Source organism: Schistocerca piceifrons, chromosome 9 (assembly GCF_021461385.2).
Source record: "Schistocerca piceifrons isolate TAMUIC-IGC-003096 chromosome 9, iqSchPice1.1, whole genome shotgun sequence".
Taxonomy (NCBI): Eukaryota; Metazoa; Arthropoda; class Insecta; order Orthoptera; family Acrididae; genus Schistocerca; species Schistocerca piceifrons.
In genome coordinates, this window is record NC_060146.1 from 156,837,019 (window position 1) to 157,125,358 (window position 288,340).

At 40.7% G+C, this 288,340-nt stretch overlaps 3 protein-coding genes and 2 non-coding genes across 8 annotated transcripts; 2 read left to right on the forward strand and 3 right to left on the reverse strand.

Moving 5' to 3' along the window:
- The first annotated feature begins 9,127 nt into the window (after window positions 1-9,127).
- On the forward strand, window positions 9,128-57,283 carry LOC124717208 (UDP-glucosyltransferase 2-like). Its single transcript, XM_047243988.1, has 5 exons — window positions 9,128-9,182; window positions 21,918-22,764; window positions 28,375-28,597; window positions 45,527-45,746; window positions 56,318-57,283. Exons 2-5 carry the CDS (start codon window positions 21,919-21,921, stop codon window positions 56,595-56,597), a joined length of 1,569 nt encoding a protein of 522 aa, XP_047099944.1. The 5' UTR covers window positions 9,128-9,182; window position 21,918; the 3' UTR covers window positions 56,598-57,283.
- Window positions 57,284-101,125: 43,842 nt separating this feature from the next.
- On the reverse strand, window positions 101,126-186,628 carry LOC124717109 (zinc finger protein 239-like). 4 transcript variants are annotated; one of them, XM_047243821.1, is made up of 8 exons: window positions 186,403-186,628; window positions 185,362-185,608; window positions 185,074-185,219; window positions 164,304-164,366; window positions 161,404-161,472; window positions 151,501-151,557; window positions 116,005-116,054; window positions 101,127-103,074 (listed from the first exon to the last, which is right to left on the reverse strand). In XM_047243821.1, the coding sequence occupies exons 1-8, from the start codon at window positions 186,583-186,585 to the stop codon at window positions 102,306-102,308; spliced, it is 1,584 nt and encodes a 527-aa protein (XP_047099777.1). In that variant the 5' UTR covers window positions 186,586-186,628; the 3' UTR covers window positions 101,127-102,305. The 4 variants fall into 4 exon arrangements, with proteins under 4 accessions (XP_047099778.1, XP_047099777.1, XP_047099779.1 ...); XM_047243824.1 differs by lacking the exon at window positions 101,127-103,074 and adding an exon at window positions 107,692-107,848; XM_047243822.1 differs by lacking the exon at window positions 164,304-164,366 and having other exon boundaries at window positions 101,126-103,074.
- A 1,409-nt stretch (window positions 186,629-188,037) lies between these two features.
- Window positions 188,038-188,112, forward strand: Trnas-cga. The gene has a single exon. It is a non-coding gene; the product is annotated as a tRNA-Ser (tRNA).
- A 20,918-nt stretch (window positions 188,113-209,030) lies between these two features.
- On the reverse strand, window positions 209,031-209,105 carry Trnas-cga. The gene has a single exon. It is a non-coding gene; the product is annotated as a tRNA-Ser (tRNA).
- Window positions 209,106-244,344: 35,239 nt separating this feature from the next.
- Window positions 244,345-248,131, reverse strand: LOC124716791 (zinc finger protein 271-like). Its single transcript, XM_047243340.1, has 2 exons — window positions 247,470-248,131; window positions 244,345-244,952 (listed from the first exon to the last, which is right to left on the reverse strand). The coding sequence occupies exons 1-2, from the start codon at window positions 248,129-248,131 to the stop codon at window positions 244,481-244,483; spliced, it is 1,134 nt and encodes a 377-aa protein (XP_047099296.1). The 3' UTR covers window positions 244,345-244,480.
- Between the last annotated feature and the right edge of the window lie 40,209 nt (window positions 248,132-288,340).

Here is a 288,340-nt window from a genome sequence, read left to right on the forward strand (position 1 = left end):
GTTAGGTCGGGTGGTAAGATCAGTAGCGTGTGTCTCGCGGCCTGCGATAGGTCGTGCAAGGGTAGGCTTTGTTAGTAGTGGGTATCATGCATGTCGATACCTTTGACGTTGTGCAGTGGTGTTGCTCGGCGGCTTCCGCTGGATACCGGTGTTGATCTATTGGTCAGCGTCAGCAACCTGTAATTGGTTCGTTTTGTGTCCGATAGGTCATATATCAGATGCACAGTGTAGGGCGATGTTGGAGATTTGTCTGTGCGTCAGTGGGCGAGCTCGTCGGTTTCCCTGCTGTAGCCCGTTGGTCGGCTTTAATAGCAGCTGGTATATCCAGTCAACGTTGCTGATATGCAGGGGCTTGCCGACGTTTGTCGCTTGTGGGTGTATGTTAGCTTGCCATAGGTGGTTATGCCCTAGCTAGTAGTGCCTTTGGCCGTTTATGCTTCCACCTACGGTTGTTCCCTGAATGAGAGGTTCCCTGAACGAGAGGTATCACGTCTTTAAATACCGGGTGGTTATAATTAAACTTCCCCGTTTAACACGTTCTAGGCGCCTCAGTCTGTACCGCGCGACCGCTACGGTCGCAGGCTCGACTCCCGCCTCGGGCATGGGTGTATGTGATGACCTTAGGTTAGGTTTAAGTAGTTCTAAGTTATAGGGGACTGATGACCTAAGATGTTAAGTCCCATAGTGCTCAGAGCCATTTGAACCATTTTTAACACGTTATAACACGGAAACTAATTACCTTGCGAGTACCAAACTTGGCAGCATTAATGTCCAGAGTATGGGGCATCTGATTACCATGTGAAAAAGCACCACCGTCCATTTCCAACTATGGCCACCAGGTGCCGGGATCAGTCATCTTGATTCATAGTCTCACAAACCTGACCAGTCACAGTACACTTGTTGATGTGCAACATGAGTCTGGACAAAAGGAGCAGGGCACTATTAGTGAGTATCTATTATCAATACAACAGTAATGCTGCAGCTGCACTGGAAATGGAAACGAGCGTTTGGCGTCATTGGCCGGGAGGCCCCCTTGCAGGGCAGGTCCGGCCGCCTTGGTGCAGGTCTTATTACATTCGACGCCACATTGGGCGACCTGCGCGCCGGATGAGGATGAAATGATGATGAAAACAACACAACACCCAGTCCCTGAACGAAGAAAATCTCCGATCCACCCGGGAATCGAACCCAGGCCCGTAGGACAACATTCCATCACGCTGACCACTCAGCTATCGGAGGTGCACTTCGGGAATATCACCGGCTGAAAGGATTATGGAAGGGTCCTCTTTCTCCACCTGCTGTGCGGAGCGTGATGAAGAAGTTCGAATCAACTGGAGAGCTGGGCGTCGCTCCGGGAAGAGAGGTGGTTTATGAAATCGCTGTTGCTATGGCAGACAACGCTGCGTGCAATTCCCAATCGTCAAGACAGTTGAATATCCCGTAGTCCACTGTATGGAAAGCGCTTCAAACCATTCTCAAATGGTATCCGTACAAGATCCATATCGCACAGCACCTTGCACTCCAGGACGCACAATGACGTGTTGACTTCTCCCTTCACTTTCTCGCAAGGATTGAAGTTGATGAGGGCTGGCGCTGGACCGTTCAATTGACAGACGAAGCTCATTTTTCTCTAGCGGTGAGGTGAAAACACAGAATTGCCGAGTATGGGGATCTTCATCTCCAGTCACTGTGCATGACGTACCTCTGTATGGTGAACGTGTCACCGTATGGTATGGCTTCACAGCTACGTTCATCATTGGCCCATTCTTTTTTGAACAGGTTGGCGCTCAAGGACCAAAGACGTGCAGTGTGACTGGCCAGCGTTACTGCGATATTCTTCGCCCGCATGTCATACCCGCCCTAGACGAGAGAGACGCATGGAAATCAACATTTTTCATGCAAGATGGGGCCCCACCGCACATCGCTCGTGAAGTTCACCTACTTCTCCGAAACGCATTTCGAAACGATCGAATAATCAGCCGATTGCCTCCAAATGCTTGGCCGGCACAATCACCTGATCTCACTCCTTGTGATTTCTGGTTGTGGAGCCACCTGAAGGACAGGGTTTAGCAGGGGAACATTCACTAATGCGCCGATCTGAAGCGCAGCGAATCAAGAGAGGTACCAAACATACCTATCGACATGCTTCGTTCTGCTGTGCAGAATGCAATCCTGCGCGTTCAGACTCTTCTGGACACTGATTGGCACCATATTGAGCCCGTTTTGTAGCAGTAATGGTAACGGTATGTAATGGCATGATGTGCCGTAGCAGCATATTGTTTCAATTGAATTGATTCTACATTATTTCTCTTCCCCATGCCCTTGACATTTATGCCACCATGTTTGGTATTCGTATGGTAAAAAGTTTCCGTGTTTTAAAGTGTTAAACAGAGAAAGTTTAATTATAACCACGAGATACATAGGTCAGAGAAAAAATGTTCGTGACTGAGAGTAGGAGATAAGTGGTGAGCACCCACTGTTGGGAGGTCCTTTAAATCGTAGGTGCTGATACCAGGGATAACGATCCGGTGACTGTAAGGAACGACTTTACTTGCTGAGGTGTAGATGGGAATTTCATGGAGCGGGCAGTGCCGAAGGAAAAGCTTCGAGAAATCTAAGAACGCGAAATGTGAAAAATAATAAATGTATTGTAATTGTTAATTATCAAGTTGATCTGTTATATACGTAACACACGCAGGCATTATACGAGTTGGCAGCTGTCCTCATTTATCATGTACTGAGTTCTAATTTTGAAGATAATAAGAAGGTGCATTATTTATGTGGTGTGAATGGGGGATGATGACGCCTTTGCTCCAGAAGAGTAAAGGAGTCATCATCCCTATGTTCAAAAAGTGCAGTCGATGGAAGTGTGGAAATTATAGCAGCATCACGCTGCTGTCACACACCCTGAAGCTGTTTGAAAAGATCATAGAAATGAGAATTAGAAAGATAGTAGCATCTTTGCTTGAGGAAGAACAATAGGGATTAAGGAAAGACCGAGGACTATGGATCTTATTTTTTGCAATAAGAAAACTGAGAGAAGAGCACTGGGAGTATGAAAGAAATCTTGTGATTTTATTTGTGCACATTGGAAAAGCATATGACAATGTCATCAGGAGAAAGAAAACTGGCGTTCTGCGAATCGGAGCGTGGAATGTCAGATCCCTTAATCGGGCAGGTAGGTTAGAAAACTTAAAAAGGGAAATGGATAGGTTAAAGTCAGATATAGTGGGAATTAGTGAAGTTCGGTGGCAGGAGGAACAAGACTTTTGGTCAGGTGAATACAGGGTTATAAATACAAAATCAAATAGGGGTAATGCAGGAGTAGGTTTAATAATGAATAAAAAAATAGGAGTGCGGTTGAGCTACTACAAACAGCATAGTGAACGCATTATTGTGAATACAGGGTTATAAATACAAAATCAAATAGGGGTAATGCAGGAGTAGGTTTAATAATGAATAAAAAAATAGGAGTGCGGTTGAGCTACTACAAACAGCATAGTGAACGCATTATTGTGGTCAAGATAGACACGAAGCCCACACCTACTACAATAGGACAAGTTTATATGACAACTAGCTCTGCAGATGATGAAGAAATTGATGAAATGTATGATGAGATAAAAGAAATTATTCAGGTAGTGAAGGGAGACGAAAATTTAATAGTCAAGGGTGACTGGAATTCGAGAGTAGGAAAAGAAAGAGAAGGAAACATAGTAGGGGAAAGAAATGAAAGAGGAAGCCGTCTGGTAGAATTTTGCAGAGAGCATAACTTAATCATAGCTAACACTTGGTTCAAGAATCATAAAAGAAGGTTGCACACATGAAAGAATCCTGGAAATACTAGAAGGTATCAGATAGATTATATAATGGTAAGACAAAGATTTAGGAACCAGGTATTAAATTGTAAGACATTTCCGGGGGCAGATGTGGACTCTGACCACAATCTATTGGTTATGACCTGTAGATTAAAACTGAAGAAATTGCAAAAAGGTGGGAATTTAAGGAGATGGGATCTGGACAAACTGATTAAACCAGAGGTTGTACAGAGTTTCAGGGAGAGCATAAGGGAACAATTGTCACAAATGGGGGAAAGAAATACAGTAGAAGAAGAATGGGTAGCTCTGAGGGATGAAGTAGTGAAGGCAGCAGAGGATCAAGTAGGTAAAAAGATGAGGGCTAGTAGATATCCTTGGGTAACAGAAGAAATATTGAACTTAATTGATGAAAGGAGAAAATATAAAAATGCAGTAAATGAAGCAGGCAAAAAGGAATACAAACGTCTCAAAAATGAGATCGACAGGAAGTGCAAAATGGCTAAGCAGCGATGGCTAGAGGACAAATGTAAGGATGTAGAGGCTTATCTCACTAGGGGTAAGATAGATACTGCCTATAGGAAAATTAAAGAGACCTTTGGAGAAAAGAGAATCACTTGTATGAATATAAAGAGCTCAGACGGAAACCTAGTTCTAAGCAAAGAAGGGAAAGCAGAAAGGTGGAAGGAGTATATAGAGGGTCTATACAAGGGCGACGTACTTGAGGACAACATTCTGGAAATGGAAGAGAATGTAGATGAAATGGGAGATATGATACTGCGTGAAGAGTTTGACAGAGCACTGAAAGACCTGAGTCGAAACAAGGCCCTGGGAGTAGACAACATTCTATTAGAACTACTGACGGCCTTGGGAGAGCCAGTCCTGACAAAACTCTACCATCTGGTGAGCAAGATGTTTGAGACAGGCGAAATACCCTCAGACTTCTAGAAGAATGTAATAATTCCAATCCCAAAGAAAGTAGGTGTTGACAGATGTGAAAATGACCGAACAATCAGTTTAATAAGCCACAGCTGCAAAATACTAACGCGAATTCTTTACAGACGAATGGAAAAACTAGTAGAAGCCAACCTTGGATTCCGTGGAAATATTGGAACACGTGAGGCAATACTGACCTTACGACTTATCTTAGAAGAAAGATTAAGGAAAGGCAAACCTACGTTTGCAGCATTTGTAGACTTAGAGAAAGCTTTTGACAATGTTGACTGGAATACTCTCTTTCGAATTCTAAAGGTGGCAGGGGTAAAATAAAGGGAGCGAAAGGCTATTTACAATTTGTACAGAAACCAGATGACAGTTATAAGAGTCGAGGGGCATGAAAGGGAAGCAGTGGTTGGGAAAGGAGTGAGACAGGGTTGTAGCCTCTCCCCGATGTTATTCAATCTGCATATTGAGCAAGCAGTAAAGGAAACAAAAGAAAAATTCGGAGTAGGTATTAAAATCCATGGAGAAGAAATAAAAACTTTGAGGTTCGCCGATGACATTGTAATTCTGTCAGAGACAGCAAAGGACTTGGAAGAGCAGTTGAATGGAATGGACAGTGTCTTGAAAGGAGGACACAAGATGAACATCAACAAAAGCAAAACGAGGATAATGGAATGTAGTCGAATTAAGTCGGGTGATGCTGAGGGAATTAGATTAAGAAATGAGACACTTAAAGTGGTTAAGGGGTTTTGCCATTTGGGGAGCAAAATAACTGATGATGGTCGTAGTAGATAGGATATAAAATGTAGACTGGCAATGGCAAGAAAAGCGTTTGTGAAGAAGAGAAATTTGTTAACATCGAGTATAGATTTAAGTGTCAGGAAGTCGTTTCTGAAAGTATTTGTGTGGAGTGTAGCCATGTATGGAAGTGAAACATGGACGATAAATAGTTTGGACAAGAAGAGAATAGAAGCTTTCGAAATGTGGTGCTACAGAAGAATGCTGAAGATTAGATGGGTAGATCTCATAACTAATGAGGAGGTACTGAATAGAATTGGGGAGAAGGGAAGTTTGTGGCACAACTTGACAAGAAGAAGGGACCGGTTTGTAGGACATGTTCCGAGGCATCAAGGGATCACAAATTTAGCATTGGAGGGCAGCGTGGAGGGTTAAAATCATAGAGGGAGACCAAGAGATGAATACACTAAGCAGATTCGGAAGGACGTAGGTTGCAGTAAGTACTGGGAAATGAAGAAGCTTGCGCAGGATAGAGTAGCATGGAGAGCTGCATCAAACCAGTCTCAGGACAGAAGACCACAACAACAACAACAACATGACAATGTTCCTCAAAACAAGATATGGGAATGTTAGGAAGGCCTAAAGGTACCTAATTGATAATGTGAAGATGCTGTACCAAAAGTGTTACAGCTGTGTCCACATAGGTAGACGACGATCAGAATTGTTGAAACAAAGAGTGGTGTCCAATAAGAAAGTGCCCTATCGCCACTATTTGTAATAGTAATGGACAAGGTCATACAATCTGTCAATAAAATAGACAGTGAACCAAATGCCCTGGTTTCTGCTGAGGATTTGATAGTATGGCGAGGAACAGAAGCTGAAGCACAGAAGAAACTTAATGATTGGAACAACACATTCAAAAATTTCGGACTAAAACTAAGTAAAACAGAGGCAGCAGAAATAACCATCAACAGGCAAGGAACAACTTCAAATATATTTCTAGAAGGAGTCAAAGTAGAATCTGTTTCACATTTCGAGTACCTAGGAAGCATTATCTCGAAAGACAACACCAGAATACAAAAAGCATACAGTTTTTTCAGTCAAATCAGAAATCTTCTCTGGGATGATAAAATGCCACGAAAAGCAAAAGCGACCATGTACCACACCTATTTCGTAACAATCATAACATATGGTGTAGAAACATGTACCCTACTAAACAAAGACCTCAGCAGAATTCAGGAAACAGAAGCGAAATTCAACAGAACCATGAACCAAACAACTGGAAAGGACGAAATCAGGAATAAGGTGAACAGAAAAGTAGCTGGCATTGAGGCTCCTGTTCATAAAGAAACCCACGCATAAGAGGTATGAGCACATAATGAGAATGAATGGCCAAAGACCTGCCAAATGGTATTTCAACCTGAACTTCGTAGGAAGGAGACGACGAGGAAGACCAAGAAAACGCTGGATAGAGACTGTAAGATTAGATGTGGAAGAGAAAAGACACAAATGGGAAGCTGTCCTGGAACAGAAGATATATAAAGAGGATGGGGAAGGAAGCCGGCCGTGCCCTTTCAAAAGAACCATCCTAGCAGTAGCCTGAAGCGATTTAGGGAAATCACGGAAAACCTAAATCAGGATGGCCGTAGTCCTCCCGAATGCGAGTCCAGTGTGCTAACCACTGCGCCACCTCAGTCCTAAGAGGGAGACAATGGGTATATATATAGGGTGCACATTTTCGGCCGATTTGATACGTCCTTCTCAGATCATTCTAAATAAATCGGAGTTCTTCCCCAATTTTAATTTTTCTCGATTTCAGCGCCATCTCTCAATGATTTAAAAAAAATTTTCACACAAAACTCGATTACTTTTTTATGGAGAGTCCGAAACTGCAATAAAAAATGGGGGTTTCCATTGAAGATTTACAAGCTGCCCCCCACCCTACCCAAGGGGGCGGGGGCTGGGGGTCATGTGTAGTATCATTTGATGTCCCCCTTTGAGCTTACGTACTTGTCTTACCCAATGTATAGTTTTCCAGGTAATCTCACCTGAAACTTCAGATGGACCACCCTGTATATATATGGATTAGTATTTTGTGGTGTAAGAGAGATAAAGAGTGTATACGTACCCTTTTGTGTGCGATTTGTAAGTGTGCATGTGCGCGCGCGCGCGCGCGCGCGCGCGCGCGCGCGTGTGTGTGTGTGTGTGTGTGTGTGTGTGTGTGTGTGTGTGTGTGTGTGTGTGTGTGTGTGATCTACATGTTTTGTGGAGGGATTCATGGACAAGTAGTCGAAAGGTTGTTGGTAGTGTTATTACTAATATTACTCTTTGTTGGAGTGCTACTCTATTACATTATCTATTACCGTAAGCAATGAGTTGATTGTCATATGTACTTGATCATTCAACAGTTTTTTTTCCCCCCTGCTTCGGTTTTCTGTACGTCGTAGTTTCCTAGCAGAGTTAGGAGGTGGTTTTTGTTGTCGATTCTAATTATTTTCATGTCTTTTTCTCTAGAGGTTGGTTTGTGGTTGTGTTCTGTCAGGCGTTCTGGAAATGCCGAGAGGTTTGTCCCATACTTCCAGCATGTGTGTATTCTTCGTATCTAACATCCAATGTTCTTCCTGTTTGTCCTACATACCTGTCATCACAAGTGTTGCTCTGTAATTGATATATGCCTGCTTTCTGGTATATGTCTGTGTCTATTGTTAGTTTTGGAATGTATTTTTGGACAGAACTGTTGTGTACGCTATGTTTATGTCCTGTCTTTTGAAAATGTTGATGATTTTATGTGTGAGTTTGTGTTTGTATGGCATTAGAAACCATCTTGTGTTTTCTCTTTAATTTTAATTAAATTTAATTAAATTTAGGTACATCGTAGGTAATTGGCCGGTCGTGGTGGCCGCGCGGTTCTAGGCACTTCAGTCCAGAACCACGCGGTTGCTACGGTCGCAGGTTCGAATCCTGCCTCGGGCATGGATGTCCTTAGGTTAGTTAGGTTTAAGTAGTTCTAAGTTTAGGGGACTGATGACCTCAGCTGTTAAGTCCCATAGTGCTTAGAGCCATTTGAACACATCGTAGGTAAATTTGAACATAGCTCGTCCGAGAGTGGAGCCTGAGCTTTCTGAAAATTTGGTGTTGCCTTTATGCAGCACAACCACCCACAATATTGCGCAACACTGTGTCAATCGGAAGCAAGCAAATAAAGTAGTTGAAAGGGAAGTTGTGAGCGCCATAGGAGCACTGAAAGACATGTAGGTAGTACGACCTATCCTAGTAAGGGTGTAGACCTACTCGCGATTTATCGATATCGTGCAAACAGGTCTCAGGAACCTAGTTTGCTTTCGTAACTTTGCGTAATAACGTGCGCAAGCGAGGAGTGAGAGATCCTGGTGGAACAGAGGCGCGATGCCAGGAGGCAGTGGCTTAGTGTTTCCACGGCGCTGCTTTCCGGCTTTTCGGTGTTGCTGGAGGGTAGGGCTCAGTGCGCGGGCGTCCGTTAAGCGTACGGGTCCGGACCGCATGGCGAGACATGCGCGCGTGTGACCTTGAAATAGTGTCAGCTCATCCTGTGCAAGGCCGCGCCGCGCGGATATATCAGCTGGGCGATCGCTGGGAGCCTCATTCCCACAGATACTGCAGAACCGATAGCACGTTACTCACCGACATCTACTGTGCCGGCGTCCGTAACAGGTTGGATTCACTCATATTGATATTCCGCTTTGTTGTTGTTGCAGTCTTCTACTTCTACATCTATGGTCTGCAAAGCACCGTAACGTGCATGTCAGAGGGTACATTCAACTGTAGCAGTTATTAGGTTTTCTTCCTGTCCCATTCATGTATGGAGGGCGGGAATAATGATAGCGTGGTGTCACCGCCAGACACCACACTTGCTAGGTGGTAGCCTTTAAATCGACCGCGGTCTGTTGGTATACGTCGGACCCGCGTGTCGCCACTATCAGTGATTGCAGACCGAGCGCCGCCACACGGCAGGTCTAATCTAGAGAGACTTCCTAGCACACGCCCGTTGTACAGCCGACTTTGCTAGCGATGGTTCACTGTCTACATATGCTCTCATTTGCCGAGACGACAGTTTAGCATAGCCTTCAGCTACGCCGGCCGAAGTGGCCGTGCGGTTAAAGGCGCTGCAGTCTGGAACCGCAAGACCGCTACGGTCGCAGGTTCGAATCCTGCCTCGGGCATGGATGTTTGTGATGTCCTTCAGTTAGTTAGGTTTAACTAGTTCTAAGTTCTAGGGGACTAATAACCTCAGAAGTTGAGTCCCATAGTGCTCAGAGCCATTTGAACCTTCAGCTACGTCATTTGCTACGACCTAGCAAGGCGCCATATTCAGTTACTATTCTGAATATATAATATTGTGAATTATGTACCGTCGAGAGCGACGTTCATCATTAATGGATTAAAGTTAAGTATGAAACTAATTACGTCCGCTTTCTGAATTCTCATTCCTTGTCATGTTCCAGACCTCACGTCAGTATAGTTCTTCCCTCCTCACGCCAGCCTGCGTGAGCTAAAACGCGTGCATTTCGGCCTCCTCTAGTAACACGATGTTGGCTCTTCTGCCAACACTACAGATGGTTTGCATGCCTCTGTGCTGCATGAGCGATGTGTAGGGGGTTGTAGTACGTCCCGAGAGTAATCATTTAAAGCCAATACTTGAAACTTAGGCCAGACTTTCTCAGGATGGTTTACATCTGTCTTCGAGGGTCTGCCAGTTCAGTTCCTTCATCTACATCTACGTGATTACTCTGCTGTTCACAATAAAGTGCCTGGCAGAGGGTTCAATGAACCACCTTGAAGCTGTCTCTCTACCGTTCCACTCTCGAACGGCACGCGGGGAAAAAGAGCACTTAAATTTTTCTGTGCGAGCCCTGATTTCTCTTGGTTTATCGTGATGATCATTTCTCCCTATGTAGGTGGGTGCCCACAGAATGTTTTCGCAATCGGAGGAGAAAACTGGTGATTGAAATTTCATGAGAAGATCCCGTCGCAGCGAAAAACGTCTTTGTTTTAATGATTGTCACTCCAATTCACTTATCACGTCTGTGACATTATCTCCCCTATTTCGCGATAATACAAAACGAACTGCCCTTCTTTGTACTTTTACGATGTCATCCGTCAGTCCAACCTGATGTGGATCCCACACTGCACAGCAATACTCCAGAATAGGGCGGACAAGCGTGGTGTATGCAGTCTCTTTAGTAGACCTGTTGCACCTTCTAAGTGTTCTGCCAATGAATCGCAGTCTTTGGTTTGCTCTACCCAGAATATTATCTATGTGATCGTTCCAGGTTCGAATCCTGCCTCGGGCATGGATGTGTGTGATGTCCTTAGGTTAGTTAGGTTTAAGTAAAAAATGGGTACTCAGAGTGGCAGATTCAACGTGTTCTCCGCCCAATCACTGCAGCACAACCTGTTGAGATGGATGAAGTCACGAGGGAGGAAGTAGGCACTGCATTTATTCCATACACAGGCGCACTCTCGGGGAAAATCGCCCGCATTCTGAAGAAACACCGGGTCGGAACTGTGTTTTGTCCTCCAAATAAAACTCGTGCACTGGTGGGGAGCGCCAAAGATGACCTCGGTTTGAGGAAGGCCGGCGTGTACCAGATTCCGTGTCAATGTGGCAAGTCGTATATTGGTCAGACGATGCGTACCATCGAGGATCGATACCGTGAACACAAGATGCACACTTGACGTATCCGAGCAAGTCGGCGGTCGCTGAACATTGTTTGTCGGAAAATCACGCCATGGAGTATGACCGCACGAGGATTCTGGTACAGACGTCGAGATACTGGGACAGCGTTGTTAGAGAGGCCATCGAAACTCGCACCAATGACGACCTCATAAACCGTGACTGTGGCTATAATCTTAGCAAGGCTTGGGAACCAGCGATTGAGTTAATCAAGAGTAAATCGAGCAAACGTATAGTTGTGACGACCACGGCGGAAAGAGCCATCACACCGACGTCATCTCAGACGCCGTCGCAATCTATTCCACCGCGCGACCGTGGCGCGGGGCGCGGACGGCGGAGGGAGCGCGCCGCGGGCGGAGGGTATTTAAATCGGCCGCCGTACCCAGTTCCCTCTGAGCAGCCATAGCGTACGGATCTCCGTGCCGGCGCGTTCATAGGAGCTCAGTCCGTCAGTTCACCTGATGATGGCGACATGTATGTTCGCCGAAATATTGTGCCCGTTGGACACTATAGACCGGCAGCACACCCGTGGATATTTTGATTAGGTTTAAGTAGTTCTAAGTTCTAGGGGACTGATGACCTCAGATGTTAAGTCCCATAGTGCTCAGAGCCATTTGAACCATTTTTTGATCGTTCCAATTCAGGTTATTTGTAATTGTAATCCCTAAGTATTTAGTTCAATTTACATCCTTCAGATTTGTGTGACTTGTCGCATAATCGAAATTTAGCTGATTTCTTTTAGTACTCATGTGAATAACTTCACTCTTTTCCTTATTCAGAGTCAATTGCCACTTTTCGCACCATACAGATATCTTATCTAAATCATTTTGCAAGTCGTTTTGATCATCTGATGATTTTACAAGACGGTAAATGACAGCATCATCTACAAACAAGCTAAGACGGTTACTCAAATTGTCTCCTATGTGGTTAATATAGATAAGGAACAATAGAGGGCCTATAACACTTCCTTGGGGAATGCCGGATATTACTACTGTTTTACTCGATGACTTTCCGTCTATTACTACGAACTGTGACCTTTCTGACAGGAAATCACGAATCCAGTCACACAACTTCAGTGTCTCTGTGACAGTTTCCCACGAATTAAACAAATCTGTGACCATTCGTGCTGCCCTTCTTTGTATACGTTCAATGTCTGCTGTTAATCCTATCTGGTACAGGTCCCACAAACTTAATTTGTGAGCAATCCCTTTTGTAGACTGATTGCACTTCGCCAGTATTCTACCAACAAACCTAACTTTACCACCTGCTTTACCCACGACTGTACCTATGTGACCATTCCATTTCATATCGCTTCAGAGTATTTGTACGAGTTGGCCGCTTCCAACAGTGTCTCATTGTCATTATAGTCATAGGAGACTACGTTTTCTCATTTTGTGAAGTGCAAAATTTTACATTTCTGAACATTTAAAGCAAATTTCCAATCTCTGCACCACGTTGAAATCTTATTAACATCTGACTGAATATTCAAGCAGCTTCTCTCAGACAATACTTCATTATAAACAACTGTATCATCTGCAAAAAGCGTGATTTCATTATTAATATTGTCTGCAAGGTCATTAATATACTACGTGAACAGCAAGGGTGCCAACACCCTTCCATGGGGCACACCCGAAATTACTTCTACATCTGACGGGTCTTCAGTCCAACCGTTGGTTTGAAACGGCTCTGTATCCAGTGCATGTTTCTTCATTTCTACACAGCTTCTGCAACTTACATCCGCATGAACCCGCTTACGGATCTCTGCATCCATTTCCTTTCATTGCCAAACTAACTATTCATTGGTGCCTAAGTACGCGTCGTATTACCGGTACCTACTTTACGTTGTTTTGTGCCACATATCCCTTTCTCATCAGCTGGATTCAGTACTTGAGCTAACCAACTACTTTTAGCATTCTTCCGTTACAACAGACTTCCAAAAGCTTTTATTTCCCTCTGGCCTATGCGGTTCATTGTACGCATTTCTCCTCCATACGAGGCAACACTTCACACACATATTTTCAAAAACACTTCCTAATATTTAAATTTATATCAGACTACGGACCCCCCTCCTCTCGGCTTCGCACGGATACCTCTAAATATCTACGATAGAATGATTTGTCTGGCGTTGCGGTAATTACATTATCATAATATTACCACGTGAACACGAAAACTGAACTACGGGCTTTTTAATATTAATTATACACGGAGACCAATGAAACTTATATAATTTGAAAGCCACTTTGACATAGATGTGCACAAGGAAAAAGTATGTACGTAGCCGCTAAGAGTGGTGAAGAAGCAGATCCTTTCACATTCATAATTCTGATAGCACCTTCCCTACCGCGCATTAAAGTCTCTAGTACGTGAACATCGAAAATTGAAGTGCTAGCAATTTCCACCCTGCGTACTGACCAGGTGCGACGGTAGGGATAACATATGAAGGTAAACAATGTTTCGTGAAAATGCATTCTACGGATTCTCATGTATAAATGTTACAGTTATTTCATTTGCAGTAACACAAGTTTACCGGGCATCTACAATGCCACAACTGCTACGTTGCTGAAGTTGTGAGCAGTGGAAAGCGAAACGTAGTAACCAAGCGGTCGGGGGAACAAACGTTGTTTATTATCGTTGTTTTCTCACTTCTGTCTCAGAGTAAATGGGGCTAACTTTGTATTCGTTAGTCGTTGTCACCAAAAACTTTGAAGTGTTCCTAATTTTCAATTTCTTCATTTTGATGGCTAGGACTTCCCTTATTATTCGGAGTATGTATTTGTTTTAAGTTATGCCTTGAAGAAGAACACTAACGGGTTGGGCTGAAAGACGAAGAGCTAGAGACATAATTTTTGCACAGGCACAATAATAGGAGTAACGTTCACATTGCTAATGATAATTCTGTTGTCGTTTTGAAGGATACATTTAAATGTGATTCTAAATAATTTTAACAGTTATAATTGCAGTTTCATGAATATACAGTGCATATTTCATAATGCAAATTATTTCAAATCAGAGACTACTGTACCGCAATACAACGGCATTCGCACTGTGTTGTCATAAAGGGAAAGTTAGTGTGCCGCTGTTAACACAAAATTTACTCTTCAACGCACTGTATCAAAGACTCACTTCAAATGATCGAACAATTAAAGCGAAATCAAATAATTGTTTCAAGAATACTCATAGTTACTATGCAGCATTTGTTATGGGTCAGTTCTCAGACTAAAATTTCAGCAACAGTTTTACGTGGAGATTATCACTTTAAGATACATGGCACTTTTTACCCCAGATTGGGTCCACTAACACAGTTGGTCGAAGTTCGACCACAAGCGATACTAGTACAGCTAAATCCCCGAACTCTGATTCTTTTAAGAATCGAACTGCCATGTATAAAACGCCTTCAAACGTGTGATTCCTTTACAAACTAGTCAATGTGTTAAAGCAGCAATATATCAATTCTTGTAAATGGCTATACTCCTTTATCCGTATTTAACATTTATTGATATTCATCATATAACCTTTCTTCAAGACACAATCTATTCTTTAAAAGCAAGGTCAGCGTTGGCCGTAATATTGATGTTTTATTGATAGCAGAATCGATTTTCGATCACATAGTGATCATCTTCAGTGCTGTACAAATTAAACTCAGACACTGGTATCAAGTTATCAATAACCAAAACTGAGTTTTCAGCTCAATAATGTGCATATCTGGAGAGTTTGGTGGCCAGCGGAAGTGTTTAAATTCAGAAGCGTGTTCCTGGAGCCATTCTGTAGCAATTCTGAACATGTGGAGTGTAGCATTGTTCTGCTGGAATTGCCGAAGTCCGCCGGAAGGCACAATGAACATGAATGGATGCAGGTGATCAGACAGGATGCTTACGTACGTGTCACATGTCAGAGTCGTATCTAGACGTAACAGGGGTCCCATACAACTCCAAGTAGACACGCCCCACACCATTACAGAGCCTCCACCAGCCTGAATAGTCCCCTATTGAAATGCAGGGTCCATGAACTCGTGAGGTTGTCTCCATACCCGTACACGTCCATCCGCTCGATACAATTGGAAACGAGACTCGTTCGACCAGGCAACATGTCTTCAGTCATCAACAGGCCATTGTCGGTGTTCACGGCCCCAGGCGAGACGTAAAGCTTTGTGTTGTGCAGTCATCGCGGGTACACGAGTGGGTCATCGGCTCCGAAAGCCCATTTCGATGATGTTTCGTCGAATAGTTTGCATGCTGACACTCGTTGATGGCCCAACATTTAAATCTGTAGCAATTTGTGGAAGGGTTGCACTTCTGTCATGTTGAACGATTCTCTCCAGTCGTTGATCCCGTCTTTGCAAGATCTTTTTCCGGCCGCAGCGAAGTCGGAGATCTGATGTTTTACCGGATTCCTGATATTCACGGTACACTCGTGAAACAGTCGTACGGGAAAATCCCCACTTCATCGCTATCTCGGAGATGCTGTATTCCATCGCTCGTGCGCCGACTATAGAACCACGTTCAAAATCACTTAAATCTTGATAACCTGCCATTGTAGCAGTAGTAACCAATCTAACAACTGCACCACTTGTTGTCTTATAGAGGCATTGCCGACCGCAGGACCTTATTCTGCCTCTTTACATATATCTGTATTCGAATACAAATGTCTATACCAGTTGCTTTGGCGCTTTAGTGTACGATTGCTGTACCTTTGCGAAGATACTGGCCGTAAGGAGTCATTGTGGTTATGTGGTTAACGTTCGCGCTTTGGGAAAGGAGTGTGGACGTGGCGAAGGTTTGTAATCGATATTTTTTTTCACCACTTGTCACATTATTAAATTTACATGACATTTGAGAGGTAATATAATAGAAAAAACCCTAATGAATATAATACGTTATTTGACTATTTACTATTTCTAATTAAATTTCGAGGACGAGGGCAAGCTAGGGAAGTCCAAGTCAAACGTCGATAAATAATGACGCCACTGACGTTATTCACAGTCAGTAATGTAGTAAATCACAGTGTGCCAGACCACAAGAGTAATGTACAGTTACTCGTCGAATGTGCTGTCGACATCACACATTGCAGGATGTTATTTTGTCATACAACATGGAAAACATATATTGAAACTTCATGCAAACAAACGTGGGTTTTTGCATTCTATTACCTCTCAAATGTCATATAAATTAAACAATATGACCAGTGATGAAAAGAAAATGAATAATTAAGTCTGGGTGGGAGTCGAACTGTCGCCTCACACACGTTCGTCTTACGAAGCTCGAAAGCTATGACTTTTTTTAAATCTCTTTTTGTTCGTTATTGTTCATTGAATTTGTTCGCGCCGAACGTCCGTTGACACTCATTAAAGTTCATTACTCAGTTTTTTTACTACACAGAGCAGCTAACCCTCTGGCCGAACTCGCTGAGCTACAGTGCCTGCCCCACTTGACAACCATGAATTCTAATGTGCCGCACTTAGTCACTGACACTTTAGCCACATAACTGACGCGTGAAACTTCTCTGGAGATTTTCTCTTAATTTCCAGAGTAGTGCACCCTACTGGTTGCATATTATGTTATTTTAATGGCCTACTAAAGGTGTACAAAGTTTGAAGTAAGCCTGTGATCCCAACGTCGTGTCCTCCCCTCGTTGTATTATTCGAAAGTTCTATGCTGTCTCACGTGTACTGTCCCCTACATTTCTCCTGAGTCCAAACTCATCAGCCCCGACGTCGCCTCCTACCTGTTTAGGCCAATCGTGTGTGTATTTGCCTTATTAAAACGTCCGCAGCTCGTGGTCTTCAGGTAGCGTTCTCGCTTCCCGAGCACGGGGTCCGGGGTTCGATTACCGGCGGGGAATCTTGCCTCGAGATGACTGGGTGTTATTGTGTCATGTTCATCATCATCATCATTCATCCCCACTACGGTCGGAGAAAGGCAATAGGAAACCACATCCACTAGGACCTTGCCAGTACGGCGGTGCGGGTCTCCTGCATCGTCCCCTACGCTCTTTTACGGAATATGGGGCTTCATCATCATCTTATTATAACACTGATTTTTCATGATATATGCCTTCCTCGAAATCAGACCGTTTCATGCAATTAAATTTCAACACTGCCTGGGAAACAGGAATAGAGAAAAGGTATACCAGGTCTTAGTCTCATCAGGTAAACTATTCAGTCGTGATATAAATTTCAAGCTGCAGCCTGTCAGTGACAGAGTTTATGCTCTATAATGAACATATAAAGCTAATTTCCCAGACACATAGACTGAACGTGGCTCTCACTTCTTGCGAAATCATCCTCGTACAAATGCACTTGTATTGAAATCACTTTACATTTTAGTGGAAACTCAATCTTTCACAGATCTGTATCATGTTTGCCATCAAGAGATGGCTGACTGCCCGGATCAATGTGTGACACTCATAGAACAGCTGGAAAGAATTCCGTCCTCACCACTTTAGCACACAGGAGCCACAGAGTTTTAATAGTCTGCAATACGTAATCAAAATTAAAACGTTTACGTTCATCTCCATTTTATCTCACTTAACTGATGCCTGTAGACTGTCTATTGCACATGACCAGGCATCCTTGCAGATTCTGCAAATAGTTCATTGGAATCTACATAGAACATAAGTTAAAAACAATAACAATAATAACAATACAAATAATTGCAATGTGGACATAGATATTACATTACTTTTACTCCTATTAATATAGTGGAATGTTTACAGTATTCCCTTCTAGTGCACTGACGATACAGTAGCAGAAAAGCACTGCGTCAAATACAAGGAATCAAGTCTGCCGAAGAAGTCAATATGGCATAGCAAGAAAGATAAACAATAGGGGAAATTTTGAGGAACGAAAAATAATAGCATAAAGTTAGAAGAACGAGAGGTAATAGGACAAACCCGAAAGAAACAGTGATTAGAAAAACTGGGGTAGTATTGGCGATGTGAGAGAAAGGACAGAGGTCAGGTAACTTGGATAAGCTGATAAAGAAGCTACGCTACTGATAACAGGAAATGCAGTTGTGAAACTTACATCTCTGATAAAATGAGAACATTTGGTTTCGTCTTCTGTGCACCGTGGTATTGGATCTGAAGCAGTTAGGCCGTTATATTGTGCTACACACGCAAGGCAGAAATAGAGAACGAGGTGCAAAATGATTTAGCGTCATGAATGGGCACATCAAATGTTGTTACAGAATGACGACAGTCATTTGATGTGCAAAGCGAAATGCTGCATTGGCAGACTGGTTGTACGGTATTGTCTTGCAATAATGCTTGCACGTACGTAACACAACCAGCTGTTGACTTTAATTTTTCTCGAAGCATTTCGACCCATTAGTGTTCATCCTCGGATTTCAAGACGTAGATGTTAACTCGGGTATTATAAGTATTAATTAGATCCTCATTAGTCTATTGAGATACAAGAGTCTTGACAAGATTATAACATCTCACTTTCCAAAAAGCTATATTTATTGCGACACTTAGCTGTTATAGTCTCGAAGATGTTCCAGGTAGCTTAATAATGGTTCAGCACTCATCTCTTAGGCGTACTTCATTGTGCTGTAGTAGCGTTATTTACAACTAATTAAGCGTGTCACAGAATTTAGTGGAAATTGAGGCAGAGAACAAAATTTAATTCTAACTACCTATCTCCAGTGATTGCGGCTCGCAGTTCATTTGCGGATACAGCCATGATGTTGATGTCTGCGAGTTCCGCAAGTTTTAATTGTTTTAAATAAAATTCTAATTGAAATTTCATTATTTAATCACAATCTGTTCATATTTTCTAGGAAACACACTTCACACTTCCTTTTTAACAAATAACACAGGACAAAAAGATGAAGACAAAAGACATACAGCTGTTGCGTCTCAAATTTGAGCAAGAAATGGCCTGCTACTTGTACGTATTAAAGCAACGGATCAACTGACTTACATCTGGCGCTCAGTCAACCATTATAAAACTCTGCTTTGGCGCGAGAACGATCGAAAAAATAACTTACTCAAATGTTGACAAATCATAAAACATATGCTAATCAAAAGTGCTTATGTATACTTTACAAATTTACAGTTTCAATGCAACGAAACAGTAACATTTATTACTCAATTTAACATTGTTTTGTTTCTGAAATTTCTAGAATATAAAACCTATGCATCTTTGTTTTCATTAATATTTTGAAGAACATTTCTTTAAATAAATTATTTCCAGTAAATTTACCAACGTTGTTCCAGTCAGCAAGATGAACAAAAAGTAATGCATAATAAATTAAAATATTTAATCTTTGAAATAAAACTTTGACTATAATTACGAATTTCTCAATTCATACTTGGAGGGAAGCATAAAAGAATAATTATTACTATTTCCACAAAAGCTATAATTCTTCCATGTTTGAATGTTTATTTGTTCCAAATGAGATAATAGCATGACGAACTTTGTTTGAGAAATCTTACGTTTAAGTATCGTGCAAGCTCGTAACAAATGACTATTCACATTAAGTGCTGACGGGAACAGATGTAATATATCTGTATTAGCCCAAATCGTCATTCAGCTGTAAACATGCACTGCAAACTACTAATCCCAAACTGTGATACTGATCTCATGCTATTGTTAATTTAGTCTGTCCCCTGCTGCGTTGCATGGTCGATATCATATCGCTCTCTACAAGAAATGGAAGTCTGTCCCCGGCCGCGTTGCATGGTCGATATCATATCGCTCTCTACAAGAAATGGAAAGAATAACACACGTACAGTACAAATATTACACATGCTGATGTGTTAGTCTGCAACATAATCTCGCCAGAAAGCATTTACACATCAGAACCTATCAGATAAGCTACATCTTAGCATTAGGAAATATGTATCATTTTCCCATTATCTACTTTCATTAGTAGAATCGTAATGAGGAAACCATTTAAAACACTTGATGAACGATGTAAAGTAGAAGAAACTGAAACTTTGTCAGAGACATTGTTGTGCTGTCAGAGACTCCAAAGACTTGGTGACAATAATCACAAATACAGACAACTCTTCAAACCTAATTGACAAGATATCAAAAAATTTAAAATACTCCATCGATTAACAGAAACTACGAAATCAATTTTTTGGGGTAATTACGGATGTACTGGTAACCGTCAGGTTAGCCGAGCGTGCTAATGCGCTGCTTCCTGGGCTCCGGTAGGCGCTCCGGCCCCGGATCGAATCCGTCCGCCGGATGAACGACGAGGGCCAGTGTGCCGGCCAGCCTGGATGTGGTTTTTAGGCGGTTTTCCACATCCCTCTAGGTGAATACCGGGCTGGTCCCCACGTCCCGCCTCAGTTACACGAGTCACAGACATTTGACACACATCCGCACTTTTCCATGATTTACACTAGATGCAGACAGATGGGGTACTCTGATCTGATTCCATCTCGGGGCGGGGGGGGTTGGGGGGGGTGGTACGGGGTGGTGGCGGCAGGAATGGCATCCGGACACCCCTTCACATTGACATGTCAAATCCGATTTAACCACGCCAACACCACACACAATGCGCGACAAAGGCGCAAGCGGTATTACGAAAAATATAAGACACTATAATATATTTTCTGAAATGAAGAAAAATTTTTGCAGTGTGGAAAAGAAACCGCACAACTATTTAGAAGTAGTTAATTACATATTTAGCACTAAAAATGTTCCCAAAACTACGAACGCAATTGATATCCTCATAAACATCTGTAAATATTATTTCTGGCCTTCGTTTTTCTATATTTCAGTTTCTGAAGCACTATTACATCTTTGTGACTGGTTCAAATACGTTGTAGAAATTGACGCACACAAGTGAACTGTGTAGATGATGTGTGCGTTTCTAGATAACGGGACACTCAAAATTTACATCTTCCACTGCAACTATGAAGCAAAATCACAATGAAGACCATAAGCTATTGCAAGTTAACACTAAACTTCATTATGTTTTTAGAACATTTTAGTAGCTTACACAAAGGAAGAGTAGCATTTAATACGTAAGATATAAAAATAAATGTCAACCCACCAGGGCAGCCGAGAGCGCTAACGCGCTGCTTCCTGGACTAGGGTAGGCTCGCCGACCCGAATCGCATCCGCCCGGTGGATTAACGACGACGGCCGGTGTGCCGGCCAGCCTGGATGTGGTTTTTAGGCGGTTTTCCACATTCTCGTAGTTGAATACCAGGCTGGTCCCCACGTCCTGCCTCCGTTACACGACTCACAGACATTTGAAACACATTCACGCTATTTCACAATTTACACTAGACGCAAACAGCTGGGGTACACTACTTCCATCTCGAATGGTATGGGGTGGTGGCAGTAAGGGCATCTGACCACCTCTTTAAATTAACCATGCCAATTCTGTACTTAACCCTGCCGACCCTGCACGCAATGTGGGATAAAGGCTGTAGCATAAGAAAGATACAAAAATAAATGTCGGTCAAAAATTAAACTGTGCACTCCATTCATGTCTCACCGCGGACACCTAGTCACACACAACTGATATCATCAAAGTGTATAGGCCTGAAGATGGAGTTGACGCAATGTCGAAACTAGTAGTCAATAAATATGAAGGAGGAGTTTCATTTTTAATAAAAATTATACCAGCTGATGTCCCACCATCATCCAATTTAAATAGGGATGTATGAAGGACCTCAGTGACAATAGCTCTACTCTCTACATGCATGTGCCGTTTGTTGATGACCCTAATGCAATCTCTTGATTTCAGGATGGAGAAGACCCACATCTCGGTAGCTGCACTGTTGCTGGTGTTGGTGTCACTCACGGAGCCCTGCGAGTCGGCTAAGATCCTGGGCCTGATGAGCACGGCGTCGCCCAGTCACTACCACTTCAACCGCGCCCTCATGCTCGAGCTGGCCCGCAGGGGCCACCAGGTGACCGTCTTCACCCCAGACGTGGAGAAGAGCCCGGTCCCCAACTACCGGCTCATCCTCTCCGAGAGGGGCTACGAGGGCCTGCGGGAGGGGGAGGAAGAGCAGTTCGAGGACCTGGCAGAACGCAGCCACTGGTACCTGGCCAAACAGCTGTTCGACTGGGGCGAGATGTGCTGCGACCACGCCATCAACTCCGAAGGCGGTCGCCGGCTGATGGAGCTCACCAAAAACGAAACCTTCGACTTGATCATCGCCGAAGTGATGATACAGGAGTGCCTCTTGGGATTCGTACACGAGTTCGGAAATCCCCCTCTCATCGGGATCATAGCCTACGGGAGCCCTCCGTGGGCCAACGAGCTGATGGGGAACTTCCACAACCCGGCCTATGTGAACACCTACACCTTGCAGCATACGGACCACATGACGTTCCTGCAGAGGGTCCACAACTTCGTGTTCGACACAGCTGTCGGCCTCTACCGCAAATACCACTACTTGCCAGTGCAGGACGAGATCGCTCGGAAGTTCTTTGGCGAGTCTGTGCCTCCGCCCAGTGAAATAGAGAAGAATTTTCAGTTTGTGATGGTGAATGCGCACTTCAGCTTCGACTACCCGAAGCCTCTGGTGCCGGCCATTATAGAGATTGGTGGATTGCAAGTGGAACCACCGAAGCCACTGCCTAAGGTAAAGATAAACCTAAGATATTTACTTAAATATTTCGAATGCGGCTGCGCTTCAGCAACGGCTAGAGATCAGTAAACGAATGAAAAGCAGCCCACCTGTTGCAATGTAAGTTGGTTTTATTCAAACTTTTGCCATGGTTTCGACGGATTTAATCCAGTCTTCTTCAGTCAACGTGTAGGCCGAAGACAATGCAACAGCAATAACTCGGAAACATACCGGGTGACAACTGTTGAACTGCATGAAATAAAACCTCATAACTTCTGAACGGTTTGCTTTAGGACGTTGAAACTGCATGGCTCATCGCGTGGCATTGGGAATTAGTATGCGCTGGGTGGTTTGGTTTAGCGACGAAGCCTATTTTCATTCGGATGGGTTCGTCAATAAGCAAAATCGTGAAGTTTTGAATAATACTTTGTGTTCCAGAATAAACATCTAATTCATAAAATCAGAGTTAGAGGATTCAGTGAAAGAAATTGGGAAACTAGAATTTTTTAGCCTGTTTGACATAAAATATCGAATGTCAGTGTATTCTACATCTACATGGATACTCTGCAAATAACACTTAAATGCTTGGCAGAGGGTTCATCGAACCACCTTCACAATCTCTGTTACGATGGGTTGTCTTGAGCTGACTGCAATCTGATTACAAAGAATTATTTACAAAGCATCTTCTGTGGTTATTGGTGTTTCTTTACATAATCTGCTCCTTCCCCTCTTGCTAGCAGTCGACAGGCTCCACTTCACATCTGCACTTGGCAGTTTTTGGCATTCCGCGTTATTTATTGTGCTGCATTATTTACGATTGATTTCTTAACTGTTTAGAAATTCTTCCAATCCATATGTGGCATACAGCAAACCAGTGCTTAACAGTACTGGTTAAAAACAGTCTTGGTTGCAATTTTAGTTTTTTATTTTTCAACGACGCGTTTCGCCTTATTTAGGCATCTTCAGGTTATCGTGTCCATCTAGAAAAAATAACCTGTAGATGCCTAAATAAGGCGAAACGCGTCGTTGAAAAATAAAAAAATAAAATTGCAACCAAGATAAACACTGTGGCAATGAAGAATAAAAAACAGTTAAGAACGTCCCTATATAAGTTACGTACAAATATTTTCGAATTCGGAGGGGCAAGCTGGTGACTGAAATTTCGTGAAAAAATTCAACCGCAACGGAAAACGCCACCACAAATCCTGTATCATCTCAGTGACAGTCTCTCCGCTATTTCGCGATAATACAAAACGTGCTGCTCTTTTTTGTACGTTCTCAATGTACTCCGTTAACCCTATCTGGTAAGGATTCCAGACTGCACAGCAGTACAGTACTCATGTATATATCTGCCACTATATTGCGATTCTGAGGTCGTGTGCGTCATTTCTCCGGTTCGGGGTTACTGTGACCATTGGCTATTATTACCCCAGGATTACAGATAGACAGTTTAATAAACATCGTTGGTGTAAGGACAGTACGGATCTAAGGTATACAAAAATTAACCATCGGGAAGTCTCATTTGTAATTGTTAATCTGTCTACAACTAAGAAAAATAAATGCCAGAAATGTATTGCTCAAATTGCAAGTTGTTGTAGTTCAGGCAGTGATTCAGGTACAACATATAATGCCGAATATCTCCGGAAACATGGAATGAAGTTTGTTTGGCCATAAGCGCCAGATATTGTCTCGACGAGTGAAGATCAGACAGTATTATTCTAACTGCATTGGATGTTCTGAAACGATGATTTAGGTCTGAGATGAAAGAAATTGAAGGTATTATGCTCGGCTAAATTTGGAGCTATGTGTGTGGTATTCCATCTTAGTATCTTTCATTGTATTTATATACCGTACTAGGCCTTCTCTTTTATGAGACTTAATAAAACGCTTAAGAAAAGTTTAGATCTAAGTATTTATTTCTGGGTGGTCAAAGTTTCGTTGCGTTCTTTTCAGTACAAATGGAGCGGTGGCTAACAGTAGTGGTGGAAGAGTAGGGCGGTCATTGTATCCCCAAATCCATGCTAATTTTGACCACATACATTTTTTTCCCCCTTTCCTCCTCCGAATTCTAGAAAATGTATTGTCCTAATTAGTACGTAATCCTTTTATTCAAGCCCCTATGTTCACTAACATAAATACCACAGAAGCTAAAAAAACTGACCGATTTTCACATTAAAATGTGATAATCATGACTAAGTATACCTGGTTTACGGTAATTTCTCAATTCGTCTGCCGTATTATTAACGAGCAAAGTGTATGAAGTCGCATAGCTAGCAAACCTTGTGGGTTTGGAACATTTCTTCTCAGTTCTTTCTCCGTGTAAAACTAATGTATCCCTCACGTAGTGTGTTTATAGGTGTAGTTGTAATAACACAAAAATACAAGTCATGAATCACATATATGCAAAAATTGGTTGAAACTGCTCAGTTCATCCCTGACTCGTGCTTCTAGGTCGCCACCCCAATTCCTATGGGAGGTTGGTGTGTCTTATCCAAATTATGCTTCTTTCCAGGCGCTTAAGTGATCAACGTACCAAGCAAGTTTTGCTGAAATCGATCCAATGGAAAATCGTAAGGCGAAGAAATGTAGTTACTGCTGTTGCAAACCCAATACCAAGAGACAAACACACTCCCGACTTGTGGCGGATTTTTCACATCATTTTCTCTCTCTTTGCCCTTTCCTCTGTTGCTAGTGGTAGAGGTGGTTAAAACATACACTATGTGATCAAAAGTATCCAGACACCCCCAAAAAATACGTTTTTCATATTAGGGGCATTGTGCTGCCACCTGCTGTCAGGTACTCCATATCAGCGACCTCAGTAGTCATTAGACATCGTCAGAGAGCAGAATGGGGCGCTCCGCGGAACTCACGTACTTCGAACGTGATAGGGCGATTGGGTGTCACTTCCACGCTCCTAAACATCCCTAGGTCCACTGTTTCCGATGTGATAGTGAAGTGGAAACGTGAAGGGACACTTACAGCACAAGAGCGTACAGGCAGACTACGTCTGTTGACTGACAGAGACCGCCGACAGCTGAAGAGGGTCGTAATGTGTAATGGCCAAATATCTATTCAGACCACCATACAGGAATTCGAAACTGCATTAGGATCCACTGAAAGTACTATGACAGTTAGGCGGGAGGTGAGAAAACTTGGATTTCATGGTCAAGCGGCTGCTCATAAGCCACACATGAGGCTGGTAAATGCCAAACGACGCCTCGCTTGGTGTAAGGAGCGATTGAACAGTGGAAAAACGTGTGGAGTGACGAATCACGGTAAACAATGTTGCGATGCGATGGCAGGGTGTGGGTACGGCGAGTTCCCGGTGAATGTCATCTGCTAGCGTGTGTAGTGCCAACAGTAAAATTCGGAGACGGTGGTGTTATGGTGTGTGGTCGTGTTTTTCATGGATGGGGCTTGCACCCCTTGTTGCTTTGCGTGGCACTATCATAGCACAGGTCTACATTGATGTTTTAAGCACCTTCTTGCTTCCCACTGTTGAAGAGCAATTCGGGGATGGCGATTGCATCTTTCAACACGGTCGAGCACCTGTTCATAACGCACAGCCTGTGGTGGAGTGGTTAAACGACAATAACGTCCCTGTAATGGACTGACCTGCACAGAGTTCTGACCTGAATTCTACAGAACACCTTTGGGATATATTGGAACGCCGACTTCGTGCCAGGCCTTACCGACCTACATCGATACCTCTCCTCAGTGCAGCACTCCGTGAAAAATAGGTTGCCGTTCCGCAAGGAAAACTTCAAGCACCTGATTGAACGTATGCCTGCGAGAGGGGAAGGTGTCAACAAGACTAAGAGTGAGCCAACACCTCATTGCGTTCCAGCATTACCGATGGAGGGTGCCACGAACTTGTAAGTCATTTTCAGCCAGGTGTCCTGATACTTTTGATTACATAGTGTAAGACTTCCAAGCGTGTCTAGCAAGAGTTCCAGCCTTCATTTGGCCATTCAGAATAAATTTGTTGTGGTTTCTGTAAATCGCTTACCGCTAACATTGGTATGACTCCTCTACAAAGGACATCGCCAAATTTTTTCCGCCCCCTGCCCTTCCCGTTCTTGTGCACCGTCAGCGACAATGTCGTCGTTGAAACGTTAAGCTCTGCCTTCATTCCATTTCTGTTTTTTTTTCAATTACGTTGCATTGCGGCGACTGAAGTGTTTACTCTTATTCATAACATTTATTTTGTCACATTATTAAGACGTCAAATTGTGGGCTGTCTGGGACTGTAACTTCTAGGTTACAGATGTATATTGTAATAATAGAATTCCGTCCCCAGTCACAATATATTTATTTTTTAAATATCGTCCAACGCGTTTCGGAGTTAGACCTCCATTTTCAAGGACCGTATAGGCGTAAAGGGCGTTACGCCCACTTCCGCTTTTCACCTAACAGTAACGGAACGACACAGTTGCCACATTTAACGAGAAAATTGTCTCAGGTGCGATTAATGAGAGAAGTGGGTGCGATTAATGAGAGAAGTGCTAAAGAAGTGACAGCACTTAAGTCTAGTAACAAATTACCTACATTTCGCTACTTCGTCTTTTGCTTTGGTAAAATACTTCCACATTTTGAACGAATTAGCATATTTGTGACATACTTCACCTATTGTCCAGTTCTGTCATAAAGTATTGAATTTCGTTTTATTTACGGTTACACAGCGTGACAAAACAAAATAAAAAATTAAAATATTACTTTGAGGAGCGACAATTAACTATTTTAGTTTTACATTATTACGTATTCAAAATGGTTCAAATGGCTCTGAGCACTATACGACTTAACTTCTTAGGTCATCAGTCGCCTAGAAATTAGAACTACTTAAACCTAACTAACCTAAGGACATCACACATATCCATGCCCGAGGCAGGATTCGAACCTGCCACCGTAGCGTCGCTCGGTTCCAGACTGCAGCGCCTAGAACCGCTAGGCCACTCCGGCCGGCTATTACGTATTCAACACGAGATTTGACATGCTTACTAACATACAGAGTGGCTCAAAATACTTGTTACAGTTTACTGGTTCTAGTGTCTGTAATTTATATTTGTTGATCTCGTGGGATAGTAATACTGTTCTAGTAATCCAAATAAATTACGCATACAAATGAAATGAAACCGCCTGGAAAGTGACTGTGGGAGAGGGGGAGAGAGAGGGTGGAAGGATGTAGAGAGAGAGAGAGAGAGAGACGGAGAGACGGAAACAGAATTAGAGAGAGAAAGGAAAGAGAGAAAGAGACCAAGGTAGCTGGAATGCTAGGTGGTCATCGAAGGCACGTATTATGTTACAATACTTAATTTCTCCTATTTCTCTACCATTTCTCTCATTAGTACCGAGTGACGATGTGTTCTCGTTCCTTCTAATAATTCTGCTTCTGAAAGATGGAAAAATGAAGGAGATGTAACTCCCATTGTGCCTGTACAGTTCTTGAAAATGAAGTTGTACGTCCGAAACGCTTTGGACAATAATCTGAAAATAAGAATACTGTGACTGAAGACCGAATTTAATCAATAACTTTATTTTGCCTGGTTCGTTAAGGTGGGTGCACATTTGGAGGAATCATTTGCTTAGCAGTGAAGGTAACCGAACGTCCTTGCGACTCTTTTGAAGGACATAAAGCAGTTCCTCGACGCGGCGACGGAAGGCGTCATCTACATGAACCTGGGCACCAACATCCGCAGCGACATGCTCAAGGACTACCAGCGGAGGGCCTTCCTCGAAGCGTTTGCAGAGCTGCCCTACAAGGTCCTCTGGAAGTTCGAGGCTGAAGATTTGCCGGGGAAGCCGGCAAACGTCAAAATCATGAAGTGGATTCCGCAAAACGATGTCCTGGGTAAGTTAACAATCTAAAATTTTGATTTTCTTCCTTGAGGAAGTAATGTCAATATACGAGGGTAAGCCACTTATTATCTGCAAAGTACACTACTGGCCATTAAAATTGCTACACCACGAAAATGACGTGCTACAGACGCGAAATTTAACCGACAGGAAGAAGATCCTGTGATATGCAAATGATTAGCTTTTCAGAGCATTCACACGAGGTTGGCGCTGGTGGCGACACCTACAACGTGCTGACATGAGGAAGGTTTCCAACCGACTTCTCATACACAAACAGCAGTTGACCGGCGTTGCCTGGTGAAACGTTGTTGTGATGCCTCGTGTAAGGAGGAGAAATGCGTACCACCACGTTTCCGACTTTGATAAAGATCGGATTGTAGCCTATCGCGATGGCGGTTTATCGTATCGCAACATTGCTGCTCGCGTTTGCCGAGATCCAATGACTGTTAGCAGAATATGGAATCGGCTGGATCCCAACGGCCTCGTATCACTAGCAGTCGAGATGACAGGCATCTTATCCGCATGGCTGTAACGGATCGTGCAGCCACGTCTCGATCCCTGAGTCAACAGATGGGGACGTTTGCAAGACAACAACCATCTGCACGAACAGTTCGACGACGTTTGCAGCAGCATGGACTATCAGCTCGGAGACCATGACTGCGGTTACCCTTGACGCTGCATCACAGACAGGAGCGCCTGTGATGGTGTACTCAACGACGAACCTGGGTGCACGAACGGCAAAACGTCATATTTTTGGATGAATCCAGGTTCTGTTTACAGCGTCATGATGGTCGCATCCGTGTTTGGCGACATCGTGGTGAACGCACATTGGAAGCGTGTATTCGTCATCACCATACTGGCGTATCACCCGACACGATGGTATGGGGTGCCATTGGTTACACGTCACGGTCATCTCTTGTTCGCATTGTCGGCACGTTGAACAGTGGACGTTACATTTCGGATGTGTTACGACCTGTGACTCTACCCATCATTCGATCCCTGCGAAACCCTACATTTCAGCAGGATAATGCACGACCGCACGTTGCAGGTCCTGTACGGGCCTTTCTGGATACAGAAAATGTTCGACTGCTGCCCTGGCCAACACATTCTCCTGGGACTATATGGAGGATGGTCCAGTACTTCAAATTTGAGTTTATGGAGCGTTTGAGCAGATCTCTTACCAATTGAAAACGACCGGTCAATGGTGGCTGAGCAACTGCCTCGTCACAATACGCCAGTTACTACTCTTAATGAACTGTGGTATCGTGTTGAAGCTGCATGGGCAGCTGTACCTGTACACGCCATCCAAGCTCTGTTTGACTCAATGCCCAGGCGTACCAAGGCCGTTATTACGGCCGGAGGTGGTTGTTCTGGGTACTGATTTCTCAAGATCTATGCAACTAAATTGCGTGAAAATATAATGACGTGTCAGTTCTAGTATAATATATTTCTCCAATGAATACCCGTTTATCATCTGCATTTCTTCTTGGTGTAGCAATTTTAATGGCCAGTATTGTAGTTATACAATTTTATTGTAATGAAATACGAAACTTACAAGAGCATCATTTTTCGACATAGTCTCCTTGCGTTTCGACGCACTTGGTCCATCGTTGTAAAAGCTTCCTGATGCCCTCATAAAGGATGTTTCTCGGTTGAGCTGTGAACCAGGAATGCACCGTTTCTTTCACTGCTTCGTCCTACACAAATCGAGGGCCCCTTAATGCCTGTTAGAGTGGACCAAACAAGTGATAGAAGAGGCAAGATTGGGACTACATGGAGGATGATCCAGTACTTCAAATTTGAGTTTCTGGAGCGTTTCAGCGGTGTGGGGAGCAGTATGCCGACGGGCATTGTCGTGCAACAACACAACGCCTTTTGACAGCAATCCTCGGCGTTTCCTTCGGATTGCAGGCCTTAGCCTGGCGGTAAGCATCTCACTGTATTGTACACTGTTTATTCTTGTGCACCTTTCCCCATAATGTTCCAGTACTGGACCTTGTGCGTCCCAAAAAACAGTAAGCATCAGTTTTCCTGCGGACGGTTGGGTTTTGAACTTTTTCTTGCACGGCGAATTTGGATTTTCCATTCCATACTCTGCCGTTTACTCTCCATCTCGTAATGATGGCTCCATGTTGGGACACCAGTAATGACCCTGTCTAAGAAGTTGTCCCCATCGTTACCATAGCGATCCAAATGGTTTTTGCTGATGTCCAAGGGCGACTGTTTATGCAACTGTTTGAGTTGTTTCGGAACTCATCTTGCACAAACTTTATGATACCCAAGTGTGTTATGTGTGATTTCATTGGCAGAACTATGACTAATTTGCAGACGATGTGCCACTTCGTCAACAGTTAATGGTCTGTCTAAAAGAATCGTTTCACGTGAACGCTCAATGGTTTCTTCATTTGTGGCAGCAAACGGTCGTCCGGCTCCTTCATCGTGTGTAACACTTGTGCGACCATTTGGGAATTTTTCAATCCGTTGGTAGACACTCCGTTGAGGCAAAACTCTATTCCCGTGCTGTACCGAAAGTTTTCGATGAAGTTCGGCCCCTCATACGCCTTCCGACCACAAAAAACGGATCACTGAACGTTGCTCTTCTTTGGTGCAAATAGACAGCGGAGCAGCCATGATTAACAGCACGGCAGCGATCACGAAACTAATCTAGCAGCTTGAAAATTGCAGAGATATAACAACATATAACAGCATGCGTCATCAACGTAAGACGATAGTACTACCAACATAAACAAAAATCTAACTAAATTGCGGATAATAATTGACTTACCATCGAATACCGCGAGTGCCTCTCCGAGGAGTCTTCACGTAGATTTTCTCTGTTGGTATTTGCAGATTTTTTTGTTGTAACGTGAAGACTGAGTCAGCACTAAAAGTGTACTAATCGAGCCAGCACTAAAAGTGTACTAATCAACACGTATTTCATGGGACCACCTGTGGAAATGTACACATGACAAAAGTCACGTAATATCTCCTAATACCGTGTCTGACCTCACTGTGCCCGGCGTACTGCATAGAAGTGGCATAGACTCAACAAGTAGTTGGAAGACTCCAGCAGAAATATTGAGCGATGCTGCCCCCAAAACCGTCCATTATTTTGGAAGTGTTGCCAGTGAAGGTTTTTGTGCGCGAACTGACCTCTACATCTACATCTACATTTATACTCCGCAAGCCACCCAACGGTGTGTGGCGGAGGGCACTTTACGTGCCACTGTCATTACCTCCCTTTCTTGTTCCAGTCGCGTATGGTTCGCGGGAAGAACGACTGTCTGAAAGCCTCTGTGCACGCACGAATCTCTCTAATTTTACATTCGTGATCTCCTCGGGAGGTATAAGTAGGGGGAAGCAATATATTCGATACCTCATCCAGAAACGCACCCTCTCGAAACCTGGCGAGCAAGCTACACCGCGATGCAGAGCGCCTCTTTTGCAGAGTCTGCCAGTTGAGTTTGCTAAATATCTCCGTAACGCTATCACGCTTACCAAATAACCCTGTGACGAAACGCGCCGCTCTTTTTTGGATCTTGTCTATCTCCTCTGTCAACCCGACCTGGTACGGATCCCATACTGATGAGCAATACTCAAGTATAGGTCGAATGAGCGTTTTGTAAGCCACCTCCTTTGTTGATGGACTACATTTTCTGAGGACTCTCCCAATGAATCTCAACCTGGCACCCGCCTTATCAACAATTAATTTTATATGATTATTCCACTTCAAATCGTTCCGTACGCATACTCCCAGATATTTTATGGAAGTAACTACTACCAGTATGAGATTTTCACTCTGCAGCGGAGTGTGCGCTGATATGAAACTTCCTGGCAGATTAAAACTGTGTGCCCGACCGAGACTCGAACTCGGGACCTTTGCCTTTCGCGGGCAAGTGCTCTACTATCAGAGCTACCGAAGCACGACTCACGCCCGGTCCTCACAGCTTTACTTCTGCCAGTATCTCGTCTTTTACCTTCCAAACTTTACAGAAGCTCTCCTGCGAACCTTGCAGAACTAGCACTCCTGAAAGAAAGGATACTGCGGGGACATGGCTTATCCACAGCCTGGGGGATGGTAGAGCACTTTCCCGCGAAAGGAAAAGGTCCCGAGTTCGAGTCTCGGTCGGGCACACAGTTTTAATCTGCCAGGAAGTTTCAACTACTACCAGTGCTTGTTCCGCTATCATATAATCATACAATAAAGGATCCTTCTTTCTATGTATTCGCAATAGATTACATTTGTCTGTGTTAAGGGTCAGTTGCCACTCCCTGCACCAAAAAATGCCTATCCGCTGCAGATCTTGTATTTCGCTGCAATTTTCTAATGCTGCAACTTCTCAGTATATCTACATCTAGATCTACATTTATACTCCGCAGGCCACCCAACGGTGTGTGGCGGAGGGCACTTTACGTGCCACTGTCATTACCTCCCTTTTCTGTTCCAGTCGCGTATGGTTCGCGGGAAGAACGACTGTCTGAAAGCCTTCGTGCGCGCTCGAATCTCTCTAATTTTACATTCGTGATCTCCTCGGGAGGTATAAGTAGGGGGAAGCAATATATTCGATACCTCATCCAGAAACGCACCCTCTCGATACCTGGCGAGCAAGCTACACCGCGATGCAGAGCGCCTCTTTTGCAGAGTCTGCCAGTTGAGTTTGCTAAACATCTCCGTAACGCTATCACGCTTACCAAATAACCCTGTGACGAAACGCGCCGCTCTTTTTTGGATCTTGTCTATCTCCTCTGTCAACCCGACCTGGTACGGATCCCACACTGATGAGCAATACTCGAGTATAGGTCGAATGAGCGTTTTGTAAGCCACCTCCTTTGTTGATGGACTACATTTTCTGAGGACTCTCCCAATGAATCTCAACCTGGCACCCGCCTTACCAACAATTAATTTTATATGATTATTCCACTTCAAATCGTTCCGTACGCATACTCCCAGATATTTTATGGAAGTAACTACTACCAGTATGAGATTTTCACTCTGCAGCGGGGTGTGCGCTGATATGAAACTTCCTGGCAGATTAAAACTCTGTGCCCGACCGAGACTCGAACTCGGGACCTTTGCCCATCGCGGGCAAGTGCTCTACTATCAGAGCTACCGAAGCACGACTCACGCCCGGTCCTCACAGCTTTACTTCTGCCAGTATCTCGTCTTTTACCTTCCAAACTTTACAGAAGCTCTCCTGCGAACCTTGCAGAACTAGCAATCCTGAAAGAAAGGATACTGCGGGGACATGGCTTATCCACAGCCTGGGGGATGGTAGAGCACTTTCCCCGAAAGGAAAAGGTCCCGAGTTCGAGTCTCGGTCGGGCACACAATTTTAATCTGTCAGGAAGTTTCAACTACTACCAGTGTTTGTTCCACTATCATATAATCATACAATAAAGGATCCTTCTTTCTATGTATTCGCAATACATTACATTTGTCTGTGTTAAGGGTCAGTTGCCACTCACTGCACCAAGTGCCTATCCGCTGCAGATCTTCCTGCATTTCGCTGCAATTTTCTAATGCTGAAACTTATCTGTGTACTACAGCATATCCTCTCGGATATGTCCCATAGACCGACTGGATGCATGCTGGGCGATCAGGACAACCATATCATAAGCTCGAATTGTTCAGAATGTTCTTCAAACCAGTCGTGAACATTTGTGGCCCGGAGACATAGCGCATTGTCATACGTAAACATTCCATCGTGGTTTGGGAATAGGAAGTGCAACAATGACTACAAATGGTCTCGAAGTAGCCGAACATAATCACTTCCAGTTCGACCAGAGGACCCAGTCCATTCCATGTAAACACAGCCCACACTATTATGGAGCCACCATAGCCTGACAGTTACTTGTTGATATCTTGGATCAATGGCTTCTCGGAGTGCGCAGCACATTCGAAACCTACCATGAGCTCTTAACAAGTAAAATCGGTATTCATTTGACCAGGCCATGGTTTTCCAGTCGTCTAGGGACAAACTGAAAAGTTGACAAGCCCAGGAGAGGCGCTGCAGGCAATTTCGTGCTGTTAGCGAAAGCACTTGTTTCAATCATCTGTTACCATAGCTCATTAACGGCACATTTCGCAGCGCTGTCCTAACGGCTACGTTTATCGTACGTCCCACGTTAATTGCTGCGGTTATTTCACGCAGCGTTGCTTGTCTATTAGCACTGACAACTTACGCAAATGCCACAATTCTCGGTCGTTTAGGGAAGGCCGTCGGCCACTGCGTTTTTCTTCGTGAGAGGTAATGCCTAAGATCAGCTATTCTCGTCACACTCTCGACGCTGTGGATCTCGGAATAATGATTTCCGTAACAGATTCCGAAATGGAATGTCCCATACTTCTAGGTCCCACCACCATTCCGCGTCCTGAGTCTGTTAATTCCCGTCGTACGGCCATAATCACGTCCGACACCTTTTTACACGAATCACCTGAGTACAAACGACAGCTCCACCAATGCACTGTCCTTTTATACGTTGTGTACACTCTACTACCGCCGTCTGTATATGCGCATGTCGCTGTTCCATGACTTTTTGCCTCCTCAGTGTATTGAATAGCTATGTTCCTGGTCTCAAGAAAAATGTGATTCTCTCGCTTTCATTGCCTTTATGGTCTTAGTTTCAATTAGATTAGATTATTTTTCATTCCAATTGATCCGCAGTGAGAAGGTCCCCCAGGATGTAGTACATGTCAGAAAAACAACAATACATGACAAATGGTTCAAATGGCTCTGAGCACTATGGGACTTAACATCTATGGTCATCGGTCCCCTAGAACTTAGAACTACTTAAACCTAACTAACCTAAGGACAGCACACAACACCCAGTCATCACGCGGCAGAGAAAATCCCTGACCCCGCCGGGAATCGAACCCCGGAGTACATGACAAATATTTACAACTCAAACAAATAGGCTAATGTACCATTCCACGGGTCCCAAGTGGCATGGTCGTCATTTTTTAATGAACGCTATATGAAGGAATCATTTTACAAATACTAATGCTCTGGATTTAAAATAAAAAAGTTTTTGTTTATTTACAAGGTAATAAACATGTAATACAACTACTAAATACTTATTTATAATGAAAACACTGAAATTGTGCAAAAGTTATATTGTACTTTATATATATATATATATATATATATATATATATATATATATATATAGGCTTCTCTTAAGCTGAATTTCATTGGTTGTTAAGCTTTTTATGGCTGCTGGCAAGTTATTGAAAATGTTTGTTCCTGAATAATCCACACCTTTTTGTACCAGACTAAGTGACTATAAATCCTTGTGAAGATTATTCTTATTTCTAGTATTGATTCCATGGATTGAGCTGTTGGTTTGAAAAAGTGATACATTTTTAATGACAAATTTCATTAAGGAATAAATATATTGGGAAGCAGTAGTTAGTATTCCTAGGTCCCTAAACAGGCTTCTGCAGGATGTTCTTGAGTTCACACCACATATAACTCTTACTTCACATTTTTGTGCCCGTAAAACTTTAGCTTGGCTCGATGAATGATGGGGAAATTCAGACATTCGCCTATCCGCAGTAGGGAGGGGGCAACACGTACATGTAATGATACTGCATGCAGACGGCTGACAATTGATGCCTCCCGTAGTAAGATCTCCTCTGCCAACTGCCGACAGTGTCTTCGGAGGGTGGCTGACCCGGCGGAGGTTCCATGGCACCATATTGCCCTTGAGGTGAGAAATCACTCCTAAAACCCACTGGATTTGGTCAACGGCACTAAGATGTAGAAACCAGCGACAAACCACTGCATTATTATGCCTTTTGGAGCAATCATGCAATCTTCTCCATTTGAGCATTGGTATTGAAGGTATACGAGTACAACGATGCTGTCACGCAAGAGAGTAGATCTACAACGTAGATCAGAAGGACTACTGTCCTCACTTAGTAGACCTTCATTAGTAAGAAGCAGCTTCTGAGGGGCGGGCACATGAGAATTAAAACTAGGGAAGTATTCATCAAAACATTTGTCTACAGTGCTGTGAAACGTTGGTCCTAATGAAATGCGATGTACAACACCTGGAAGCAATGGAAATACTGTGTGGGGAAGTATGTTGAAAATAAGCTGCAGAGAGAAAAAGTCGAACGAGTGGGACCTCAAGAAAGTGGATGAACCAGCTGAATTTATCACAGCCATCTGATATGACTACTGCCATGGTAAGGAGAAAAACAAAATTCATCCGCCACACGGTATGTCTCAACGAATTCACAACCGTACTGCAAGGGAAGGTTTTAGGGAAGAAGAAGAAGAGGAAGATCGCAGAAACATAATCTGGCTTCTGTGATGGATGGACTTAAATTGAAGTAGTACGCTGAACCGAAGTGTTCACAAAGGAGAGAAAAGTTAGGCTGCCGCTCAAAGGCCTAACGTTTAGAAGATTATGATGTTAGAATTCACTATAGGCACATATTTTGCCACGTTTACACACATTTCTTATTTTTCAGCCTTTGTTTAGGGGCATAAGCTGATTAAGTAGCGTGTCAAACGCTTCTGACAGCTAACGGGATATATCGCTTGCTTCCACCGCATTTGCTAACGAATTAAGTGTATTACCACTATACCTATCAACTAACTTAACGCCCACCGTTTCGCTCGAATAACTATATGGTCTACACAGATTTCTTCTACTTTTATTTAATTAAAGTTTTACATTATTCACATATTGCAATACGTTTAAATCTTCCACGCTAATTAAGGTCATAAGAGCATGATCTTTTCTGTATGTACTTCTGACCACAAAGCGATTCTGGTAGCTACTGTGCAAGGTTTTTGTTAATTATGCATTTTGCCTCCTTGTAGTGATATTTCCATAGACACTTACATCGCCTAACATGTATTTCTTTATATCTAACCGAGAAGTGAAACACCACTTTCGTAGATTTAGGTTTAAAAGCTTTTTAATACAACGAAATATTTTCTTAAAAATTTTCAACCACTGTTTCATTCCCTTAGGGGTTGAGTTTTCAAAAACAGTGAAACACGTATTTTTTAAATTTCTAACAGAGAAGCCAAATACAAAATTCATAGATTTAGCTTCTAAAATGCTTTCATAATCAAACAATTTCATAAAACTTTTCATCTCCTATTTCACTCCCTTAAGAGGTTGAATTCCCAAAATCATCGAACTATGCATTTTTTTATTTCCAACCGAGAAGTCAAACACCACTTTTCATAGATGTAGCTGTAAAATGCTTTAGTAGTTATTTAATAATGATTTATTTTCAAAAACCTGTCGCCCTCTATTTTACTCCCTTAGTTGTTGAATTTCAAAAAAATGCTGAAACATGTATAGTAGAGATTTCGAGACGCAGACAGCCACATTAAAAAGTCTGCCAATCACGTAAGCTTTCGACCAAAACGCCTTCCTCCGAATCACACACACACACAAACTTTGCAACTCACATTCATTTGACCGCAGTCTTGGCTGTGTGTGAGTGTGTGTGTGTGTGTGTGTGTGTGTGTGTGTGTGTGTGTGTGTGAGAGAGAGAGAGAGAGAGAGAGAGAGAGAGAGAGAGAGAGAGATGTCTGATTCGGAAGAAGGCCTTTTGGTCGAAATCTTACTTGTTTAGCAGTCTTTTATTGTGCCTATCTTCGAATCGACATCTCCGCTATATACTGAACAGCAATCGGCTCTTTTCACAATACTGTCAGTATTCCATCCTGGATTCTCCACTCTTTGAAAAGTGTATTTTTTTATTTATTACTGAGAAACCAATACTAATTTTCGTAGTTCTAGCTTCAAAATCACTTTAATTCCAACATGTTTTAAAAGGCCTTTCATCCCCTATTTCTTCCTCTTAGGAGTGGAATTTCGAACAATCGTTCCTAAACGATGCCTACAATACAAGATCCACTCTCTTAGTGGTTTGGACTCGACCGATGAATCAGTCTTTCCCTAATTTACTTACTTACATACTGAATTTCCAAAATGGTGAACCACATATTTTTTTCATTTCTAAATGAGAAGCCAAATAACAATTTTCATGCATAAAAAGTTCTCGGTTTACTTGCCGCGTCAAATTTGGATAAAATCCCAAGCTTTCGATGACTACCTCCGTCATCTTCGTCAGGGGTAAAACTGACTGTCGTGGACCGGTGAGGCTTCCGCTTTTATAAGCAGTGGACGGCTTCTCATTGGCTGGATGACGTCACGGTGAAACCGATGCGTACTGAGGTGGCGGCCTCTATATCCATAGATTTTGTTTGCGCGCTTTATCCAGCGTTGCTTGCAGCGCCATCCATCGCAACAGGCGGAGAACTGCGAGGAATGTAAGAAGTCTCCCTCTGTGCTCTTTCTATATCAATTGCGCGCTTCCATGCATTGCTGAGTGCATAACCGGAATCTCTGTTGAAATTATTTTCACAGAGTCTAATTTCAACTGCTTCCCTGATGACAGAGTCCCAATAGTTTGAAGCGTGAGCAAGTAGTCTTGTTTCATCGAATAAAATCTTATGTTTATTTAACAAACTGTGCTCAGCCACCGCTGATTTTTCTAGATACCTGTATTTCAGGTGACGCTGATGTTCCACACAGCGATCGGCAACAGTTCTTATAGACTGGCCCACATAACTTTTTCCACACTCGCAAGGAATGCTGTAAATTCCCGGCACTCTCAGGCCAAGACTATCTTTCACGGGTCGCAGCACTTCCCTAATCTTCCTGGGTGGCCGGAAGACTGGTCTGATTCCCTGCCGGCTCAGGACTCTGCCGATCTTGCTGGTCGTTGCACCGCAGAATGGTAGCCGCGCGATGTGTTGGTCCTCTTGATCTGTTCGAACAGCGTCCTTTCTTGGTTTCTTCGCCAGAGTAGATCTGATATCACGAACAGAATAACCATTTTTTATGAAAACCGTCGTCAGATGGTTAATCTCGGAGCCGAGATGATCCTTGTCCGAAATAGTCCTCGCTCTGTGTACCAAGGTGTTCAGCATAGCTCTCTTCTGAGCTGGGTGGTGAAAACTACGCGCGTTTAGATATAAATCTGTATGCGTCGGTTTTCTGTGCACAGAATGTCCGAGACGTCCATCTGATTTTCGCTCCACCAGTACATCTAAGAAGGGTAACTTTCCATCCTTCTCCACCTCCACTGTAAATCTTATGTTCTGATGTATACCATTCAAATGTTCAACAAAGCCGTCCACTGCTTATAAAAGCGGAAGCCTCACCGGTCCACGACAGTCAGTTTTACCCCTGACGAAGATGACGGAGGTAATCATCGAAAGCTTGGGATTTTATCCAAATTTGACGCGGCAAGTAAACCGAGAACTTTTTATGCAAGGACTCCGTCGCGAAAGACTTCGTAGTCATATTAGTTTCCTCTACGGAGAGGATGTAGCGCGCAGCGTTCGTCGGCTGGAGAAGCTGCGCTTGAAACAGTCACAGCTGCTGAGTAATCTGGCTTTTCTACAACGTTGTCGTGACAAGGAGGTTGTACCAAATTTCGCAGTTGTCAAACATCACATCCGAACTGCTGCAGTGAATAGAATTTTGCGAAAGACAAGTCATGCGATCGTCAGGGAGAGGATACATCATACGAGGTATGAACTTGATGCCAACGCTCGGTCTTTATATAGTTGCCATCTGTTTTTGTCTGCAGTTTTGTCACCGTGGGACTGGGAATGGGTAGACACGACCTTGGCTGCACATCAGCGAGCGAATTTAAGCAAGACTACAGCAAAACAGGCTGATAAATTTGTGCGCCTAAGCCGGGGAAAAGGAACTTCTGGGTCCAGCGACGCACATCGCACTGTTATCAACTTCTCCGACAAGGAAATTGACGACGCCACCATCTCGGTTCTCAGTAAGGGACTGAACTTTTCTCCAGCTCCACAAAAGCTACCAGTGGCCGAGATTATCAGTGGAGTAGAACAAGCGGTTCGGCACCTTCCCGAAGAGGCAGCAGATGAGGTAAGGCTTGCAACTAGTCGGATTTTAGCAACAGCCAAGCCTCCTAAGCCCAATGTGAGCAGAGTGGAGAAAGTGGCATTGAAATCGTTGGGGAAGGATGAAGAGTTAGTTGTACTACCAGCCGACAAAGGGAATGCCACAGTTATCCTCAATGCTACCGATTATCATAAGAAAGTGGCCATATTATTGGAAGATGCCACGTACCGTATTCTTAAACGGGATCCCACAGCAGCACTTAGTAGGAAGACAGGGGAGCTACTGAAGAACTCTGGCCTCCCAGAAGAACTAGTCAAGAATCTACGACCAAGAGCACCAAGGCCACCCAGGTTATATGGTCTACCCAAAGTCCATAAGGATGGGGTTCCGTTGAGACCTATTGTTAGTGCTATTGGGTCTCCTACATATCGGTTGGCAAAATACTTAACCAAATTATTAGCACCTATAGTCGGCCACTGTAGCCATCATATTACTAACTCAAAAATGTTTGTTGACATTATAAAGCAGATGAGGATAGGTCCGAATGACATCATGATCAGCCTAGATGTGGTCTCTTTGTTTACAAAGGTTCCAGTGGAAGATACGTTAAAAATGTTGGCTGCTCATTTCTCTCCTGAAATACTGAAGTTATTTCGACACACTTTGACGACCACCTATTTTTTGTATGGTGGAAAATATTATGAAATGATTGACGGAACAGCCATGGGTTCGCCACTGTCACCAGCCATAGCTAACTTCTTCATGGAGGATTTCGAAGAACGAGCGTTGAACAGTGCTCCCTTACGTCCATCCTGCTTCTTCAGGTATGTTGATGATACATTTTTAATCTGGCCACATGGCAATGAGGCACTGCAGCAGTTTGTTGAACATTTGAATGGTATACATCAGAACATAAGATTTACAGTGGAGGTGGAGAAGGATGGAAAGTTACCCTTCTTAGATGTACTGGTGGAGCGAAAATCAGATGGACGTCTCGGACATTCTGTGCACAGAAAACCGACGCATACAGATTTATATCTAAACGCGCGTAGTTTTCACCACCCAGCTCAGAAGAGAGCTATGCTGAACACCTTGGTACATAGAGCAAGGACTATTTCGGACAAGGATCATCTCGGCTCCGAGATTAACCATCTGACGACGGTATTCTTAAAAAATGGTTATTCTGTTCGTGATATCAGATCTACTCTGGCGAAGAAACCAAGAAAGGACGCTGTTCGAACAGATCAAGAGGACCAACACATCGCGCGGCTACCATTCTGCGGTGCAACGACCAGCAAGATCGGCAGAGTCCTGAGCCGGCAGGGAATCAGACCAGTCTTCCGGCCACCCAGGAAGATTAGGGAAGTGCTGCGACCCGTGAAAGATAGTCTTGGCCTGAGAGTGCCGGGAATTTACAGCATTCCTTGCGAGTGTGGAAAAAGTTATGTGGGCCAGTCTATAAGAACTGTTGCCGATCGCTGTGTGGAACATCAGCGTCACCTGAAATACAGGTATCTAGAAAAATCAGCGGTGGCTGAGCACAGTTTGTTAAATAAACATAAGATTTTATTCGATGAAACAAGACTACTTGCTCACGCTTCAAACTATTGGGACTCTGTCATCAGGGAAGCAGTTGAAATTAGACTCTGTGAAAATAATTTCAACAGAGATTCCGGTTATGCACTCAGCAATGCATGGAAGCGCGCAATTGATATAGAAAGAGCACAGAGGGAGACTTCTTACATTCCTCGCAGTTCTCCGCCTGTTGCGATGGATGGCGCTGCAAGCAACGCTGGATAAAGCGCGCAAACAAAATCTATGGATATAGAGGCCGCCACCTCAGTACGCATCGGTTTCACCGTGACGTCATCCAGCCAATGAGAAGCCGTCCACTGCTTATAAAAGCGGAAGCCTCACCGGTCCACGACAGTCAGTTTTACCCCTGACGAAGATGACGGAGGTAGTCATCGAAAGCTTGGGATTTTATCCAAATTTGACGCAAGTAAACCGAGAACTTTTTATGCAAGGACTCCGTCGCGAAAGACTTCGTAGTCAGCAATTTTCATAGTTGTATATTTAAAAATGCTTTAGTAGTCCTTTAATAATGATTTATTTACAATAACTCTAGCTTTAAAAATGCTTTCACAATGAAATATTTTCATAAAACATTTTACACCCTTAGCGGGTGAATATACAAAAACAGTAAAGCATGCATTTTTTCCAGAATGAGATTTTCACTCTGCAGTGGAGTGTGCGCTGATATGAAACTTGGCAGATTAAAACTGTGTGCTCGACCGAGACTCGAACTCGGGGCCTTTGCCTTTCGCGGGCAAGTGTCCTACCATCTGAGCTACCGAAGCACGAGTGTACGTTGATATGAAACTTCCTGGCAGATTAAAACTCCGCTGCAGAGTGAAAATCTCATTCTGGAAACATCCCCCAGGCTGTGGCTAAGCCATGTCTCCGCAATATCCTTTCTTTCAGGAGTGCTAGTTCTGCAAGGTTCGCAGGAGAGCTACTGTGAAGTTTGGAAGGTAGGAGACGAGGTACTGGCAGAAGTAAAGCTGTGAGTACCGGGCGTGAGTCGTGCTTCGGTAGCTCAGTTGGTAGAGCACTTGCCCGCGAAAGGCAAAGGTCCCGAGTGCGAGTCTCGGTCGGGCACACAGTTTTAATCTGCCAGGAAGTTTCATATATTTTTTGACTTCCAAATGAGAAGCCGAATGCTAATTTCACAGCTTTATCTTTAAAAATACTTTCACAATGAAATATGTTCATAAAATATTTCACCGCCTTAGAGGCTGAATTTGCGGAAACAGTGACACACTTTTTTTTTTTATTTCCAACGGAGAAACCAAATTCAAATTTTCATAGATTTAGGTTTAAAAACGCTTTCATGATGAAATATTTCGTAAAACATTGGTTGAATTTCCAAAAACACTGCAACATGTATTTTTTCCCTTCTAACTGAGAAGTCAGATTCCAATCTTCATAGATGTAGCTTTAAAGATACTTAAGTATTTCTTTAATAATTATTTACTTAAAAATAACTGTCACCCACTACTTTACCCCCATAAGGGCTAGATTTTCAAAAATGATGAAACACGCACCTCTTTATTTCGACTGAGAAACCAAATACCTATTTTCGTAGGTCTACCTTCAGATTAGCAAACTGCACTCGCATTTGGGAGGATGACGGTTCAATCCAGCGTCCGACCATCCTCGTTTAGGTTTCCGTGATTTCCCTAAATCACTTCAGGCAAATACCAGGATGGGTCGCTTGAAAGGGCACGGCTGACTTCCTTCCCTAATCCGATGAGACCGATGACCTCGCTGTTTGGTTTCCTCCCCCAAATCAACCCAACCCTTTACCTTCAGAATTACTTTAATAGTTACATACACTACTGGCCAATAAAATCGCTACACCAAGAAGAATTGCAGATGATAAACGGGTATTCATTGTACAAATATATTATACTAGAATTAACATATGATTACATTTTCACGCAATTTGGGTGCACAGATCCTGGGAAATCAGTACCCAGAACAACCACCTCCAGCCGTAATAACGGCCTTCATTCGGCTGGGCATTGAGTCAAACAGAGCTTGGATGGCGTGTACAGGTACAGCTGCCCATGCAGCTTCAACACGATACCACAGTTCATGAAGAGTAGTGACTGCCGTATTGTGAGGAGACATTTCCTCGCCCACCATTGACCAGACGTTTTAAATTGGGGAGAGATCTGGAGAATGTGCTGGCCAGGGTAGCAGTCGAACATTTTCTGCATCCAGAAAGGTCCGTACAGGACCTGCAACATGCGGTCGTGCATAATGCTGCTCAAATGTAGGGATTCGCAGTGATCGAATGAAGGGTAGAACCACGGGTCGTAACACATCCGAAATGTAACGTCCACTGTTCAAAGTGCCGTCAATGCGAACAAGAGGTGACCGAGACCTGTAACCAATGACACCCCATACCATCACGCCTGGTGATACGCCAGTATGGCGATAACGAATACTCGCTTCCAATGTGCATTCACCGCGCTGTCACCAAATACGGATGCGACCATCATGATGCTGTAAACGTAACCTGGATTCATCCGAAAAAATGACGTTTTGCCATTCGTGCACCTAGGTTAGTCGTGTCGTCGAACCGTTCGTGCAGATGGTTGTTGTCTTGCAAACGTCCCCACCTGTTGGCTCAGGGATCGAGACGTGGCTGCACGATCCGTTCTGCCTTGCGGATAAGATGCCTGTCATCTCGACTGCTAGTGATACGGGGCCGTTGGGATCCAACACGGCGTTCCGTATTACCCTCCTGAACCCACCGATTCCATATTCTGCTAACAGTCATTTAATCTCGACCAACGCGAGCAGCAACGTCGTGATACCCATAAACCGCAATTGCGATAGGCTACAATCCGACCTTTATCAAAATCGGAAACGTGATGGTACGCATTTCTCCTCGTTGCACGAGGCATCACAACAACGTTTCACCAGGCAACGCCCGTCAACTGCTGTTTGTGTATGAGAAATCGGATGGAAATTTTCCCCATTTCAGCACGTTGTAGGTGTCACCACCGGCGCCAACCTTGTGTGAATGTTCTGAAAAGCTAATCATTTGCATATCACAGGATCTTCTTCCTGTCGGTTAAATTTCGCGTCTGTAGCACGTCAGCTTCGTGGCGTAGCAATTTTAAAGGCCAGTAGTGTATTTTCAAAAAACCTTTCATTGCCTCTTTCGCCCGCTTAGGGATGGAATTTCCAAAACTCCCGTCTTAGACGACGCCTACAGTCTAAGATCGACACCACCTGCAAATTGCAAGTTTCTATCCTTGAAGGTTTGGGCTTGACGATGAGAGGAGTCATTGGGTGAGTCAGTCAGTCAGTCAGAACACAGCTTTTTATATGCAGTGATAACGTTCTCAATAAACAATCGTTTCGGTGAAGATGTTGTGTATAGAGCTACCTGGAGCCTGGTTAGCACGCCTCTGTCCACTGTCCGCAGCCCACCCCAACGTGAGGGTGTTCCTGGCGCACGGCGGCCTGCTGGGGACCTTCGAGACGCTGTACCACGGGGTGCCGGCAGTGGTGGTGCCGTACATGCTGGACCAGGCGCTCAACATGCACAAGCTGGCCGCCCACGGCGTCGCTGTGGAGCTGGACCCTCTGACCCTGACCAAGGAGAAGGTGTTGGACGCACTCAACAAGGTCCTCAAGGATCCCAGGTATGTCGAGACCATCTCTTCTACACAAAGCGTCCCAAGATTCTGCAGACGGTAGGCGATCCTACAGGGATTACTCCGAGAGCAGGTGATAATACAGGTTTTCGTGCTTTAATGGCTGTTGCCACTGAAGGTAAAATCTTCTGAATTGTTAGCTAACGTCATTTCCATCTCCAAACTTCTCCAACACTGGGCGTTTCGATCTGTCTACGGGGATTTGCTTCATGAACCTTCTTCAGAAATAGTATGGTATCACAGGCTGGCTGAATAAAACCTGGGGATATTATAAGAGACCAAAACAGAGGAGTTGATGCGTTCAGTATTGCAGAAGTTTGAAGAGACATATGACACCACCTAACAACTCAAGACTACATATCGAAGGAACAATACAGCCCAGACGACAAAGACCAAAAATGGTCATTAAGGAGAAATAAATCGTATAGTTGCAAATTTTGCACAGTGCTAGGAAGGAGTTTCGTGTACAACATAATAAAAATCCTGTCTGGTGAGGTGTGAGCGTTGGGGTGGGGGGAGTGTTAAAGGGTCACTTCATAAAGATATTCTTGAGTACCTTGAAAACCGCGGATTCTAGCAAAAATGTCTCCCAGCACTAAATTAAACTACATCAAATTTTCCTGCCAAAAAAAAAAGTCTTAATAATTTTTTTCTCTACGACTAATAGTTTTCACACTGCGTATTGTGCTGTCTGTATACAGTTAATGTTTATCTTCAAATGAAGTTCGTTAGGAAAAAATATTAAATGTGTGTACCACATCTACTTGTAGTAGAGTCATAATAATGGATAAATTGTGTTCCAGAGGTGTAACTGTGTGGAGGGGGTAGATATGTGGTGTAGAAGCACAAGGAAAGGTACGTCGCCAGATTGTGTTCGTACACCTATCTTCACTCAAGAACTCCAAAGGTCGAACAAGTGATTACCCACGCTTGTTCCTCACTGCGTCACAAGAAGCATCTACAGGGTGTTTCACAAAGTTATACGGACACTTCACAAGGCACCTGATGAACCACTAGTGCAGACATGCCTGCTGAGTGTTTGTTTTCCACAAGGTGCATAACGCTAGATGGAAAGTAGATATGATATACTAACAGCACTAACGCAAGTAATGCATATGTACAGAATTTACGTAATTTTATGCGTGTATTGTATGTTAACTGGGGGCCTAGCAAGGATGGGGAGGCTCAGTCCCCGACGCAGCCGCAGTGGTCCACAACTCCATGACGACTACCGCAGTCCACTTCTCCCCTCCGCCGCCCCTCACTGAACCACTCTTTGAGGGTTATTATGCAGTTCGGCCCCCGGTGGACCTCCCCAGGGAACGTCTTACACCAGACGAGTGTAACCCCTATGCTTGCGTGATAGAGTAATGGTTGTGGACGCGTACGTGGAGAACTTGTTTGCGCAGCAATCGCCGACATAGTGTAGCTGATGCGGAATGAGGGGAACCAGCCCGCATTCGCCGAGGCAGATGGAAAACCGCCTAAAAACCATCCACAGACTGGCAGGCTCACCGGACCTCGACCCAAGTCCGCCGGGCGGATTCGTGCCGGGGACCAGGCGCTCCTTCCCAACCTTCCCAATTCGGAAAGCCATGCGGTAGACCACACGGCTAACCGGGCGGGAATTCTATAGATACTATTCTACACTGTCAGAGGGGAAATTTACGCTTAGTCGTCCTGTATGGCAGCTGTAGTGTTCTGGAACAGATGACTTCCTCCACAAAGAACGCTGCTCGATTCTTAGTTTATAGACTGTATCCCTCACCGATTTTTGCCCAGTTCTCTTATTTGCTCTTTTGAAGTGGGTTTTTATGTAAAATACGTTCCCGTGTGTTGCATTTCTAAGTGTGATGTACCCCTCACACTGCTAAAATTATTCTAGATGAGATCTACGAGGGCTGTCCAGAAAGTAGTGCACCACATTTTTTTCTTCATCAATTTTTTATTGAACATAATGAGAATTACACACACGAAAGAATGGTGTTTTATCTACATACCCTATTTTTCCACGTAATCTCCATCCCGTTCTATGGCCTTCCTCCAGCGCGAAACAAGGGTGTGTCTGCCCTGTCGGTAGCAATTCCTTGTCCTGGTGTCGGAGCCAGTGCTTCACTGAATCACTTCGTCTTCAAAATATCTTCCACAAATGACATCCTTTAATAGCCCAGACTAGTGGAAGTCCTACGAGGCTTGGTGAGGTGTGTCAGGTGTGACAGTCGTGGACGGTCTCTCTGATCGCTGCAAATCGTGGAGCTCCGCTGAACCGCCTTCTGATGACCTCACCCTCCGTGCCCAGCGTCTAACTGTACTTCTGTCGATAGCAGATCCTCCACACACTTTGCACAAGCATTTGTAAATATTCCCCACAGTTTCTTTCTGTGCAGTGAAAAATTCAATGATGGTACGTTGCTTGTAACGCACATCACTTACACCATTTTGAAGATGCAGCTACGCTATCCGTCGGAAGTTCGGAAAATTGGCGTGCTCACTCAGGAGGCTTCGAATAATACATAAGTAAAGTTTCAAATTCGTAGCATTGTTTTCAGCCGAGAAAAAAAATACGGTGCAATACTTTATGGGCAATCCTCGTACATCGTCGGATACATGTTGACAGCACGCTGCACTCGGAAATCCGGCCGCAGTGGCCGAGCGGTTCTAGGCGCGAAGTCCGGAACCGCGCGACTGCTACGGTAGCGTGTTCGAATCCTGCCTCGGGCATGGATGTGTGTGATGTCCTTAGGTTAGTTAGGTTTAAGTAGTTCTAAGTCTAGGTGACTGATGACCTCAGATATTAAGTCCCACAGTGCTCAGAGCCATTTGAACCATTTTTGCACTCGGAAAAGGCTCTTCAGTGTGGTAGACACTTGACACAACCAGCTGTTGAGTTTTTTCACCCAACAGCTGATTTAACAACTGCTAACAAGTACCTACTTAACAAGCTGAATATAACTCCACTGTATAAACGTGAGCTCGGTGGAGTTATTTTGTCTATTCGCAAAAGAAAACTGGACAGTAAAGGTTTGGGAGGTGAGGTCTGTCTGTAAATTGAAAACCGAGCAGCACTGAAGGGGGAACTTGCCTTTCCCGGAAGAATCCTACAGCTGCCGCACAGGATGACAAAGAATCGATTTCCCCTCTAGCAGTGCAGAATAGCGTGCAGTGTGCAGAGATTTACATAGATTCTGTAGACATGCATTACTTGCGTTAGTGTTACTAGGAACACGTCCCTGCATTCCATGTAGTGTTAACACATTTTGTGCAAATTAACATTCGGACGGCATGTCTGCATATGCGCCGCCAGTGATCCATAAGGCACGTTTTGGAGGTCCATATAACTTTGTTAAACAACCTGAAGCTGCTTCTTGTGACCTAGTGAGGTAGATAGAGGGGGAATCACGTGCTCGACACTTAGTTTTCGGATCTGTGAAGGAGGATTCGTGAATGAACTCAGACGACACGCCATCCGTCCCGTGTCTGCGCCAGTGTCTGCACTCCACACTGTTACTCTCCCAGGACACAGTGTGTCTCTTAGTACGGTTCTACTGCACTTAGGTGTGGTACACTCATTTAATAATTGTTTTACATCCCACTTCATTCACAGGTAAACATTCATTTTATACCGTTAGAGCAGTATTTCTGTTCATCTGGCATTGTTTAGAGTATCCTACGAGTTCCACATCGCTGGCAACGTGTTATACACAATGCTGGTGACTACTTTGAAGGTCAGTAAAACTTTGAAACACGTATCTATTTTGTACGAGCTGCAAATAAATAGTTGCCACTATTAAAGTTCCAGCCCTCGTATATAAATGATCTAGTAGAAAGCGTCGGATACTCTTTAAGGCTATTCACAGATGATGCAGTTGTCTACAACAAAGTAGCAACGCCAGAAGATAGTCAGAATTTGCAGAACGACCTGCATAGAATTGATGATTGGTGCAGGCTCTGCCAGTTGACCCTGAATGTAGATAAGTGTACCATATTGCGCATACATAGGAAAAGAAATCCACTTCTGTACAGCTGCCCTATTGATGACGGGAGAATCTTAAGGAAATGTAATTCATCCACAAAATAAGTGGCTTATAAGGCGTTTGTTTGGCCGACTCTTCAGTATTGTTCATCCACTTGGGATCCCTATAAGGTAGGACTGATAGAGGAGATGGATAAAATCCAACGAAGAGCGGCGTGTTTCGTCACGGGATCGTTTAGCTGGCGAGAGAGCGTTACGGAGATGCTGAACAAACTCCACTGGCAGGCGTTACAAGAGAGGCGTTGTGCATCACGGAGAGATTTACTATTGAAATTTCGGGACAGCTGTTTTCAGAAGAAGTCGGACAACATATTGCTCCCCACCACATAACTCCCACGTATGACCACGAGGTGAAAATTCAAGAAATTAGAGCCATTACAGTAGCTTACCAACAATCACTCTTCTCACGCACTATTCGCGAATGCAACAGCATAAAAGTAGATATCTACATCTACATCATACTCTGCAAGTCACCTAATGGTGTGTGGTGGAGGGTACTTTCGGTGGAACTACAGGGTGGCGCACGAAATGTGTTACCATTTTGTTTTTGAATATAAACTTTATTGTCAATACAATCTGAAAGGAACATGTACTACAATGAACAGCCGTCCATGGACATTTGTTCTAACTCAGCACATGCTCAATATGCCCACCATTTCGTTTTCTAACTTCATTCAAACGAATATTGAAGTTAGTGATTACCCTATGGCACATGTCTTCCATAATTTGACTGTAAGCTTGAAGAATAAGTCTTCTGAGCTCCATTAAATCACGTGGACGTTTCGGGAAAATTTTTTCCTCTAGGTACCCCCAAAGAAAAAAGTCACATGGATTGAGGTCTGGACTACTGCGGGACCAATTTTGTCCGGCACTGAAGCGACCTGGAAACCTGAGTGAAATGATCCGCATGTTGAAATGATCGTGTAACAACACAGTGTTTGCAGTATGTGGCCATGCTCCATCTTGCATGAACCACTGCGTGTTGAAGGGCAAGGCAGTCGCAAGAAGCTGTGGAATTTAATGGAGCTCAGAAGACTTATTGTCCAAGCTTGCAGTGAAATTACGGAAGACATGTGCCGTAGGGTAATCACTAACTTCAGTGTTCGTTTGAAGGAAGTTAGGAAACGAAATGGTGGACATATTGAGCATGTGCTGAGTTAGAACAAATCTCCATGGACGGCTGTTCATTGTAGTACATGTTCCTTTCAGATTGTATTGACAATAAAGTTTATATTCAAAAACAAAATGGTAACACATTTCGTGCGCCACCCTGTAGTTGCACCGAAAGTACCCTCCACCACACACCATTAGGTGACTTGCAGACTATGATGTAGATGTAGATATCTACTTTTATGCTGTTATAAAGCCAAGTTACAATATTTCACATTGTTATATATTCTGGACAGTCTCATGTAATTTCCTCAGGAAACTATCGGTTATCTGAAGTATGCCGCCGACGGTCGAGACCAGTAAGTCATTGATGAAATTACACGTGACGCTGCAGGAAGTATACAACTTTAAAAAGCATTTCGACAATCACTGACGTTTCAATCACGATCGAAATGCTATTTTCAAAACCTGCATCCACGAAGTTAGTAGATTTAGTGACAACTTACGGCATTATTGAGTTGAATTCGTTGTCTGAATCGTTGGAATTACCAGAGACAGAATGCAGCAAGTGAAAGGCGATCTAAAACTTAACGGAAATCAGACTGTAGATAAAAAAAAAAAGTCGACAGACATTAAAGGGTAGCAGTATTTGAGAAGGAAGCAAGACAAGTTTGTAGCTTATGCCCCAGATTGTTCAGTCCGTACCTACTGGTGGTTTAGAAGGCGTTGTACGCTCAGGAGAATGGGCTCTCATTTAAGCACCTCACTTAAATGATCATTCGGCCGCCAGAACATCCATCTGACACAGACAATTATGTACAGCATGTCGCACCAAATCCTAAAACTTAACGTTTCTAAAATTGATATAAATTTTGTTTAAATTGGCTTGCTCACATTAGGTTTAAATACACTCCTGGAAATGGAAAAAAGAACACATTGACACCGGTGTGTCAGACCCACCATACTTGCTCCGGACACTGCGAGAGGGCTGTACAAGCAATGATCACACGCACGGCACAGCGGACACACCAGGAACCGCGGTGTTGGCCGTCGAATGGCGCTAGCTGCGCAGCATTTGTGCACCGCCGCCGTCAGTGTCAGCCAGTTTGCCGTGGCATACGGAGCTCCATCGCAGTCTTTAACACTGGTAGCATGCCGCGACAGCGTGGACGTGAACCGTATGTGCAGTTGACGGACTTTGAGCGAGGGCGTATAGTGGGCATGCGGGAGGCCGGGTGGACGTACCGCCGAATTGCTCAACACGTGGGGCGTGAGGTCTCCACAGTACGTCGATGTTGTCGCCAGTGGTCGGCGGAAGGTGCACGTGCCCGTCGACCTGGGACCGGACCGCAGCGACGCACGGATGCACGCCAAGACCGTAGGATCCTACGCAGTGCCGTAGGGGACCGCACCGCCACTTCCCAGCAAATTAGGGACACTGTTGCTCCTGGGGTATCGGCGAGGACCATTCGCAACCGTCTCCATGAAGCTGGGCTACGGTCCCGCACACCGTTAGGCCGTCTTCCGCTCACGCCCCAACATCGTGCAGCCTGCCTCCAGTGGTGTCGCGACAGGCGTGAATGGAGGGACGAATGGAGACGTGTCGTCTTCAGCGATGAGAGTCGCTTCTGCCTTGGTGCCAATGATGGTCGTATGCGTGTTTGGCGCCGTGCAGGTGAGCGCCACAATCAGGACTGCATACGACCGAGGCACACAGGGCCAACACCCGGCATCATGGTGTGGGGAGCGATCTCCTACACTGGCCGTACACCACTGGTGATCGTCGAGGGGACACTGAATAGTGCACGGTACATCCAAACCGTCATCGAACCCATCGTTCTACCATTCCTAGACCGGCAAGGGAACTTGCTGTTCCAACAGGACAATGCACGTCCGCATGTATCCCGTGCCACCCAACGTGCTCTAGAAGGTGTAAGTCAACTACCCTGGCCAGCAAGATCTCCGGATCTGTCCCCCATTGAGCATGTTTGGGACTGGATGAAGCGTCGTCTCACGCGGTCTGCACGTCCAGCACGAATGCTGGTCCCACCGAGGCGCCAGGTGGAAATGGCATGGCAAGCCGTTCCACAGGACTACATCCAGCATCTCTACGATCGTCTCCATGGGAGAATAGCAGCCTGCATTGCTGCGAAAGGTGGATATACACTGTACTAGTGCCGACATTGTGCATGCTCTGTTGCCTGTGTCTATGTGCCTGTGGTTCTGTCACTGTGATCATGTGATGTATCTGACCCCAGGAATGTGTCAATAAAGTTTCCCCTTCCTGGGACAATGAATTCACGGTGTTCTTATTTCAATTTCCAGGAGTGTAGATCTGCGACGTAATAAAAATGTCTTATTTTTTAAAAAATATAGCTCGTTGCCGTAACCGTCTGAAAATAATGAAATACTCTATATTCATAACTCCTAAAAAAACATTTCTTACGTTTTCTATCTACATAAATATTCCTTTTAATTACTATTTGTAAGTTAACAGAGTGTAGATCACGCAGTAAAGAAAACCAGGGATTAATTTGTAAACCAAATTAAAGTAATGAGGCAAAAAATAAAAAGTCAATGTTTGCTGACAGCATGGTAATTCTAACGGTGGTGGCGAAGGACTTGGAAGAACAATTGAAAGAAATGGTCAAAGTCCTGAGAAGAGGTTAAAAGATGAAATTCATAACAATAGAAACTGAGTGATTGAGGTATTTCAATTGAGTCATGTAACGGAAATATACCTGATAAGTTAAAAAATGGCTCTGAGCACTATGGGATTTAACATCTGAGGTCATCAGTCCCCTAGAACTTAGAACTACTTAAACCTAACTAACCTAAGGACATTACACACATCCATGCCCGAGGCAGGATTCGAACCTGCGACCGTAGCAGTCTCGCGGCTCCAGACTGAAGCGCCTACAACCGCACGGCCACCGCGGCTCGCACCTGATAATTAAATATACCCAAAAGTAATATGCTGAATAAAACCGTCACGGGGTAGTTCCAAATATCGTGTTGGACCCGGTGTAGTGCAGCAGATTGACGTGGCGTGGACTCAACAAGTCGCTGGAAGTCCCCTACAGCAATATTGAGGCTTGCTGCCTCTATAGCTGTACGTACCTGCAAAACCGTTGCCGGTGCAGGATTTAGTGTACGAACTGATCTCTCGATTATATCCATAAATGTTTGATGGTATTCATGGCGGACGACCTCGGTGGCCAAATCATTTATTCTACTTGTCCAGAATGTTCTTCAAAGCAATCATGAACAGTTGTGACCTGGTGGCAGGGCGCATTGCCATCCATAAAAATTCAATCGTTGTTTGGGAACATGAATCCCATTAAGTGCTGCAAATGATCTCCAGGTAGCCGAACATAATCATTTACAGTCAATGATCGGTTCGGTTGGATGAGAGAACCCAGTCCATTCCATGTAAACACAGCCCACACTATTATGGAGCCACCACCAGCTTGCACAGTGCCTTGTTGACAACTTGGATCCATGGCTTCGTGGGGTTGGCGCCACACTCTACCATCAGCTCTCACCAACTGAAATGGGTACTAATCTCACCAGGCCGCGGTTTTCCAGTCGTCTAGCGCCTAACCAACATGTTCACGAGCACAGTAGTGGCGCTGCAGGCGATGTCGTGCTGTTGGCGAACGCACTCGCGTCGGTCGTCTGCTGCCATAGTCCATTAACGCCATATTTCGCCGCACTGTCCTAACGCATACATTCGTCGTACGCCCTGCATTGAGTTCTGCGGTTATTTCACGGAGTGTTGCTTGTCTGTTTATCACTTACAAATGCACAAAAAGGCCATTGTTCTCGGTCGTTAAGTGAAGTCCGTCGGCCACTACGTTCTCTGTGGGAAGCAGTAATGCGTGAAAATTGGTACTCTCGGCACACTCTTGACACTGGATCTCACAATACTGAATTCCCCAAAGATTTTGAAAATGGGATGTCCCGTGTGTCCGACCACCATACCGCATTCAAAGTCTGTTAATTCCTGCCGTGGGGTCCATAATGACGTCGGAAACCATGTCACATGCATTACCTAAGTACTAATTCGCCAATTCATTGCCATTTTATAACCTATGTATGCAACTCTACCGTCATCAGCATGTGTGCAATATCGTTACCCCATAACTTTTGTCGGCTCAGAGTATATGCATGTAATTGGCAGTCGTCTTTGTCATATGCTAAGAAAACAGCATGTAAGATTGGCATTTGCATAATAATAGCCTGGCAAGAAATAAATAACAGTAACTCTACCTGAATTCGGTAGTTTATGTCAATATATATACCAGGGCGTTTATAAATGAATTTCGGGGTTTTAACGCTTTATATTATATTAAACTTACGGTTATAAATGATATGTCAAATGAAAGACCAACTCAAACAGTTTTACAACTTCGGGTGAACATGGAGGTCATGCAAAGCATGCCCTGTCATTGTGCCCCTTGCGGCCTATCCAGCGCTTGGGTACAGTGAAGTTCAACCTATCGCGTACTTCGCTATGCCAAACACAACTGTTTGAGCTGCTCTTTCATTTGACTTATCATTTATAACTGTAAGTATAAGGTTATAAATATTATAAAGCGTTAAAACCCCGATATTCATTTATAAAGTGTGTGTGGGTGTATTTGCAAGGTACAGAGCACGAGTTGCTCGAGATATACCGCCAGGTAATGAGGGACTTAGTAAATGAGACGCTTGTCCAACTAAACCATGTGATGCTGAGGAATTTTGATTAGGAAATCTCTTACTAAAAATAATAGACCAGTCGCGCTATTTTTGAAGCAAACTAACTAATAATGCCAGAAGTAAAGAGGACATACGAGTACAATGGAAACTGGATTTTCTGGAAAGGATGAATGCATCGAAGTCTAACACAGATGTCAATGATAGGAAGATTTTACTGAAGCTATTTGTCTGGAGAGAACCTTTAAATGGAAGCAATGTGTTGGTGATAATAGGAGCATAGAAGCTTTTGAAATATGCTGCTACAGTAAAAGCCCCTAGGTAGGTGGGTAGTTTAGCTAACTAATGAAGAGGTACTGAAACAAGCAAACTCAGGTACAACAAGTCTAGGATGAGGGCTGACTGATAGTGCACATTCTAAGGCATCAGTTAATAGAAAAATTGATAATGGGAGGAAGTGGGAGAAGGGGAAATTGTTGAGGTTCCAGAGAATGTAAATTACAGTAGTCATGCAAAGATGAAGAAACATACAAGATGGATGGCTGGTACCCATAGTCTGATGGACGATTTTAATCCATCAAGAAGTTTAAGCAGTTGTGTTATTTGAAAGCAGTGGTAATGATTCCACTGTTGTTCAGATGGACTAGTCCATTTTGAATAGCAAACTGTTACTTTTTTGGAAGATCACGTCTTAATGTCTTGTTTTTGTCTTCAGTTACAGGGAAAACATGAAGCGGCTGTCAGCCATCTATCGGGACAAGCCGCAGACGGCCCTGGAGACGGCCGTCTGGTGGACAGAGTACGCCCTGAGGCACCGGGGTGCGCCACACATGCGTTCCGCTTCCCTGGACCTCTACTGGTACCAGAGGTGGTTGCTGGACATCATCGCCTTCGTCCTCCTGGTCGCTGTCTCGGGCTGTGCTGCTGTCTACCTTCTAGTCAAGAAGCTCATCTCTTCACTCTGGCCCAACAGTGGGAAGGTCAAGACCCACTGACAGGGATACGGGCAAATAGGGCTCATCAAAACGTGTGGAGGATGCTGTATCTCTGTCTGTCTGTCTTGTAGTGAAGAAACTCATAACTTCACTCTGAGCCAACTGTAGAAACGTCAACACCAATCATGACATATGAGAAGCTCAAGACCAACTGATACACATGTGACCAGATGGGATTGTAATCAGTGTATGTGGTGGATGATATTGACAGTGCACAGTGCTCTCGAAGAGCAGCATCTTTAGACTGTGATCTCTCACATGGTTTACGTTTTCTAGTCAGTCTATTGCTTCTAGTAATTCCATGCAGATTAAAGAGCAAACTGTGAAAGACTATTAACCTGAGAATAAAGAACTGTAAAGTGTGTCGTGGTGGTTCCTAGACTGGGGAACCTTCCTTCCTGGAACACATGTAGGTATAGTAGTAGAAAAGTCGTTCCCTGGTTTGGAAGCACATTCTTCTTAGATTTCTGGTCCACAGTTCCAGGCTGGAGGATTATAAAGGAAACATACTGAGGACAGGGGAGCCATTGTATTTTAATTGAACATAAGTTTAGTTTCGACATATACGAGATCACAAGAATGAGTCCTCTGTTTCCTACCCATCGTTTGTTTTCCTGTTAGGTCAGGACGATTATTATCTTCTATCTAGACGTAAACAAGAATGTTCCTGTCATTTTTACTGTTAATAAATAAACGTCATATTGATGTAATTTTTTTCGAATTAATAAATGATTACTTTATAATTACTGTTGTTGATCACAAATATCATTATATAAACTCTATACCACTCCCACTTACCACGGCCTTAAAGCTTGTGTGCCTCAACGATATAGATTTATCCAGACGTCATACTAACTTATCGTTCCCAAAAGATAAGCTGCAACCTTATCAGTAGCAGCAGAGGCAACAGTTTGATTGATTGATGTGGCCTTCTAACATTAGCCGACATGGCCTAGCTAGTTTGGTACTACGAACAGCTGGAAGCAAGGGGAACTAAAGCCGCTATATTTCCTATAAACATCCAACTCTGCTGTATGGCTTAATAATGACGGCATCCTCTTGGGTAAGCTATTCCAAAGGCAAAATATTCCCCCATTCGGATCTCTGAGTGAAGACTCTTGCCGGCCGGGGTGGCCGAGCGGTTCTAGGCGCTACAGTCTGGAACCCCGCGACTGCTACAGTTGCAGGTTCGATCCTGACTCGGGCATGGATGTGTGTGATGTCCTTATGTTAGTTAGGATTAAGTAGTTCTAAGTTCTAGGGGACTGATGACCTCAGATGTTAAGTCCCATAGTGCTCAGAGCCATTTGAACCATTTTGAAGACTCTTCTGGAGGATCTAATAAATAAAAACAAATAAAACTGATGTTTGTGGGTGGGACCGTGTAATTTTACATCCCTTAATTGGATAGGTAAGCTATAGAATTTTGGAAGAGAAATGGATAAGTTATAGTGGGAATGTGGAAATTATGGTGTTAGGTGAACCTGGGATCAGCAACCGAAATACAAAATGGCGTAACGCAATATTATGTCAGTAGGATGTGACTCTTGAAGTTTTCCCGGCGTATCGAATATTCCACAAGATTTCGGGATTGCACCCGGATCTCGTCGACTTCTTTCCACCATATTTCGGCTGACAACCTTACAGCCATCTTCAGGCGAGTGTTTGACACTGGAGATTGCTATCTTTTTTTTTCCTTTATTCAATTTCAATTCCCCCCAAAGGGGACGGGCTGGCAGCAGCTTAGTATGCCGCTCTTCAGCCTACAGAATTTGCTTTAAAAAGATGAAGAGAATAAATAATAAAAACAGGCGATAAAATAGGAGACTTAAAGAGTAACATGGCGAAAAGAAATCGTGGAACTTAAAACAAAGAACAGAGGGATGATGACGCTAAGAAAATACATACAAAGCAGACAGGTAAAACAATAGACAGACAATTAAAAAAACACGGCGACAGTCTGGTTTCTGTTCGCAAAAGACATAAAATTCACACCCAGCGACAGTATGGTTTCTGTTCGCAACACAAGAAAGACGAACAACACTGAACAGTCACCGGAACACTGCACTAAAAAGTTGGCAACTGTGACATACCACAGCCGAGAGCAGGTGGGGGGAAACTGGACAGATGATGGGAAAATAAAAAATGAGGGGAGCCGGGAAAGGAGCTGATGGAGGATGAGGATCCATAAGAGGGGTGGGGGGCGCTGGGCAGACGCGACAGGGAGTGGGGTAGGCAGAGGAGGGGAATACAAAAGGACTCGGGGGGGGGGGGGGGGGAATAAGGGAGGTAGGGAGAGGTTTAGTGGGGAGAAAACGGGACGGAAGGGGGGAAGAGGGAGCCCAGGGAAAGGACAGAGGAAAGAAGGTGGAGTGAGGATCAGAGTTGATAGGAGGGATAAATGGAGGGAGAGAGGGCATCATCTGGGAGGGGGAGTTGATGGAAGCCACCTTGGGAAAGGAGATGTAGGGTGTAGAGATGGAGGGTAGGGGGGACACAACGGTGAAGATGTGGCAGGGGGCGGGGATGGGAGAGGAGTGGAGCAACCAGGGGGTGAGGGGCTTCAAGACGGCGGGAGGTGTAGAGAATGCAGATATGTTCGAGGAATAGGAGCAGATGGGGGAAAGGAATGAGATCATAGAGGATCCACGTGGGGGACTGGAGGCATATACGGAAGGCGAGGTGGAGTGCATGACGCTCAAGGATCTGGAGGAACTTATAGAATTTGGGGGGGGGGGGCAGATATCCAGGCAGGACTGGCATAACAGAGGATGGGACAGATTAAGGATTTGTAGGTGTGGAGGATGGTAGAGGGGTGCAACCCCCATGTCCGGCCAGAGAAGAGTTTGAGGAGTCGGAGGCGGTTGTGGGCTTTGGATTGGATGGAGCGGAGATGAGGGATCCAGGTGAGGTGACGGTCAATGGTGAGGCCAAGGTAGGTGAGGGTGGGGGTGAGGCGGACAGGACAGGCGCAGACAGTAAGGGAGAAATCCAGGAGCTGGAAGGAGCGAGTGGTACAACCTACGATGATTGCCTGGGTCTTGGAAGGGTTGAGTTCAGGAGCCACTGGTTACACCATGCAGCAAAAAGGTCAAGGTGATTCTGGAGAAGGCATTGAGACCGTTGGAGGGTAGGAGCGAGGGTGAGGAATGCGGTGTCATCAGCATATTGCAAGAGGTGTACTGGAGTGGGGGGTTGGGGCATATCTGCCGTGTACGGGAGGTAGAGGAGAGGGAAGAGGACAGAGCCCTGGGGCACACCTGCAGAGGGGTAGAAGGTGTGGGAATTGGCATTATGGATGGTAACATAGGAGGGGCGGTGGGAGAGGAAGGAGGCCACCAGACGGATGTAGTTGATAGGACGGGCATAGGTTTGGAGTTTAAACAGGAGACCGGGAGGAGATTGCTAGTGCATGTAGCTCTATTTATACGTAAAAGTGCCACAAGACGCGCATGCGCAAGTTACCGTTGCATGCGCGCCACCTGTCGATTCCAAGGCCCTCTACAATATTACTGCATCTATGGAGCGCAAGCGAATGCGTGGTACAAGTAAAACATGCACGCCCCCTGTTGGCAGACGTGTCCAAAACAATAAAATGCAAAATTTCAATATTAAAATTAAAATTACTTGTCGCTCGACATGTCAGAAGGCATAAAAAGTTTTCTTTTGGTTGATATTAAAGAAATCAACGGGTCCCAGGCCTTATTCAATTGAAAGCCGCCATCACGATTAATGAGATTTTTCGCCAAACGTATTTCCACGGATTCCTTGACAATTGAATCCCAAAAGGATCTCGATGGGGCCAATATTTTCGTGGCAGAATAATCCATGTTTTGTCCTGTGGAAATACAATGTTCGGCTATGGCCGACTTACTGGGCTGTAAAAGGCGAGTGTGGCGCTCATGTTCAACGCAGCGGTCGTGTACTTAATATCAACCAAAAGAAAACTTTTTATGCCTTCTGACATGTCGAGCGACAAGTAATTTTAATTTTAATACTGAATTTTATTGTTTTGGACACGTCTGCCAACAGGGAGCGTGCATGTTTTACTTGTACCACGCATTCGCTTGCGCTCCATAGATGCAGTAATATTGTAGAGGGCCTTGGAATCGACAGGTGGCGCGCATGCAACGGTAGCTTGCGCATGCGCGTCTTGCGGCACTTTTACGTATAAATACAGCGACATGCACTAGCAATCTCCCACCTGCTCATGGCTGTGGTATGTCAAATTTGCCAACTTTTTAGTGCAGTGTTCCAGTGACTGTTCAGTGTTGTTCGTCTTTCTCGTGTTGCGAACAGAAACCATACTGTCGCTGGGTGTGAATTTTATGTCTTTTGCGAACAGAAACCAGACTGTCGCCGTGTTTTTTTAATTGTCTGTCTATTGTTTTACCTGTCTGCTTTGTATGTATTTTCTTAGCGTCATCATCCCTCTGTTCTTTGTTTTAAGTTCCACGATTTCTTTTCGCCATGTTACTCTTTAAGTCTCCTATTTTATCGCCTGTTTTTATTATTTATTCTCTTCATCTTTTTAAAGCAAATTCTGTAGGCTGAAGAGCGGCATACTAAGCTGCTGCCAGCCCGCCCCCTTCGGGGGGAATTGAAATTCAATAAAGGAAAGAAAAAAAAGATAGCAATCTCCAGTGTCAAACACTCGCCTGAAGATGGCTGTAAGGTTGTCAGCAGAAATATCGTGGAAAGAAGTCGACGAGATCCGGGTGCAATCCCGAAATCTTGTGGAATACTATGTCAGTAGGATAATAAAGAGAGTTAAGGCACATTCCATCCTTATCACTGATAAGATAAGCGTGGTATCAGGTTACACATCCTGTGTCGAGCTACCCACTTGGCTGACTTATATTCAAAGCCTCTCCAACACTCTCTCCCCTGGGGAGCCACTGAGAATTGCTCAATAGCGCCACAAACCTAAGGCGATTGTGCAAGTTATAGACTCTGTCATGAAGTAACTCGATACCGTTCATGTGGTCCTATCCACAAACGTTATGCAAGTCGACTCAATACTGCTCATGTCATACAAAAATGGTGGGAAACCCCTCATTCTTACTGGACCTAGGAGAAACGAGCATCCGTTCTTCTCCACCGCCTCTCCATCTTCGTCTTTTATAACTGGGACACTCTGGAACTGGTGTAGGCTGTGTCTATTTGTTAATAACAAATCATGGTAAGTCATGTCAGTTGAGGTCTAGGGTGTCGCTGTTTGTAAACAACAACACAATATTTCATCATTAGAGGCTCCAGCAGAGGTCCTACCCATGCATATATGAAAATACTCTGTCTGCCTAAATTTTTCGTATTTTTGTATTTTTTCGTATTTCCACAATTTTATGGATTTCACCTAGTTATGTGAATTCCAGCCCACTGCTCTCGACGTCACGTCAGCATCTCATCACACCACATCATGACGTCACGTCGAGACATTGTGTTGCAGCATCGCATCACATCTCGTCATGCCACAGAGTCACGTTGCACCATGTTGACGTCATGATGATCTCAGCCAAGCACAATGCAGCATGGTCCCGATTTATGTATCACTGTTAAGCCATCACTACATTATTTTATGCACAACATCATAGCTAGTGTGTTAGAAATGCAGAAATAATGGCATCACATTGGTGATGTAAAATCAAATTCTGTAACCACAACCGGTTTCTAACCAAACATATGGTTCGTACAAGAAATACCACACTGCAATAGATAAACCATTGCCAAGCCACCACTACAGTACTACACTACGTGATGTCATAATAAGATCCTGATGCTACCAACCAAAAGTGCTGTATGTGTAGAACAGAACTACAAAACACGCCCCTAGAAAGCTGATCAGTATCTGAAACAACCACCATCAAAAACACGTTGCATGCAGGATAATCCACCAGTTGGATTCTTATCTGTAGGGTATAGCCACGAACACCACATTAGTCACATTAATAAAGGCCGAGGAGACATATAATCTTCTCTGGTCTGGTGGTTGACACAAAAGGCACAGATGCCATTTCAGTTCTGGCTGTGGGATCTCCAGTCTGCAGTAACAACAGCCATCAGATTCCAACACATCGGTGGAAATATCAATCACTGTTACACGTACACACCTAGACTATGGGGAACTCCCCCAGTATTTATATGATCAAGCGAGCCAAGAGAGATGCTGCAGGTATGGAAAACCTCAAGCAGCTGTGGCTGCCACCAAAGCCCTTAGCGTGAACGACAGAGCTCCATATGGCTGCCAATGCTAGTCAGACCGTCTTCTCACTTATGGTAGAGAAAACTGTGTTGCTTAAGCAATAGGTACACTATGTGATCAAAAGTATCAAGATACCCCCAAAACATATATTTTTCATATTAGGTGCATTGTTCTGCCACCTACTGATAGGTACTTCATATCAGTGACCTCATTAGTCATTAGACCAGAGAGCACAATGGGGCGCTCCGCGAACTCACGGACTTCGAACGTGGTCATTTGATTGGGTGTCACTTGTGTCATACGTCTGTCTGTACGCGAGATTTCCACACTCCGGAAACGTGAAGGGACACGTAAGGCACAAAAGCGTACAGGCCAACCTCGTCTGTTGAATGATAGAAACCGCCCACATTTGAAGATGGTCATACTGTGTAATAGGCAGACCTATCCAGACTATCACACAGGAATTCCAAACTGCATCAAGATCCTCTACAAGTACTATGACAGTTAGGCGGGAGGTGAGAAAACTTGGATTTCATGGTCGAGCGGCTGCTCATAAGCCACACATCACGCCAGTAAGTGCCAAAGGACGCCTCGCTTGGCGTAAGGGGCGTAAATATTGGACGATTGAACAGTGGAAAAACATTGTGTGGAGTGACTAATCACGGCACATAATGTGGCGATCCGATGGCAGGGTGTGGGTATGGCGAATGCCCGGTGATCGTCATCTGCCAGCGTGTGTAGTGCCAACAGTAAAATTCGGTGGCGGTGGTGTTATGGTGTGGTCGCGATTTTCATGGAGGGGGCTTGCACCCCTTGTTTTGCATGGCACTAATACAGCATTGGTGTTTTAAGCACCTTCTTGCTTCCCACTGTTAAAGAGCAATTCGGGGATGGCAATTGCATCTTTCAACACGATCGAGCACCTGTTCATAATGTATGGCCTGTGGCGGAGTGGTTACACGACAATAATATCCCTGTAAAGGACTGTCCTGCAACGAGTCCTGACCTGAATCCTATAGGACACCTCTGGAATGTTTTGGAAGGCCAACTTCGTGCCAGGCCTCACCGACCGACGTCCATACCTCTCCTCAGTGCAGCACTCTGTGAAGATTGGGCTGTCATTCCCCATGAAACCTTCCAACACCTGATTGAATATATGCCTGCGAGAGTGGAAGCTGTCATCAAGGCTAAGGGTGGGCCAACACCATATTGAATTCCAGCATTACCGATGGAGGGCGCCACGAACTTGTAAGTCATTTTCAACCAGGTGTGTGGATACTTTTGATCACATAGTGTATGTGTAATAATCTCCAAGATGGTAGCTGGCATTAAAGACAATGAACCATTCAGGGAGAAGGCATACCGAACGAGGCAAACCTGTCGCAGCTCACAGATAACTTCACCCTGACCAGAGGAAATCTTGTAGGAGCGTCTGCAGACAAAAATTCCTAACAGTTTAAGCGTCAAGCACTCCCCTCCCTTCCACCCCTTCTCTCTGGATGGGTTCAAAATGGTTCAAATGGCTCTGAGCACTATGGGACTTAACAGATGAGGTCATCAGTACCCTAGACTTAGAACTACTTTAACAAGATGCCCTCTTCCCAACCATAATGCATTTAAAACTAGCACTTATGTGTAGGCAATACCGTTTTCAGCCCGTCAGCTCTCTAGGTTGGAATGAAGGCATGTAAGTATTATTAAAATATCTAAACAAAATAAACCCAGCAATGTTATTAGTATATGCAACATTACAATAAGTCTCATATACCTTATTAACAATAGCAAAATCTGAGTATGTCCATCATTATTACTAGAATTTCGACTGACCCATACCATTCCAAAGAAGCACTACGCAGCATCTTAAAAAGTTATTGCTATAAAACCTATTTGTGCATTAATAATGCGGGACATCGCGTATCACACAAATCGGACTGAGCAGTTGTCGCAGTGCAGCAAAAATAAGCTGCTCGACATGCAAAGTCATAGACTGACAGAGATGACACTAACTATTTCGCTATACTACAAAATGTGATTTCAGAGAGCGGCAGAATTTACACTTTGTCGATAAGCACATTCTCTGTACACCAATTATTACAATTAACCTACCACCAGCGTGATTCAAATGTGACAACCCACCCACAATGACTGCTGGAAACACGGGCTGCAGGTACTCGATAACACTACAATCGCCAACATATTTATGACACGGTGATGTGTGTCCCTGACGACATTACCGAACCAAGGGCCGAGTGCCGACATCGACACTGTGAGCCCACAGCCAGCCCTGCAAATAATAAGTGATCAGCTCTCGGCTTTCCAAGACCTCTCTGGCTAGTTCCAAGGAAGAGCCATCTCACTGGTTCCAAGTAAGTGCAGGAAATGTGCTACGCAAAGTGAGAAATGAGTGAGAATCACTTATCTTTATGCCTTCTTAACGGTTAGAAACACGTAGGAACGCCTTCTCCTGATAACTGATACAACATCTTAATACAGTGGCAACGTAACCTTTAAAAGAAAGAGGGGCTAAAGAGAACCCTTGGACTGCCGGTATCAGAGGAAGCTGGTGCTTGATGATGTTGACAGTGTGTGTCGCCTGGAGAAGACCAGTGACAGCCAGGGTAACTGTACGAACAAAAAGTCTTCTAGTATTATTTTTATTACACGCCTGTGAGATGCTGGATTTACCCATAGAGTCTTATTAATAAAAATTTATAATTGTGTAGCGAAATAAAACCGCTACTTGTCTTGATACAATAATATCGTCAGGTGTAAAGTGTTGGACGTTTAGGTTTTACCACAAATCCGCCTCCCTTCTGGTTCAGATTTGACGTTAGAGCGCCAACAACGTCGCTTCTACGATGTAGTCATTGATGATGAAGCACAAATCCGCTAATATCAGTATCAAGTTCAGATCCTCATGCTGCCAGGAGGAGAAGCCTGTAAATGAGATATTACTAAATCTTTTAATCGTTTCCTTTTAAGGTGGTAAATGCGACATCTGGTTTGGAAAAAATGTCAGTAATACCTCCATGTGATATTTTTCTATGATACTACTCCGCTGAAAAATTTGTTTAGGGTTCACACGTTTAAGATAGGGTACACAGTAATTATATTGCACATCTATTAATAGTCTGGTAGGCGTCTCAGACAGACGAGCAAATCCCATAATATGGTTTTTTGTCTGCTGACCACATTTTGTAGCAGTGAATCTTTTGTTGCTACAATACAAATCTTACTAAGCAGAAGACTTTTGCCAAACAGCAGTAATCAAATGCTGGACTTGGTTCCAGTAGGTTCAATCAACTCTCTAGTAATACGTGAACTTAAATTGGATAATGCTCTTTTTGAAAAAAAAAATCACTGACATTCATCGCCAGCGTACATTTTGCGTAAGTTAAAAGAAATTAGGGATCAATAGACGTGTTCTTCTGTGGCCCCATTTTTGTGAATGAGACAAACTACCATACTGTGTGTGTGTGTCTGTGTGTCTTAAGAAGAGAGATGGCACAATATTCATTTTGAACCTCTTACAAGCGACCTAGAATTCAGACAAGCATTTAGAAAACAAGATGAATCTGTACCTAATATTTGTATACGAGTATAGCTACGCTTGTACATTTACATTTGGAATGCGGAACAATTGATAAATATCGAGAAATGTAGAAAATATCAAAAATTCTGTAAAATACCCGCAAACAATTCGGACACACAGGATATTTGTATTTTTATTTAGAGTGTAGTCGAAATGTGACATAAACACTAGATCAAAGTGTCTGGAAATATCTCTAGTATTCTCTTTCCTGTAAGTTACAAGGGTGAGTGCTCTACTATCTGCCTCGAGTCTGACGAGTATTATCAGTAGGAGTGTGTGATGATTGTAGAGGATCTCCTTTAGTTTATCTTAATTCCAAAATGCATGTTGAATTCATTCTTCTGGTAGTTTGTGGGGAGTGAAAGCATGGCGCATGAAGGTTCCACTCGACTCAGCCAGCCCTCAGCGAGCAAGGCGAGTGATCGGATGCGCCCACCGGGGGTGGAAGGGTGGGGGTAAATATGGGTTGCTGGAACCACTGTGAGCTGCTGGATGCAGCCGCTTTGACTGTGACGGAGGGCGGCGTGCGTCTTCGACAAGACTGACAACACTCAAGGAAGAAAGTGGTTGCATGCCGCGTTCAGTGAACTCGTCCAGGTCTCGCCATAAGGCGCCTCCACGAGCGTTTTTTGTCTCGTGCCAACTGACTGCCAGCGCCACAAGTGTAAACACTGAGATGTCAACTTTCAAATAACTTCCGGGAATTCAGCCATGTAACACTTTCAGCGACCGTCGATATTCCATAAACAAATTTGCGATAACAGGAGATAACGGGCTACCCATCGCAACGCATACGATGTGAAATGTGTTTTCCGACCTCCATCTAAAATTAGAGCACTTTTGAGTTCCGTTAAGGATGATCTTGGACTGAGTAAGGCGGGTGTATATCGTATTCCTTGTAGCTGCGGCACGGCATATATTGGTCAAACTATCAGGCCGTGGAGGACCGATGTACTGAGCATAAACGGCACACACGATCACAGCAGCCAAGTAGATCTGCTATTGCCGAACATTGCTTGGATACTGGTCACCCCATGTTATATAATAACACCGAGATATTGGCATGCACGTCCAGCTATTGGGACAGTGTCGTTAGGGAGGCAGTTGAGATTAAATTAGCGAGCAACCTCATTAACAGGGATGGAGGTTTCTGTTTAAACTCTGTTTGGAATCCGGCTTTCTCCCTTGTCAAAAAAGCAGAGGGACAGAGTCAATGCTAGCTCACCTGCTAGTTCATAGTCTCGCTATCGATAGCTCTGACTTTGGTCATCTTTGGTGGCACTAGTGTTCAGTGTGTGTGTTATCTTTCCTGCTTCAGTCCGAGGACCGAGGTTTTAAATTTGCATTTACACCGCCTATCCATTGCAGTTTGCCTTGAAAATGGCGGGATGTTCTCCCGCCGAAATATAGGCGGTCGCTGAAAGTGTTACCTGGCTGAATTCCCGGAAGTTATTTGAAAGTTGTATACACCAGGAGAAACTCAGGTCTCACTGAGATGTCAAGTCACAGAAAGTTTTGGTGTTACGCTATTTGATTGTGTGTAATCTATTGATAGGAAACGTAGGTCTCTTTCACATTACTGATACTGGTAGCCAACTTTCTGCGACCTCTGAAGGTGCAAACGCTCTGGTGTTTGCAGAACTATAACTGGTCCACCTTGAGTCTTCAAAAGACAAAAATACATAGCGCAGTTACAGGAAAAAGTAAAAGAAGTTAGGCAGGAGGTTTGGCTCGGGTTTCAGTGTTAAAGGACAAAACGAATGGAATATCTTGGCTGTGCCAAATTTAGCCATCCATTAATCATAGGTATGGACTTTCTAACAGCACACTGGGCAGCCGTGGATCTCAGATGGGGAGAATGTATGTTGCAAACATTGAGATGTGTGCACATAAAGTTTGCAGAATAAGTTCCACAGCATCAAATTCCTGTGCACTGTTTAAAGGTACGTTATATGACATGAGAGTTACAGGTGGAGTCACACGTTTAATATGAAAATAGGAAAGAACATCCGTTTGAATAGTTTAAGTTCCCATAGTTGAAATCAGGCAGAGGATATAAGAAAAGGTAACAGCAATACCAAATTCAGTTTGGCATGAGAAGGAAGACTTATTAGGGATTCCAGGTGAGTGTGCACAAATGTTCTCACCAAAGCATGGTGCTGTTAAATACAATCTTGAGGTGAAGGAACATACAAAATTTTTCGTTCCACGATGTGCTATTGCTTCAGCATATTGGAGAAAAGTACATGCTGAACTACGAAAAATGTTGGACCAGGTTGTAACTGAACCTCCTGTCACGTAACAATCCACTGAAGGCAGTAGAGAAAAGAGACTGTTCAATTCTCCTGATGCTAGGTTTGTGGCAGATCAGTGCTATTATTTAACCAGAGACTGCTTGGCTCGAAAATATGGAGGAGCTATTCCACAAATTCCAATGAGTATGCTTGTTTTGTCAATAGATCTTTGATTTGGCTATTGGCAGATAGCGCTTGAGTCACCCTGTGGCCAACAGATGGAATTTTTGATACTTGGCCACTGTTACAGATTTACTTTACTGTTACTTTCGGTCTCAATGTTTCATCTGCAGCTTTTATACGTTCAGTCGCCAGCATCCTAGCAGAATCACTGTTGATTTGGGTCACAACAGTTGATTGTGTCAGTCAGGTGTAACATACACGTAGGATAATATCAATGACCCTACTTGTTGCCCACAATATACCTTTCCGTACAGAAGCTATTTGTGTATTTTGATGCCATATTGTATAAATAGTTATGGGTAATAACGAAGTGTGCGATTTCAGAATGGGCACATCAGCCCAAAAACGGTAACCACTACAGCAAAAATTTTGTATCAACTGAGACAGACGAAATTTAAAAAAAAAATGCAATTCCCTAAGTACTAAACAGTTGTGGACCTGCCATCCCATGGCAACATTTCTTAAATAAGCAAATTTTAAATTTGTTATTTAATAAATTGTTGTCCTTTGTAATTTAACTGAGTTTCATATTCAGTTGCAGCTGTCTTAAATGATAGTTAATTCCTCACCGTATGGACACTTAGCAAGTGACATAAGATACGCATATTGTTTTCAACCTCGTCGATGTTATTTCCTTACAGACCATGAAAGTTTCGTGTTTCGTTTTGTAGTTCTAGCAACAGTAGTGTTTGCCTTAGATTTAGGGACGCTAATTACGTGTCATACCACGCCATGTTCAATAAGAAACTGAAAGATCTTTCTGTTTTGTGTGAATCCTCCCATCATTCTTCTTTAATTTCAGTCGGTAACTTTGGTCGTCGGCTTCTACAACTGACGCTATGTAATTTGGTGTATTTACTGGTACTGTGGTGTTTTTCGATGTCTTATTTAAAGTAACTCATTAAATTTCGTCGTCGCCTTCTGCGCTTAACGTTGTGTAATTTGGTGTATCTTTTGGTATCTTACATCTGTTCGTAAACTTTCTATTAATGTGGAAAACTACTTGGTTCACTGATCTAAATGTATCAAACTGTGATGACTACGTGAATATGCTCAAGTATTTATGATTTTTTCTTTAGTGGTGTATTTCTCATGTGTATTTCATATTATAGAGAACGGAATGCTTACTTGAAGAAGCCATCTCTAGTTTAAATGAGCTAGTGTGGGTTAGGGTAAAGTGGTGAGATTTTGTCCCCTCACTAATCTGGAGTGTGCATCTGTGCCACTATTGAGACTGTTTTGAAACCAGTTCGAGGGCAAGCTAAATGTATCGTTGTCTTGGTACCGTGCTCAAATCTGTATGTAAAATTAAAATTGTAGCAACTTAGGCACAATAGAGGAAGATGGTTTAACCATTGTCCAAGGCACGAAAAACATAAAAAAAACTCAAGCAATAAGGCACAGTTCCGTACTTCTCATCCCACCTAACTTCCTAAGACATGTTAGGGAAGTGGTCAGACAGTTTTAATATTTTCTTTAGTTTCCTATTCTTGATCAAGTCTTCATACGACAAACTTAGCGCAATTCTCTCACAAGGGGAGGCCGCCAATTGTGAAATTCAGATTCGATTCATACTGCGCATAATAAAAGCTCATGGCCAAAGGTGTAATGTGGCAAAGCGCCAAGATGCACTTCTCAGCCGTTGCCGAGAAAATCGTCAGTTAAAAGAAACCGTTGCAGTGAAATACTCTCTACGATTAATAATTTTCTACAGCGTTGTGGCGCAGCGGTAAGCGCTCGGGTTCGTAATCCGAAGGTCGCCGGATCGAATCTCGCACCATGCAACTTTTTTTTTTATTATTAGTTTTTTGTAATTCAAATATATATATATATATATATATATATATATATATATATATATACTATTAATGAATTGCTTATGCATGTTGGTGAAGGCGGATCGCTCTCCAATTGTACCGCCTCCATTTTTCCCTTTTTTTTTTTTAACAGGGTGTACCAAAGCTCTCCCGTCCGCACTGATTTTCGACGATGTAATAAGTTGCGCTAGGGACCGCATCTACCTTCTTTCGGAGTTAGCACGCAACTACGCTGTTATGCGGCGGCACGTTTCGGCCCATTCAACATCTATCCTTCAAGTGTAACGAGCGAGTAACGGAGTTTATATTTCATACCTGCCACAGCAAATTTGTGTTCGTGGTGTCTCTATTCTAATTCGAACGTTTGACTTACGCTATACGTATTCGTTTCGGAATATCGTTTCTACGTCTTCCGTTAACTATAAGTGGATAACATTATGAAGATAATTAATAACATTTGTGAAATACAACTTTGTTTGCGGAAAACATAATGATGTTCGAAGTCGCCAGTTTTTCCACGACAAACTACTTTCAACATCTTATTATATGCATAATTGTTGCAACTCATTGCCGGGAATTATATATATATATATATATAATTTGAATTACAAAAAACAAATACTAAAAAAAAAAAAAAGGTTGCATGGCGCGAGATTCGATCCGGCGACCTTCGGATTACGAACCCGAGCGCTTACCGCTGCGCCACGACGCTGTAGAAAATTGTTAATCGTAGAGAGTATTTCACGGCAACGGTTTCTTTTAACTGTCGATTTTCTCGACAGCGGCTGAGAAGTGCGTCTTGGTGCTTTGCCACATTACACCTCTGGCCATGAGCTTTTATTATGCGCAGTATGAATCGAGTCTGAATTTCACAATTGGCGACCTCCCCTTGTCAGTCAGGTTGGCGGGTAATGAAATGCGTCAGGCTGTAACTGATCTCATGTTACGTTCTGTTTCTCTCAGCACACTTAATTTCTCGATGTGATAGGCCTAATTAAGCGATAAATTGCGATGTATATGCAAAGGTCTGTATTATGTGTGGGATTACTTGTTGGTTGTAGACGATTGCCTTTAATTTCGCTTAATTCTAAAATGCTTGTTGAATACACTCTTCTGGTGGTCAGTGGGGAGTGAAAGCATGGCCTGTGAAGTTTCCTCTCGTCTCAGCCTGTCCTCAGCGAGCGGGGTGGGTGACCGGATGCGTGCACTGGGGGTAAACATGGGCCGCTGGAGCCACTGTGAGCAGCCGCATGTGGTCGCATTCACTGAGGCAGAGGGCAGCGTGCGTCTTTGACACGATTCGCAATCTTCGAGAAAGAAAGTGGTGGCTTGCTGAATTCAGTGAACTCTCCCAGTCCTCGCTGTAGTGGCGAATGTGAATACTGAGGTTTCTCTGACGGAATAGATCACCCGCGCAAATGGCGTATCCACAAGCGAATGTTTTGTCTTGTGCTGGTGGTCCACTGTCATCTAGAGCGTAAACATTGAGAAGGCAAAGTTAGGGAAAGTTTGGGCGGGACGCCTTTCTATAGGTAAGAGCTAGCATTCTTTAGGAGCTACGATTTGCCGTAGGGTGGCACTGGCAAGTTTTTGGAACGAGTACTAAGGAAAGGTCAGTGTTTGCAGTCTTCTGAAAAATGACGCTAAATCTTACAGAACAAAAGTGTTAGGAGTTTTCGGATTGGTGGAGCAAAGTACTCAATCTCAGATTGGCAAAAATGGCTTTTCTGGCTAATTTATCGGTAATTCTTTCCTTCCGAATATCCAAAGTTATCATACTTTCCCATGTGAATATTCACCAGTTCTCCTGTGAGGAGTATTTGAACCTTGTTTGTTGCGATCAGTCATAGAATATGGAAGCAACGAATGTACATGATTTTTAATCTTTGTTTCATTACAGTAGCTGATATTCCCCACCACTAATTAGTAATTATTAATGTTTAATCAGGGTACACAACTACAATCCACGTCTTAGAGCCAACACTTTCCTTCCGTTTCCATGTGCACAATTCCTTTATACAGTGTGAGTCACTAACAACTACCACCTAGAATAACTCCGAAAGTATGATAGTAGCTGAAAAGTTTGTGGGACAAGAGTTGCATGGGACAACGGGGGGCATAATATGACGTTGTTTCTTGTTGCTAGGTGGGGTCGCGTCAGAAACATGAAGGTCAACTTTTTTTCTGTAAATGGGATGCTATAATTTTGTACTTATTTTCTGATAGCGGCTATCGAAACGAATCCAATGATTGTAACAGTAAGGTTTTTGAAGGTCAACGAAGGACAAAAAGGTGACATGAACGTCCATCTACATAAGGTTTCCGATGTGATGACCATTGGTATCAATGCAGTGCTGCAATCTTCCTTATCATGGATTGAGGGGTATTCCTTATCACTTCGGCACTTACCGAAGCCCATGCTCTGACAATTCTCTCTCGTATATCGTGCAAATAGTAAATATTCGCCGAATACGGCATATCCATCTTTCGTGCCATTGACATGTAAACACCATTCGACAGTTTCGCTATACAATACTAATAGGAACGGTAAGACTAGTGTCGTCGAATCAAGCGTATGTGAATGATGTATTCCCTCGAAGAACAAGTCGATACGCTTCTCATTTACGGAGAAATTCAGTGAGAGCCAGAGATTATACACTGAAAAATATCCTCAACGTACTCACCATACACGTCGTACATTTAAATATGTGTATGATAAATTGAGAACAACTTGATCTTTAACGCATCGGAAACATATCCGGCAAAGGAAAGTTTCTAACGAGGAGACGGAAATTGGTACTCTTGCCACTGTGGTTCACGTCAAATCGCAAGGGAATCTGGCATGAGCCAGAGTATTGTTGTTCGTGATTCTGCATCGCCATAAATATCCTTACCATATCAGTCTTCACCAATAACTAGCTGGTACGGATTGTATGCGTCGCATTGAATTCTGCCGATGGGCTCAACTTCAGATTCAGAGGGATGACACATTTACTAATTTGATTTTATTTACTGACGAGGCTACATTCACGAACCATGGAAAAGTTAATTTGCATAACATGCATTATTGGGCAACTGAAAATCCATGTTGGCTGCGGCAAGTTGCACACCAAAAACCGTGGCCGGTGAATGTATGGTGCAGGAATCTGGAGGACAGAATTAAAGACCCCTATTTCATCGAAGGAAATCTTAATGGTAGGAAGTACACCTCTTTCCTGCAAGAAACGTTTTGTCTGTATCAACACGATGGGTGGCCGGCTGATGGCTAGAAATGAGTTGCAGAGATAATTCCCAAATCATTGGATTGGACGCGATGAAGATGTGTCGTGGCCAGCTCGTTCGCCAGCCTTGACACCTCTGGATTTTTTCTTGTGGGGATTCGTAAAAAACATTGTTTATAAAGACGTTCCAACTACACCTGAAGATATGCGAGAGAGAACTGTCAGAACATGTGCTTCGATAAGTGCCAATGTGATAAGGAACACCACTCAACCCATGATAAGAAGGTTGCAGCACTGCATTGATACCAATGGTCTGTAAATGGATGTTCATGCCACCTTTGTGACCTTCGTTGGCCTTGAAAAACCTTACTGTTACACATCACTGGATTCGTCTTGACAGCTGCCATCAGAAAATAAGTCCCAAACTATAGCATCCAATAAAAAAAATAAAACTAAGTGCCCTTCAATATCTCCGACGCGACCCCACATAGCAACAAAAAACCATCATCATATTATGGCCCCTGTTGTCCCAAGGAACTTTTGTCCCACAAACTTTTCAACTCCTATCATACTTTCTGAGCTATTCTTGGTGGCAATAGTTAGTGACTCGCCTTGTATTCTCCCAGACTGTAGTGGGGGACATACACCTTGAGTGGAGATACTCAATGCATGTCAGAGCAAATCAGATTGACTATAGCCAACACCAGTGGCGCTTTGTGTTAAATGACGCTGACCCTTAGCCTGGATTTTACCATTAGTCATCTTTTGATCAAGTCAGATAGATGAATTTTTGTAATTCTTGACAGTCCTTTCAGACGATGGATGTATTCACTAATGGTGGTTGTGAATCTCACTTAAAATTTATATGTTAAATCATGGAATAATCAGTAAATTCATGGCTTTGTTTACAAAAGGGATAGTTAGCAAATTTAAGTTGCTGTGCGCATTTTTCCAATTTTGCATTCTCTGCTGATCTGATTACTGGCGTTGTTTTGTTGAAGTTGTTGTCTGGTGTTTTGTGGATAGATTGCTTTTAAGAAGGTAGACTAGAGGCGAGATCTGGAGGAAGTTGTAGTTCATGAGGACGTGGAATCAGGCAAGACGTGAGAGAGTTCTTGGCAGTGACAGTATGTCTGAGATGGAAAGTAATCCTGTTAGGGATGACATGACAGTGTAGGCGAGTTAACTCCAGTTTACGGAAAAATCTGTTCTAAGCAAGGACGCACCAGCGCCTAATATGGTTTGTGGCACGTCTGGTGATGACATGAGCAATGGGCATTTTGATGACCCGGACGCAATCGTGTCACAGCCCATGGATGCGTTGGTTACAGTTAGGGAACGTGATGACAAGGACTGTAAGGTAACGCCACGCACTACACCACAAGAAGTGCGTATGACCTCACCAACTCTGTCCAGTCTGACACATGAAGCGTTTGGAACTGACCTGTTATCGGAATTCTCAAACTTGTTTAACCCATTATTTACCATTGTCCCGTTTTTGGCATGTAAATATTTCATTTATTTCATGAAACTTTCAACTCTGACTGATGTGCCTAAAGACTGAACTGACCGCTTTAATGCTTGCACATTGAAAAGAAATAACTTTCGATAAATACCTTAAATTAGGAAAGGAATTAATCTGCCTATTTTCTATCTTCGCAATTGGGTATACTGTATGCTTCATGGTAGTTTCTGTAGAACAATGAATTGTTTTTTAGTTGTCTGGGTGTGTTTCTTATGAACATACATTCAGTATATTTCAGATTTCCTTATGTAAGTTCAGTATTAATTTATTTTATGCGTCCCAATTCTGGGGCAATGGTATGTTACATTAGTACTTCTTCAGAGGTGTGCCTATTATATTATATACAAAAATTATTATATACGTTATTGACATCTGTTTTCTTTATGTTGTAAGAGATTTTCCCCAGGGTTAGGTAGTTGAACGAAATATCCCATTTCACATATTACGATTCCAATAGGATAAAAGCATACAACGTGAACTTACAGTTGAAGAAGTTTCAGCAGAACTGGGAAGCTATGAAGTCTGCAAAGACGATGTGGATGACTTAAAATTGGTGATTATTCCAACCAATGTTGATGAAATAACAGATGAAGGACACATTACCGAAACTGCACTACAAGATGCACCAAATACTTTAGAACTTATAAGCACAAGGGATGACGCTTACGTCACCGATTTACCGCCAGAAGCTAAGCGAATAAAAGCATTAGGACATGGACTGGAAAATACAAAACATATCAAACACAAAACACAAATGTAAGTCGTATAAATGTGAACAATTGTACACTAATATAATGAACCAGGTAAGAGCACTGAAAATTATGTTTCAGAATGTCTCGCAAATAAGACAGTGGACCTGGTGTTTGAGGATATTTTTCTTGAGGAACTAGTAAATACTACACAGAAGAGCCAAAGAAACTGGTACGCCTGCCTAATATCGTGTAGGGCCCCAGGGAGCACGCAGAAGTGACGCAGCACGACCTGGCATGGACTATACTAAAGTCGGAAGTAGTGGTGGAGAGAATTGACACCATGAATGCTGCAGGGCTGTCCATAAATCCGTAAGAGTACGGAGGTGGAGACCCCTTCAACAGCACGTTGCAAGGCATCCCAGATATGCTCTACATTGTTCATGTCTGGGAAGTTTGTTGGCCAGAGGAAGCGTTTAAACTCAGAAGAGTGTTCCTGGAGCCACACTGTAAGAATTGTGGACGTGTGGGGTGATCCTGGAACCACTCTGTAGCAATTCTGAACGTGTGTGGTGTCGCATTGTCCTGCTGAAATTTTCCAAGTCCGTCGGAATGCACAGTGGACATGAATGGATGAAAGTGATTAGACAGGATGCTTACGTACGTGTCACCTGTCAGAGTCGTATCTAGACGTATTAACGGTCCCACTCCAATTGCACACGCCTCACACCATTAAGATCCTCTAACAGCTTCAAGAGTCCCTTGCTGACATGCAGGGTCCACGGATTCGTGAGGTTGTCTCCACATCCGTACACGTCCATCCACTCGATACAATTTGAAACAAGACTCGTCTGACCAGGCAACATGTTTCCGTATCACAGTCCACTGTCAGTGTTGACGGGCCCAGGCGAGGCGTCAATGACTGGACGACACAAAGTCGTCCAGTCATCAAGGGTAAACGAGTATGCCTTCAGCTCCGAAATCCGTATCGATGATGTTTCGTTGAATGGTTCGCGCGCTAACACTTGTTGATAGCCCAGCACTGAAATCTGCAGCAATTTGAGGAAGGGTTGCACTTCTGTCACGTTGAACGATTCTCTTCAGTCGTCCTTGGTCCCGTTCTTGTAGGATCTTTTTCCGGCCGCAGCGGTGTCGGAGACTGGATGCTTTACCGGGTTGCTGATACTCGCGGTACACTCGTAAAATGGTCGTACGTGAAAAGCGCCACTTCGTCGCTACCTCGGAGATGCTGCGTCCCATCGCTCGTGCGCCGACTATAGCACAATGTTCAAACTCACTTAAATCTTGATAAGCTACCATTGTAGCAGCGGTAACCGATCTAACACCTGCACCAGACACTTGTCTTATGTAGGTGTTGTCGACTGCAGCGCCGTATTATGCCTATTTACGTATCTCTGTATTCGATCACGTACGCCTATACCAGTTTATTTGACACTTCAGTATATTACACAACAAAGCAAAATCTATGCTTGCCAACAGACATAAATTTTCTTCTAGCCAAAGGAGAGCTAAAACCCTTTATAGGCGCATTACTTCTGAGTGGGTACCATAAGCTTCCTCATGAGAATATGTACTGGCAACAGGAACTGATCTACTGGACAAGCAGATATCACTTCATAGGACGATGGCGATATCAAAGAGTTGGTGGTGGTTATTATTCACCCAGATGATTGCTATCTGCGTAGTAAAAGCTTTGTGTGCACATGGAATTGCTAACCCAAATGAGAAGCTCTCACCTTTGGATGTCCGAAGGAGAATAGCATTAACCTTTCGAAGAAAGCAGGTTCAACACCGAAATACAGAGAACCATAAGGAGGCAAAGTGATTGGAGAGCGGGTGAGCGAAAATATATGAGTAGCTCCAGGAAACCAATTTCTTTTCTGAAATAAAAGACAGAAGAGATGTGGATACTACAAGAAAGGAGAAAAAACGCAACAAAAATGTGTCATAGGTGCAATATTGGTGTACATGACAACTGTTTTGTTTCATTTGATACTGAACAGACACTCCATAAGATTGCAAACGGTGTTTTCATTTGGTCACGAAATTTCTTATAGTTTCCTGCATTGACATTAATACTGTGCATTTTGACAGGTAATTTGGCCAGTGTCCCAAAAATGAGACGGTATGTAGTTCTTGTCCTAATATACTGAATCTTTTCAAAACAGCTTTTTCTTTCAATTTATCAATTACGGCATCACATTATTGTCAAAAATGTTGAAAAAATAAAATAATAAAGTTTTGGCTTGTACTGGGTTAAAGAGACGCAGGATCCGATGAAATTACTTGTAGACAGGAATTCCGGGGTGAAAAAACAAACTGACGTTAGTAACACAGGGATGAAAAAACAAACTGAAAGATGAAAAAACAAATTGATTGTAGCACATGGCTAAAAAACAAACTGAAGACAGTACTGCCGCAGTGCAACAGAGGATTAAAGAAAGTTATGAGAAATTGGACGCAAAAATTGAGGCCAGGAATGCTGCCATTCTAGCCCCGCAACTCATTGATACAGGGAGCGTGTAGCCCATGTATCAAGGAATCTTCCCTATGCAATCAATGTGAGTGGTTAAACACTGTCCATGCTATCCAGAAGTTTCTGCTGTTTAGTTTAGTAAGTAAGTGAATGAAGTCATTGCATACAAGTGAAGGAGTGTTAGAGGTGGCACATGAGGTGGCCGGCCGCTGTGGCCGAGCGATTCTAGGCGCTAGAGTCCGGAACCGCGTGACTGCTAGGGTCGCAGGTTCGAATCCTGCCTCGGGCATGGATGTGTGGGATGTCCTTAGGTTAGTTAGGTTTAAGTAGTTCTAAGTTCTAGGGGACTGATGACCTCAGATGTTAAGTCCCATAGTGCTCAGAGCCATTTGAGCCATTTGGCTCATAAGGTGATGTTCATTCGGCGCACTTCGAGGGGTGCAGTCCTTTTGTAATTCAGTGTTGAGGTGAAGTTGATTTGGCATGGCCCAAGAGCAGGTGTCGGTTTTTTTTTTTTTTTTTTGCGTAATTAGGGTTTCTTGTACAGGACCACTGAAAAGGTGAGATGACGATAAGTACGAATTTCAACGACCAGGCTCACAGGTGAGCGAGAGAATCCTTGTATTTTGTGAGGCGTCCAGCTACTAATCTCGGAGATTAGAGTCATAATACACATAAATACTTTAAATTTTGTTTTGTCTGTTAATAGCAGAAGACAGAGATCCATCCATTGTATGGGGGAAAGCAGCAGACAGATTAATAAGAGACATGATGCACAAAGAAGGAATGTAACATAATAGGCAGCATCAGACATTCACGTAAGTACGAATAGCCAGAGCTAAAGGTAACAGAATTAGGATTTCACGCCAAAATAGAGTTAAAAGAGGTATTAAAATAGAACCAACTGGTAATAACGAGGTATTGTAACATGAGGTAAGGTTTTTAGGAAATATACAGCAGCTTGTCGTTCTTAAAACATAAGTTAGCAGATGGAAATAATTAGTAGATGTAGTTTGATGGTTTTATAATTATTTCTCTTTGCACTGTGAGGATATTTTGTCCCAAGTTTGTTACAGATGACGTAATGGATGAGGTAAGCCAGATGTAATGCCCATTGATTTAGGAAATGATCTTTGTTATGTCCAGTAGTATACTTGGGAGTATGAGGTGAGTATGAGTATCAAAATTATTTTGCAGCATCTGTTATACTTGTTTTCACTAATAGCATGATGAAACTAAATTGACATAGCATGATGCAGATAAATTAATTAACATCCTTGAACTCTAACCCGACTGAGTGTCACTAATGTTGTTTTGCCTCGCTACAGGATTCTTGTGGACTGTCGGCACTTTAACCATACTAGATACGTCTCTTAAAAATGAAACGTGAAATTAAATGTTAATATGCACACTCTTGCATCATGTCCCATAAAGAGGTCCATTTATATATGCTTTAAGTCCACTCAGGATAGCTGTGGCACAATCTGACACAGCTCTATTTAATAACTAAATCACAATGAATAGATTGATATTGCCACCCAAAACCTGTGTAGATGTGGACTTGTTTTTATTGATTTGTCAGGAACCGGTACTGAGAATTATGTACAAGATCTGTGTAAATGGTGTACATGATTGAGCGATGTGAAGATCAAGGAAAACTGCACACATGGCACACGATTCCTGATGTTGGGACTCGCAGAGGCGTTTTGTGGCGACACGAAGGGGCGTGATGTGGCGACCAGTTCAATAGGCTGCCCCCTGGAGGTGAATGGAGACCGACGCCTCAGTTGGGCTCGAACCAGCATACACAGAGGGTGGTGCTAGCATGGCCTTCCAGAGCCAGCTAGCCGCCAAGTCAAGCGATCCAGCAGTTATCAACGCAGAGCCAACTGATCATTGACTGATTGCAGCTGTCCATGGCCAACCAGCATCTATGTCACGTTCTGCGCCAGCTGTCAACAGACGAGCCTGTTGAGTCGATGGTGGTGACAGACTGATGCTGCATCTGGGCGACTTTTCACACAACCAGGTCAGTTGAATGCAGCACAGTGCCTGTGCGTGTGATGAGGTACCTGAGTTCTTGCCCATGACAGTAATATCCTGCTTCAACGAATTCATTAAGTGAATCAGTGACATAAGGCAAGACTGAGGCCAACTCAACTTTCTTCTCAGTGTGAGAAACCACAACTTTCCTCTGCCAAGGGACCGGTGTGCAACCACTCCAGGTGTCTCAGCTTTCGCCTACCTTCCTGTTTGCTGGCAAAGCCCATAAGTTGCGGCCCTCTGGTGTCATTAATTTCTTTACCTTGAAATTGCTTGACTGCCTTGTCTACATTCAACTGATAGATCCAGAGGAGGATTCACATATAGGCCCATTAGGCACGGGCCTAGAGGCGGCAGCTTTGCAGGGTAGCATATTTTGCACTGTATTTATTTTAAAATTTTACAAAAATACAAAAATTATTAGTACTGTGAAATAAGTTCATAACTTAAACAACCCATAAATCGACAATAGAAACTTTGAAATATCATTAGTTTACTTGGTGATAGCATAGATATTTAAAAACTTTATTTTTGTCTGGAATCACGTTGGTGAAATTGTTCAATGTTATTTCACAGCAATCTGGAAGACGATCGACATTATGAAACGTTATTACCCCGAGAGTGCTGTCGGCTTCTGACTTCATTGAGAACAGAAAAAGGGATGACAATGACATTAAATTATTCTACATTGTCGTTCTTGTCTTAGAGATATTATTTCATAGCACAGTTCGCTCAAGTAATCCAAGCTAATCAGCCGATCACTGTCGTCTTTAAAGAAAAAACCTTTGTGCTTATGTGCCATGTGGTACTTTTTTGAATTGGATACCTTTTATTTACAAACTTACATTCTTTTGTTTTGGTGATGGTTGACTCTTGTGTTTAAAGTAAAATGCTTTGTACTCGTGTGCCCAATTTCGAGCTGGATACTTTTCATTTACAAAGTGATTTTTCTTTTATGTCAGAGCTGGTTGATAATTTTGTAAGTATCTGTAACATGATTGAGAGTGACAAAAACAAACACAAAATTAAGTGGGGCGGCATTTCGGAAATTTGAGAAGAAAAAGCGAGAAAAGAAGCTAATGTTCTAAAAATGCTTGGCAGAGCAAACAAATTTTTCATAAAAAATTTTGCTGGTTCGTCTAAGTTCAAGTAGTACTGATGAAAGGTCTAGCAATACAGATGGAGTGAAAGAAATAAATGGGAACGAAACAATAGAAAAATGAAAAAAAAGTTATTTCTGAATTCAAGCCACACAAAAACCCGAATGTCAAAACAGAGATTACAAAGAGAAATAACCTCGTAGTGATGAATCTGCAGAATGGCCTGTTAATGAATCAACAATCGACATTCTTTTACGCCATGGCTTAATCAAAATTGTAATGGTGACTTTTCTAGTTCACGAAGGTCAGTAGGCGGTAAAACCAGTTATTGAAGAAAAATTTATTTTATCGTAAGCTTTTGAATGGTGAATCAACTTCGCGTGAGTACTTAGCATATCCCTCTAGTACCATTACTATTTTTTGTATACCATGTAAACTATTCGGAGGTAAGACTGCGATCGCTACTATTGGTATTTCAGATTCGGGGAAATACTTCTGATATTTTATCTCATCATGAAAATTCATTTGGACACAAAAATTTTGAGTTATCACTTTTGACAAGAAAAAAATCGCATGGAACAGTAGAAAACCATTTCGATTCATATGCTGAGGCAGAAAATAATGTCCTGGCGCAATGCGTTCGAAAGGGCGTTTGCATTGGTGAAGAAGCTACCAAAACGTGGACTTCCCTCACGTTGAAAAATTGCATTCATTGCATAACGGTTAATTCGTGATGTCTCTTGAACTTGTAGGCAAGTTCCATCCTTTTCTCACAGAGTACAGTGAAGGATACGAAAGTCCGGGGCAGACACACACACGTTATCTATCTTCAACAATCTGTGATGACATAATAGAACTGCTCTGTGAATTTATAAAAGATATCATAGGTGATATCAAACAGGCCACATGTTTCTCTAAAATAATAGACTCTACTGCTGACATTTCACATGCTGACCAGTTATCTTTCATATCAAGATATGTGAACGAGAATGGTGAACCTGTTGGAATGTTTCCTTCTGTTTTTACCAAAGATGGAACACAAGTCTGAAAACCTACCTGAGGCCGTACTGAAAGTCCTGTCTACAAATTTCATTGATATTACTGAGTGTAGAGGCCAGCTACACAAGCAACTTGTCAGGTGCCTACACTGGTTTGCAGGCACGCAATTAAAAACGAAATCCGAATACACATTGTGTGCCTCATGCAGCACATTCTTTAAGTTTATTCGGCGGAGGATGCTAAGTTCACCCAACGTGGATATGATGTGACGTCATTATGACGTATATACGCTTTAGTCGATTAACACACATATCGACTTTTACGAACGTTCGAGATTCTAAACTGTCGTCAGCTAGTTGTTTGTTTTGACACGTGCGATTCTGAAAACAGCTCAGTGTGGCAGCGTATATGTATTTCGTATTTCTCCAAATTAAAAGAGCTGGATATTAATAGAAATATTCCCGACCGTGGCCTTGAAAACACCACGGACAACACGTTTCGTAAAAAAGTGAAGTCTTCTTATGTCCTGACCAGAATAGATTGTGTGATTGTTGTATTGAATGCTTACGCCGAAAATAATATTTATCATCAACATTTTAGTATGTTTTCATACAATTGGTCTTGTCAGTACATATTAGATTGTAGCAGCATACTCTTGCTGACTTTTTTTTTCTTAATTTATATAGCTGAAAGAGAACTCGTGCAAGTTCGTTAGCTAAGTAATTTATATGTCCATCCCAAGATAGTCTTTTATCAACCATAATTCCAAGTAATTTTACACTTGGACCACAGTGACGGGTACCTTAGTGTCCAGTAACGACTGGTGTGTAGAATGATTGAATTTCGAACTTAAAAAGAAAAATATGAGGCATTGTTGAAGGAAAATCGTCGACCGGAGATGAAATAGGAGGGGAAGTGGATTTCTCATTGTAATCTTAACCAAAGGTCAGTGTCTAGTACTGATTGACGTATGAAATTATTGAATGCACTGTCAAAGCATTCCATGGTGGTATGACAAACCAGACGTACTGTATATTATGTCATGTATACAACCACAATAGTTTTAGCATGTACCTGGCCATGTCAATGTGGTTTATGTCAGCAGTATAATTTGCTAAGACAAGATTATGCAAAATACGAATTGCATCACAACATGAGCGGATACCTTAAACTATGCAGAAGTCTCGTTACTTTTGCTGGATGCAGCTTGCAGAAGATGGCACCAGTAAAGGTCTCTTACTCGGAGAACCAATGTGTTTGGTCATCATATACTCAGTTCAGCTTTGGAGTCTACTGTTCACAAGCGAATGGCGCACAGCACAGCGCTACCCTGTCACAACCTCTCGAAAGTTCACAAAAGTCGAATAGTCGATATACGATTTCTATCGCTTTCGATGTAGCGTGTATACGTCATAATGACGTCACATCGTATCCAAGTCCGGTGAACTTAGCATCCTCCTTATTCGGCACTAGTGCTGCAAACCGTTGTCAGGAAACATGTTTATTTTTCAGTTCCGCGCAAAACGTAAGTAATTTTTTCGCCGGTTCTAGACAACGCTGGGATAAACTTATTTCATGAAACCAGGAAGACAAACAGTTGAAAGTTTATCGAAAGCACGTTCGTCGGTAAGAGAGGAAACATGTGTAGGTCTAAATTAAAATGCTCTCACACACGTTACCACTAATACCTGCGAGAAACTACTTAAGGGAAAGGAGCCTTCGACTTTACTGAATCAGCTCTGTAGACTAGAAACACTATTCATGAAAGCGTTTTGGAAGGACCTACTCCTGAGATTTAATAGCGTGAATGTGAAATTGCAAAGTGTAAATATTCATGTTCATATAGTGCATGAATTATAGAATGACTTACAGGATTTATTAGCTCTATTCGTGGTATGTTCATTATCATGAAAATAAATCCATAGGGATTATGACTGATTTGGACTACGGAAGCATCTACAAATGATCAATGGAAGAAGTTACGAAGTCTCTTGCAAAACCATGTGAAAACCTTGACTTTAATGACTGTGTCGCAATTTGTGCAGGCGCAAACGACGTTGGCAGAGATAAAGGTAAAATACTCATCACAGCTCTCGACAGTGTGCTGCCCAAATTAAACAAAACAAACGTAACTGGTAAATCAACCTCATAGGTAAACAAACTGATAGAAAGAGTGAACATTGAGATAAATTAACTGTGCAAAAAATATCCTTATGTGAATCTAATAGATGTCAGTACATTAAACAGAGACATGCATACTAGTCACGGCCTACATTTGAATTACTATGGTAAACAGTTCTTGGCTGAAGAAATCTGCCGTCTTGTAAACAAGAGAGACAAGAAGCACAAACAGATTGCAGGTCAGAGTACCTTGGAGAAATGGATCACTAGGGAAGACTCATCCCGCCCAACTAGAAGAAACACCAGGCAGCCTCCTCATCTGAATGATTTTTTACTGCCAAAAGCAGTAGCTACAAATTGCACAAACAAGAAACACTTAAACTGGAAGTAGGTGGTACTGTAGATTTTCACGCAAATTCTGTAATAAAGATCTTTCACCAAAATGTTCAGTCCCTAAGCAATAAAGTAGAAGAACTAAATATTTTATTAATGCATGAACTAGAGGATATTTCCGTAATGTGTCTTTCAGTACACTGACTTGACGAGAACTTAATTAAATCTGTCTGCCTACACAATTTCACTCTGGCTGAGTGCTATTGTAGACCTAGTGGTCACAATGGAGGTGTAGCCATATATGTAAAAGATAATATAGAGGTTACTAAAATAGATAATGTCACCTCCCTAAGTTGTGAAAAAGACTTTGAGATGACAGTGATAAAAATTCCAAAATTAGGTTTGATAGTAGCGACAGTGTACCACTATCCAACGGGAAAGTTTGAGGTATTTTTAGAAAAAATGGAAATTTTCTTAAATAAGCTGCATAAAACAAAGTGTGATGTTGTAGTATGTGATGATTTTAACACAGATTTTCTCAGTAAATGTAAACATAAAACCGCCCTTGGCAATCTCATTAAAACACATAACCTTACAGCCACAGTTAAAGTTGCAACGAGAATAACACCAACCAGTAAGACAGGTTTAGATCAAATCCTGACTGATAAAGAGAAATTGGAGTGGTCAGTAAAAGTGTTTAACACAGGATACAGTGACCACAAAGCTCAAATACTTACCACCACAAAGGAAGGAAGACCAGTTAAGAATAACTTACTAAAGGTCAAGAGAAGGATCTACAGGCAGAAAAGCATTGTCCACTTTAACTCACTATCGCATACTGAAGACTGGTCTGATGTCTATGAAAAGCAAAATCTGAATTCGAAATTCAATATTTTTCTAGAAAAAATGGTAAAGTATTTTAATACAGCCTTCCCTCAAAAAATGGTAAATATACGAGAGAAGACAAGAGGAAAGGGTTGGATTACTAAGGGAATCAGAACTTCTTGCCAGAAAAAAAGGGAGCTCCACAGAATCTGCAAATAAAATAATGCCACTGAGGAAATGCATACTCACTACAAAACATACACTAAAATCTTACAAAAGGTCATTAAACAGGCAAAAAGAATGTACAATGATTACTACACAAATAATTCTACAAATAAAGTGAAAGCTATATGGGAAATCATTAAAAAAGAAACTGGAAAAAATAAGAGAACTGAGGAGAACATTGTTTTGATACACAACAATAAAAAGATTTTACAGCCTACAGAAACAGCAAACATATTCAACAAATACTTCACTGGGATAGCTGAAAATTTAATAAAAACTAATTTTAGTTCAACTCAGCATCAAGTGGTAAACAAGTGCTGTTGTTGTTGTGGTCTTCAGTCCTGAGACTGGTTTGATGCAGCTCTCCATGCGGTAAACAAGTGCAACAGTAATAAATTTTCAATGTTTGTGGACCAAGTAAGCAGGGAGGAGACACTGAAGGCTGTCAGAGAACCAAAGACAACATACTCAGCAGGAATTGATGGTATACCGAACAGAATCCTAAAACTCTGTATCCAAAATATAATTGACCCCCTTACTCACTTATTCAACTGTTCCCTAGAGTCAGGCATCTTTCCAGATCAACTAAAAACATCAAAAGTCATCCCTATTTTCAAAGCTGGTGACAAAGATGAAGTAATAAACTATCATCCCATTACATTAACATCCTGTTTCTCAAAAGTAATAGAAAAAATTATGTGTAGTAAGTTGTTAAAGTTAATAAACAAAAATAGTGTGCTATCTAATTCTCACCATGGCTTTAGAAGCAAGAAATCAATGGAGACAGCAGTCTATGAATGCATATCTACTGTATTAAAAACAATAGATGAAAAACAACAAACAACAGGTATATTTTTGGACCTAACCAAAGCCTTCGATATGGTAAACCACAAAACCCTACTGAAGAAGCTAGAGCACTATGGAATTAAGGGGTTGGCAAATGATTGGATTCGTTCATTTCTCAGCGACCGTAAACAAAAAGTATCCATCAGACATATAGATGATAAAGCACGAATAATCACAGAAAATGTATCATCAGAAAGCTCAATCACTCACGGGGTATCGCAAGGGTCGGTAATGGGACCCCTACTTTTCTTGTTATATATCAATGATTTGGATATACATATTGATTCCCACAAAGTAATACTGTTTGCTGATGACACAACAATACTGGTAAATGCGGCAAAAAATGAAGATATACAAGAAGAAGTAAACACAGTTACAAAACATCTAAGTCATTGGACAGCAGAAAATCAGTTGATAATAAACTACAACAAAACAGTAGCCTTAAATTTCCATAACCACAAAAACACCTCATTGATATATCCAGAAAAAAATTCAATCAACACCCTATTGCAAATGATGAGGCTAAAAAATTTCTTGGCATCTGGATACAAAGAGACTTAAAAAGGGACAAACACATAGAACAAATTAATGCCAAGCTGAGCACGGGCTGTTATCTTCTTAGGGTTCTCAAATGATGCATAAATGAACAGGCACTATTGTGTGCCTATTATGCGTACTTCAATGCCCATCTCAAGTATGGACTCATATTCTGGGGAAATTCCCCAGCAGCTCAAGGGACTTTCAGAATACAAAAAAGAGCCATTAGGATTATGACAGGGAGTGGTGCTCGACAGTCCTGCAAACCAATATTTAAAGCACTGAATGTAGTACCTCTACCGTGTATGTTTATTGTTGACACACTAATGTACGTAAAAAAAGTATATGATTGGAAATGACGATAATACTTTAAAAAAACAAAGATATACATGATTATAATACTCGAATAAAATATAACTTGCATGTACCCCCAGCCAGTACTAGTTTGTATCAGAACGGTACATGATATCTGGGTATTAAACTCTATAATAGACTATCAAATAGTATAAAATGCTTACAAAATATTAGTACTTTTGAAAGATCTGTCAGAGAATATCTACAGTACCACTGTTTCTACTCAGTAAAGGAATACTTGGACCAGAATAACTGTTAAGAACTAAAGCTACTGTAATTTGTAACATTGTATCATTGTAAGAACTACAACTATTGAAATTGGTAGCATGTTGAAAAATGATTATTTAAATATGTATCATTTTGAACTAAGTCCAATATCATCCTGACACTGTACTACATATGATCAAAGGACTCAATAAATAAATTAAAGGTAACGCACACTTCGTGTTGATGAAGAAGTGGACACTGAGAAGTTCTTTGAGTGGTAGGGAGAAATTTAGAGTCCAAACATTTCACCCAATACTCGACAACTTGTGCGCTGAATTAGCAAGGAGGAAGGAAAGTTATAAAACACCATTAGACTCCTTCAAAGTTTTCAGTAAACTTAAGAATACTTCACCAGATGTTATGTTTGAAAGTGCAGCAAAACTCCAAGCGTCGTATGAAACTGATACTGAAAATTTCAAGGAACTTTTGAAATCTTGTGAGATTAGTGATGTACCAGTCGAAATGAGTGAATTTTCACGAAAAGAGCAGTTACAATCCACGTTTCCGAATGTTGACATTGCTCTTAGAATGTTTCTATGTGCGGCACATACAAACTGTTCAGCAGAATGCTAGTTTTAAGCTATTAAAATGCTGAAATCATACATGTGTTCTACCCTGTTTGAGGAGAAATTGAACGCCTTGTCCATTCTTCACATCGAAGCTGACCTCCTAACTGATGAGAGTCTCAACTATGAAGATATGATTAACGGGTTTGCTGCCATCAAACCCATACGCACTAAATCGTGAGTTTTGTTTATTTCTCCGTGTTAGTTATAAAAATTTCAGTTTATAATTGCAGTTTTGTATTAGCAACTTGAAGATAATTTATTGTGATTTAAAAACTGTATAGCTATTATTTAAAAATATTTTTGGAGGAGCGCATATATTACAGTGTGCCTAGGGACGCAAAAATTTTAAGTGTGCCACTGAACGTTATATTGGCAATCGAAACTTTCTAAATCTGCTAACATGGAATAGTTTATGTCTGTCTTCAAGCTTCTACCAGTTCGTATTCTTGGGAAATTCACTGATGCACTACCCTGTGTCAACCGAAATTGTCTACACTCACACTGCACTGTTACATATTTAGCAAGGATTTCAATACTTGAGGCAGCTGTTTTGTAAGCAATCTTCTTTGTAGACAGACTGGTTCAGTGGGAGGTTACCGAGAAAATTCAGGGTCAGCTCTGACTCTTAATGAACCTGTCTACACATTTCGTTTTGTATTTCCACTAATTTTCTAAATTCTTATTTGTAAATGACTGATTCTAATTATGAGTCACTGACGTTGAAGTCACAGTATACTACAATTTTCTGTTTTGTGACGCGCAAAATTACGCATTTCAGCGTAATTACGGTGAGGTTCCATTCTTTGCAGTCAACTGTAATTTTTTGTAATTGTGTCATCTGCAATATGTACGAGGATAGGTCTGTCAGGTTCTTAAAATATGAGGGCTATCCAGGGAGTAACAAACGTTTTGAAATAAAAAATTAATAATATGGAAGATTCACATTTCATTAGATGCATTTTAAAAGTGCACTCTTAAGCTATTTTTCTACAGAATAAGCAATCAAATTGAAGCAGTTATCATACAGTAGCCACCTGCAATTGCAACTATTGGTTTTCACTGGTATGTGCTCTGGTGTCAGTATCAAAGCATTGAGTAGTGAACCATGTCTTCAGTGCTGGGAAGAGGTGGTAGTCGATAGTTTCGTAATCGTGAAACGACGATTTTCACGATTTTTGTCGTTGCTTTTCATCACCAGTTCGTGAGTCGCAAGGCTAGATATATCACTGCGGTCCTCATCGTGAACATCGGCACAGCCATTTTCAAAATCAATGCACCATTGCCTCACTCGGCTTTCACTCATTATTCCCTTTCCGTTCACATCACAAAGGTCGCGATAAAATTCAACTGGTTTGCATTTTTTTGCCTATAAGAAAATTTATCACGGAACGTGTCTCATAAGTGGCGGGATTTTCTACTGTAGCGCACATTTTACCACGTCACAGAAAGCAATGTAGAAGAGAAACAGACCACACGCTACCATCGTTGTATGCATACTAAGTGTAGGGACGTTATGACCCCCAGACTGTGCCCACAAGATGTAGTCCCACCCAGTGCCGCTATAGACCAAAACGTCTGTTAAATTCTTGGCCGCCCTCGTACAATACGAAGAGAAAAAGATCATCAGTACACTTCCCCGTGGGCAGCCTGTAGTTACTTCCTCATCCTCCAATGACTCTCCCTGCAACACAAGATAGTGTGCTCCATACCTAGAAACCGTTAACCCAGTCACAAATTTCCTTGATGCCTTACACGCGTGTACGGTAGTTTAGTATATCTCTTCTTCTACTCTTCTTGGAGATGTGTGTGACCAGTGTGTTCTCCCAAATACTGGTCATAGGTTTTTGTTCAACGAATCTTACGTATATTATGGGTAAAAGAGGGACTAACTCATACTAAATTCGGTATAGAATACGACAGATATCCATCAGGTCCTGGAGCCTTGTTCTGTTTCATCGATTTCAGCTGTTTCTGAACGACACACACACTAATCACTCATTTTTGCTGTGGTGCAAGAATCAAACTGGGCCAATATTGGTACTCCTGGATTTTACTTCGTAAATGAACACGTGATAACAGAGCTCTGCAATTTTGCATTTTCTTTGCTACCCTCAGTTACAATTCCTGTCTCATCCCTCAGTGTCTAAACCCAAACTTTAATGTCACTAACAGCCTGCACGTATCACTAAATTTTTTCCTTGCCGTTTGTGAGACGTCTTTGGATAATACTCTGCTAAGCTAATCGTTGAGAGTTTCATGCATTGTCTTCTTGGCAGCGAAACGCGTTTCATTCAGCGTATATCTATAGCCTTATGCTTCGATTAACACCAGTTACGCCGTAGTCTTTCACAGAGAGGCTCTCCCATCATGAACGGGTCTGCTGGAGCAATCCAGTGTCTGGTACGTATTCTTTTAAACTTGAGCGACAGTTCTTCTATGCGCTCATGCTCAGAGCTAAACAATATCCTCACTGAGATATGATGCTCCTACTTCTTTACCCAATGTCCAGAAAGCAGTTATTAAAGACTTTTTACCCTAGAGCTCCAGTTCCACTGCAGTTATACGGCCTCCACAAGACACACAAGAGAGAAGTATCACTACATTCGATAGTAGACACAATAAATTCTCCTTCCTGTGACATAGCCAAACACCTGGCATAACTACTCAAGCCTCTCGTGGGTAAATGTCCCCACCACATCAAGAATTCCACGAAGTTTGAGACACTCAAGGAGTGGTGTCTTGACAAAAAAGATATTATGGTCAGCTATGATGTCACATCCCTTTTCACAAGGGTACCGCTAAAGGACTCCTTGTAACTACATGAGAACCATTTCGACGAAGACAGTGGAATTATTCCGCCATGCACTCACAGCCACGTTTTTCCAATGTGGGGGCAAGGTTTACCAATAGATGGATGGAGTCGCTATGGGATCCCCACTGGCACAGTGTACCGCCAACCTGTACATAGAATACTTCGAGGATATCGCCTTAGAAACAGCACGCCTTATATCCAAGGTCTTTTACCGTTATGTGGATGACTGAGGACACCCTAAAAGAATTTCTCAACCTTCTGAACAAGTTAGGCCTACATGAGAACATCAAGTTCACAATGGAATTAGAAGAAAATAGGTGTCTGCCATTCTTCAATATTCTAACAAAGAAGAAATGGACGACACGCTGCGACACCCCGTCTACCGAAAGAAAACACATTCAGAATCGTCCCTCAATGCCAGCAGTTGCGATCACCCACAACGGAAATCCGTGCTCACTACCCTTGTCCGCAGAGCCCATGACATATGTGACAGGGACAGTCTTACCACTTAGATGCAGCATCTGAAGAAAACCTCACAGCAGAGTACCTACACTGGAACTCAGATTAGACACACTCTCAAGACGAGCAAGAAGCAGGACTTCCAGGAAGAAGAGAACAAGGTTTCAGATTCAGATTCTTTATTGGTCATTCAGCATTATTACATGCAATAGACTTGGTCAGTTCACTTAACCTATTAATTTTACAAAATAAATTTTTACATATTTAAGTTGATATTGGACATTCCTAAAAATTCTTCTAATGAATAGAATGGGTTGGTTAACAAGAATATACGTACATTTTCTTTAAATAATTTCTCAGGCTTGATTGACGCATTCTTAGACAACTTCTTACATATTTTAATTGGCATATACTTGTGACTATTGTTAGTTTTAGCTCATCTGTTTTGTGGAAACAGCAGAGAAGTACAGGTTCTTGTATAGTAGTCATGTCTTTGATTTGTTACACTTAAATTAGGTAGTTCAGTAAGTATTTAGTTAACACTGTGAAGAATATATAAATTATTAACTTTTAAAATTCTATATTTAATGAACAATGGTTTACAATGTGTCCTATTATCTACCTTAGCCATTACTCAGGTTGCTTTCTTCTGGATCACCATAATTTCATTTATTTTTCTGCTGTTTCCCCAGAGTACTTTAAAACAGATTAAAAAAAGGCAAAGTACAGTGTCCCTACATACTCAAATTTCACACAACACATCAATCTCTTCAACAAATATGTAACTCTTGACAACCTAACCACTATGTGATCAACATGAGAGTTCCATGTTAGACTGCTGTCAAGTATGATAGCTAAAAACTTTGCCTTTTGTTTTTCTATTTTTGTAGTCTTTGATAGACTTAACCACATATTATGAGTCTTTTCCTCATTTAATAGTAGACCATTTGCATTAAACCATGATGTTGCATTTTCTTTTGCCAATTTCATACCACTTTCAAGGTTATAAAATTCATGGTTTACAGATAGAAAAGTTTTTCATCTGCATACATATATGTCTTTACATTTATATTTCCAGGATTTATGTGTACAAGAAAGAGAAGTGGTCCCAATTTAGATCCCTGTGGCACTCTTTGTTGAACCTTGAATGTGTTTGAGGTATGATTTGATGAGTTTTAAACTTTTATCACATATTCCATAATACTCAAGTTTAGAGAGCAAAAGTGAGTGGTCAACACAGTCAAAGGCTTTGCTCAGATAACATAAGGTTACCTGTGTGTTAGTGTGGTCCTAGAATGCTGCTAAAATGTCTCTGACTAAGAGCTCTATGGCATGTATAGCTGACCTTCCTTTTCTGTAACCATGTCATTTAGTTCTAGGTAATCATACATCTGCTGATATATTATGCCTTCAAAGGCTTTTCCTAGTACTGGAATTAGTGAAATTGGTCTGTAGTTTGCAGGATCTGATTTGATACCCTTCTTAATGACTGGAGTCACCTTGGATAGTTTGAGAGGAGCAGGAAAAACCACTTCCATGAAACACAGGTTTCTAGAATATGTTAATGGTGCTGCAATGTAAAGTATGATTTCTTTCAATAGATTGTTTGACATTAAAAATATTTGTACTGTATGAATTTTTCATTTCTTTGACTATTTTAAGAATTTCATGTTGGCGTATCTCTTTAAAGTGTTTCAATGATGATTTGGCCCTTATCATGATTTAGGTTTGCACTTTTAAGATAATCTATAAGTGCTACATTGGGTTTACTGACCAACTTTTTGATATCATCAGCACAGGCCTGGCATTCGTCCCGTACGCGGGGCCGGTCAAGGCAAAGATATCCAGGACAGTGGAGAAGAACAAGATAAAAACCATCTTCAACCCTCCAGCAAAAATCGGGAATATTCTGCACTCAATCACGGACAACTTGGGTTTAAAAACACCAGGTGTCTAAAGGATTCCTTGTGACCGACGCAGCATTGCATCACGCAACGCCTCTCTGAAAATGTGATAAGTGTTTGCCTCGGACAAACGGAAAAATCCTGGGTAGCGGAGCACAAATGGTTCAAATGGCCCTGAGCACTATAGGACTTAACTCTCCCTAGAACTTAGAACTACTTAAACCTAACTAACCTAAGGACATCACACACATCTATGCCCGTGGCAGGATTCGAACCTGCGACCGTAGCAGTCACTCAGCTCCAGACTGTAGCGCCTAGAACTGCTCGGCTACTTCGGCCGGCAGCGAAGCACAGCCTTGATGAAGAACACACAATTTGAACAAACCAAGATACTGTGTATAGCGAACGGCTTCTGAGGCTCTATTATTAAGGAGGCAGTGAAGATACGAGTCAATGATAACCAGGTCAACCAGGATAGCGGCTTCCGACTTAGCACCGTGTGGGACACAACATTAGCAAGGATACGACGAGAGCGAACCGATAGTGGCAGGATGCTGGCCGCTGGTGGAACAAACAGACCGCACCGAGACGAGACGCCGGGACCCACCGTCCGCCACACACACACACACACACACACACACACACACACACACACACACACACACACACAAGCCCCCGGCCTCCATGCCTTATTGGTCCAACCAGCACCAAGAATGCAGAGAAGCCCGTGATCCAGCGGCTTTTAGACCCGGACGAGACAACCCGACACTTCGCCTGAAGATGGTAAGCAAGAAATTTGTTGAAACGTTGCCGGAGAACGACGCATTGACAGTTGTCAACCTGGGAAGGTTTGATCTCCGAGATCCGCCAAGAAAGCCTGCATTCTCAATAACCATTATTAACGCCTACCATAATATTCACATTGTTTGTGCCTACACTCTGCAACTTGTTTCGTTCTAATTTGAATTCCAGAAGTGTGTCGTTTAATTGCTGTTACAACAGACTGTGCATTACAATGGTCGAGGTGGGTACTGTAAAAAATGTTGAAATGATCGCGTTGGTTACAGCACTGTAGTGTATTATTGTTATTCCCACAAATCTGATCATGCTAATATATTTTGATTCATCAATTAAAATGCTATACGTGCTCTCAACGATATCTTGTTACCAATTTTCACAAAATAGGGCCTCAGTACATGTTTCATAACTGCACTACACTTTGTTCTATATATATGAAGTTTTCTGATAACATCACTGCTGGTGAATTTACTCTTACACAAAGCACTTAAATGATCACATTACACGATCACACAATGAATGGAAGCAAATAACGCAAGGGAACCTTCAGCTTGAATCACTTCTTAAGATTCTTGTTTTGAAAGGTATTTGTGTTTGTCGCACGCTAGAAAATGGTGCTGCAGTTGTCTTATATTTTTCTATGTCACAGTGGCTTCATACGTTAGCATAACGTGCCAACAATTTACAATATGCTCTTGGTCGTCACGTTCAACTCTTCTAGCCACTCTGCAAATTTACTATCGAGCAGACATTCAGCACGAACTTTCTGTGTATCCTGTGTCTTTACTTTACCGACGTTAAGCACTAAAACATTCACTCACGTAAAACAACCACTTTAACACTAGCACTACAGGTATAGCTCGCACAACGTATTCTAGGTCCTAGCAGTCAGCGGCGAAAGTAAACTAACGAGTACTTACATGCAGGACTCGCAGCCAACACCCGTGTTCACTGTTTCTGCGAAGCTGGACTGACGTAATTGTCAAGTGAGTCGCTGATCACTTCTGATGTTATGAGAGTAGTATTCCAAAACCGCAACCGATCAAGAGTAGCCTCTGCAATCATCTCAAAATAAAAAAATGGAAATATCTAGCAATGCAGAACACAGAGCTAAGGCCTGCATTACACTGTCAAATTTCTTTGTCCAATATCTTTGTCAAAGAAATTTGATGATGTAATAGGGAACTTTGTCAAATGTCGTCATAAATTTGATCAAATCTAGGGCCTCGCTGTAGATTTGATCAAAGCAGTCGCTTGTCTTCTGTTCACTGCAATGTGACGTGTTACCATGTGGAACGCTAGCATCGATGCAGCGTTCTGTCGTCTATAGTGTTTTTATAAACATTGCCGGTAAATACATTTGGTGTGTACCGACAACGGCAAAATTAATAGAGATGTTTGAAGCTGATGAGGCGCTTTACAACGTGAGGCACCATGAATACAAAAATAGATTAAGAAGATAGGAGACCTAACCAAACCTAACCTAACTCTCTCCTGTAGCAAGGAATCTGAGTGTTACAGTGAGCCTGTCTTCTGCCAATATATCAGTTCGTGAGTATTGTGCTTTGTGATGTGAGGATACATTTCACTGAGCACATACAGAAATGTATGGTCATCCAGTCTTAAGTAATTGATATATGACTTGACGTCGTCCACTATAAGCTCACGTAACAAGTTTTGTTGAATGCTTTTATCGTGTCGTCGTAGAACCCACGGCTTCACCAGGGTACTTTTCCTTTTTTCCCCCCGCTTCTCTTCCGCATGTGCACACAGTGCAACTGTGGTACACGCAACTGTTGCGGTTGTTGTTGTCAGCCATCTTGAACTTTGACGAAAAATATGATGACAGTGTAATATCCCTCTTCAGCGCCACATCAAAGAGCTTTGTCAAATATATTTGACGAATATTTGATCACATCTATGATCAAATCTTTGACAAATAAATTTGATAGAGTAATACAGGTCAAGTAGAGTACACAAAACATTCTGTCACGGCTAAGGCGCAATTGTTTATTGAGGCTAGCATTGTCGTAAACGTAGTAGTGCAGGTCTGACCTCTGTCGGTATCTTACCCAACTGAAAACCAACCCCCAGCCCTTCCCCACCTAATTGCCACGTAAAAGTGTCCCCATGCATGAATGCAGATGGAGATTTATACTATAGTGCATAACAATACAGGAATACAAGAATACGTGAAGGAAGGCAGAATAACACCACCACAACAGGTATCAGTCGCACAATGTATCCTAGGCCCTTGCAGTCGGCGGCGAAAGTAAACAAACAAGTACTTACCCGCAGGGCTGGCAGCCAACACCCGCGTTTAAGAGCTACTAGACGTTGGAAAATTAAATATTGCTGTCGCTGTATGTTGCATGGATCAAATAATTTTAATGTAAAACTACCTAAATAATTTTAAAAACCATCACAATTCCCACTACCCACTAGATGCAAAATTTGCACATCAGACTCAGATTTCGTGGGAAAACCACTAACTTGGCAACATTGGCTGGCAGACGCAGGTGGAAATTGTTGCAGGAAACGGAACATTTATTATACGCGCAAACGAAGTTAACACTCGGCGCGTAGCTGATGGGAGAGACTGTAAATGGGGAATGCCTTTACGGTCGCTCCCATCAGCTACTGCGCTGAGTATGTCTGCGAGTATAGTAATGGCACGATCCTGACAGTGGAGGCAATGTCACCCAGCTACATATTAGGAAGGGACATTCTACAGGTGGGGAACGCGAAAATCGATCTCTCTGTAGATAAATGCTGTGTTAAAATGTATAGTAAGGATTTGGCTCGGATCTTCATTAAGACGAAAGCTAAACATGGCAAATTTTGCCAGAGGGAGGCTAAGTTTGTGACTATTGAAACAACGTTAATAAGGAATCTTTCAGTTGCTCAAGCTGATCGACGCTAAATGCACCAATAACATTAATGATATGCACGATCTCAATGTAGCATTACAGGGCAATACCTTCAAATATGGATATTTAACAGATCAACAAAAGTATGAACTCAGTAGTATCTCGTACAAATGCAGGTATTCACTGAGAAGCCCAGTGTAATCAAAGGTTACGTATATCATATGCAAGTAAAACAACATGAAATGTATTACTGTGGCACCTACTCAGTTCCCTGGACCAAAAGAGGGGTAGTAAATAAAGAGATTAGGAACATGCTAGATTTGGGAATTGTAGAAACATCACTTTCACCCTACAGCAGTTCCTTATTATCAGTAGAAATATCAGGGTAGCGTAAGTTTGATGATGGATGCAAGAGCTTTAAACAAAATCTCACCTGTTGGGACACAGCCTAGAAACCTTGCGGAACAAATACAAAAGTTTTATGGACGTGTACATATTTATACTCGATTGGTCTGAGAAGTTCGTACATTAGATGAACAAATACAAAAAGTTTTATTGAGGTGTAAGTATTTATCATCGATTAATATGAGAAGTTCGTATGGCAGGTCCTGTTATCAGAGAATCATCCACAGCTTCATTTTCAACGGTAGAAGCTATCAATTTTGTGTTTTACCATTTGGTCTATATGTGAGTAGGAGTATATTTATAACCGCCTTAGGCACAGTACTATGTCGTCATCAAATTGATAAAGTTACAGTGCATGTACACGACCTACTGACAGCTGCATCAACATGGGAACAACAACTTGAATTGCTACAAGCGGTATTGCTGATGTCTCTGCGAACATGCATAAATCTGTAATTGTGATAGACAAAATTAGGCATGTTAAGATAAAGAACTTGCGTTACACAAAACGCCTGTGGAACAGTATGATATCTTCTTCAGAGACAATCTACGTAATGTTACGGAACACAGCAATTGATAAATGCCCATAGCAATCAAAGTTTCAAGTATATTCAGTTGTCAAAGTTTTATCTAGACATTCTGCCTAGCTTTGGTGTTATTTATGTATGTACTTTTTATGTATGTGCCTTTTAGTGTGTGTGTGTGTGTGTGTGTGTGTGTGTGTGTGTGTGTGTGTGTGTGTGTGTGTGTGTGTGCTGTATAAGAAAGAACGTTACTAAACTAGAATACGAACTAAAAAGTTTAAGGGGGGAAACCACATTAGGAGGTTCAAAAAATTGCATTTATTGCATAAATAAAATATCACATAAAAAACTATCCAAGAATGCGCTGTCAAAATGTTAAAGTGAAATTCGGATTCGTTTACATTTTATGAGCATAGAACCGAATGCACATCGGGTACAGGCTCGAGCACAGATAGGGCGACATACCATCATATGATTTCCACGGATGAAAATCCTCGACACGAGTATTGCCCAGAGGGAGAAGGCACCTGGTGTGACTGGCAGAAACGAACAGGCCTTGGAATGTAAAATGAACCGCACCCTACTCCACTGCACCCCGACGTACAGAAGGAAATTCTTCCAGTATATGAAGATTTATCAAAGGATGAATTAGTGGAGAGATGAACTAAACTGTGAGGCAAATATTCCTTACACAAATATTCCTTACACTGTCGGCATCGCGACTATTAAAGATTATAAGCAAGAATTATTGCAAATACGATGATTGGAACTTAAATAGTGGCAACTACTTACTTACAACTGTTCAAAGTAGTCATCAGCGTTGTGTAGAACCCGTTGCCAGTGATGTGGAAGGCGTAGTATACCGTTGGCAGAGCCTTGATGGTATGAATGGAGCGGTCTAAAGGTATGGTGATTCTCGTGTACGACTTTGATGGTGTTATCCTAACGCATTACGTTCCTCCGCGGCAGACCGTCAATGCACAGTATTACTGTTCCTTTTTGGAGTGTCACCTGCGACCAGCTTTGCGAAAGAAGCGGCGACACTTTCTGCGCAACCCACCCATCATTTTGCACGACAATGTGCGGGGCATACAGTGCAAGCTGTGGCTGTTCTGTTCGGTCGATGGGACTGGGAAGTACTATACCATCCACCAAACTCGCCAGACTTAAGTCCTCGTGACTTTGATTTGACTCCGCAGATGAAGGAACCACTTCGTGGCATTCGCTTCAGACTGTTCCAGAGATTCGACAGTCACTAGACCGCTCCATTCGCACCATCAACGGAACAGGCTCTGCTAACGGTATACTACACCTTCCACATCTCTGGCAACGGTTTCTACACAACGCTGGTGACTGCTTTGAAGAACAGTAACAGGCGCAAACATGTAACTCTTTTGTATCGGTTGTGAATAAATAGTTGTCGCTATTTAAGTTCCAAACCTCGTACGTATTAACATCTTCATACTGTACGTAAATAAAGTTGATCGATGAAATATGCGCGTTAAAAAAAAAAAAATTCACACACCCATCGAAACGCAATGTCTTCGACTTTACACAAAGCGAATATTTTCAACATCAGTGATCTGATAACAAGGCTTTATGTAATCTAAATTTAACAGTGAAACCGAATGACAGTACTATTACGGACTTTCATAGAAAGCTATAGTACATGAACTTTGAGATCAAAATAACAAAAACTGTGCGACTGCACTAATGTGGTGTGGTAGACAACCAAGTTGGTACTGAAAATGCAGAATAAAATTTACACTTACTTTAACTGATATGTCGAAAAGTGTGAACAGGTGTGGCATCATGTGCAAAAACTCTTGTATGAAACACGAGTACATGACTTGCGGTCTCAAAACGCAACGACACGAATGAAAGCAGTGTGTACGACAAACTCTTTTTTCCGCGTGGTCAAAGCTTTGCGTTACGCTCCAGACGATGGCCGTGGACTGTTACTCACGTGATCGTGCTGCACTCAGAAACTGAAAGAGTAACTTATATATACAGTAGCAACAACAAGTATTTTGACAAACACATTTTCATAAAAAACAATTATTGAAAGGAAAATCTTTATTACTATTATGTCCCTTGATTAACAGCGCCAATAATAATTCGGTTTACAGCAACGCTGAGAGCCACAGGCACATTTTACCGACAGGTGGTGTTGTGTCACAATATCAATGTTCACCTTGAACATTCAGGCCAACATGGTAGACATACTAACATACAGGTCCTGTGAGTATGTATGTCCCATCACTAATTGTTCAAGGTGTTCTGTTTCTTTTCTGATCATGAGTGTATGTACCCACGAACTGTTATCCAACTTAAACTCGTATGCCAACCTTCGACTTAACTGAACGTAATTGAGTTGAACTGTAACTGGCCTTCATTAAATGCGCAACTGAAGTTAAACAATTACCTGGCCCTAATCAAAATTTCCACTTACCTCGCATCTTGACATTGTTGCAGATTTCTCGAAAGCACAATAACAAACAGCAAGCAGGCAGCGTCTAAGCTAGATTTCTATTTTTAAATAAAATTTCCACACAATATTCAAACTGTTGCATACCACATGGTGCAACACAATGGTAACCCTTCTTTAAACAGAGGGATGGGGAGAGTAACTAATCCTATAAAATAATATTCCAAGACAACGATTTTAGAATGAAATATGTATTCAAAAGGACAAGGGTAAAATTTTGCGTGATCTTTACATGTATAAAACTGGTCTGATTCTTCTCGCCTCAATATATCATATATCATTCATTCAATTCATCTCTCCTGTCCCTTACAATAAATGTTTCTCGCAACAGATAGAATCACAAGTCAACACAGCACTTCTGAATACATCCGTCACCTACCATACTTCAGTAAGAACTTGCCAGACTGCGCGGTGGCAAAGACTGTGTCATAGCACGACCGAAGATTAACTGCAACACAATTTGCTCTCTCTCTCTCTCTGTGACATGCACATCGATAACTCACAAAAATCAAGATGATATGCCCACCTTACAGTGCTGCCAGCTATCGGAACTGCATGGAACTGTAGGGGTTGCAGAGTGAATATTCCACGATGTCTCACAACAAATTCCACATTTTTGTAACCAAAAGTGGCCGAGAAAAAAATGTGTTACATTACTTACTGAACGCCCCTCGCGTTATCTTCGAATACACCGTGTCTCCTTTGTTCATCTTGTCGCGTATTTCTTTCAGTTACTTAATGTACAATACAACAGGTGTTCTTCCCATATATGTTCAAAGTTTCATCAGGCTATGTTACTTGGCAATGACACATCATGGGAAATCTATTTTCGTCCTTAGGTTTCGCGCATTGGTCTAATAGCTTCACAGATGGAAAGAGAATCAGAAGCATGTCGCGGCACTACATTATTCCACGTTCTTGACCAACTCTTGCCTTGAGTTCATAATATCCATTCTGTTTAAGGCAGTTTTCCCTCAGCTGTCTAAAGCAAAAAAAGGCAAATCAGTGTAGCGCTATCGTTAACGGAGAGTAAAAGCCATTTTTTGCCAAAGCTTTATAATAAAGGTGCATACTTCAGGAGTTCTTTCACCACGCATGACGTGAGATTCAGTGTGGCTTTCAGTGTCATGCCTCGTATTAAATCACTTATGACACACGTCACAGCAGAAAGGGCGTTAGCTGGAGTGCAGCTGCGAGTGTCTCATCTGACTACACGTTTGTCTGAAGGTCTTGAGACGGTTTGCTGTGTATTACCGAGTGGTTCCAGAGGCTGCCTCTGCTCTTGAAGCTCTTCTGACACAAATCACAACTGTATGGGCGGGTGCCTGTGTGGACATTAATATGATTCTTCAAACTACTTTCTTGCGAGAATTTCTTATGACAAATTCTGCAACTGTACGGCCTCTCCCCTGTGTGCATTCGCAAATGATTCCTCAGCACAGAACTTTGCGTAAATGTCTTAGGGCAGACGCTACAGGCGAACGGCCGCTCTCCAGTATGCAGACGTAAATGGATGTTCAAGCTGGAGCTATACAAGAATTTCTTTTGACACAGACTGCACTCATATGGTCGTTCCCCTGTGTGCTGTCGCGAGTGGCTCTTGAGGTGGCACTTTTCTGTGAATGCCTTATTGCACACACCACAAGTGTATGGACGTTCCCCCGTGTGCACTTGCGAGTGTTTCCTCAATTTGCTGCGAAACTTGAATACCTTGTGGCACACTTCACATTTATAGGGACGTTCTCCCCTGTGTGACCGTGAGTGTGTCTTCAAGCCAAGCCTAGTTCTGAATGTTTTGGGACACACACTGCAGGAATATAGTGTGTCGTGACTTCCCCCGTTTTTTACCTCACAGAATGCATCCTTCTCGATGGTGCACTCTGTGGTGTTGCCCATTCCTGTAGGTAGGCCAAATCGTGTAAACAGACTGCCACCGCCACCAGTTCTGTTGTCGTCCTCCAGGCCAACGGCGAAAACACTGCAGAGTTACAGAGAAAAAACTGTGTCAAAAAATGTTCTCATGGCAGAATTCTCTAGGAAATTAGGATTATATTAACATAGACAAGATCCCCAGATGTCTTAAGATGCAGGGCAATCTGCATGGTCTGAGGATAAACTTATAAATGAATGAAATAATCCATTAACATCATAGATACTTAAATAAAATCTTCTCAGGTTACAAGCTGTGTCTCTTAAAATGCAACAATGCAGTTTTCGACTGCCCTGACTTTGGCTGTCACCTCTACCACAGCCACTGTTTACGCCTTGAGATGGCTTCACCTTCCCCCACTGAAGGGAAGAGGTTTGCAGTGTATAGTTGGTGTCTGAAGAGCCAGCAGACATGCCAGACAGCATTGTCCTGCAAGTTGCCGAGTTTGCAGCTCACGCAGCTCCATTGTACTGTGAAATCCATTGCACTGACAAGGGCACTGCAATCCCCAAACACAACCAGGACTATTCCATATCCATGAAGCCACAACACTGGCGACTTCCTGGTACCCATATGCTGGGCAGACCACGGACTGCCACCTACAGCTCTCTGGCAGTCTGATCTGAAGTCGAACCTGAATCTGAGTGACATATGGCAAGTCTCCAATACCATACACCCAGACCAGGACTTCACTAGTTCAACCCCCGATTGTCTTAGCAATCGATTCTGACCTTGCTTTTGGCACTTTAGCTGTACGCCCGCTGCCTACCCACCCGCGCCTACCAATGCGCACACATAACCCACTCACCATCCTCCTTTCTGCTTGTTAACCTTGCTACATCCATATTATCTGCTTCTTCTCATGCACAGAGTTTTCTTCCCAACAGGCACCTTCGTGGCACATCACATATCCTCATTTCGATGCTGCTCTGCACCATTTGGCCCTGGTTGCATCCCTGGCCTTTTTGCCAGTGCCCCTGTTCTCCATTCCACATACTGCAACTGGTTGTACCATTTGCTGCATGGGGAAGATGAGTGCTGTGACCTTGGCTGCCGCCTCAGCCAAGACCACCATCTATGCACTGAGATTGCTTCACCATCTCCCTCCAAAGTGAAAAGCGTACAGATGGTTTCTGATGCCCCATCACAGAGGAGTGCAGTGTAAAGGTGGTACCTGATGACCCAGCACAGAGGACTGCAGAGTATGAGTGGTGCCTCATGACCCAGCACGGAGGAATGCATGGTGTGGTGGTGTCTGATGACCCAGCACGGAGGAATGCAATTTATGGTGGTGTCTGATGACTCAGCACAGAGGAATGCAATTTATGGCTGTGTCTGATGACTCAGCACAGAGGAATGCAATTTATGGCTGTGTCTGATGACTCAGCACAGAGGAATGCAATTTATGGCTGTGTCTGATGACTCAGCACAGAGGAATGCAATTTATGGCTGTGTCTGATGACCCAGCACACATGCAACACAGCATTGCCCAGCAGGTTGTCACCTTGACACGCCCCTGCAGCCGACACAGCTCCACTGCACTGTAACATCTGCTGCAGTATCGATGGCACTATGATCACTAAACACAGCCAGCACTATCTCGTACATGTGAAGCTACATGACTCTGGCCACTTCCTGGGTTCCACACGCTGGGTGCATTTTATAGGACTGCTGCCTGCAGCGCTTTGACAGTCTGAATCCGAGTTTGAAACTGACCATGAATCCAAGGGACATACAAGTCTCCAATACTAATCACCAGGATCAGGAACATGCCAGTGCAACCGCCAATTGTAATAGTGACCGATTCCGACCTAACCTATGGCAATATAACCTAGGGTGGCAGACTGTGAACTTTCTTTTGCACCTTCCTGGAACTGTATCTGCGGTGAGAATTATTCTCATAGATCAGGACCATCTCTTACACTCCCTTTATGGAGAATTTCTTTACTGTTGTTCACATTTTCTTTCTTGCCTTCTTGTAAAAATAAACTTTCACTGTTTAATGCTACTTGTGCACCTTCTTGTTTTCTGCTTGCACCATACCACAACAGGATACTTTATTGTTAGCCACCTACCCCATCATCAGGATTAAAAACCATTGACAGCCAGCGCTGGCAAAGTGTTCCAATTACATAGGCGTAATTGCAGCATCTGGAACCTTCCAGAGTGGGCCGAAGTGAGGTATGTGCATAAGGCGAGTTGAGAAACTCATGGCAGCTTCAGTTCACTGTGGCACTGATGACAGGTGGCGTGAAGGACCAGCACTACATCTGAAAGTGCCACTGTCCGCCCATATAAGTGTCAAGCATCTGTCTTCACTTTCAGCTAATATCTAAAGCCTACCCTCATATCCTGCTATGTGCATACCCCTGGTGTCTTAATTCCTTCATAAAGGAATGTAAATATGGTGAAACAGGAGCCAAGACTTCCATCCTTTTAAATTGTGTTTTATGTCTGTTTTCCACATGATGTTCATGCTCCTTTTTTTAATATGTCTCTTGAGCTCGGTACAACACCCAGAAACTCTGATTATTCTGACCTACATAGGCACTGATGTATTTGCAATGGATCACCATACACACAGGGCACTCTAAGAGATATGTTGTCTTTAGCCAAGTGTAACATATCTTGAATCTTGGAGGCAGGCCAGACAACTGGTCTTAGTACATGTCTCCACAGCACATGTCCTACGGTCCTCCTCGTTGTCCACAGTGTGGCTGGAATACAACAAGCTTGGGCTCTTTCACAAATGGTTACAACAAGGGTGACAATGCAAATGCTTTTAGGTGCCACTGATGATGAACAATTCCTGGTGAATCAGCAAGAGAGACCAAGACAGCTGCACACTTCCCATACTGTGAGTTGATGAGAAGCAAGGTAGGGCGTACTGGAGAGACGTGGACTGAGACCAGTGTTTGGGCCAGTCTCCAAGAAATGAGACCTGATACACCCTGTTAAAGATAGCATAGCTCTCGCAAGTTGCCACTGTCCGTGGTATCTCCTGCGAATGCGGCAGTATCTATACAGGTCACATAAATCACAATGTCACTGAGCTTTACACTGATATATTAAACACAGGAAGCTTAGGAAGTCGGCCATAGATGAACATTACCTGGAGAATGAACATCAATACAATTCGAAAATACAAGAGTCTTGGCACTTACGTCACCATCATGGAATTCCGTTATGGAAGAGTTGGCTGAGATTAGAATAAAATGCGACATTTTTAACAGTGACCAAAAGCACACCCTCAGCGGGGCAGGCTTTGAAAATCGAGTGAAAGCACAGGCAGATGCTTGATGCTTGTAGGAAGGTGGGAGCAGCAATTTCTAATGTGGTTTCTTGATGTCATCAGTCCCACGGCAGACTGGAGATGTCCACCTCGCCTGCCACACATCACTTCAGCCCTCTCTTTAAAGTTATAAATGCTGCACTCTGACTTACACTTGGAGCATTCAAAAAGTGACTGGCAATGCAATTATGTCTATGCAATGCATTTCTGCCATCATTCTTGCAGCGTCCATATCTGCACAGCAAACAATTCTTTGGGGGTGGCCTAGCACCACTTTGTGGACAACTGCACGCAGTTAATCATTAGTGGTGAGCTTCTTACCCTTCATGACCTCTTTAATAGTGTTAAATATGGCATTGTCGCTAGGAGGAAGATCCACCAAATATGGAGGATATTGAGCACAGTAAACCCTAGTTCACAAATACTGGAAATGGGTAGGTGACTGGCATGTGGCTGCACATTGTTGTATTAAAACAGAATGCCGTGGCCCCATTTTCCTTAGTGGCAGTGTGTTGGCAGAGTTGGCGCACTGAACAGGCAGAACCAATCATCTCTGAGGGTCACACTGAGAGGGAGCCAGTGCAGCAGCAGTATCCCTTCCCAATCTCAGAACACATTCCATAGCCTGGCGTTTCTTTTCTGGTGCCTCGTGGAAGAACCATGGCTCGTCGACGGTGATGAGACACTCAAAAGGACTCAATGGATGGCACATTTCCACAGTCTTATGTTTCTGCAAAATGGTGAGGGAATAAGACAGCCATTGTGCACACAACTTCATCCTCAAGTTCTCATGGTGTGATAGACCTGTTGTTGTCTTTAGTTCATCAAATATGATTCGCCTGTGCCCAATATCAAATCACTGACATGCTGGACATTGTCTGGTTTGCCTGCAGTTTCTGGACCCCCAGTGCTTTTGCACTTTTCAGCACAAGCACAGTTCCTGCCGTCTTTGAACTCTGATAGCCAATGAATCGCAGATCTGCAACTTAGTGCTGTTTCCTCACATATGACTATTGTGGATGTCTGAAGCAGTCACTGCTTTCCTCCAGAAAAACTGCACTGTTCACCATTCCCCATGCTTATCTTCTTCCACATTCTGTTACCGATGTCCACCAGTATAAATATTTTCAATATTATAATTTAAATTAAAATTAATCCACAAGTATACTCACAAGCCAGAACAAGTGCTGCTGCAATCACTACCTATGGGCAGCCAGTAACACGATCTGTGGCAGTAGACAGTACTAAAGTCTATCTTCACACAAACATTGACATATATTTCAAACTTCTAATTTGCAGAAGTTATATAGGTAGACTGCTAATCAACACTGATTGAAGTGAATAGAAATGGAACACTTTGACAGCTCCCAGAGTCAGTAATCTTTACTCCTGATGAACATGGTGGAGGCAGTCATGAAACTCAAGTGTTTTCTTTAAAGTGTCAAGGCTTGTAAACTGTGAAGATTTTATTCAGGCATGTCACCATGAAAGACTACAAGGACACCTTGTAGATACTTGCTTGGTTTTGGTCTGAAAAAGATTAGAAATATGGCACAGATTATCTACAGGATTTACATGTAAGTAACAAGGAAACACAGCCTACAAACTTTCCTCTGCTGTGATAAGGATGATAGAAGTCTAATGAACAACATGAATTTATCTTCAAAAACCTTTATCTTGTAGCTCACTGCAGATGTGGGGATGTGTTATGATGAAAAAGTGTGTTTAGCCTGTGCAGCCATGGTGCACATAACGAGAATACAAATATTTTCCACTTTTACCACAGATTTAATCATCTGCTAAATGAATTTTTCTTGAGAATTGTGAAATATGGAGAACTAATGAATGGAAAGAGTTTTGGTGATGCAAAAGTATTAGGTTGGTGCATAAGCTCACAAAGGTTTATTTATTGACTGTCCTTTTTTATTAGTAGTTCACTGTCACTATTTGAGTTTACATATTGTCATTTGGAGAAAGTTAGTGGAGCTATGGGCATTATAAAACGGAGAGCCACATGGAGAAATTGGAACATTTCCAGCATATTCTTTTGTTTGAGTACAGAGGCAGTCAGAAGCATTTGCACCATTTAGGTGGATAATGCCATTGGTCAGAGCACAGCAAGAAAACGGTTTTCTTGTTTTAAGGAGGATTGTTTTCACATTAGTGACTCTCGACGTTCAGGAAAACCTGATGAAGATCGCTTATAAAGTTATTAATCAACAATGATTCACACCAGCTTACTAGAGAATTGGAAAATGCGATCATTCCACCAATGTATGGCATTTGCATGCAATAGGGCAATAGGGAAGGTTCAAAAATTGTTTGTACGGGTACTGTATGGTCTAAGCCAAAATCAAAAAACCCAGCAAGTGCATCTCTGCTTGCTTGTCATCAAATGACTCGTGGATTAATGCCTGTCCACATTTTTCTAGAGTGACAAAAAACGTTATACAGGATTTGGGTTGAGAAGTCAATCCACAGCCACCTTATTCACCTGATAATCTGCCCTCAGATTTTCAACTTTTCCACACACTATCAAAAAACCTTCAAGTAACTTTCTTTCCAGATGAAAAAGCACTTCGAACATGGCTCTACGAGTTCTTCGCCTCAAAACCGGGGGATTTCTACAGTCATGGAATTGAAAAGTTACCCCACCATTGGTAGACTGCTGTAAATAGTAAAGGAGAATATATTATCTGTTATGTGTATCTGTTTTGTTTATTAAACTCATGGAAAAAATTGAATGAACTTATGCACCAGCCTAAAATGTAACTGTAATAAGCTTGAATGTTCACCATGATTTGAACATTTACATCAGAACTTTGCTACCCTTTTAGATTTACTCAGGGCACCACACTTTAAACCAAGTCAATTCACATCTCTAGTATTATAGTAACTTTTGTGAAATGATAGAACACTGATATCAAAATCAATTATTAGGAATATCAGGCATATGTTTCCAGAATAAGCTACAAATAGAGAAGTTTAACTCATATACTCTTCTTACTTGAAAATTCTTACTGATGCAGTATAATATTTTGTTCTTGGATTGAAATGATGAGTGCATTTCTTTACAACAGTATTGTCAAGATGAAAATACAACTAAGTTACCAAAAGTTTCTCCAAGTGAAATTCCATGATTTGCAGACAAGGTTTAGCATTTTTCCCCTGATAAATTTTGAGATCTCAAGGGTAAGTTAAGACCTAAGTTGACTATCTGTTTCTGAATCTATGGTACAAGAAACAATAGTGCAAACAAGGAAACATCTAAAAAAAATAAAAATACAAATATAAAAATTTCTTGCAAGCATATGGTATTTCCTGATGTGAGTAAAAATTGCAGGTACTAACATAAAAATCATTTGTAATGAACTGTTTTTATATGGAGAAAGCAACCCAAATGGTATGTGTGTTTCATTACGACCACTGAAGTTACTTTATTTCTATAAAACAAAACACATTTGGTGACAAAGATACGCATTTCCTTGGAGTCACAAGACAGATTTAAAATAACCTCAGAAAAAAGTTTTCAATGTCAAAAAACTCCACCAACAGCAGCATACTTTGAGATATTTTATTTTATTCTGAAAGCAACCAGTTTCAGCATTTCATTTTGCCATCTTCAGGCCCCTACCATTTTTATCCAAATAAACAAACTTGCCATATAGCACCATAAATCACTGGATACCATTAATTCCAATCATGATACAATTGCTTCATATGAAGATGTGACAGCAACAACATTGTGTTGCAACAATTGGAATTCATGACGTAGTGATTTATGCTGCTGTATGACAAATTCGTTCATTTGGATAAAAGTGTATGGAGCCTGAAGATGGCAAAATGAATTGCCAAAACAGGTTGTTTTCAAAATAAAATATCTTTAAGTATGTAGCTGTTGGTGAAGTTTATTGACATTGAAAATTACTTACCAGCTGATGTCCCCTGGCCCTGATGAACCAACAGAGATCAGAAAAAAGTTGGCCTCTTGAAAGAAGTGTATAAGGCTGGGAAGAATTTTGTAATCCAACATTATAGGTGACCGCCAATAAAATGTTTTTTCTACTATGTTCGTTATTGTCAGTTTATTATCCACTCTGTAATATCAATTATTTTAAAGGTGTTGTGAGACTTTTCTTTAGAGAAATATGTGAATACACAGCATACAAACTGCCAGCGACTGGCACCATTTTCTTCTTCTTATTATCCATACTTTCTAACATATAAACTACTTGTGAAGTGCCAAATGTACTAGAGCAAATAAAACATCTATAAAACAACGCACTATACAATGTACTTTTTGTGAGACAGTCGTAATTCCTGAAATCCATCACCCGTGGTCTCTGACCTGCTGAGGAACACCGCAGTCCTGGGCCCATGGATAAGCCATGAAAATCTGCTCCATTAATGCCACACATAAACAGACCCTGCCTGCGGGCAGATTGGTGAGTCTAGATCTGGCGGGCAGAGCCTGCACATTAGTGAGAACCGAACGGCTTCAGATCGGCAGGCCCAATCCATTGCAGATACCTGTAGAAACGGCCTCTAGTTTTGGTCCATCATGGAAATCCACGATGCACAGACAGCATGATGAGGAAATGAAATCACAGTGATCAATCCACATAACAGGTAACTTGCTCACATACTCTGAAAATCAGTAATAATGAGAATGGGTAGCAACTCACCATAAAGATAATTAAAGAAGATTGGTGAGCTGCAGACAGGCACATAGAAAAGACAACCCCATTCTGACAACTAAATTTTCAGTCATAGCTTTTGTCAGAAAACTAGAGCACACACACATTCACACAATCACTCTGATACAACTCATGCACACATGACCACCGTCTCCTGCCACTGCGTCTACAGTCTCTGAGATTCAGATCGAAACAATCCACTCTTTTTGTCTCTGTCTCTCGTCGGCAGCTGCTAGGCTAGCGGCAAGAAGTGATGGCAGCAATGACCATAAGCTGAGGGGAGCGGTAGGAAGGGGAAAAGCAGTAGGAATGAGAGAGTGGGGAAGTTGTGCACATATTCAGCTGTACCCAGCCAGCACGACACCTATGTAAACAAACTATTTCATCTACTGAGACAAAAATGAGACTTTTCCAGTGTTTTTTCTTCTTTTTTTTCATATTTACATGCTGTATTTGAAATTCTCTGATTTCCAGAACCTGTGGCAACCCAGGGAACACTACTGTTTTTCAGGCTGCTTCTACCTGGTTAAACAGATTCGGAAATTACACAGGGAAGGTAATCACAATATTACAAACATTATCTCAAGTGAATGTGTAGAGATGTCTCTCTAGTATTACCTGTTAATGACATTCATTGTTGACGTGAAGACAAATCTTCTTGGTATTCCCTAAAAGCTGCATGTAAAGCCAGTCAGTAAGATTTTGTGCAAAACACTCATTTTCATTTTGAGCGAAAACCACACAGAGTTGCTTGTGCAGTCAATGAGTGCTTTGGCACATTCGTATACAACAACGCCCATATTAAGTATCAGTGGGTTACTGTTTCTGCAGATTTCTTTCTGTCTTCTGGAACATCACGTTCAATGAGGACCAAAAATTACGAAAATGGGCTATTAATTGGAAAAAGTCTTGTAATCAATGTAGCAAAATCTGTAAAAATGAAAGAGAATAATCTTCAGTGATAAAACTGAAACGTATTCTTACCATTTGTAGAAAATAATGTACTGCTTTTGCTGCACTCTTGGAGTAGACATAACACCTGTGTCTTTAGGGGGACAATGAAATATAATTCAATTTCCACAAAGAGCTAATAGTGTGCTCAGCCTCCCAGAGAAGAAAAAAAATCAACAGTGTAAAGCATTTTTCAGAAAATTTCACACCTCTGTCATTTCAGGTTTACAGCAAAACCGTATTGTTAAACTTCAGTCATTTCTACATTTTCAGTTTGCATCCCCACATTTTACAAATTTGATCAAATATGCAGAAGAATGGCCAAGAACATTTCTTACTCCATGCCAGTTCCATCCAAACAAAATACTAGTCATCACCGTAAAGTGCCTGAATGTATTAACTGTTCTTTTATCAGGTGTATGTGGTGTATTTTTGTGATGACTATAGGGAATAAAGAAGGAATTATTTCATTGTTGTTAAAAATAATCATAAGAGTTGTGTTACAGGAATTGTTATAAAATATTTAATGCAAACAAACTGAAGTCCTGATTGATGGAAGTCGTCTCTAATGAAACATCATACACTGCCCTTTCTTGCCCTTGCCTTTCACTTGTGCAACAATTGTGTCTCTGGAACAGTTTATCTGTGGATATGAATCGCAAATTATTTGAAAAATTAGTGATTGGAGATATTGTTGATATGAAAATATCCACGTGTGTACTGCCGGTCTACAGTGTCCAACGGGCACACTATTTCGGCAATCATACATGTCGCCATCATCAGGTGAACTGACGGACTGAGCTCCTGTGAATGTGCCAGTACGGAGATCCGTACGCTAAGGCTGCTCAGGGGGAACTGGGCTCGGTTGCGGCCAATATAAATACCCTCCGCCCGCGGCGCACTCCCTCCGCCGTCCGCGCCCCGCGCCACGGTCGCGTGGTGGAACAGATTGCGACGGGGTCTGAGATGACGTCGGTGTGATGGCTCTGTCCGCCGTGGTCGTCACAACTATACGTTTCCTCGGTTTACTCTTGATTAACCCAATCGCTGGTTCCCAAGCCTTGATAAGATTATAGCCACAGTCACGGTTTATGAGATCGTCATTGGTGCGAATTTTGATGGCCTCTCTAACAACGCTGTCCCAGTATCTTGACGTCTGTACCAGAATCCTCGTGTGTTCATACTCCATAGCGTGATTTTCCGACAAACAATGTTCAGCGACTGCCGACTTGCTCGGATACATCAGTCGAGTGTGCCTCTGGTGTTCACGGCATCGACGCGTACCGAGCAAACGTATAGTTGTGACGACCACGGCGGACAGAGTCATCACACTGACGTCATCTCAGACGCTGTCGCAATCTGTTCTACCGCGCGACTGTGGTGCGGGACGTGGACAGCTGAGGGAGTGCGCCGTGGGCGGAGGGTATTTAAATCAGGCGTCGCCACGACCGAACCCAGATCCCCCTGAGCAGCCGTACCGGCACGTTCACAGGAGCTCTGTCCGTCAGTTCACCTGATGATTGCGACATGTATGATCGCCGAAATATTGTCCCCGTTGGACACTGTAGACCGGCAGTACACCCGTGGATATTTTGATTATCAAATATGCCAGGAGAAACTCAAGAATCACATTGTTGATATGGTTTAAGTGCTTAAAATTCATGTGTGTGCACTTTGTATTTTGTGCTATATGGCGTCACATCCTCTTGTAACGAGAGACCAATGACTGTATGCAGTAAACAGGTTCACAGGGATGTAGGTTGTGGTCATTTTACAGAGACATCACAGACTATAGTGGAGACTTGCATCAATGCAGCCTTTGGACCGAAGACCGAGAATGAAGACGAAAATGGAGATGACCATGACCACGACGACCACCACCACCACCACCACCACCACCACCACCACCAACAGTATATGAAACTATCACATAAGCTCAGTTGTGAGTAAAGCTCATGGCAGAATTCAGTTTATTGGCAGCATATAACAAAAATTCAGGCTGTCTACAAAGCAGACTGCTTATAAAACTGTTATGCAACACATTATACAGACTGATTCAAAAAAACATTTACAAACTGACATGGGACACCAGGCATACAACAAGTACCAGTAATCACATTGGTACCAGGGGGCTGCAAAGGCCGTCTGGGGCTACTAAATGGCGTTGCAGTTATTTAGTCAAATGCTACCAAATGGATGCCCACTACAGGAGATGCTCAAAAGTTTTGTGCAGGTTCATTGAGACATGCCCAACATTAACGTTGCATTGAACTTTGCACCCTTTCAAAGATAGCTGGTGTATCTCAAATACATCTTGCAGCTGCAACAATCCTGCCCGCAGATCCTCCAGCAATGTGACAGGTGTATCATACACAAGGCGCTTCAGATATCCCCACAGGAAAAAACGGATTGGGGACAGATCTGGTGATTGTGACTACCATGTGACTGATACACCGTGACCAATCCAGCAGCTGGGAAAGGTTGTCTGCTTAAATGTGCAGGGGCTCCATCATGCTGAAATTGAATGCGGCGATGAACAGGTATGGGAATATGATTCAGCATGTCCTGCAGAACCTCTTGCAAGAATACAAGATACGTGCAAACATCAAGTCGGTCCAGTAGAATGTATGGCCCAATTAAACGGTCTCCAATGCTGCCAACATATACATTAAGGGCAAATTTGCATTGTGAGGCATGCATACATGTAGCACATTAGTTCATATCCATCCGCGTACGCAGGTTTTGAATGTTCAGCAGACCCTCAGAGTGAGAATACAGCCCATCAATAAAGAGGACACTTGCTGTTAGCTTCAGTCTGCAGCAGATTCTTGCAGAAATCACTGCACAAATCCCAAGTGCTTGTTGTAGTCTCCCGATTGCAATGCCTGGACATATTGGAAATGAAATGGATGCAGTCCTTCATCATGTACAACGCACCAGAAGAAAGAATGGGGGATATCAGTGGTGCGGGATACACCTCATGTACTTGTAGACAGCGTATGGTTGCATATGTCTGAGAATGCTTTCTTACGATGCAACTGTCCATGTTGTTCATTAGCAACCAGCATCTGGCTTGTGCACAAGGAAGGAGCGGTTTCGCACAGTTGGCAATGTAGAGTGGCGAACAATGTGTGGCATGGAATTTTTCTGTCAGGATATTTCACATGATACAATCATACGGCTTCTCATCCATTGTAGTTGGCTATGCCATAAATCAAATTCATCTCAGCCATTTCATGGTATGTGTGGCTAGCCATGCTATTCTCAATGCTTCCACGGAGTGAATGGTGACGGTCTCCATGCACTCCACCCGTGTTTGTATTGCAACGCCCTCTCGTGGTGTTTGCAAGCCTTGGTTCATAACTGATTACTGATTCTTGTTGTGTGCTAGATGTGCCTTGTCAGTTTCTAAAGTTTCTTTCTTCCCCCACTCACCCTGTATTTCATCACTCAAATTTGTGGCACCTGTACCAAATAAGACTAGCAGGTACACAAAGAAGGGGCAGCACAAATGTTCACTGGTTTGTTCAACCTACAGGAGAGAATCACAGAGATGCTGAAACATATGAACTGGTGGATGCTTCAAAATAGATGTAAACTATCTTGAGAAAACTTACATACAAAGTTTCAAGAGGTGATGAACGTCGGGGCATACTACAACCCCTGTATATCACTCCCATAGGGGCTCAGTTATTAGATTAGGCAAATTACACTGTGTATGAGCACTCACACCATCATTCTCCCCATCTTTCATATACAAATATAATGGGAAGAAACACTAATATGTGGTATACAGTAGGGAGTACCTCCAACCATTCACTCTGCAGTGATTTGCAGAGAACAGATCCAGATGTGGAACCTCAATGTAATGTCATAAATCTTAGGCAGCAGTATTTTATCCAGCAAGAATTTTTCAACATGTGAAGATTTATCATGAATGCTTCAATTAATCACAATAGTGTCAATGCAGAGAAGTAATAGAAAGGTTTTTTCCAAACTACAGAAGAAAAATAGAAACTACAAGAAACTATACAATACCTTTCTGGTTCACTGCCATGACCTGTTGATTCTGCTTCAGTTTTGAGTTCCTGAAAGGATTAACATCAGTATTACTACTACTATTATTACTGTCACTGCCACCACCACCACCACCACCACCACCACCACCACCACCACCAATTATAATTACAATTATAATAAAAATAAATCCATTGCTACTGTATGGTGCTGAAACATGGACAATTGCAAAACTGTAAGAACAGTGTTCACACTGATGAAATGTGGTTTCTACAAAATGTTGAAGGATGCCATAATGTTCCACATAACTCTATATGGGAACATTTGAACTACTGTTGGACCCCCCCTCCCTCCCCTACGCCCCATCTTCGTTGATTATGTTTGTTGCCTTCAACATGCACAGAGGGGCAAAAGAAAGAAGGCAGCCGAAAATGATAATGTATTATCTCCTTGGGAAAAGCAGTGGAGGGCGACTGTACAAGCAATGGCGCGACTCAAGAAAAAGGAATAGGGTGCAAGCCCAATCATGGATGGATGACGATTAATTTTAAAGAAATTTAAGGTTAAGATGAAAAACAGAAAGGCAAACAAGTATGTTCAGTCTGATAAATTTCTGCTTGTTGTACACCATGATATATAAAAATTTATCCCTTACAAGAAGACTCCTACTCTACGAGATGGGGGATTGGCAGAAAGGAGTGGAGTATTTGGAAATCCAGTTGCACATACAATTTGTTAAGTGGGAAGCACTGAGTTATATAGCAGCACGTATGGGTACTTAAAATAAAAATTTAATTTTTTCTTTCATGGCTACACAGAAGAAGATGCTACTGTCTCATAACTTTCGAAAGTGCAATGACTTCCAAAAATCTGGGAAATATTATCACAGTTCCGGAAACTAAGGAAAGTACCAAACACATGACACTACTATTGAGCATGTTCCTGTCCCAGTAGTGGTGCAGAAAACTGTAATGGACACCAGTGTAATTACAATCCAACTACACTTCTGAGCATATCTGACACCAGTTATGTGTACAAAGACAGAAGGGATGCCCAGTATTGGCTTCAAACTCGCATACTTCTGATAAAACATACATTAGTAGACTAAAAATTGTGGGATTCTGGAAACACATATTTCTTTTGAGGGAGCAAATAGGATACAATTGCAGAAATATGGACTGGGAGGGAGGAGAGTGGAGGAGGAGTTAGTCAGGTATTATCACCTCGTGTAGAGAGGAACCTCTTCCTCCTCATACAAAGAGATTTGTCCATCTGTCCAATCTCTTTTTCTTGTTCTTATGGGGAGAACACAGCAGGTGCCATCACCAGATTTCCCAGGAACTTCACTCAGTTAAAGAGGAGTCAAAATAAGCAAACACATGTCTTGGCTCAGCTGGAGACGCACAACAGAATGTAGGATGTATTGCAGGGAAAGTTCCGAACTGTGCAATTCAGAAAAGCTGGTAATGGTGGCAAGGATCCATATGGCACAGGCTGTGAAGCAGTCATTGAAATGAGAGATACCATGTTCGGCAGCATGTTCAGCTACAGGGTGGTCCTCTTGTTTCTTGGCCACAGTTTGTCGGTGGCCATTCATGACAACCAACAAGCTGCCTGTACGCATGAATGGCCACCGACAAATTGTAGCCAAGAAACAAGAGGACCACCCTGTTGCTGAACACGCTGCCAAACATGGTATCCCTCATTTCAATGACTGCTTCACAGCCTGTGCCATATGGATCCTTCCCAACACCAGCTTTTCTGAATTGTACAGGTAGGAAATTTCCCTGCAATACATCCTACGTTTCCCTAATCCTCCTGGCCTCAACCTTCGTTAGTCACTGTCCTCACCCATCCAGCCCCCTTCCTGTTCCCATTCCAGCACTACACAACTGTCATTTCACTGCCACACCCAGTCTTTTAATTTCTTTTTATTTATCTCCTTTCCGCTCCCCCCCCCCCCCCCCCCCCCACCTTCTCTCTTGCCCTCCGTCTAAACTGCAGCACTTCACTGTCCACCACTCCCACCATACTATCCCTCCCCATCCATACACCAACCTCCTCCTTACCCACCACACCCAGTTGCCACTCCCATCACGCACTGATGCTGCTGCTCGCAGTGTAGTTTCAGTTGCCTGAGACTGCAGATGTGTGTGAGTTGTGTTTACATGTGTGTGTGTCTATTGTTGACAAAGGCCTTAATGGCCGAAAGCTATAATTGTGTGAATCTTGTTGTTGTGTCTATCGCGACTCAGCATCTCCTCTATATGGTGAGTAGCAACTTTCCTTCTCCAATATTGGTACTTACTATTTTAAGAGTACTGAATTGAAATTCATAAAGAAATATGAATTTTTGAACTGTCATTTCGCTTAGGATCTCATTGGATTAATATTTCCATTTCTTCTCAGACGTCCATTCTCCAGCTCTTTTCCCATGTACGCAGTACTTTGAGGTCATTGTCTATCACAACATTGTGTCCTTTTTCATTTACATGTTTGATATAGCTGACTTACTAGCTTTATCCCGTCTGAAATGAGCAATGTGTTCTTTAAAACAGGCTCAAAAATTTCTTCTCATTTGCCCAATGTAGTATTTGTTGCATTGACTATATTTAATTTTACAAATTCCTAATTTGCTCAGTTTCTCTGTAGGTTGTGTGATGTTATGGACCAGGATTGACATATCGATAGTCAAATCAAAACTGGCCTTGTTTTGACTGCCATCTTGTTTTCTGCAATGCTCATCTGTATTTTATCATTGTGTTGTGAAGTCACCCTTGTGAAGTTTGTGAACAATGCCAAAGAAATCCATACAGCCATGGAAATAGCGATGCCTCAGCACATAATAAGAAGAATGCCATGCCACAAGAGCAATGTGAGTGGCAAGAAGACCTGGAGACAGTGGTAGGTTTCAAATTGATTATATTATGTAAGACATTTTCAGGAGCAGATGTGAAAACTGATCACAATTTATTGGTTATGCACTGCAGATTAAAGTTAATTGCAAAAAGGTAGGAAATTAAGGAGATGGTGCCTACATGAGTTATAAGAACCAGAGGTTGTTGGGAGTTTCAGAGTGAACTTTAGGCAATGACTGACTAAAACAGAGGAAAGGAATACAGTAAAAGACAAATGTATACCTTTAGGAGATGAAATAGTGAAGGCAGCAGAGGATAAAATACGTAAAAAAAAGACCTAGTAGAAATGCTTGGATAACACGGAAGACATTGAATTTAACTGGTGAAAGGAGAAAATGTACAAAAGCAGCAAACAAAGCACGTGAAAAGGAATACAAACATCTAAAAAATGAGATTGACAGGAAGTCCAAAATGGCTATGCGTGAATGGCCACAGGACAATTGTAAGGATTTAGAAGCACATTTCGTAGGAGGAAGATAGATACCACCTAAAGGAAAATTAGAGAGGCCTTTGGAGAAAAGAGAAGCAACTGTATGAATTTCAAGAGCTCACATGGAAAACCAGTACTAGGTAAAGAAGGGAAAGCTGAAATATGGAAGGAGTATATAGATGGTCTATATGAGGGAGATGAATTTGACGCCAACATTATAGGAATTGAAGATAATGTAGATGAAAAGGAGATTGGGAGATATGATACTGCGTGAAGAATTTGACACGGCACTGAAAGACCTAAGTCAAAAAAAGGTTCTGAGAGTACATGACTTTCCGGAAAGCCAGCGATGACAAAACTCTTCCAACTGGTGTGCAAGATGTATGGGAGAGGAGAAATACCCTCAAGACTTCAAAAGGATATAGAATTCCAGTTCCAAATAAAGCAGATGCTGACATGCGTAAATATTATTGAACAATCAATTTAAAAAGGCACGGTTGCAAAATACTAACATGAATTCTTAACAGAATAATGGAAAACCTGGTAGAAGCCGACGTCAGGAAAGATCAGTTTGGATTCTAGAGAAATGTAGGAACATGCGAGGCAACACTGACCATACAACTTACCTTAGAAGATAAGTTAAGGAATGGCAAACCTACATTTACAGCATCTGTAGACTTAAAGAAAGCTTTTGACAATGTTGACTGGAGTACTCTGTTTGAAATTCTGAAGATAGCTAGGGTAAAATACAGGGAACAAAAGCCTATTTACAACCTAGGAAGCCAGATGGCAGTTATAAGAGTTGAGGGGCATGACAGGGAAGCAGTGGTTGAGAAGGGAGTGAGACAGGGTTGTAGCCTGTCGCCAATGTTATTCAATCTTTGCATTGAGCAAGCAGTAACTGAAACAAAATACAAATTTTGAGTAGGAATCAAAGTTGAAGGAGAAGAAATAAAAACTTTTGTGGTTTGCCAATGACATGATAATTTTGTCAAATTTTGTCAGAGACAGCAAAGTAATTGGAAGAGCAACTGAACAGAATGGACAGTGTTCTGAAAGGAGGATGTAAGACGAACATCAACAAAAGCAAAACAAAGATAATGGAATGTAGTCGAATTATTCAGGTGAGGCTGAGAGAATTAGATTAGGAGCAAGATGCTTAAAGTAGAAGAAGAGTTTTGCTATTTAGACAGCAAAATATGATGGCCGAAGTAGAGACGATATAAAATATAGATTGGCAATTGCAATAAAAAATTTTCTGAAGAAGAGAAAATTGCTAACACTGAATACAGATTTCAGTGTCAGGAATCCATCTGCAAAAGTATCTGTATTGAGTGTAGCCATGCATGGAAGTGAAACATGAACGATAAACACTTTATAGAAGATTTTAAAATATGGTACTACACAAAAATTCTAATGATTAGATGTGTAGATCAGGTTACTAAATAGTAGGTATTGAACAGAAATGACGACAAAAGAAATCTGTGGCAACTGGACCAAAAGAAGGGATCAGTTGATGGCACACATTCTGAGACATCAAGGGCTCATTAGTTTAGTACTGGAGGGAAATGTTGGGGGTGGGGGGTAAAAATGGTTCAGGGAGACCATAAAGATGCTTGCACAGATTAGAGTAGCATGGAGAACAACATCAAACCCGTTTTCAGACTTAATACCACAACAACGACATTGCTGCATATGAAATGCAGCAAACATATCAAAGTTGTTTTTAACACTGGAAGGAGAGCAATAGAATCATTTCATGGCAAATCATACAGATCATGTCCACTGGTGGTAAAGAATTTCTCTGGAAAAAAATATATTAGATCTCTATGTCATAAGTGTTCAGAAATAAAGTATTTTTGTTCTATCTTAATTTAATTTTTGTAAATAGTACAGCCCTTTGAAAATTGTAAATAACTCATACTGGAGACCTGGCAGATGTTTTGTGTTAAAGCTCCCTCCTTTAACTTGCAAATTTAAGACAAGAAAATATGACATTTAAGTTATTTTTTCCACTTAAAAATTGTTTTTCTTATCATTTGGAAGGCCACAGAATGTTATCTTTTCTGTCATCTTACCAGATACTAATGTAATTATAAACAGTATCTTCTCTGATCCAGCTGTCTGTCTTATGTAAATATTTATTGCTAAAAAATGTAAAAAAAAATGCTTTTTTACAAGTTTTTATGAATATTTTACTCCACAAACCCATCCAAAAACTTTTTGAAAATTACACAAAATACTGATTGGTTAATATTATAGGACTTGATGCAAACATAATGGGCAATATTCTTCTGTGTAAAGTGATAAAAAAATTTCAACATTCTACATATTTCACATCACTGAATTTCTAATGTAAAATATGCATGTTGGCAACACTGCTTCCAGTGCTCTTCTGTTTAAAACAGACAAGTGAGAACTTGCACATCAACCATTCTGCATCAAATTTTGTGTTTGGATTGAACTTTTTGTTGGATACAATGTCAGTGAGGAAATACAGAACTGAAAGAGTGAAGAAAAACACATGAAGGTGATGTCTAAGAAAAGTGAAAGACACTTCACAGTTGATGGAAATCTGTCAGAGGTATTGCAGATTAGCGTCACATCCACTTGGAAGGAATTGCTACACTCACTACAAGAAGAAATTTAGTGACAACCCACCTAAATGATCAACACCTGAATGTGAAACTGAAGAAGACTGTGCAGATGTTTATATTCCTGGGTGTGAAGTTGTTGATACATTGAATGTTAGCTTTTCTGCTGTAGTCCCAACTATATCGCTCCTTAAATGTCCAGGAAAGGTAAGACGCACAAGAAGAAAATGGTATGTAAAAAGGAAAGTGGAAGAAATTGAAACAAGTTTTACACAATCTCTTCTTCAAAACTTTGTGAAGTGTGAGGTGTAGATGCACTTGGTGCAGAACCTGAAGATAGTGATATGTACATGATATGTGGTTTCAAAACCTAAATACTGCTGTCTCAGCAGCCACCTATACTGGGAAGGCACAGTTACTGACACCTATAACAGGTAACTACTCTAAGCAGCATATCAGAAATACATACCCATTTCCTCAGATTATTTGATTTCAAAAGCTCGTACAATAGCGAGTGAGAAAGGTATTTGGGCGTGCCCAGATTCTTACTGTGGGCATCCATCGCAAGATGATACGCTTACTGTTGCTCTGGAATATTACCTAAGTGGTGACAAAGATTGTAGCAGGCAAAGTCCTAACCAAGTGATGTTATCTCTGCTAGTGAAAATGGTGAAAAAGTTAAAAGGTAAAAAGATATACAAGAAGATCAATAAGCAAAGCATACCTCCGAATTAAAAAAGAGAACCCAAATTTAAAAACTGGTCTCCAAAATTCTACTCCTTATGACCAAAATGTGTAAAACAGCAGCCAGTAGAGGAAGTATGCACACGAATTTACTGCACTAATTTGAAATGTGTATGTTTCACCACAAGCAGAGTCTCAGAAAAGAATTACACAGAGATGGACCTGATGCTTATGTGTGTACGTCAAGAGCCCAAGTTAAATGTTAGTTGCAGTGGTGCGCAATGTGTCCTGCTGCTGTAGTGATGATTGCTGAAGCATTACACCTTTGCTGAAGCATTACACCTTCAGGATATTGACAATGGCTTAACCTATGTATTGTGTGAGGGAGGAGAGTAGGTGAAGAAGACAGCAGAGTCAGAGAAGTTTGTTACAGAGGTTAGGTATTGGGTCATGGAAGGAGTAGCTCACCATCATATCTGGAGGATTCAGAGACAGGCCATAGCAGAAGCAAAATCAACCACATCCCAAAATACTGACACATTACTTCTTCATTTTGACTTTGCTGAGAGCTGGTCTGTTGCTTTGCAGAATTTCAGAGTTATCACTGGCACACATCACAGATATCACTATTCACTATTCACATGTGTTGTTCACTTCCTTGTAACATCACACTGTTTTGCTATTGTCAGTGATGCTCTCATTCATGACAGTGCACAGCATGATAATTGATGATGTAGCATTTGGAGACCATGCATTTCCTAAACAAGTGAATGTGACTGATGGTGCAGCATCTCATTTTAAAAACTGCTTTCAGCTTTATGAGCTTGATCAACACTGTAATGCAGGAATTAAGGGGAGTTAGAACGGAAATTTTTTTTCCTTAACTTTTTTGGATTTTTATCTCATCACAAAATTTGCAATTTTCCAAACAAAGGTATATATATCACTTATAAATTCACATGGGAAGTATTTTATTTTATATTTTAAAATATAATCATGTTAAAATTTTTATGTGCATTACATCAAGAGCTAATAAAATTGGTAATTTTTATATGGTAAGCTGTGGACTGCTGTGTTATAAATGTCATGTCCAGAAGAGGGTGTGCACCAGGTTGAGGAAGTTGAAACAAAGTCTTAGAGACAAGAAACTTTCTGTGGCAGGCTGACAGACAAAATGATTGATGAACTACAGCAGTAGAAATAATACAGAGGATTTGTTGAAAATGAAGCAGGCAGTATGGGTTACCTTCTTCCAGAGACCATCAACTGATGAAAAAGCAGTACACCACCTTAGCCCTCCTGGACCTGATTCATGGCGCAATTACTGCAATGCCCAGCACTCAAACAGTTCATACAGCCATAAACATTCCATCCCAGCAGCAGTCATGGATATCATAAAACCTATTTACAGAGATCTGGCAAATCCTGAATTACTGAGGAAGAATCTGCATCGTCAGACTCAAAATCCCAATGAGTCATTCAACAATCTTATATGGGCTCTCTTACCAAAAAATGTTTTTGTTGGAATGAAGACATTGAAGTGGGAGTCAATTATGCTGTTATTGCTTTTAACGATGGCAACTTGGTAGGATGAAAGTGCTACAGCAGAGGGGAATTAATCCTGGAGCAAACTGCATCAGAGAACTTGAATGGATGGACAAGGTTCACATTGATAAAGCAGAGTATGCAGCACAGTTGGACACCAAGAGTCCAGAAAGAAGAAAAAACTTGGAAAAAGATCAAGAGGATGATATACAGTATGGTCCAGGATGCTTCTGATTGACCAAAAATAAAAAAGGGTGCTTCTGATTGACCAAAATAAAAAATTAAGCATACATTAAGTGATTTACAGTCTTTTGAAACTTTAGAAGCCATTCCCAACTAAATGTGAAAAGATAAGTGGATGAAAAACACTCTGTGGGAAGACCCAAAACCAGTTTGATGGACATTATCAAGAATGACCTCATTTCCAGAGGAAGAACAGTGGATGATGATCTTTGTGACAGGTCATACATGCACAAGAAAGTAGAAGAGGCTCATTAATAGCACCCAAGAAACTAGAACTGTAGAATGATGATGATGATGATGATGATGATGATGATTTCTAATTTTCAATGTTACAGAGGCAGTCACACAACCAAAGCAGAAACATTTGTGAACTCTCAGTAGCAGAGCTTGTGGAGCATGATGTGCTCATTTGGTTGTGGCACAGCATTCTATGTAGCTTGAGTCCAGAAGACACTGTTGCACAAGATTGTGTGGTCCATCTGAAGACACAAGGCAGATGAATGCTTTGTAGCTCACCACGTCACTTGACACCTCACTCCGGTGGGTGCTCTGCTTTAGAGAACTGCATAAAACATGAGTGAAGACAGTAAGATGGGCATTCAACACTCGGTCCTCCCACAGAGAATTCAGTGCCTTAGTCACTGCACTGCTTGGTGTGTGGAAGTGAGGTGGATGGGAATGGCTCCAAGTTAGGAATCTGAAGTGGGAGACGAGCAGAAGTGAAGAGAGGTGACAAGTGAATGTGCACTCAGCACTGTCCCGTGCCCTGTGTGGGTGTTCCTATCTACAATCACAGTTGTCACTACCTAAAGTCTTTCTACTTGTGCCAGTCGAGCTGTAGTTACAGGTGGGAGGAGCAAGAACACTAATGATGATCAACAACAGGTGCCACATACCATATTTACCCAATTCTTCTCAAATTCGCCATTCGAAAACTACAGGGTTGTCCTACATCCACAGATTAAACTATTATTGCTGAGGTTAACAATTTTATGTTGTTTTATGGAGTATATAGATGTTGCCTTACATTTACAAAATTCAGAAGGACAGGGATGCACAAATGATATTCGCATTTCCCGATACACCGATGCACTCTATCCAGTAACGGCACTGCTCAAACAGTCACGTGAAATTTGACTCGCACGGCACTATTCCAGGGGATACGTGAGAATCTATGAACTGGCCACAACAATGATCTTTTGCTCTGCTTAAGATTTGACAGTTTTGTGAAACACAAGAGGAAACAGCACTAAATTCTATCATCTTACAGACTCTTGTTGTATTTGAACAGGTTTGCAGTAAAAGTTCTCATACATGTATGAATATTGGGTACAATCATTAATGTTGCTTTTTTAGCAAAGGTAAAATTAATGTTGCTTTTTAAGTAATGATAATATTCAAAAGCACAGTTGTTGATCTTCAAAAAACATTACTTGGTTCTGAACTGATATCACTATGTTATTTGATTGCAAGAGACTGTAATGACTTAGTAAGTGGGTTGCAAATGAGAAATCCAGTCGCTGTTCATGTATTAGAATATCAGGTGAGTTAACAGCCTTAGGACATGGTGATGTTAAGATGAAACGAGAAGGAAATCCAGAATTAAATACCTAATAAATGAAATAAGTCATATTAAACTGACTAATTGCTGACATGAGAATAAATTACAGCAACAAGACCCATTGTCGAAAAAGTGCCAACATACATCAGTAGACTGCAGGACGAGCAAAAGCTCAAGAATTGGACTGAATTGTGATTGGGATCTTTGGTTTATGTATTCATTGCTGTTGTTACATATGTGTTGCACTCTAGAAGATATCGCACTCTGTCTCTCTCACAGTTGCTAAAACACAGCACTACAGAAAGGTTGGTGTGGGAACAGCAAAGACTGGTGAGAGAACAGCAACATGAGCTTGGCTGAGAACTAGTCGAGTGCGGGAAGGGGGAGTAGCGAGTGGGCAGCAAATTACATCATGTTGCTAATCATGGAAATCTATACTGTGTACTTTGGCTTTTTAGGAACAGTTTGCCTGAAGCCATTTGTATTCGGAATTGAATTGATTTTAAAATCAATTGATTTGTACAGGTTGATGAGTACAGGTCATATGGGCAGAAAGGCTCGCATATGTTGTATTAGGGTTAGGAGCTCCGAGGTGGATGGAGGAACTGTGACAGTGCAAACAAATTTACAAATTTAGATGCCAGACTGAGATTCATTGGAAGAATCCTAAGGAAATGCAATTCAAAAACAAAGGAAGTAGGTTACAGTAGACTTGTTCGCCCACTGCTTGAATATTGCTCACCAGTGTGGGATCCGTACCAGATAGGGTTGACAGAAGAGCGAGAGAAGATCCAACGGAGAGCAGCGCGCTTCGTTACAGGACCATTTAGTAATCACGAAAGCATTACAGAGATGATAGATAAACTCCAGTGGAAGACTCTGCAGGAGAGACACTCAGTAGCTCGGTATGGGCTTTTCTTGAAGTTTCAAGAACATACCTTCACTGAGGAGTCAAGCAGTATATTGCTCCCTCCTACGTATATCTCGCGAAGAGACCCATGAGGATAAAATCAGAGAGATTAGAGCCCACACAGAGGCATACCGACAATCTTTCTTTCCACGAACAATACGAGAAGGAATAGAAGGGAGAACGATAGAGGTACTCAAAGTACCCTCCGCCACACACTGTCAGGTGGCTTGCCGAGTATGGATGTAGATGTAGGTGTAGACTGTGCTGTGGTACTTAACTAAAGTTGTACAGCAATTCATTCGACGTCCTTGCAGACAGATACGACTAAGCAGTGGCGCATCAAGAGGTGCATTACTGAACACAATGTCAACAAGACTACGTCCATCCTGGATGCCACACTGTCAATCACTGTAGTAACACCTGTCCCTATGCAAGAGCTACAGGCGGCTCCACTTGTAGGTTAAGTCTTGCACACTGATCTCCGCTACTATTGGCAGTCCTGGAACTCTGTACTAGGACTGTTGTACATCAACGTCGAACATGTGGAATGGAATTTGATGATTGGTCCGCACTTGTGGTTTGTGGTGAATTTCAAAGTACTGACCATGGTGCCAATCATGAACAGTCTCCATGCATCACCTCTGGCTGCATCCATTGGCAAGGACACTACAACAGTATCCATTTCTGCAGAAGATGGTAAAAGTCGAAGTAGGGGCAGACAATATGCTTGGATGCAAGAGACATTATAACATTCTCACATCAGTACAGATGCAAAATTTAGTATGTACCTGTTTTCAGATAAAAATGGCTGTCTTCTCAGATCCCATGGTAACTACAGCCTCAGAAATCGCAACAAATTCAAAAGAAACAGGCAAATATTTGTGATAACAAAGATATATATTTCACAGCTGTGTAACTAGGATCGTGATTAAAAATCCTTATACCACTGTCAGGCTCAGTAAGCTAAAAAATGCAGGAAAGAAACCAGTCCTCAAATTAATGTAAAACATTTCTTTTCATTTATTTTATTTCTCTTTGTATTATGAAAATGTTGACAATCAATATATACTTTAAATTTAACATTGATGTAATGTTAACAGTTTAGGCAGATACTGTAGTTCAATGAAATACTTTGTAATTTTGATTACCAAGAATATGTGAAAAATAAATTTTTCTCAAGAAGACTCTTATGGGAAAAGAAATTTACATCTTGTACTCAGGTTAACATGGTATGTAGTGAAAGAAACATTTCAATTACAGCTAACATTCTTTTTCTTTTAATGTATTCAAAAAGACTAATATTACACAAAATTTCATGCTTCACTTTTTTTCTGCCAATCTAATGAAACAGTTGCGTTGAATTCTAGTTATAAGTCGGACTCACAGATTCACTGACGTCACCTACATCTACATATATAATCCACAGCCACTATATAGTGTATGACAGAGGGCACCCTGTACCATTCTTTTATTAGTTCCAATCACACATGGACTGAGGGAAAAAGACTTTATACCTTTCTGTTTGAACCCTGATTTCTCTTATCTTCCCTTCACGGCCCTTATGGCAGTATAGATTGGTGTCGGTAACATCATTCTGCAGTCTGTTGCAAATGCCTATTCTTTAAACTTCCTCCTTAGTCTTTCATGAAAAGATCGTCATCTTCCTGCCACGAATTTCCATTCAGATCATGGAGAATTTCTGTAACGCTTACTTCTGTACAACTGTTCTATATATGACCTCCTTTTACATGAGCTACACTTTTCTAGAATTCTCTCAATAACCCAAAGTCAACCATACACCTTCCATACAACAGACCTTAGGGTGTATTTAGAGTGACTATATGTTATGGTAAAATTTGGTGGCAACAGCATTGTTGTCAACATTTCTGCAATGTGGCTGTGATAGAAGGCAATTTTGCAAATGTTGTGAGCAGTTGCCAACGTATTGCGAAGCGGCTGCAGGTGTTGTCCAGCAAGGGAGAAAATACTTCACACTGCAGGGAAATATCTATCTCTGTCCTTATCTGCAAATGCATCCCGTCACTCTCTTCTTTGTTTTCTACTTCTCTCACCGAAAGTGCTGCAGACAACTGTCTGATCGAAAACAATATTAGTACGAAAGGTGGCACGTGCATGTGCGCACACTCCACACATGCACGTAAATAGGCAGATGGGTTCCTGTTATTTATTATGCACAGCAATAGACAAACAAGAGAACTATGAATGTTATAAACACAATCCTCTATGATCAGTGCTACGGGATGTCAAAATTAATGCATATTAATGCATACAAAGACTGCAATCTAGGAGAGGAGGGGGGTGGGGCAGCAGGTAGAAAGTTGTTGCCAATGAGCTCAAAATCACACTTCATTAAGCATACCCTTCTGGCCTCAACCTTCGTTAGTCACTGTCCTCACCCATCCAGCCCACTCCCTGTTCCCATTCCAGCACTGCACAGCCATCATTTCACCGACACACCCAGTTTTTTTAAATTTCTTTTATTTTTATTTCTCTCCTTTCTGCTACTTACCCCCTCCGCACCTTCTCTCCTACCCTCCGCCACTCCCACCATACTATCCCTCCCCCTTCCTGCCCCAGCCTCCTCCTTACCCCCACCCAGTCGCCACTCCCATCATGCACTGGTGCTGCTGCCCGCAGTGTAGTTTCAACTCTCTGAGACTGCAGATGTGCGTGCAAGTTGTGTTTGCGTGAGTGTGTGTGTGTGCGTGCGTGTATGTGTGTCAACTGCTGACAAAAGCCTTAATGGCCGAAAGCTACAATTGTGTGAATCTTTTTATTGTGCCTATCGCAACTCAGAATCTCCGCTATATGGTGAGTAGCAACTTTCCTTCTCTCGTATTGAAGAAAACAATTAACCATCTGTGAATAACTGCAGAGAATGATGACCGATAACAATGAAAATGACCGATATCTTGATAAGTAACAGTTACTGTCGTCATTTTAGGACCTTATCCAATTCATGCCTCGAAAATGGCAGGGGTTTACACATGGAAATATTGGACTTTTGATGAATTTATGCAGATGCATTCTCGCGTGTTATTAGAGCATACACCATGGTGGAAGAAGCTTAACTTCTCCTTGGGCCATATGTTGAACATTATAGTCTGCATAATTCTACAAAGTCCTAATCAAAAGCACTACTAGGAAGTTCTCATTATTATGTACGCAACTGCTATGTTGGCTAACACATTATTTAAACCAAGAGCATTCAAACTGAGAAATATTATTACTCTGTTCCAAAGTGTACATCGCAATACCACCGTCACTTCTATTCGAATCTGTTTCTGAACAACCTGATTGTAAATTTACAAGATAGGTTCAAGGCTTATATCCATCATCACTTCCATGTCAAATCATTCTTTCTGAAGCTTTTCGGCATGCTGCACAGACTGTACCCATGTACAGGTGGGATGTTGTCTATTGCCTCATGCATAAGCGATTCAGTGAATTTAATCCTGAATTATTTTTCCTCCTACATAGCCTTATTTTGCCCAAATTAATTCCATAGGGCTACACTGACAGTGACACATGGGTAAACGTAAAACTGTGTGAGCCCATTCATGTGCAAGGAAGCCAAGTTTGTATGTTCTGTTGCATGACTTGTATAAATTAATGAGTGTGGTTTATACTGAACTTAATATTTTTAAGCCATGGAAAAATATCTGCTTTTCTGGTGTTTATACTTGGTGTTTTTTCTGTAACAGGTGAATTATAAATGGCAATGGCCGACGTCAAAGCAAGGTATGACAAGAACTGTGAATCACATCATGAAACTGACAGGGTTCATTTCCGAATGGTAGTCACTGCTGTTTTTCTTACACTTAAATACAAGCTCACTCTCAGAATCAAAAGCAGATGAAAAGTCAGCATGCAAAATAATTATCCAAGAACCTATTCCTATCAAAACTTTAAAACTGCCAGTACCATCACTCATTTTCCAGCAGATCTTCCTGGAATGATTCTAATCGACCCATGTATCATCAAGGTAATACACTGTTGAACTACTTCCTCCTCTTGTATCGTGAATCTTTATATGGGATGTAGTTTGTGCTCCACCTATGTCACTTCTTTGAATTAAAAACTCTCTTCTTAACATATCAGGAACCAACGTCTTAAAATTCTTTACGTTGGTGAAGCACTTATCATTGAAGCTAACTTTCTCCTGTATAACTGTAACACGTTTTTGTGGTGTTGGGCATTCATCATTCACATGGAGCACTTTAAAACATTGTTGTTCTAACCATCCATTTGTGTAATAGGTTCCTTGTGATTTCAATGCTTTCCAGGCAACACGAAATCAACTTTTTCTATGGTTCCTACAGCTATGACACTTTTGTTTACAATTCTCTTTACAGTTCTCCTGCTGACACCACATGGTTCTGGAGTCCATTCTTGTGTCTTCAAATGTCAACAGCAGGATACCAGCTTTCAAGTTCACGTTTGGAAAAGTTTTAAATGCAGTAAATAGTGCAGCATGTAGGAGTGAGGTTTTCGCTGTCTAGTTGTAACTCACTGCTACCCGCTCTGAATGAGAATGAATATTATTGGCTGCCAGTTGCTAGTGGAGGGGGATGTGCAGAACAGCTGTGGTGGCTGCATGAGACTGTCGTCTTTTAGCTTGCCTCTTGTAACTGAGTTTCGGAGCATCCCTGCACGAAGACCAACAGTAATCTGCAAGCATTGCTTCGTTACAATGGCTCTGATATCTTTGTTCCATAACATAAATGTCCTGAAGGAATCTTTCTCCATGTTCATCACTGACAGCTCCACAATAAGGAGGGAAAAAGTCGTGGTGGGGGTGGAGAAAATGGATTTTAAGGGACATGTTGCATTCAAGTTTGTGGTAGTTTTGCAGGAGTGCTGTCACCAAGTGAGTGTAGCTATCATCTCTTTTGCTGCCTAAAAATGTGCAAACAGCTCTCTTGAAGACTTCCCAAGCTTCCCTTTCTTTCCCCACCAAAACTTAGTCAAATGCAGGATCCTTTACAAGTTTCGAATTTGTGGCCCAATAAAAATATATTCCTTAACTTTTACATCACTTAATTTTGGAGATTTCTCTCTTATGTACTTAAAGACTGTTCTTCTTGGCTCATAACTTTGACAAAATTTTTCATCACACCCAGCTTTATATGCAGGGGTGGAAGAAGAACATCTTTTGGGTCCACGAGATGCTCGGAAATGGCACTTTTCTCACTAGGGTTAAGATTTCTTGCATGTCAGTCTGCTTTAATATAATGCGATTTCCTAGCCATACTGCCCCGTATACATAAGAAGCAGCAATGTCTTGTGTATCCCTGACGCATCCCTTTTAGATCGCCACAGATTTTCCATTTGTGTTCATGATATTTGATTGAGTCGAGGGTTGTCATACTTGCTTCATGTGAACCGCATGACAAACAAGAATAGAAGGAAAACGATTGCCATTGTGAAGTAACACAGCTTTCAAACTAAGCTTGGAGGAGTCTATGAATAGCCTCCATTCAGTTGGATCATGGTTTAAATTCAAAGATGTCATCAAGCCGTCAATGTCGCAGCAAACAAGATTGTTTTTCTTCTCCCAAAAGAGAAGTAGTTCCACGTGACGTTCTCTGATATCTTTGTTTCATAAACTTCTCAAACTACTGCATCTTATTTAATTGAACAAGGTAATACAGCAAAAAAGAAAGATGTTGAACGTATTCATGCTCCTAATGTTACTCCTTTACCTAATGTAGCAACTGTAAAACCATCTGTTCCAGTAATAAAAACTACTACTCCTAAGAAATTTAAGATTCAACATTAGAAGAAAAATGTCAATTGGAAGATTATAAGTATTCTAAAGTGTGTAAAACATATAGAAAGAATAAACATAAGCAAGCTCCTGTTTAACAGGATATAGAAGAAATGGAAACTACCGATGATGGGGAAATTGTAAAAGAAGATATGCCTTAATATAATAAACCATGTTTACTGATAATGTATACAATGTCATTGGATGCATATTTCTTTGTAAATAAATATTCCATGTTCTCCATGTATATCTACATATTCTATAATCCCAAAACTCTTCCCTAAAATGATTATGATTTGCAACAAGCAAAATGGGTATTTTATGAATAATATAATCATGTTGAAATTTAACTTGAACATTTGTTGGATCACCAGAAAAAATTGTTTTACACGTTTCAAGTTGATCATCAGCAAAATTAGGATCATCCATAATGACAAGTCTTCTATGGGTAAATTCTTGTAGAGACTTTACTACAATGTCGAGTATTTAACATTGCAGATCCAACTATTCTAGCAAATATAGTTTTCAATGAATTAGGGGGACCAAGTATTTGCAAACAGTTCTTTTTACCAGCAGTTCTATTTAATGCATGAAAGAGATCAGAAATGAAATACTGAATATGTCAGTATCATTATCAAAATGATGACTGAGTAGAGAATTTGAAATTATTTCACTTTCTTACCCTCCCGACCTGGTACAGAAGCAAATAACCAGAGCCACTTCCTCATCCTCTCAAACCCAGAACCTCCCACAGAAGAAACAAAAAAAGTGCCCCACTTGTGACAGGATACTTTCCGGGACTGGATCAGACTCTGAATGTGGCTCTCCAGCAGGGATACGACTTCCTCAAATCCTGCCCTGAAATGAGATCCATCCTTCACGAAATCCTCCCCACTCTCCGCTAATTTCAAGTTGCCGCCACTCATACCTCACCTGTCATTCAACAACATATTTGCCTCTGCACTTCCGCCTCAACTGACATCTCTGCCCAAACTCTTTGCCTCTGTATATGTCTGCTTGTGTCTGTATATGTGTGGATGGATATGTATGTGTGTGCGAGTGTATACCCGTCCTTTTTTCCCCCTAAGGTAAGTCTTTCCGTTCCCGAGATTGGAATGACTCCTTACTCTCTCCCTTAAAACCCACATCCTTTCGTTTTTCCCTCTCCTTCCCTTTTTCCTGATGAGGCAACAGTTTGTTGCGAAAGCTTGAATTTTGTGTGTATGTTTGTGTTTGTTTGTGTGTCTATCGACGTGCCAGCGCTTTCTTCATGATCTGGTCTCACAGTGAACAAGAACTCCAGAATTTCCTCTCCAACGTCAACTCCTTTGGTTCCATCAGATTCACCTGGTCCTACTCCAAATCCCATGCCACTTTCCTTGATGTTGACCTCCACCTGTCCAATGGCCAGCTTCACATGTCCGTCCACATCAAACCCACCAACAAGCAACAGTACCTCCATTATGACAGCTGCCACCCATTCCACATCAAACGGTCCCTTCCCTAAAGCCTAGGTCTTCGTGGCAAACGAATCTGCTCCAGTCCGGAATCCCTGAACCATTACACCAACAACCTGACAACAGCTTTCGCATCCCGCAACTACCCTCCCGACCTGGTACAGAAGCAAATAACCAGAGCCACTTCCTCATCCTCTCAAACCCAGAACCTCCCACAGAAGAAACACAAAAGTGCCCCACTTGTGACTGGATCAGACTCTGAATGTGGCTCTCCAGCTGTGGTGTCACCACCAGACACCACACTTGATAGGTGGTAGCCTTTAAACCGGCCGCGGTCCATTAGTATACGTCGGACCCGCGTGTCGCCACTGTCAGTGATAGCAGACCGAGCGCCACCACACGGCAGGTCTAGAGAGACTTACTAGCACTCGCCCAGTTGCACAGCCGACTTTGCTAGCAAAGCTACACTGACCAATACGCTCTCATTTGCCGAGACGATAGTTAGCATAGCCTTCAGCTAAGTCATTGGCTACGACCTAGCAAGGCGCCATTACCAGTGTATGGTAAAAATGGAAATTATATCTGTACAAGAGCGATGTACACCGATTATGGATTAAAGTTAAGTATTACATCATCAACGTACTTTATTTGCAATTCTCAAGATATTGTCCTGTTCCAGACCTCACGCCAGTCAGCGTGTAATTAAACGCGTGCATTTCGGCCTCCTCTAGAAACACAGTGTTGGCTCTTCTGCCAACACTACACCAGCAGGGATACGACTTCCTCAAATCCTGCCCCGAAATGAGATCCATCCTTCATGAAATCCTCCCCACTCCACCAAGAGTGTCTTTCCGCCATCCACCTAACCTTCGTAACCTCTTAGTTCATCCCTATGAAATCCCCAAACCACCTTCCCTACCCTCTGGCTCCTACCCTTGTAACCGCCCCCAGTGTAAAACCTGTCCCATGCACCCTCCCACCACCACCTACTCCAGTCCTGTAACCCAGAAGGTGTACACGATCAAAGGCAGAGCCACGTGTGTAAGCACCCACGTGATTTACCAACTGACCTGCCTACACTGTGACGCATTCTATGTGGGAATGACCAGCAACAAACTGTCCATTCGCATGAATGGACACAGGCAGACAGTGTTTGTTGGTAATGAGGATCACCCTGTGGCTAAACATGCCTTGGTGCACGGCCAGCACATCTTGGCACAGTGTTACACCGTCCGGGTTATCTGGATACTTCCCACTAACACCAACCTATCCGAACTCCGGAGATGGGAACTTGGTCTTCAATATATCCTCTCTTCCCGTTATCCACCAGGCCTCAATCTCCACTAATTTCAAGTTGCCGCCACTCATACCTCACCCGTCATTCAACAACATCTTTGCCTCTGCACTTCCGCCTCAACTGACATCTCTGCCCAAACTCTTTGTCTTTAAATATGTCTGCTTGTGTCTGTATATGTGTGGGTGGATATGTGTGTGTGTGTGTGTGTGTGTGGGCGCGAGTGTATACCCGTCTTTTTTTCCCCCTAAGGTAAGTCTTTCCGCTCCCGGGATTGGAATGACTCCTTACCCTCTCCCTTAAAACCCACATCCTTTCGTCTTTCCCTCTCCTTCCCTCTTTCCCGATGAGGCAACAGTTTGTTGCGAAAGCTTGAATTTTGTGTGTATGTTTGTGTGTCTATCGACGTGCCAGCGCTTTCGTTTGGTAAGTCACATCATCTTTGTTTTTAGATATATTTTCCCACATGGAATGTTTCCATATATATATATATATATATAAAATGATGATGAGACTTACCAAACAAAAGCGCTGGCAGGTCGATAGACACACAAACAAACATATATAGGGACTCGGGGCAGTTAGTAGACCCGCAACCGAGCGCCTCCTCAGGTGGCGGATAGGGGAATGCCTCCTAGATATAGGTGGTACCGAGGAAATGAAATACTCGGGGCGGACCAAAACTACTAGTAGCATCTGTTCCCACAGTGGGCGGCTACAAAAGGCATCTGCTCCACATGTCAGTGGCGGCCTCAACCAACCTCCTGATCTGGAAAGTCAGGTTGTACTCGGCAGCAGGCCATACATCCAACTACTAAACATCATGATGGTACAACGAGAAAAATCTCATTACCTCGGGCCCCAGTCAATAGACTGGGATTGTCGTGAGCATCGGATTCCGGGGGCTCACGGACATCATGAGAAGAATCGGAGCTTCTCAAACTCCCTCAAGACCAAACGCAAACACTACATCGGCACACTCAACGTGAACACACTGATGAAGACAGGAAAGATGAAACAACTGACAGACACTCTCGAAAAATTTCAAATCAAAATATGTGCACTGCAAGAAACACGATTCACAGACGAAGACCATTTCAACACGGAGAATTTCAGAATATACAAAGGAAAACCATCGAGACAACTGAAAAACCTAAGGCTTTTTGGCACAGGATTTGCAGTACACAGGTCCATCACGGACAGCATAATCGACTTTTCGTCACCAAACGAAAGAATCAGCACCATCACAGTGAAATCAGCCAATAAATCCTACACAATAATCAACGCACATGCACCGACTAATGACTACAACAGGAGAAACCCGGACGAAATTGATGACTTCTGGACGACAATGGAAGAAACTATCAGAAAAATTCCTGCACATAGAGTCAAAATAATACTGGGAGACTTCAACGCCAAACTCGGAAAAGAAAAGATATACAGACATATCACAGGAAAACATACTCCACACAAGGACACCAACAAAAACGGAAAACATATGATAAGACTTTTGCAGAAGCCACGACCTCGCCATTATGTCAACAAAATTCAAGAAACCAACACGAAAACTTACCACATGGAAATTCCCCAGCGGAAAGCAAGAGCTACAAATCGACCACATAATAGTGCAGAAAGACTCACAAAAAGAAATTTTGAACATAGACACCCGTAAAGGCTACTTCGACTCAGACCACCACCTACTACAGATCAGGATTCGTCTTTTGCCCAAGAAAAAGCTCCAGAAGAACAAAATTGTTAGACCAGATCCAGAATACATTACTTTAAACCAGACACAAATATTACACAAAATTAAAATGGAGAAAACGACAGACTGGACACAACTTTCACGAAGAATCCGAGAGGCCATGAAACTAGCACAAGCACCACGAACACGGAAACACCGTTGGTGGAACCACACATGTGACCAAGCTATTGACCAACGAATCAGTGCATGGAAAAAATTTAGTTGCCATAAATCCCAAGAGAATTGGATGAACTTCTTGAAAACACAGAAGCAATCAAGCAAAATCATTCGCAGTGAAAAACGACAGTATGACAAACGGCGACTGACAGAGATCGAATCGGACTTCATGAAGAACAATACAAGAAACTTCTACAGAACGTTCAGAGAAAATGTGACTGGATATCAACCACCCAACTTGTGCTTCAGAAGACCGGATGGAACCCTAGAAACCAATACCAAAAACAATTGTGACATTCTGGCAAAGTACTTTGAAAAACTGCTCAACACGGACCCCCCCCCATGGAAGAAATGATGACAGAAACGAGCACATACAATCCAGATAGTGAACCTCCAACTCTAGAAGAAGTTAAAGAAATAATAAAGTCACTCAAGAATCGTAGAGCACCAGGAGAAGATGGCATCATCGCGGAAATCTGGAAGTTACAAGACCCAGAACTCACCAAAGACATCCACAGGATCTTGGAAGACATCTGGAAGACCATGAAAATTCCTGACGACTGGAAAACTGCCCTGATACACCCACTACACAAAAAAGGTGACAAGACTAACCCGAACAATTACAGAGGAATATCCCTACTACCGGTCACATACAAGATCCTCTCTAAAGCTTTACTGAACAGACTAGAATGCCAAACCGACCACTTGATTGGGGAATACCAAGCAGGCTTCCGTAAAGGGCGGTCTTGTGCTGAACAAATTTGGAACCTGAAAATGATTTTACAACACAAACAGAACCTGATCATTACCTTTGTTGACTTCAAAAAGGCGTACGACTCTATCGACCGGAAAACTCTCTTCAAAATTCTAGCAGAATACAAAGTAGACAACAAAACACGGGCTATCATAGAGCAAACTTTAACCAAGACGACCTCCAAAGTAAAGTTCTGTGGGGAACTATCAGAGCCCTTTGAAATTCGCACAGGTGTCCGACAAGGCGATGGCCTCTCACCTCTCCTTTTCAATCTGGTGTTAGATAAGGTCATAAAAGAATGGGAAATATCACAACAGGGGATAACCTTAGGAAACCTACAGATTAAATGCCTGGCTTTTGCAGACGATTTGGCGATTGTCACGAAAGGTATAAAGGAAACAAAAGACGCTATTGAAAAACTGCACGAAATCGCTTCCAAAACTGGACTACAGATCTCTTACGAAAAGACACAGTTTATGAGCACAAAGAAACTCTCATCTCTGAACACAAAGTATGGCACGATTTACAAAACAGCAAACTTCAAATACCTCGGTGAAACACTACAAATGAGTGGACATAACAGAGACTCAAATGAAGAAAGAAAGACTAAACTGGACAAGGCATTCAAAGTAGTGTGGAATCATTACAACAAGAAGTCTATCTCACAAAAAGCCAAATTACGCCATTACGACACGGTGGTGCTCCCCGAGGCACTATATGCAGCAGAGACCACAGTAATCCGAGGGCATACACGTATCAGACAACTAGAAAAAGTAGAACGGAAAATACTTAGGAAAATATTTGGCGCAACTAACAACAATGGAATATGGATCAAGAAACCTACAGAGGAACTGTACAAACATACGGAGACAATCACAGAAAAGATTAGAAAACACAGACTACAATTCTATGGACACCTATACAGAATGCCATCACACAGGCTGACCAAACAAACTAGAAACAACAAATGGGTGGCAGAGGTAGAAAACGACCTGAACCAGCTCAACATAACAGCAGACACAATAAACGACAGAATAAAGCACAGAAACATCATTAAGAAAAGTAAACTACATGAGATACAATGCGACAAACGAACAGGCATAAAATGGACCGAAGAACGCAAGCAAGATCACAGCCAGAAGATGAAAGAAATATGGGCAACCAAAAAGGCAATGAAGATGAAGCCGAAGACACGAAGCCGACAAGAAGCATGGACAGAGGACCGGAAACAGAAACACAGCGAGTGAATGAGGGAAGCCTGGGCAGCAAGGAAGGCAGCAAAAGGAACTGGCCATGTACTTTAGTCCAAATGCGCTCTTTAAGGGCAAAACACCAATAATAATAATAATATATATAGAGGGAAACATTCCATGTGGGAAAAATATATCTAAAAACAAAGATGATGTGACTTACCAAACTTGGTAAGTCACATCATCTTTGTTTTTAGATATATATATATTTAGAATTTTGAATATATCCACACATTTCTTTTGCAGAAAATTTAGAAAGTACAATACATACATGATGAATAGCTTTATCAATAATTTCGTCTTTCATAATAGCAAGTTTAGAATCTTGCAACCATTCAATAGTTTCTTTACATTTGTGTACAGGTGAACAAATAATATTTGAAATAGTATTTATGAGAATTTCGAACGTATATTTTCCTCTATAGGGATTCCATTCTTTTTATTTATTATTTAATAAATTGCAGCCAAATAGCCATATACAATTACTTTGCTTAACATCTTACATTTACATTTTACATTTTACATTTTTGCTTATTCATTTTTAGATTTCACTCTTTTACTACTCAGGTCTATGTGATATCGTTCACAGGCTTTGTTACACAATTCACACACACTTGTTGTGGTTGGGCCATGATAAGTTTTGTTTTTGCAAATTAGATGATGAAAGCCGTGACTAGAAAATCTAGTTACGACATGTTGCAGTTTGATGTTTGGTGCTGTCCATGAGCGGTTTGTAATTGCTTCAGTGCCATAGAACTCTGACCATACTTTTTCTTGTTTGTCCTCCATGATCTTCAGTTGATTTCTGGAAGCCCTGGTATGTGGCATCATCTATCGAAGTCTGATGTCCAATTAGGAATGTCTCTCTCTCGCTTGCAGGTACACTAGTCTAGATCTTGTTGTCTTTGAGAGACCTAGTGCTCTTTTTAGATAAGTCGATTTTACCTTTTCTAGTGTTTCTAGATTTCTTTCTGTCAGATGGCCCCATATAACCTCCACCCTGTAGGCCAGGATTGGCAAGATTTTTGCATTGAATAAATTCATTGCCGTCTCCAGATTGAGTAGGCAGATATTTTTGATGTACTGTATTGCTATTATTGCATGGGCTGCACGTTCTGTTGTATGTTCTGTGAAGCATTTGGCTGTTGGCTGCAATGTCACCCCTAAGTATTTAAAGTCTGATGAGATTTTTATTCTTTGTCCTCTGATGTTGATTTTCACATTCTTGGGTGTTTTGCCTCCTTTTCTGAAAATCACCATTTCGATCTTTGTTATGTTTATGCATAGCTTGTGTTCACTGCACCACTTATCTATTTTCTCAATGTTCTGCAGCTTCTATATATCTGTTGATACTATGGCTATGTTGTCAGCATATGCATATATGTATACATCATCTTCATTTTCACCAATTCACAGTACTTCTTCAGTGACAAGAATGTACAGCAAAGGTCTCATTGTGTCACCCTGTAAGACTCCGTTCAATTGCAAAATGAGGTTCGAAAAAGAGAGGTTGTCTGATATTGTGATTAACTCTTTTTTGAACGTTCCAGGTAGTTGTGTTCCTCCTCGATGAATTTCTGTAACAGTCGTGCTCTGGGATCATAAATATTCTCCAAGTCGATGTGACTGATGTGATGTTCAATGTGGTATTTCCACCAATTCCATTTCTCTTTCAATGCTATTTGCTTCGTAAGACATATTTGTAACTGTAGTATGTATTTCTGAGGATGAGGGTCGCGTTATGAGTATGAAACCGAACCCCTCGTTGTTTGCGACGTAAATACTCGATGATATTTTTTTGGTCTCTTCTTCAATTATATTGGCCCACCATTTTGTGTTTGGAAGTCCCAAGGTGATAATTGATGGTTCACCAGAACTCGCATCGCCATTGTCTGTTGGTTCTGTTACAAGCGTGGATGATGTGGATGTGCTCTCCTGCCTCTTTAATCTTTTCAATGTAGAACATAAAGAATCCACACGTCTTTGGTCGTTCAAATATTTTTCATAGAAATACCTCAATGCAACTATAACACTTTTTATATTGGTCATAGATGTAGATACAATGTGTGAGATCTCCTATTTGTGTTTCCATAGCTTTCGTGGCAAGTTTTGAATAGTAGTAGTAGCAGCCATTATTTCTTGTATCTTTTCCATGATGTCTAAAATTCCACTATTGACTACTTTCTTCGTGATACTTGCAAAAGTGCAAATAGAACTCATTGCTTCTTCCAAAGTGTTGAATAGAAGTAGACATTTTATCAAAAGTGTTATAAATTCGGTTATACCTTCAAGTTGTTCTTTTAGTTTTTCCACTTACGAGTCCATCTGTATTATTATCATCATCTTCTGCATCATCATCATCATCATCCTCTTTGTTGGGGTTGGTAATGGGGTCCAAACTATGCTTTTCGTTAGACAGATCAGAATTGTCTGAATGTATTTCAGGTTTCCTTTTAGACATGCCATCAAAAAATATGTTTACTTCAAATTGAGTTGGTTTGAAGTATTTAAGCTTCTTGTTCTTCTCCATTATTAGATTCGAGAAGTTTCACATAGGTGTTCAAATGATTCATCTAATCCATTTTTATAGTAGCGTAATGGATCATTAGTAATGTTTATATCAGTTGTAATATAAAAACATTGTATTCCACATCTGTTACACCACAGTATATCACATTCAGTATGAAATGCGCGGAGAAATGTAGTATATTCTCCATTTGCAGTCAACGTATTAAAATTCATTGTTCGTGTGTCATGTTCATTATCTTGTGATATATCATTTTCATGGTGAATCCAATTATCGATATTAGTTATATTTACTTCATGGTAGGTCCATTTTTGAAATTCACTATGACATCGTTTACATAAAGTTTTATAATTGTATGGAAGAGTAATGTGTTCGCCATCTTCAACATTATGAGTAATATGACATTTCTGTGTTCCATTCAAAGAATATGAATGTAATCATATACCAGAAGTCAAGTGTACCAGCCCAAAAGTTCCATGGATGAAATTGCCATTCAGCATGTTCTAAACAATGCATCACATTTGTATAATATACATGTTCTGTACGATACCAGTCAAAATCTATTAAAAATACGTCCAAATCATCATTTTCATAATAATCATGATGCATATATTCATTTGTAGCTGTATATAAAGGCTGGTAAATACTTCTTAACCAAGTACTATTTTCATTTGGATAGAACCATTCAGCAATTCCATTAAAACTAAAAGTTCTTAATGGTAAAGTCATTGCAATTCCCCAGTATGTTTTTTGATGAAACACTGGTTCATAATTAAAATTATTAGCTTGAATAGCATTCATCCATTCTGTAGTTGTTCGTAAATATCGTGATGGTTCATCCAATAATGTCCACACATGTCTATTAAAATATGCCATTATACTCATCACTTTCGAGAAGATTCCATTGCTGTAGTCAAGACTAAAGAATTTCTGACTTCTCCTGTGACAGGTCAAGGTGTCTCACAAGATCACTAAATTCTGCTTGACTCAGTCTGTGCAGTTTATCATCTTTTCCCAAAACTCAGGGTCGCAGGATGTGGAAGGCTATTATGGTTCTCCCCTCCTCCTTGTTCCACACTGTCTTCATTTACTACTTCAAACTCACAATTTTTGGATGGAGTAGGAACTGGTAAACTACCTGAATGCAGAATGGGACAATTTGCAGATCGACGATTCAGGTACTGAACTGTTCTTCTTTTCTTCCTAAACAATCCTGGCTTTATAGGTGGAGCCAAGCAAAAATAACACTCACTGAATGGTTTGGCAGGAACCTACAGACCATAGGCACAGCAAAAGCCATAGGTCGTTTCTTCTATTTCAGCCATTCTTACAGTGTAACTGAACATGTGTTGCAACATATATACGGAGCCGAAGACGTATCCTGTCCCCTACTTTCATACTGAAATAATGCTGGTAGGCAGTCTTCACAAGAGGTGTCAGATTGCGTTTCTGTGAGGAAAATGTTATTTCACCACAAATGTAACAAAAATTATTCACTTTATTTACACATTTTTGTGGCATTTTTATGAATTTTACACTGCAAAAGCAGTCTCAAACCAAAGGTTCTGCTTTAATTATACCAGAAACTACATGAAATTCACAGTCACAGCAACAGTATCTATGTTTATGACTTACAAACAGCTTAAGAACATTTACATTTTGTTATTGGACAGGTGTGCTAACTCCGAAAACAAAATTTCCCCCAAACTGAAAACGTTGACTATAAAAACAAAATATCACTTTATATCCAAAGCAAAAGCTGATCTGTCATTTTTATGGTGATTTTTTTCATTCAGCCATGATAATTAACTATTTTGAGTCCAAAACATTTTCACTGTTGGTCAGTGTAATTAAATTACAAGCACAGTATTATTTACATAAATTTAGCATTTTAAGTATCCATCTTTATGCCTTTTAACAGCATGCAGCCTAATATTTGGAAAGTGCAACAAAGCCTGGATGCCACACAGCCTGAAAACCCACCTTTGTCTATGCAGCATTCAAATTGCTGAAAGTGAAAGATGAGCAATGATCTTCACAATATGAATATATAAGAGTCTCACCTTAACCTCTGCAGAAAAATATCTCAGGAAATATACCAGTTACAGATAAAATTTGTTGTGAAAAAAGGAAGTCATAAGGTAACTGTAATAGTAAGGGCAGATCATTTCGTTTAAACGAGAATGTGGCCACCAGCTTGAAATCAGCAGTTTCTAATGAAATACTGCAAAATCTGTGATGTGCTACATTGTTTTTGGTCGTGTATCTGTTTTACACAGATGTTTAAGGTTTGCAGCAGTGCAATGCTATCAATATTTTCTCCAAAATTCTTTGAAAATCTTTGACAAGAACAAATTCTGTCTCTTTTCATTGTATGATAATCTTGATGATGAACACATGTGCTAAAATAATTGATGACTGTGAAAATATCAAAGACTGCAGTGACTGCTGTCAATATGGCATCAGAATTCAAAACGGAAGTGTTTCATAAATACTGTAATAGAAAATTCCATAATAGCATAAAGACAGCATTTTGAAACATACACAAAGTCAAAAGCATAGGGAACAACCAATTGAAGCAGTCCAGTTTGCAAATAAAGTAGCAATCTCAAATTAGCACTGCTGCTAATTACTGCTAATTTTATACTGTAAAAAAGGGTAGCTTTGGATATTTGAGCCAAAGGACTGTGGAAACATTTCTGAAGGTCAAAATTCAACTCCACAAACTAGAAAACTTAGACAGGGTGACTACTCAGAAAAAAATGGAAAAGAAAAAAAAAAGGATCCCCTGAGAATTCCAAGTATGGGGAACAAGAGGGCGTTATAAGAAGCTCATGGTAATTTACAGTGAGTGGGGATCAAGCATCTTAACAATAAAGACTTTTCTTTCCTCTTGCCCAAGATACACTAGCCATAAGCAGTAGCACGACCAAAATTTTAAAACATTAATAATTTATACGGAATAATAGTCATGTAACTAACATGCTTTCAAATATTAAGTACCATACTTTAAAATTTGTGATTTGCAATAGAATAAAATTCCAATGACACATTAAAAATACACAGAATTCTCCGATATTCCCCTTATTTTTCCAGATAAATTGTAATTCCCTGAGAATTCCAGGTTTTCCAGAAGAACTACAACCCTTTAAGATTTTTATCAGCAGATGAACGCATTCACTGAAAGTGAGCAGTGTTTTGTTTGTTCACACTATTAAAGTTAAAATTTAATTTTAATAAAATAAAGTATTTTTCTAGTACAGTATCAAATAATATAACTAATTAAATAATTGATAGGGAAACATTCCAAGTGGGAAAAATATATCCAAAAACAAAGATGATGTGACCTACCAAACGAAAGCGATGGCACGTCGACAGACACACAAACAAACACAAACACAAACATACACACAAAATTCAAGCTTTCGCAACAAACTGTTGCCTCATCAGGAAAGAGGGAAAGAGAGGGAAAGACGAAAGGATGTGGGTTTTAAGGGAGAGGGTAAGGAGTCATTCCAACACCGGGAGCGGAAAGACTTACCTTAGGGGGAAAAAAAGGACGGGTTATACACTCGCGCACACACACACATATCCATCCACACATGTTTGTGTTTGTTTGTGTGTCTGTCGACGTGCCAGCGCTTTCGTTTGGTAGGTCACATCATCTTTGTTTTTGGATGTAATTAAATAATTGTAACTTTTTAGGAGCTGGCAACATCCCAGATTATGGCATCTTCAGTACAGCAATGACAAAAAAATGATGTAATGGAGCAGCTAGCAGGAAAAGATATCTTTTTACTATCATAGGGACCACTGATTGAAGAGGAAGTTTGTCTTTTCACTCTGTTGTTGAGAACCACTGAAGTTTGCAATAAGCAGAAATGTTTTGTTACAAACATGTACATGTTCTCATGGCAGCAAACTCGCAATTTGTCACACAATATTGCGTGTTCTTCATTAATACAATATACAGTACAATAATGTGAAAACAGTTGCGAGCTGATAAATGAACAAATATGTTCACTCTATGAAAACAGTCACAGGTGATCACTTCAACCATGTTCAGTAGTGTCTGACTGTGGACATTTTTTAAAGGAACTTACGAAGATGAACATAATGTCAAAAAATTTAAAGAATACTATTTCGAACATCAAGAAGAGGTATTGTACTTGCAGTTTCTGCAAGAAAGGAACAGAGATGCCAAGGTTATTACTTTACCAGTTTAAACATGTTGGAACTGTTACATAGCAGAATATTTTGATGAAATTATTCAATTCTTCCACAGTGTTGATATGCCACAGCTGTCTAATGCAGGCATTGAATATGTCAATTCGTGTCAGACGATGAACTGAACTGGATTCTAGTGGAGGCCACATTCATTAAAGAGCACGTCTGTGACTTAATTAATATGACTTTTCTTAGAGACATTGAAATATCCCACTTTGCATGAACTTCATTCCAAGCTAAAAAGGCTTGAAGAATGTTCCAGTATTGTGGACACAGGAATTTTTAGTGATTAAACAAACAAGATTTTAAAAAAGATAAAGAAGCAAGTGCTCCATGCATAAGTTAAGAGGGGATTGAAGTGTCGTTAGCTGCATCTTCAGATGAGGCTGTCAATTCTCATGGCCACGGATCAAAACAAGTCAGTCTCCAAAGTTAAGGACAATAAGCTTGAACTCCATTAATGTGGACACAGCAAGGCTCTTGCAGTCTATTCCGAATGACTGCTCTTAGTAGCGCAGATATTCTTAAGGGATATAAATCTCTTCAGAATTTTGCTAAAGCAAATGTCTATGCAATGAGAAAATGTTGAGACAGGTCACAGAAATTGATAATCAGCAGTTTGCAGCTGTGGCACTGATGGCTTTTCGGATTCTGTTTTCCAATGCAGAGAGCAAGAGGCCTGTGACCACAGTTAAAAGTTGACAGATAGGTGCCAAAAACTTGGAAGATAATCTAAAAATCATGACAATGCTGTCATTTGAAAAGCTATCTGTTGTGTTTGTACAAGAATCTACTCGCATTAAATTGTTAATTTTATCTTTAACTATCAAGTGAAGCATAAAAGTTTTGTTTTCCCTATTTTCTTCTCAAATCTGTGTAACCAACCTTTCTTAAAGTATTACCCCTGAGAGCAATTTAACACTAGCTGGTACTCCCGACCTCCCACCCTCCCCTTGCCAACTGCTGCCCCCCCCCCCCCCCCCCCCCCACACACACACACACAGACAGACAGACAGACACATTACCACCAACTTAAGCACTTAACTAAACTGTAGAATTTTTTAAATGATGAAATATGAATGATACGTAGTTTTTTGTGTGTATGTGTGGGCACAGGCTTGCGTGTGTGTTAGAATGAATGAGAAAGAAATTTGGGGTGCACCCAAGCACTATTCACAACTCTATCTCAAATAAGAAAGCAAACTATTTACAATGAGGGTAGATGCTTGTTACAAAACAAATTTCCCCTGCATTATTCCTCTCCATTGTGGCACTTGTTACCCTGCACATTGCAACCCTATTTAAAATCAACCAAGTTAAAATGTGTGCACCATATTTACTGTTCATAAATCACTTGAATGCTGGTCTCCTTACTTCTGATATGACAGATATTGGAAGACTTATGCTATTAACTCTTTGTGTAATAATAATAATAATAATAATAATAATAATAATATGTACAGCACTATAGCGTAGTGCTGTCAATTAATTCATTTACTGCAGGTAATATCTACAACTTGGAGAAGACATTTTCTTGAGATATTTAGCATTTGTTACATGTAGGTCTCACTTTTAACACCAGTGCTGTATGGGAGAAAGCACATGTGTGGAGTATATAACTTCCACCACATTAATGTTACTAATTAATTATTGATAACTTGTATAATTACTATTAATCTTACAAAATTGTGATAACAGAAATGATCTTTTGAAAATAATTTAGTTTCATGACAAACAGAATCAGATAATTTAGTCTCCACCCCTCAGAATATTTCATTTTATCCCTCAGGGGGGTAATTGCCGCCAAGCTGGGAACCACTGGTGTAATGAAAATGAAAGTTATTTGCATGGTGTAGTAAATATAATGTAAATGACACATATTATATTTCCAACATAATATTGAAAATGGTTGAACAGGAGGAAAACAAATAACAGTAAAGAGAAACAAGCCAGCAGGAAACATAGGAAAATATAATTGAAATATGCAAAAGGTAACACCAAAATTGGCTATAAAATAAAAATGTTTTTCTTTCCCTGTATATCAGTTGCACACTAACTGACACTGCTGCAGATAAACATTGCATAAGCTATATTTTCATAAAATGGTAACCCACACCTTTCATTATATTTATGACTCTATGAAAAATACTGACTAACTTTTGTTTGAAAAAGTTTTCAGCACCCTTCTGCACATCACTGTATGCAGTATATAGCACAACTGCTTGTTCACAGCAATTAAAGTTAACCTTCATGAGCGAACTCAAAGACAAAAAAATCCAGTTTCAGTGCTAAAAGTTAGTTCCTTGCAGTCATTGGTCACATGAAACTATTCTCACACTGGATACATGAGCTGCTGCATTACCAACTGATAAGCAGTCCTCGCTGGCACTTGGTTGCATATTATGGGTGGCACAGGCAGTTTCCAAATGAAAAAACAATAATAGGAAGAAAAATAAGAACAGATATAAAAAATCAATAAGATGATGAAAAATGATGTGGCAAAGAATTAGAAATAAAAAGTTAAATTTAAACAAATTAACTGAATAAAAATAACAATCAAACTCTTATTATTACGTAGATTTCAAAATAAAAAAAATTTGGTTCCTCTGACAAGATTCGAACCTACGACTTTCTGTACATGAGGTGAATATGCTAACCACTGCAATACAGCACAATACTATATAATGGGATTATATTTATGACTGTGGTGACCTAGTTACAACAGTGAATCGCTGATTTCAAAAATTCAGCTTCACACAATACCATACAAAGTTTACCTAATGTATGCTGGAGGTTAATAGATTAGTCACGAAGAATCTATGTGTAAAGGTGGGGAGTGGGGGATATCGAAGCACCAAGGAATGAAGAGACATGCTTAAAGTTCTCTAATACTATAAATACTGCTATGGGAACAGGATACGAATAGCAGTATACAGAATAAACTGTCCACACTAATATCTGCACATACATATATTTCGACAATTATCATATACATGCAAACAGTACAAGGTATAAGAACAGACTGAATTAACATAGCAGCTTGGATGAGCGACCTGAGTTCCAAAGATTAACGTTGTCTAAGGTCGATATGACCTATCGATGCCACACTGCAATAAGGAATAGCTCAGCAGGCAGTACCATTGAAGAGGAGTGGACATCTCTAAAAAGGTAATAACAGAGGTTGGAAAGAAAAATTGACAAAAGAAGGAAATACAAAAACATTCAGGGAAATTCAGGAACACAGAAATGCAAGTCACTGAAGAATGAAATAAATAGGAAGTGCACGGAAGCTAAGACAAAATGGCTGCATGAAAAATGTGAAGAAATCGAAAAAGAAATTATTGTCGGAAGGAGTAACTCAGCATACAGGAAAGTAAAAACAGCCTTCGATGAAATTAAAAAAAGGAAAGAAAAAGAAAAGCAAGGGTGGTAACATTAATGGTGTAACAGGAATTCCACTGTTAAATGCAGAGGTGAGAGCGGATAAGTGGAAAGAGTACATTGAAGGCCTCTATGAGGAGGAAGATTTGTCTCATATGATGGAAGAAGAAACAGGAGCCAATTTAGAAGAGATAGGGGATCCAGTGCTAGAATCAGAATTTAAAAGAGCTTTGGAAGACTGAAAATCAAATAAGGCAGAAGGGATAGATAATACTCCATCAGAGACTATTCACATTGATGTGTAGAATTTATGAGTATGGTGATGTATCATCCACACAATTCCAATTACTGCAGGAGCTAACAAGTGCAAGAGTTATTGCACTATCAGCTTTACAGTTCACACATCCCAGTTGCTGACAAGAATAATCTACAGAAGAATAGAAAAGAAATCTGAAGAAGTGTTAGATGATGATCAGTTTGGATTTAGGAAAGGTAAAGGCACCAGAGAGGCAACACTAAAGAAAAATCAAGACACGTTCATATGATCTGTCAACCTGGAAAAAGTGTTCGACAATGTCAAATGATGCAATATGTTCGAAATTCTGAGGACAATAGTATTAAGCTATAGCGAGATATGGGTAATATAGAACAGGTACATGAGCCAAAAGAGAATAATAAGAGTGGAAGACAAGGAACAAAGTGCTCAGATTAAAAAGGATGTAAGACAGTGATGTAGTCTTTTGTCCCCACTTTTCAATGTATACATTGAAGCAATGATGCAAATAAAATAAATGTTCTGGAGTGGAATTAAAATTCAAAGTGAAAGGACAGATACGATTCACTGATGATATCACTATCCTGAGTGAAAGTGAAGAAGAATTACACGATCTGCTGAATGGAATGAATAGTCTAAAGCGCACAGAATAGGGATCCAGAATAAATCGAAAAAAGACAAAAGTAATGAGAAGCAGCAGAAATGAGAATAACAAGCAACTCAATATCAGGATTGATGGTCACAAAGTAGATGAAGTTAAGGAATTCTGCCAACTAGGCACTAAAATAACCAATGGCAGACGAAGCAAGGATGACAGCAAAAGCAGAGTAGCACTGGCAAAAAGCACATTCCCGGCCAAGAGATGTCTGCTAGTATCAAACATATACCTTAATTTGAGAAAGAATCTCCGAGAATGTACAGCTGAAGCACAGCATTCTATGGTAGTGAAACATGGACTGTGGGCAAACTAGAACAGAAGAGAATCAAAGTATTTGGGATGTGGTGCTACAGCTGAATGCTGGTAAGGTTGGAATGAGAAGGTTCTCCACGGAACCAGAGAGGAAAGGAATGTGGGGGAAACACTGACAAGAAGAAGGGGCAGGATGATAAGACATCAGTTAAGACATCAAGAATAACTTCCATGGTATTGGAGGGAGCTCTAGAGGGCAAAAACGGCAGAAGAAGACAGAGATTGGAAAACATTCAGCAAATAACTGAGGATGTAAGTTGCAAGCGCTACTCTGAGCTGAGGAAGTTGGCACAGAGAGGAATTCATAGAAGACTGCACCAAATCAGCCACAAGCTAATGAATCATATATTTAAAAAAGCCAATCTCTGAGATTATGACAACTGTACATGTGACGCTTGATCGCGTTTTGTGCGGAAATATCCAGTAATGTTTGGTTATTACTGTGTATGAAACGTGCGTGTTTCATCATCATGATTTGTGTGTGTGTGTGTTTGTGTGTTTTATTCTGTTGTTTTCATCACGTGTGATGAAATACAAAATAAATGTGTCATACCCCCGATATGGGATCCAAACGTATCAAGAAAGAATGCCAGGAAGAAACAAACAAACAAACATTTTAGGCTTGGCAATGAGCACCCTGATTGTAGGAAACCAGTTCTAACACATGAAGAGTCCACTACAAGCAATTTTGATCACATTATAGTGCTAATCTGCTTACATTATTAATAATGGGACTTATACCTAGCTTACATAAGAAGGAAATACTCAAAATACGAATTCACTTACTTCTTCCTCCAACTGCAGTGGATCACATGCCTCGAGGTCTTCAGGAATTTCCAATTTCTGCAACAGTTAACACAAATTTAATTAATTTATTAGTTTCTCCATGTGTAGACTGTTGTTTCACAAGGATATATCCAGTTAATGATAGGCTGCTCCAGTTACTGATGTATTCTCTGGTTAGATCCACCACCAGTAGCCTTAGCCTTCACATCCAGGCCATTTTCAAGTGGATCTGAAGTGTATGCACTTTCCATGTGGCAATACTGCAAGATGTAAGTCGTTTGAAGCTGCTTCTTCAACACGTTATCCTCTTCTGAAGACAAATCGATGAAATCACATCAGACAATACCAAAGACAGTAATAATGCTGACAGAGTACTGCCACATGGAAAGTGCACACATCTCAGATCCACCTGAAAATGGCCAGGATTTGAATGGTGAAACCAGTGGTTGACCTAAATAAAGAATATACCAGCAACTGGAGCAACCTGTCATCAATTAATTTAGCCTCATCAATAATATATTAAATATATGCATACACAAAGAAAATTGGGACCTTTTGCAAACCAGAATTCTTATTCCTAGTCAACAAATGGCAGAGAAGAGCTGACCACAATGAATGTATAACCTGTTAGTTTCTACATGATATGAGAAACTGACAGCTGTCACTATAATATCTGTCACAAGGTTCACCCCGAACTCAATGATGACAAACATATGACATGCAGTGCTTAGAGCAAAAGAATACATTTTCTCCATGTTACTGCATTTTAAAAACTATCCACTGTCTATAGAATCCATCCTCAAAATGACGAGTGTGTCCCATCCAGAGGGAGGGGAGTGGTCATGGTTCTGGAGGGGGAGGTGATAGTGGGAGAGGGGGGGGGGGAGGTGCTGGCTTTCATTGAAATATTTACGATATATTTCACATTATATAAAAAGAAAGCGACTCCTGGTGAACAAATATTGCTAACATCAAATTCCCATTTCCATGAACTAAGTTAGGAACCTCGTTCACCATGAATCTGCTGTCTTATTTCATAAGAACTGACCAACAGAGCCTGTCATAACCGGAACACTGAGAAAAGTCGCGAGTAATATTTTGTCTCACAGCCCCCATCAGCAGTCACCCACAGGGTTAGGCACCTGCCAAGCATTTAACAACCACCAGTGGCAATAAGCAGCTTGACAATGTAACTGCCTCTTCCTTACAACACTGACTACACGAATAGACTGTTAATCACAGCCATTGTGCCAGACCATTCAATTTTAGCCACACTTCTGGGGTATGTTCAACAGTAGTGAGTTGTCTAGAAGAATTCTAATGCATGTTCAGTTGAAGTAGTTTTCTCTTTACTACCCATTACGATGATTGCGCGCACGCGCCCACACACACACACACACACACACACACACACACACACACATACATTTAACTTCCATAAGCTTTGGGAGCCAGTGGTTCCGCCTCCTCGCAGAAGAGTTGAAGGGGGAAGAAGAAGGGTGAAGGAAAAGGACTGGAGAGGTTTAGGGAAAAGGGTACACTTTAGAAAAGTCACCCAGAACCCAGAGTCAGGAGACACTTCCTGGATGGGATGAGAAGGAATCCACCTTTCCTTCTGGTCCAACTCGGTAAGTCTCCCCTGGACTGGGGTTCTGGGTGACTTTTCTAAAGTGTACCCCTTTCCCTAAACCTCTCTAGTCCTTTTCCTTCACCCTTCTTCCTCCCCCTTCAACTCTTCCACCAGAAGAAGGAGCCACTGGGTTTAAAAGCTTGTGAAAGTTAAATCCTTTTGTGTGTGTTGTGTTCCCCTGCCGCCACTTTGTGAGTAGATTTTTTTTATCTGTCCATTCACATTATATTATTAATAACAGATTATTTTCATTGTTACATAAAATTGGTTAAGTTTTCTAAAACTGGCAATTAAAACACATTTAACACAAGAATGACATTAAAATAATTACACATGGAAATGTCTCTGACTGATCACTTACAATAGACCCTTGTGAGCCAGCCACACTGATAAATCATATTAAAAAAACATTCTGAAAATGTTAGGAAACACGTTGGACACTTCACAAAACCTTAAAACTTGTACCACATCCATTTCATTGTTAAAATAGAAAGCAAATATGTCAGTAAATTAGCCTCTGCCCTCTTGTCTGGAAATAAAACACACTAACTACTGAAATGTGGTGTACTGTGATCCCTATGCCACAAGCACCGCACAGTGGAGGGTCCCACTGCTGGAGCCAGAAGCAATGTGTCCCACGGATGTGTCCTAAGTGGAGACAAGTGAACAGGCCCTTATCCCATCTGGGTGCCTGGAAGGAGGTACGCCACAGACAGGGAGTTGACTTTACTAAGTGCAGCTTCCTGCCTGTCAGTTCCAGCCAATCTTCTTCCCATCAACACATGATCGTCTACCTCAACAACAAGGTGACAGCATGTAGGGGGATGGCACAGTGAACTATCTGATTATCATGACATGCCTCCTTGGTAGTTACATCTGCCACTTCTTTTACCCTAATACCTATGTGCTCTGATACCCAGAATAAAGACACCTCATCCCCAGGCTTTTCAGGCGTCCTAGATATTCTGGACATAGCAGTCTTAACACAGCTCATCTGTTTCATTGCCCTAAACATTGCATATAATTCAGCAGCAAATAAAATGCATTCCTTAGGTAACCAGATCTTGAGGACATGATCAGGGAAGACAACAGAGCAAGCCACAGAGTACCTTTGCTTAGGTGAATATACATCTACATACCATATTTACTCGAATCTAAGCCGCCCTTTTTTTCTGGTTTTTGTAATCCAAAAAACCACCTGCGGCTTAGAATCAAGTGCAAAGCCAGCGAAAATTCGGAAAAAAGTTGGTGGGTGCCGCCACAACTTACTTCTGCCGTCGAATATATGTAGCGCTACACAGGCATGCTATGTACGCACAAAGATAAATACTGGCACCAAAACCTGTGCGTCAGTAAATAAATTAAATAAAAAAAAAAAAAAAAAAAAAAGGTGGAAGACGAGCTATTTTCTCCGCCCCGAGTTTCGACCACTGCATTTTCATACATTATCCAACGAAGTAAATACAAATTCCGCATGGTTCATCTTCGAACGTAGCAGCATTTCAATGTACTACGAAAATCCGACTGGAAAGACCGTTTGGGATGTTTGTCAATATGGCCAACCCGTTCTGAATTTTTTCCAATCTGTGAGAAGAGATGGTTGCTATAATAGGAACTTTTATAAATTGTGAATCACATGCAGTATTCTCTTAGCCACAAGAATAATACGCAAATAAACATTTTGCCATGTATTGTTTCATGTTTGCTGCTATCTCATTTAAATCCGGTCTGCCTAATAAACTACGAAACTAGCGTGAGACAACAGCAAACGCGGAAGAATATACATATCATGTCATGTTTATATTCGTAATATTCTTATGCTTAATAGTGATCCAGTCAGAAATGAAGCACGGCAATTGACTTGATTTTTAAATCTAAGATGACTCTAATTTCTGTGTAGAATGTAATGTACTAAAGAGGCGCCTGCAAAGATTTTCAAACGGAGAAAAATTTTCGCTAAACTCTCGTTCAGAACATCTTCTATCATACGCAGTCTATTATTTGGTTCTTGTTGATCATTATCAAAGAAAGCAGCAGTGCAAGTAACAACAAATAGCAGTTTCTTGCCACTGTTTCGCTAATGAGGCGATTCCTCTTTTTTTTTAAAAAAAAAAAAAAAAAGCGGCAGTAACGCGCACAAAAGCAAGCCATGCCGCGAGCGGCGACAGGCCGTGAACACGCACTATCAGAATGCGACAAACAATGCATGACGCAGTACAGTAACGCATTTTCAGCTTAGAGTGTCGTAAACACCTTTAACAAAGAAAACTGCACTTATCAGATCAAAGAAAAATAAGCTATCAATTCAAACCAGACGAAGCACGTGGAAAAGGAAGGGTACCCGTATAAATACGGACGGAGCGCCTGACGCATAGCAATGGCTACATGGTAAAGCTTAACGGCTAACTTACGACTCGAACCAAACTACTGTGGCTGTATCGTCATTCATTCGACCTAAATTGTGTCTCATATTACAATGGACCAACTTTGTTTCGATATGGAGATGCGGCCTATAATTTTTCTCTCCCCTTGAATTTCGAGTCTCAAATTTCAGGTGCGACTTAGATTCGGGAAAATATTTTTTCCTTGATTTCGAGTCTCATTTTTCAGGTGCGGCTTAGATTCGAGTGCGGCTTAGATTCGAGTAAATACGGTAGTTGTGTGCCCATTTAAAATGTTATAATAAAAGACTGTATTAAGGATACAGGGTACTTATAAAAGGTGGAAAAACCGAAATTTTCTTATGACTTTATTAAATTCTATAGTCTCCCCTGATTACATCGATATATACATTATAGGGTTCCACACAAAAAATGACCTATATATACCAAATTTTAAAAATTGGTCATGTATGCCGCCACGGCCCCTTTATTTCTGTTACAGAAACCAATATTATTTCGAAAATAACTGAGCTTTCTGTTTCCAGCGAATATAAGTATGATACATTGTGTATGTTGGTAACAGTGCAGCTTTCTAGTGTCTGTAAATGATTATCTTCCCTAGTATTTACTATTGTTTCGCTGAAGCAGTTTGTCCATGTGTTACTGAAAGTTTGTTGCCCAAGTGTTATATATATATTTGTGGAAGTACATATCCTTTAGTGTGCAATAAATACGAACTATGCCATGCATCAAGAAATTAAATAAAAGGAAATTCTGTGGTAACCAGTTCACAAACAAAGCAAGCCACACTGTTGACAGTAACCTATGTATCAGTTCTTCAGGGAAGAAACTCCCACATGGCACGCCTCCTGGTAATTCACATTTTTGTGTTAACAATGACGCTGTTTGTAGTGGATTTATTGTTATTGATGTAGGCATCTTATTTTCTTTGATAAAGGAAGTGGTGAAATGTAAACAATGTGATGATGTAGGCTGTCTGGAAATAACTGAAAAACAAAGTAGCAGGAAGGGTTTAGCGTCAAAATTAGTTGTTCTGTGTAGATCCTGCAATAAATCTACCTTGAAAATGACTTTGAGCATAGTGCATACTTCATATTATGTGAATTTGAAGTTAGTGTACGCAATGCATGCAATAGGAAAAGGAAAAATGGCTGCTCAAACATTTTTTGGTTTGATGGACATTGGCTCCTCCTCCCAGTAGGTTCAGCAAGTACATAAAAATATTTTTAGGTGCCTTGACAGTTGTGTCTAAAGCATCTATGAAGCATTCAGTAAAAGAAACTGTAAATATTAGTGGACTCAGGGACACTGCTGTTGCACTTGATGGCTCATGGCAACGTCAAGGACATCGCCCCTCGAATGGTGTTTAAAGTGCTACTTCTCTGGAGAATGCAAAAGTTATTGATGTTGAGTGCTTATTCTCTGGAGAATGCAAAAGTTATTGATGTTGAGTGCTTATCTAAGTACTTACACACCTGCAATGGTAACATCAAAGAACATAATGAACATCAGTGTTCTAAGAATTATCATGGTTACAGTGGAGGTATGGAGTGTGATGGAGCTCTAAAAATATTTCAGAGGTCAGTGCCCATTTATAACGTTAGATATACGAAATACCTAGGCAATGGGGACTCTAAAGCTTACAATAAAATTAATGAGTTCAATGTTTATGGTATACCCTGGTAACAAATCTGGAGTGTTGTGGACATGTGCAAAAGAGAATGGGTGCTAGATTAAGGAAGCTACAAAGAGAAGTGAAAGGAAAGTAGTTATCTAATAAAAAAATCTCTGTCTGGCCAAGGCAGATTGATGACCAAGCTGTTCACGGACTTTGCCCTAAAGGAGCAGAATCTTGGTGTGGTTACCAAAAAGCAAAAGAAATGGTCAAATATACCATCATACGTGTTCTCTTCCTGAGCCTGTTATGAATGAAACTAAATCAATTTTTAGAGACCAGAGTAAAGCTGTTTTGCTTAGTAAATGTCTTCATGGGGTCACTCAGAATACAAATGAAAGTTTCAACCATTGCATATGGGAAAGATTACCCAAGAATGTTTTTGTAGGACTAAATACATTAAAAGTTGGTGTACTAGATACAGTGATATGTTTCAATGATGGAGTGATAGGAAGGTTGGAAGTCCTGAGAAATTTAGGCATAAAATGTGGCTCTAATATGGAAGATCAACTGCTTGCGAGTGACAGACAACGGGTGCATGAAGCTGAAAGGTTCGCTCTTCAAGTTACCAAAGAAGCAACTTCTAAATGATGACCCAATATTCAGATTTTATTCCACATTAAGTGTCGATCAGTTTGCACAGGTTTTGCAACTTACAGAAACTGATGTACAAAAATCTATGCACTAGAAACCCATCAATGCAACTGCAAACATGCACTGACATCTTTGTATGTGCTACTTTCTCCTCAGTTCCACATCTTGGGATAAATTTAGCTGAAATATATTTTTTTTCATTGTTGCAAGGCTGCAATACTCATTACATTTTTGCACATCTTGGAAGGTTAAGTAATACCGCATATATTTCACATTTCTCCTTTGAAGTGAAGACAGTTAAAGCTCTCATTACCACCCCCACCATCAACAGGTTGAGGGCAGCAAAGAGGTAAAGATTTTAATATAAGTAGTTTTCATTGAAATGTCAAATTACTTTCAAGGAACATAAAAAGGTAGTATGAAATTGGGACAGTACTATACATTTATATTAAAAAGACACTCATCATGCTCCCAGGATCACCTGTCTCAAATAATATGGCTGGTGTGACACTCTTAATTTCTCATTTTTAAGCTGTACATCCATCTTTAAATTGCTTACTCTTTTTTTCTTTTTTGACTCACCTATAACAGAGCAGTGGGATGTACTCTTAGCCATACACATGCTCGGTAGAAAAAAATCTACATCAGTTTCCTTCCCAGCTGCCTTTACGTATATTATTCTGAGTTTCATATTTTCCATTCTTTCAGTCTGTCTTTTTCCGAAAGGAAGTACAGCTTGTGCTCCATGCTCATTTTCTTCCTTTTACGTAAATTTGTCCTCTGGAGATGAGAGGTCACCAAACCTGCTTTTCCTATGGTTTCCAAATACCAAACGAGAGAACGATACAAAAATCGGTCACGAGGCGGCAGTAAGGATTGAAGCAGAGCCAAAGGCTGAGTAGTCTCATGTACTATTATTTATGCTTGAGAACAGCTGACACTAACTGTATATGGTGGGCTGCTTGAAACTGCACACACAACAGTCTTTACAGCTAACTTCAATGTTAATTAACTCAGAAATGGTGTAGCATATAAAATTTTTTAACAATATTTCTAACCACAACCTACCCTGGAACACCCTTACAAGCTTTTCACACAATATCTCACCCTCGATATCGTCCTATAAAATTTCAGGTGAACTGCCAGATATCTGCAACTTGGTGCAATGATATATTCCTGAAGGTGGCTAGAAGACAGTGCTGAAATATTGTGGCAGCTTGTTATGCACACACACAGCAGTACCCAAAACTTCACGGAACACAAGTCACATGAGGTGTCCACAATCCACAGGTCTGAATACTGCCTAGCCGCTGTGGTCTGTCTTAAAAACGTAATTTCAGACCTGCAGTTATCTTCCAGTATCTTTACAAGAACTGGAAGAATTTCTTTGTAAGGAACCACCGTGAGGACACAGTATAGGCATACGAATAACATGTTTGTACCAGCTAATCACAGTTGCAACTACATGCAATGACGGTACAAATCTCATCAACCACTATGAGGAGACAGCGTAGCCACACGAATGACATGTTTGTCACAGCTGCAACTACATATTTTGATGGTAGAAAAATTGGCGTATTAAAAAGAGTCATACGTTCTCATGTCACCTATAATTTAATGTGGTGAACTCTCTCATGTGAAAGTAACTTATTTATAATACTTGTGTGTTATAAATGTTATCTAATATGTAGAGTGATATTTTTGTGGTTGTTAAGCTCTTATTTCAGAAGTTTACGCAATGCAGAATGTACTGACACCCACATAGTATCAGATGCAGATTGCAACACAAAAATACGAGTGTCTCATTGCAATTTGTGTCTTTTTGGAACCATTTCAGAACCACAATGAAACCATATCAAGATTTTTTGTCCTATGCCCACTGCCTAAGAATTACGACATGTAACTGTTTGTATTCTTATGTAATAGTAAGAATGCACAGGTAATTCTATACAATATTAAGTAATAAATTGGAGGCATCTAAATGTGGGCATATCGGAGAATATTGAGGATACAATGGACAGATGAAGTCACAAATGTGGAAGCACTGCACCGCATGAGCAAAAATTTAAAAATTCTCAATACCATCAAGAAAAGCAAATTCTAATACTTTGGCAACATAATGCACCATAATAAATATCACCAGTCCCCAGATGTGGTCCAGGACATAAAACATTATCCTAGCTAAAGAACCCAGGTTTGGGTTGAGAAAAGAATTGCTGTTCAGAAAAGTTATGGGCACACAGCAGAACACGCTAATGATCACCAGTTGCTTTGAAGATGAGGCACTTGAAGAATTGTGTATATTTATCAATCAGTTGAGGATCTGAGAATTCCCTGTTGCTCAAGTTAAACCTAATGGTAAAATCACAATGATTCTGGTTTGAAAAAGGAAGAAAGGTGAGGAACAGCTACACTTGAGACTACAAAAATTGTTACACTGGAGTTGTATGCAACATTAGGAATACAAATGGATGTATTTAAACTGCTATGATGCACAAAAAAGAAAAAAAAAAGTGATCAGAGAAGGAAATAACACGAAAAGGAAACAATTCCTCTAAACTCAAAACACCAAAAGTTAAAGTAAAATAATTTTTTTGTTTCCTCATACACACTGGTTTAATGTTTTATTAATAATCACCCACAGAACAGCCCACTGTAAAGGGCTCCTATTAACACTGGGGCCTTATATGACAACAGAAATTGTGTGTGTCATTTTCAAGAACTCTGAGGGCAGTACAGGTGCCCCTACATTACAATAGGCGACTGTTGCGTTATTTCGTCCTCTCCCATAGAGCCACCTACAAGATGTGAGTTCAAACACTATTGTTAAAACCTATGAGCATACCAAGCCCACATCATCATCTATTTAATTTTTAGGTATTTATTCCTTCGCAATTATACACTTGTTACTACTGCTCAGGCACAATATTACAAAACAGCAGTGCACCAGTGAAATCCATAATTACTGATAATAAAAGGGTTTTTTTTTTTTTTTTAATCTAACAATGCTGGCTGAGCCGGCTCGGCACCGGCACAAACTGACAGATGCAAATGGAGAGCGGCTCCTACCAAACAGGACAGTTGTGAAAGTAATACTGAGGTAACAGTAATTAAGATTCCTACAGGATATCAACTAGGGAGATTATTCCTAATATTGCATGCAATATTCTCTTTTAAGATGATCTGTTGAAAGGTGAATTTTACTGAAGTTTGTCACCTATTAAATCAACCTTTCTAATCTAAACCTGTTTTCGCCATTACAGTCGCTATTGTTAATAGTCATCATCTAGATTCTTCAGCTACAGTTAACAACGGTAAGAATGAACACAAGATTTAGTAATAACACTGATGATAACAGCAGTTTTCAGTACAGGAAAATTTAGAACTTCGTGAGTAAGACAGTTACAAACCTCATGAAATCTAGTAACTTGTCTCTCACTTTTTGAACAAGTCTTACACACATACATTAATTTGCAGTATATTATCTTTTTTTTGTGCTGGCACAATTTAAAAAAGGAACATCAATACAAGACACACCATGTAATTAAAAACTGAGTAAAATGCTACCACACATGTCGAAAAGAATAGATTGTAATACTTACAATGTTCTCTTCTTTTATGAAGATCTGTTCAATTTCTTCCAGTGATTGCTGGTAGGGGTCAGTCAATATCTGCAGGTAAGGAAACAGAATGGGTTCAGACAGACACCCAAAATAAAAATAAAAAATTACATGCACGATAGTAATTTATTATACTATTCTGCACATAACAAGACCTTATTTCTCAGGGTTGAGACTTGAACTTCAGTTCACATATTAAGAAAGCTGTACATCCACTAAGACTGATACACAAAAAGAATGGTTAATTTTCTGACACACACACACACACACACACACACACACACACACACACACAAAAGCCATAAAACTTGTTAGCTTCCAGCATTGATTCTTTCTAGAGCTAGAGTACAAATACACATACAGTACATATTGCACATTGGGCACACAATGTCAGGAGAGCAGTTCAGCACTTTTAATGAATCTTGCCTCCTCAGAACTTTCATACTTCAATTGATTATTCGATTCTGCATAAATTTCGGCCTGACGTGGGTTAATTTTTATATTTAAACTATACAATACACATTTACAGATAATTTTGTATATATTTGATCACCAGCACACCATTTTATTTTTCATATCGATCCATTTAGCAACATTAGTCTTCAGCCACAAAAATTAGTAATCACAAATGTTAAACTAAATGAGTCAAAAAGCACTTTACAGTGAAACTAATATTATTATGCTTCAGTTTTTATGCAAACAAAATTTGTTTTTTTATTTTTCTAGTTTTATTACCGATAATTCAACTGACAATTATACAATGACAAGAAGCCGATAATTTTTATATTGTCCAAATATGCAACCTTCATTATTAATTATTAGGTACATAAATATCTATATACATAATTATATCTAAAAACAAAGATGATGTGACTTACCAAATGATAGCGCTGGCATGTTGATAGACACCCAAACAAACACAAACATACACACAAAAGTAAGGTAAGTCTTTCCACTCCCGGGATTGGAATGACTCCTTACCCTCTCCCTTAAAACCCAGATCCTTTCATCTTTCCCTCCCCTCTTTCCTGATGAAGCAACTGTTGGTTGTGAAAGCTTGAATTTTGTGTGTATGTTTGTGTTTGTTTGTGTGTCTATCAACATGCCAGCGCTATCATTTGGTAAGTCATATCATCTTTGTTTTTAGATATATTTTTCCCACGTGGAATGTTTCCCTCTATTATATTTATATACATAATTACTTCCAGAAAACATTTTGAAAATTATACCTGAAAAATAATTTCAATTAAGACAATCATACTAAAATTCATTTGAAATACATCCTGCTCTAGAAGGATCTGGATGCTATGTATGTAATACTTATAGAAATTTTAGGCACTAATAGTTTCAGCTACTGCTGAGATTGGTCAATGTAACTATCAAGTTCTTTGTGTTGTGTTGAAATGTTGCACAATGCATTCACTTAAATAGTGGTGTTGTAGAAAGTGTCAAGAATTTAGGAATAAATACTGACAATGTCATAAAGCAACAATATTCCTTGTGGGCAAGTGCGTATCTGAGAAAAGGGAGGTGGGAGGGGGGAGGGGGGGATGTGAGTGACGATCCATGGGGATTATGATGTCCGACCCTCCCAAATAACTCTTTAGTAAAAACATTTATGTTTATATCAACCTCAGTTTCCAAATTTCTCAGCTGATTTTTGAAGAATAGAGCAGCATGAGAATTAAAGGTCTTGAAAACAGAAAGGAATTCTATAAAATTAAATTTATGTTTAACACAGAAACAACATACGAGTCTTCAGGTAGCACTTGACTCAGCACCAGAGTAACACGAAGTAAGGCAATTACGATGTAATTTGTGACTGGACAGAGCATTTCTAGACAGAGAGGACGCAATTGTAGGGGATCACTATAGGGAGAAGAAATGGAATGTTAGTAACTAGTCTCTGTAAACACTGCAGGGGAACACTGGAAGTAAAACTGAAATCAAGCAAAAGAAACTCCGGGATGGAATATCAACTGGATAGATGTAGACACAACTTTAGGTGTGCCCCAGGGAAATGTGTTGGGACATTTGCTATTCATGCTGTACATTAATGATCTGGCAGAAAATATTAATAGTACCTTCAGACTTTTGTGGATGATGCAGTTATTTTAAATTAAGCACTAACTGAAAACACCTGCGAAAATATTCTGTCAGATATCAATATGAATTCAAAGCAATGTAAAAGAGAGACTGTTTAACAGCATCAGTGTGTCCCATCTAAGAATATCGCTAAAGCGTGTGGAACAAATTTCAAACAGGAATAACTGAGGTTATTGAAGGTATACAAGGAGGAGCAGAACAAATGGTCATAGGTTTATTTGATCAACAGGAGAGCTTCACAGGTCTGTATGTTTCATAATTATCAGCATTAATAGGCCAGCATGAGACTTGTTTTGGTATTAGTATACTTTACAGCAATGCCTGCTGCTGTCAATGTATAACTTTATTCATGCCACATCTCAAAAGAATCTTTTCCATTATGGGAACACTCAACATGATGTGCGAGTGAAATGAATGAAACTGAGGCACTGCCATACTTCTGCTCAGCTTTTGATTAAAGTTCAAAAGGTTTTAAGTAGCAAAGTAGCATATCTCTGAATTTATATTCTTAGTGTTATCTTTTCACAAATAACATAACTAATGGGCCAACAACTTACTACACACACACACACACACACACACACACACACACACACACACACACACACACACACACACACACACAGCAGTAGCCATGTGTACATCCATACACCTACTTTTTACCTGTGCACAATGATTTGTTGGGGAGACAATGGACTGAATATTTTAATGATGGCTGCACAAAAAGAAATACACCAATGAAAAGCCACAATGAATATTTCCATTAATATACTTACTGGTTCCTCTTTGATTTCTATCTCGCCAGACAGTGCGTGTGCCGCTTCCTCTCCTGTAGATGCCTGTGAGCAGATAACAGGCCCGACACATTAGCACAACATTAGAGAGAAGAGCAACTGTCAATTGAAAGAACTGTCATTTATTAATTCGTTTCACACATTGTTTAGCATAAATCACATAATAAAACACAGGCTTTAGGCATTTGTAATAAATCAAGTTGTACATTAATAGGCACAAACAGCATCTGCAGCTCATTTCCACAACGTATACTAACAACAAATTATGACTAGTGCTAATGTACTCACACGGACAGCTCTGGGTACTACTTCTAGATTATTTTAAGCGCTCATATTAGGAGAAAAACAGCAACTGCAAAAACTGCCACTGCTTGTTCCATTATAGCACTCAGCTGTTGGTTTTATACAATACTGCAAACAAAATAATTACTTTACACAGAACACTGTCAACTAGCTATATACTCGCAAACTCAGTGTCTGTGTAACACAATGCAATATTCTGATACGTATCCCTTACTCTGCTTTTCAAGTTATGAGGTTTCCAATCTGATTTCTACTAGCAACCTGTTATAAACCTTTGCATCAGAGTATAAAACTCCATTCTGAGCCCTACAGAGGAATGAATAGTTTATGTGGAAGTCATTTTATCACTACTATTGTTGTAGTGAATTGCAGAGTTCATCCTAAATTCACCCGTCATTAAGTACAGATACCACTCCGAAGTAATTTATCATCATGTAAGTGTAACAATCACAAGTTCTCTTATGTTTCTCAACTTTAGACAATATTCTTATTGCATGCTTGCGTATACTGAACACTTCTTTCAACTTAATTGCAATACCCAGAAAATTGTACTGTAAGACAATACTAAGTAAAAGCATGCTAGTGCAACTCAACACACTTAAAAGGATTTCTGGGTGCAAAGAATGCAGAATTGAGCTTTTATCCTTGAAATAGTGCCGCTTCAGTTTATTATGCATCTGGATGCCTAGCAACTTCACACATGGAGTCTCACCTGCTGTATAACAGTGAGCCACATTTGTTTGGTGTTATATAAAAAGAATTTTTATGAGATTTGAGGTTACGCTGTTGGTCGTACACTAATTGCATGCCACCTCCATTATTCTCCTGCCTACATCCAGTATGAGTAAGTTTGGGCCTTGTGTCAACATCAAATGTTACTGAAATGTTAAAAATTTAGAAACAAAGAACACAATAAGGAGGCACTATCATGAAATGGTGGCTAAAGTCTATTGAAAATGCACAATACGAAATGCTATTCAAATTATGTGTAAGGGCAGTCAGGAACTATTAATTTGGTAGAAGTAGGAGGGGCACAAGGAACTATTTTTAGGAGCAAGGAAAGAGCAGAAACGTCTAAAACATGTTATCACAAACAATGCAAGAAACAAGAATACAGATTATGATGGTTATAAATGGACTAAACAGCATAGTAATATGTTCCTCAACCCTCAGGAAATTCAACTAAAATTGTAATACCAAAAGAGAAAATGTAACAGTCTATTTCAGTGCTGTTGACCTTGCCATCATGGCTAAAATCTGTACTGTGTTATTAAAATGAAGCACTTGAAGGAGAACTTAGGGGGAGGGGAAGAAGGGGGGGGGGGGGGGTGCAGCGTGGAAGCAGCTCAGCAAAAGGACCCCAACGAAGAACAACATCTAAGGCAAGAAGCGTGCACACCTTACGGTGACACCAGTGCACGATGTACTAACAGGGATCTCAAAAGTACTGACCTTTTCTACCTAAAAATGGGCGAGAAATATTATTTGCAGGAACTAAAATGGTCATCAGGTTAGAACACTAGAAATGTACACTTAAGTGTCTCATTATGGGGCCAAAACATAGCTGGAGACCTCTTGAGAACCTTGATGTGGTGAGAGCAACGGCTTGCACATCCATCCTCACAACATCCAGTTTCCTCTTAACAAATGCAGTATTCATTCACTCATTCACTAACTACAGTACCATCTTTGAGTACTATGAGTTGGAAGGTGTTCAGGTCAGTGGTGGATACAGAAAAACCTCAAGGAGGGGGGCGCTAAAGATATCTTGAGCTACCTTTACTTTTACCGTAAAAAAAAAAAAAATCTTTTACCATGGTAAAAAATAATTTACTTTTACTGTAATAAAAAATAATCAAGTCACATGCAAAGTTTACGAAAGTTTAATCTAAACTGATTATATACATAGACAAGACAATGCCATATTATGATATAAAAAAGTTACAATTGTGATTTTCTTCCTTAAATGATGAATTCTATGTACCTATTCATCCTGGCAAATTGATTAATTACATCGTCAATAGGACAATCAATGTCAGGACAAGTGTTCAATAGAGCTAAGCCATTAAGTTGATCCTCTTCCATTGTCGACCTCAGCCACGTCTTTGTATGCTGCAATACTGAAAAACTTATTTCTGCTGTAGCAATAGATGCAGTTAGACAAGCAAATATTTTTTACAGCCTGTGCAAAGTAGGACAGTCAGATCTAGGACAAACAGACAATGCTTGCATAACAGAATCACAATCATTAAGGACGTTTATGCTTCTGAATGTAAACTAGCTTCCTCTTCAGCAAATAGTCCATATTTGTAACGCATCTATCGATGGTTCTCTGCACAAGAAAACAGTAGAATATTCGCGACTTTTCTCGAACAATTGCCACACAGAATAACATATCGAGATCACTACAATGGCCGCGATTTTGCTCGTAGGTATGTGTTAGCTATCTATGTGCCAGACAGAAATGTATAAAATATTATGACGTGGACATGCGTGCTACGTAGGGAAGTACAACTACTCGATAACTCGATTCAGTTGAGTTGACTGATGAAAAAAATGAATGAATAGCGTGCGGGCTGGCTGACGGGGCCGGTGCAGATGGCAATGCGGGCAGCCCTGAAAGCAGGGGTGCGCACCCTACGTGCCCCCATATGTATCCACCACTGGTTTGGGTTCAGTTTTCAACTTGACTCAGATGAGTGTAACGCGTGTGAAGGGTAAACATAAAATATTAATTACTGTTGCAAAAAATGAAACATGTGGTCTTTAGCCTGTAAACTGGTCTGACACAGCTCTCCAAGCTATTATCCCACAGAAACCTTTTCACCTCCGCATAGCTATGGCGACATATGACCCTGCTTACTGTAGTGAATTCTTGGTTTCCCTCTACAATGTTCATCTCCCCCCTTCCCCCATTTATCTCACTTACCAATCTCAGTACCACCTCACTAATTACCTCCCCACCTAATGCTCAGCATTCTTCCGCAGCTCCAACTTTCAAAAGCTTCTTTACTCCTCTCGTCTGGACTGTTTATCGTCCACACTTCACTTCCATACAAGGCTACACTGCAAAGATCTCCACACAATACTTAACACTAATTTACTTTCCACGTTATCAAACTTCTCTTTTTTTGGAACCGTTTTCCTTGCTATGCCAGTCTGCATATTACATCTTCCCTACTTTGGCCATCATTACAAATAAAAGTTAACAAATAAAGTTTTTAGTTAACTTCTTGTTTGTTAGCAGGTACATGTCTGCAGCCCAGGTACACTTTAGTGTCGCTGTGCCAGAGTACCAAAGGACATGTGGCGTACCTGCTACACTGGGGATAAAAGACACTGTCACAAAAATGAAAACAAACTGGAAGTTAATCATCTTTTCGTAACATTAATGTGCAGTTTGGTGGAGGTAACTCAGTATTTTCAGAATAATAATTAACATCGCCATCGTATCTTGCTGTTGATGCTCCACTACAGATACTGTTTCGTGGAAGTTTGTAAAGCGAAAATGAGCAGGAGAACTGCACAGTTCTCAATAAAAGTGTAGACAGTTCTTGTTTCAGATGTGCTATTTATTATGTCACAGAGTCCTCATCAAGATATTACACTGTACAACACTTTTCCTCATGGGCCTTATATACAGTCACTGGCAGTCAGAACACCATCATGTATTGTAATTTTCTTAATAACTATTGCAGAAGTTGTTCACTATTACAGAAAATGTTATCGTTCAGTGATTACAGTTGAATTACATAAAATACTATACAATGTCAAATACACATGTCTTTTTCATGGAAAAATAAGTGAAATGATTTGAATAAATAATGCTGATTACATTGTTGTTAACTGTTCTATAACTACCCCATCCCAGATCTTCCTAACATGTTTCTGGTTTCAAATATGTGTACATTTTTTTTTATATGAATAGAATTTCAATAAATATTAGAATGGTCCAAATAATCACTTTGGTTATATCATCAATAAGATTTTGTTTTATGTGTTTCAGTAATTATGTTGTGATGATTACCAATTGCATATTAAGCTGACTTTTTAGTATGTTAATCCGAGTAGTTACAGGTTTCAAACATTATAAAATCAGTATGTTTGGTGTATGTTTTATTATTTGATTGTTCATAACAGAATGCTTCTAACTGTAACCAAACAAATTGATTATACGTTCCCTGCAGTGGATGGATGCAAGACTGATGAGAAACTTGACATGATGTTACTGAAAATTATATTTCATTGTTCAAAAGTGAAATTACCTACATGGATCCTACCTAATGATGTAACAGTTAATTAAGCAACCTGAATCAGATCATTTTGCATGAAAGGTAAGCTAAATCAGTTCTGGGAATCGTATGAAGAATGAGCTGTTACATTCAAATGCCACCAGAGGAACTGAGAGAGAATAGCACAACGCACTGATAAAGCAGTGTGTTGTGCAGTAACTTTTTTTCAGCAGGAGCAAAAATGCTGCAGCTCTGTAAGGTCAATCCATATGACTTCTTTAGTGCTGGATTGTCGTGACTCAGCTGTGACATTTCTGCAGCTGCCGAAAATGAATTACCACACAACACTTCTTTGAGAACATTGTGTGACAGTTGATTTGGATGCCCTAGTGGCCTTTGTGGTGCTGTGGTTAAGGGACTCCAATGTGTACCACAACTGCAAACACGTTCCTGCATTAAGTAATTTTATTTTTTCACGATAACACTAAAACTTTATGACTACCACTCATACACTGTCATGAGGGCACCTCATACACACTATCAGATGAACTCACAGGCAAGTGTCTCATGACCAATATGTGGTTGATAGAGTACAATGACTTCTTTGTGAGAGGTTCTGAGAGGTGTCTGCTGTGCCTTATGGGTCACTCATCAACTCGCAGTTTATTGTTGGTTGTGGTATTTTGTCAATCCATAACAAGAAGTCAAAACTCAGTACTTCAGATATTACTACAGGTGAGAGTCCGACACTCTCTTTCCCCCTGTACTTATTTCCTTATCCAACATCTCAGCACTCAAATATACAACTATTAAAAAAAATTGTCAATCTGTATAATTCTACCTGGTAGGAACTGTCAAAAATGCCCCAAGTCAACTATAATGTAACTGACAGTGTGTCAATGATGGTAACCTCCCTTCATAAAAACCATGTTGCAGCTGTGTAATACTCCAGCAATAATCCAAGATTAAATAGCCATCAAGACAATGAGTTTTCTCTCATTTTTCATTCTATGTCAATCAAAAAAATAAACTATGTCAATCAAAAAATTAAACACCATTCGCGATCTGGACCGATTTTCTTTTTGTCGCATTATGATACAATATTGCCGATATTACAAATATGACTTCAGCAATTACTACATATATTCATATGCTTTTTTATGTTGAAATGTAATTAATGATTTTGTATGAAATATAAATATTTGTTGTAGTGGCAAAAGATATGAATTAGAGCGGATGGCGCTATCTAAATTTTCTGTATTTACATAAAGTGGCACGAAAATTTATCTAGTTAGCAAATTACCACTGACTACCATATCAATACCCCACTGGTTGCCTCCAACTTGATAGACACACATTACCAGCATACTGTGAACAAGCACAGCACATGAATGGCTTTCATAAAATGTAGAGCCCTTCTTTATGGAGATTGGGTAGGGAAAATGACACACAACCATAACTTGGCAATGCCTGGAACACTTTCAGCAAAATCTGATAAATGTATGACTTATTATCTGGTGAAACATGATGTTAGGATAAGACAACCCCTGCACCCTTAGGAGTGAGGTGGGAGGGCAAGTGTGGAGGAGAAGGTGTTGACACAAAAATAAACAAACTGAGGTACACTACACTTTTTGTGGTTGCTTGTATGATCGGTGACAGCACTGATGACATTCAGTGACAACTGGAAAGCACAACTTGAGAACACCTGAAGCCACCAAATTTGTTACACATGGCTTAATATCTGGAAAAAAAACACTAAGAGACTTACACAATCAAAGAACTATTAGGGAAGGTGATGAGTATGTTGGAATGACATGAAAGCATAGTTTCCAAAGGCAAGGAGAAACTTCAACCAAATTTAGTACACAGGTCTTGGGGAGTGATACGTCCACAAGGGAAAAAAGATACTGTCAGAATAATGCAATTCTTGCAGCTCTATTTGTGGGGATGGGATGGGAATGTAGTGACATATCAGTGTAACTCTGGAACACTAGGAGCTACTGGAATAAAGCTTAGTAAACATATGCCCTAATAGATGGAAACATTCTGTTGGAGAAAGACATAACCGACAGAGAGGAAATTGTGATAGCGGTCATCAGCTTTGACCAGTGACATAGTGAACATGTGACAAACATCATTAAGAACATGATGACTATAATGTCACTGCAAAGGCAATACATTCAAACTTAAAACAGACAGGCAGTTTCAATGCTCATAACTGACTAAATTGAGAAACGTGTATTACTAATAGATGTAATCTAGTGCACTAGTGGATAGTATTTGTGCAACAGATACACATGAAAGAGATGAGAACCTTTACTCATGTGCTGTCTATTTAATCAAGTGTCGTGTGAAGCCCGACACTTGCGATAAGTAACTAACTTTGTCTATCAAGTATAAATGGTGACTGTTTTAATTTGTAATAACTAAATATCTCAAAAATGAAACACTGAATGAATGAAAAAAAAAAAAAAATAAATAAAATAAAATAAATTCTAGATGAGAAGTTCATATTTGTAAAGAGGACATTGGTCTGTGCTACAACTGGCCACCACATAACCAGCCACGCCCGTGGTCAACTTCATATTTTCAAGTGGGAATCCCCCACCCCCTTTATTGCATATTCTGATTCTATGCCAAGAAATAAGAGGGTGGTTTGAAAAGTTCTCAGAATCACCACAAGAGGTCAGCACTAGCACAATGAGTTGTTCATGTGATATTCATTGGACTGTTGTCTGTAAACACATGCCACATCAGTGCTCCTGGAAGAGAGCTGTGGTGGTATGGCTCTGTTGTTGTTACCACATAGTGATTTGCGAAGATGGAAAAAAAAATTGTGACTCGAGCAATGATTAAGCACTTCATAAAGAAAGGTATGAAAGCGGAGGACATACATGCCGATTTCCAGAATACAATGGGGGATTCTTCTCATTCATATTCAACTGTTGCCAAGTTGACACATGAATTCAAATTTGGTTGGGAGAGCTTGGATGATGATCTGCACAGTGTTTGGCAAAGATGTGTCACTGCTCCAGAAATCATTGCAAAAGTGCACAAAATGGTCGTGGAGGATCGCCGATTGAAAGTGTGTGAAATTACTCCCGCTTGCCAGATGTCATCTGAAAGGGTATATCATATTTCAAAAGAAAAATTAGAAATTATCTGCAAGATGGGTGTTGCAACTCTTGACGCTGGATCAAAAATACATGAGAATGGACATACCAGAACAATATTTGGCCCCTTTTAGAAGAAATGAACAAGATTTTTTGCAACAGTTGTGAAGTTCGCCTGCTTTATTTCTTTCCTGATGGTCCTCGGTGTCAATGTACTGCATTGTTATACTGGCCGAAAAATAGGAGGTGGAAGTTCAACACTGACTACTATAAATGATGTAGAGGACAGGTGCACAGTAGTGTTTCACAGTTCTTTACTTTCACTGTCCACAACCCCCCAATATACACAGCTAATATGGCCAGTTAACTATTGGCAAATTTTAATAAGCCTCACTAATAGGTTGCAGGCAAACATCAGCATCCTGCTACAATAGTTTACTGTTAAATATCTACGAGCAGAAAAAATCTAATCATGCAGTGCTTGCAGAATAATATGGTATGTATTGAACAGACACTGTCATTGTTTTAATATAACTGTGTTACACTTATTTCACAGTTAAGTTGATGCATTATTATTGTTTTAACCAACAGAAGTTTCTTGTCTGAAACTCGGCCGTTGACTGACTGTCTTGGGAGTAAAAACTGGGCCTTTATATATCATCACAATAATAGGTACTGAAACTATACACCGTTCGATGTTAAAGTTACAGAAATTACACTTAAAACATACATCATTCAATCACCTAAATGAATGGAAAAATTCTTCCTTTTTAACAGTTTCTTCTACTACTAGGTTTAAGCTGAATTATTTGCTTAAATGATGAAATTAACAGATATACACTCCTGGAAATTGAAATAAGAACACCGTGAATTCATTGTCCCAGGAAGGGGAAACTTTATTGACACATTCCTGGGGTCAGATACATCACATGATCACACTGACAGAACCACAGGCACATAGACACAGGCAACAGAGCATGCACAATGTCGGCACTAGTACAGTGTATATCCACCTTTCGCAGCAATGCAGGCTGCTATTCTCCCATGGAGACGATCGTAGAGATGCTGGATGTAGTCCTGTGGAACGGCTTGCCATGCCATTTCCACCTGGCGCCTCAGTTGGACCAGCATTCGTGCTGGACGTGCAGACCGCGTGAGACGACGCTTCATCCAGTCCCAAACATGCTCAATTGCGGACAGATCCAGAGATCTTGCTGGCCAGGGTAGTTGACTTACACCTTCTAGAGCACGTTGGGTGGCACGGGATACATGCGGACGTGCATTGTACTGTTGGAACAGCAAGTTCCCTTGCCGGTCTAGGAATGGTAGAACGATGGGTTCGATGACGGTTTGGATGTACCGTGCACTATTCAGTGTCCCCTCGACGATCACCAGTGGTGTACGGCCAGTGTAGGAGATCGCTCCCCACATCATGATGCCGGGTGTTGGCCCTGTGTGCCTCGGTCGTATGCAGTCCTGATTGTGGCGCTCACCTGCACGGCGCCAAACACGCATACGACTCGTCCCTCCATTCACACCTGTCGCGACACCACTGGAGGCGGGCTGCACGATGTTGGGGCGTGAGCGGAAGACGGCCTAACAGTGTGCGGGACCGTAGCCCAGCTTCATGGAGACGGTTGCGAATGGTCCTCGCCGATACCCCAGGAGCAACAGTGTCCCTAATTTGCTGGGAAGTGGCGGTGCGGTCCCCTACGGCACTGTGTAGGACCCTACGGTCTTGGCGTGCATCCTTGCGTCGCTGCGGTCCGGTCCCAGGTCGACGGGCACGTGCACCTTCCGCCGACCACTGGCGACAACATCGATGTACTGTGGAGACCTCACGCCCCACGTGTTGAGCAATTCGGCGGTACGTCCACCTGGCCTCCCGCATGCCTACTATACGCCCTCGCTCAAAGTCCGTCAACTGCACATACGGTTCACGTCCACGCTGTCGCGGCATGCTACCAGTGTTAAAGACTGCGATGGAGCTCCGTATGCCACGGCAAACTGGCTGACACTGACGGCGGCGGTGCACAAATGCTGCGCAGCTAGCGCCATTCGACGGCCAACACCGCGGTTCCTGGTGTGTCCGCTGTGCCGTGCGTGTGATCATTGCTTGTACAGCCCTCTCGCAGTGTCCGGAGCAAGTATGGTGGGTCTGACACACCGGTGTCAATGTGTTCTTTTTTCCATTTCCAGGAGTGTAGTTATACAAACAATACTTTTGACAAAACTGGAATTAATTAAAAGCTGGCTTTCCTAACAGGTTTCCGAACAGAGCCAAATAAATATCTTAAAAAGCCTAGTGATTCTTTTTCCAAATGTTTATCTTTATTACAGAATTTACATTAGTTTATAAGTCAACAATAGAATTTAAGTTGCAAAACAATTACTGATTTAACCCGATAACAAAAGATATTAACTAGGAATAATCAAAATGAATTAGCAAATTAATTACATACACAAAACTAAGCACAAAATTAGATCTGGTGCTATATCCTTTAAAACTGAAGACCAAACTTTCTCTTTTATGAAAATGCAGATTATACTCACGAATGTTAATAGTAATTAGTCAAAAAAGAAAAAATGAATTTAAGGAGGCAGCTAGCTTCGTCGCTCTGTTTGTGCCCACAGATGAAACTTGGGTGCCTACTCGACCCAGAGACGAAACAACAGTCAAAGCAGTGGAAACATGCTGATTCTCCACCATCAAAGAAAGCAAAGACAATTTCTTTGGCGGGAAAGGTCATGGCATCAGTGTTCTGGGATGCAAAGGGGATTCTGTTTGTAGAGTATCTTCCCACTGGGCAAACAATTACTGGAGAATACTATGCTACCCTCCTGGACAAATTGCAACAAAAGATACATGAAGAAAAGCCAGGTTAGGCAAGGAAGAAAGTCATCTTCCATCAAGACAATGCACGCCTGCACACATGTGCAGCCACCATGCCAAAATTACACGAACTAAGGCATGAATTGTTGCCACACCCGACTTATTCACTTGATATGGCTTGATGGCTTGATTCCATCTCTTCCCAAAACTGAAAATTTTTCTTTGTGGATGAAGATTCACTTCAAAAGAAGAATTGACAGACGGAGTTGACAACTATTTTGCAGGCATGGAGGAAACTCATTTTCAAGATGGGATCAAGGCACTGGACCATCATTTGACAAAGCACATTAATCTACTAGGAGACTACATTGAAAAATTTAAAAAGTTTCAGTGATGTAAGTATTTTTTTTTTTTTTCCTGTTTGGTTCCAAGAACTTTTCAATCCACCCTCATATGTGTGATTTACTCAAACAACTGTTTCCCATTTGTGGTAGAGGGCACTGTAATCGGAGAATATCAGGTGTGTCTGTTATCATGATTAAGAACTGATGCATTTGATTCTACATTTCATGTTGTAAATGAAAACCTGTGTGTTCGAACAGTTGACATTTATGTTTTAAATTTACTTCGGCATTTCAAATTTGAGTGTCACTCCTTCCATGTACCTAGGCAGAACCCCCATTTAAGGAAAACATATCTGAGTCCACAGCGATTCATTAAAACGGAGGTTCTCTATCTGAAAGAAACCCACACACACACAGTGTAACTAAATCCCTTTACAGTCTCTAAGGATGGGTTCCTTACACCAAAACAAGTTAAAAATGTCCGGTCAACATGAGTTCTACAGTTCACCTCCAATATTGTGACACACAGCTCTTCTACTAGAAGCTGTTTGTTTTCCATATATTGGGAGGAGCTTGTATGTACCAAAACAAGGGAAAAAAATGTTGAAACTTGAGCTCTAAAATGTATGACTTATGAGCTATGAGGACTTTTTCACCTTTGCCACTGTGAAACATCTCGTGCTCGTAGCCCTTAGGGTAAGCACCTTAGATGCCATGTTTACTACACATTTTTTTCTTGATTTGGTATATACTACCTCCTTCCAAAATATTGAAAGAAAAGTATCTGCAGTAGAAGAGGTCCACTGTCAGAGGTGTCAAAATGATATTAGCTTATAACTTTTGACTTGGTCATTTCTGGACCAGGGTTCCTCACCTCAAATTGATACAATCACCCTTCTCCATCATCCCTCATGCCTGAAAGTTTGTAACATAATCAGTGACTCCCGTGTATGCATGTGTGTTTTAGGAAAGTCATAGTACTCAAAGGGCTGAGAGATGCTGGAAAGGGGAAAGAGAGAAGGATGAAGGGCAGGGGGGTGATGACTTTTAGGCAAATCACTAGGATGCTTGGAGCAATGTAGGAATTAGTAAAAAACACTGTTGAACTGACGACTTCATTAACATGGCAGACAGACGAGCCTCACGTAACAACCAACAGATGACATCACTAATTGGTGAATTAATTCATATTAATATGAAAACAAAACCAAAGCAAAAACTGACAAACTGTTGGTAGCTCCACAGGAATAAGTGATTTTGGATGGAAATTTTCTTGTTATTAATACCTCAAATCACATTAGAAACTTCACAATATCAGGGCACAATAGAAATCACTTTACACTGCCCATCAGTCCATCACAACAACCAAAAAAATGTTGTAAGCCAATTGCATCACAGTTCACTTCACTAGACCTGTGATTTCAATCAAACTTCAGACATACATGACACTACTGGCAAAACAAATAGCTGGGATAAAACACTACTTGTGCCGATATGATTGGATTGGGGAGGTTAAGGGGGTCAAAAAAAAAAAAAAATTACCTGGTGACAAATCCACATTATTTGAAATCACTGGCTGATGGATGACAGTATTGATAACACCTAACCTGACAGGGGTTGGAGGGCGGGTGGGGGGGGGGGGGGGGGGGGGGTCCTACAAAGTAAACTCTGGAACATCTGGAATGGTTTCACATAATTGTTAATTATAAAATCTGCTACAGTTGCAAAAATTATTCATTTCTAAAAAAGGATAGCATAACCTGGTTTTGGCACCTTTGTCCCATCTTCAGGTGCATCTGCATCTTTCAATAAAAGCTCCCATCAAGATTGTTAACCATCACAAAAGCTAAACAAAATGAACAGTAATTCATTAGAAAAACACCCTATACGTACATTACAATGTGAGTCGGTAAATGATGCATAAATAGGTTAAAATATGTTAAAATGGTGGATCCCTGGTACAAGGCATGAAACAGCAGATACTCTTTGACCCTTGGGCTGTAAGAAAGCCTGTTACAGAGGAAGACCTACATAAAGGGATAAAGGTCCCTATTAAAATAGTTAGTTTTATAATGGGATGTTGAGCAATCAATGTTCTATATCTGATTCAACAGCAGTTTCCGCTCTTTTAAATCGATAGGGTATATTCTGTGTAAAGTAGGACATACTTATGATTTTTGAATGTTTAAAATTTGGTACTTTTTACATGTTGTTTGAAAAGGCTAGACTTTTATTGCATAGCAACAATGGTTTGTTGCCCGTTATTGCTTTCCCTCCATAATTTGTAATCATTTTTATAAGGCCGTATGTTTTTCATGTAATTTTCAACTAATTGGCAGGTAAGAATTAGTATATCATTATTTACATTACAATGACATAGCTCAACGTCCTGCACCAACAGTACAAAATTGAAGCAGGCAAATTATATGTGAGGATAAATAATATAATACAACAGCATGAACCTCCATGTAACATGAGCTGCTTTCCTGTAATTAAGTTATAATATTAAGATGAATGTAAGAGCTAAATTCACCTTGTTCAGTAATTTACTTCTTTGTGTGAAGGTCTTACTAATATCACTATTAAAATTTTCCCAATTTCAACCAACACTGTAAAAAAAAAAAAAGAAGGATGGCCTTAACAACAGCAGAAAGGCAGAAAAGGAGGAGGGAAAAGTTAAAAAGTGAAGGAAAATATGAAGACTTTAAGAAGAAGCATCTGGATGAAGCTAGAAGAAGTCATCAGAAGCAGAAACAACAGATGAGTCAACATAAGCAATGACTGTTATTAGAAGAAAGAAGTGCTAAAACTAGGGTGATAGTTAGAAAACACAGGGAAATATGGCCACCACATGTTCAATTAAGCAGCAAACTACCGCATAACGTATGTTTGTATAAATATAATGAAAATTTCATAAACACTATCAGCAGCCTTCATAAGAAACTTGGTAATATTCCAGATGACAGAAACACATTTGTATCGGCTATCATATGTCATGCACCCAGTGAGTTTTGTTGGCAGAATTAGGGTGACATGTCAGAAGCTGGAAATTGTGAATTTATTGTGGTATGTTTGGAAGATGGAAAAAAATGGCTCTAAAGCTGATACAGTGAAATACATTTTTTCCCTAACTCCCCAGTTTCTTTTTCATTGCTATACAAAGAGAATTCAATCTGCATCTTATTATCAGAAAAAGGAAATGGTTCTGAGCCAAGATTCTAAGAAGTATGCATTGCTGCTTATTGATTTTACTGAAAATTACACTTGTGTTAATCAAGATGAGAATCAAGATGAGGTGCAAAGTGCACACTGGGTACAAGCACAAGTTAGTATTTTCACTCCAAGGACACTGTGATTGTATACAATGTACTGTCAACTATACCTGAAAATGGAATTTGTGCAGCTGCGAAACGGCAAGTCTGCAATGCAGTAAAAAGGCAAAAATTTGTAATAGGTGATGCATCTGCTTTTGCTCAGGCAGCTGCAAGTATCACAATTATGTGCACGTTTTTCATATGTCTACTGATGAAATTCAAGGAATCAATGTGAAACTTAATCTGGCTTGAATATTTTCTTCAGCATCATCAGTACCAAACATAAAAAGCATTCACTGGTTTCACTACAAGATATGAGTACTACAAACATATCTACTGTCTCCAAAGAATTTCCCTGCTGCAGATCATACTGAAGAAACGAAAGAGCAAAAATTAGAGACTGGTACAAAGTAGAATTTAATGGTAAATTCTATGCTGGAGAAGTATGTGCAATTTTTGAAATTATTATCTACTCAGTGCAATTAAGTGTGGAACTGGCCTGCAAAATGTGAGGAAATTCTGTACACACAGGACAAAATTATAAAGAAAATTAATCCGCCTCATGTTGTCAATGCAAGAAGGTATTTTCAGTTCTCTGGCTTAATTAAAATTACAGTTTATTTCCCAAGATGTCATGCTTTTGTAATTAGTAATAGTGTTAAAAAAGTGAAATGTTAATCTTAAGTTTATCTTACTTGGTAAATAGTGTCATATTTTCATTTCTCTGCCTGCAGGGAAAAGTTTTTCCCAGAATAAGTAGCAAGTAACATGAGTCACATAACATTGAGTGACACGCTTTTTTCAATATATGACAATATTTTACATAGTATAAATATTTTTAGAAATCTCAACCTAATTTGCACTTTCCGTGATAAAAACCAGATCCACAATCCTCATAGTTTGCGGACACTTTTGACCTAAATTGTACATTAGCAATAGGGTGTCCCAAATACATAACATGAGCCACAATATAAATTACATTCTTGTTTTTTAATTTTAATGCTCTTTCCAGCTTAAGTATCAATTCAAGATCTTTGCCTGAATAACATAATGTATGATAATGATGATGACGATTTACAAAAGAAAATATCGGTTTATAGACTGCCAAAAAGCCAACATAATAAAGCAGCGATTTCAAAATATAACATGAGTCACCATGGAATCTCCCAGGGACCTTTCTCTATTTATGCAGGTCCTGCTGTACAAGGGGCTTTCCGACAGGCCAAGGATCAAATAGGATCTCCTGTTTCAAGCCTTGTACTAGGGATGCACTATTTTAACACATTTTTATCTATTTTTAACTCAGTTATGCACCTTGTATGGATTCATATTTTAATCTATATATTGGGGTTTTTCCTAATGGATTCCTATTGATTCTGTTTAGCTCTTCTTGCATTAAAAATGTGGATGGGTGTTGTTATTGATTTAAAATTTTTCACATGCACCTGAAGATGGGACAAAGGTCCTGAATTTGAGTTATGCTTTCCCTTTTAGGAATACAATTTTTACAAATGTAGCAGATTTTATCATTGGTGATGAATAACAGTTGTGGATGTCTTAGCAAGAGGAATGTTTACATGAAACTTGGTACACAGATTGTACGACTTCCTATCTGAAAATAAATAAATAAAAGTAAGAAGTTAAACATATATTTAGAATAAGTTTCATTTTCTTGGACAATTTATTGTACAATTATAATCTCTGATAGAAAAAAATCCTGTTTTGAATTTTGTTTGTTTTTCCTTGGTAAATGCAAGTCCAAACTGACTCTTGTTCCGCGACTATGTATAGGACTAGTAGTCAAATACTTGTTAATGTTTTCCCAAATATACACAACTGGCTGGTACATAGATTCACTTGGAGCAGTAAGGACACCCTGTTTTTTTAATAGTTCTTTGTAACGAACTCGACCATTACTTTTAGTTATTTTTCTTACAATAATTTTCTGCAGTTTGAAAACTGTGTCCATGTTTGTATCTGTGATCCCCAGAAAAGAATTCCATAGCCAGAATTGGATGCATTTGATATCTAAGGACAAGCCAAAAAATGTTTTGGAACAGAACAGAGATTGCAGGACTGATGTCAGTCATTTTCAATTACAAAATCAGTTTAGTATTGGACACAAAGAAAGGTCTCATACTGTTTCTCATTTATATACATGGTATGAACAGATAATGCAACCAAAGCCATGCAGTTGCAAATGATGCAAAGAAATCCTTGTGTACAACTATTGAGAGAGTTCTACTCTTCTTTCAGTATTAAAATGATGGCAATGCAAATGAAGATAAGCTGATGCAAAAAGTGAAAATAAAACAGAATGAAGACCTAAATCCAGTGTTGAGTAATGAAAGTATCACAAAAAACATAATTTACAAAACTACTGACACAAATTAAATTATATAAAGATCCTGTAATGAAACTTGCAAAGATTAACTTCAGTCTGTTTTGCTCTAAGAATTACCTGAAACATTTGCAGCACATGTGTGTCCAGGATGGTAGAAGAAGCTGGAGTTAAATTAACATATTTTTTCTTCCCTTGAAACCTTACTCAAAGAATGAGTCTTTTTAAACCTCTATTCGTGAATCTGGAGGAAAACATGTACAAAAACTATAGGCACTTTCATTTTTTTATTATCTAACTTTCATTTTTTTATTATTTAACACAGATTTTATAGGACTGGAGAAGAACTTCGACCCTACTTTTGGACCGTTTCATCTCTGTGGCTGGCAGGGTTTCCCCAAGTTTCTCCGAGTGAAATTCCCTGATATTCTCCTGATTTCCAGACAAGTTTTGAGATCTCAATGGTACGTAAAGACGCAAGTTGACAAAAAAATGTAATGACTTCTGTATTTCTAAACATGTGAGCAAAAAGCTTAAGTACTAACATCAACATCTTTCACAATGTTCTGTTTTTAGACAGAGAAAGCAAGCCAAATGGTATGTATGTTTCATCAGGACCAATGAAACGAAACACATTTGGTGACAAAAATATGCATTTCCTTGGATTCGTACGGCAGATTTAAAATACATTAACTGATTTCAGAAATAACCTCAGAAAAAAGTAGGCGTCTTGAACTAAAGCGCTGGCAGGTCGATAGAAACACAAACAGACACATACATACACACAAAATTCAAGCTTTCGCAACAAACTGTTGCCTCATCAGGAAAGAGGGAAGGAGAGGGAAAGACGAAAGGAAACACACACACACACACACACACACACACACATATATATATATATATATATATATATATATATATATACTTTTGAAGTGTCAAAATGTACAAGAATAAATAAAATGTCTATAAAACGCCACACTGTACAATGTACTTGCAGTGACATGGTCGTAATTCCTGAAAACCATCGTCCATGGCCTCTGACCTGCCAAGGACGACCGCAGTCCTGCGTCCATGGATGAACCACAAAAATCACCCACAAACAGACCTGACCAGCAGGCAGATCAGGAAACTATATCTGACAGGCAGGTCTGCACATTAGTGGGAAATGATGGGCTTCAGATTAGCAAGCCCGCAGACAGGCGCACAGAAAAGACAACCACAAACTCACAAATAAATTTTTGGCCATAGTGGTGGACAGGGGAGAAGCAGTAAGAATGAGGGAGTAGGGAAGCAACTCTCGTACTCAGCTGCACCCAGCCAGCAACAATGCATGACATCTCAGTAAAAAAATAAATACATAAATAAATAAGAAATTCCCTGATTTCCAGAACTTGTGGCAACCCTGGGCTGAGTTAACTGGGCCATATGTCAGGGTTTAAGGACCCTTCTGTTAAATAAATGAATTGCAGGGTCCTAAATACAAAAATTTATTGCAACAACATTAATAGTGATGGTAAATACACCTTTATAAGTATATTAACAATGAAAATCATGGAAATAACTAAACTAGTGCACAGTGAATTTTGCAATGTCAATCTAGAGCCAAATCATGTTTTCATAATGGGCCCTAATGCCATGGCTGGCAGTTACTTTATTTGAAGCAACAAAGGTATCATCATCATCATCATCATCTGCAGCTTCAAATTGTAGTAGAAACAACTCTAGTAAAACATTTTACTTAGTAGCCATCATCGTACATTTTAAATACTTGAGCAACTTCACAGTGATCACTCATGGCAGTTTTCCCTTCTACTTTGATTACAATGAAATTTTCTCCTTCACTGTTTCAACATTTGATAAAACTTTACAAAGGATCACCCGGGAAATGTAAGATGGCAGAACACCTGTAAATCTCAGCCCAACATTTTCAACGCTACTTGTGTACATATCAGTATCAGAGGAATCAATGTACTGCACATAATGAGCATCTTGAGACTTGCTACTGCCCTCTTCCAATATTTGGCATTTGACTGAAGGCTTTACTTTGTTGACTGAATGCTTTTTTGACAACTGGTTTGATCTTCTGTCTTTTGCTGCTGCATCTAACAGGTAAGAACAGTTGATTTTCATTTCTTTCTACCTCTTGTCTTCCTGGCATATGGTATATGGTCAAATTTACGGCATGAAAAAACAATTTTCTCTCTTGAACTGTTAATTAATGTGATGGTCCAATTAAACCTGAATTTCAGTTAACCTCAACTTCCTCTCTACTGTGGATTTTTCTAGTTCCTTGCAACATATTATACAGGCTAATACTTTGTGATTCTACCACTTGCATTTAAAAGCATTATTTCACTTCAGAACATAGTCACTGTATGTCAACACACAGTCTTCCTTGGAAACACAGCACCTCCATTCAGAAGTTTCATGTTCCAAAAACAACCCCAGTATTTACAAACAAGTGTGTTAATTTAAGTATCAGGACAGCATTAGAATTTTCTGACAACTGCTAACTACCAAAGAAGCAAAACACATCTCACCATAAATGAGCAAAACAAGCTTTTTTGTAAATGTATGTGAATAATTTTTGTGTTAAATTTTGCAACACACTGGCGGTCTTCATTAAAAAGCAAATCGACGAAAATAAATCAGTTTTTTTATACTCGAGCACATTTCATTTTACTGTATATGTTTACATTACGCCAAAGTTTAATACTGCCCCCATCATCTAATTCAATTTATGTCTAATAGATTAAGAGACACGAAATACAAAATTTTTAAGCACTCATTGCTAGGTGTAGAAAGCATTATCTCCTTAGAAAGTATAGCCTACAGGCTTATAAATCGAATTTCTCTTATTAGTTTTCATTGTTATCATACAAACCTGAAGCATTACAGTCTTCGATACGATTACAGCAAATTATTAATTGTTGCGGCAAGCGCCAATTACGAGAACGCAGAGAGAGAGAGAGAGAGAGAGAGAGAGAGAGGCCACTAGAATTTGGCGAATAAACCTCAACGACTCATTCGACATTGTTTCTTACCATCTCCAACGCCAATTGTTTTGGAACGTAAATCAGTAGTTCTCACTGAAAAATTCCTTCTAATTTTCTTAACCTCCACATGAAAACATCAACAGCATCTGACAGTTTACGTTTTGTTTGCGTGTGATACGAGGGAGGTCCAACCCGCAACCGACATATGTCGATAAGATAACAGCATTTGCTAGATGATGTTGCATTTGTAGTGTCGGAAATCATATGTTCTAAGAAAGGGGTATTGTGTTGCTATACCAAGACGACAATGATACAAATTTACATTCATGTAGTGTGTCGAAAAATATTTATATCTTAAGAAAGGAGTATTGTATTACTACACAAGATTTCAATGATAAAAATTCGCTTTAGGTTCCATTATCAAATGTAGCTTTAATGACATGAAGGCAAACCAGCAGGATGGTCCATGGAAAACAAACACAATCTGATGGGCTTGTGCGCCATGTTTTAACTAATCAGTTTTGCAAAACATGGTCACACAATATTAGGAAAGTTAACTAGCATACGCCCGCGAAGCTAACAGGAAGAGTCTCGTTATTATACTATCGCTTCTCCCCATAGTACTAAATCCAGGCTTACACACTGCAAACTGGGAAGAATGAATGCTTAAATGTCTTTGTGCGCCGTCATTGTTTTTGTCTTTGTGGGATTGTGTTTTTATATACCAGTATCGCACTTCTTGCCAATGTACAGTAACACAACAAACCGAAGAAAGGAAGCGTATCGCAGCATAGAGTCAGACTGTGACACGTGGAGTAACCAGCCAATCACATCACTTTTTCAATCCGCCAATACACAAACGACCAAAATACTAGACATGAAATAGGAATAAAGTGGATGTCGAAAAGTAACGTAAAAATTGTATTGATCGCGCACTCTTACCTGGCCCCTCTGTGTTTAGAGGAAATCGGCTGGCTTCTTGGTGCTCCGAAATGATATTCCCTCTGCCAACCTTACAACTATTGTGCGCCGTACCCATTGTTAACCTATTGTTGATTCGTGTATGGTAGTGTTCTTTGAGATTGACACTCATATTTACAAAAATAAGTGACGGAACTGTACGTGGTCCTTAAGCTGCGTGTACTCCAATGCGAAAAAGAACTGTTGTTCGAAGTGGTACGTGAAAAGTGGTACTAATGCCATTCGTTGTTGTGACAGAGAAAAGAGCCGGAAAGCGCTGTTAAATACCTAGCAAAGCGGTGCTGCAACATACCTTTAGGGGAATGGAAAGTAAAGACGGTCGTTTCCCCGAAAGGCACGGTACTGACTTCCTTCTACAATAAGGTTCCAAATTTATCTGAAGGCCTATACATTTATTAGCCGCTGCAGAATGTTCTGCTGTTATTTCATTACAGGATTCTGAAAATACAAAATATTTTCTCTTTAGACATTACTTGAAACACAATAGGCAATGAAAAATTATAAGAATTCACACATTATAACAATTTGGCAACTATTATATTAACAACTCGTCATTTAACTATGGACACTAATTCATTACCATTTTGCATCTCAATACCAACACTTTCGTTACTGGTAGCAATCACATTTTCTGAACTTGACTGAGCTGTTGCTTCACATTCTCGAATAAAGCAATTTTTTTGTCTTCTGGATGTACTACAATCACTGAATCTTTTGCTGCGATTTTGTTGGCAGTGTAATTTCGATGGCAAAACTCCTTTCACCAAAAGTAATTTTTTACTGAAGCCCAATCTGTACTGGTAGAAGTTTTCAACATCCCTTTCTAGCTACAATATGAAATTTCAGTTACAAATGACACTAGACCACATGAATTTTTCTAGTCTGGTAGCAAATCCTTTACTGATATCGTTAAATTGAATGCATAACTGGTTCGTGATTAGTTAGTAATACTATTGTAAATTGTTTATTTATTTACTTTTGCGAAATACTTTCCAATACGCCAGTACAACGATGTCTACCTGAAAACACTACTTTTTAAAAACGTGTTGTGAATGTGACCTAAGATGAATTACTTCCCTCACTGCTGAACTGCATTTCGCAGTAATAGTTTTGGACTAGGCCACCGTATCTGATTCATCGGATGCATGTTATGAACTTTGAATTTCAGTAGTTTAATCTATCAGATGCTCTCGAAAATGCGTTTCTGGAAACGCAAATCAACCATAAGGTACTATACGGAAGTAATGCATCAGTGCTGCAACATACCTTTAGGGGAATGGAAAGTAAAGACGGTCGTTTCCCCGAAAGGCACGGTACTGACTTCCTTCTACAATAAGGTTCCAAATTTATCTGAAGGCTGTAAATATTAAAACTGACAGCTGTAAGCGCAGCTTAATACTTTATGGTGGTACAAAACAATATGAAATTTGTAGCTTAGAGAACGACTTTTAACTAGATATATATGGTTCGCGTATCATATCGTGACGAGCTACTTCGCAAAAGTAAACATAAACACACTAACCTGTACGTAATTATACTTTACACCTTTGCAACCGGGATAATACTTCAAAGGCGCAGACAACTAATAGGATAAGTAGTTTCATATGGAGCGTTTTCTTACATCAAAATGATCCTCACAGAAATAAACACACGTCGAGACCGCTATCTCATTTGGATCTCTACGAGCGAGTTGCAACCATATTTTACGCATCTTCTCATTCTTTGGAACACACAAAAACAATTTTTCAGGATTTTTTATAGAGGTATTTGTACACTTTGATACCATACACCATTTGTAACCCATTTTTCGAAACGTAAATTCAAAACAAGATACCACTGTCAGTGAGCTTCACGGAACAGCTTGCTAGCCAGTGACGTCAGAGACATCACATGGCTCAAATATGAAGCGTTATAGCGAGCTTTCAAATTAATTACATTTCCTATTTATACATCGGTACTGAAATTCATGAGGGAAAGAAATGTTATGAGCTAAAACGATATATTGAACCGTTTGAGACGATTTCCAGAAAGTAGTCAAATACCCTGACGTCACTGTGCTACAAGCAGGCGCTTTGCTTTCACAGTCGTTAGGTTCGCAACCTCGCAAACAAATTGTTTCTTCCCAAAATAATCTAGACCTAGGGCTATGCTACAGATCAGTCTGTCACCAAAACCAGATTTTTTGCTTCTGCATTTTTTGGCTCTGCCAACTCACAACCAAACTTTTAACTTCGATCCTAACCTAGACCACTGGCTACTCTACAAATTAACCTGTCACCACACCCAGCCTTTTAGGGGCAGTTCAAGCTGTGTTCTTGTGTTCCAGCCTAACCACAACTTCAGAAATTGTGAAATACTTGAAAAAATAACTACCAAAAACAGCCTAACAACATTCCTGGAAATTGCGGTGTATTCGGAGAACATCACCCAAATGTTCGCAATATCAAACAATATAAATGTCAACTGTCCCACTCCCAGCAATTTGTGTTGACATGCCCAGCCTAAACATACTCTCGCTAATCGTAAATATTTGGAAAAAGCAGCTAAAGTATTTCTTGCAAACAAGAATAGGAATTTATTTGCAGCAATTTAAACTGTGCTCTTACATCTCAGCCTGACCACATTCCTAAAAAAAAAGGGCAATATTTGTGACAACTGAAATTACATGTGAAGGCATAGCTCTGCTTGTTTCTTTAATCATAATGTAATTACATTAATTTGGCTGTGCGTGCATGACAGAAAAGTTACGTTGTAATTGGCTGCCTGGAACATGTCAGTTATGCTCACTGTAATTGGCTGACTAAGTCACATGCCCTGCACACGCTGTGGATGGCTCACAGTGACAAATTGAGCAACTGCCATCTTAATTTCAGTGTTCCAATGTTTGTGGATATAATATTTATACTTGCATATTCCGAAAAAACACAGTTTTACTCATACAGTGTACTACAGTGATCAACAAAATGTCATTTGCGGTATGATTTGTTGCACTGTAGTGGCAAGTAGTCCAACAGTATACAAAAATTATACCCTATGTGATCAGTCCTTAGGAAGGTGACATATTACCATTTCTTTATTACCAAGTGTGTGTTGTTCGGCAGTCATTGCTGAATAGACTGTGTCAGAAGTTACAAAATTAATATATATAAATAATATGTAACAATACAAAAAAGAGATTAAGCATTTTATTGTTCTTGTTGTGGTCTTCAATCCGAAGACTGGCAGAAGTAAAGCTGTGAGTACTGGGCGTGAGTCGTGCTTCGGTAGCTCAGTTGGTAGAGCACTTGCCCGCGAAAGGCAAAGGTCCCGAGTTCGAGTCTCGGTCGGGCACACAGTTTTAATCTGCCAGGAAGTTTCACATCAGCGCACACTCCGCTGCAGAGTGAAAATCTCATTCTGGTTAGATGCAGCTCTCCGTGTCCCTTGCCCTGCACAATCCTCTTCATCTCTAAATAACTACTGTGACTTACATCCTTCTGAAACCTGCTTACTATATTCAACTTTTGGTCTACCTCTACGATTTTAACCCCCTCCCCCAATTCCCTCCAATACTAAATTGATGCCACAGAATGTATCCTATCAATCAATCCCTTCTTCTAATCAGGTTGCGCCACAAATTTTGTTTCTCCCCAGTTCTGTTCAGTACCTCCTCATTAGTTACACAATCTACTCATCTAATCTTCAGCATCTTCTACAGAACCACATTTCAAAAGCTTTTATTCTTTGCTAACTCATTTATCATCCATGTTTCATTTCCGTACACAGCTACTCTCCATACAACTACTTTCAGAAGAGACTTCCTAACACTTAAGTTTACATTCAGTGTTAACAAATTTCTCTTCTTCAGAAACACTTATCTTACCATTACCAGTCCACATTTTATATCCTCTCTACTTTGAACATTATCAGTTATTTTGTTTGCCCAAATAGCAAAACTCATCTACTGCTTTAATTGTTTCGTTTCATAATCTAATTCCCACAGTATTACCTGATCTAATTCAACTACATTCCATTATCCTTGTTTTGGTTTTATTGATGTTCATCTTACATCCAACTTTCAAGACACTCCATTGCATTCAACTGCTGTTCTAAGTCCTTTGCTGTCTGTGATAAAATTATGAGGTCATCAGCAAACCTCAAAAGTTTTTGCTTAGGAGAAGAAGAACTTCTTAGCCAAGACCACTATAAAAATTTTTTGTTGTAGATAGGTCTAACCAATTTTGTTAAAACTAAATTACAGTCTTCAGATTGTCATCAACGTTATTACAAACATCTTGTGCCAGCTACACACAAAATCTTTCCATTAAATTTTCAGGTTGATAAAATGGTAGATGAGCAATTCATTGGCACATCAAAATTAAAATTACTCAAATTGTAATTTTGTTGCGCCAACACATCGCTCATTTCATGTTTTTTGTACCTAGAAATTCAATGGAAAGATTTTCTGCTTAGCTGGCATAACATGTTTAAAATAATCTTTATTGTGTTGTATTTTTATTGATCCAGGCAATCATAGTATTGTACAGCTGTACATATGATATTGGATAGGTCAAGAGAGCTATTTACAAGTAATTTTTACAAATTGATTTTTACATTATTTTGTAGCAAGGAAATTATCTATCTTAAACAAAACAGTTAATACAAATCATAGAATTGTAAGGTTGTACATACGATATTGGACAGGTCATGGGAACATATTTGCAAGTAATATTTAATAAATTGATTTTATATTATTTTGCAATGAGGAAGTTAACTATCTTTAACAAAACAGTAAATACAAATGTTGTATGGTAAAATACAAACAGCCAATACAAATGTAATAATAAAGTAGTCCAGTGTATTTCATAGACATGCACAGTATATAATAATCCAGTATATTTCATAGACATGCACAGTATATAATTTTCAGACCTAATTGAACATTTATCATATTGTTTAAATTTTTAACTCCTTTCAAAAAAAATGATCAACTGCATAAAAGCAATGGTCCAAGAGATATTTTTTTAACTTATGTGTGAAGGCTCTTGGGTTCTTTGTTGCTTTGATTTCATTGGGTAAATTATTATACATTTGTATCCTAACATTTAAAACACTTTTTTGGTAGCAGGTAGTTCTGGACTGAATCATATGTAGGTCAGATGGCTGCCTTGTTGCATAGTTATGAATATCTCCATTGAATTTTAGTGTGCAGTCATTGTTTAACAGGTATGACTTGACAAATGAGATGATACTATAAATGTCAGCAGAGGGCAGTGTCATAATGCCATTTGTTTTGAAATGTTGTCTGCATGATTCGTTATGCCTTAGATTACATATTACGCGTATTGCCTTTTTTTGCATTTTGAAAATATATCTACCTCCAGGAGGGTTCCCCCAAAATATGATTCCATACTGTAATGTAGAATGAAAGTAAGCATAATATACATGTATGAGAACAGATTTTTTTACTGATTTTTTGAGTATCCTTAAAATGTAACACACAGTTGAAAGCTTTTTTGAGATATAATTTGTGTGAGTCTCCCACTTAAGATTTCCTTCAAGCCATATGCCAAGAAACTTGACAGAGTCCACACACATAAGCTCTTGGTTATTTAGAATCACATCAGGCATTTCTTGTTTTTGGGATGAGAGTCTGAAGTTGATGTATGTTGCTTTCTGTATGTTTATAATCAGTTTGTTCTCGTTGAACCATTTGCTGAGTGACGACATAAGTGGTTTAATTTTTTGGTTGTGGTCCTCTGTATCAGTACCTGTTATGAAGGTCTGAAGATGGTAACTTTGTTTTACCAAAACCGGTTATCTACAATAAATTTTTTTTTATAGAAATCTGAGCTAAGAAGTCCTTCTGCTAAGTCATCACTACAGATTGTCCCTTCGAGTTCAACATGAGTAAACTGATCAAAGTTTTTATTTCCTCTCCCTCAATACCCTTCTCTAAGTTTTTCTTTGGTTTGACTGCATGCTCAATGCACAGATTGAATAACACTGGGGACAGGGTACAACCCTCTCTCACTCCCTTCTCAAACAGTGCTTCCCATTCATGCTCCTTGACTCTTATAACTACTGTCTGCTATCTGTACAATTGTAAATAGTCTTTAACTCCATGTATTTTCTCCTTTCTACCTTCTGAATTTCAAAGAGACTATTCCAGTCAACATGTCACAAGCTTTCTCTAACTGTGCAAATGCTATAAATGTAGGTTTGCCATTCCTTAACCTACCTTGTAAGAGAAGTTGTAGGGTCAGTATTGCCTCACGTGTGCCTACAGTTCTCCAGAATCCAAACAGACTTTCCCAGGGTTGGCTTCTATAAGTTTTTTCCATTCTTCCATAAATAATTTGTGTTAGTATTTTTCAACCATGACTTACTAAACTGATAGTTTGGTAATATTCACGCCCATCAGCACCTGCTGTCTTTGGCATTGTAATTATTATATTCTTCACGAAGTCTGATGGTATTTAATTTGTCTCATATATCTTGCATACCAGATGGAAGAGTTTGTCATGGCTGGCTCTCCCAAGGCTATCAGTATTTCTCACAGGATGTTGTCTACTCCTGAGGCTTTGTTTTGAGTTAGGTCTTTCAGTGCTCTGTCAGATTCTTCTCACATTGTCATATCTCCCATCTCATCTCCATCTATGACCTCTTTCATTTCTGTAATATTGCCTGCAAGTTCATCTTCCATTTATAGACCTTCTATATACCGTTCCACCTTCCAGCTTCCCCCTCTTTGCTTAGGGCTGATTTTCCATCTGAGCTCTTGGTATTCATATAGCTGCTTCTCTTTTCTCTAAAGGCCTCTTTTATTTTCCTGTAGGCAGTATCTATCTTTCTCATAGTGATATATACTTTGTACTTCCAAATCCTTACATTTGTCCTCTAGCCATTCTTACTTAGCCATTTTGCACCTCCTATCAATCTCAGCCAGTTAAATTGAATATCTCCCATGTTATCCAAGTATTGCTACTAGACCTTGTCTTTTTCACCTATTCGATCCTCAATGCCTTCACTATTTCATCTCCCAAAGCTACTAGTTCATCTTTTGCTGTATTCCTTTTGCCTGTTCTAGTTAATCATTGTGTAATGCTCTCTCTGAAACCCACAACCTCTGGTTCTTTCAACTTATCCAGGTTTCATCCCTTCATTTCAAACTTTTTTGCAGTTTCTTCAGTTTTAATCTACAGTTTATAACCAATAAATTGTGGTCAGAGCCTACATCTTTCCCTGGACATGTCTTAAAAATTTAAAACCTGGTTCCAAAATCTCTGTCTTATCATTATACAATCAATCTGAAACCTTCCAGTGTCTCCAGGTCTCTTCCACATAAACAGCCTTCTCCCATGATTCTTAAGCCAAGTGTTAGTCATGGTTAAATTATGCTCTGTGCAAAATTCTACCAAGTGGCTTACCCTTTCATTCCTTTCCCCTTTCCACTATTTTGCCTCCTCTTCCTTTTCCTACTATTGAATTTCAGCCCCCAGTTACAATTAAATTTTTGTCCCCCGTAACTATCTGAATAATTTCTTTAGCTCATCATATATTTCTTCAATCTCTTCATCTGCAGAGCTAGTTGACATATAAATTTGACCTAGTGTGGTAGGTGTGGGCTTCATGTCTCTCTTGGTATGCATTCACGATGCTATTCATATTATCTTACCCACATTTCTGTTTTCTTATTAATTATTAAACCTACTTGTGTATTTATAACCCTATATTCATCTGACCAGAAGTCTTGTTCCTCCTGCCACCAAACTTTACTAATTCCCACTGTCTGACTTCCATTTAACGACTTTCACTTTTGAATTTTCTAACCTACCTGTCAGATTAAGGGATCTAACATTCCATGCTCCAGTCTGTAGAATGCTAGTTTTGTTTCTCCTGATGATGACATCCTAAGTAGCTCCCACCCAGAGATCCAAATGGAGGACTATTTTACCTCCATAATATTTTACCCAAGGAGATGCCACCATCATCTAATTATAAAGTACAGCTGTATGTAGCTCTCTCTCATTTTACTATATATACATTAAAGCTGCTATTGACATTTGAGTTCTCTGACTGGTTCACTTGATTTGGGAAAAGTTCAGTAAATACAACACTTTCTTCACACCAAAAAAAATTCTTGGGTGGAGTAAAACATCTCCAATGGGAGAACGTGCACTCCCATGGGTATTGACATGAACATTCTCAGGGCAGTGTTCGAAAAGCTATCTCTTGTTTTGAACAGTCGACAGGTTCGTGCATTTATGCTCCCTTTGTTATGGGTTTTTGTGGTCATGTATGTCATGCCTCTTGCTAAGGGAATGTAGATGCTCCTTAGTGTGAAAAGTGTACAAAAGACATAGTGACTATAAATAGTGATTATTCCCAATGTTCTGAATAGTGGCCTGCAGTGTTCCTAACTCCTAGTTGATGTTATGATCCTTATTTCTTTTCTTGGAGTAATAATACTTTCTTGCACCCTGAGAGTGACCCCATAGTAAAATGTAAATATCATGTGACAAGGCACTCCCATGGGGTAGACCGTTCACTGGGTGCAAGTCTTTCGATCTGACGCCACTTTGGCAACTTGTGCGTCAATGGGGATGAAATGATGATGATTAGGACAACACAACACCCAGTCCCTGAGTGGAGAAAATCTCCGACCCAGCAGGGAATTGAACCCAGGCCCTTAGGATTGATGTTCTGTCATGCTGACCACTCAGCTACCAGGGGTGGACATCCCATAGTAACAAGCCATAGCTTATATGGTTGTGAAACAATGAATACTATACTATTAGGAGATACTGATCAGTTATCACATGCTTCAGTTTTCTCATGAGGTATATGGTTTGTGGCAGTTGGTCACACACATGTGCATTGGGGTCTTGCAGGCAGGGAAATCAGGACACGCTCAGTATAAAGACACCTCAGCTATCAAGATTTTCAGAGTGTTTGGAATAAAGTTCCTGAATTTACCCCTCCAGGAAGCATGTGGCGCGCAAATTATTCTCGGGGCTGAGACCTGGCTGAACCCTGAGATAGGAAGTTCTGAAATATTCAGTGAGGGTTGGAACGTGTATCTGAAAGACAGAGTAGACACCGTAGGAGATGGTGTCTTCATTGCAGTTGACAAAAATATTGTATCTACTGAGGTCGAAGTAGAGTGTGATTGTGAAGTTATCTGGACACATTTAACAGGGCTAGGGGAAATAAAGTTAATTGTGGGGTGTTATTACCGGCCACCAGGTTCCACTGTGACAGTTCTAGAATCATTTGAAGGGAGTCTACATTCTGTATCGCAGAAGTACCCGGATCATGCTATATTAGTCGGAGGTGACTTCAACCTACGTAGTATATTCTGGGATGTCTATAGATTCATTACAGGTGGTACAGACAAGCCTTCGTGTGAATTACTTTTGAACACATTATCCGAAAACTGTCTTGAGCAGCTAAATCGACAGCCAACGTGTAATGGAAATATTTTAGATCTGGTAGCTACGAACAGACCATATCTCATCAACGGCGTCAGTGTTCAGACAGGGATTAGTGATCATGATGTTGTCATTATGACTATGGTTGTTGTTGTTGTTGTGGTCTTCAGTCCTGAGACTGGTTTGATGCAGCTCTCCATGCTACTCTATCCTGTGCAAGCTTTTTCATCTCCCAGTACCTACTGCAACCTACATCCTTCTGAATCTGCTTAGTGTATTCATCTCTTGGTCTCCCTCTACGATTTTTACCCTCCACGCTGCCCTCCAATACTAAATTGGTGATCCCTTGATGCCTCAGAACATGTCCTACCAACCGATCCCTTCTTCTGGTCAAGTTGTGCCACAAACTTCTCTTCTCCCCAATCCTATTCAATACTTCCTCATTAGTTATGTGATCTACCCATCTAATCTTCAGCATTCTTCTGTAGCACCACATTTCGAAAGCTTCTATTCTCTTCTTGTCCAAACTATTTATCGTCCATGTTTCACTTCCATACATGGCTACACTCCATACGAATACTTTCAGAAATGACTTCCTGACACTTAAATCAATACTGGATGTTAACAAATTTCTCTTCTTCAGAAACGCTTTCCTTGCCATTGCCAGCCTACATTTTATATCCTCTCTACTTCGACCATCATCAGTTATTTTGCTCCCCAAATAGCAAAACTCCTTTACTACTTTAAGTGTCTCATTTCCTAATCTAATGACCTCAGCATCACCTGACTTAATTAGACTACATTCCATTATCCTTGTTTTGCTTTTGTTGATGTTCATCTTATATCCTCCTTTCAAGACACTGTCCATTCCATTCACCTGCTCTTCCAAGTCCTTTGCCGTCTCTGACAGAATTACAATGTCATCGGCGAACCTCAAAGTTTTTATTTCTTCTCCATGAATTTTAATACCTACTCCGAATTTTTCTTTTGTTTCCTTTACTGCTTGCTCAATATACAGATTGAACAACATCGGGGAGAGGCTACAACCCTGTCTTACTCCCTTCCCAACCACTGCTTCCCTTTCATGTCCCTCGACTCTTATAACTGCCATCTGGTTTCTGTACAAATTGTAAATAGCTTTTCGCTCCCTGTATTTTACCCCTGCCACCTTTAGAATTTGAAAGAGAGTATTCCAGTCAACATTGTCAAAAGCTTTCTCCAAGTCTACAAATGCTAGAAACGTAGGTTTGCCTTTCCTTAATCTTTCTTCTAAGATAAGTTGTAAGGTCAGTATTGCCTCACGTGTTCCAGTGTTTCTACGGAATCCAAACTGATCTTCCCCGAGGTTGGCTTCTACTAGTTTTTCCATTCGTCTGTAAAGAATTCGTGTTAGTATTTTGCAGCTGTGACTTATTAAGCTGATAGTTCGGTAATTTTCACATCTGTCAACACCTGCTTTCTTTGGGATTGGAATTATTATATTCTTCTTGAAGTCTGAGGGTATTTCGCCTGTTTCATACATCTTGCTCACCAGATGGTAGAGTTTTGTCAGGACTGGCTCTCCCACGGCCGTCAGTAGTTCCAATGGAATATTGTCTACTCCGGGGGCCTTGTTTCGACTCAGGTCTTTCAGTGCTCTGTCAAACTCTTCACGCAGTATCATACCTCACATTTCATCTTCATCTACATCCTCTTCCATTTCCATAATATTGTCCTCAAGTACATCGCCCTTGTATAGACCCGCTATATACTCCTTCCACCTTTCTGCTTTCCCTTCTTTGCTTAGAACTGGGTTTCCATCTGAGCTCTTGATATTCATACAAGTCGTTCTCTTATCTCCAAAGGTCTCTTTAATTTTCCTGTAGGCGGTATCTATCTTACCCCTAGTGAGATAGGCCTCTACATCCTTACATTTGTCCTCTAGCCATCCCTGCTTAGCCATTTTGCACTTCCTGACGATCTCATTTTTGAGACGTTTGTATTCCTTTTTGCCTGTTTCACTTACTGCATTTTTATATTTTCTCCTTTCATCAATTAAATTCAATATTTCTTCTGTTACCCAAGGATTTCTACTAGCCCTCGTCTTTTTACCTACTTGATCCTCTGCTGCCTTCACTACTTCATCCCTCAAAGCTACCCATTCTTCTTCTACTGTATTTATTTCCCCCATTCCTGTCAATTGCTCCCTTATGCTCTCCCTGAATCTCTGTACAACCTCTGGTTCTTTTAGTTTATCCAGGTCCCATCTCCTTAAATTCCCACCTTTTTGCAGTTTCTTCAGTTTTAATCTACAGGTCATAACCAATAGATTGTGGTCAGAGTCCACATCTGCCCCTGGAAATGTCTTACAATTTAAAACCTGGTTCCTAAATCTCTGTCTTACCATTATATAATCTATCTGATACCTTTTAGTATCTCCAGGGTTCTTCCATGTATACAACCTTCTTTCATGATTCTTAAACCAAGTGTTAGTTATGATTATGTTGTGCTCTGTGCAAAATTCGACCAGGCGGCTTCCTCTTTCATTTCTCTCCCCCAATCCATATTCACCTACTATGTTTCCTTCTCTCCCTTTTCCTACACTCGAATTCCAGTCACCCATGACTATTAAATTTTCGTCTCCCTTCACAATCTGAATAATTTCTTTTATTTCATCATACATTTCTTCAATTTCTTCGTCATCTGCAGAGCTAGTTGGCATATAAACTTGTATTACTGTAGTAGGCGTGGGATTCGTATCTATCTTGGCCACAATAATGCGTTCACTATGCTGTTTGTAGTAGCTTACCTGCATTCCTATTTTCCTATTCATTATTAAACCTACTCCTGCATTACCCCTATTTGATTTTGTGTTTATAACCCTGTAGTCACCTGACCAGAAGTTTTGTTCCTCCTGCCACCGAACTTCACTAATTCCCACTATATCTAACTTCAACCTATCCATTTCCCTTTTTAAATTTTCTAACCTACCTGCCCGATTAAGGGATCTGACATTCCACGCTCCGATCCGTAGAACGCCAGTTTTCTTTCTCCTGATAACGACATCCTCTTGAGTAGTCCCCGCCCGGAGATCCGAATGGGGGACTATTTTACCTCCGGAGTATTTTACCCAAGAGGACGCCATCATCATGTAATCATACAGTAAAGCTGCATGCCCTCGGGAAAAATTACGGCTGTAGTTTCCCCTTGCTTTCAGCCGTTCGCAGTACCAGCACAGCAAGGCCGTTTTGGTTATTGTTACAAGGCCAGATCAGTCAATCATCCAGACTGTTGCCCTTGCAACTACTGAAAAGGCTGCTGCCCCTCTTCAGGAACCACACGTTTGTCTGGCCTCTCAACAGATACCCCTCCGTTGTGGTTGCACCTACGGTACGGCTATCTGTATCGCTGAGGCACGCAAGCCTCCCCACCAACGGCAAGGTCCATGGTTCATGGGGGGGATGACTATGGTTACGAAAGTTAAAAAGTTGGTCAAGAAGGCTAAGAGAGTATTCTTACTAGAAAGAGCAGATAAGCAGTTGTTAGCATCCCACTTAGTAAATGAATCGACTTCATTTACTTCCGGTACAATGGACGTGGAAGAATTATGAGCAAATTTTAAACACATTGTAAATCACACATTGGACAAGTATGTGCCAAAAAAGTGGGTTACGGAAGAAAAGACCCACTTTGGTTTAACAGCACAATTCAGAGAATGCTCAGGAAGCAAAGGCAGTTGCACTCATGGTACAAGAAAGATCGGAGAATGAGGACAGGCAAAAGTTAGTAGAGATTCATGCTGCTGTAAAATGAGCGATGCGCAAAGCATTCAACCACTACCACCGTCATACCTTAGCAAAAGATCTTGCTGAAAACCCAAGGAAATTCTGGTATTATGTAAAATTGGTAAGCGGGTCGAAGGCTTCCATCCAGTCACTCACTGATCAGTCTGGCCTGGCAATGGAAGATAGCAAAACAAAAGCTGGAATTTTAAACTTAGCATTTGAGAAATCTTTCACGCAAGAGGATCGTACAAACATCCCGCCATTTGAGTCTTGTACAGATTCCCGTATGGAGGACATAGTGATGGACATCCCTGGGGTTGTGAAGCAGCTGAATGGGTTGAAAATAAATAAATCACCAGGTCCTGATGGGATTCCAATTCGGTTTTACAGAGAGTTCTCTACTGCATTGGTTCCTTAATTAGCTTGCATTTATCGCGATTTTTTTCCCAACGTCAGGTCCCGAGTGACTGGAAAAAAGCGCAGGTGGCACCTGTATAGAAGAATGGTAGAAGGATGGATCCTCAAAATTACAGACCAATATCCTTAACATTGGTTTGTTGCAGGTTTCTGGAACATATTCTCAGTTTGAATATAATGAATTTCCTTGAGACGGAGAAGTTGCTGTCCATGCATGAGCACAGCTTTAGAAAGCATCGCTCCTGTGAAACGCAACTCGCCCTTTTTTCACATGATATCTTGCGAACCATGGATGAAGGGTATCAGACAGATGCCATATTCCTTGACTTCCAGAAAGCATTTGACTCGGTGCCCCACTGCAGACTCCTAACTAAGGTACGAGCATATGGGACTGGTTCCCAAGTATGTGAGTGGCTCGGAGACTTCTTGAATAATAGAACCCAGTACGTTGTCCTCGATGGTGAGTGTTCATCGGAGGTGAGGGTATCATCTGGAGTGCCCAGGGAAGTGTGGTAGGTCCGCTATTGTTTTCTATCTACATAAATGATCTTTTGGATAGGGTGGATAGCAATGTGCGGCTGTTTGCTGATGATGCTGTGGTGTACAGGAAAGTGTCGTCGTTGAGTGGCTGTAGAAGGATACAAGATGACTTGGACAGGATTTGTGATTGGTGTAAAGAATGGCAGCTAACTCTAAATATAGATAAATGTAAATTAATGCAGATGAATAGGAAAAAGAATCCTGTAATGTTTGAATACTCCATTAGTAGTGTAGCGCTTGACACAGTCACGTTGATTAAATATTTGGGCGTAACATTGCAGAGCGATATGAAGTGGGACAAGCATGTAATGGCAGTTGTGGGGAAGGCGGATAGTCGTCTTCGGTTCATTGGTAGAATTTTGGGAAGATGTGGTTCATCTGTAATGGAGACTGCTTATAAAGCACTAATACGACCTATTCTTGAGTACTGCTTGAGCGTTTGAGATCCCTATCAGGTCGGATTGAGTCGGATTGAGGGAGGACATAGAAGCAATTCAGAGGCGGGCTGCTAGATTTGTTACTGGTAGGTTTGATCATCACCACAAGTGTTACAGAAATGCTTTAGGAACTCGGGTGGGAGTCTCTAGAGGAAAGGAGGCGTTCTTTTCATGAATCGCTACTGAGGAAATTTAGAGAACCATCATTTGAGGCTGACTGCAGTACAATTTTACTGCCGCCAACTTACATTTTGTGTAAAGACCACCAAGATAAGATAAGAGAGATTAGGGCTTGTACAGAGGCATATAGGCGGTCATTTTTCACTCGTTCTGTTTGGGAGTGGAACAGGGAGAGAAGATGCTAGTTGTGGTACAAGGTACCCTCTGCCACACACCGTATGGTGGATTGCAGAGTATGTATGTAGATGTAGATGTAGTTTGCTGTCTGCCATGAGCCTCAGAAGTTTCACAATCCCTGCACAGTTTAGGTATCCTCTGTCACTGAGTTTACATATCAATTTTTCCATTTTTCCTCATAATTTTCATTTTGTTTGTAACAAACCTTTGTTTTGTTACATCAAACAAAGCATTTGCCTCTTCTTGAGCCTTGCTAGCATTGATACCTTTTGAGTATAAAGTTGTATTGTCTGCATATTACAAGAGCTTAAGTCATTTATAAAAACTAGGAACAGGAGGGGACCCATTATCAGTCCCTGTGGTACCCTATATTCCAATTTCCATTCAGATGATAGTGCTCCTTGGACTGATACTAGCTGTTTTTTGTTTTCCAGATAAGATCTGAAGGTTACCAGTAAGGTAAGGTCACGAAGTTTCAGTGCTAGCGTCTTCAAAACTGTGCTTTATGCCAGTGACTGTTGTAATTAGGTATAAGTACAACACAGCCAGTAGACTGAACACAACTTTATTCCATGGAAGCAGTAACAACTTGAACATTATTTAAGTAACTTTCAGCAGGAGCCAATTACACACACAAATAGCTGTAGCAGTACCCTTAGATGACTGTACTTCTTATCCACTGGGCTCTGTATTGGGAGTGTACAGCCTGAAGTGCTTTTGTCATGGATACATTGTGTGGCCACCTTCCTATGTCAAACCATATGGCAACACTGGTGACACTGGGGCTCTTTCCATGTCGACCTCAGGTATCTGCTCTGGTGATAGTGCTCGTGGTGCTGATGTTCAGGAACAGATGATAGAATCCCTGACAATGGTGTTAGAAGCAATAGAGGAATTGCTGGTTCAACCACCTAGGATAGATGCACTCGCCTGTGTGTGAATGGAGAACTGGCAGCAGCAGGTGATGCAACACTCGACATGGATGGGCACAGAGGTGTTGGTGTGACATCAGGTGGCACCCCCACCCATTCATGCAAAGGTAAAGCAGACCATGGTGCCTCGAGTGGAGACCATCCTCCATGTGGATGTTGCAAAAATGCTACCTGGGCAACTGATGATGACAATTGGAACCCATTTAGGGTGAAGTCTGAAGGGGTGCACCCAGATAGCCACTCCCAGAGGGAAGAGGAGTGGCACTGCACTGGTTGTTGTCTACGTGGAGGATGCAGTGTCCTTGGCTGCTGCCCATGGAGTGGCTCTGCTGATCACTTCTCACCAAATGGCATGAAATGATATGAGAAGAGTAACTGATCTAAGGCAATGCCAGATGAAGAGCTGGCAACATACTTTTTCATCTGTTCGCACTAGGTGTAGTACCTCACTGTTAGAATGTGGATGGAGCAGTGGGGCAAGGATGTGAAGGATACTATGGGAATCAAAAAATGCTGCAAACACTTGTAATGAAAACTGTGGGCTATTATTGAATGAATGACATATGGGAGATGAGAATATGCATCAATGACCAACAGCCAATAAGCGTTGAGAAAGGAGCCAGCAAAATCCACATGTATTCAGACCCACGCATGCAATGGAGTCATCCAGGGAGACAATAACACATAGTGAGCTGCTTGGTGCATCACACATTGTGAACAGGATGCAACCAGTTGGGTAATGTCACTGTTCAAGCTGGGCCAAAACACATGTCGACAGGCCAATGCATTTGTTCATGATACACCGCAGCAATCTGCATGTGTGAAGTGGAGATCCTCTAAATGAAGCACTGAGGGGATCACCACCCAAGTGGCCATGTGATCCGTGTCCAAAAGAAGAACACCATCCACAACAGAGCATCAATGTTGAAAGATGTAATAATTACAGAGGGGGTCAGACACATGAGAAAATGGTGTATCTGGCAGCCTGAGTTGTACAAATGTTATGACCTGGTGCATAATGGGATCTGAATTTACAGGAAAACTGTCTACCATCTGCTGTGTGGTGACACCAATGTGGAAACAAAGCAATTCCTCCTGATCGCTTCCTGTGCCCAGACTGGCCAGCAGGCAGAACAGTACATCGGCATTTGCATGTTGATTGGTAGGTTGGAAATGAGTCTCATAGTTGTAACATGAATGAAAGGAAAAGATCCCAATGAGAAATGTGATGTGCTGCTTTATCTGGTAATGACACAGAAGGACTGAGTAAGGAGACCAACGGTTTGTGTCTGGTGACCAGGTGGAATTTGGTAACACAGAGAAAGATGTGGAATTTCTTAACAGCATACACAATGGCCAAAGCTTCCTTTCCTACCTGAGCGTACCTAGTTTGAGCAGATGTCAGCTTTTCTGAGGCATAAGCAATAGGCCACTTGGAGACATTGGGATATCTATGAGCACTTAACCCCCCCTCCTCCCTGACCCATACTGGAAGCGTCCATTGCAAGGGCCAAGTGGAGGTCTGGTTGGTATGTCACTAAGCAGGACAAAGACTGGAACATGGTCTTAATCGTGGAAAACATGGTTTCACAACCTGGCAACCAATGACACTGATGCCCTTTGAGCAGCAATGCGTGTAACGGCTGTGTGATTGTCGCTGCCCCACACTAAAATTTATGGTAGTAGATGAATTTGTCTAGAAAAGCCTCAAGTTCTCTGACTGATGTAGGGCACGGAAAAAACACAGTAGCAGAAACAGGTTGATGCAGGGTTTTGAGACCCTTGCAAGAAACTTCAAACCCAGGATAAATGATAGAAGGTTGAAAACACCGGCATTTTCCTAAATGTCAGTATACTTCAAGTACAGAAAAAAAAGCATACAGAAATTTTGTGACTGCTCCTCTGTGGATGCAACGGAAACTACAATGTCATCCAAATAGTTTGCACAACCTGGCACACATACTGTAAGTTGTTCCAAAAAACATTGAAAAATAGTGGGAACACTGGTGACTCTAGAAGGCAATCTCAAGTATAGGTACAATCTGAAAGGGGTATTGAAACTAACATATGTTGTACTCTGTATCTAAAGGGAGTTGTAAATAGGCATCTGACAAGTCAATTTTTGACTACCTGATAACTTTGCAAAGAGTTCGTCTGGGTGCGGTATCGGGTATGTATCCACTACAGATTGTGCATCCACAGAAACTTTAAAATCACTGCATAGGCATAACCGGCCCAAAGGATTCTTTACTAAAGCTAAGGGGGTAGACCACTCACTTGATGCATTAGGCTGAACAACATCAGATTCCGTGAGCTGATCTACATCATCCTTGATTTTTTCCCTGAGTACCACTGGAACTGGACAGGCCCAGAAAAAAATGAGCCCAAGCAGGAGATTTCATGGTAATGTGCACTTGAAAATTGTTGGGACACCCCAATCCAGGAGAGAATGAAAGGGAAAATTCAGAACATAATGCATCTATCTGTGTATATGGCACTTGCTCAGACAGTAAATTCACTTCATCTTAAATGGTAAAACCAAAAAACTTAAAAGCATCTAATCCAAAAAGATTCTCCATACATACATTATCTACAACAAGAGATGTAAGTGACCAGGCTAGACTTGTAGCTCACAAAGGCAGAGAATAGGAATACTCTGCTTATTGTAATTTCCTAACTTCCGTGACACAGGGAGAAATGGAGGGAAGTTGAAGTCCATATAAGTTTATGAGTTTAACAAGCTTATCACAGCTCCTGCATCCACTTGCATGTGCAGAACTTTATGAAAAACCATAACATCAATGAAAAGCTTGTTTGGCACATCAGAAATAGCCGATACAATATTTACAGAGTTTAACAAGCTTATCACAGCTCCTGCATCCACTTGCATGTGCAGAACTTTATGAAAAACCATAACATCAATGAAAAGCTTGTTTGGCACATCAGAAATAGCCGATACAATATTTACATCCATATCTTCATCAGGGTCATTGTGCTGAATTTTTGCATTACAAGCAGAAGCAATGTGACCTCTTTTGTTGTAATTATGACAGGTAGTCCAGAATTTGGGCCCCCTGGGCACTCAGGATTATTGAAACAATAAGGGCAGAGTGGGAGTGTGGAATTCTGTTTACTGGCCTGCATACTTTGTTGGTATGCTGCTGTGATGGTGTGCAGACCACAGTGACTGTGTCTTCCACCCATGAACTATCTGAAGCTTGATGTGGAGCAGGCTTGAATTGCTGATACCTCACACCATGACTCAATTTGGTGATCCATAGCGTACAACACCTTGAATGGCTATGCAATAGCTAAAACCTCAGACAGGGATGGATTTTCACCCTGGAGGTCATGCTCTCATCCCTCAAGATCTGGAGCTAAATGAATGATAGCATCTGTCACCTACTGATCAGCATACAGCTCTTTATGCGCACCAGACACAAAATGACGAGGACGACTTAACCCATGGAGCTCGGCCACCAATGTTCGACCAGTAAAACGCAACCTGTGATGCAATAATGTGGGTGTGCTTATGGTAGAATTTTGAAAGTAGTTCACACATTTGGTCAAACGTTAAAGAGACAGATCCTGCAAAGGGGTGAGTTGACATAGGACTTGTTACATTGTTGGCAGTATCCATGCAAGGAACAAGGCACGATGTAAAATAATGTCAGTAATCCTAAAAGCCTGAAAGTGTTGGTGCAGATTTGTGTCTCATTCCTCAACAGACTCACTGTGTGCAGAAAACGGAGGCAGATAAACCATGGGAGCCACGGAGGGCAAAACAGCAGGTGACACAGACTGAGAAGCATGCTGACTTGACAAAACAGAAGCCAATGATTGAAGTACCAGAGTTTGAGTGTCCAGCACCTGTGATTGGTGGTGCAACACCATAGTGAATGATTCTTGTTGTTCGACCAACTGACAGAAAATGTTGTCCGTAACACCATCAGCCATCATGAGAATAAACGGCGGAACAACCAGAGCAGAAATTTGCACAGAGAACTGGACCCCCCTGCTCTCTCTCTATCTCAAAGATTTAGTGCTGCTGCTTTTGTAGATTTGCCTTTATAGAACCCTTTCTGTGCATCTGAGAGAAGTTCATTAATTTCAAAGTAAATTGAGATTTGGCCTTTCACTGCAGTCTCAGTGACTTCAGCAAAAAAAGGAATTATTGATATTGGTCTGAAGCTTGCTGCCATGCCTGGGTCATCCTTTATAATTAGCTGGTACTGTCCATGCAAGACCGGAAATACAACAGATTGACATTTATTAATTACCATAGTTAATGGTTCAGCAATATCATGGATAATTTTTGTGAGGACATAAGTGGACACCCTATATGTATCCTGACTGTCAGAAGACTTTTAAGATTTTACAGTCTTTATTATATTATAATTATTATTATTTCTCCATTTCACCTAACACATCTGTTTTCATTTCTTACAGCAGCTGCAGGGTCTATATTCCAGACAGGGGTTGCACCTACAGTGTTTCTCACAATGTGAATAAAATAATTGTTGAACTTATCTGAACTGCACAAGCTTAATAGAGAGGTGGGTTTTTTCCTTTGTTCATTGATCAGGTCCCAGGCTTCCTTGTGTGAGTTGATAGCTCCTTCAATGGACCTGTCATTGTTTTTCTTTTTGGCTTATTCTGTGTCCCTCCTACAAAGACGTTTTGCCTGTAAACATTTGCTGTAAAACATTTCCTTTGCACAAGGATCTGTTGCTGCTTTGAAATGATCATGTAATAGCAGTAGCCCTTTCGCTCATCATGTTCTCAGTTGACACCATCATGTTTCACCGACTGCAGATTGGAAACACAGAATGTCTACATTTTGTCATGCTGCTGGTGGATGAGGACAATCTAGTAAAGGCGTGAGCACCTTCATCTCCTTTGAAAAGGGAAGTCAACAGTTGAATGTTCGTCATGCTGTGTTACATGTGCTGTAATGTGTGGAACGTGCTTCCATTTTTTCCTTTCTGTTTTGGTACTGTCGACAATTTATAGAAGACAAAGGTGTTACAAGTTTCTAAAAGGTAAGGTTATTGTGTGGTGTTTTTTTGTTACGTTGTTAGCTACATTTTTTTTCAAATCTGGTTGTTGTCATTTGACGCCATTGTGATGACATGCGTTCATGTGGCATGGACATTCTGGTTTTTGTAGGTATTATTTTTAATGTTCAGTTGACATAATTTTGGAAGATAATCATTCTTAATATATTTAATTGATAATCTGATTATTTTCACACATCACATAGATCATATGAGTAAATATTTTAATTTTTCAGACTCTGATATGGTGAAACTTTTTGACGAGGAAATTGAGCAGATTCTACTATAGCTGAGTGCCAGTGAACTTTCAGAGCTCTCAGACAGTGAAGAGTCTGGACCTGAAACTATTGGAGATACAGCAAATATGATTAATGAAGAAGCACAATAGGAGTGTATAAAATAAATAAAATAAATAAAATATTGTTATTTAAATATTAATTATTCTATCTGTATGATGGTGATTGTGATTGCAATCGTAATTAATATTTTGCTTATCTGGAACGTGGACGTTTAATTATTCGTTATCAGACGCTTGACAATGGCTTTTTCGTAAAGGCAATGTTACTCGTAGTTGACCGTGAAATAAAACTGAATAATCGGACTTCGTAATTAAATCGTTTCCAAAGACTGCTGCGGTAGGTGCGGACTCATAATCTAAATCTCAATATTACAATAATTTGCCAGCCATGCCAATACGTCATACAGAGGTGATTGTCTACTAAACATAAAAAAGTTACACAGTTAGTTAAATCAGATATATTCAATGAATAAGCCTACAGTTCATAATCCTACTTACTTTTATAAATATAAATTCTTTACAGAATCGAGTGCCTAGTGTGGTTGCAACTCGCAGTATTCTTCTATAACATGAAATATGGCGGTGTGCCAGACAATAAAATAAAATACATGCTTCTCGCACCACTTCAACCAGAGCTCTCCTTTTTTTAATCAAACATAAGAGTAACGTAATTGTGCTTTTGTTTTATCAGCGACACAGCGCTGCAGTTGTGTGCCATAGGCTTTATTTATTTGTCACTGATCATTTATTTAATTAATATTTCGCGTTTCCGCGGAAACTCACGCTCGGCATGCAAATGTGCCTTTATAAGTGCCAGACCTCACAACATGAAAGAGACACTCTAGAACCTGAGAAATTAGTTTCACAAGCAGAAAATAAACAGCTGCATGGTAAGTTCAAATGGAAAAAAATGTCTTTCACATGTCTTGACACTACTTCCAGTGGTCCACATATTTCAGCTGATGAAGAAGTAAGAAGTCCTGCTGAATATTTTTCTGAATAGTTCACCGATGATTTTCTGGAACTGCTTTCGCAACAAATAAATTTGTATTCAGTGCAGGAAAATGGAGTGCCAGTGAAATTTACCAACTCTGAAATACAAAAACTGATTGGGGTACATGTTTTGATGGGTACATTAAGATTTCTCAGACTGCACATATATTGCAAGAAGGTGAGGCTACAGCTAAATAGAATTAGGGAAATTTGTATCAGTCTGATACAAGAAGAAAGACAAAGTACTGACGAGAAATGATTCCTTTCAAAGGAAGGAATGTAATGAAGCAATTTGTTTGTGGTAAACCAAACCCTGTTGGTCCAAAAAATTTTGTTCACTGTGGAGTTTCTGGGATGTATATGATTCTGAAAAATATCAGGATAAAAGTATGGGAATTTGAAGTGAGCACAAGCACCTGAGCCTTGGTGGTTCCATAGTGATGTAACTGAGTGAACGTATTCCACAAGGCTGTGGGTACAAACTGTATATTGATAATTATTTTACATCTATGTCACTGGTGCACGAATTGTTGAAAAAGAAGATCTTTTTCAATGGGAGCACCAGAGCAAACTGGTTACAAAAGTGTCCACTGAAATCCGAGTCTGAACTGAAGAAGGAAGGAACAGGGTCTGTCAATGTTTGTGTGACCACAGAAGAAGATCTCTGTGTTGTTCACTGGCTCGATAATAGTGGTGTTACTCTCACTTCCTCATACGTGAGTGCAGACATTATCGATAAAGGAAAGAGGTGGAGTGTGGCACAGAAGCAACATCTGAAGGTCACAAGACCAGCCATCATAAGGGATTACTGTTCATTTATGGGCAATGTTGACAAAATTGATTTTTTGATCTCTCGGTACAGAATATGCATGAAAATTAAGAAGTGGCCTGTAAAAGTAATTTTTCATATGGCCAATCTCTTCATATGCAGCTCTTGTTACAATAGCTGAGAGGTCTGGATGCCAAAGGAAAAGGATGTAAAGAGAAAATGGATCTGCTGAAGTTCATAAAGCAGGGAGCTGAAACTTTAATGATAATGGAGAAGGAAAACAGCTTCACTTTGAGGAAAAGAGGACATCCGCTGTTGATTGAGGATGAGTTTGACGATGAAGAATCCACATTGGATGCAGTAAAAACATTGTAGAGAGAGGTGAGGCCAGTTTCAGATACCAGATATGACAGGTTTTCTCATTGGTCACATTACACCGAAGGGAGGGAGCAAAGATGCAAATTAGAAAAATGCATTGCTAGAAGCTGAGTTCAGTGTTCCAAATGCCATATAACACTTTGTTTGAACAAAAATAACAATTGTTTTGTAAAATTTCATATTCAGTAATTTGTTGCAATAAATTTTGTCACTTGAATGGTTTACTAATTATTTCTGTACCAAGAAATTGTTGACCGCATTCTTTAGTTATATGTACCCATAGTGACACAGGTGTCAAATGACAACACTATGTTTTTCAAAAACCATGTTTGAAATTTCTTTTTTTTTTCAGTGAACATGTTGAGATAAATCATTTGAACAAGAAAAACACAAAAATAAATTTTTTCATTGGCGAAGAGAAAACAGTGACTGAAATGGCTATAACGGGTTTTAATGTTTTTTGGTTTTCTACTATACCAAGTTTTTTTCTCTCAGCCATTTTTCCTGTGTTGTAAAATGTTTGTAGAACATTTTCTGGTTTTCAGTTGATAGATATAGTCAAATTTGGTTTCGATTGTCTGAAAGAACTCTTTAAAAGCATTAACCACTGCCATTACTTGTATCCGAGCTGCCACTCTACTGCAGTTAATGCTGTCTGAAAAGCACTTAATGTTTCCTTGTTCATGGCCCTTTTTGTGAATACATAATTAGAATGCAGGAAACAGTTTGATTGATTGTTAGCTCTTTTTGTGTAAATTTCCATGACCAGTGCTCTGTGATCAGAAATCATTGAGTGAATTACAGTCATCTTATTGTTCCAAGTATTTAGGTTTGTGATCACAGTGTCAAGGCAAGCATCACCTCTGTTGAAACTTCCTGGCAGATTAAAACTGTGTGCCCGACCGAGACTCGAACTCGGGACCTTTGCCTTTCGCGGGCAAGTGCTCTACCAACTGAGCTACCGAAGCACGACTCACGTCCGGTACTCACAGCTTTACTTCTGCCAGTATCTCGTCTCCTACCTCCCAAACTTCCCTACTAGGTTCATAAATTCTCCCTCCTCAGTATTCTGTTTACCAACGTGTGTATGGATATCATCACCTAGCCTAATGCAATTTATGATGTCAAGAGTGATATTTGGCACAGGCAAGAGTTCAGTTGAATGAGAAAATTTTCAAAGTTGCCATTTGGAGAATGGTATAATGATGAGGAACCACTTGAACATGAGGTGAAAATTCAATCTTCAGTAAGGCTTATTTGAAAGTGTTGTGTTAACAATTATGAAAGGAAAAATATTAGCTACTAATGACTCGCCATGTGCATCTGGAAGATGATAGAAAATAAGCATCCCGGAGGTGCAGAGATCATCCTTCTTCGGGGCATTTGTATTACACTTCACAAAATGGACAATGTCGGCAGCCAAGAAACATTGAAAACAAACCATCAACTTCACCATGAACACCAAATGAAAAATAGTGTGCTACAGTGATCATAAAGGTACACATCATCAAGACGAGAGGTGAACTCCTTGGGAGTTATAAACCATGCAAAATGTTCAACTAGGTATCCACTCCTAAAGAATGCATATAGAATCATATTGGTGTAATGAGCATACATAAAGTGAGAAGGTGGTATTTTATTAAAACTATGTAAATTTATGCTTGAGAAAGTTGTTGTGCAGTAGAGGAATTTGTGAGATGTGTCCGAGTGAGCTTGATTTTATAAAAGGCAGCCAGAAGGTGCATTTAATATTAAATCTATTAGTAATTTATTTTGTAGATAGTAATTTTTTTCATTAAATTTTATTTAGTTTCAGAATTACAAGATTTCTAGTCTAAATTACTTGTGGTAAACTGAATGCCTGACATTAGAAATAACGCGAGTATAGAAGTGCTTGAGATGATTTGATTGGCTAGTTAACATACTAGCCAACAGAAATCCAGCATTTCCCATGCTTTTGAGTAGGGCATTGTGTGTCAGCTCTGAGTTGAGATATTTGCTCAGGAATTGTCTTCTGATAGACATCTATGTTAAACCACACTGATTAGATTTGTACCAAAATGAGGAAATTCATACATTTGGTCAGTTCTCATGTCATTGATGAAAAGTGACTATAGTACTGAATATTTTGTAAAAGTTTGAGCTTTTTGATTCGTTTATTTTAGGAGATGTTTCCTTATGAACATTTCATGTTATACATAAAATCCGTGTGGCATGTTTCATGCAGATTGAGACATTATGGTGAGCACTTCTTTACAAGAAGCCTCATAACAGAGACAGTCAACAACATTGCATAATTGGTATCAGGTATTAAATAGCTACTTGATAGCTATTTCCTGTGTTTTCAAGACAATACACCAACTTAAAGGAAATTTAAGACATTTCTTCAAACAAGTCATGCAAGTATCCCAAATGCTTTCAGCTACTGCCCATGGACTGCAGTTATGTGGCCATTGTGTGGTAGGTATTTAGTTGAATTTTTGTTAACGCTGTTTTTGTCACCTAAACCACTATCTGCCATAACAGAGTGAAGGGACAGACAACCTGAAACCTATCTAGGTAGGTGGACAACGTGTTTAAAGGATAGTGAGAGACCAATCCACCCAGCCACATTTGGTGCATTTAGCATCCAGAAAAAGTAAAGTTCAGTGTTGAATGAACTTTAAAAGCAGGAGTGTAAAACCAGTGATAGAAAGACCTGCTCATGTACAGATAAACTTTTGAACTGAGGCGATAGAAGAAGGACTTATGTCCAGTGCAGTGAGTTGTGATCAGTACTTGCAAGGGTCAGGACACAGCAGGCAGAGAGGTCAGCAAACTACAGGCACACTGATGCAAGCAGCTTGCAGTAGCGAGCTATAGCAGACTGGCAGCAGGAGCAGTAGGCAGCAATGGACAGTGCTATGGGATCCCAGAAACTGTACTGGAGCTCGCAGCTTTTAGTGGACGGACTCACAGTAGCATCTTGCCATGCTGACAAAGTGGAGAAAGAGCTATGTAGTGTTTTGCTTGGCATGGTGTGTGAGTATGGAAAGAAACTTGTCAACATGGAGAAAAGTGGTAAGCCTGTAATAAGTGAAAGGAAGGAAGATGCATATTTTGATGAGTCAGTAGTTGCAGATGATAGTATGAGAGGAAATTTTAGTTTTGATGCATCTCATATTAATGACAATGGTTGTCCATATTCAGTATCTGATGCTTATGCATCAATTAATGAGGAAGATCCAGTGGAAGCTGATGTTAATCAAGCATCATTTCTCATGAAGGAAATAAAAAGGGAGTCAGGTTTTGAAGTTGATGAGAAAAATATAAGTACTCCTGTTTAGGAAATAAGTAGGCAACAGACACCTGCTCGTAATGTTAAATTAGTACCATTTACTGTTACTCAATTGAAAATAGAGCCAGCATTGGAGGCTTGTGAGCAGAAATGTAGCATTCCAACCATGTTCCAAAGTACTACAAAACATATGATTGGTATTAACAATAGTATTATGAATGGAATGAGATCTGAAATAACTGGATTAAGTAATGAAATAAATAGTAAAATAAGTGGACAAGGTTCTGATATAAGTAATATGAATACAAAAGTAAATGAATTTGGGTCTGATGTGGATAGTAAAATAAGTGGATTGGTTTCTGAAATTAATCAGAGGTTTATAAAACAGTCAGAACAGGTTGGTAATAAATTGAAAAATTTTAAAGAGGAAACTCAGGGGGAAATGGATCATAATTTCAGGCTTAACTGATTCTGAAAAAATTGAGATATCACAGCTTAACGAAAGCATGAAAGGACAAATTTGTCATGCGAAACAAGAATGTAAAAATGATATTGTAACAGTAAAAGTTGAGCTAACTACACATCTAAAGCAAGCTGATGCACATAGTAAACAGCAAGGTAAACAGTTAAGTGCTGACTCGAATAAAGTGCAGGCCCAAGTAGATCTTGTTGAAAAACAGTGTAATGAGTATCATAAAATTCTGGCTAGTAAAATTCAGGAGAAAAGTGACAAATGTAAACTGTTTGGAGGGCAAGTGTGTGCAAGAATGACTGATTTAGAAACAAACTCATCAGACTTTAGTACAGCTGAAAGTGGTAATGTACAAGAGCATGATACTAGACTAACAAACGTAGAACAGAGAATTACTAATAGTAATGGTCATGTAATAATAAATAATAATGCAGAATCATCAAAAATTGTCTATGTTAACGCAAACGTGTGGTTCCTGAAGAGGAGCAGCAGTCTTTTCAGTAGTTGCAGGGGCAACAGTCTGTATGATTGACTGATCTGGCCTTGTAACACTAACCAAAACGGCCTTGCTGTGCTGGTACTGCGAACAGCTGAAAGCAAGGGGAAACTACAGCCATAATTTTTCCCAAGGGCATGCAGCTTTACTGTATGGTTACAGCAAAGGACTTGGAAGAGCAGCTGAATGGAATGGACAGGGTCTTGAAAGGAGGATATAATATGAACATCAACAAAAGCAAAACGAGAATAATGGAATGTAGTCGAATTAAATCGGGTGATGCTGCAGGAATTAGATTAGGAAATGAGATGCTTAAAGTAGTAAATGAGTTTTGGGGAGTAAAATAACTGATGATGGTCAAAGTAGTGAGGATATAAAATGTAGACTAGCAATGGCAAGGAAAGCATTTCTGAAGAAGAGAAATTTGTTAACATCAAGTATAGATTTAAGTGTCAGGAAGTCGTTTCTGAAAGTATTTGTGTGGAGTGTAGCCATGTATGGAAGTGAAACATGGATGATAAATAGTTTAGACAAGAAGAGAATAGAAGCTTTTGAAATGAGGTGCTACAGAAGAATGCTGAAGATTAGATGGGTAGATCACATAACTAATGAGGAGGTATTGAATAGAATCGGAGAGAAGAGAAATTTGTGGCACAACTTGACTAGAAGAAGGGATCGGTTGGTTGGGCATATTCTGAGGCATCAAGGGATCACCAATTTAGTATTGGAGGGTAGCGTGGAGGGTTAAAATTGTAGAGGGAGACCAAGAGATGAATACACTAAACAGATTCAGAAGGATGTAGGTTGCATTAGGTACTGGGAGATGAAGAATCTTGCACAGGATAGAGTAGCATGGAGAGCTGCATCAAACTAGTCTCTGGACTGAAGACCACAACAGCAACAACCACAGAAAGTTTTTGAGATTTGATCCCAATAAGAGTGTGCATCCCAAAGAGTTCTGGAGTGATTTTTAGGATATGTTGCGTAGGTCAAGGAATGACTAACAGAAAACAGGCTTTGTGGTATCTAATCTTATGGGAGAAGCTCATGTTTGGGGAAATTTAGCTGTAGACAAATGTGACAAATTGGAAAGTTTTTAACAGGCTCTCTTTGAGGAATACTGCAGAAAAAGAAAACCAATGGAAGTATTAAATATCTTTTGGCCATGTGGAAAGTTTAACCCAGAGAAAGATACTATTAAGAAGTTTGTACAGAAGTGGGTAACTACTTTGTCTTACATGACTTTGAAGTTAGAAGAAGAAGAAATTATAATGGGGTTAGAAAAAAAATTGCCTTTATACTGGTGAAATAAAATAAATTCTGTACCCAGAGAGGACATTAACAAGTTCATTGGTTATTTCGGACGGGCAGAGAATCTTTTGAAAGAAGAGGAAAATAATAATAGAGATTATAGGGCTCCTACTAGGCAAAATGAAGTGCAAGTAAAAAGAATAGATGTGCAGAGATCTAACAATGACAGAGGAAGGTCCAGAGGACAAGGGGGTTTTACTGGAAATAGAAATTATAACAAAAGTAGGAATGACAGTTATCAAAATCAGCAATCAGCTTAGAGAGCAGAACAGCACTCCAGACACTTGTTGAATGGAACACTATGGCTAATGGCAGAGTAGGTGAGGAGGAAAACTAATAGCAGTCTGTAAGGGTCCTAGCATTTGCAGACTGCCGAAATACAGGTTAAATCCACTAGCAAAGCCCTTTGTAAGCCAGCAACCAACACAACAACATAATAGTGGTACAGGTACCATAAAAATACTGAAGGAAAGGGAGGAAGTGAGAATATTTACTTTTCAGGGAAATGTGGTAGAATTTTGTGAGAGATTAGATGAAAATTGCAAATATAGGAGCCAGTTTAGCAAGGAACAGGAGTTATCTGATGAAATTGTGGAGTGGGTTCTCAGTCTAACTGAGCACTGCAGTGCTATAGAGGATGGTATAGGAAATGTGGAAGAAAGCACTGTATATGGGGAAAGTGTAGCAAATGAGGAAGATATATCGGCAGATGAAGTTTTAGGTAGAGTAGAGGAATTTCTGTCTTATGGTGATGGAGCAGTTTCAGACATTGAAGAAGGTGTAAATAGAGTGGAAGAAAGCTCAGTGGACAGTGATGCAGCTACAAAAGCTGAAGAAGCTGGGCCTTATTTTGAAAATTCTGACATTACAGAAGGAAGTACTGCTGAATCTGAGAGAATTAGAGAAGATGAATTTTTGGAGAATGTTTTGACTTATCACTGATAGACAGATTAATTAGAGCTGCCACAATTAAAGAGGGAGAAGACCCCTTAAATAAGTGTGTTATTTCTGCAGAAGATATAGAATTCAACAGATGTGAGGTAGTGTGAGATTTACTGGAAGAACTAGGTCATGAAACTGTTGAACAGTCATCAGGACAAATGGTAACAGAGGTTGCAGTTTTTGGTGAAAAAGTTCCTTGTTTACTTGATAGCGGTTCAGATATATGTGCAGTGTCAAAAAATTTTGTTGATGCTATTTCTAATCAGAAAGAAATAGTTATTTTGCCCATCTCCAAAATAAACATTTTAGTAGGTACAGGTAAAAGTAAGAAAGTAGTAACTCACTAGGTCATGTTACCCATAAAGATTCGGAGTGAGTGACTGTACCAGAACTTCCTGATAATTTTTGGGTTAAGTGTGGTGATGCTGGTTGGGGCAGATTTTCTGCAAAAATACAAAGGGAAGGTCCATTTTAGGAATAATGAGGCTGTCATTACTGTAGATGAAAGTGTTTAACAGTGCCATTTGGAGGAAGAAAGTGATACCTGGCAGGTGAGCAATGTGGTGTACCTACATGTTGCTGCAGGGGTAAAGAGGATATCATGGGGTGCAATGAATATGGAGAAAGGAAGGAAATAGGTCCTGATGAAATAGAAAATGTCAGGATCAGAACTGAAGAAAAGGCAGAGGAGTTATTGTATTTGACAGAAACTGAGAAAAAAATGAGATAAAATGGGTTTAAGTAAACACTGGGATGCATTTTCGGACCAGCCGGGATGGACTATTCAGAAACTACAAATGTTATCATGTACAAGATGATATACAGTTTTTCAAAAACCTGTTTGTGATTGTGGAGATGCCTACAGAAGTGGTAAGGGAAAAGATTCAGAAAAAGCTTAAATGGAATGTAATCATAAAGGGCATTAGTGTTTATGATAATTCCTTAGTTACGGTTCCAAAGAAAGAGGGACTGATTAGGGTCGTGCTGGACACAAGAGCTTTGAACAAAATACAGTAATATTACCAGAAAGTGATAGGCCCGAAAATATAGAGGAACTATTACAGAAATTTAAAGCCATGAAATTTTTCATCTTTATGGATGTAACTTGTGGTTACTGGAATCTTTCCTACTTGAGGGACAATGTTACTAATACAATGTAATTCCATTTGGTTTGAATATCAGTGTTTGTGTTTTTTCAGGGTGATATCCCAAGTACAAGGTGACAAATTGTTGAAGCAAACTGTGTATGTGGACAATGCGTTAATTTAAACTTCCACTTGGGAAGGACTTTGCATGTTACTGGATAGAGTTTTGGAAGCCATGAAAAGGGGTGGAATGAAGTTGAAATTAGACAGGACCAAGTTTATGAAGAAAGAAATAAAATTCGTGGGGCATATTGTCAGTGGAGAAGGGATAATGCCAGATCCTGACAACATAAAAGCTATCAAGAGAGTTGGCAGCACTACAAATAGAAGAGACTTGAAGGGAATGTTCAGACTATTTGGTTTTATTGAAAATTTGTTCCAGAACAATTATTCAGTGCACCTTGTTTAAAAGATTTATTGAAAAAGAATGCACCATATAGATGGACAGAGGAGTGTCAGAGGGAGGCAACTTTGGTAAACAGTTGAATTGTCCCGATTTCTCCTAGCCTTTCTGCCTAGCATCAAATGCATGTAAGTATGGTCTGGGGCTGGAATTGTTTCAAATGGGAAATGAAGGAGAAGAGCAAGTTCACAAACAATAGTGTTTGCTAGTAGATCTTTGCAACAGGCTGAGAAGAACTATGGTATATCCAAATTAGAAGCTCTCACCATTATATTTGGGTTACAGAAATTTCAACATTACCTATTAGGCCAAAAAGTAATCATGTACAATGACCAACATGCCTTGGCCTATTTGCAAAATCGTAAGTTAAAGCACCCAAGACTAACAAGGTGGGTTTGTATTTACAGCAGTTTGATATTGAAATTTAATATATTAAGGTCTCTGAGAATGTGATAGCTGATGCATTGTCACAAAGTGTAGAGGAATACCATGAGACAGTAGAACCGAGATGAGGTCCAGAAGAGATACACATTTTTAATATAACAACCCACATTGAAAAGGAGGGACAATTGAAGAGAATTTGTAATGACATTAGGAGAGAACAAAACCAAGATGATAAGCTGAAATTACTTAAAAGCAGATTAGGACATCCAAATTTTCCAAAATTACCAGAATATTATACTGTATAGATAAAGAAAGGAGAATAAGGAGGACTGGCGACTTTGCTTTCCAGTGCGACATGCCAGTTTATTAATAGACTGTATGTATCAGCAATATGACATTGTGGGGCCAGAAAATAAATTCAAAAGTTGGGTGAAAGTGTAATTTTCAATAACTTATGAAGAAGAGTTCAAAATCATTTAGAGTCCTGTGATAATGTCGAAAGGTGAGAGCATGCAACAGAATAGAGAATAGTACAGGGGCAAACTATTCAGTAGAACCTCAATATTGACTAGATTTAGTGACAATCGAACTGTCTGGCCTATTGCCTGCTTCAAGGGCAGCAGGGGAGGGGGCATTTGAGTAGTATTATTACTAGTCATAGTCAGCGGATTCAGTAAGTATGTTAGATTTTACCACTTTAAAAAGGAAAATTCCACAGTAATGGTTAGTAAACTGGAAAAGGACTATTCTGAGACCATTGGTGTACCAAAGGCAATACTATCAGATAATGGACCACAATTTGCATCTAAAAGATTTGAAGAGTGTTTGAGAAATATTGAACATATAAAGATTTCTGTACATTTCCCACAAGGTAATATGTGTGAACCAATAATGAAAGAACTGAATCAACTTTGCAGGACATACTGTTATAAGAAACTCTCATCTTGGGCCAACTATCTTGAATATGATTTAAAGTATGATTTAAAGCATGAAGTCACTCGATTTCTGCTGCAGATTTGATGCGTGAGATTAGACCTAATAATGTATTATTCGAGCGAGTGGAAATCCCAAAACTAACAGAAATGGCTATGGAACAGAAAAACAGAGTAGCTAGGGCAAAAATTAGGAAGGAGGACTTGGAAAAAAAGAGAAGATATGATGGTAAGGCCCCTCTCACAAGTTTTCATATTGGAGACTTGGTACTCATTTAAAAAAAAAAAACCTGTCTGCAGAATCCAAGAATTCACAGATGAATATGTAGGCCTCATGCGAATGCCTATAGGCTAGAATATTGTAAGACACACAAACCGTTAGGACTATACAACATTATTGACGTAAAGAAGTATGTACAGAAAGACGATGGGAACAGTAGTAACTAACTGGCCTTAGCCCGTGCGTTCTTTGTAGCATCAGATGTTTGATGAACACCAGGCATCCTGAGTTGTAGGCAATATTATTTCCTTTTCATTTTCATATTGTCAGTCTACCTCTTCTTCATTCAGAACTTTTGCTACAGTGTTTTCTTTCTACACTATCTTGTTCATATAGTGTACATAGTGTTTTGTAGGCGATAACAGTTATTGACAAACAATTTTTGAACAAATTTCAGTACTAAAAATGGTACTGTATTGTACTGTATGTTAACCGGGAGCCTATAAACGACGGAGAGGGGCCATCTCCGCCGCAGCTGCAGTGGTCCTCAACCCCATGACGACTACTGCAGTCTACTACACCACTCTGCCGCCCCACACCGAACCACTCATTCAAGGTTATCGTGTGGTTCGACCCCCAGTGGACCCCGCCCCCCCTCCCCCAGGGAACGTCTCATGTCTCACACCAGATGAGTGTAACCCCTATGTATGCGTGGTAGAGTAATGGTGGTGTACACGTATGTGGAGAACTTGTTTGCCCAGCAGACATAGTGTAGCTGAGGCGGAATAAGGGAAACCAGCCTGCATTCGCTGAGGCAGATGGAAAACCACCTAAAAATCAGCCACAGACTGGCCGGCTCACTGGACCTCGACACAAGTCTGCCGGGCGGATTTGACCGGGGACCAGGCACTCCTTCCCAATGCGGAAAGCCATGTGTTAGACCACACGGCTAACCGGGCGGGCACTAAAAATTGTACTAATATAGTAAATAGTTTATGAGGAATGAGGGAGGACAATATGTGAAAGTTTTGTAGAATAAGATAATGTAAAATGTAAGTGTGATGAAATTTGCTTCTACGTGTTTATGTAAAAGTTTCAGAATAGGGGCAGCACTGTTATGATCATCAATGTACAAAGTCAAGAGATTTCGTACAGAGATGAAGGTGAACAGGTTGAGACAACTGCAAACTGAGGCAGTAACTGTAAATATTTTCAGTATTTTTTTATTCATTGTATATTTATATATATTATGCAAAGCATTTTGCCATTGTTTGATTTATCTATTGTTTGATTTTTGCCTTAATATGTAAAGATTTTCTAAAGTTGAGAAATGTCTTTACTAGTAGTTGAGAGTAAAGTTGGAAAGATTTATGATCAGAAGCAAAGAACTCACATAGTAAAGAGAGATGTTTTTCAGCAGTAAATTGCTTGAGTGAATTTGAGTCTGAAGTGCCTTTTAATGATTGCCATTTTGGAATTTGAGTTGGATAAAGATAGGGATAGCTGAGTACCATTTACTTTTGATTAGTAAAGGGAGGGGACCGATGACCTCAGCAGTTAAGTCCCATAGTGCTCAGAGCCATAAGAGCCATTAATAAAGGGTAGTTAGCTTTTTACTGGAAAATATTTTTTTTAAGAAGAAGAAGGAGAATTTATATTGAATAATACTTTGATGGAAATCCAAAATAACTGTCTTTGTAAATCTACAGATAGTGTACATATTTGGAAGAAACATGCATAACATTCTTCTTGGCTTGAAACAAAGTAATGATTGTTTGGCTTAGACACACTGTACTTTGTAGGCACACCTGTTTCATCAACCCTCCATAGTACCTCTGCATAGTGTAGATTACATATGTTCTAAAAGTATTCTTATGAGTGCTTGACAAAGCAAATTTTGGGAATAGCTTGCATTTGTAAGTACAGGATCTGCCATTACCTATCCACTTGACTTTGAGTGGCATGTCGATGGTAGATCTAGGTGTCCTGTACAGAATGGATGGTGACCAGGGAGGATTCAGGGTGTTGTACCGATCCCCCTAACCAACAAGTTTGAGGTGCAGCCTTTCACTGATGATGAAACTGAGCCAGTGGGATTCACTTCACCTGTTTTGGGCAAACCTGTTTTGTCTGGTGTCAGGAGGAGACAAACACGTCTATTAATTGTTGGCAGTTCAAATGTATGGTGAATGATGCTACCCCTTAGGAAAATGGCAGCAAGGGATAGGAAAGAACACCAGGTGCACTCAATGTATGTGCCTGGGAGTCTCATTCAGCATGTTGAAGAGGCTATTCCAGCAGCCATTGAGGGAACAGGGTGCAACCAACAGCAGATTTTGACACACATTCAAACAAATGATGCCTGTCATCTGGGTCATTCCAGGAACTGGCAAAGAAGATTGGGAGGGCCAACCTTGCACTGGAGTTTCAAAAAAGCTCATAACTTGCAGCATTGTCCCCAGAACTGATCGCAGCCCTTTGGTTCTGAGTCGAGTGGAAAGATTGAAAAAGAGATTTTGAAGGTTCTGTGAGAATCTAGGCTGCAACTTCCCAGACTTGCGCCATAGAGTTGAGAACTCTAGGGTTCCCCTAGATAGGTCATGTGTGCACTACACGTCAGAGGCTGATACTCAGGTAGCTGACTGTGTGTGTGGTGCACAGAAGGGTGTTTTAGATTAGGTGACTCTCCATCCAATCCACATAACGATAGCTGTAGGAGACCCAGAAGCATCAGCGTAAGATAAAAAGAAATGACTCCCACAGATGAGAGTGTTAAAATCCTAATGGTAAACTGCCGAAGCATTTGCAACAAAGTGCCAGAGTATGTTGTGCTCATGAAAAGCAGTGAAGGTAGGTACAGAAAGCTGGCTGAAACCTGAAATTGATAGAAGTGAGATTTTTGGGGAAAATTTAAGTGTATATGAAAAGAATAGGAAAATGGGAAATGGAGGAGGTGTATTTGTTGCAGTAGACAAGAAAGTCATATCCACCAAGGTGGGAATTGGAGCTGCATGAGAGATTGTTTGGACAAGACTCAGCATCAGGGGTGGGCATTCTATCGTCCACTAGACTCATCTCCTGATGTAACCAAAAACTTTAGAGCAAACCTCAGTTTGCTTGTACATAAGTTCCCCAATCATACTGTAATCATCAGTGGAAACTTTAATCATCCAACAATTAATTGGAAAAATTGCAGTTTTGTTAGTGGTGGGCATGATAAGACATCCTGTGAGACTTTACTAAATGCCTTCTCTGAAAACAACCTAGAACAGATAGCTAGGAACTCCACTTGTGATGGAAATATATTGGATCTATTGGTAACAAATAGAACTGATCTCTTTGAGGATGTCCACATTGAAACTGGCATCAGTGACCATGATGCAGTTGTGGCAACAATGATGACCAAAGTAGAAAGGACAACTAAAACAAGCAGAAAGATATATATGTTCAGAAAACTAGACAAAAAGTGCGTCGTGTCATATCTCAATGAGGAACTTGGAACTTTCAGCACAGGGGAGGAACATGTAGAGGAACTATGGCTCAAGTTTGAAAGAAGAGTTGGCCATCCACTGGGTAGATATGTACCTAGTAGAACAGTTCATAATGGGAGAGACCCCTCTATGGCATACAGTCACTGCAATGAAACTTCTAAAGAAGCAGAGATTACTGCATAATAGGTATGAAACAAAGCATAGGACTATAGATAGACAGATGCTGAATGAAACATGCTTGGCTGTCAAGAGAGCAATGCATTGATGCCTTCAGTGACTTCTGTAGCAGAATATTGTCAAGTTATCTTTTACAGAACCGAAAGAAATTCTGGTCATATGTAAAGACTGTTAATAGCACCAATGTTAGTGTCCAGTCCCTAGCAAATGAGAGAGGAACTGAAATGTAGGGTAGCAAATCAAAAGCTGAAATGCTTAGCTCTCTTTTCAAATCTTCCTTTACAAAGGAAACCCCAGAGAATTGCCCCAATTTAATCCTTGTACCACTCTAATGATGAATGACATAAGTATTACTAGTCAGTAGTGTTGAGAAACCTCTGAAATTGTTAACATTGAACGATTCTTCAGGTCCTGATGGAATCCCTGCCAGGTTCTATACTGAATTTGTGGCTGAGTTAGCCCCTCTTCTAACTATAACGTATCGTAGATCCCAAAAACAAAAAACTGTGGCCAGTTCTTGGAAAAAGGCATGGGTCATACCAGCCTATAAGAAGGGTAGGTACAAAATTACCATCCAATATCCTTGACATCAATTTGTTGCATAATCTTAGAATGTATTCTGAACTCAAACATAATTAGGTATTTTGAACAGAATGACATCCTCAGTGCTAACCAGCATGGATTTCAGAAACATTGATCATGTGAAACACGACTAGCACTTTTCTCACGACATACTGAAAGCTTTAGATCAAGGCAACCAGGTAGATGCTGTGTTTCTTGATTTCCAAAAAGCATTTGACTCAGTACCACACCTATGATTATTGCCAAAAGTACAATCATATGGGGTATCAAGCAAAATTTGTGACTGGACTGAGGACTTTTTGGTAGAGACGACACAGCATGTTATCTTGGATGGAGAGTCATTATCAGATGTAGAAGTAACTTCGGGTGTGGCCCAGGGAAGTGTGTTGGGACTCTTGCTGTTCATATTAATGACCTTGCAGCAGACAATATCAATAGTAAAACCAGGTTTCTTGCAGATGATGTATTTATCTGTAATAAAGTATTATCTGACAGAATCTGCATAAATAGAGATGTGAAACAAATACTAGCAAAGAGATAGAGGGGCTGGCCAGTACTTACCTCAGCTCAGTACAGTAGCTCAGCTGAGGTAAGTACTGGCCAGCCCCTCTATCTCTCTGTTAGTATTTGTTTCACATTTTAATATGAGATTTTCCATTAATCATTTAAATCTGCATAAATAATCAGTCAGATCTTGATAAGATTTCAACATGGTGCAGAGATTGGCAGCTTACTCTAAATGTTCAGAAAAGTAAAATTTTTCTCTTCACAAAACGAATTTACATAGTATGCTATGACTATAATATCAGTGAGTAACTGTTGGAATCGGCCAGCTCAAACAAATACCTGGGTGTAACACTTTGTAGGGATATGAAATGGAATGATCACACAGGTTCAGCCATGGGTAAAGCAGATGGTAGACTTTGGTTTATTGATAGAATATTGGGGAACTGCAATCAGTCTACAAAGGAGATTACTTACAATCACTCTTATGACTGGTTATAGAGGGACCCATGCTAAACAGGATTAACAGGGGATATTGAACATATACAGAGAAGGGCAGTATGAATTGTCACAGGTGTGTTTAATCCACAGGAGAGTGTCACAGAGATACTGAAGGAAATGAACTGGAAGACTCCTGAAGAGAGACGTAAGCTATCCCGAGAAAGTCTATTAACAAAATTTCAAGAACTGGCTTTAAATGATTACTCTAGCAACATACTACAACTCCCTATGTATCACTCACATAGGGATCATGAGGATAAGACTGGAATAATGACTGCACACACAGAGGCATTCAAACCATCATTCTTCCCGTGCTCCATAAGTGAATGGAACAGGAAGAAACCCTAATAACTCGCATAGTGGGGTGTACCCTCCACCATGTAGCTCATGGTGGTTTGCAGAGTATAATGTAGATGTATATGTAGATTTGTAGTGGAGGACACCCCCAAAGTGTCTTTTATATAAAAATGGTTCCAGTGAAATAATTTAGTAGGTTTTCTCATTACAAAAATTTCTTTTACAATGAAAATGGGAAATTAAAGTCTTAAAGTGAAAGGGGTTTGAAAAAAAAAGAATTAGTTGTATTAATTTTTGTCAAATGGACATTTATTTTGTTGAAAAGAACCAAAAATTTGAATTTTGTAGAAAACATATTTTGTCTTAACAATTTTTGTAAATAATTTCGAAGTATTGCTATCAGAGCCAAGCAATAAAAATTTTATGTATTATTGTAACAGAGTTAAATGTTTTGTAAATGTACATGAACCTCGAATGTACTTGAAAGTAATATTCACTTCACAGGGGGTGTGTAATATAGCAAATTATTATGGGTTATCATCTTGCATTTAAAGCATAGCTTGCCATGGACTCAAGAGGATAACAGATTTTGGTTCTCATGTTGTCACAGCTGACAATGGGTACTGGGTCAAGCAATCTGTCTACTTGTCTAATATTTTTCATGCTTAATATACCAAATTCTATGGGTGACACAACCACACTGTTAAAATTTCCAATCGATAACTTCAGTACTTTTGGAGGTATAATTTTTTACTAAAACACATAATAATAGTGCTGGCATAGTGAAACTGGGTTAGGGGATGTAATGTATTCACCTACAATATCAATTGAAACCACAACCAATAGGATAGGTTGATATAGTCTAATTTTCTGGAATTTTCTTTAGTTTCATTGCCACAGATTTCTGATGTAATTAAAAGTACTTTGGAAAATTATTATTTCATCATGTTTTGGTCATGTGAGTGTTTTGGAGAGACTGAGAGAGTGAATGGCAGACATTCGTAAAGTGAGAATATGATATTTTATTAAAACTATGTAAATGTATGCATGAGAAAGTTGTTGCGCAATAGGAGAATTTGTGAAGTATGTCTGAGTGAGCTTGATTTTGTAAAAAGCAGCCAGAAGGGGCATTGAGTATTAAATTTATTAGTTATTTATTTTGTGGAAAGGAATCATATTTTGTTTTCATTAAATTTTATTTAGTTTGAGAATTACAAGTCTCTATTCTAAATTACTTGTGCTAATCTGGTTGGCTGTCGCGACTATAGAAGTGCTTGAGATGAGATGATTGGCTGCTTAACCTACTAGCCAATAGGAATTCAGCATTTTCTTTGCATTTGGGTAGAGCTTTGTGCCTCAGCTCTATGAGTCATGATATCTTCTCAGGATCCATGTTCTGGTGAACACCTATGTTAAACTGCACTGATAAAATTTTGTACTAAATTAAGAAATTTGCATGTTTGATAGGTTCTCCTGTTGTTGATAAAACATGGCTACAGTACTGAGTATTTTGTGAAAGTTTGGGCTTCATGATTGGTTTATTTTAGGAGAACATTTTATGTTGTACATAAACTCTGTGTGGCGTGTTTTGTGCATATTATGAGACATTATGGCAAGAAATTCTTTACAAGCAGCCTACCGAGTAACTGAATGTGTTTACTCACAAGTGGTTCTAGGTCAGTGGCTCTTTAGGACATTGAAAATATCGGGTCATACTAAATATCATCTGGCTGCTTTCAGACATGAACTTGTAACAGGTATAATCAATAACATTGTGTAATTGGTGTTGGGATACTAAATACAGACTTGATAGCCATTTTCCATGTTTTAAGGACAATAAACTAACTTAAAGGAAATGTTAGGCATTTTCCAGTGATTGGAGTTATGGTGTAGTCGAATTTTCGTCAGTGCTGCTTTTGTCAGCTAAACCAGTATCTACCATCACAGAGTGAAGGGGCAGCCAACCTGGAACGTATCCAGGTAGGTGGACTGATTGTTTAAAGGATAGTGTGAGACTAGCCATCCCATCACAAATGCCATGGAGATGCTAAAGGAACTGAACTGGAAGACTCTTGAAGATAGACATAAACTATCCTGAAAAAGTCTATTAACAACCTACTTTAAATGATAACTGTAGGGATATACTACAATCCCCTCCATATGTCTCTCATAGGGGTTGTGAGGATAAGATTAGAATAATTGCTGCATGCAAACAAAACACACACACACACACACACACACACACACACACACACACACACACACACACAAATACAGACAGAGAGAGAGAGAGGGGGGGGGGGGGGGGGGGAGCATTCCATCAATCATTCTTCCAGCACTCTGTATGTCAATGGAAGGGGAATAAACCCTAAAACTGGCACAGTAGGCTGTACCCTCTGCCATGCACATCATGATGGTTTGCAGAGTATAGATGTAGATGTGCGTAACATGGTAGGTCACTATCAAGCACATCCTGTAAACGGTATCAAGCATGCTTGCAACATTCAAATGCCAGTTTTTGTAACAAGTGTCCCTTGTCCTCCCTTGATTATCCATAGTTTTTCTTATCCACTACATGGTTATATTGCTGTGAACTTATTCAAAATCTGTTCATAATTGTTTTTTTATTATGCTGCAGATTATCTTCCACATACAAAATTATGTTTAACACCTGCTCCTTGGAAACGATTGTCCTTTACTGTGTTTCTCCGAAGCCTGGATTTGTGTCTCTCTGTCTGACAAGGATGATGAACCACATGGCACCAGTTTCAATATCACTTTCACTTGTCTCAGTGTGTGTCGTCATCACTGTACTCCTCATGTACATTGTCCATACAGTCGAGCTTATATGACACCTCACATTCCATGAACTTGTCTTGCAGATATTTCATCTGCCTCTTCTTTCTTGCTCTGAAAAATCCCTTGGATTCCTTTCTGATGAAATGTCAACTTCAGTAGCTGTTGTTGCAGATATAGTGCAATGTTTGCTTTGTTTGTCATTGCCATTCCTCTGCTTTGTATCCACACCACTAGTACTGTAGCACTGTTGTGAGCTACCCGTTGACTAATCAGCTCAGCTACACCCCATAGCCTCATGCTGTGTTCACCATTGGATACCTCCAGTCCCGCATCCTGTTGCCATTAGCAGCCAGTACTGTGGCTGCTTGGTAGACAATGTGTGGGACGTCAAATGCTGTAAACATAATTGGTATTTTTCTACCTTGCATTCAAGAGGTTCCTTATGAGAAAACAATTATATTAAGATCTAATAACTCCAAAACAACCTGTTCTAAATCTAGGTCCACACAAAGCCTTTTTAAGTCAACTTTTTAACAATGAATTTTCTGTAGGTATATAAAGATACATCACCAAAGGCAGCAGTTGTTCTGTACCATGCACTTACCAAACTTATGTATTCACTGTTCCATGCACTTACCAAATTTAGGTATTCAATACAGTTGCAGTAATCAGCTCTTTGTGTTGATAACCAATGTTCACACAGACAGTTCATCTGGCTTCACTTCTTCTAGAAAAAATTATAATACATCAAGTTTAGTTCTAAGACATTCCTCATTGGCACTGCTTATAACTATTGGAGTGACATTCTGAGCAGTATATGATTCCTTTAAACTTAGTTGCTCTTGGTGTCTGTCTGTAACATAAAAGCTTATTTCACAGGAATATTGGTCATTCTCTGGAATAAAAAACTATATCATAACATTTTTGGCCATTTAGTGTTATCCATTATTTTATTTATAAGCTCAAAGTCAAGACTAACTTTGAAACTGTTATTAACAGCATTTGTTTCAAGCTTTTCAGCAATAAAGCTGGCATGGTTAGGAATGGTCTTTTTCAGGAAGTAAATGACATTTTTAGGAGTTGTGCCACTTTTGACTCTGCTCAGATGCAGCCATGCCCTTTTTCCCACCATAGAGCATTCCTTGTTCATCTCCTGTACCAACTTATAGATTTGACATTTCCATACATGAAAGAATCCTGGAGATACTAGAAAGTATCAGGTAGATTATATAATGGTAAGACATAGATTTAGGAACCAGGTTTTAAATTGTAAGACATTTCCAGGGGCAGATGTGGACTCTCACCACAATCTATTGGTTATGAACTGTAGATTAAAACTGAAGAAACTGCAAAAAGGTGGGAATTTAAGGAGATGGGACCTGGATGAACTGACTAAACCAGAGGTTGTACAGTTTCAGGGAGAGCATAAGGGAACAATTGACAAGAGCGGGGGAAAGAAATACAGTAGAAGAAGAATGGGTAGCTTTGAGGGATGGAGTAGTGAAGGCAGCAGAGGATCAAGTAGGTAAAAAGATGAGGGCTAGTAGAAATCCTTGGGTGACAGCATAAATATTGAATTTAATAGATGAAAGGAGAAAATATAAAAATGCAGTAAATGAAGCAGGCAAAAAAGGAATACAAATGTCTCAAAAATGAGATCGACAGGAAGTGAAAAGTGGCTAAGCAGGCATGGCTAGAGGACAAATGTAAGGATGTAGGGGCTTATCTCACTAGTGGTAAGATAGATACTGCCTACAGGAAAATTAAAGAGACCTTTGTAGAAAAGAGAACCACTTGTATGAATATCAAAAGCTCAGATGGAAACCCAGTTCTAAGCAAAGAAAGGAAAGCAGAAAGGTGGAAGGAGTATATAGAGGGTCTATACAAGTCCGATGTACTTGAGGACAATATTATGGAAATGGAAGATGATGTAGATGAAGATGAAATGGGAGATATGATACTGCTGAAGAGTTTGACAGAGCACTGAAAGATCTGAGTCGAAACAAGGCCCCAGAAGTAGACAACATTCCATTAGAACTACTGACGGCCGTGGGAGAGCCAGTCCTGACAAAACTCTACCATCTGATGAGCAAGATGTATGAAACAGGCAAAATACCCTCAGACTTCAAGAAGAATATAATAATTCCAATCCCAAAGAAAGCAGGTGTTGACAGATGTGAAAATTACCGAACTATCAGCTTAATAAGTCACAGCTGCAAAATACTAACACGAATTCTTTACAGACGAATGGAAAAACTGGTAGAAGCCGACCTCGGGGAAGATCAGTTTGGATTCCGTAGAAATATTGGAACACGTGAGGGAATACTGACCCTACGACTTATCTTAGAAGAAAGATTAAGGAAAGGCAAACCTACGTTCCTAGCATTTGTAGACTTAGAGAAAGCGTTCGACAATGTTGACTGGAATACTCTCTTTCAAATTCTAAAGTTGGCAGGGGTAAAATACAGGGAGCAAAAGACTTTACAATTTGTACAGAAACCAGATGGCGGATATAAGAGTCGAGGGGCACGAAAGGGAATCAGTGGTTGGGAAGGGAGAGAGACAGTATCAAGATATATTTATGGTACTTCTTACGTATCCATGTAAAATGTCTTTGTTGGTACATTACTGTCACAAACATACAGGTATAATTCATATGGCAGTTTTTTGTTTCATGTAGCATATCTCTTTTGTGTCACTGTTCTGAAACTCATCAAGCGAGTAATATGGTGTACATTTGAGCCACACTTCTATTGTTTGCTTAAACTTATTCATTGGTAGTTCGCTCACAGCCTTTGGGAGTTTGTTATAAAATTTCAAGCTAAGGTGTTTATGGCTCTTTTGTGTTAATGTCAGCCTTGTGTATGGTAGGTCTGTGATACTATTATTTCGAGTATTATGAACATGCACTTCAGATCAGTTTCTCTTTAGCATATATTAAACAATTATAAATGTATATACTAGGTAGTGTCATTATCTTTAGTTCTTTAAAATGATTTTTGCAACTTTGTCTTGGTGCTAGTCCTAAAATGCACCTGACTGCTTTCTTCTGCCACTTGAAGATGGTACTTCAACCCACTGAGTTGTCCCAAAGAAGTACCCTGTATTGCAGTTGCGAATGGAAAAAAGCAAAGTATGTGGAGATTAGCAGATTTTTACTGATAACGTGTCTCAGATTGTGTAATAGAGAGTGAGTTCGAGCAAGTTTGCCACATAGATAATTTGTGTGTCTGTCCCATGTAAGTTTTTGATCTATATGTAAACCTAGTAACTTGACTTTTTTGTATTCTGTTCAATTGGTTTCAGGGTGAAGTAAATTTATTCAGTTTTCAATTTGTTTATTGATAAAAGGTTGGCTCTGCACCAGTCACTGCTCATTTCAGTTACTACTTTGTTGTATTCTATGACGTCTTGCATATATTCTCCATCTGTTATTAGTGTTATATCATCAGCATACAGTACATTGTTGCATGGCATATAATTTGAGAAGTCATTGATGTAAACAATGAACAGGAAAGGGCCAAGCACTGAGCCTTGTGGAATTCCTCTCTTTACTTTCATGGGTGTTGACTTTTGATAGTTTGTTTTTACTAATTGTACCCTGTTGCTTAAGAATGATTGAAAAAATTGTAATGGTTTATCTACAATACCCTAATGTTCTAGTTTTTTTATCATTATTTCATGTGTGACTGAGTCGAAGGCCTTTGTTAAATCTAACAGTGTAGCACAAGTGAGTTTATTGTTTTCATATCCTTCATATATATTACTAAGGAGGCATTCAACTGCTTTGGTTGTCAATAGTTCAGATCAAAAGCCAAACTGGTTCTTACTCAATAATTTATTACTTTCAAAATAATTGTAAATTTGGATATGTATGCAGTTTTCTATTACTTTTGATATAATGGGAACTATTAATATAGGTCTATAATTGTTTGGCATTTTTCTGTCACCTTTCTTATAGATTGGGAGTGTAACTGTCATTTTCAAACATTCAGGGAATATTCCTTCTTCAAGTATGCGATTCGTCAGATATGTTAGTAACATTAAGATTGCAGTGGCTATGTGTTTAACAATACTGTTACTAAGCCCATAATAGTCCTCTGTTTTTGAGTTTTTAAGTTTCTTTATAGATTTGATAATGTGGCCAGAGGTGATTTTTGACCAAGAGAATTTCTTGGTTGCTGGTGCTTGTTGTTTAAGAAGAGTTACAGCAGCTGAAATATCAGAATTATTTTTACCAAAAGAAGAAGAAGAATGAGAGCTGGCACAATTTATAAAATATTCGTGAAGGATGTTGCAGTCTATAGACACTGTGGCTTCATGTTTGCTCATATTAATTTCACTTTTTATTATATTCCAAGCTGCTTGACAGGCATTTTTTGAGCTTGCAATATATTCATCATTTACTTTACATTTAGCTGATTTTATTTCATATTTGTACAACTTCTTAAGGGTCACATAGTGTTTCCTGGCTTCCTCATTTTTATCACTATTATCTTTTCGTATAAGTAGCAGTGTCCTCATTTGCTTGAGCTCTGGAGTGTACCACTTCTTAAGAGTGCTGAGGTTTTTTTCTGTTGTTAGAGGTGCATCTTTTTGTGATAAGTGGACAGTGACTATCTACTGCATTTTTAATGATACATAGAAACAGAGAGAAACATTCATCAAGATTTTTTATATTGTGTAGTGTATTTGGCCAATCTACCACCTTCAGTTCATGTTTCAATTGTACAATATTGCTCTCTTTTAGTATTCTGAAAGTGACTAACTGTTTAGTTCTCTCTGGGTTCATACTGCCCATTCTGACCCATATCCCGTCATGATCAGATAACTCTAACTTAATCACATCATGCTTTAGTTGATCCTGATTTACATTACTAATTACATTGTCAAGGCATGCATCTAGTCTAGTAGGTTTTTCATTTATACAGTAGCAGTTTAGTGCCTTTAGGCTGTTAACCATGTCATTTACATTTTTTTTACTTTCCATTATATCTATTTTAAAGTCACCTGCAATAAAAATTTTGTGATTTTTGTGTTTAGCGAATAATTTGATTAGTGAACTTAATTTTTCTACAAGAACTTCCTCATCGGAGGCTGGTGAGTACTATGGCTGCTACTTCAAATACACCTTCAATGCAATGTTTGTTTAGGTCTATCACTGAATGCTGCAGATTTAAGTTTTCTTTGATGAAGATTGCAACTCCACCGTGTGCAATATTTGTTCTACAATATTTTGTGGCTAATATGTAGCCATAAGGTACACACATATCTATTTCTGAGTCATGCAACCAATGTTCATTAATACACAGTATGCTACAGTTAATTTTGTCTGCCAAGTACTGTCACTCATTAACTTTATGTCTTAGGGATTGTACATTAACATGAAATAACATTAAATTGTTTTTGTTACTGGGAGGAATACTTGTTGCTTTTTCTGTTGCATTATCTTTACTGTCCCTTGAAAACTGTTGTGACCAAATCCAACTTGTGTTAGAATTGGTCACTACTGGGAGTTTCCCTGTACCATATCTTTGAACTGAAGCCTATAAATTGTTTTATTAGCAGAGCTTAATTTTTCTCTTACAATCCCATGTATTTTTTTTTGCTTAGAAGTGACTTTCCTATGCCATTTAGATGCTGACCATGGCTTGTATGACAAGCTCTGTTACAGTGACACGGTTTACCAAGGGGCACAATTGTGGTGTGGCAGCAGTCTGAAATATCATTCATGTCAATCACTGTTACATTTTTGAAATGTTTACATACTGAATCATAGATGTTATTTGCTTTTTTAATTTCGTTGTTCACACATGATTGTTCTATTAGATCATAACGGTGAGGTGTTTTAGCCACTATTACATTGGTATGTGTTAGCTTACCCAGTGACTCTTTCAGTGCTTTTGTTCCTGCAACTGTTTCATTGTGATACACATCATTAGCACCTCCTATAATCACGGCATAGTCGTTTGATGATAGATTCTTGCATTCTTCTTCAACACTGTCAACAACTTGGCTTGCATTTGGTTTTACTAGTCCCTGAATTTTGAACCTTCCTGCTGCATCATCTGTTTTCAGTTTTATGTAAAATGTAGACTGGCAATGGCAAGGAAAGCGTTTCTGAAGAAGAGAAATTTGTTAATGTCGAGTATAGATTTAAGTGTCAGGAAGTTGTTTCAGAAAGTATTTGTGTGGAGTGTAGCCATGTATGGAAGTGAAACATGGACGATAAATAGTTTGGACAAGAAGAGAATAGAAGCTTTTGAAATGTGGTGCTACAGAAGAATGCTGAAGATTAGATGGGTAGATCACATAACTAATGAGGATATATTGAATAGAATTGGGGAAAAGAGAAAGTTGTGGCACAACTTGACTCGAAGAAGGGATTGGTTGGTAGGACTTGTTCTGAGGCATCAAGGGATCACCAATTTAGTATTGGAGGGCAGCGTGGAGGGTAAAAATCGCAGAGGGAGACCAAGAGATGAATACACTAAGCAGATTCAGAAGGATGTACGTTGCAGTAGTTACTCAGAGATGAAGAAGCTTGCACAGGATAGAGTAGCATGGAGAGCTGCATCAAACCAGTCTCTGGACTGAAGACCACAACAACAACAACAACAACAACAACAACAAAACAATTTCCAGGTGCAAGATAATTCTGTTTGGTACTTAGAAGTGCACATTTGTATCAATGCTTGTGTTCTTGAGCCACAGTCTCAACATATTTTTTCCCCTTCAGTACTCAAAGGAGAATGTGCTTCATTGTCATAATGTACTTTTCCTCTCCTTTTCCGGTGTACTTGGAAAAGTGCCACTGCATTTTTTATAGCATTTTCATTTGTGATATTTGCAACATTGTTAGGACTATTTAGATCATAACACTGATTTGTTCAGTTTCATTTGATTGTTTTCTATTCACATTTGGTGCATATTCTGGTACCGAGCGCTGCGAGTTTCGAATCTGCGCCAGACGGTATGGACCTCGATTACCATTAGAGGTCGCTCCAGCCGTCTCGCCGTAAGCCGTGGCTGGGCACGTGGTCCTGGCCCGTGGATAATGTGAGTGGGCCACGGTGGAGCACGTGGTCCGAGCGGCCAATAGCAATGTACTTTATCAGATATTTAAGTGCCTGCCTCTCGCTCAGCAGATATTCACATTACTCTATTGACATCTCGCCTACAGACAGCATGTTTACTTGGTTTCTGTGCATGAGTGATGTTCATTTGGTCTTGCTCAGTTGTCCGTCATTGTTCATGTCCGTCCTTCCCCATTTGTTTTATTTGTTCACTGGCCGCTCCCGTTTGGTCCCGCCGTGCTTTCATTCTCGGCAACCCCAAAACCGGAACAAAGAGGCGAAGCTGATCTGTCTTCTGGAGCAACAGCAGCAGCTCATGCAGCAGAAGCAGCTCTAGTTAGACATCTTACAACAGTCCCCTCAGGACTACGGCTCTCGTCAGCAGAAGTCAGTCGACATTTCTTTCTTCTCCTCGGCGAACGCTGTTTCCGTTGCCTTGCTTCCACATTGGCTGTTTGGGTTGCATATGCTCCATCTTGGGCCTGTTCTATCACGCTGTTGGTGGAAGCACTGGCAGCCACCATGGTTGAGCCTGGAGCGACCGTCAGCTGCATCTTCTTGCATGGGGTCCTGTGTCTGCCGTGGTTGAACCGGTGGCCGGAGCTCCAATCTGTTAGTGTCCATGTTCTCTATAGTGCGCAGCTGCTGGCGACCATTAGAAATCTCTCTCACTTCTTCTCTCAGGGCCTCATAAAGGTCATTGGTAATACAGTCATCTGTTGTGGTGCCTGAACGTCGACCCGCGGGGTTTGCGCTAAACATCACTGGAGGCATTCCGAGCAGACGTGACCTCCTTTCTCGCACCCCAAGCAAGTGCGAGGTTGCCCATCATAGATTATAATCACTTGACAACCCCTTATTTACAAATAAGAGGGGACATGCTTTCACAGTTCTATTCGTATTTGTCTCACCCCATTTAAGACGGGGTATGTGGTAAAACTCGACCACTTTTTTGGCCACATGGGATAGACCTGTACCGTATGGTCAAAAGGCATCGATCAAATGTTCAGACGGGACCTCAAACGGAAGTTCAGAGACCCGTATGGTGCGTATCCCCATTACCGCGTGCTCGACTGTAACCGCACCAACATTCTCGTCGGCATGACAGAAATGATATCCGTTCCGTGATCATTGTAGAAGTCTTTCACAAGCCGCTTCATCAATAAGCTTGACATAGATGATGCTTGAAACAATCAATAAAAGGATTCCCACCATTTCCCGTGGATCGATTTTAATCTTTTCTCTTAAAAAAACATTCAATCTCGTGTGCCTTTTGATTGGACTCCTGCCTGTGACCAGGCTTTTCTCCATTTAAAGGCAATGCTGAAGTCCGCCCCTTGCCTTACTCCCTTCTTTCCGGACCACCCCTTGGTTGTCGACATACAGCATTGAGGCCATCCTCACACATCAGAATGCCAATGGCTCCGAAGAGCCCATCACTTATGCGTCTTAAGACATTGACCCCAGTACAACGGAACTACTCCCAGATTGAAAAAGAGATCCTGGCGATCGTGTTCACCATCCAAAAATTTCACACATATCTTTATGGGAGAAATTTCACCCTCCTGATGGACCACAAACCTTTAGTTACACTTTTTGGACCCCATTCTCACCATCCAGAGTGGACGGCTCAACATCTCCAGTGCTGGGCGTTATTTTTACAAAATTACACTTACACCATCTGGTATAAGCCTACCACCCACCATGCTAATCCAGATGCTTTCTCACATCTGCAAACAGGCCCTGATCCTGCGTTTGACCAACAGGAGGTTCTCTGCTTTCACATTGATTCCGCCCGCCGGGATGCGCTGGACTGTCTGCCTCTTATGGCTGCGCACACTGCTGCGGCTACCCACCACAACCCTATCTTGCAGCAGGTTCTCTGCTACGTGGTCCATGGGTGGCCCTCCTATATAACTCATCAGATGTGGACCGATTTCAGCCCCTGCGCCACCTGACCCACAGGCTCTTCATGGTCGATGATGTCCTTTTGTTAGCCAGGAGTCGGATGCCCATTGGTTGGTCATCCCTCTGGATTTGTGGCCTCAAGTGCTCACTTTGTTACACTGTGTGCACTGGGGTGTGTCCAGCATGAAAGTTTTGGCTCACTGGCATGTGTCTTGGCCCGGCATCGATGGTGATATTAACCGCCTGGTTTGCGGGCGCACTGTGTGTGTACTTCACCAGGCAAGTCCCCCTCAGTTGTTTGCACCCTAGCCTGTGCCTTACCGGCTCTGGGATCGCATCCATCTCAATTTTGCGAGCCCATTTTTGGGGTCCATGTGGTTACATAGCGTTGATGCCTACTCCAAAAACCCATATGTCATTCGCATGGCGTCCACCACCACGGAGGCCACACTCACAGCCTGGCCCAGGTTGTCACCTTAGATGGCCTGCCCTCACACATTGGTCTCCGATAATGGCCTCCAATTCACAGCATCCTCCTTCCACAACTTCTGTCAGGCCAACGGTATCAAACATATCTGTAGCCTGCGTTTACACTCTTCCTCCAGTGGCGCGGTGGAGAGGCTTGTCCACACATTTAAACAACAGTTGGCGAAGGTAATCGACACGTCTCCAACCACATCAGCTCTCACCCTGTTTTTGAGCACTTATCGCCCTACACCAATTGACGGCTGCAGTCTGGTGGAGCTCCTCCATGGGCGACAGCTGTGGACCCTGCTCCATTTGGTGATGCCATCCCTCTTCCACCCCCACTCCCAGCCCTCTCAGCATTACACCCCTGGAGCAGCCGTGTGGCCCACGTGTACGGGAGCAAGACGGGTTGGATGTCCACCATAGTCATCGTAGCTCATGGGTGGCGTGTGACATCGGTGTAGACGTCGAAAGGGTTGGAGTGCCACCATAATAACCAGCTCCACCTGCGTGCTCCCGCAGGACTCCCACCGCCGCTTCCTCCTCCGCTACCTCCTTCGGGTACAGACGTGGTCCTCGAGTTGACGCCACTGCCCCCAGTTGCTGCCTCCTTGCGGGTCTGCAGCCAGCCCACCCCATGCCTAGGTGGATCAGCAACTCCCTCTGCCGCCCTGGCCTATGGGTCTGCCTTCATGGACACCTTGGACATCCCTTCCTCCAGGCCACCAGCTGTTGATGAACCTGGGTCTTCTCCCATCTGCCAACCATCTTGGCACTGTCCAGGGCATTTCCGCCCCTATGTGCAAGTTTCAGGGGGGAGGGATCTGGTACCAAGCGCCTCGGGTTTCGAATCCACGCCAGGTGGCATGGACCTCGATTACCACTAGAGGTCTCTCCAGCTGTCGCGCCATAAGCTGTGGCTGGGTGCGCACTCCTGGCCTGCAGATAATGTGAGGGCACCACAGTGGAGCACGTGGTCCCAGCGGCCAATAACAATGTACTTTATCAGGTACTTAAGCTCCTGAATCTCGCTCAGCAGGCAGTCTGATATTCGCGTTAGTCTATCGTCACCTCGCCTACAGGCAGCGTGTTTACTTGGTTTCCATGTACGAGTGGACATTTTGTATTTGTGAGGTTTCGCTTGTGACCCCATTGCTATTTGCACGTTGTTGTTCATTTGGTCTTGCTCGGTCGTCTCTCGTTCATGTCCGTCCTTCCCCGTTTGTTTTGTATGTTCGTGGGCTGCTCCCATTTGGTCCCGCTGTGCTTTCGCTCTTGGCAACCCCACGACAGTCCCAGCCACGGTTACAACACATATGACACTTTACAAGTGTGATATTGTTTACGTGAGACATTATTTGTACTTATTGAGCCACTGCACACATTTGTTTTAATTTCGTTGGGTTGTTTCGTACTTACATTTGAACCACAACCTTTTATAGCATTTTGTGTTTGGCTATCAGTTAAATGTGTATATATTTAGATTCTTCACTTAAAACAGAGTTTGAAACTTTTTTAAACAGAATTTCACGAGATAATTGGTGTCTGCCAACTTAGGTTTCTCAGCAATTAATTACCTCTGTCCCATGAATCAAGCACACCTGTAACCATTTTTTCTGTGCTTCTTTGCACACATTCAAAATACCTTGGTCCTACACAGCTGTGTAGTATTCTATAGTGGGTTGCATGAATGGTTTGAAAACCATTTTTAAAGGAAACTTACTGGCAGATTAAATTTGTGTGTGGGAATGGGACTCAAATCCAGGACCTTTACCTTCCATGGGCAAATACTCAACTGCCTGAACTACCTACTTCCTCCAGTACCTTGTCTCCTACCTCCCAAAGTTCTAATCTGCCAATAAGTCTCATATCAGTGCATATTAGGGGCGTTTGAAAAGTCCGTGCAAAAATAAAAACTACTTACGTGTTTGGGGTAAACCTTTTTTATTTGTTGCTGTTGTGGTCTGCAGTACAAAGGCCGGTTTGACGCAGCTGTCCATGCTATCATCATCTCTGAATAACTACTGCATCCCACACCCATTTGAACCTACTTACTACAAACATCTCCTTCGGCAATTTTAACTCACCCCTCCAACTTCCCTGCGATGCTAAAATGACAATTCCTTGTTGTCTCAGAATGTGTCACATCAACCAATCATTTCTTTTACTCACGCTATGCGACAAATTTCTTTTCTCTCAAATTACAGTCAGTACCTCCTCATTAGTTATGTGTTCTACCCAATCAATCTTCAGCATTATTCAGTAGAGTTGTAGATTGGCATATCAGACAAATGCCTTCAGAAATTATTTTTTAACACATTTATATTTGCTGTTTACAAACTTCTTTTCATCAGAAATGCTTTTCTTGCCATTACCAGTCTACATTTTAAATCCTCTCTACTTCAGCTGTAATCAATTATTTTACTACCCAAATGGCAAAATTCATCTGCTACTTTTAGTGTCTCATTTCTTAATCTAATTCCTTTGGCATCACCTGATTTAATTTGACTACAGGCCACTACCCTGTTTCGATTTTGTTAATGTTAATATATTATCACCCTTTGAAGACACTGTTCATACCATTCAACTGCTCCTCCAAGATCTGTGCTGTCTCTGACAGAATTACAATACCACTGACAAACCTCAAAGTTCTCCATGAACTCTAATACCTTCTCCAAATTTTTCTTGGGCTTCTTTTACTGCTCACTCTGTGTACAGATTGAATAACTTCTAGGATAGGCTACAACCCTTTCTCACACCCTTTTCTACTACTGATTCCCTATCATATCCTTCAACTCTTGTAACTGCCATCTGGCTTCTGTGCCAGTTGTATATAACCTTCCACTCCCTCTATTTTATCCCTGCTATCTTCAGAATTTCAAAGAGTGTATTCCAGTCAGTGCTGACAAAAGCTTTCTCTAAATGTACAAAAGATGTAAATGTAAGTTTGCTTTCTTCTTTTTATACAAATGTTTTATTCCACCATTGAGCATGTTTACATAATAATAATAATAATAATAATAATAATAATAATAATAATAATAATAATAATATAAACTTTGACATGACAAATGTTATTAACTACAATATAATAATCCAGGATGGATGCAATTCATGTTTGTGCAAATGTAAATAACAACAAGAAGTTTCCTAATAGATCAGTTACGAGATAAATGACCTACGTAGTTCAGTGAATGACAAATAAATAATCCAACAAATAATTAACAATAAATACATGAAATAGTTCACAGTGTGGCATATGCATGGTTTGCAGTTAATTTATAGTTCATTCTCACAAGGAAAGTGGGTCATTTGTCACATACTCAAGGAACTCTTGAGCAGAGTAAATTACCTTACTTTTGATCCACCTCAAAAGACTAGTTTTAAATTTATTTACTGGGACTGTGTAGACATTTTCAGGTAATTTGTTGAAGTAGACAGGACCAAGATATTTGTAGCTGTTATAGGTCTTTGCAAGCCTAGCATATGGCATATTAATTGTATGTTTACTTCTTATGTTATGGCCATGAACTGTTCTCCTTAAGTCTTCTATAATAAATCATAGGGTCAGTATTGCATCACGCATTCTAACATTTCTCCAGACCCCAACTGGTCTGCTCCAAAGTCAGCTTCTACCAATTTTTCTATTATTCTGCAAAAATTTCTGTCAGTATTTTGCAACCATGACTTATTCAAAGATGGTTTAGTAATATTCTCATCTGTTAACACTTGCCTTCTTTAGAACTATTACATCCTTCTTTAACCCTGAAGGTATGTCCCCTGTCTCGTATATCTTGCACACCAGGTGGAATAGTTCAGACATGACTCTCTCTCTCCCAAGGATATCAGTAGTTCTGAGGGAATGTTGTCTACTTCAGGGGCCTTGTTTCACCTTAGGTCTTTCAGTATTGACAAATCCCATTTGCAGTATCATATCTTCCATGTCATCTTGATCTGATTCCTCTTCTCTTTCTGTAACATTGCCTTTAAGTTCATTTACCTCATATAGCCTCTCTTTATATTTCTTCCACCCTCCCCTTGTTTGCTTAGAACTGGTTTTTCTTTAGTTTTCTGTAGGCAGCTTCTATCTTTCCTCTAGTCATGCATGTATCTATAGCATTGCATTTGTCCTCCAAACCATTCCTGCTTAGGTACTGCATTTTTTGTCAATCTCAATTTCTAAATGTCTGTATTCTCTGCCAGCTTCACTTTTATTTTCTCCTTTCATCATTAAATTCAACATTTCATGCATTATTGAAAGATTTTGATGGGGTCTTGTCATTCTACAAGTGTGAACATCTGCTGCCTTCAATATTTCATCTTTGGAAGCTACTGCTCAGTATTCTATTGTATTCTTGTCCCTCGCTTCACTCCAAAGATTTCCAATACTCCCTATGAAACTCTAACAACCTCTAGTTCTTTCAATTTACCCAAGTCCCATGTCCACAATTTCCTAACTTTTAGCAAATTGCATTCTGCACAGCAGAACAAGTTATGTCTGTAGGTATGCTGGCTACCTCTCCTGATATGCTGCACTTCCACAACCAGAAATCACTGGGAGTGAGATCAGGTGATCATGCCTGCCACGCATTTGGTAATGATCGACTGGTAATTCGATCGTTTCCAAATGTGTTTCGGCGAAGCAGGTGAACTTCATGATCCGTGTGCAGTGGGGTCCCATCTTACATGAAACCTGTTGAGTTCGATGCCTTTCTCTCCTGTAGGGCGAGTATGACAGGCTGGCAAAGCATATCACAGTAACACTGCTTGTCTTTGGTCCTTGAGTGCCAACCTGTTCAAAAAAGAATGGCCATTGATGAATGTAGCTGTGAAGCCACACCATACAGTGACACATTCACCATACAGAGGAACTTCATGCACAGTGACTGGAGGTGAAGATATCCACCCTCAGCAATTCTGTGTGTTCACCACACCTATCAGAAAAAAATGAGCTTTGTTTGTCCATAGGATGGTCCAGGGCCAGCCCTCATCAACTTCAATCCTTGTGAGAAAGTGGAGAGTGAAGTCAACACGTCATTGTGCATCCTGTGGTGCAAGCTGCCATCCAATATGGATCTTGTACAGATACCATTTGATAATGGTTCAAAGCACCTTCCAAATAGTGGGGCATGGGATGTTCAACTGTCGTGACACAGTACGCACACTGCCTGACGATCGGGAATTGCACAGTGTTGTCTGCCATAGCAACAGTGATTCCATCAACCACCTTTCATGCAACCAGTCATCGGCCTCTTACCAGAGCAATGCCAGTTCTCCAGTTGATTCAAACTTCTTCATTAGGCTCTGCACAGCAGGTGGACAAAGAGGACCCTTCTGTAATTCTTTCAGCCGGCGATATTCTCGAAGCACAGCTGCAGAATTGTTGTTGTTTTGATAATAGAGCTTCTCCAGTGATGGCCTGCTCCTTTTGTCCTAGCTCATGTTAATATGTCGAAAAGTGTACTGCAACTGGTCAGATGTGTGAGACTATGAATCACAATGACTGATCATGGTATCTTGTGGCCATAGTTGGTACTGGACAGTAGTGCTGTGATACATGGAAATCATGCACCCCATGCCCTGGACATTAATGCTACAAATTTTGGTACTCGTATGGTAATTAGTTTCCATGTTATACTGTATTAAATAGGGAAAGTTTAATTATAGCCGCACAGTATTACAACAAGCATTTCTAACTGATTCAATACTGGATAACAATTTATGCACAACATTTTATACACATCTATTCATGCCATCACTGATATTTTCAACATAGAACAAATAATCCATTTGCATTATATATAGGGTGAGTCGTAGATGAGGAAAACTTTTTGTACAAAATGTCACACATTGGGCTACAAAGGAATTCATTTTCGCCATGTTCCTACATCAGTAAATGCCAATGCAACTGAATGTTATAAGATCAAGAAATGTGAGGCAGGCTATTGGGTGTTCCTATGTGCCAACATAGGCCAAGAGGAAAGATCAGCAACACCACACAACATGTGAGTGTTGTAGGTAGTCAACGCCACTGATTAATAGGCAAGGCATGTGGCATCCAGTGATAGTCTGTGTGACAATGCAAGCAATGACAGTTCCACATCTATCTTGTTCTGTTTTCACCAGCCAGTAATATGTATTGTGGCTAGTTGGTATAAGGAAAGGAAAGTGAGGAGGAACTGTATTAGTGTGTATGCATCTTTTATTGTTTGGTTTTTGTATCCTAGATTTGGTCTTAAGAAATGAGTACAAAGAATCAGAATACACAATGACTACTCAGTTATGTCTCAATTAATCCAAATGAATAGAATAAAACTGTGCAAATCTAAACTAACATAAATACACATGACCAGAAGCTGCAATGGCATTTCATAAGTGTTATTCAAAATAACGGCCATGGTGTATGTGACAAAGCTCAACTCTTCACAGAGATGATTGCTGAACATGATCCATCAAGTCTGTATCTCTTTGTATAACATCAGCGGCATGTTTTTTTTTTTTGTCTGCATTGAAGGTTGTTGACATCAACAATCCATCCTTCATAAATAACATATTTCAGATGGTCCCACAAAAAGAAATCCCATGGATTAAGATCTGGTGATCTATCTTGCCATACTAAAGGGCCTCGATGAGCAATCTATTTGGAAGGGAAGGAACTTCCCAGGTGACATCACACTGTGCCACTGAAGTGAGCAGGGCCTCAATCATGCAGTACCACAGGTTCATACAAGAGACCAAATTCCCATCTTCCAACAATTCCTGTAAAGTAGCATCCTGGAAACATAGATATCATTCTCCTGTCTGCCTTCATGGTAGCACCTGTAGCCCTATGAGACACCAATCGATAATACCACACCAGATATTGACACCACATTGTTGTTGGTTCCCTTGAACCAGTGTGTTGTAGGGTTTCCTTCTACCCACTCATGCCAGTTATGCGAATTCACTATATCCTTCTTCATGAAATAGGTTTGAACTGTGAACAGTACTGTTCATGAAAAATGCTGGACATGCCTCTGACTTTGTACGACGAATTTTCTGGTAGTCTCCCAGTGACAACGCTTGTACCTTCTGCATGTGAAAGGCGTGGAATGGTTTCTGTGCAGTACTCGCATAATAGCAGACTGTTACATTCTGACCACAGTGTTGAGAGACTTGGTACTTATTCTTAGGTCTTCTGCAACAGTTTGTAGCACATTTTCTTAGGCATCCACACTGTACATCGATGGTTGGCCCTGTCACTAAATCCTGGAGGTGCTACACATGCTCCATATTCCCTCAAGCTCCTATCTACAGAGTAAAATGTTTTTGTGGATGAATGGTAATGGTTAGGAAACCTCTCATGATATAGCTGTTTGGCAATGTCAGCTCTTCCATCTTCAAACCCACAGGTGAGGTGGCTGTGGGCGTACTCCTCATTTGTGAAACTTGCCATGGTAGTAACACTGTGATATGTCCATTAGCAGCTGTTGGCATGGCAAGTATCGGCCAGAGCGAGCAGCGTAGTGCTGTCATAAACACATCATGAACACCATGGCTTTTCTTCCACCAATGATCACTTTTTCGTTTTACAGGACAAACATTCCTGACATGGGACTGCATGCTCTGTCACCACTGGCAATGTGTGGTTCACAAGTTCTGATACAGTTCTACATACACTACAATTGGACTTTGTTCTGTCTCATATCTTTCAAATGGTGGCATATAAAATCAGCTCATTGGTGCATCATGTGATGCATCTGTGTGAATAACATGTCATGATCATGAGGTGTGTCAATTTCTCATGAAATGGCTAACCATTTCCTTTGTTTCATACACGCAAGACATCAAGAAGAAAAAAATAACAATAGTCCATCGCTTGCTGCGCATATTCCTCATTTATGACTCACCCTGTGTGTAGCCTCCAATTTGATCATGGCTACATGTTCAAGACTGATGGACTTCATGTCCAGGCCTATGCAACCACATTACAGTTTCAAATACACCAACCAAATTACACTGAGTCCTTACACACCACTGTCAGAAAAATCATGATTAACTACACTAATATAAAAAGACAGTAAGGCCTAAGTTTCAAGTATATACACAATAATGTACACAGTGACTGAATTGTACCAATGAGCTCCCAGTCAAAATGTTTGAAAGAATAACATTCATATACTGACAGCTGACAATACATTTCATGCATTAATTCCACACAATAAAAATTGTTTTTATAACAAGTCACATGTCATGAATACACACAATGGAGTAACTGGGAGAGCACGAGTCTGGTATAAATCTAGTACTTTAACACCTCTATTAGTAATAGACATTTATCAACAGTATCCTTTCATGGTTTTCTCTCAATTGGCTCCTAAGGGAAGACAGTAGGGCCCCATCACTTTGCAATAGAGGGAGAGTTGAACAAAAGAAAAGAGGGTAAAATAACAATACCAGAGAAGGAAAGTTGCTAACTCACCATATAGCAGAGATGCTGAGTCGCGATAGGCACAATAAAAAGATTCACACAATTAAAGCTTTTGGCCATTAAGGCCTTTGTCAGCACACACACACACACACACACACACACACACACACACACACACACACACACACACACACACACACACAAACGAAACTTGCACACTCATCTTCAGTCTCAGAGAGCTGAGACCACACCACAGTGTGTGTATGTGTGTCTACTGCTGACAAAGGCCTTAATGGCCGAAAGCTTTAATTGTGTGAATCTTTTTATTGTGCCTATTGTGACTCAGCATCTCCGCTATATGGTAAGTAGCAACTTTCCTTCTCTGGTATTGTTACATTCCATCCTGGATTTTCCACTGTTTGAGGGTAAAATGACAGTTATTAAGGTTTTTGGAGGACTCTAAGTCTACATCCCCAGTCACATTTTAGTCACTGCAAACTTATAAACTTCTAAAATACTTCAGAGAAGGTTTGCAGCATACAGAGGATGCTAGGGTGATGGCACTGCATCAAACAGGACCTCAGATGGTGTACTGTCACTGGAATTGATGGCGCACGCCTTTTGAGGTGGTAGTCGCCATCGCAGTTCTGACGGGTCATAAGTTTGATGCCTGCGGACATGTTTGCTCAAGTGGTCACTGCGCACAAACTTCTTGTCACAGATTGGGCAGCAGAAGTTCCTCTCGCCAGTGTGGGTGACAGAGTGGCGCGTCAGCTCGTCTGAGCGGGTGAACCTCCTACCACAACCAGACCACGTGCACGAAAATGGCCGTTCCCCTGTGTGTATCCGAAGATGGGCCTTCAGATGCGAACTCTTGCCGTATGCTTTGTGGCAGCCATTGAAACTGCATCTGTAGACCTTCCAGGTGAGGGCAGTGTTGGCAGCCCTGCTGTTGGACCTGCTGCTGTTGCTGCCACAGCTACTGCTGCTAGGGGGTTTGCTAACTGCTCCCTGGCACCTACTAAAGATGATTATGATAGTTTAAAAGGACATTAACTCTGTCAGCTACAAATGGTGAAGTTCTAAAAGAGATAATTTACATATTGACAAACTAACAGACAATAAAATTGCGAAGTATAATTGTTTACCCATACCTCTCATGCTGTTAATCTTAGTTAAGAATAACTTGTTATGAAAAACTGTACATTTACGTATAGAGTGTTAACAATGTCTTCTGGGGAAAAAAAAATCTTGTGAAACTTGTCTGAGATCATGATTTGCATTAAAAATTTTTTAGACATAGTTTTTTGGTACTGAAGACATGAACTGAAAAAATCTGACAAAAGACAGCACAAAAAGTTTTACAACTTTTCTAGAAATGCTTGTAGGACAACTATGGTAAACTGATATCTTTCCTCGTGCATTTTTTCTTTATGGAGACAATATTCATGACAAAAATGGGGACACACGTTACATTAACGCTTGACACACAAATAACATTTTTGTTGCCTTTGCGAACTGTGCAGCCTGACAAGCCTGTAGTGCCATGTGTTGCTTATTTGAGAAGCTGCTGTAAATTACCGTATTCAAGAATTTTATGTGATGACTGTATAAATACAATTTGCTTATCATGAGAATACAGTAACAAATTGCAGGGGATGGCAAGTACCTCCCATATTTGAAGAGACCACTGTGAGTTGTGGGGATACTGATGTGAAGGAGGTATTTACTGACAGCAGTGTACCTGTAAGTGCCATTTTCTACAGGTGCCATGGTGTGGCTATGTGAGCATAATGTGTTTGTTGTGGAGGAGTATATTTGTAATGGTAGTTCTGTGATTATTACACAGCAAGTGTTTTGCATTCAGTTTGATTTTGGCTGATATTATTCCATTCCTGACAGAGTTTGGGTATCAAACTTTTAGAGTACAAGGTCCTAAATTGAAAAGAAAATCTAGTGGTTGGCATCAGATCACAAAGAACTGGAAAATATGATTTGTGAGTGTCTGTCCAGCACTCTCCAAAAGTGTTCATCACTTAAAGCTGCAGCTGCTATGGGGCTGTCTGATAGGAGTGTAAGAAGAATTCTGCACAGTGATCTGCACATGCACCCATACATAATGATGGTTACCCAAGAACTAGGTGAGAGAGATTTGGAATCTCACAAAGCTGTCTGTGAGAAAATTCTTCACAATATAGCCCGTGGTGCTGTTTTGATTTCTTCTGTTGTAAATAAACGAAATTTCCATTACTTGCCAGCCACATGGAACTTCACCAACAACCCCTTGACAGCCATCAAGCGACAGTCTGGTGCAGTGTTCCCCAATCTGTTATGTGGGGTCCATATTTTTTCAAAGAAGATGATGTAACAGTAACGGTTGACTCCAATCCCTAATGTCACATGACAGAGACCTTCCTTCGACCTAAGTTGAACCAATTTGTTGGGGACATGAAGGAGAAGAAGTCTAGTTCCAACAAGACAGAGCCACAGCTCACGTTTCTCAGCATTCCCTAGACCTTCTTTTTTCCTTTCTTGAGGAGACATTGTATGACACCAGGGTCACTATTTATCACCTTGTAAATGTTTCTTTGGGGACAATAAAAGGCTATGTCTACAACCATCACCTCATAACCCTGCAAGCACTTAAGGAGGCAAACATCCACGAAATGGCAAGAAGAACTATAGATAACTTCTCGCAAAAGCTTCATCAATGTGTCAACAATGGAGAACACCATTTACCAGACATAATTTTTAAAACCAACTAATATAAAATGGCATAGTATTTTTTGTTCACAAATTAAATTATTTTCTTTGTATCTTTGTTTGTTTGAAACTTTATTTTGAAATAAGGGACACCATTTTGCTGCACCCTCTATAAATGCATAAAATCACAAAATCGCATACATTTTGTGGGTAATCTACCTGGTGTTGGCACAAAACAGTATGCTATTCAGTGCATATCACACTACGGCAGGATCGCCATGAAAGACACAGGTTGCAAACTATGCTTGAATGTGAGTGAACAGGTTACTGGGTGCTGTGTATTCATCAATGACCAGTATCATAAGCATAGTCTTTAAATGGGAAAGGCACTTGTTAATACTGAGGAATGTTTACATGGTTCATGTTCATATTCGGAAGAGAGTAACTTTATCTAGTTTCTGTGTCCTGTAGTGTAATGCATCAAACTGATACAACATCCCACAACCAGTCCAGTTAAAAGGCAGTTGTAATTTAATTGTTAACTTATCAGAGGAACATGCAATAAAAAGTGTGCCACTGTACTGACACATGAATGGTAGCAACAGATTGTTATATTTCCGTTTAAGGCAATTACTGCACCATTAACCTAGACACTCTTTTGTTACTCAAACAGAAAGGAACAGCCATTTTTGGAAGAAAAGGATAAAGTTGTATAGTAAATTAACATACTTAAGAATCTCTTCTGGTACACTAGATGTGGGATTCCATGTGGACCTTAATACAACGTTTGGTCTTTAATCTCCAATGACATATGTTACAGCCAAAAGTGGATTACCTTGCATGCAGTTGCTGGTGTCGCATCAGGCTCACATTTTGCTTGAATGTCTTGTGGCAGACATCACAGCTGTACGGATGCTCACCAACGTGCACTGCCAAGTGATTCATCAAGTTGCCGCTCCTCGTGAACCTCTTCTGACAGACATCACAACTGTATGGGCGTTCATGGCGTTCACCTGTTTGGAAACATACATGGACCTTGAAGCTGTAGCTATATGCAAATTTCTTTTGACATATGTTGCAAGAATAGGGTCTTTCCCCCTTGTGCTGTTGTGAGTGTCTCTTGAGGTGGCCTCTTTCTGTGAATGTCTTGAGACACACACGACAAGTGTACGGACGTTCGCCTGTGTGCACCTGTGAGTGTCTCCTCAGTTTGCTACAAGCTGTGTGTACCTTGTGATACAATTCACATTTACAGGGACATTCTGTGTGGACACATGAATGCTTCTCCAAGCCACCATTATTTTTAGATATTTTACGACACACACTGCAAGAATGCAGAAAATCAAGACTTCCCGTGTGTTTCTGCTCCTTCAGGTCCTGAAGATGTGCAAATGTGCTTTTGGAGATGTCACAGCTGTGCTCGAGATGTAATGCTTCCTCCTTGATGGTGTCCAGACTGCTGCTGCCACTACCACCAGTTCTGTTGCCTTCCTCCATGCCAGCAGAGAAAATGCTGCAGAATTACAGACAAGGCTATGTCAGAAAGTTTTGTTGCTGCTGTAAAAATCAGATATGAAAAAATATATTAACATTCACAAGATCCACAGATGGCTTATAGGACACACCCTGCACTCCCCCTTTCCAGCACTACAGATACATTGCATATGGCAGAGTCTGAAAATAAGTTTATAAATGAGGAACATAATACATGAACATCATCGATACTTGCCTCTTTTTAGTCTTAATAAGTGTGGAAATTTGGCAGCAATTATTCACAGGTGCTACATGCACTCACTGGTTGCAATGCTACTGCAGTGTCAAATACTAAGAAAAGATGAACCACAAACATTCGTCAACTGTGCTTAACTAATTTTCTGATAGGAGGTGATAGAAGTCTAACGAACACTATATGAAGTTATCTTTGATATGTTTTTGTTGTAACTCACTACTAATGTTGGGACATGTTAGCATGAAGTGATCAGTGATATGTGTTCAGACTGTTGCCTGGGATGCACGTACATAATCAGAATTCAAACGTTATGTACTTTTCCTGTAGATTTAGTTTTCTGCTAACTGAATTGGATTTGTCTTTAGAAATGTGATTCTTCTTGGTTCCTTCTTCTGTTTCCTGGCCTTATCCCATGTCTTCATGGGTCGGCATGTCATTCTAGATGTGGCAATGTGTTAGTGGTAGAGGATGGCAGGATGCCCTTCCTGTGGCTACCCCTTCACCTCCCCCCCCCCCCCCCCCCCCCCCCCCCGCCCCCCAGGTGGTATTTGTGTATTCTAGTTTACTATGTCTAGTGTTATCCATTGAAAGTGTGACAATGTTTTCGAACTGTTTGTGAATCATTTAAATGAGGCAGGGTGTCGGTAATAGCCCTGTACTGAGGTGGGATGTGGGTAGCAGCCCAGAATTCACCTAGCCAGATGTGAGAAAATGCCTAAAAATCACATATAGGCTGGTCAGCATAATGACCCTCATCATAAATCTGCCTGGTGGATTCCATCTGGTGTTGGTCTACCTTCCTGAATCACAGAAGCAGTGTGGAAACACTTGTAGCTGTCCAGGAAGATCTAAGGGGAAATACAACTAATGTAGCTAAAACAGAGTAGATTGTTGCTAAAATTTGATAAATTGTAGTATGGGTTCCTGCGAGGGAGCTGGAGCTTGCACTTACATCCACATTCCAAAAATCACAACACATATGTGGCAAAGAGTATTTCCCACTGTAACACATTCTGAAGTTTCACTGTTCCAATTAGTAAGGAGTATGGAAAGAATGACTGTTAAATGTCTCTCTGTACTCTATAATTAGTCTTCTCAGATTACAAGCAGCATGAACATTATTTTGCAATTACTGCCTTTCTGCTATCAGTGCTGTCACTAGTATTTTGATTACTTTGGCGTAGTCACTGTTGATTTTGTAATTGTATTCACTGGTGAAAGGACCATTACTTTGAACTTTTTTTAAGTGCAGATGATTGTTATAGACTCTCCAATATTTTCAGTTTCCATACACTGACCTTCCCAGAAAGTTTCCTCAAGGGATGTACCAACTGATGACTCAATGACTGGTGCTGCATTGCTGCATGGAAATTCCTGTATTTACCAACTAAAACTACAAAACAGACAATTAATCAAGTCTTTTCACAGACCACTGAACGTTTCATTCATAAATGTCTTATGGCATCATATCCTGGCGTGACTCATCATTGACAGAAAAAGAGTTCATTGCACTGATGCATGTAATAAGGAGAATCCACCCTAGAATTTTTTGTAGACAGCTCTTGAAACAGTTGTGCACAGAGACAACAGCTTCGCATTAGGAAAATATGGGGTAAAGTGGCCACTCTAAGGGACATGTAATTTTTGTCAAATCATAGACACTGAGAGCAGCTTTTTGCTTAAACATTTTGAATGTACAGATAATAAGGTATCACCTGAAATATCTATAAGTGAGAAAGAAAATAATACAAATGAAGTTTATGCATTCCCTGAAGGCTTATATAGGGACCACTATTCCTCATGTGAGAGGGTAATGTGGCTTGTGTTTGAAACAATACCATGTGGCTGCAGCATACTGTTTGCAATCACATTTTTGTATTAGACCAAATATAACAGAAGAGAGATTTTTACGCAATACAAGTTACGAGGGCATGCTAAAAAGAAATGCTTCTGAATTTTTTAAAAATAAAACAAACTTTATTAACATTCTAAATCTTTATTCTTTATGTCTACTAATTTATTTATCAGCTTAGTCACTCAGGCAAGGAATACTTTTCTCCCAGTGAGAGATTAGTTTATCAATACCGTCACTGTAGAATGTCTGATTCTGTTAACAGAGCCACAACCTTACCTCTGCCTGCACTGCTTCATCACTGTCAAAGTAAAGTCCTCAGAGGTGTTTGTAAAGTTTTGGAGACAGGCAAAAATCAGATAGGGTCAAGTCGGGACTATATGGAGGATGAAAAACCTGCAGCTTTGGATCACTGCAGATGTTGCTGTGTTCGTGTGTGGTCTAGCGTTGTTACTGAAGGAGAGGCTGCCCCATGTGTGGACAGTTAGAAACTTGATTACAGCATGCTGTTTCTCATGCACAGACATAGTTACATTACATACTGCCTTGTTACAATCTACAATTACTTAGGAGTTACAATTATAAGAAACTTCAACTGGAATGATCACATAGATAATGTTGTGGGTAAAGCAAACCAAAGACTGCAGTTTACTGGGAGAACACTATGAAACTGCAAAAGGTCTACAAAAGAGACAGCTTACACCACACTGCCCTCTTCTGGAGGATGCTGCGCAGTGTGGGAGTCACATCAGATGGGACTGACAGAGGACATAGTAAAAGTTCAAAGAAGGGCAGCTCATTCTGTGTTACTGCAAAATAGAGGAGAGGCTGCCACAGACATGTTATGTGAATTTGGGTGGCAATCATTAAAACAAAATCGTTTTTTCTCTTGCAGGCTTTTGCTGCTGATGTGTCATTAACTGATATTTAATTATTATAAATCGTGCCATGACTGAAATGTTTGTGGAAAATGTAAATAACATTGTATATTGCAAAACCTTCTGTACATAATAAGGAAGTCCCAGAAATGTCAAGATGTATACAAAAGAAATAACAGGACATGAACCTACCTCTTTCGACTGTGTAACTTTCCATCTTCAACTATTATACCATGATGATCACATACCTTTTTCCAACAAAGTGTTGTTCACCTTAGTATCTCTTGAAGGCCTTTACCTCTGATGTGTCAGTAACTGACATTTAATTATAACACATTATGCTAAGAGTGATTTGTTTGTAAAAAATATTCATTGCATCACTGCTGTGAAATGGTGTACTATCATAACATGCAAGTTAAGAAAACAATGACACACAATAAAATCCAATATAGCATCTCCACAGCTGTTCACTTGTCGACTACTATCAAGTTTGGTGGTCCCATTGAGTGACACATCATTGTGAGGTCTCTTCAGGATAAGCCAAGCATAAGACTAGCTACTTTCCTGTTGCAAGCACACATTAGTGGGAGTTGGATCATTGTCAGGGTTGGTTTGTGTGTGTGTGTGTGTGTGTGTGTGTGTGTGTGTGTGTGTGTGTGGATCTTATGGGTGCTCAACAGTGAGATCATCAGCACCCCACAGTTACTGAACTGGCTTAAGACCCAGCAATGTTTCAAGACAGGGACTCATTTTAAGTCAAGAACAGGCTCTCCCACTCATTTTGGGCACCTCTAGCCACAACGCAAAGTGTCTTGTACATCTAACAGACCTTAACCTCTCACAGAAGATGTACATCACACAATGGCAAACCTGCTCTCCAGCAATGAGTGCATAACAAGACAGCCACCAACAATCCTTATCACACATCGAGAATGACACAAAACATTATTCATACCAAAATATTACCTCACTGCATCAGTTTTTTTCAATAAAGAAGACAGCACATCTCCAATGAACCGCAATAAAATTGTGCTGAGACTTAAGGTCTTTCACCAGTGGCCCTTCACTAGTAAGTTTGCGAATACAACACTTCTGCTTCAGAAGCATACAAACAGTAGACCTTGTTCAATGTTGGGCCGGAAGAATGGAATGAAGGATGGGAGATTACGATTTGACAACCCATTGTCGATGGACTCATTACATGTGGAGCAAAATCTGGAATACAAAAGGATGGAGAAGGAAACAGCCACGTCATGTTCAAAGGAACCACTGAAAAACATTAATATGAATGACTGAACAGGGAAGTAAACTCTGCTTCTCCAAATGAATCTCCAATTCCTTGAACACCCCACAAACTTCTTCAGCAAATTGATACACTGTCGAAGTGGCTAAGAGTCTGGATGCTCCCTGGCTGGTATGAGTATTTGTGGCCCACAGTTACAATTCTCTCACCTATCTACAATAGTTATTTGTAGTTTTATAATTATCCTATCACTCATATAATCCTCAATGCATGTATATAAATAGTTCACAACCTTCTGTCTTTACTAAAATACAGACCATCTACCAGCATAATGCTGATGAGAAATGACTGTTGGCCATTCAAATCAATCACACTCGTCACTTATGATAGTAGTGCATGAAATGATAACATAAATCACTTCAGTCCCCTGAAGAAAGATTGTACTACCACCAATGTGCATTTTGCATAAGGAAGACAAGATAAATTAGGACTCATATGTAGGCATATAGACAGACATTGCTCGCTCGTTCCTTATGCGAGTGGGACAGGATACGAAACAACTAGCAGTGATAGACAGTAACCTTTGCCAACTACTGCAGTAACCTTTGTCAAGTACTGTATGGTGGATTGCGGAGTATATACACTATGACACACAAAACAAAGCCAACAATGATATTCTAACTTGTCACCTAAGCAAGACACTGGACAGTTTTCCCACAGCAGCCTTGAAGATGTTCAACCACACACCGCCAGTTGTTCTAATATTGCCATTGAGGATATCAGAGCTAGACTGTGTGCACAAGCAACAGCGACTATATTCTGTAAATGAATGTTTCTCTATAAGTGGAACTGCAGACTTGTCAACAGGGTACTATCACATGTGAAGCAACAGATTGGATATTGTAGTGCCCCCAGAATTTTACGAAAGTCTGGAGACACTTGTGTTCCAGCCATTTTGAACACGCGTTGTTTTAAAGTAGGGCGTAAGGATGAGCATGGGATACTGCACCCATTTATTGTTTGTGCAGGCGAAACTGGAAGGGAGATAATTCGTCGGCACTGCAAGTGTTCAGCGCGACCTGCCAAGAATAATCAAGTACGGCCTGGAAGCTCCGTGGTCGGCTGCAAAGAGTAATGTAGCTTTGTATTGTTGAAAAACAAATGGAGAGACTCAAAATAGTGACTGTTTAGTAGACGTGGAACTGCTGTTGAGAGTATGTGGACTGGATGTGGATAGTCAGACACGATAAAAGCTTATGTATTAATTGCATTCAAAAATGTGTAATTAACTGATTCTCGGTGCCCGGTAATGTGTGGTCTTACATCATAAAGTTTAGTTGTTTTTTTGTCCAAAGTGGAAATAAATATGTTCTGGTGCATTGAATGATATTCCAAGAGTAATGTATTTTTTTAAATAAGAAGAGAGAGAGCGAGAGAGTGAAAATTTCCCCCTCCTAGCAATGAAATCTTCGGAGAAGCGTCCGGTGCTAGCAGAAGACAGCAGCACTGCAAGAAAGCAGAACCAGCATTCTTCAACAAGTAAGCCACGAAAACGTTTAACATTACACCGGGCCACCGCAATACATGTGCTGTAAAGTGTTGTTTGTATCCACTGTTTATAACATCAGTGCTGTGTAATGCTTCTTGCCCTTTATCTTAGTTTCAGTAGTGGTTTTTACATATAATTGCTAAGATGTGACGCAATCTGTCCAGCTGTCGCCAGTGAAAGATGCTGACCTAGTAATAGTAATAGTATACAAGTAGATGCATATAGACATGTACCCACTGATAGTGATGCTCTTCAAAAGTAAAATACTGTGATAACACAAATCCCAATCATTCCTCTACTTGACCTAACACGTTTTGTGACAGGGGAGACAGAACCCTAATATACACAATATGAACTTATCTTCAACACCCCTTTTGTTGTAATGCACTGGTAACATTGGAACATGTTAGGATTCTGTAGCAATGGATTACTGACTACCCTGACTGAAGTCACTGGTCACAGAAAGGAATGAGTGACCTTGCTTAGACTATAATGAATACCACCACCTTGGTCTATGGATCAATGTGTAAGTGCTATGTGTACACTTGCACTTAACAGTGGCAGCATAACTTTTCTTTTTTTGACAGTGTGTGTCTTGGGCATTGTGGATTCACAAAAGGACAATGCAGATTTTAAGCAAGGCATATAGTCTTGTAGAAAGAGACACCAATGACTTGTGCGCATGCTATGAAGCCGGGATTGGGATGTGCATGCATTATGAATGCAAGTATTACGCACTTAGGATGAAGTGTTAACTCTCCTCATAGGATTTGTCCTCAGAGGTGGGGAGTATTCAAAGTAAGGAGAAACATATTTTATTGGAATTACTAGATTTTATTGATGCAAGTGTACATTTCTCTATTAAACTTAATTGTTGGACACAGTTTGAAAACCTACAGTTAAACTTTCTAACCATGACAAATTTATTCAGTAGGCCAGACTTTATACCAATGCTGAAGGAAACCTAAGCTCATCATTCTACTAATGAACTAACTTAAGTTGTGTGTGTGTGTGTGTGTGTGTGTGTGTGTGTGTGTGTGTGCGCGCGCGCGCGCACATGTGTGTGTTTGTGTCTCTTTGACCTGTTAGGAATATCAAGTTTGTAATTTGAAAGTACATCAAAAATAGTGAAATTTAACCAAGAATCTTTCTTCATTTTCAAGTCCCCATTGAAACAGTTACTGGGTGAAAAAAAAAGACATGGTCAGATATCACAGTAACTTTGTACACGTACACACCATTGACAGAGACATAAAAGATTGCATTGCAGTTCACTGTGACTGTAGAACAGCCACTCAAAAAAAGTGGTTCCAATGGCTCTAAGCACTATGGAACTTGACATCTGAGGTCATCAGTCCCCTAGACTTAGAACTACTTAAACCTAACTAACCTAAGGACATCACACACATCCATGCCCAAGGCTGGATTCGAACCTGTGACTATAGCGGCAGAGCGGTCCCGGACTGAAGCGCCTAGAACCGCTCGGCCACAGTGGCCGGCAGAACAGCCACTAGATGGCATTAGTGCTATTAGTGCTGTTTGTTTTCAGTGTTGTTACCAGGTGTGGTATGGTATATAAAGGGTGTGAACAGCATCAGATATTGCATGATAACAGTGAAGGACACGGAGATGCTGCACACTTGTGTCAGACAGTATTATCAACACCTGACAAAAATTTGGAAGGAGCCTCACTGTTGGTCTTTATTTAGCCAGCCGATGGAATCGCGCAATATCTAGATTTGAGGGTCATTTGTATGTGACAGTAGCCCAATGTGGCACTGTATAGAACTGTGAGAGCAGGCACACTCACCATCAAGGTTCCAGTCGACTACATCTGAAGGTCGCTTTATTGTGTGCCAAGCGTGTCCTAACCTCTTCACATCTCTGCCTACCATTTGGTGACACAAAACAGATTCCCTGCAATATTGAGTGTCATCCAGCATCATCGGTTTGAGGTTGTTAGGAGCAAGATTACGAAATTACTGTCACATGCACAGGCTGCCATTAGAACCGCAACACAATGGTGCTGTGACTGGGAAGCATTGTGTTCAGTGACAAATTGCGGATGGGCAGCAACCTGAATGATCATCATTGAAAAGTACAGTGGCAGCATTGGGAGAGGTCCCTTTCTTCCTGTGTTTTGGAGAGGAACAGGGGTGTTAATCCTGGTGTCACAATGTGGGGAGCCATTGGGTACGATTTTAGGTCACGGTCGGTAGCGACTGAGGAAACTCTGACAACACAAAGGTACACCACGGACATTCTGCTTCCTCACATGTTACCTCTCATGCAGTAGTTCTGTGGTGCCATTTTTCAACAAGACAATGCTCGTCCACACATACACGTGCCTTTATGAACTGAGGGATGTTGAGATACTCCCATTGCCATCAAGATCACTAATGAGATGCTTGTGGTTCCAGGTCAGATATCAGTTCCGTCCAATTGCTGGTATGGACAACATCCAGGATGAATTACAACAATTGTAAGCCAGCTTGCCTCAGGAGAGGATACAGCAGCATTATGATGTCCTTCCAAACTGAATCAATGTGTGCATCCAGGCCAAAGAGTGTGCAACTTCATACTGATAAATTGTGTCGTATTGCCACATCTTTTGTAAATTTGTCTCGATATTATAATCACTGAAAAAACAGGAGAAAGCCTCTCAACACATTAAGCTTCATTTCCTCCTCCCAATCTTAGTGCTTCACCTTTTTTGACAGGCAGTGTAGTGTAGTACTTTGATCCCAGGTTTAAACTGTGACCATATATATTAGGGAACATAGGAAAACATCACTGGTTGCAAATACAATTAACAGGTGTGAAACTATCATGCAACATTGTTGTTGTTGTTGTTGTTGTTGTGAAGGTGGTGGTCTTCAGTCTTTCTGAATCTCCTTACTGTAATCATCTCTTCGTCTTCCTTTACAATTTTTACCACCCACAGTTCACTCCAATGCTAAACTGCTGATTTGCCACAAATTCCTTGTCTTCCCAATTCTATTCAATACCTCTTTCATTAGCTACATGACTGACCTGTCTAATCTTCGGCATTCTTCTGCAGCATGAATTTTAAGAGCTTCTATCCTCTTTTTATCTAAACTTTTTATCGTCCATGTCTCACTTCCATACATGGCTACATTCCAGACAAATAACTTCAGAAATGAATTCCTAAGACTTAAGTCTACATTCAATGTTAACACACTTCTCTTCTTCAAAAATGTTTTTCTTGCCATTTCCAGTCAATATTCTATATCCTTTCTACTTTGGCAATCATCAGTTATTTTGCAACCTAATAGCAACACTCGTGTACTACTTTAAATGTCTCATTTCCTAATCTAATTCCTTTAGCATTACCTGGTTTAATTCAACTACATTTCATTATCCTTGTTTTGCTTTTGTTGATGTTCATCATACATCCCACTTTCAAGACTGCTCGCTCTCGATAAATGGGAAATCCAGGTTCGAGTCCCGGTCTGGCACACATTTTCATTGTCGTTATGCCACTCTACAGATGATGGTTGTCACTATTCACAATTGTGAATACATTTAATCTACTGTCAACTCGGTACAACTGCTCTTCCAAGTCCTTTGCTCTCTGTGACAGAATTACAATGCTTTGCTGTCTGTGACAGAATTAATTACAATGCCATCAGCATTACTTCTCCCTGAAATTAATTCCTACACCAAATTTTTCTTTGGCTTCCTTTACTACTCGATCAGTGTACATATTGAATAACATAGGGAATTTCACACAGAGAGTATTCCACCCAATACTGTCAAAAGCTTTCTCTATGTCTGCAAATGCTATAAATACAGGTTTCCCATTCCTTAACCTACCTTTTAAGATAAGTTGAAGGGTCGGTATTGCCTTGCCTGTTCCTACATTCCTCTGGAATCTGAAGTGATCTTCACTGAGCTCTGCTTCTACCAGTTTCTTGAGTCTTCTGCAAAGAATTTGTGTTAGTATTTTGCAACCATGACTTATTAAACTGACTGTTTGGTAATCTTCACACCAGTCAGCAACTGCTTTCTTTGGAATTGAAATTATTACATTCTTCTTGAAGTCTGAGGGTATTTTGCCTGTCTCATGCATACTAAAATGTAGACTTTCACGGCCGGAAATGTCATGTCCATTATAATTATCCGACCACGGCATAACATCCCGGATAATTATAATGGACATGTCTCATGCATCTTGCACACCACATGGAAGAGTTGTGTCATGGCTGGCTTTCCCAAGGCATTAGTAGTTCTGATGGAATATTGTCTACTCCTGGGGCTTTGTTTCGACCTAGATCTTTCAGAGTGTTGTCAAATTCTTTTTGCAGTATCATGTCTCCATTTTTATCTTCATCTACATCCACTTCCCTCTCTACAATATTGCTTTCAAGTTCATCTCCATTGTATAGATCCTCTATGTACTCCTTCCATCTTTCAGCTTCCCCTTCTTTGCTTGGAACTGGTTTACCATCTGAGCTCGTGATATTCATACAGCTGCTTCTCTTTTCCTGAAAGGGCTCTTTAATTTTCGTGCAGGCAGTATCCATCTTTCCCCTTGCAAAATAGGCTTCTAAATCCTTACATCTGTTCTCTAGCCATTCCTGCTTAGCAGTTTTGCAATTGCTGTCAATTTCATTTTTTAAACATTTGTATTCTCTTCTGCTTGCTTCATTTGCTGCATTTTTAAATTTTCTCTTTTCCTCAATGAAATTCAATATCTCTTGTGTTATCCAAGGATTTTTACTAGGCCTTGTCTTTTTACCTATTTGGTCCTCTGCTGCCTTCACTATTTTATCCCATGAAGTTCCCCATTCGTCTTCTATGGTATGCCTGTTGTCCAATGCTCATTCAGAAACTCTCAGCAACCTCTTGTCCTTTCAACTTATTCAGATATTATCTCCTTAATTTTATACTTTTTTTTCCAATTTCTTCAGTTTTAATCTACAGCTCATAACCAATAAATTGGGGTCCGAGCACACATATGCCCCTGCAAATGCCTTAAAATTTACAAACTGGTTCCTAAATCTTTGTCTAACTATTATATAATCAATCTGAAACCATCCAGTGTCTCCAGGGCTCTTCCACATATACAACCTTCTTTCATGATTCTTAAGGCAAGTGTCAGTGATTAAATTATGCTCTGAGCAGAATTCTACCAGGCAGCTTCCTCTTTCATTCCTTTTTCCCAGTCCATATTCACCCACTATTTTTTCTTCTCTTCCTTTTCCCACTATCGAATTCCAGTCCCCCACCAAGATTAAATTTTCATCTCCTTTAGATACCTGAATAATTTATTTTATCTCATCATACATTTCTTCAATTTCCTCATCATCTGCAGAGCTAGTTGGCATGTAAACTTGTACTAGTGTGGTAGGCGTGGGCTTCGTGTCTATCTTGGCTCCAATAATGTGTTCACTATGCTGTTCACAGTAGTTTATCAGCATTCACATTTTCTTATTCATTATTAAATATACTCCTGAATTGCCTCTATTGGATTTGGTATTTATAATGCTGTATTCACTGTGAGCAAAGTGACCATAATGAATAGTTCTGCCGCAGGTGATTGAACACTGTTCTCTCAAATACATTTCACATCACAAGGTTGTGGTTACAGTAGGACACAAGTTCCAATTCAGGGCTACAAAATGCATTGTCTGCCACAATTCAGCCATTGATCACTCAAAATCAGCTGTCGACAGAGCATCTTGCATTCCCACGAGAAGTCCTGTTCCTCCTACCACCGAACTTCACTAATTCCCACTATATCTAACTAACAATACGGTGCTTAAATTAGATAAACCACGATTTTCATTTCTGTTAGGTTCACGTGTAAGTCAACTCTCCACAGTCTACAGTGAAATGTGTGGCACAATGACTTCACACTGTGCCACCTACTATGGTTTCCTCTTGTTCCAGTCTCATATGGAGCTCGAGATAATGCATGTTAAATTATCTGTGCACACTGTTATTAGTCTAATTTTTTTAAATCAGAAATCGAGGAGGAGGATATTAGTGTTTAACGTCCTGTCGACAATGAGGTCATTAGAGACGGAGCGCAAGCTCGGGTGAGGGAAGGATGGGGAAGGAAATCGGCCGTGCCCTTTTGAAGGAACCATCCCGGCATTTGCCTGAAGGGATTTAGGGAAATCATGGAAAACCTAAATCAGGATGGCCAGAGACGGGATTGAACCGTCGTCCTCCCGAATGCGAGTCCAGTGTGCTAACCACTGCGCCACCTCGCTCGGTAATCAGGAATGGGTGCAACATTTATGAGGCTGTAATATATTAATAGATTCCTCATTTAACAATGGCTCTGAAAACTTCAGAAATAGGAAATAGGCTATCATGGAATAGTTAGCATCTGTCTTCAAGTATCCACCAGTTCACATTCTTAAGCATTCAACTGATACATTACCATGCATCAATCACATGTACACTGGTGCTGCCCTTTTGTATATACATTTAGTATCCACAGTATCTATTTAGCATGGGTTTCACACCAATGAGAACTATTCTAGGATGAATCTTCCTGGCAGATTTAAACTGTGTGCCGGACTGAGACTCGAATCCAGGACCTTTGCCTTTTGCGGGCAAGTGCTCAAGGTTAACAGGAGAGCTTCTGTAAAGTTTGGAAGGTAGGAGACGAGGTACTGGCAGAAGTGAAGCTGTGAGGACGGGCGTGAGTCATGCTTGGGCAGCTCAACTGGTAGAGCACTTGCCCGTGAAAGGCAAAGGTTCCAAGTTCGAGCCTCGGTCCGGCACACAGTTTTTATCTGCCAGGAAGTTTCATATCAGTGCACACTCCACTGCAGAATGAAAATCTCATTCTATTCTAGGATGAGTTGCATGAGCATTTCGTAAGCTATCCATTTTGTAGACTGACTGGCTTTTCCCAGTACCCTACCAATGAACCAAAGTCTGCTTTGCCCACTCTTTGCACCAACATTCATTGGTGTGGCATGGAGACAAATGGTTCTCAGCAGTTGAGAGATACCATAACATTGAGAGATACTACAACCATCTGACTGCACTGAGTTATTACTTTCGCTATGACCCGAAGGAGTAGCATGAGTTGGGTTCTGTGTGACCAGTGCTTTCAGAAATCATGTTAGTCAGCATGCATAAGGCAATGATTAAACTCCAAAAATGTTCTAAGAGTTTAAAACATATGGATGTAAATGGTATCACATGATAGTATTGTGGATCATCTCTGCTACCCTTGCTTAAATTACTTGTGCTTTCTTCCAGATACTGGGGACTGTTGTCATTCAAATTATTTCCAGTAAATTCCAGTCAAAATAAGTACTAACTTACCTCCAAATTCTGTATAGAATCTGACATGAGTTCCAACACATCTTGGAGACTTTTTTAATTTATGCAACTTCAGCTTTTCCTCAATGCCACTGGGACTATAGTCTGACTAAAATGACTTCTTATTTGACATGTGTTGCCACACTGATCATTTCTCAGTTAAAGGTGACACACAAACACAATGAACCACTTCACAAGTGCTGTTATGTTCAATGTCGAGCAATGCTGGAAGTGGCCACCATGAGGCATGGTGGGAATGTGAGATGCTCTGTCAACAGCTGATTTTAAGTGATGAATGAATGAATGTCGTGTGACTAGGGCCTCCCATTGGTAGACCATTCACCGAGTGCAAGTCTTTCGATTTGACACCACTTCGGTGACTTGCGCGTCGATGGGGATGAAATTAAAATGATTAGAACAACACAACACCCAGTACCTGAGTGGAGAAAGCCTCCGACCCAGCCGGGAATCGAACCTGGGCCCTTAGGATTGACATTCTGTCGAGCTGACCACTCAGCTACCGGGGGCGGATATTTTGAGTGATCAATGGCTGAATTGTGGCAGATAATGCACTTTTTAGCCCTGAATTTGAACTAATGTCCAACTGTAACCACAACCTTGTGATGTGAAATGTATCCAATCACCTGCAGCAGAACTATACATCATCGTCACTTTGTTCACAGTGAATAAAGCTGACCCCTGTAAACAAAATCAAGACAGAAAAATTCCAGTTTCAGAGCCAAAAGCAAACTGCAATTTCTAGCTTTCATCAGCAGTAACCTGAAACATTGTCAAACTGGCCACATGAGCTGATGTGTTACTAATCTAGGAATAGTCCTGGTTGTCGCTCAGTTACAAGTTATAGGCGACACAGGCAGATTCCAAACGAAGAAAGAATGTAAAATTTTTGACAACATTATTGTAAACACAATAATATGTATTCAATATAATGGAAGGAAACATTCCACGTGGGAAAAATGTGACGATGATGTATAGTTCTGCTGCAGGTGATTGGATACATTTCACATATGTCTGCTTGTGTCTGTATGTGTGGATGGATATGTGCGTGTGTGCGAGTGTATACCTGTCCTTTTTTCCCCCTAAGGTAAGTCTTTCCGCTCCCGGGATTGGAATGACTCCTTACCCTCTCCTTTAAAACCCACTTCCTTTCGTCTTCCCCTCTCCTTCCCTCTTTCCTGATGAGGCAACAATTTGTTGCGAAAGCTGAATTTTGTGTGTATGTTTGTGTTTGTTTGTGTGTCTATCGACCTGCCAGCGTTTTTGTTCAATAATATGTATTGAAATTTATGAGAAATAGTCAGTCTTAATGGCAAAAACCTTTTTTTAAATATTTAATTATAATGATAATCAGTTTCAGTCTAGATGATCATCATCAATTATGTATCTCTAAACTGTAAATGATGTTTTCCTTAGAGGACATCAGCAACGAAAAAGGAAATGAGTGATAACAACATATACAATAAAAGTTGTGTCATATAGAAAGATTTATACGTTTAGGTGGTGTGTCGAAATGCCAGGTGGAGCAAGAACATGTCAAGAAACACATTTGTTGAATGCTAAATAGCACAGGAATGCTATGCGTTAAAAATGTTAGCTCTGTGCATCGCCTACTGCATGACCACAGAAGGAGGTAATAAAGCTAGTATTATGATGATAATGTGTGGAAAGATTTATAATAATCTGTCTGGGTGTATTATATAAGAGAAAGAACAAAACAGCAAGTTAAAACACACCAAAATTAGTTGCTGTAAACATTAGTCACATTTCTAAAAGAAAATAATTAAAATAACACAGTCAACAAATGAAACTCAGTAATAAAGACCATAACTGCCAATTATGGGCAATGCGTGGAAGCAGAAATAAAATTTGGTAAGTGCCATTGATATGAAGTTAAATGCAGAGAACGCCATCAGTTGTCATGGAGACAGACTGCTTGGAATATATTGCAAAGTGCATTTGTGGTAAGGCACATGGCTAGCTAAACATATATAAGTGATGGATGCTGTTGGTCACTGTGGAGACAAGAACATCAATGAGCCATGGACGTACTGGTGAAGGATGTCATCAGTCACCATGGAGTCAGCAACATCAATGAGCCGACGTGTGTCTGTTGCTTCAGAAGTAGTTGGCATAGAACTCTACGATAAGTGTATCAGTGATGATAAATTATATATTAAAGTAACATACTCATCATTATTAGGGTGATTAACATTGTATAACACAGTATTTAGCAAAATATTAGCTCATATAGCCCATTATAGGCATTAAAGTCTTAATGGTACATACTGAAACAACACAAATTTGTCACAATACTAGACGAGGAATAAAATAGAATAAGACCAAAAAAATAACAGAGTTAATGCCTGAGAAATGTATAAGAATAGAAGAAGAATAAAATAAGATTATAAAAATATTTAAAACACAAATAAGAGGACAAAAGAGCAGTACTTTAGAAAGTCAACAAATAGGTCATAGAAATGTTCCTCTCTGAAGTCTAGTCATTCGTTTAGTATGACTGTTTATAAGAAGTCTCATACATCCATTAAACAGAACCTTGTTGACATCAGAAATGAAACATTTGCTGCTTTGACTACCAACTGCATGCATGAGCTTCTATTGGAGGAGATTATTGGTGGTAAATACTAAAGTTATGCATTTATTTATAATAATTTATCTTATCAATATAATAGAAGGAAACATTCCACGTGGGAAAAATTATATATAAAAACAAAGATGAGGTGACTTACCGAACGAAAGTGCTGGCAGGTCGATAGACACACAAACAAACACAAACATACACACAAAATTCAAGCTTTCGCAACAAACTGTTGCCTCATCAGGAAAGAGGGAAGGAGAGGGGAAGACGAAAGGAAGTGGGTTTTAAGGGAGAGGGTAAGGAGTCATTCCAATCCCGGGAGCGGAAAGACTTACCTTAGGGGGAAAAAGGACAGGTATACACTCGCACACACGCACATATCCATCCACACATACAGACACAAGCAGACATATTTAAAGACAAAGAGTGAGCAGAGATGTCAGTCGAGGCAGAAGTGTAGAGGCAAAGAAGTTGTTGAAAGACAGGTGAGGTATGAGTGGCGGCGACTTGAAATTTAGCGGAGATTGAGGCCTGGTGGATGACGAGAAGAGAGGATATACTGAAGGGCAAGTTCCCATCTCCGGAGTTCGGATAGGTCGGTGTTGGTGGGAAGTATCCAGATAACCCGGACGGTGTAACACTGTGCCAAGATGTGCTGGCTGTGCACCAAGCCATGTTTAGCCACAGGGTGATCCTCATTACCAACAAACACTGTCTGCCTGTGTCCATTCATGCGAATGGACAGTTTGTTGTGAAAATGGTCCCTTCCCTACAGCCTAGGTCTTCGTGGCAAACGAATCTGCTCCAGTCCGGAATCCCTGAATCATTACATCAACAACCTGACAACAGCTTTCGCATCCCGCAACTACCCTCCCGACCTGGTACAGAAGCAAATAACCAGAGCCACTTCCTCATCCCCTCAAACCCAGAACCCCCCACAGAAGAACCACAAAAGTGCCCCACTTGTGACTGGATACTTTCCGGGACTGGACCAGACTCTGAATGTGGCTCTCCAGCGGGGATACGACTTCCTCAAATCCTGCCCTGAAATGAGATCCATCCTTCATGAAATCCTCCCCACTCCGCCAAGAGTGTCTTTCCGCCGTCCACCTAACCTTCGTAACCTGTTAGTTCATCCCTATGAAATCCCCAAACCACCTTCCCTACCCTCTGGCTCCTATCCTTGTAACCGCCCCCGATGCAAAACCTGTCCCATGCACCCTCCCACCACCACCTACTCCAGTCCTGTAACCCGGAAGGTGTACACGATCAAAGGCAGAGCCACGTGTGAAAGCACCCACGTGATTTACCAACCGACCTGCCTAAACTGTGATGCATTCTATGTGGGAATGACCAGCAACAAACTGTCCATTCGCATGAATGGATACAGGCAGACAGTGTTTGTTGGTAATGAGGATCACCCTGAGGCTAAACATGCCTTGGTGCACAGCCAGCACATCTTGGCACAGTGTTACACCGTCCGGGTTATCTGGATACTTCCCACCAACACCGACCTATCCGAACTCCGGAGATGGGAACTTGCCCTTCAGTATATCCTCTCTTCTCGTCATCCGCCAGGCCTCAATCTCCGCTAAATTTCAAGTTGCCGCCACTCATACCTCACCTGTCTTTCAACAACTTCTTTGCCTCTACACTTCTGCCTCGACTGACATCTCTGCTCAAACTCTTTGTCTTTAAATATGTCTGCTTGTGTCTGTATGTGTGGATGGATATGTGCGTGTGTGCGAGTGTATACCTGTCCTTTTTCCCCCTAAGGTAAGTCTTTCCGCTCCCGGGATTGGAATGACTCCTTACCCTCTCCCTTAAAACCCACTTCCTTTCGTCTTCCCCTCTCCTTCCCTCTTTCCTGATGAGGCAACAGTTTGTTGCGAAAGCTTGAATTTTGTGTGTATGTTTGTGTTTCTTTGTGTGTCTATCGACCTGCCAGCGCTTTCGTTCGGTAAGTCACCTCATCTTTGTTTTTATATATAACTTATCTTATCAGACAAATTATTCATATAGGTCATAAGAAATTTCTAAGTGCAGTACTTGTGACAGGAGAATCTGAAGGGTTTTTTTTTTTTTTTTTTTACCTTGGAGAATAAAACATCAATCTCTTTTGAATTAGAATCATTAATATTAGCTGTTTGTTTGAGGATAGCAATTTCTTTTTGACTTTCATCTAAATCTAGTGGGAACTTTAATATTCTATAAATCACTGAGAAAAAGAATGCTCTTTTATATTTCTGTGGATGATGTGATCTATCATTAATGATAGCACCTGTTACAGTACATTTTCTATAAATAGTAAAATGATGATTGCCATCTTGGTAGATCACAAAAATTCATTCTTGCAATATTTTCATGTTCTACAGTAAATGACAATTTGAGATGAACATTACTAAAAACTTCAGATAAGTGACTATTTCATCTTTAGCATCCTTGTAGAGCAACATATCTCCCGTAATATCTCTCTTTTTAAATCAACAGGTTGTACGTTTTCTTATCCATTTCAAAGAGCATACAACTAGCGCGGCTTTAACAAATAGTCTGGCCAGCGTCCAGTGCAAAACAACCATTCTGAAGGGTCGATCCAAGAGAATTGCAAATTTTTCATGTTAGGTACCCTTGAAGATATCAAAATTCATGCACATTATAAAAAGCAGTCATTTATCTTGCTTAACAAACGTCTAGGTACCTATACAGTTTATCTACATAGGCAAACAAGATGTAGTATTCATACAGACACCAGATGAATGTGCCAAAGAGACACTTAAGCTCCAAAGAAACTGGTATAGGCATGCTTATTCAAATACAGAGATATGTAAAGAGGCAGAATACAGTGCAGCAGTCAGCAATGCCTATATAAGAGAACAAGTGTCTGTTGCAGTTGTTAGATCAGTTACTGTTGCTACAGGGGCGGGTTATCAATATTTTTGTGAATTTGAATGTGGTTTAACAGTCAGCGCACAAGCGACGGGACACAGCATTTCCAAAGTAGTGATTTTCCCATATGACCATTTCACAAGTGTACCACGAATATCAGGAACCCGGTAAAACATCAAATCTCTGACATTGCTGAGGCTGGAAAAAGACCCTGCAAAAACAGGACAAACAGTGACTGAGGAGAATTGTTCAATGTGACAGAAGTGCAATCCTTCCGCAAATGCCTGCAGATTTCAATGCTGAGCCATCAACAAGTGTCAGCATACAAACCATTCAATGAAACACCATAGATATGGTCTTTTGGAACCGAAGGCCCACTCACGTACCGTTGATGAGTACATGACACAAAGCTTTATGCCTCATCTGGACCCATCAACGCCGACATTGGAGTGTTGATGACTGGAAATAATATTGCCTGGTCAGACAAGTCTCATTTCCAATTGTATTGAGTGGATGGACATGTATGGGTATGGAGACAACCTCATAAATCCATGACCCCTGCGTGTCAGCAGGGGTCTGTTAAAGCTGGTGTAGGCTCTGAACGATGTGGGGCGTGTGCAGTTGGAGTGATATGGGACACCTAATACATCTAGATACGACTCTGACAGGTGACATGTAAGTAAGCATCCTTTCTGATCACGTACAGACTTCCGTGTCCATTGTGCTTTCCAATGAACTTGGGCAATTCCAACAGGACAATGTGACACCCCCACACCTCCAGAATTACTACAGAGTGGCACCAGGAACACTCTTCTGAGTTTTAAACACTTCCATTGGCCACCAAACTCCCCAAACATTAACATTATTGAGCATATCTGGGATGCCTTGCAACGTGCTGTTCAGAAGATATCTCCACCACCTCTGACTCTTATGTATTTATGGAGAGCCCTGCAGGATTCATGGTGTCAATTCCCTCCAGCACTACTTCAGATATTAGTCGAGAGCATCTCACGTCGTGTTGCGGCACTTCTGTGTACTCATGGGGCCCCTTACGACATTACGCAGGTGTAATAGCTTCTTTGGCTCTTCAGTGTATATTAATTCATATTATATCTAAAAACAAAGATGATGTGACTTACCAAACGAAAGCACTGGCACGTTGATAGACACACAAACACACACAAAATTCAAGCTTCCGCAACCAACGGTTGCTTCGTCAGGAAAGAGGGGAGGGCAGGGAAAGACAAAAAGATGTGGGTTTTAAGGGAGAGGGTAAGGAGTCATTCCAATCCCGGGAGCGGAAAGACTTACCTTATGGGGAAAAAAGGACTGGTATACACTCGCACACACACACATATCCATCTGCACATACACAGACATTTGTAAAGGCAAAGAGTTTGGGCAGAGATGTCAGTCGAGGCAGGAGTACAGAGGCAAAGATGTTGTTGAATGACAGGTGAGGTATGAGCGGCGGAAACTTGAAATTAGCGGAGGTACTTCTGCCTCGACTGACATCTCTGCCCAAACTCTTTGCCTTTACAAATGTCTGCTTGTGTATGTGCGGATGGATGCGTGTGTGCGCGAGTGTGTACCTGCCCTTTTTTTCCCCTAAGGTAAGTCTTTCCGCTCCCGGGATTGGAATGACTCCTTATCCTCTCCCATAAAACCCACATCCTTTTGTCTTTCCCTCTCCTTCCCTCTTTCCTGATGAAGCAACCGTTGGTTGCGAAAGCTTGAATGTTGTGTGTATGTTTGTGTTTGTTTGTGTGTCTATCAACCTGCCAGCGCTTTCGTTTGGTAAGTCACATCATCTTTGTTTTTAGATATATTTTTTTCCATATGGAGTGTTTCCCTCTATTATATTAATTCATATTATGCTGCATTAACGTTATCTGAGAGGTTGGCAGAAAAATTAAAAGTGATGCACCTTCAGATTTTCCATTGTTGATTTGAATTGATTTTCCATTGTTTGGTTTGTACCTTCAGATTTTTTACACCACCTCTCTTGTTTTAATGCTTGTAACATAATTCTTCAGTTCTCGTCTGCCATAGTGTATGGATGTACAGGGTGGTCCAAAAGTCCGGAAACACCCTCATAAAATTCAAATGGAGTAGCAAACAAGGAAACAGAGTCTCTACACAAGAGGAACGGGAAGGGGGAAAGTTTATAGGCTATGCCACCAACATGGCGGCCATCTTGAAAGCCGCCATCTTGGATTCAACTCCAAAATTTCAAATGGGAATGTGGTCATGTGACATATCAAAAAGATAGAGAATTTCACCAGAAAAATAATGCCATTGTTATTTTAAACATAGCTTTATTCATTCTCGGGCTATAGCCAATTACTTGCGGCAGCAGTGGGACGCTCAGCAGCATGAGTATTACGTACTGAGAAGTCATAAAATGGAGTCTGAAATGGTGCAAAGTGACTATCCCATGCCTGATATGTTACATGTGTTTAAATGTTAGGTATCATTTACTCATGCTGACGTTTTAATCATTGTTTCCTTATTTACAGGTTACAAAATGTCCTTAACACATGAGGAACGTATTGATATGATCTTGATATCAGGAGAAAGTAGCACACGGGTCATTGCTGAGGATTTCAACAGTCGTCACCCAACCAGACAGCCCATCACTCAAAGCGCAGTTGCCAAGCTTTTGGCCAAATTCCGACAAACAGGTTCTGTCGCAGATAAACCTAAGGCTGGAAGACCAAAATTCGCCACCGATGAAGCAACAACAGTGAGCGTGTTGGCATCATTTAGCAAGAGTCTGCAATGGAGTACTCGTCGCCTGTCACAAGAATGTGGGGTTAGCCGTACCTCCATACTGCAAATTTCATCGCAGCACAAATGGCACTCGTACAAAATTCAGCTGCTCCAACACCTGAACGAGGATGACCCAGACCGTCGCGTACAGTTCGCAGAATGGGTGACACAACAGCTGCAGATAAACCCACATTTCCCCTATCAGGTGCTGTTCAGTGATGAAGCCAATTACTTTATCAATGGTGAGGTGAACACAAATCCACACTGGATTGATGCTTCCAAAAAGGTCGACTCACAAAAAGTGATGGTCTGGTGTGGTGTGTGGGGTACCAAAGTCGTTGAACCTTTTTTTATTGATGGTATGTTAGCAGCCAACGGTTATCTGAGGTTATTGGATGAAGAAGTGTTTCCCCCGTCGTTAACGGAGGACGAGACATTTCTGGAATTCTTCCAGCATGATTGAGCTGCACCACATTACGGGCACAATGTGCGAGCATACCTGGATGTGCAGTTCCCTCAAAAGTGGATTGGTCGTAGGGTGCTGTGGAGTGGCCACCACGTTCACCAGATTTGACTCCTTTGGATTTTTATCTTTGGGGTCATGTCAAAGCACTGGTTTATTCTGTGAAAATACGGGATTTGCATAATCTAAAGCAGCGCATTGTTGATGCGTGGGGTCAAATTCAGCCAGATGTGTTGGTCAAAGTTCATCAGGACTGGGTTCGGAGGATAGCATTAACAATCCAACATAATGGACAACATATCGAGCCATTCCTATGACTGTTGGTGGTCTCTTGGGACTGTGTAACATCGGCGTAATGTCTCTTCGGTACATAACACACATGCTGCCGAGCGTCCCACCGCTGCCACATGTAACTGGCTATAACCCGAGAATGAATAAAGCTATGTTTAAAATAACAACGGCATTGTTTTTCTGGTGAAATTCTCTATCTGTTTGATATGTCACATGACCACATTCCCATTTGAAATTTTGGAGTTGAATCCAAGATGGCGGCTTTCAAGATGGCCGTCATGTTGGTGGCATAGCCTATAAAGTTTCCCCCTTCCCGTTCCTCGTGTATAGGGACTCTGTTTCCTTGTTTGCTACTCCATTTGATTTTTATGAGGGTGTTTCTGGACTTTTGGACCACCCTGTATATTTGTTCTCTATGTGCCTAACAACCAAAAGGTGGATAGCTTGTGAAAGAAAAGTATTTTATTTATACGTGCTTCAGGTACACCTGTTCCCCTCTGTGCACATCATGAACTATTGCAGCAAATATTTGGACACACAGGAATAATCCTCTAGAAGACAACCACCGCATCACTATCGCCATTGTCGTATGATGAGAGATAGAAAGTAATCATCATTCATAGGAGGAGAACTTTCAAGACTAATCATTTAGAGTTCATGTTGCACAAGATTGAAAGCAATACCTATCATCATGTCCTGCATGACGTTCACGTAAAAGAAAGCTTCACCAATCGACAGGCACTGCTGAGTATGATAGTACCATTATATCTTTCTCTCTCGCCAAATTAATTTTTATACAATGGCGACTGCTCCTTGGACAGTGGCATTGACAGAAAGGGTCAGGTTATTGTTTGGATGTTATATCATTGGATAGTTTGTAATCTTTCACTATAATGATTCTCATTGTCTTTTTGCGTTTCACGGTTGGAATATTGTTGCCATCAAGACAAAGAAGAGGCAGATGCATGGTATGCATAAACCAGAGAGGATTAACTGGAGAACTAATATCGAGGAGACCAAAAAGAGGGACTTGAAGGCAGGCAGGAACATGTACTACATATTACTTGCATGACTGCACTTAATAGCACCTCTTCCAAGGGTAGTCATAGCACCTTTTCAAGGTTATATCTGATTTGAAGCATTCTTTTCAAAAATGTAGATATTTATATTGTTGTTGTTGTTGTTGTTGTTGTTGTGGTCTTCAGTCCTGAGACTGGTTTGATGCAGCTCTCCATGCTACTCTATCCTGTGCAAGCTTCTTCATCTCCCAGTACCTACTGCAACCTACATCCTTCTGAAGCTGCTTAGTGTATTCATCTCTTGGTCTCCCTCTACGATTTTTACCCTCCACGCTGCCCTCCAATACTAAATTGGTGATCCCTTGATGCCTCAGAACATGTCCTACCAAACGATCCCTTCTTCTAGTCAAGTTGTGCCACAAACTTCTCTTTTCCCCAATCCTATTCAATACCTCCTCATTAGTTATGTGATCTACCCATTTAATCATCAGCATTCTTCTGTAGCACCACATTTCGAAAGCTTCTATTCTCTTCTTGTCCAAACTATTTATCGTTCATGTTTCACTTCCACACATGGCTACACTCCATACATATTTATATTAAGAAATGATTTTGATTTTGAGTTACATTAACAATGAGTTGCAATGCATGCCAGTGCCGCTCTATAGATTAGGTTGTAAAGTAGTATCATCACAATTATGATAAGAACATTTTATTCCACAATTTTCAGTTGCTTAATTATTTTTTTGAAAGTAGCAAAAATGAGTACACCAGATAGGTCCATTTTTAATAGTCCATTAGCAAATATGCATCACAAGATGTCAACAATGCAGACAGTGAAGCTGAAAATGTCAGTCACCATGACGATGGCCAACTATATCCTTTAAATGCTAGGGACACAGATGAAATGTTGTAATCCATGATGCTACCATGATTACAGTAGGTGAAATGGCTTCTCATTTTTACTGGGAATGAAAGGTGCAGATTCATTAAATTATACTTTTCCTGTCACATAGAAACTGAATGTGAATATAATTGAATGAAACATTGTGGGCACACAATATGTCATAATTTGGGTGTTTTTATGCACGTATTTGTACAGTGTGATACTACACAACTTTTATTCTGAAACGTAAAATCCAAAACAAGATGTCAATGTGAATAAAATGTCATTTATGACAATTTCCAGAACACAGTCAAATAACATATCTCTATTATGCATGCATGGAAATATGTGGTCAGTGAAATTTGAGCAGTACTATGTACTCCACTCACTTTTCAGTACTGCGAAGGATAGGGTGCCTGTGTTATCTGCTAGCTGCTTCGAGTTTGTGCTAGCGTGTGGGCTGCAGTGCACAAGCACAGATCTAGAGCTGCTTGCTTTTGATTATATGGTGCAAGGAGAACAGACAACAGCACTTTTGGTTTGCTAGAATCATGTGACATCACTTCCGAAATGTTTACAGAATAAGGTGGAGGCTCAGTGTGCTTGCCTACTGATCCGATTGGCAGAGTGGCTGAAAGATACAGAAAAGGGCCCCAGCGTGGGGGTTGGCAAGAACAAAATGCAAACAGACAATCAAGCAATCCACAAACAGCTGATTATGGTCAACATAACCACAATTATGTTTCAAATAGTGAGCAAGGCCATCGAGATATTGAATCAAGAGCTGCTCGAGACACCAATTGGAGAAACCAAACCCAAAGCTTACACTTAGTTGACATCACCTCAAATGCGGTCAAGACCCTGGTCAGCCACGAAACCTTACACAGGTCTTGATAGACCACATTCGATAACCAAAGAAGAGGGCGGGGGCATAAAGTTGATTAAAAACTGTTTTATTAGATATCACTGGAGCAGGGATATCAAAGATGAATTATGCCAGGAAGATACCACTAACCATGAAAGGGAAGGTGAAGAAACACTGAAAGTGATAGTAAACACCCAAACATTCAACTTAAATGTACCTATGGTATTACATACAAGTGCCACAGCTTATGCGATATCTCAGGGACTATTTGATAAATTGCAAAAACCAGGCTACATACCAACACTTCCAGGTCAGAACTGCAAAATACAGATAGCAGTAGGAAGCAAGTCTAAGGAAGTCAAACTGCAAGTATTAATTCCTGTTAAAATTGATAATTTTTATTTACAATGTATTTTACTAAGGTTGGGGAATTAATAGTAAGTTGCCATATCGGTATGGGCACTTTTAGAACATATCATGCACAAATTGATATAGGAAAAGGGAAATGTCATTTTACAATAAACAACCAACAATTCTCAGCACATTTGGTTAAAACAAACACCAATAAAATAAACAAATCTCAAATATCCACATACAATTATTTTATCCATGTGTCATATTTTTAAGTATACAATGGGTTGAACAGAAGAAGATGTGGATCCTAACTAAGATCATACACAACAACATAAGTGAATTTGTGTGTCTGATTGAAGACCAAAAAGAGGGGCTTCAGGAGCTGATAGTCAGATACATGTTTTTGGAAGACACCCTCAGGTGATGAAAGGATATAAATATAAAATGTACGTGTACCCTCACGAAACTTTATGTTTCTTTTCAATTATGATCATTGTGATCACTTTGTGTTGCTGTGTCATGTACTTGACAATCCATGATATGTGTTACAGATGTTCTTTTTGCTAATCAAATGTCTACATTACTGATACATCTGACATTTCCACAGTATGCCCTGCCTTATTGCCCACAAAAAGACTGCACTCATTAATGATGTTATTTATTACTTGATGTTCGGCATCTGCCTTATCAGCATGCCAGTGTGTTTAGTGTGAATTTATGTCCACGAGGATGAATCACCAGGTCACGATACCAACTCTGCACACAAATAAATGGCTCTGAGCACTATGGGACTTAACTTCTGAGATCATCAGTCCCCTACAACTTAGAACTACTTAAATCTAACTAACCTATGGACATCACACACATCCATGCCCGAGGCAGGATTCGAACCAGCGACCGTAGCAGTCACGCAGTTCCAGACCGTAGCACATGGAACCGCTCGGCCACACCAGCCGGCTGTACACAAACAGAACTACGAGAAATCCTAATAGTGGTATATAATGGGGTATACCTTCTGCCCCGCATTCTCCACGATTTGCATAGTATAGATGCAGGTGTAGAACCTAAAGATACTGTCATGCGTAAGCTGAAGTCTTAGGCAGCAGAACTGTATCCACCATGAATTTGTCAGCTTACTAAAATATTACGATAAATGCTTAAATCAGAGTGGCGTCAATGCAGAGAAATAATATGGATGGGTAGTTTTAAGGTTTTTACAATTTCCATGAACTATCTCATTATTTTATCTGTAGGCAAAACGTGATAGCTTTTTGGATTTCTCTCACTTCCACTAGATATTTACAAAAATTACATCCAGTCTGTAAAGATAATTTTGGACTCAATTGTACAAAAAATCTGCAAGTAATACATCGTTGTCCACTGAAACAATAGTGTACATTCAGATAAATATGGGCCGAGTTAAAGAAAATAAGAATGAGTGAAGACAAGCAAGCAAGAAGAAGGTGGAATTCTAGTAGCAATGACAATATAAGTCACAAGAGACACATACGAAGAGTTCAGTATGTAAAATGTTGCAATATAGCAATATGCCTTTTACATTGTATACTCGTTCCTGTCGTGAAATTAGTAATGATGAAAAAATACATGTATGGGTGAAAGGACTTGGTGTACTTTCTGAGAATGTAACTCTAACTGGTGATGTAACTCTGTACTATAATTATTAATAAAGTGATCTGTAGCATCAGCCATTAACCGGACAAGGGTACATCTCAAACCGGGGGCTCAAGGATGCAACAGATTGAAAAAATTGACAACGCATAGTGCCGCACTGCTCGCTTGGCGCCTAGCCGGCTGGTTACGCAACCCGCTTGGCTCGGTGCCAGGCTGGCGCACCAGCAGACGCGCACACCTAGAACACCCAGTGTGCGCGTACAGGATAATGCTGGCTGGCTGGTGCCTGCAGAGTCTAAGTCCCTTATCAGCTGGCCTACGTAACCAACACACATGCCTGGACAAGAAAATGGCTGTGAAAGCTCAAACTTAAAAAACAAGAAACTACAAAAAAAATGTACAATACCTTTCTAGGTCATTGCTGCAACTTTCCAACCCTGCTTCATTTCTGAGCTCCTGAAACAATCAACATCATTACTGCTACTACTACTACTACTACTATTACTAATAATAATAATAATACTTTCACTGTTGCTGTAAGGCGATCAAACATGGACCATTTGCAAAAATGATGAAAACAATGTTAAAATAGTTGAAATGACATTTCAAAGAAATGTTGAATTATGTCATTTCTTGCTTCATGTTCCAAAGAACTACATATGGGTAAAATTAGGAGTGAAACTGCTGCTTGACCCAGTCTCAGCAGATTATGTGTATGTTGATTTTAACAAGTACAGAAGAAAGAAGCCAGGCATCTCCTTGGGAAAATCAGTTCAGAGGTGACAGTAAAAGCAGGCTTAATAAATTTCTGCTTGTTGTACACTATGATATATGGAAATTTCTGCCTTCCACAAAGACGCTATGAAATCGGGGTCTGGGACAAGCAACAAATATTGAGCAGCTTTCATTCCAACCCATGAAATCCAGATGCACAAGGAATTTGCTTAACAGGAAGAAGGGAGTTAATTCTAACGGTGCATATAGAATGTTCAAATAATAATTTAAGAATTTTTTGTGGCTACGCAACAAAAGCCACTAAACAAGCATCAACTTTCAAAAGATCAATAGATTCTAAAAATTATTATTGTAACTCAAGAAACTCAACAAATGACCCTAACAATTGAGCATGTATGTATCCCAGTAGGGCTGCATCAGTTGCTCCAGAAACCAATACCACTACCATCCACTTGCATCATTTGAACATATCAGCCATATGTTAAAACATACACAAAAATATGGGCTGGCCAGTACTTGCTGCCAAACTCCCATACTGCTCATAAAATACTTATTAATAGACTACAGATTTTGGAATCACATATTGCTTTTCAGGGCATAAATAGGATATGACTGCAGAAATACAGACTGGAGGGAGGGTGGGAGGGGGGCCTCCTATAAAGGGGCACCTTTTTCTCCTCATAAAACATGGGTTCATACTGAGAGATTTGCCTGCTACCATATATGTGGCCACAACTTCTTTTTTTCTTGATTCTAATGACTGTCCAGCAGACAGTGGATTGTTTATGTCTACGGTATTTATTCTATCTCTGTTGGGATGTGCTATTTCAGGATTAAGCAATTTCTAAAAGTTTTTGGGCCTCATATCTTTCATACCATCAGTAACATAGCTTACCTAAGGGAGCAAAGCTGTTCGCACTATCTATATGCAAACTATGGAAGCTTTGATCTATGTGGTATCGCTTATTAGCTGTTTGTATATCATGTTGACTGAGATGAAGATGTCGACACCTCACTTGAATTCACCAAAACAAGCATGGGAAATAACATGAATCACCCTTAACTATAAGTTCACAAAGCACAAAATCCAGCAGAGGGCTACATCTCAAACTGATAGCTGACTCTGAGGAGCAGGACCAGGAAATCCTCCCAACAGAGGACTGCACTCACTGCAGCCACTGGCGGGGGAAGGGGGGTGGGGGTGGGGGGGGGGAGGGTGATGTCACCTAGTAGTGGATTGCAGATGCTAAAAGTTTTGCAGTCTTTCCGTCTTTCCATTTTTCCATCGTGTCTCCATGTGCGACTCAGCGCCTCCTCTGTGTGGTGAGTAGTAATCTATTATTTTCATATTACGTTATTCCTTCATGGACTTTCCATTGTGGAAACAGTAGGAATTCATAAGAACTATCACTAATTAAACAGAAGAAAACATACACCAAACCAGCATAATGTACTTGAAATCTGCATACCACTGTTTGAAATTTCAAATTTGTAAATTAACACATACGATCAAATATTAAACCCAAACTAGGAAACAAATATCTGGAAGTCACTCAGCCTAATAGTGAACAAAATGAAACAATCAAGGTTTTTATAACATAAAAACATTGTTTAAGAGATCAAAACATTTATCATTAGACAGCGTTAATTCAGCCCGAATAGACATATGCATGACAAACACTAATTTTAGGATCAATAAATTAAAACGAGGAACACAGGAATATGGAAAGAAAGATTATGAGGAAGATATCATGAAACAGAACAACAGATGAAACATTTAATTTAAGTAGTAACAAAGAAGTACACAATCATTTAGAAAAACATTAGAGGTGAGATTAGAAACAGAAGACAAATGTTCTACAACCACATCCAAAGAATGAGTCCTAGTAGACTAACAAAGAGAACTGAAAAGGTGATCTGTGTGCAGCTGAGTAAAGTGCTGACTCTAACCCAGAACAAATGGTGGGGTAAAAACTGATGAATAAAAATCAGTGGGGGTCCTCAAAAGCTCCAGTAACGGTGGGTGACTAAAAGGTAATGACACCAAGCAGTGTCGTATGCCTTATGCAGGTCAAAAAAGATTGAAACAAGGTGGTGGTGAGCAGAAAAAGCCTGTCGGATAGCTGTTTCCAACCCAAACGGATAGTCAGTTATGGCTCATCCCTTCCAGAAACAACAATGATAGGGAGACAAAAGATCCCCAAGACTCGAGAACTCAGCATAGTGTAAGGGTAACCATCCTTTCAAGCAGCTTACAGAGAACATCGATCAGGCTAAATGGCTGTTAATTGTCAAGAGACAGTGGGTTCTTGCCTGGCTTACGAACAACTATGATATCTCACCATTGCAAGAGAAAGGTACCTTAGAGCCAAAGGCAGTTAAAGACCCTGAGGAAATATTGCCTCTGGGAAACGTTAAGGTGTTGGATCACCTGATTGTGGAATGTATCATGGCCTGGAGCTATTTCATGGGATGAGACAAGAGCTTGAAGTAGTTCCAGTCTGTGAAAGGTTCATTGTAGGATTCAGCTTAGTGGGGAGTGAAACATGAAGTTATATCACCAACTTGTTGCTTCTGCAGCAGAAAGGTAGCCGGATAGGAAGAGGACATTGATGCTGTCACAAAGTGGGTTACAAGCTGTTGAGCATGAACCAATGAATAATGAATCAGTACAAAGACCACCCTGTAGGACAAGATGTGGAACAGCTGTTGGTCACTGGCGGCCCATAAGATCACGGAGCTTGGCCCACACCCGAGATGAAGAGGCTACGTCCCCATCGAGGAGACAAAGTGCTCCCAGCACTCCTGCTTACTGGGTTTGATCAGATAGTGAGCCTTAGTATGAAGTCACTTGAAAGTGATTAGATTGATCTGTAAAAGATGTAATTTGAATTGTTGCAAGACTCATCAGCAATGCTGAATAGCTATTGCGATGTCTTTGCTCCATTAGGGTGCCAGCCAACTGGCTACATCCCCATGGAGGAGACATAGTGCTCCCAGCATTCCTTCTTACTGGGTTTGCTCAGATAGTGAGCCTGAGTATGAAGTCACTTGAAAGTGATTGGGTTGATCTGTGAAGGCTGTCATTTGAATCGCTGCAGGGCTCGTCGGCATTGCTGAATAGCTATTGCGATGTCTTTGCTCCACCACGGCACCAGCCAACTGTGGGTAGGCAACTGTAGAAAGGGGAACAGTAGTTACAGCGATGTGGATGATTGCATCTGAAATGCCTTGCATAACCTCATGAATACAATCTGATAGGGAGACAGTGAACGTAACAGCAGAGGCTTACAAAGGCCAGTTGGCTCTGAAGTGACCAACGTGGTTGTCGGACCATTTGGCAGTGGCAGGGAAACAGGATTACTGGAAAATGGTCACTGTCACAAAGATCATCATGTGGTGACCAAAGTAGTGAAGCCACAAGATTAGGGGAAGAGATCACTGGACTGATAGCTGGGCAGCACTGTAGTGGCTGGAAGAAACATCATTGAGGAGCCACAGATCATGGTCTGTGAAAAGCTGGTCAATTAGAAGTCCCTACCAGGCAAGGTGGTGCGTGTTGAAGTTCCCAAGCCAGAAAAAAAAGGGGGGGAGGGGAGTTGTTGGATTAATGTGGTCAATTCAACATAAGTACGTGGCCTGCCTGAAGGTACATAAATGTGGCAAATGGTAATTGCTGAGGTCATTTGCACCCGTACCACCACTGCCTCCAACAGGGAATGAAAGGAAATACATTTGCTGATGACATCTGTATGAACCAGCATACAGACCTCTCCAGACGCCCTCTTGGCACCAGAATGGTTCTGACAGAATGCACAATTACCATGGAACATTGGAGAATGGTCATGAGTGAAGCGCTTTTCTTTGAGAGCAATGCAAACTGTAGAAGAAAAGGAAATGAGGTGTAGTTTTGGTAGGTGAAAATAGTGCTCATTTTAATTACACTGAATGATCACGTGACCTGTGACCACACTAGGCAAGAAGTGGCCAAGAGGGCTGATGACACTGTAGGATCACTACCTGTCATCAGTGGAGATGGAAGCACATCCACGAACATCGGCTCTGAATCCAGCTGCATGGGATGATTTGGCATCTCTGCAGGCACTGGAGGAGCTTTGACCCCTTTCTTCTTCTTCTTCATAAAGTGTGGTAGGCGAGGTTCGTCCATGGGGCTATCCGCATTGAGTGTGGAGACAGATGATGAGCGGACAGCCATGGGGCTCACAGGCCATGGCTCCTTCAGCCATTGTTTGGCATCAGGCCTCCAGTCCAGAGGTTGCTGGGGACAGGGGTCCTGAGAGGGAGCCTGTCACTGGTAGACGCCAAAGAAGGGGAATGCTTGTCCAGCCTTGCTTCCTGAAGACAGTACTGTGGGAACTACACAAGAGGAGGGTGGTAGGAAATCTAGTCTGGGGAAGGTTGAGGTGAGGAGGGAGGGGGAGGGAGGCCTGGTTTTGATGTTAGCGTAATTGATCATCATATACGCAGGCTGTCAGCATTCATATTTCTTCACTGCCTCAGTATATGACAAGCGATCAATAGATTTGTATTCTTGGATCTTCTGTTCTTTCTTGAAAACTGGCCAATCTGGTGAGGGTCAATTTCAGTGTTGATGACACACAAAGGGCTACCTTTGTGGAGTGATTGTCCACAGTAGCCACATTTTGAGTCCATCATGCAGCAAGATTACATATGCCCAAAGCATAAAGATCTGAAGCACCTCAAAGGTAGTGGGACATATGATGATGATGATGTTTGGTTTGTGGAGTGCTCAACTGCCTGGTCACCAGCGCCCATACACAGTCCCAATTTTTCCACAGTCCTATCTTTTTTCCACAATCCAATTGAGATACTTTCATGAATGATGATGACGAGAATGAAATGATGAAGACAACACAAACATCCAGTCCCCGGGTAGAGAAAATCCCCAACCCGGCTGGGAAATGAAGCTGGGACCCTGTGATTCAGAGGCAGCAACACTATCGACTAGACCACAATCTGCAGACAGTGAGACATATGGTTTCACATCACACCTGTACACCATGATCGTAACTTTATTCAGGAGGACATTCCCTTCAAAGGCTAAGATAAAAGTGCTGTTATCTGTATAATTACCCCTCGGCCCTTTTTGTACACTTCTGGTAAAATGTACATCTCGCTGCTGGAGATCAGTCCACAGCTCTTCATCCGTTTGGAGCATAAGATCTTTGAGGAAGATGATTCCTTGGACCAGGTTCAAAATTCTATGTCGGGGAATGGTCACAGGAATGTCACCTAAATGATTACATGCCTGAAGACGTGAAGATTGGGTAGCAGAGGAAGTTTTGATTAGTAACAAACAACTTCACATTTTCCCCAGAGACTCAACTTATCTAAATTTATTTTCGATGTTTTTGTCAAAAAATAAGGGTTTCACTGTAGTAAAAGTATCCTTATCAGTCCCAATACATGCTGTGTATTAGGTGAAGTGTTTTGCTCCCAAATGTCTGGGTTATCCCTCTTCCCATGGTATAGCAGGGAGCCGTATCTCTCTGCACTGAAATAATCTTTCCCTGCCAAAGAGACTGATTGGGCCTTGTGGTCACAAGCAGAAGAGCATTAAATTCTGTTCATCTGCAACTTTTCCACCATGGTACCACCCACTCCGAATGTTGGCTCTCCCCAATGGTGCCACCTAGCCACAGCAAAGGTTATTCGCAAGTAAACCAGAGCCTGGAGTTCCCATGCACCAGCCATGAAAAGCACATCCCACTCGGCTGGTGTAGGGAATTTCCATCTCAGGCACCAACAGTATGATCCCTGCACTGTCAGGGAGCTGCCATCATACAAGTAATTGACGAAACCCCTGTCACTCCCTCCCATATGGAATGGCTACTGCACTGGGTTTTGTGTGTAGTATCTTTACAAGAAAGGAAGGGTGCAAAGCAACGCACAAAATGTGGAACATACGCCACACTGGGCAACCTTCTCTGCACAATCCTGACTTCTGTAAAATTTGGAAAAGTAGTAGCAACTTAAATCCCCAACAAAGAGACCATCTAATAAAGAATGAGAAGTTTTAAATGCTGGAAAGAAAGAAACTGAGTGTCCAAAATCACAAACCAGATCCAAGTGCAACTCACACCAAGGAGGCCCTCCAACAGAAAGGCAGAGAGGCAAAAAGAAGGAAAAAAGAATACTAGAAGAACAGACTTGCAGCACAGAGGGGGAAGCAGCAATGCAAGGGCTGGGGTCCCGTGCTAGCCAAGCACATACTCACAAAAGATATGTGAGCCTACTGGACTGTAGGGGTGGGAGTCAGACGAGGGTGGTTGGGGGGGGGGGGGTGAGTAGCAGCATTGCTGAGCTATTGATGTTTTCTCCAAAATTCTCACAAAATCTTGAGGGAGAACAAAGTCTGTCTCCACTCATTATATCCAAAAGTTGTTGACAAACACACGTGGTAAAGTAACTCATGACTGTGAATATGTCGAGGCCTGAAGTGACTGTACAAGAGATAGCATAGAATTTTGAAGCCGAAAGGTTTTATGGTTCCAATAAATCCAGAATTACATGGGAGCATGAAGACATTATTTTGAAACATGTGAAGAGTGCAAAGCATGAAGTCCCCTTGCACCACCTGATGTCACTCGATCCCATGGCGGGCTGGAGCTGCTATGAGCCTCAATCACCTTCTTCACACGTTTGGGCCCTCTCTGATTGGTGCCAGAGGGTGAATCATGGCTATATAAGCAGAAAACTATTCTGGCCTCGGCAGGCAGTGGTTTTACTCCTGATGATGATGTTGGAAATGGCCACTGAAAGCTGAAGAATTTTATTCACATTGATGCAGCTTGAAATCTGAGAACATTTTATTCAAAATGAAGCAGTCCAGTTTTCCAATCAACTGGCAGTCTTCAACTAGCAGCAGCTTTGAAGCTGCAAAAATGAAGAAATATGACGATGTGACTGTAGATATCTGTGCCAAGGGACTGTCGAAACATTTTTTAAGGCCAACAACCCACTCCACAAATTAAAAAAACACACACACAAGCAAGCAGATCTCACACACACATACACGACCACCAACTCCAGCATCTTGAGACGGATGCTATAGTTGGCGGTCATGTGTGCGTGACATCTGCTTGCTTGTGTGTGTACACGTGCGTGCGTGCGTGTGTGTGTGTGTGTTTTACTGACAAAGGCTGTGGCTAAAAGCCATATGTAAGTGTCTTTAAGTCTGCCTGTCTATTCAATAAATTAACTAATTAATTATAATTAATAAGTTAACATACTTTGATCTGGTACACATTCCCATTATTTAAAAAAATCAGATAACTAGTAGAAGAACTGTCCCTTTTTAGGTGCTAGTGATGGTCCACTTGTAGAAACAATGGGGAGACTAGTGTGCCTTTAATACAATGAGGGAAAAGTTATTTAATGGAACCATTAGCAGGAAAAAATGTTTCCAAAGTAGCCAACAAGACCACTGACAAAAGAGGCAGTTATATTTTTGCTGTGTTGTTGAGAACTATGGAACAAGCAGAAATTTTTTGTTGCAGGTAGACAGGTTTTCAAGACAGCATACTCAATGCAATGTGCTTGTGCAATGTTGAGGACTATTCAGAAATACAATACACTGGATAATAATGCAAGGCAAATACTGAGTGACACTGTACAGATGCATGAACAAATATGGTGACTCTTTGAATATAGTCATTCGTGATCGTATACATCATGTTCAGTGCTGGGCACATAAACCAAATCTGACTGAGAATGTTTTTGCAAAGGAACTTACTAAATTTAAGACTATCATAAGTATACCAGGAAGAGGAAACATTTATATTTGCAATTTCTGAAGGAAAAGATCACACTTGCAAAGGTTCTTTCTCTTCCAGCCTTAAAACTGAAACTCATGGGGCTCCATACCCCACACTGCAGGAACTTGATTCAAATATGAAACTGCTTAAAGGAAGTTTTAGTATTGTGGGTACAATATTTTTTTTTTTTATTAGATGAAGCAGATAAGATTTTTTTTTAAAGTTGGAGAGACAACAGCTTCAAGCAGAAGTTGAGGAGGGACTAAAGTGCACTGGGTTGCATCTTCGGATGAAGTAATCAACTTTCATGGCCACAGAGTCATACAAATTGGACTTCAAAGCCTTAGATTCATAAGCCTGAACCTTATTGCTGCAGATATGGCAAGGATTGGTCTCAGTACTGGAGATACTATTATAAGGTATAAATCTCTTCAGAATTTTTCTGAAAAGCAAATGTCTGTGCAATTAGGGGATGTTGACATAATCAAGTGTCTGCAGGCGACAGCAGCTTATAATCTGCAGTTTGCAGTTGTGGCCGTGAAGGCTATTTGGGTTCTGTGTTAGTTTTATACTGACACTGGCATTGTAAAGATTACATAAAGTGGAGTTTTCTTAAAATGGGGACCCACACTTTTTAGCATATTTGCAATTCAATGAAAAATACTAACTAACATTGGGTTGAAACTTGTTTTCATTATCCTTCTATCAAAGTTTTCATATGGGCCTATCACCTTTTTTCCTCTCTGTGATAAACAATGGCCTGTAAGGCTATTATTTATCTTCCATGACAACTTTTGCATTACCCTATACAGCTTACAAGTACAGGAAGATTAAAATATTTATCCAGTCACTCACATATCGTGTTCTGTTTGTCCAGTCATTAAGCATAGCATTCACAAATGTGAAACAAATTAAGTCCTGCATTAACAGGTGGAAGCTCACCCTGCAAGCACCTTCTGTACACAATACAAAAAGCCAATTAGGACTAATGCTAATCTGCTTACTTACATTATTACTAACAGGAATTAAATCTAGATGACATAGAAGGGAATACTATAAATGAGACTTCACTTGCCTCTTTTGTCACCTTTAGTAAGTCACAGGCATCGATATCTTCTGGAATCTCCAACTGCTGTAAAAGATGATACGCATTTGATTAATTTATTAGTTTCCCCTTGTTTACAGAGTGCTGGTGGTTTGGAACTGTATACTTAATAAAAGATCACTCCAGCTGCTGAAGTATTCTTCATTTAGGTTCACAAGCAGTTTCATCTTTAGCATCCAGGTAATTTTCAAGCAGATCTGAAATGCGTGCTCTCTCACTGTGGCGGCTCTGCAAGAATTAAGTCATTCAAAGTTTCTCCATCAGCTTTCAGTGTTCTCCAATATAACTTTGTTGATTTGCCCCCGGAAGAAAATAACATGCTGATGGAAAAACAAATTAAATGTACAAACACAAAGAAATTTAAGGCCTTTTGTAAAACGGAATTATTATTCCAAGTCAATAAATGGCAGAGAAGATGCAACCACAATGAATGAATATCCTATTAGTTTTTCAATGATGGGACAAACTGACAACTCTCATTATAATATCAACCACAAGGTTTATCTCAAGCTCAATGACAATGAATGTATGAAGTGCTGTGCTACAAGCAAAATGCTTTTTTAATACCCAGTCCTCTGCAAGACGCAAGCATGTATATTCTCATGTCAGCTTTTTGGCGGCTCACGTCAGAAACAATAAGTTAGGAGCAACACCATGAATCCATGATGGCCAGCGAGCAAGGAAGTGATACAGCCTTTAAACCATTCTGAAATAGGTGCCTGCAACCCATAAAAGGGCACAGACTATGACACACACTCTTCACCAGGAGATGGGAGTACAGAGAACATGTCTCCCAAGACTTTATGGTCACATTGCATATTGTTGTGGTCAGTAAGCTGAGAAGATTTTGTTGTACCAACAAACAGTAAATATTTTTTTGAGCTTGAATAGGCATGCTTCATTGCCTCCACCTTTCAGGAGTGTATGAAGTGACATATGGCTGTAGTATGGTGCAGATAAGCAAAAATTGGAGATCAGTGAAAGAACAGGTTAAACAGTATGAATGCTACATGTGTTTAAAACCAAATGTGAAATCTGTGGTATAGGAACACCAGCATGACTGTAACCAGAGTATACATTTTAATAACTTACAAGCGCTATCCAAAGAACACATTATTTATAAATGTAAAGTTTGAGAAGCAGTTGAAATCTCTAAGAATGAGAGTAGTTTCAATACAGACGATGTCTGTATTCTTCCACCTTCGTGGATTCCTGAAATCAGGGAAGTAACTGCCAGGAGATGGAAGTGGAAACTGTCAATTTGACCTTCACAGATAAGTTTATCAAAATATATGCCACTACAGAAAAAAACTTGTTTTATGTATGAACTGAATTTTTTTGTGTTTTTGGCGAGATCTTCTGCTAATGTAGAGCCAGTATTGTGTTCTGTGTTCCTATATTTCCCTGGGATTCCAAAATGAACTTCCCTAAGGTTGACCTCTACAACTATTCTTCAATAAATAATTCATGTCAGTATTCTGCAACCGTGAGTTATTAAACTGACAGTACACTTGCATTCTTTGGAATTTGAATAATTACATTCTTCTTGAAATGGGTGGGTATTTCACCTGTCTAACATATCTTGCACATCACGTGGATAAGTTTCCTCGGGCTGACTCTACCATGAATCTCAATAATTTTGAGGGAATATCATCTATTGCACAGGCCTTCTTTTGACTTTGGTCATTCAATACTCTGTAAAATACTTCTTCAGTAACATATTCGTCATCTAGTTTTCATCTACTTCCTCTCCTCTTTCACAAAATTTTCTTCAAGTTGATTTTGCTTGTAGAGTCCTCTATATGTTCCCTTCACCTTTCAGCTCTCCTTTCTTCAGTTAATACAGGTTTGTCATCTAAGCTACTGATATTCATATAGTTGCATCTCTTTTCTCCAAAGCTGTCTTTAATCTCCCTACAGGCAGTTCTCTATCTTTCCCCTACATACACATGCTACTACAGACTTACATTTGTCCTGCATTCTTACTTTTTTGATGTCTGTATCCACTTTCACATACTCTGTTTGCAGCATTTTTATATTTTCTCTTTTTTTCAAATGCTGCTCCATGTCTATTTGACTATTAGATGAACCATTGCTTTCACTATTTCATCTATCAAATCTTCCCTGTTTCAGTCAAACATTGCCTATAGCAACCCCTGAAACCTCAATATGATTCTTTAAACTTACCTAAAACATAGAAGTTCATAACCAAAAAATTACTGTCAGAGCCCACATCTGCCCCTGGAAATGTCTTACGGTTTAACATCTAGTTTCAAAATCTGTCTTACAATTATATGAGCCATGAACCATGGACCTTGCCGTCAGTGGGGTGGCTTGTGTGCCTCAGCGATACAGATAGCTATACCATAGGTGGAACCACAAAGGAAGTTCTATTGTGAGGCCAGACAAATGTGTAGTTCCTGAAGAGGGGCAGCAGCCTTTTCAATAGTTGCAGACTGTTGCCTGGATTACTGACTGATCTGGCCTTGTAATCAGTGAATCTCAGTGGCAAGAGGAACAGCACTTCTGATCAGGTGAATACAGAGTTATAAATACGGAGTCAAATAGGGGTAATGCAGGAGTGGGTTTCATAATGAATAAGAAAATAGGAATGTGGGTAATCTACTACGAACAGCAAAATGAATGCATTTTCATAGTGAAGATAGGCACAAAGCTCATGCCTGCCACAGAAGTACAAGTTTATGTGCCAACTAGATATGTAGATGATGATGAGATTGAAGAAATGTATGATGAGATAAAAGAAATTATTCAGACAGTTAAAGGAGACAAGTATTTTATTGTGATGGGGGACTGGAATTCGATAGTAGGAAAAGGAAGAGAAGGAAAAATAGTGGGTGCATACGGACTGGGGAAAAGGAATGAAAGAGGAAGCTGCCAAGTAGAATTTTGCTCAGAGCATAATTTAATCATTGCTAAAACTTGCTTTATGAATCATGAAAGAAGGTTGTACAACATGGAAGAGACTTGGGGACACTGAAAGGTTTCAGATTGATTATATAATGATTAGACACAGATTTAGAATGCACATTTTAAATTGTAAGGCATTTCCTGGGGAAAATGTGGACCTTGACCACAATGTACTGGTTATGAGCTGTAGATTAAAACTGAAGAAATTGGAAAAAGGCATAAAATTAAGGAGCTAGAATCTGAAGATGTTGAAAGAACCAGAGATTGCTGAGACTTTCAGAATGAGCATTGGTCAATAGCTGACTAGAACAGAGGAAAGGAATACCATAGACGATGAATGGGTAGCTTTGTGAGATAAAAAAGTGAAGGCAGCAAAGGATCAAATAGGTAAAAAGACAAGGTCTAGTACAAATCCTTGGATAACACAAGAGATATTGAAATTAATAGATAAAAGGAGAACATTTAAAAATGCAGCAAATGAAGCATGTGAAATGAAATGCAAACATTTAAAAAATGAAATTGACAGGAAGTGAAAATGGCTAAGCAGAAATGGCTAGAGGACTCTTGTAAGGATTTAGAAACATATTTCACTAGGGGGAAAGATAGATACTGCCTACAGGAAAATGAAAGAGCCCGTGGGGGTAAAGAGAAGCAGCTGAATTAATATCTAAGACTCAGAAGGAAAACCAGTGCTAAGCAAAGAAGGAAAGCTGAAAGGAGTATATAGTGGGGTCTATACAAGGATGAACTTGAAGGTAATAATATGGAAAAGGAAGTGGGCGTAGATGAAGA

Excerpts from the sequence above, each read along its gene's own strand:
- LOC124717208 (XM_047243988.1), top strand. The coding sequence starts at position 21,919 with ATGGAGAAGACCCACATCTCGGTAGCTGCACTGTTGCTGGTGTTGGTG. Across the intron at positions 28,598-45,526 it reads TCCGCAAAACGATGTCCTGG|CCCACCCCAACGTGAGGGTG; the intron begins GTAAGTTAACAA and ends CACTGTCCGCAG. Across the intron at positions 45,747-56,317 it reads AAGGTCCTCAAGGATCCCAG|TTACAGGGAAAACATGAAGC; the intron begins GTATGTCGAGAC and ends TTTTGTCTTCAG.
- LOC124717109 (XM_047243821.1), bottom strand. The coding sequence starts at position 186,585 with ATGGGTTACAAATGGTGTATGGTATCAAAGTGTACAAATACCTCTATA. Across the intron at positions 151,558-161,403 it reads TCATAAAAGAAGAGAACATT|AAATTGGAAATTCCTGAAGA; the intron begins GTAAGTATTACA and ends TAACTGTTGCAG. Across the intron at positions 116,055-151,500 it reads CACTGCAGTTGGAGGAAGAA|GAACTCAAAACTGAAGCAGA; the intron begins GTAAGTGAATTC and ends TAATCCTTTCAG.
- LOC124716791 (XM_047243340.1), bottom strand. The coding sequence starts at position 248,131 with ATGGAGGAAGGCAACAGAACTGGTGGTAGTGGCAGCAGCAGTCTGGAC. Across the intron at positions 244,953-247,469 it reads CACCAGCAACTGCATGCAAG|TAGGTGCCAGGGAGCAGTTA; the intron begins GTAATCCACTTT and ends AATCATCTTTAG.